At 37.5% G+C, this 246,021-nt stretch overlaps 9 protein-coding genes and 3 long non-coding RNA genes across 26 annotated transcripts; 8 read left to right on the top strand and 4 right to left on the bottom strand.

Moving 5' to 3' along the window:
- The first annotated feature begins 2,672 nt into the window (after positions 1–2,672).
- Positions 2,673–14,124, top strand: cdc34a (cell division cycle 34, ubiquitin conjugating enzyme a). The gene is made up of 5 exons (XM_039694949.2): positions 2,673–3,215; positions 10,666–10,752; positions 12,342–12,439; positions 12,622–12,756; positions 12,872–14,124. Exons 1-5 carry the CDS (start codon positions 3,030–3,032, stop codon positions 13,092–13,094), a joined length of 729 nt encoding a protein of 242 aa, XP_039550883.1. The 5' UTR covers positions 2,673–3,029; the 3' UTR covers positions 13,095–14,124.
- A 357-nt stretch (positions 14,125–14,481) lies between these two features.
- On the top strand, positions 14,482–46,028 carry LOC120495373 (uncharacterized). Its single transcript, XR_005626040.2, has 8 exons — positions 14,482–15,057; positions 25,333–25,604; positions 27,167–27,312; positions 38,101–38,226; positions 39,363–39,424; positions 40,867–41,017; positions 43,376–43,510; positions 45,956–46,028. It is a non-coding gene; the product is annotated as an uncharacterized LOC120495373 (long non-coding RNA).
- On the top strand, positions 19,111–23,426 carry LOC120495372 (C2 calcium-dependent domain-containing protein 4C). 2 transcript variants are annotated; one of them, XM_039694902.2, is made up of 2 exons: positions 19,111–19,500; positions 20,974–23,426. In XM_039694902.2, exon 2 carries the CDS (start codon positions 21,014–21,016, stop codon positions 22,262–22,264), a length of 1,251 nt encoding a protein of 416 aa, XP_039550836.1. In that variant the 5' UTR covers positions 19,111–19,500; positions 20,974–21,013; the 3' UTR covers positions 22,265–23,426. The 2 variants fall into 2 exon arrangements, with proteins under 2 accessions (XP_039550836.1, XP_039550835.1); XM_039694901.2 differs by having other exon boundaries at positions 19,113–19,496.
- Positions 46,029–49,408: 3,380 nt separating the features above from the next.
- On the top strand, positions 49,409–55,161 carry LOC148995807 (uncharacterized). Its single transcript, XR_016145401.1, has 3 exons — positions 49,409–49,569; positions 51,721–51,978; positions 55,001–55,161. It is a non-coding gene; the product is annotated as an uncharacterized LOC148995807 (long non-coding RNA).
- On the bottom strand, positions 54,635–69,454 carry LOC120495409 (guanine nucleotide-binding protein subunit alpha-14). 2 transcript variants are annotated; one of them, XM_089116487.1, is made up of 7 exons: positions 69,304–69,454; positions 66,346–66,530; positions 65,571–65,725; positions 63,970–64,098; positions 62,833–62,962; positions 61,655–61,808; positions 54,635–55,233 (listed from the first exon to the last, which is right to left on the bottom strand). In XM_089116487.1, exons 1-7 carry the CDS (start codon positions 69,452–69,454, stop codon positions 55,031–55,033), a joined length of 1,107 nt encoding a protein of 368 aa, XP_088972613.1. In that variant the 3' UTR covers positions 54,635–55,030. The 2 variants fall into 2 exon arrangements, with proteins under 2 accessions (XP_088972613.1, XP_088972611.1); XM_089116485.1 differs by lacking the exon at positions 54,635–55,233 and adding an exon at positions 55,619–58,475.
- Positions 62,860–74,328, top strand: LOC120495415 (uncharacterized). Of its 2 annotated transcripts, none has more exons than XR_005626048.2 (3): positions 62,860–62,981; positions 64,268–64,349; positions 71,301–74,328. It is a non-coding gene; the product is annotated as an uncharacterized LOC120495415 (long non-coding RNA). The 2 variants fall into 2 exon arrangements; XR_005626049.2 differs by lacking the exon at positions 71,301–74,328 and adding an exon at positions 68,938–69,309.
- Positions 74,329–74,554: 226 nt separating this feature from the next.
- Positions 74,555–84,760, bottom strand: LOC120495406 (guanine nucleotide-binding protein subunit alpha-14). Of its 2 annotated transcripts, none has more exons than XM_039694960.2 (8): positions 84,628–84,760; positions 80,791–80,950; positions 79,499–79,710; positions 77,563–77,717; positions 77,233–77,361; positions 75,300–75,429; positions 75,063–75,216; positions 74,555–74,955 (listed from the first exon to the last, which is right to left on the bottom strand). In XM_039694960.2, the coding sequence occupies exons 1-8, from the start codon at positions 84,631–84,633 to the stop codon at positions 74,753–74,755; spliced, it is 1,149 nt and encodes a 382-aa protein (XP_039550894.2). In that variant the 5' UTR covers positions 84,634–84,760; the 3' UTR covers positions 74,555–74,752. The 2 variants fall into 2 exon arrangements, with proteins under 2 accessions (XP_039550894.2, XP_039550895.2); XM_039694961.2 differs by having other exon boundaries at positions 79,526–79,710.
- Positions 84,761–85,413: 653 nt separating this feature from the next.
- Positions 85,414–97,111, bottom strand: LOC120495411 (guanine nucleotide-binding protein subunit alpha-14). 6 transcript variants are annotated; one of them, XM_089116455.1, is made up of 10 exons: positions 96,016–96,782; positions 94,668–94,831; positions 91,750–91,934; positions 90,744–90,898; positions 90,419–90,547; positions 88,941–89,070; positions 88,699–88,852; positions 88,414–88,589; positions 88,128–88,202; positions 85,663–85,776 (listed from the first exon to the last, which is right to left on the bottom strand). In XM_089116455.1, exons 2-9 carry the CDS (start codon positions 94,807–94,809, stop codon positions 88,173–88,175), a joined length of 1,101 nt encoding a protein of 366 aa, XP_088972581.1. In that variant the 5' UTR covers positions 94,810–94,831; positions 96,016–96,782; the 3' UTR covers positions 85,663–85,776; positions 88,128–88,172. The 6 variants fall into 6 exon arrangements, with proteins under 6 accessions (XP_039550902.2, XP_088972588.1, XP_088972572.1 ...); XM_039694968.2 differs by lacking the exons at positions 88,128–88,202; positions 96,016–96,782 and adding an exon at positions 96,998–97,111 and having other exon boundaries at positions 85,414–85,776; XM_089116446.1 differs by lacking the exon at positions 88,128–88,202 and having other exon boundaries at positions 85,415–85,776; positions 96,016–96,789.
- A 42-nt stretch (positions 97,112–97,153) lies between these two features.
- Positions 97,154–109,203, bottom strand: LOC120495413 (guanine nucleotide-binding protein subunit alpha-14). 2 transcript variants are annotated; one of them, XM_089116466.1, is made up of 9 exons: positions 108,671–109,203; positions 107,433–107,596; positions 104,350–104,534; positions 103,099–103,253; positions 102,771–102,899; positions 101,069–101,198; positions 100,832–100,985; positions 100,558–100,726; positions 97,154–97,294 (listed from the first exon to the last, which is right to left on the bottom strand). In XM_089116466.1, the coding sequence occupies exons 2-9, from the start codon at positions 107,572–107,574 to the stop codon at positions 97,243–97,245; spliced, it is 1,116 nt and encodes a 371-aa protein (XP_088972592.1). In that variant the 5' UTR covers positions 107,575–107,596; positions 108,671–109,203; the 3' UTR covers positions 97,154–97,242. The 2 variants fall into 2 exon arrangements, with proteins under 2 accessions (XP_088972592.1, XP_039550904.1); XM_039694970.2 differs by lacking the exon at positions 97,154–97,294 and having other exon boundaries at positions 99,470–100,726; positions 108,671–109,150.
- Positions 109,204–113,157: 3,954 nt separating this feature from the next.
- Positions 113,158–142,889, top strand: LOC120495270 (guanine nucleotide-binding protein subunit alpha-11). 3 transcript variants are annotated; one of them, XM_089116437.1, is made up of 8 exons: positions 113,158–114,130; positions 128,137–128,321; positions 128,679–128,833; positions 131,572–131,700; positions 132,041–132,169; positions 137,315–137,444; positions 138,581–138,734; positions 138,894–142,889. In XM_089116437.1, the coding sequence occupies exons 1-8, from the start codon at positions 113,995–113,997 to the stop codon at positions 139,082–139,084; spliced, it is 1,209 nt and encodes a 402-aa protein (XP_088972563.1). In that variant the 5' UTR covers positions 113,158–113,994; the 3' UTR covers positions 139,085–142,889. The 3 variants fall into 3 exon arrangements, with proteins under 3 accessions (XP_088972563.1, XP_039550693.1, XP_039550694.1); XM_039694759.2 differs by lacking the exon at positions 131,572–131,700 and having other exon boundaries at positions 113,159–114,130; XM_039694760.2 differs by lacking the exon at positions 132,041–132,169 and having other exon boundaries at positions 113,159–114,130.
- Positions 142,890–144,492: 1,603 nt separating this feature from the next.
- tle5 (TLE family member 5, transcriptional modulator) lies at positions 144,493–169,060 on the top strand. Of its 2 annotated transcripts, none has more exons than XM_039694880.2 (7): positions 144,493–144,891; positions 158,257–158,345; positions 160,605–160,668; positions 163,778–163,822; positions 166,781–166,843; positions 166,986–167,060; positions 168,202–169,060. In XM_039694880.2, exons 1-7 carry the CDS (start codon positions 144,865–144,867, stop codon positions 168,430–168,432), a joined length of 594 nt encoding a protein of 197 aa, XP_039550814.1. In that variant the 5' UTR covers positions 144,493–144,864; the 3' UTR covers positions 168,433–169,060. The 2 variants fall into 2 exon arrangements, with proteins under 2 accessions (XP_039550814.1, XP_039550815.1); XM_039694881.2 differs by having other exon boundaries at positions 144,727–144,891; positions 168,205–169,060.
- Positions 169,061–188,278: 19,218 nt separating this feature from the next.
- tle2b (TLE family member 2, transcriptional corepressor b) lies at positions 188,279–237,515 on the top strand. 2 transcript variants are annotated; one of them, XM_089116429.1, is made up of 21 exons: positions 188,279–188,342; positions 188,477–189,256; positions 197,875–197,972; positions 199,849–199,912; positions 209,455–209,499; positions 218,758–218,820; positions 220,949–221,023; positions 221,227–221,401; positions 225,892–225,908; positions 228,440–228,574; positions 230,086–230,139; positions 231,671–231,829; positions 231,976–232,117; positions 232,193–232,362; positions 232,443–232,519; positions 233,057–233,306; positions 233,396–233,643; positions 233,725–233,872; positions 235,041–235,191; positions 235,306–235,382; positions 235,571–237,515. In XM_089116429.1, exons 2-21 carry the CDS (start codon positions 189,233–189,235, stop codon positions 235,676–235,678), a joined length of 2,280 nt encoding a protein of 759 aa, XP_088972555.1. In that variant the 5' UTR covers positions 188,279–188,342; positions 188,477–189,232; the 3' UTR covers positions 235,679–237,515. The 2 variants fall into 2 exon arrangements, with proteins under 2 accessions (XP_088972555.1, XP_088972551.1); XM_089116425.1 differs by having other exon boundaries at positions 221,224–221,401.
- The last annotated feature ends 8,506 nt before the right edge of the window (positions 237,516–246,021 follow it).

Genomic DNA, 246,021 nt, shown 5'->3' with positions numbered 1-246,021 from the left:
TTCCGGTTAATGGTCTCCATCAGGATGAAATCTCATAAAAGTTTATGGCAAGCCGTTTTAGCTTTTATTCATTTCCAGGATATGAATTTTTTGATATCAACAATTTAATTGTTGATATCAAGAATTAAATTGTCTATCAATAATTTAATTGCTGATATCTGTAATTTTATTTTCACTAGTGAAATGTCACCATAGGCTGCCATTCAAAATGAATTGTTGATGTCAAGAATTGACTTTTTACTAGTAGAAATATAATTTTTGATATCAATAATTACATTGTTACTAGTAAAAATTATCATTTTTGATATCTGAAAATGTATTTCTGATATCAATATTATTTCAGATATCTAAAATGGCTTTCTTACTAGTAACAATCACATTCATGATCTCAGAGATTAAAATTGTCTCTAGTAAAAATTGAATTATTGATATCAAAAATGAATATTGGTAGTAGTAGAAATTCAATTGTAGATATCAAGAATAGACATTTCAACTAGTAACAATTGAATTCTTGATATCAAAAATAAAGGTTTTTACTAGTAATTGTATTTCTGATATGTGAAATTGGAATTTTAACTAGTAAGAAATCAATTCTTGATATCAACAATTGGTTTTGAATGGCAGCCTATGGCGACATTTCACTAGTGAAAATACAATTGTTGATATCAAGAATTCAATTTTTGATATCAAAAATGTAATTGTTGATATGAACAATTGAATTCTTGATATCAAAAATGTAATTGTTGATATCATGAATTTAATTGTTGATATCAAAAATGTAATTCTTGATATCAAAAATTGTAATTCTTGATATCAACAATTGAATTCTTGATATCAACAATTCATATCCTGGAAATGAATAAAAGCTAAAACGGCTTGCCATACAAGTTGCTTGTTTACCATTTTGATTTGTGCTTCAGTTTGTGGAAAAAACACCAAAAATGCTCTTCCCCAATGGAAGTCAATGGGCCAAGAGTACATGCTCGAAGTCTATAGAGCAACTACAACGATCCACTTGCCCCATTGACATCCACTGTAAGAATGTGTACGTGTACTTTTGTTACGAATTGAAGTACGCTTTGAAATTATTACTGATAGCACTAAACTAAATGTTTTAACCTCAAACATGCCATTTTTAACACATTGACAGTGTCTCGTTTCTGGTCAGTATTATATCAAAGTCATCCCTTGTTTTTAAAACTTATGACTATAAGGGAGCCTGTGCACTTCCTGTCTATCACATCCATCAAACGCCTCTGTGGCTTTGACATCATCCAAACTCATGCTTCTACATGTGTTCTTCAGCTCTTAGAACTGCCGTCTTGTACATTTGCAGATTACAATGAATCACTTTTTATATATGTATGCTGATGCTCTTAAAGGCCTTTTTTTTCCCCCAACACTAATGAACTTGTACTAATTCCGGCACATGCTGTAAGTAATTCCTGTGTTTAACTGTCTGATCCAGCACGCTGTAGCGCTCGGTTGTAAGGACGCAAGTAGTGGTAATCTTCTCACGATTGGTTATCCTGAGGGTACCTTGCAAGTGTTTTCCAGGTCATCAACAAGAAGTGACTTGAATAGAACATTTCTGGAAAAACAACCGCTCTAGATGTTTCCAGGCCATGTAAAGACTGAATCGTCTGACGTGGATGAAAGTCACATTGAAATGTATAACCTGCATGGGTAGGAATGTAAACTTTGGCCTACTTTTCTGGTTTTGACTAATACATGAACACTTGCATTGAAAATTCCCCTTATCATTCCTTGATTGTCGCAATTATTTTTTTGTTTGTTGTTTTTTACGTAAAAGTTGGCTTCACCATGATACACTTTTTGATGGTAAAATGCATTTTTATTTGTTATGAGTACATACATTTCAAAAGATGTCTTGGATTTTGTTTTAAGCATTTTGCATTAAATTATATATATATATATATATATATATATATATATATATTATATTATATATCTCAATAGAGGGGGTTTGGGGGGATTTAGGGGGTCCATATAGATACTTAGCTGTTAAATGTGATTCAAGTGAAGTGGCCCAGCTAATCTAATAAGGTTTTCCCTCTGGCAAGTTATAGTGCAGATATGGCTGGATTTGGCTTTTCATTCAATATACTCTCATTCATTGCTCTTCGTTTGAAGGTACTGTCCAACTCCTTCATATGTATTTTCCGACTGTATGATGTAATATAATGTTTTAAGATGAATAAATGAGCTTAAAGAATGACCAATAATTTGCGAGCTACATTCTTGAGATGTCCACCTGAGAGTTAGAGGAGGATGCTATAGTTTAATGTGTGTACCAATAATAAACTCATACATGTACATGTAGACCAAATGTTTGCCTCATTTTTATTTTATTTTATCAAGTTGTAATATTTAGCATCTGAACTACGTTAGAATACTTATACGTGTAATGTAAACATTAACACTAAAAGCAAATTAGTTTGGTCTATGGGGCATATAGATAGATACGCATTTCATTTTTTGCTATATTTCTAAAAGGGGGCTGTCTAATGGAAGTTACATTGTGACACATTACCTTGTATGGGTATTTAAAAAGTGTTTCACCATATACTATTGATAATGTAGCGTTAAGCGTTGTGTTTTGCTCGTACTCGGCATGCCCTCCATCGGCTGCTGGAGGATATTAGGAGGGACGTGGTCTGCTGGTGGCACCGTGTCTCGCGTGACGCTGCTGGGGGAGGGAGCGAGACTCCTCGAGCAAGCTGCCCCGCATTGCATATTTGTTTACTAGCGGAACGCTTGATTAGTTTAACACGTTTAATATCGACGGCAGGTGCTTAACGTGGGACTTCAAATGCCCGACGCGAACAACAAATCCGCTGGGGCTGGTACTCGCTAAGCGAAAATTGTCATCGAGTGATTTATCTCGCGTTTGTTGTTCGCTCGACTTCAGCGCGTACTGCCACTGACCTAGCGGCGCGTTTGTGAAACGGACGAATCAAACTTGTTTGCGGGGTTGTTTTGGATGCCTGGTCGTTTGTTTTTGGGATATGGCTCAGCATAGACACCACCATGTTGCGAGTTCCCAGAAGGCTTTAATGCTGGAGCTAAAAAGTCTCCAGGACGAGCCGGTTGAAGGCTTTAAAATAACTTTAGTCGATGAGTCGGATTTGTACAACTGGGAAGTCGCGATTTTTGGACCCCCTAATACGCACTATGAGGGGGGGTACTTTAAGGTGAGTGACGGCTGGCTGTGTCTTATATTTTGAGTTTTATACATAGAGTATTTTGTTTTTTATGATGTATAAATGTCATTTTTGACGGTGAGTGACTCTTTGTTTATCAGTGTATGACATCTGATGTTGTGGGTGTTTCTTTCTTTGCCCCATTCTTTAAAGAAGTGACGTTCTGTTGTTTCAAACCTGTTTGACTTTCTTTCTTCCATGAAACGCTAAATGAAATATGATGGAAATATGTAACCGGTGCTGTCATTATTATTCTGCCTATGTGTCCGTTTGTGTTCCGCTGAAGAAAGAACGATTTTGAACGACATGTGGGTGATAATACAATTTTCATTTTCCGCTGTACTGTCACTTTAAATCAGCGGTTCGGCGTTCCACTTTTCTGAACGTCAGCCTTGCATTCGTCCAACGTTTGTTCCTGTAGTGTTACTTTTTACACACACAGCTCTCTGGAACATTGACTGAACGTTGTAAATTTCTTTCAATGTGATTTACTTGGTTAAAGTTCAAGGCTTATTTCAAAGATAATAAACCACAACAACGTTTCCTCAAGATGGACATTGACTATTTGTTTCCACAGCCAACTTATCACCCTAAATGACACAATCTATTGCTTCATTTTTGGAGCTGAATCACTGAGTGTTGTTCTGTCAACAGAAAAACATCAGTCATATTATTTCATTATCTGCCAATAGCTTTCCTGATTTCATAAATGTAACGTTAGTCAAATTATTTATACCTGAAATATTGTAACATATTAGATAGATATATGCTACTCTAATGTAACCTATGCTAAATACCTTGTGCTGTGTCCAAGCAAAGTCACTCTGGCAGACTACAACAATGGTGAAGTTATATTTAGCCCGGCTTCATAGCTATGCCTGCGTCGTTGGCTTGCGTGCTGGCCAACCATCCTCCACATACACACGCCCAACAGCAAGTGGCCAGCCACCGACCGGCCGGGCACATTTGTTTTTGGTTCAAATCAGGTTGTAGCCTATGAATTGTGTCAGTTTAGTCTCCTTTTCATGTTATATAAACTTTAGAGACGATTCATAGCTGTGAACATTCAGTTCAGTCAAAGTCTTTGGTTCAGTCATGTTGTTGTCCTGCATTTTTAGTGGAAAACGGTGTGTGTTTGTTGTCGTGGAGGAAGGAAGTAGGTCAGCCCTGGGACCCTCTCAGAGTCTCTTCCAACAGGAAGAGATGAGTAACCATAACTTCCTGCACATCAGACACAGACCGGTTTCCCTTCTGCATTTCTTTTTCTTTGTTGAAATTGACCTTTATTCTGTTTTTGTGACATTACGATTGTTCACAACAAAGCTGCCATAATGTGAGAATTAAACTCTTGTTACAGAAGTTCAGGAGAAATGCAAAAATCTACCTGTCACTCTGTTGTTCAATCTCTTTATTTGTCTGTCTGTGGTTCTGTTTGTAATATATCTGTCTGTCTGTCTGTTAATTTATCTGTCTGTTGTTCTATCTATTTGTCTCTCTATCTGTTTGTCTATTTATCTGTCGCTCTATCTTTTTGTCTGTTTGTTTGTCTATCTATCTGTCTGTCTATCTTTTTGTCTGTTTGTCTCTGTCTGTCTATCTATCTGTTTGTCTATCCATCTGTTTGTCTATCTATCTCTCTGTCTATATATCTGTCTATCCATCTGTTTGTCTATCTATCTCTCTGTCTATATATCTTTTTGTCTGTTTGTCTATCTATATCTCTCTGTCTATCTATCTTTTTGTCTGTTCGTCTACCTATCTGTCTATCTATCTTTTTGTCTGTCTTTCTATCTATCTCTCTGTCTATATATCTTTTTGTCTGTCTATCTATCTCTCTGTCTATCTTTTTGTCTGTTTGTCTATCTATCTCTCTGTCTATATATCTTTTTGTCTGTTTGTCTATCTATCTCTCTGTCTATCTTTTTGTCTGTTCGTCTACCTATCTGTCTATCTTTTTGTCTGTTTGTCTCTATCCGTCTGTCTATCTATCTTTTTTTGTCTGTTTGTCTATCTTTTTGCCTATCTATCTTTTTGTCTGTTTGTCTATCTATCTCTCTGTCTATCTATCTTTTTGGCTGTTTGTCTATCTGTCTGTCTATCTATCTTTTTGTCTGTTTGTCTATCTGTCTGTCTATCTATCTTTTTGTCTGTTTGTCTATCTCTCTGTCTATATATCTTTTTATCTGTTTGTCTGTCTATCTTTTTGTCTGTTCGTCTACCTATCTGTCTGTCTATCTATCTCTTTGTTTGTTTGTCTATCTGTCTATCTTTTTGTCTGCTTGTCTATCTCATCTTTTTGTCTATCTATCTCTCTGTCTATCTTATCTTTTTGTCTGTTTGTCTATCTCTCTATGAATCTTTTTGTCTGTCTGTCTATCTATCTGTTGTTTTAACTTATTTCTGTCATTCTATACTTCTATTTATCTTTCTGTCTCTGTCTGTTGTTCTGTCTATTTATCATGTCTGTCTAAGTGACAACAGACACATGTCAAATAAATAGTTGTTTAAAACTAATTTCCAGTCAAGTGTATTTCATTATTTTAACAAACTTTACGTATTACCGTTGAATTTACCATCCCAGGTGTGTATTTTGTAGTCAATTTACACCGTCTATGAACACTGCTCATCCATTCAGAATTGTATCGGAACGATCCGTTAATAAGATTTGGCGATATATAACCTTTTTTGAGTTTCTGACAAAAATTGAATGTTAATCGGAAGATAAATCGTTCCTGTAATATAAAATGACTCCTATCGTGTTCATTAGATTTTGGTCATGCCACCCGTCCACCCCTAACAACGTCACTCTCTATCTGTCTTCAATATTCCAGCTAAGAGAGCTTTGGCACGGTCATTAAGTTCTCATGAGTGGGATCCCTTTAAGCAGGCTTCAAGTTCTTACACGTGGCGCTTAGCTGACAGGTAGCAGGGCTGGCTCCTGAGCTCCACCCAGGCCCTTGGCAGGTGATGTGAGCTGGGCTTGACTCGAGTCATGTTACCCGCTCCCCGAGCCAGTCGGACGGAGTGTCACAGAATTGAGAGACTGATGCTCTAACTGAGCCTGTTCTGGCTTCATTTTGTGCCTGGGAGGTGTTTGGAGTGAATCAGCCCATAATAACAACTCGATTTAACTCTTTCAAGATGTGTGCTGAATGGTCAGATCAGATTTGACTTAATTTTACTCATGCTTACCTCAATAATGAATGGAGGTTTTTGTACACTTCATGTGTGTTATAGGGTCATTGCGTGTCAAATCAACCAAATCTTGGCTCAAATTTTTGATTGTAATTTTTTTTGTTCTGTAGAACGACAAACGCATATTAAATGTAATTGATGTATATTTCACTCAGTAATGCACTATTTTGTGAGATTTGAAGCCAAATTGCAGGGAGGTAAAAGGACTTTAGATAGATGGCAGCATCTTTATTTTTTTTCTTTGAGTCTATTAGTCAAATCTGTTGCATTTAGTGATCTTTTTTGCATTATAATCCAACGGTGACTGTTCAAAAATGGGGGAAAAGCTATTTTTATGAAAGATTTTTTTTTCTCAAGTTTGCATGCCTGTAACTCAACGTATTAAAGATATCATAATATCCTTCTATTTTCTGGTACTTAATAAACTTTACTTTTGGTGTTTTCATTTCAAAGGCCCTTGATGGTTCAATCCCAGAGATATGGAGATCTTAATGTGACTCCATGTGTAAATTGTAAACATTTGCACTAGTTGAAAACCAAATTTGGCTCACTTTTTCATACAGTTGATGCTTTATTCTTTTAAAAAGAAATATCTTAAGAAAAAAGTTGAAACTAGAAATGTATCCATCAACACAATTGCGCAAAGACACCTGTCTGGCTGCCATGAACATTGTTTTTTTACAAAGTGTGCATGCCTGTAATTCAAGAAGTATTAAACATCTCTTACTATCCTTTTAGATTTCGGTTCTTAAACTTTATTTTGATATCTTCACTTGTATAGTTCAATTTTGTGGCTCCAAGCGTAAATTACACACCTTATCAGTTGTCAAATCAAATGTGGGTCACTGAGAAACAAATAATGTTATAACTAGAACTAGAATGAAATATCTTCAAACCCAGCTAGAAATTATTTTTAAAACCACATTTGGTTTAAAATGCTTTTCCATCTGAATGGTCAGGTTGGATTGGACTTGTTTTAGGTTTTTTTGCTCATTCTTTCCCAAATCAATGAAGGTTTTGTACAAATCACATTGCTGTGGGAATTAAGAACAATTTCCTACCTATGACCCTCAGGGACTGTTTTCCCTCAGGATGCCATTTTCCCGCCCCTAATGTTTCAGTTGGGATTGAGGGAGTGAGATTATGCAACAGAAAATCAGGAAGAGTGATGGAGGTGTTAGGAGAACAGGACTTTTCTTTTCTTTTCAAGGAGAGCAGCAGTGACCTGGTTTATTTCCTCTCCCAGCTCAATATCCATGGGATTCTCGTTTACTCTTTGGATTATAGGAGAGCGATTTATATTTAGGTTCCTCTAAGAAAGGGATTTTTCAAGCAAAATGTATTTTTAATTCCAAAAGGCCCATCATGTCATTTGCATTTCACTTCAATCAAATATACGGATATGAGTGTATTGCAGAATGAGTTTCTCATGTAAACCAAATGCTGCATTTGGCTCGTTCGCAAAGTTTAACATCTGTGGAATCAACCGTTCCAAAAACAATGAGATGTGACGCATCGTATGACACTCATCTTGCCAGTAGATATTCAGTTGTGCCAACCTTAATGGTTTCCTTAATTTTAATGCAAACAACCACTTCCTCGTCATCGAATTTAGAGTATTCAGAATTTGGGAGACAAATTTAGAGATCTAACATATCAGGCCACGTTTACACCTGCTATTAAGAAGCCTTTTCGTTAATCGGATCACAAGCGGACGACACTAAATACTGGTCTAAACAGGGTCAAAATAGTTTTTGAGCTTGTCCACTTTCAACCACTTCCAGAAGTAGTTGAAAACGTATTAGACAAACCCGGCTTGCTTTCATAGTGTGAAACACTCACTGTTCGAACCGCACAAAGGACATTCTACTCTCCGCCTAATGCTTAAACATAATGGGAAGCGAATTAGGCAGACGGGATCTCAACTTAGTTGACCGAAGACCCAAGTTTGAGTTGAAAACGAAAAACGAACCAAGCACAATGATCTGAAAAAAAAAAAAAAACGCATACAGTAACATTTACGCACCCATAGACCCTTGAAGAAATCAGAAGGGATTGAAAGTGGACAAGACGGATTAAAACACCAGGTGTGAACGGGATTGTCTCCCTCGTCTATTTGTGATCCACTCGACCAAAACGCATATTAATACCAGCTGTAAACAGGGCCTCAGATGCGTAGATGCGTTGTTGTTGTTGTTGTTGTGGTAGGGAGATTTTGCATACACTGAAAAATATTGTTGGTTTAACTTAAATTAAGTAACCTGGTTGCCTTAATTTTAAGTTGATTGAAATGGAAAAATTGAGTTAATCCAAAGAATGAGATTGCGTTAATCATCAGAAACTCAAAATAATAAGTTATCTGAACTAAATAAATTAAGTTGATTTGACAAATGTTGTGAAAACGAAGCTTGAAAATATTTTTTTACAGTGTAGAAATAATTAATATGGTTAACTGTGGTTACTGCAGATGCAGTTCACGATAATTTTTAAACGTGAATTTGTGCGAATTTGTATTTCTGATGTCATGTTTTTAAATGCTTAGTTGCACAATTTCTTGGTGTTGGACTTCTTATGGCAGTGCCTTTATACACCGTCAAAATTAATCTTATGACACAACAAATTACAGAAGCTGACTTAATTAATTGTTGAAATGCGACTGTTAAATCTATGGACAAGTTTGTGAAAGATTTCCCTCGTAGGTCAAAAATTGGCATTAGTCAGCTAGTGTGCCGTTCACTGATGGCCGGTTAATTACGTTTGCAGTAAATCTCAGCCTCTGACAAAGTTCTGGCAGCATCAGAAAGTTTTTTCGCGCAGTTGTTCAGTGAGCTTTGAACATGTTGATTGGTACATCTAATTCTTAGCTATGATGTTTATCATACCGTCTGATAGACTGCTGACGTTGCACAAGCAATGATCATAAAAATCATACACCGCCTATTTGTACTGGGCCTCAAGTACTGACTAGTACGTGAAAAATCTGTGTTTTTGCACATCCCTGTGCCTTAAGTTTAAGTCCTCTCATCTAGTTGTTGGATAATGTAGCCAAAGAGAGACTCTGCTGTCACGAGCTCTTGTGTGTCGGGTCACGTGCAGCAGCGACTCCTGTAAGCTGCCTCTGGCGAAACGTAATACCGCGTTACCTTCTTACATGGATCCCTACTTGAGGTTTAATAAGCTTGCTTGCTTGAAAGTTGCCCTGCGCTACTCTGGTTTCAGGAATCGTGTATCACTTGATACATACAGGTGCTACTGTGTGTGCGTGTTTGGTTGCTGGCTCTCCCAACCCCCAGTCTCGCCTCCGAGAGCTGGCTCTTTGAAGCACACACCAGCTGACCGTGCCAAATCAGCAAATGTGTGTGTGGGGGTTGCGGAGTGGTCCGTATGCATGTGTGCCCACCACCCTCTGTATCGTAAGGCACCAGGCTCAGCTTTCCACAGATTGTGAAGGATCTGTGTGCATAAAGGGTTTGTTTATGCTCGGATATACATGAATATGCATGTCATTGATCCAGTGTGTAATTGTATCACAGTTTAGACCCTGGCGAACCCTTTTAATATGGTGCCTCTCGAACCCCACGGTTGGAATGATAGTCCATGAACTGGTGTTTATTTGATTTTCCCCTTTCATAAAGCTCTTAGGTTTCTTCTAGGTAAGAAGTTCACAAACCCCTGGTGGATCTACAGGTTGTTTTTAAGATTGCTCCTCTACCTTTGAAAAGATCATACCTTGGTAACACCCACATAAAGCTTACGGTAGCGCTCTCGCTTTTAGCTGATAGTATGTATACATGTTGAGGTTATGTAATTCTACAGCGCAATGAAATGCTTGGCGTCTTCTGTCGAAATTTAGGACGGATTATCAGCCTGCACCATAAATCAGTTTATATACTTTTGGCTGCATTGCAGATGGTAGCTTAACTTGTAACAGGCTTTCAGCTAAATCAGATATTCTCAAATGGAAAATATATCAAAAGGTCATGCTTGTTTTTGAAAGAGATGTGTGGTTTGGAGCATGAGATATATTTGTAATCTACCCAAGCAGTTTTTACCACTCAGCCATTGAATAGATCATTGAATGTGTCATGGAGGTGTATTTAGCCATTAAATGACAAAGCTACTGTATACAGTACCGGTAGAGATTGGGTGTTGGTGTTATATTGTTCTATTGAGTGAGCTCATCACGTATTGTTGAAGACAATGTGCTATTGCATCCATTCCCTAATAAATGTGTTATTTCTTCCAGGCACGCATCAAATTCCCCATTGACTACCCGTACTCTCCTCCGGCCTTCAGATTCCTCACCAAGATGTGGCATCCCAACATCTATGAGGTTATACTTCAACTCAATCAAACTACAGTGTTGGCTTTCATTAAAACATATGAATTAAATTCATTTTATGACACAAACATGTAATGCTATTATGAATGTTGCCTTTTTATTTAATGTAAATTAATGTAGTAATTTACTAAATTTGACCGTCATAATTGCTTTTAGACCCTTTTTCCCACTTAAAAATGGAATTGAATCTGTACACAAAGAAGAGTCTCGGCTAGTGGGCTATATTGACTCATTACATCACATCTGTACACATAAAGAAGAGTCTCGGCTAGTGGGCTATATTGACTCATTACATCACATCTGTACACATAAAGAAGAGTCTCTGCTTGTGGGCTATATTGAGTCATTACGTCACATCTGTACACATAAAGAAGAGTCTCTGCTTGTGGGCTATATTGAGTCATTACGTCACATCTGTACACAAAGAAGAGTCTCGGCTAGTAGGCTATATTGACTCATTACATCACATCTGTACACATAAAGAAGAGTCTCGCCTAGTGGGCTCTATTAAGTCATTACGTCACATCTGTACACAAAGAAGAGTCTCGGCTAGAAGAATATATTGAGTCATTACGTCACATCTGTACACATAAAGGAGTCTCGGCTAGAAGAATATATTGAGTCATTATGTCACATCTATACACATAAAGGAGTCTCGGCTAGAAGAATATATTGAGTCATTATGTCACATCTGTACACAAAGGAGTCTCGGCTAGAAGAATATATTGAGTCATTATGTCACATCTGTACACAAAGGAGTCTCGGCTAGAAGAATATATTGAGTCATTACGTCACATCTGTACACATAAAGGAGTCTCGGCTAGTAGGCTATATTGTGTCACTACGTCACATCTATACACATAAAGGAGTCTCGGCTAGAAGGCTATATTGAGTCATTACGTCACATCTGTACACAAAGAAGAGTCTCGGCTAGTGGGCTATATTGACTCATTACATCACATCTGTACACATAAAGAAGAGTCTCGCCTAGTGGGCTCTATTAAGTCATTACGTCACATCTGTACACAAAGAAGAGTCTCGGCTAGAAGAATATATTGAGTCATTATGTCACATCTGTACACATAAAGGAGTCTCGGCTAGTAGGCTATATTGTGTCACTACGTCACATCTATACACATAAAGGAGTCTCGGCTAGAAGGCTATATTGAGTCATTACGTCACATCTGTACACAAAGAAGAGTCTCGGCTAGTAGACTATATTGACTCATTACATCACATCTGTACACATAAAGAAGAGTCTCGCCTAGTGGGCTCTATTAAGTCATTACGTCACATCTGTACACAAAGAAGAGTCTCGGCTAGAAGAATATATTGAGTCATTATGTCACATCTGTACACATAAAGGAGTCTCGGCTAGTAGGCTATATTGTGTCACTACGTCACATCTGTACACATAAAGGAGTCTCGGCTAGAAGGCTATATTGAGTCATTGCGTCACATCTGTAAAATATTGCATCCTCAGATATTCATACAAATAAATAGTCTGCGGGCCATGAACTTTTTTTTTAACCTCAATTAAGAATTCAAAGGTGTTGACAGCCCCTTTAAAATTATTTCAGAATGGCGACGTATGTATTTCCATCCTGCACCCGCCAGTGGACGATCCCCAGAGTGGAGAACTGCCATCAGAGAGGTGGAACCCAACACAGAATGTGAGGTACAACACACTACTTAATCAAAAGCCTGTCTGAATGTTACAGCAGGATATTTGACAGTTTCCCTTGTGATTGTTTACACAATGCCTCTTCCTCTGTTCAGCTCAACAGTTTGAGATTAATAATTAAGCCAAATGGTAGTAATTGGTTTCATTAAATCAGCTGATATCTGCTTCCCTTTCAGGACGATCTTATTGAGCGTTATCTCACTGTTGAATGAGCCCAACACCTTCTCGCCAGCCAACGTTGACGCCTCGGTCATGTACCGCAAATGGAGGGACAGTAAGGGGAAAGACCGCGAATATGCAGAGATCATCAGGTTCGAAAAACCCTTTCACTCATTGCGGTCATGCTTGGACATATTTGCATAATATGCATGAGTTATTGTATTTTGAGGGTTACACTCAACTGCATGTTTTGGTCCTGGTTCACAGGAAGCAGGTTTTAGCCACCAAAGCCGAAGCAGAACGGGATGGGGTCAAAGTGCCCACAACACTGGCGGAATACTGCATCCGTACCCGCGCCCCACCTGCCGACGAGGGCACCACCTTATTCTACGATGACTACTACGATGATGAGGATTTAGACGACGATGATGGAGAGGAAGGTGAGGATTGTCGCTATGATGAGGATGACTCTGGGACGGAGGACTCTTGACGACCTGAGCTTTCCGAACTCTTCACTTCTGGTTTCCATTTGGTTTTAAATCAAGAAAAAGGAATAATTTTTTGTTTGAAGATCCTGAGGTCCCCAACGTCACAAAGGGCAAGAGGTTCTTGATCCCGATGAACTGTTTTTGTACTTCCGTTCGAACGGCAACTTACAGTTGCTGTCAACTCTAAACCCAGGCGCTTTGAGGGTTTGTTTTTTATTTCTTACATTTTGTTTTGTCTGGTTTTTTTGGGGGGGCAGGTTTGGCTCAACCAATCAGTGCGAAACAGCCCAGCTCATGTTTATTTGGTCCTTGATAAACAACTAACTTGCCTTTCAAAGGCACCTGATCTCAGGTTTTCCATTTCTGTGATTTAACAGTATTGGCGTCTTGAGTGGGCGGGGGAAAGTAGCTAATACACATTCTCAGGGCTACTTCTCTTTCTTACACCACAATGCATTATATTGTGCTTCTGTAGCCAAGGACTGAACAAGCTTCTTCGATAAATGCTCTCCAGAAGAGGATTTCTGCAAGGCGTTTAGTAAATTGATGCATCGCATACAGTTCACACCACTCTAAGCTTGGTTTCCTTTGGGACTTCAATACGTGTCATTTTACCCACATACAAACCTGTCTTTATGTGTGTTTTGTTTTCGATTTTAGGGGGTTGCAAGGTAGTTTGATTCTGCGCTATATTTAGCTACTCTTTGACATTTGAGGGTATTTTAGTTTTGTTCTTCTGTATATCCTTATTCATTTTAAAGCTTTGTGGTGACTTTATTTGAAACCTAAAATCCTCCTCAGGAAAACACTGGTGTGCTTGTGGCTCACCTTTTGACCCCAACAGACTCTCTGAACACGCTCAGCTGATTTATATGCACATAGGGGTATTTTAGGCCACTTTCCCTTCTTGTTTGTATTTTTTTTTTTTCTTTTTGGTATGCTTTATAAATCTATTTAAAGTCTGAATAAAGGTCTTTATTAGAATTGCTGTAATTCAATTATGTTGATGAATAAACAAATAATGAAATCCAATTATAGAATGAATAGTAAATTATCTTTCTACACTGCTATATATATATATATATATATATATATATATATATTAGGGCTGTGCAAAAATTAATTGCGATTAATCGCATCCAAAATAAAAGTCTGTTTTACATAATATATTTGTGTGTGCTGTATATAATTATTTTGTATATATAAATACCTATGCATGCATGTATATATTTAAGAATTATTTGCGCTTAAATTCTGTATATATATATATATATATATAAATACATATTCTATATTATATAAATAAAAATATTTTATATATGAATAACACATTTTCTTAAATCTATACATGCATGTGTGTGTATTTATATATACAAAATAATTATATACAGCACACACAAACACAGACTTTTATTTTGGATGCGATTAATCGCAATTAATTTTTGCACAGCCCTATATATATGGAAATAAATTAAAGCAACTGTAGATACTGTGCCAACTGGTAGTTTTTGCCACTAGAGGGCAGCAGTGGGCTTCTTATTGTTATGGAATTACACTTATCAACCTAGCCTAACTATAGCTGATAGGTTAATGTGATTATCTACCTGACATTTCTTCTTCAAAATTGAGCGTTTGGTTTAAATTTGCTACATTTCTAATTAAAGCAGTTCAAAATGAGTGACATTATATACTTCAATACCAGTGCCTGGAGTATTTGAGTGAGTCAACATGGATCATGACATTCTGATGATACAATTCCCTTATATATACTTTATAGTACAGTGGATTACAATTAAGGAATAATTTGTTATATAAAGGTATAAATCTTGATTGCAGGTGGTAGACCTTTCATGGAATGAGGAATGAATGGAGTTTCACACACATGCCAAGATGAAGGGCCTTTGTCAAGATATCACTGTAGTCTGGAGTTTTTCTTCACATCTATGACGCCAACAAACCTTGAAGGTCAGCTAAACTGAAAAGTCTTTGATTGGAGGTATGACCTCAGCATAAGGCATTGATTATCTGCGACTCTGATCTGTCCAGAGCCCTTGCTAAAATTCACAGAGCCGGGACAACATTTTTGTTGATCAATAGGTTTTGATTTTGTAATTCAGGGGCCATTTTTAAAAACAAATTTAATTGTAACATTAAAAAAAACTCAATGTTCTAGGAATAAAATGCATGTTTTTATATTGTATTTTGTGACCGCAATCTCTATTGGATTTAACGTCCTTATCTAGTAATCATAAATGACTTGGTCATTGGTCAAATGATGTGGAAATCCTGTAAAACCTTTTAGCTTGTCTTGGAGCGCAACAAAATGTCACATATAAGCAAGTTGTGCCACGTCTTAAAGGGACAGGACCCAAAAATGTAAATTCAGTCAGCAATTACTTTCTCCTGCTGAAGAAGATATTTTGAAGAATAACCAAACAGTTGACAGGCCCCATTGACTTCCATAGCATATAAGTCTTTGGTTACTGACTTTCTTCAAAATATCTTCTTTTGTGTTCAGCAGGAGAAAGATATTGCCGACAGAATTTACATTTTTGGGTAAACTGTCCCTTTAAGTTAACACAGAATGTGCTTATATGTGAAGTTTTGTAGAAACTTAGCAGAAGAAAGATATTCATACAGGTTTGGAAAAACTTGAAGGCGAGTAAATGACAGAATTTTCATTTTTGGGTGAACTATCCCTTTAATGTTTCATTAAAGGTTCAACTACTATACATGAAGCATCCGTAACCCATCATAGCCAGGTCTTGCCCTCCAGACAGGAGTGTTCTTCTCACACACTCTTTACTGTTGCTGATTGGTGGGTCAAGCAATTCAGACAAGAGGTTGATGGGGGAAAAACTTGAAGTCTCCCAGTAGGGTATGAGTGTGTCGCTGTCGCCAAGGAAACCATTGACGGGCAATGTAGTTTAACAATAAACCCTACTGTGAAATGAGTGAGTGGTGTTTATTCTCTTCCTTTCTGCCCAATGCATTTGTCAAAGAACAGAAATGAATCCATGTGAGCCATAGATTACTTGTTAGAACACTAAGAGCTCTTAGCCTTTTGGCTGTCCAACTGTGACCTTTTTATTCATTTTCAAGCCTGTTTTCTTGTTATACCTGATTTTTATTTCTGTACTCTAGTCATCCAACTAAACTCTTGAAATAGAGGCACAGTGTGACTTGGTAATGGCACTTGACATGAGTTCATACTGAATTTGGTGAACTATATGTGCTAAAATTAGCATTAACAACAAAAAAACATTGTAACATATTACTTATTTTGTTCCAAACCAGTGTGACTTCAAGGGTTAGTTCACCCAAAAATGAAAATTCTGTCATCATTTACTCACCCTCATGTTGTTCCAAACCTGCAAGACTTTCATTAAAGGCACACTATGTAAAAATTGTACCTTCATATATAATTTACCCCGACAAATCTCATGAGAATCACGACATGCTTCACAGCAACGACGTCACACACATCGACCACAACGTTAAGCCCAAAGACACTTTTAGACGTGATACTCGACCCGTAAATATGTTTTTTCTCTCATCAAAACTGAATATGTTCAACAGTGGTTACAGTCTATATGAAGCAGGGACACGTTTTTCTGCATTTTAATTTGTGATTTCACCGGAATGAATAGAGAGTCTCCACAACTGCGATAGATTGAACAGCGCGTCTGAGTGAAGACTGCGCGCACCGCCACCACAAGAGGCACTATATATCCATGACACTGATAGCAGCGGAGACGAGCGCTCAGCTTCAGTTCAAAAACACAGATCTCTTATTTAATGCAAAAAACGCTATGCAAGATGTGTACCTTAATATAACAGCTTCAATTGGGTATCAGGCTAGCAAAGACGCTCTGCGCGAGTGGTATTTACGACAGTAACATTAAAGGGGTCATGAACTGGCTTTTTAAATTTTATTATATTCTTGGCTGAGGTCAACTTATGACGTTCGCTTGGTTTTTGCATTCAAAAACATCAAAATGATTAAGTAATTTTGTACCCTAGTTTTGAACCTAGCTCAAAAACGCTTGGTTTTTATGGGCGTCTCGCACTGAAGACTTGGAAGTAAACGCCCACTGCTGTGAGTGGATAACAGTTTTGCATATTATAATGAGTTTCGACTCACCCGCCGATGCACTTGGGGGAAATTGTTTTGAAAACGTCCAAAGTTGTAAAATGGCAACCGGAATGATTCGCCCATACATGTTCGACCTTGTTTACAAAACAATGCTTAGCGAACTGATGGACAATGTTTTACCGCAGCTGGAACACCATTAAAAATAAAGTTTATCCATGCAGTCCTATTGGAATCCAGAGGAACAATATTTTGTATTGCTCGGTAGCTCGATCCGGTTTGTCATCACGAGGTAGGCATCTATGTTATTTAGCTATGCGTGTAATACGTGAATCGGTGGGCGGGGCTATAACGGCCGTGTTGAAGTAGGTGTTGATCTTCTTCTGCGGGGGTGGTGTTTTATCCTCTTTGTCGTCATAGTTCCCCACTTTGAAAAACGAGTCATTTGCTGAGCCTGGTGTCAATAAAAGCTTTTATTGGACTAACAAGGATGTTTTCAGTTCTGAAACTTACAGGATATTCTTATAATATGATGACCTCTTAGATGTCAAAAGCTCAAGGAAAATTTGATTTCTCAGTTCATCACCCCTTTAAATACAAGTAATCCACAGCAACTCTAGGGGTCGCTGTATGACAAAAGCGGAATTCCTGCATAGTGTGCCTTTAATCTTTGGAAAATCTTTTTGATGAAATGTGAGATTTCTGTCCCTCCATTGACAGCTAAGCAACTACCACAGGTTTGGAAGACATGAAGGTGAGTATTTAATGACAGAATTGTAATTTTTTGGTGGACTATCACTTTTAGATTATTTTGTGGAAGAGTGTAGGCCTACTGGTAATTTTTCTTTCATTGTAATTATAGTAAATAGTTTTTTTTTTTTTACTTCAAAAATCAGCATAAAAGTTTCATAAACATGTTCCATATGCCTTGTTAGCTATATTCTATGTCTTTTGAAGCTTTGTGAGAAAAACAGTCAGAATGTAGACTGTAAACCGCTGGGACAGAATCTCTTAAATGACCCTCTTCCTCGAATCAGGTACATTTTAGATATTGTCAGCCAATTAATTGAAAAGATTGTTAAAATCTAATCACAAGATGGACATTGTTACTTTTTTCAATAAGCTAAATGGGGTGGGCTGATATCAATATTTTTGTATATATATATATATAGCTATATATATATATCTTAGGCCTATGGCTTCAAATTTGAAATATAGCCTATAACACATTGTGTGAACTTTTGTTGTTGTTGTTCTTTAGCTTTTTTTTTTTTTATGCTTTTAGTAAAAGTTCATGTTCATAAGTCAGTTTAATCTATTCCTGGAGCCCCACAGCATCACCCCGGGGTTTCTTTATTTCCATTTGGGTCACTATTTGAAACCTGTTCTATTTCTGCTCCTGTAAAAATCTATTTGTTGCCATAGATATGGCAAGGTCTCCAGGGAAACCAATGATCGCGGCAGAAGATAGGCAAGTGATTTAAATTAAATTAAGTCAAGCGCTTTTGTGCACCGCTGACTTCACTTTTTCAGAACAGTCAATTTTAGCAATGACTGAGCAACTAACAAGCGATGATGAAGTACCATATACTTATTTTGTACATCCTCTTCTGTGAGAACCGATTTAATCAACTCCTGGAGGCTATGCTAGCCTACTTACTGTTGCTATTAGCCTACCAAGCTATTCAATTACGATAATCTCTAACTAATTAATGATTATTTGAACGATTCTGGTTAGGTATAGATAATGAGAACATTCAGAAAAGAACAAATAGAATATAGTTATAAATATTTTAATTCAAGACAAGATATTGTTCATAATGACTTTAAGGAAACCGACATTTTAAAATTATATAAAAACCCCCCCACAAATATTTTATTAACTGAAACTGTTCCGAATAAGAGTCGATTCTCCGTTTCTAGTAAACCTTGACTTTATTTTTAGATACTGCAACATCAACATCCTTTTAACAATATTTGAAACTATAATCTTTAAATCAAACAGGCACAGCACGGTGTGTGTTTTTTTTAAACCCAGCATTTATTTGGCCCTGATTGTTTTCAGTCCACGGCTTCGCTGAATCGATTCATTTCCAATCGGAGGACCATGTTTCCTCTGATTGGTTCGTTCAGGCGCGCGCGCGTCTGCAGTAGGACTATATAAGCGCAACAGGAGACCCGCAGATCTGCACCTCTCTCACCGCGGTCTGGGGAAGCACAGCAGCACACAGACTAATGAACACTCAAGTGCCTGTAAAGGTGAAAACCGTCTGAGGATTCGCAACGGAGAGGAAAATCATCAACAAATCCAGTAGGTAATTTAAGCAACAGCTAGGTTTAAAAGTTTACTTTTCTTGAACTTCATTGTAATTAAGAATTGTTATTATTTGATAGCCTATATTAGACGATTAATTAGAAACTAGTGATTTGTTGTCTTGTTTTCCAGTAATTTATAGTTATGCTTAAGTCAAAATACAAATTTATGACGCTTTGAGTGTCCTTTTAGTCCAAGTAGCTACATTTGCCACTGTTACAACTCTCACCACCTGGTTACTCATTTTGTAGGCTACTTTTGTAGAGGAAAAGCGGGATGTTGTGGATGTTACATATTTTAAATTAAACAAAAATAATCTGCTGATTGAGATTGTCATTTTGATTTTCAAACACCATTTTTAATGAGAAATTCTGCTGTAAGTGAGTAGCAGTTGTCAGAAGTGGAAGTCTGAATCAGACGAACCATCAGTATGTTCAGTGCAACCTGTTGCTATTCCTCTGCATTCAGTCTCAGTTTGGATAATTAATAAGAATAATTAAAATGATTAAGTCCTTGAGTGTTAACCTTAACAATTTATGTCCAAACGTTGGTGTTATTTGAATACTACCGATCCTGATATGAATGCTGCCTGAATCATAATCACACCGTGCTCGTTCGTTGGAGAACTGAACTGAGCTGGACGATGACATCACTGTTTTCCAAAAACTGCTTTATAGATGAAATTAACTAATTTAATCATTGATGATCTGAATCAACGGATCTGAACCAACATTAAACTGACAGCAAGCAAATGCATAATTTTCCTGTTATCACTCTAAAGCTTCTTTGAAAGCTTCTGTAGCCTATTGTATAAAGTGCTATGTAAATAAAGGTTTTGTTTTTTTATCTAGCTAAGTTAGTTGTTCTCAATTTCTTGTCCGAAGTACCCCAATGCACATTATTTTGGATGTCGCCCTTATCTGACGCACCCAGTAAAGTTCTCTTCCGAGCCTCTCATGAGCTGATGATATTAATCAGGTGTGTGTCATATGCACAAAATGTCTTATGATTGAGTAGGCCTACTTTAGGACCAGGACTGTAAACAATAAAGGGGAAAAAATGTAATTGCATGGTGACAGAAAGAAAAAAAAGTCAGGCCCTTTTTTTTTTCTTCGATTTTCTGTCTACGGTCATAGTTTGTCAAATATCTTTAGATTGGTTTGATCTTGATATTTCTCTTTTCCAGATCATTAAATGCCATGTCACACAAAGTCTACTGTAAATAAGCTTCATGTACTATCATGTTGTTTTATTCAAGTCAAGAAGTGAAGCAGGGGCTTGAACCTCCGCACCCACCTCGCAAACAAATAAAATATATTGCAACCCTCAAAGCCCCCCCTGAAAATTGCTGTATACGTCACCCTACAACTTAACATATGTGGGACGATTGTTTATCGATTGTTCATAAACAGTCAGATGTTACTATCTGTGCGTATCTAAGGCTCATTGCTGAACATTTTGTTACTTGTTCCAGGCGACAGCGCATCACCCAGTGGGTTAAACCCAGAGGGATCATGTGGGTTCTGGAGAAGATCCGGGACTCAGTTGAAACAAATGTGCTCCGGCAGGGAGAGGCAGGTGACAAGGGGAAGGGGCCTGCCTATAGCAATGTCCTCACGCCTGATAAGATTCCAGATTTCTTCATCCCTCCAAAGCTGGTAAGCTGCCCACCAGAGACCGAAGCTTCTGACGTCAAGTCCAAAGAAAGTCTGAAACCCTCAACGTCTGAGCAAACCATCAACAACAAGAAGATCAGTAGCCCTCGTAGCCCACGATTGGTCAGCAAGTTGGCAGGAGACACCAAGAACCTGCTTAGGGCGGCAAACCGCCACATCATTCAGATCGAGAGTGCGGATGACGTTGTAGCTGGTGACACAAACGCCGACCCTCAATCCCAGACCGCCATGTCACTTCCTTACATTCCAAAGACTCAGACTTCTTATGGCTTTGCCACATTGATGGAGAGTCCCCACACCCGGCGGAAAGAATCCCTGTTCCACTGTGACCACACCAGCCCAGTAACGTCACCCAACACTCAACGCAAGACCCAAAGCAAGAGCACCAACGAGGGGAATCACCTCAACCCGCCGGACTTCAACACCTCGCACATAAACCCCTACCGATACTTTAGCGGTGGCGAGAGTGACACTTGCTCTTCGGCAGAGTCCTCCCCATTTAGTTCACCTCTGCTCTCCCGTTCCGCCTCCCTACTCAAGATCTTCACACATGAGACACAGGCCAAGGTTGCAAAAGGCAAGCGGACATTTGCCAGGCATAGTTCCTTGTCCACAGACGAGTGCAGTTCGGCAGAGCCCAGCCCGAACGTTCCTAGACGGAGCCACTGTTCCTCCTTGCAAGGTGGTGGAGCTCTGGAGCATCTTCACCACAAGGAGCACACCATCAACATGCACAAAGGAGGCACCGTCCGACTTTGTGCAGATTACGACGCGGGTACGGCCCGCCTGCGAATCCGAATTCTGGCAGCCGAGGACCTGTATGATCCCATGTTTGATATTAAGAGCATCAACTGTTGCGTGTCGCTCTACCTCAATCCAGGCAAGTTGCAGAAGCAGAGGAGCACGATAATCAAGAACAGCCGCAATCCCATCTTCAACGAGGACTTCTTTTTTGATTCGGTGACTTCGGCTCAGGTTAAGAACCTAGCTTTGAAGATCAAGGTTGTGAATAAAGGCACTAGCCTGAAAAGAGACATGCTGTTAGGTGAACGGGAGGTCCCTTTGTGCAAGCTCTTGTCTGGATTTTAGGCCTTCAGAATGGGACACTGGGACACTACAAAAGGGTAAAGGGTCATCTGTAATATTTGCTTCTTTGTCTTTCATGTCGCCTAACACTATGTTAAATAAGAGGCAATCTAGAGGCAAGTTGTTATAGAAATCCAGACTCTCTATTCGTTTTGGTGAAATCGCAAAACAAAACGCCCACAAACGTGTCCCTGCTCTTGATATATCACTGATGAACATCTTTGGTTTTAATGAGAAAAAGGGCGGATTATGGCGCTTTTCCACTGCATGGTACGGTTCGGTTCGGCACGGCACGCTTTGGCGCTTTTCCACTGCATGGTACGGTACGGCTCGGCTCAGCTCAGTACGGCTCACTTGTGGCGCTTTTCACTGCATGTTACAGTACGGCTCGGCTCAGTACGGCTCACTTGTGGCGCTTTTCCACTGCATGGTACGGTACGGCTCGGCTCAGCTCAGTACGGCTCACTTGTGGCGCTTTTCACTGCATGTTACAGTACGGCTCGGCTCAGTACGCCTCACTTGTGGCGCTTTTCCACTGCATGGTACGGTACGGCTCACTTCGGCTCACTTTAAATGGTACCTGGCCTGTTTAGGTTCCAAGCGTACCGTACCGGTACTAAATGTGACGTGAACACACTGCAGATCACTGATTGGTCAGACAGAATCGTCACTACCAGCGTCATTGTATTTGCGACCAATAGACATCGAACCGAGAAACCGAACCCACTAGATTTAAATAGCCAGTTACAGCCACTGCTGTTATCGAACAATCTATAATCCCACCCACTTTAAAGCGGTACTAACTGCAGTGGAAAAGCAACCGAGCTAAAGCGAACCGAGCTGTGCCGTGTCGAGCCGAGTCGTACCACGCAGTGGAAAAGCGAAGCGAGCCGAACCGTACCGAGCCGTACCAGCAGTGGAAAAGCGCTATTAGAAGCCAGAACTTGACACGCCAGACCATTCTACCACTAGACTGTTAATGCATGAATATCACCTGCAGACTATGTAAAGATTCTATACATGACATATATTCACTCTAAAGACAAAATATAGGTGTAGTATGAAGCGACCACAATAAACATTTCATTAAATTAAACTTAATGTTATTTTTTGTGCATTTGTTAATGTACATTTCTGATATATAGCCTTGTATTAGCAACTAACCACCCCCCCCCACCCCCCAAAAAAACGCCTGTCCCTCCGACTTTTTAAAACCAAGTTACACCAATGATAGATCAAGGTATTGCAACGCTATTAGCATAGCTTTGAATGTTTGAATGTTGCCTGTAAATATAAAAGAGTCTTTGACAAGAAACTATGACAAAGTCTTTTTGTATGTTGCCTTCCGTATTTCGGTTGTTCTAGTCATTTAGTCTAATTAAAACCAAGCGTTTACCTTTTTGATTGTAAAGACTTTTTTCAGCCGCGCAGTCCTTTGAAGCTACACAATGGCCCTCTGTGCTAATGTTAGCTTTGATCCTTGATGCATCTGTTGTTTAATTTGGAGGATAAATAACCAGACTGAACAATCTTGCGTCACACTGCATGTGTTTGCGTAAACTTGTAAATGTGATGACGTATTCTTGCAACAGTGTGCAGAATGTCATTTGGTGAAACCCAGAAGCCTTACTAAAAGAGCGATTTTTGCATGTTTAGATTTGCTCAAATTGGATCATTGTTTGACTGAGTGTCATTATCTGTGATACAAATGAAGTGTGTTCTGGCTTGGACTCTTTGTCAAAAGCCTTTTATAAATCATGGTCCATATGAAACACTTTCTTCGAAAGTCTTTCCATGCACACTACTTACCCAGAGGAAAGTATAAAGATTGAAATGCCAATCTATGCCACATTCCAACAGCCACAATTTTTAGGTGAAATTCGAATGGAAAGGAAATGGGGGGTATATTTGCTGCATGTTTCGTTATGCAAATGAGTTCTGTTTGGTGCTTTTTTCAACAAACAGAAACTGTATGAATAGAATAAAATATGACACGGATGGATGGATGGATGGATGGATGGATGGATCCTTTTGGCTTGAGATATTATTTTTTCCAGTAAAATCTGGCATTATTGGGAAAAAAAAATATGTTATTGAATGGAATATTTAGCCTTCTTTGATGTTCCATAATACATTATACAAATTTAATTAGCAATTATTCCTTTCCTGGCTCCGTTTTTATAGATGAAGAGCAGAAAAGGCATCTTTGAGGTAATGAGCTGGCTATTGCTCATTAAAACGTTTATTTTTTAAAAAAAACATCACAAATGGCCCCATTGATAACTAATTGCTGGTTGGTTACACAAGCTAAGCAGGGAAGGGACAAGAATGTTTCTATATTTATGATCTGTGGATTGTGCAGTAATTATTGGAGTGCATAAAGCATATAAAGCTTTTCATTTATATTCAGGTGTTTCATCAAGTCTTTAATATCCTAAACCACTCGAATGCTGTAGTCTTCCTGTTTTAACAGGTGTATGAAAAAAGTGCCAATCCTATGTACTTGATATGGAAGTGAACTGTTCACTTGGTGTTCAGTGTGGATCACGTCAACTGGTGTTTGTAACTTGTGTGCATGGATAATATTTTCACTGTGGTAATCAATCAATGATATTTTTGTGAGTGAGTGTTTGATGGAAATTTCAGTGTACTTTTTCTGCATGGATGTTCAACTGGTGTATTTGAATTTTAGATGGACTAAAATTTTCAAGTCATGAAAGAAATAATAAAAACTAATGGGACATTTGTGGCCATTTTGAATTTTATTTCATTTTGTTTGATCAATGTCCTTGTGGTAATAAACTCTCAAATATGGTGTCCGTAAATGTCAAAATATTTTAGAGGACATCTAAGAGGCAACAAAGAGGTAAAAACTATTCTGATAGTTGTAAATATAAATAAAACTTAAGATTTTGTCAAATCTTTTATGCGACAAGAAACACTCGGTTACACAAGACAAAATGTGTTGTAATTTTTTTTTGTTCATTTTCATTATTTTCAACACTCATGGAACTTCTATTTGCCATTGTGAGTAGATACGTGTATCTGAGACTTTTTCTCTGTCCCCTTAGGAGAATGTGAACTCTGTGCTATGTGAAGGCAAAGTTTAATGCAGTACAAGTCAATGGTTACCCAGGGAAACCTTTCCAGAAGTTTCTGAGGCTCCTAGAAAAGTTTCTGAGCAAACCGAAAGGTTCAAATGGGGCTGAAAATACCAGACATCTCTTTCCGGTGAACAGATAACAGCAGCGGGTCATCTGTCTTCGCTGTCCGCCTGGCCTAAACCTCATTAGGCCGGAGGAAAAAAAGAGGGCGAGAGTAGAGCGGAAAGAAAGACTGAGAGGTAACAGAGCATTCCTGTTTTTCCAAATGAGCCATTCATAGTTTCACCCGTCTTTCTCTGAGCCTGTCTATGACACGGCCATACATAATATTATCCATTTCTGCCTCTTTTCTTCACTAGACTTTCTTCAACTTTGCTGTTTAGATTCAGATTTTTCCACTAAGTAATCCCTCAAAATTCACAGAAACCGATAGCATCTTTAAATAATATTACATACATAGAAATAACACCACATAACAAGGAGAAACTGTCGCCAAAACTTAGCAAGCACTACTAATTCAGAGGTATGATATCACTTTGTAGGCCAAAACGTGGAAAAGAGTTCGAATTTTAGCAGCTCCGGTTCCATTGTCCCAAAGTCAATGGGTTTTTTCAGTGGGTTTTTGGTTAAATGTCTGAAATAAGGTCTGTGGTGAATATAAGCTCAAAACACTTTCACGGTTTATTGTACGATTTTAAATACATGCATCAGTATTACTCGACTCCCGATATTTTTTACTATACTATATAGTGGGAAAGTATTTGATTATGGACTTGTTTCTCTATTTTTTTTTTTTTTTGTAAAAAAAAATCTAGTGAAATATTTGTACTTTTCAGAATTAGCTGTAAAAAAAAATACTTTTAAGATTTGTTATCACAAAATTTTTCTTTTGTCAAATCAGCTTAAATAATTTATTTAATTCAGATAACTTATTATTTTGAGTTTCTGATGATTAAATCAATCTCCTTCATTGTATTAACTCACTTTTTCCAGTTCAATCAACTTAAAATTTAAGTCAACCAGGTTACTTACTTTTTCAAGTTAAACCAACGATATTTTTTTACAATGTACAGGTAATATTATAAAACCATTTCTACCCAAATCAATATTCCAATCATTTATTTATTTGGTAAGTATAGTAATCGACCGAATAATGTTCAATCATCATCACTCAATAAAATCATTCCCATTTGGTTATTTTTTGGAAACCAAATAATAACGTTCTTGGAGCAAAAAACTGTTAGCTGGGAATGTATTGTGTGAAATAATGAATAATTTCTGTAAAATTCTTCATTTAGAAACCTGACTGAAGTGTACATTCATTTGTCTAGAGTGTTAATCTTGATAAGACGTCTCAGAAGACACGGTTTCATTTGTCACCAAATGGCACATTATTCAGGTGCAGACAACAACTTCTTCCTCACGATTAAAAGCCCTTCATTTCTTATCAACATGGTGATTTGTTCAAGACGTGTTTGTGACATTTGTGTAGGATTACAGCCTTTCTCTAAATCAGACATGATGATGTTCTTTGAAAATGCCCTCTCACACAGTTCAGAAATTGATTTTTTTTTATATTATATTGAAGTTGGGGGCAATATATGTTGTAGCATGAACTCTTTGACATCTGCTGAAATTAGTTTTTCACATGGCTCATAACAGAATGATAAGTGATCTCTCCTGTTGGAAAACTTGCTAGTGGGCATGATTTTAGCTTTTGGAAAGCATCCACAAGAAATCTGGAATTGTATATCAGATCATCAAACCTGTGCCATATGTTTTTTTCTTCTGTTATCATCAGAGGCAGATGTTCCTGGGGTTTCAATGGGAATGCACGTCACTCTCGATTCTCAAACCAGTTGGTGCCTGTAGGTGCAATAACCTGAACTGAACTGTGATCCCTGCAAGCTTCATTAATCACGCTGGATGAAAAGACAACGTAAGAAGGTACAGGTCATCTTAAAAGGGAAAGATTGTCAAGAAAGACAATTGGACATATCAGAAATGATTTGTAAAGTGATCCATGGTAAATATTGTGCTTTGGATTTAATTATTTATTTAATATAAAACGTTTTTGCAATTATACAATAAAAAGGCAATATTAAATAATCGAGTAAAAGATTGAGTACTGTATTTAGTTCCTTAACCCTCTGGTGTTTTTGACTGAAAAAGACATTGTACGTTTTGTAAACATTTTTATTTCATTGGATTGATACGGAACTTGGTAAAGGTTTTGGTTCTTGCTATGTGAACAACACACACACAGATCATGGAAATGGTCATGGAAATAGTCACACTTATTGTTCGTGGTCTAGAAATTGCATTGGAAACGAAACGGAAGAAAATTTCATCTAGTGGAAAGGTTTGGTACTGCGCCCAAACAAAATCTTGCTGAAAGCTTATTTTTTCGCGATATCAACCTCAAATTTGGAACAAAACTTGTTTAGATTTAAACCTTTGATTTTCTCACAGTTTTAGAAAAACACATCTCACATAAAAATATATATTAATTTTATGCATTTTTCATAATAATAAACATTAATAAAATATATTTTTTTGTTTCACTATTTTTTTTTTCACTTGTAACATGTAATACAGTTTTTCTAAAATGTCAAAACACTAAACCCTTTTCTGTGGGGTTAGTTTAACTATTTTGTCAAATAAACACTCTTTCTGTAAAACCAAGATCAAGGAGCAAATTTTATGCACTGTTTGCTGGCCTTAGGCTGGCCACAATAAAAGGCCACTCTAAAATTCGCCCGGACCCTCTCCCCATAGAGTAAAACTGCACATTTTAGGCCCTGCTTACACAAGACCCGCAGGTGAATCGGACATGACTTTCGTTTACACTGCGACAGCATTTTTGGAGCTTAAAAACGCAAAAAAGTGAAACCACCCTCCTGAGAACAAATCTTAAAAACGCTCCACCGTCGCGTTCCCGTCTAAAGGGTAAAAACGCGAAAGTCTGCTAGACAGTGAAGGTTGTACGCAGGCGCGCGGACTTGGTGTTGTCGTGTGGCAGTGTTTCACATCGCCACCTAGCCGCCTGGAGTGCACACTACATCGAATTTCACACACTTTTGCGTCACCATATGCACTTGGATTTCCCACCCATAACGCTCGTCTAAACGCAGAATAAAAAGTGATAACGAAACGCCACTTTTGCGTTTTCTTTTCAGATCGTTTCCGCCTTTTATTGTGGCCAGCCTAAGGCACACCTGTGCAATAATCATGCTGTCTAATCAGCATCTTGAAATGCCATAACACTAAACCGGTGAGGTGGATGTATTGTCTCGGCAAAGGAGAAGTGCTCACTAACATAGATTTAGACAGATTTGAGAACAATATTTGAAAGAAATAGTCCTTAAAATGGGGGCAAAAACAAAAGTGTTGCGTTTATCATTTTTTTCAGTGCATTTTCGACAGGTTCCTATAGCAAAGGTGTGGCACAGACAATGACTTTTTAGATACTTTATAATTAATTGATATCCATCAAAGAAAAACTACACAAGCTGTTCTGTTGCAGATCTTCCTGCATGATTTGTCAGAGTCTCTTGGACGACCGTCTCTCCCCGTTTCATTCCAGCACATGCATAAAAGACAGACAGCAGCCCCTTCACTTGCTCCCCGACTCCGTTGTTGCCATAGCAATCCCCCAGCCAATAACAACCCTTACCTTTTGCTCCCTGAAACCAAAGGGAAGCACATGAATATGTGGTCTCACAGCTGGGTCTCTTTTCTCCATAGTGGGCTTCTGAATGTGAGTGATAATTCCCTGCGCAAAACACGTTGCCATGCTGCAAGTGTGTTGCCAGGGTGTTGCTTTGTGGTTACCAGGGTGTTCTGAGTGGTTTCTAGTTGGGTGTCCACCAAATTTGCAGAAAAAAAACAAAACACTTTCAAACCATTCAGGTTTATAAATGTCGATCCATGAGACTGAGTTGAACCTGAGGCGAAATCTGTGTAGGGAAAATTTTCAGCATCACACTAAATTCATGAACACATGGATTCCTATTGAAATCACTCACAGATTTTCAACCTGCTTTGTATTGTTAAACTGTCACATTATATGTAAATGAACAATGTTGACTTACTTGACAGAGAAATTAACATTTATCTGTCAGTAAAAGTCAGCTGGATGATGATAAATGTGAAAATTTTTCCAAAAAGCACCCACTCAAAATGCCCTAGCAAACACACATTGTGGCAGTGAGTTAAAACACATTTAAACTTTTATATTTTTATGTGCGCAAATAGTGTTTTTATGCATGACGATAGTTAGTAGAGAGGTTGAGAAGTCAGAGAGTTTTGTCATGAATTATGTACTTATGTACAGCCCCTACACTTACAACCGAGATGTAAAAAAAAAGAAAGTAAAAGGAACACAATGTCTGTCGTGAGACTCCCAGAGAAATCACTCCGAGCTGTACAGCCTGTGCGGGGAAAAACAAACCCATCATTCTGATAGGCAATTCCTGGAGTGGTCTTTCCATGAAAGACTCCTCTCTCTTTAATGAAGATTGTGCCATATGTGCAGCCATAGAAAATGATGCTGAGTAACAGAAACGAGTAAACATATTTATTTATTTATTTGGTTGTTATAGTGTTTAGACAAGACTAATTCTCATGTGTCAGTACGACTGGGAATATGCACATTTTAATCAATAAATAAATAAGACAATGATTTTCTTCTAGCAAATCATAATTTTGGTTAAAAAAATAAAATATCCCAAGGTCACATTTACATTTAGCTGACGCTTTTATCCAAAGCGACTTACAATTGCTATATATGTCAGAGGTCGCACGATCAACTAGGGGTTAAGTGTCTTGCAGGGACACATTGGTGTCTCACAGTGGATTCGAACTTGGGTCTCTCACACCAAAGGCATGTGTCTTATCCACTGCGCCATCACCACCCCAATCCCATGGTTGGGATTTCTTTTCTTTTTATAACCAAAATTATCATTTGCTAGAATATAATCATTGTCTTATTTATTTATTGACAAAAAAATTGCTTATTCCTATGCATTATCTAGAAGAAATTTATTTATTTATTTATATTTACCAAGCAGGTAATAGCCTACAAATTAAATTGATAATATTTTTATTTGCAAAAAAAAAGTCACTAATTATTAACACACACGATTTTTTGTGAATCTTGACTTTTAGGCCACAAATTTGAATTCTTTATATTTTAAGGTCTCCAAATAAGCACCGTAATTCACACAGTTTTCTTTTTGTGTGTATTTGAGATACCAGTGGCAGAACAATACTAATAAAGAGTTTAAGCTTCTTAATGTCACTTTCTGTAAAATTTGACATTTAATGGCAAACGGCAAAATAAAAGCTTCATGCCAGTATTTTTAGTATTATTTATATAGCCTACTACTACAGTGAATAAGCAGCTTTTATTTCATGTGCTCATTCTAGCTTTTTTTGTTAATATTTTTTTAAATATTACAATTTAGGTTGCATTTATTTCAGTTTTAGTTTTTTTTTTCAGCAAGTAGGCTAAGTTGTGTGCTTCTAAACTTATTAATGCCTAGGAATACTTTGCACAAAAATATTGAATATGAATATTCTGCCATCATTTACTCACCCTCATGTCATTGCAAACAAAAATAATAATAATAATATTTTAGCCTAAATAATGATATTACTACTTTTAAACAACATTGAATCCCACTGACTTTCATTATATCGACAATGTTTTCAAAATTAATCTGTTTTCCACAGAAGAAGGACAGTCATTCAGGTTTGGAAAAACATGAGGGTGAGTAAAAGAGTAGAGTAGGACTACATTTTGGGGTGAAGGTGAACTATGACTTTAAAGAGTTGCTTGGACTTTTCACTTGCTTTTACAGGGTGTAATGCACTTGCGTATCCGAATCAGGTTTGACTGAAATATTAGCTACGCTTCACGAGGGCATTCCAGTTCTGACACATCATAACGTCAATGCAATCAAAATCCAGCCCAATATTGTATTCAAACCCTCCACTGTTTCCACGTGAATGCGCTCAAATTGCAATCAACTCATTCTCATTTTCCGGCAAGAAATGGGGCGAGGTGAGCTCGCAGTCATTGTTTGCGGTCGGGATTAATCAGCATCGATAAAATGTGTGGATTAATGGGATACCCAGCCGTTGCCGTGGAGACGCAGTCGACGCAGACACCTGTGAATTAATAACCGCCAGCCTGTGAGCAACAACAGCCGAAGCTTTAATTAGAGTATGGGGAGGGAGACATGACAAACGGTGAAACGGATTTTGGCATCCCTTTTAACGCACTGCTTCCATAAATTCAAAGAGAATTAACTCACAATTGAACAGGTGTCCATAAAGTGCCAAGGCTATATCCTCTCAATCTTTTCATGTTATTCAAGACGCGCGCATATCAACACCTCTGTTAATTCCAGATATCTGTTCTCTGCGTGCTTATTAAGGACGAATTAAAGGCCAAGATAGGCCTACCTCTGATTTCAGGTAGGTATAGTTTATTATTTCGCTATTTTGTGAAGTTGATGGCTGTGTTCCAAACCTAATGAGCTGCCGAAGGAAAGCGCTTTGAGGATTGTCAGATTTTGATATTTTTAAAGGGATATTTAGCCCCAAAATGAAAGTTCTGTCATCATTTACTCACCCTCAAGTTGTTTCAAACCTGTTTGAGTTTACTTATTCACAAGACAAACAGCATGAAACACTTCAGGTCTTCTAATAATGACAGGATTTTACACTAAAAAACTATTTTTGCTGCTTGTTCAAAATGCTTATTTAAAATGAACTTAAGCTATACATTTTGCCCAAACTTAGTTAATTTGATTGTGTTCAATCTTCTTAAATGTAACATTTAAGTTTACTTAATCTGTTTCTGTTGGATTAACTGAAACTGGGCGGTGCTTGTTAGTTCCCAGCATGCTTTGCATATGGTTGAATTAAGAGAGAATGTATGTTAAAATGATGTGTTAATGTGTTTTTAAGAAAATTAGAAAAGGGGAAGAATTGGTAGTGCGTAATTAAGTTTAATGTTCAATTACATTGCAATTATTGAATCTTTTAAATTACTGTGGGTTACCATATAGTGGAGAAGAGTGGAGCATTTGGTTAAGATGAAGACTGATTCAGACTGCACAATTTTTATTAGTGTGATTCTAAAATAAATTGTATTGCGTTGGATACCTGAATCATATCAGAGGTCAGGGAGCTTTTTTGAATCAGTCCACAATGCATCTGGGGTTCTGAGGTTTTGTTGAAAAGAAGCCAGTGAATGGGACTTATTTGTGGCGTGACAGGCTGCTTTGACGTCATGTGCGATATACATGGAAACCTCCACTGCACTTGCCAGGAAGAGCGACAGGTGTTACTCCAACCGCTTATCAAGAGTGAGCTGTTCTTTACGGAGGACAGATGAGTTGGAAAAATGCATTTTTTTCTCTTTATATCTCATTCGTGAAATCTTGAGGAGCCTTTTTCTGCACTATCATTTGATTTGACTGGCCTGGTGGACAATCCAGCTTTAACTTTAAAGAAAAGGATAAATATAGTAGTTTTACCCTTTAAGAATGAATAATCGTAATTCTATATGAAACATAATTTCAGTCAGAGTCAGCACATATCCATCCATCCATCCATCCATCCAAATACATTACTCAATAAATCATAAAATCTTTAAATCACTACAAATTATCACAAAACAAATTAAAAAATCTCCATTCTATTTAATTTTAGTATTACTTGCCGTTCATTTTATGGAGGGCCAAATTACTCAAAATGAAATCATTTATATTAAATCTAAATATTTAAATTGATAAACTAATAAATTACCTTACATTTTAAATGTGTAATTTTAAATTACATTAAAATACAATTAAAATAATTATTAAGAATGAATAATCATAATTCTATATGAAACATAATTTTAGTCAGAGTCAGCACATATCTATCCATCCATCCATCCATCCATCCAAATACATTACTCAATAAATCATAAAATCTTTAAATCACTGCAAATTATTACAAAACAAATTAATAAATCTCCTTTCTATTTAATTTTAGTATTACTTGCCGTTCATTTTATGGAGGGCCAAATTACTCAAAATGAAATCATTTATATTGAATCTAAATATTTAAATTGATAAACTAATATATTACCTTACATTTTAAATTTGTAATTTTAAATTACATTAAAATACAATTAAATTAATTATTAAATATATACGCTGTTGTTCGGCCTAAAATAAACTTGAATGAAACATAAATACATAAATGAATGAAATATAACATACTATAGCAATGAAAAGTTTACTCTTAATGGTAAAAAAAAATAGTAAAAATGTTTACCAAAATTACCAATTAATTAAAAATATGTTTACTACATTGAATAGACAATGTATTCAATAGACAGTTTAACAGGCCATATTATTCCCTTTTACAAAGTCTTGATTTTGTTTTTGGGGTTTACTTGAATAGCAACATGACAGACATCATGACTTTTGCGTAGACAGTGGCGTGTCTACTCCGTTAAACGTCAGAGTGATTCCGCGTGTATGTACACGCCGTTAAATGTCCCACCGAAACGAAGCAAAATGTATCTGGGGAGCGATAATTTTTTCCTAGGATGGTAGGGGAAGACTCATAAATGCTATTAACCCCAGTGACGGATAGGGGGTTAGGTCATATATTTATAAAGTAATGTTACGTTAAGTCAACGGCGTTCATAAACATGCGTGTTGATAGCACGCAAAAAATGGAAATACGAATTGGCGTGTCATACATATGCCATTCGATGAGATCAGTCTGTGAATAGCTTTTAATGCTTGTTTTTATGCTCAATTTTTTTTTCATTTTTTCAGCACCTCTTTTCCCAGTCTGTCAGTAACACTCTGTTTAGTTCCTGTCTTGAAGCCCCTCTTTATGAAATGTGCTCTGATTGGTCAGCAGCACCAGTGTTGTGATTGGTCAACATCTTTAAATGTGTTTCGAAAAAGCCACACCGCTTTTTTGCGAAGGCATTGCTGGAATTATTTAAATTAGGGATATTGTGACGTGTTTGTTCCTGGTAGAAAACTCAAAAGTGGACTTTGTATCTTTGCAGACCCATTTCATGCTCAAACAGCAACATTAAAGGAAGTTAATTTTTTTTTTTTAGGTCATTATAGGATAATAGGTCCTCTAATGATTCTGACTGCTGGAGACAGTCATTTCAAGGTTCATTTTATGTCAGATAAACAAAAAACATGGGAACATTTGTGTTTCTAATGTTTTCCACACCGTGGAAAGTGTCTTCATATTCATTGCACAACGTTGTAAAGCTCACCAGAAGGAGGCAACAGAATGAATCAGCATGATGCTGAGATTATTACTGCCATGATCATCAGCAACATGAACTTCTGACGTTTCTTCTTATATGGAAAACACCAAAACTGCTCGTAGCACACAGCTGTGCACAGTGAGCACCAAGGGTGAAACACAGCCTCCTCTGGAGAGCAAAACTATTCCAGTCGTGTTCCAAAAAAAAATTGGTTTCATTGGAGTCTCTGCAGCTGTTACATTCAATAGCATGGAAACAATAACATACGCTGTACAGCGTCAGCGATGACCTAACCACCAACATCATGTCCATATACCCATTCTATAATAATAACCTGAATCTAAAGATAGAAAGAAAACAAGCTGCGCTCAACAAGTTCATGAGCTATTGGCAAAAACAACTAATCATGATGTGCAAATGCAAATGGGGCTGAGGGTTTGATGTCAGCTGCTAAAACTAGTAGTCATTTAGCAATGAGAGAGGGGAGGAAAAAACAAATTTAATTAATCCAAAATTGCTGCTGTATCTGAATAAAAATAGACCATTTAAATGAAAAGGTGTTTGTGAGGGGAAATGTTCATTATGTTTGCTTCCCCGTGTCATTATTCTGCTGTTGTACAGAGGCTAATTTCTGCTCTGCCTATCTGTGATATGAGAATGAGTGTGTGTGTGTGTGTGTGCGGTTCTGAAGAGTGTGGTCGTTCTCGATGCCGAGAGAGTGATTAACACAACAAAGATGGTGTTAGCGGGAGATGCTCTCGGTGAGCCGTCATAACAGTTCCTCAGACTCATGGTAACTTGGATAACTTCCATTCGCCTGATCCGAATATGGCAATTTTGGAAAGGTCAACATAGTTTGTGCCGTTTTGGTCATCCATGGCATGGTATGTGGGTGTTTAACTACATTTATGTCCGAGAGGGTTGAAACTATCATTTATTTTTTATTTAAGCTATAAATGTAACTTTAAAACTGTATTTACTTTGTTTTTCCCTTGTCCTTGCAATTGTAAATATAAAAAACATCTATCCTTCAAATACGTTACCAAAACGTAAAGTAATTACGAATTGTCATGAAAGTGTGTTAGTATTTGGTCAATTATTAATTTTGTCAAAGTGTTCAAGTATTATTTAATTGTGTGTATTTGTTAATGAAAATAGCATAGTTAAAGCTACAATACGTATTTTTTTCTCTGCTATGGGTCTAGTCGCTAACCTCTTACAATAGCAAAGGCGTAGAATTATGACGCAGTGAATAAGCGGAATCATGGAACTTGTCGTCACGCCGATGGATCCAATAATGTTTGTGGGAAGTAATGTGAGTGAATACATTCATGGGTTTTTAACATGACTGTGGTATGAAGCGTTGTGGTTATACTAAAGAAACCAGGGTTCTCAAGTCTCACGCATTGGCCGTGAGACACACGCATTTCGACCGGTTCACACGCGCACACGCCACACTGTGTATTTCTCACGCTGAAAAGGCAATGCCAACCAAGTTGTCCTGGCTGAAAGCTTTCTAACGTTGTATACGAGGCGCAGGCAAACAAAGTGAAGTTTCCTGCCGCCAGCGCGTATCTCCGCCAGATTGCGTTCGTTAGGCAACATATGCGCGCTGCGTGCACCACTGATCTATACATGACATGTCATTCAGTAGCGCGAACACACGGAAATGGACGGAACATCCTCGGCCACCGTACGTTCGTTACTAGGTAACCAACAACATCGCGCGAACACATGTGTCGTGATGGAGAAGAAGGTAAGTTGGAAGAAGCTCGTCTAACATTTTTGGGCTAGAACATTTAATATGTAGCCCATCGTACATTATTATTGATGCTGTCAAAAACTCTACAACTACTTTGCAACCAGGCTCAGTTTGGCTATCTTACGTTATCTGAAACTAAGAGAAATATAGTGGGTAGGCTATGGAAAGGAATGAAGATTTACTGATTTTATTTTAAATTATATTATACTGTAATATTAATAGTCTTTCTAGTTACATTAAGGATGTATTACAGCAGATTGCTCTGGGTAATATTTAATAATTGTCATAATGTTGCATTTGTATTTTTCAAAGATGTCAGGAAAAAAGCAGAAAGATATTTTGTCATTTTGGGCACCAAAGGGTAAGCCCCCTAAAAAGGTTGCCAGATTAGAGGAGGACACAGTGGAAGAGGTGGTGCACTCTAATCTGTCCATTTGTTCTCAATGTCCCACCACACAATAAATCATTCGTCTAGATAGAAGACGCATTCAAAAATCAAAATGCAATTTTTAAAGATTTGTTTGAAACTGTTTGGAGCAATTTGTTATATTTTTGGTTAGCTATATTTGTAATACTGCATTAAAGAGTATTTGATGTGATGAATTGCTCTGTCATTTATCAGATTTACTAATTGTTATAATTTTAATTTGTTCCGGTTAATTATGAACAATGGGTAAAATTTGGGGCGGAGATGGGTGGGGCGGGGCTTCATTATGGCTCCTCCCCTAACCGCATGTGATCTCACTCCAAGCTTTTGCTCAAACTTGAGAACCCTGAAGAAACGTTAGTCACAAAAACAGACAGAACAGACACCCCTCATTGTGTTTATGCTTCTTTTTAAAATTATATTAAATGAACATAACTATATATAAAATGACATCTAAACGTATGTACGTTTCGTTTCAAAGACGGGAGGACAGTAAAAGACTCTGCCATAATCCCATTTTAAATCTCCCCAACTGGAAACTGAAGAGCATCCTTGCGTCAAATGCGGAACTTATGCGTGCATATACCCCATATTCCTTAAAAAAAATCCCTAATGACATTCTCCAGGAAATGACATCATTTTAGAGGGAAAACAACAAAACAAACACAATGAGCATTATTAGCAATGGATTTCATTAATTCTGTGGTGTGTTTTAAGCAAACTCTGAGTAATCCATGGATAACTTTAGCTCTTTGAATCAATTGTAAATTATACAAATAAGTATATATTCTGCTGCCAGGCCAGTAGTTGGCGATGTCACTTTGTAAAGAAACATTGTGCGCCTATAGATCGAAGATGTAATATGCATGTGCATGATGTCACTGTTTTCATATATTCACGGTCGATTACGGTATAATAAAAAAAAACTTGCACTTTGAAACTCGTTTCCAAAAGTTTAAGTTTTACCAGCCCCCAAAACACCACTGTTGTGGTGTAAACGGCCCCTAAGAGAGTCAACTTGGTCCCTTGAGCAAGTTTGCCCATGAGAATCAGCGAAAAGAGTTTCCCCACTAAACAGAGCTGAAATGTTGTAAGCCACAGGTGTATTTTTCATCTCACTAAGAAGAGCTTCAACTCAGAACGCCCATGGGAGAAGAACGTGTCGGCATCTAGCTCTCTGTTGAGAACCTCTCATCAACCTCTGATTTCCTTTCTGTTTCTTTTCTCTCTAAATCCCAGAAATCCAACTGTTTGTTCAATCGATTTCCCACTGTCACTCCCAGATGATTCTGCAGGCTGAAAATATGAGAGCAGGCAACAGGCCCGGATCAGTCTGAAGTGCAGCCTGAGGCCGTCACCTATGAGGTCAGTCAGTGTTCCTGTTTTCTCCTGCATATCTTGAGACGTTTTTGAAAAAAGTCTCTTGTTCTGACCAAAGCTCCATTTATTTGAAAAAGAACACAGTAATGTTGTGAAATATTATTACATTTTAAATCTGAATACATTTTAGAATGTAATTTATTCCTGAATTTTCAGCATCATTACATCAGTCTATAGTGTCACATGATATGATTCTTCAGAAATCAGTCTAATGTGCTGATTTGATGATTATTATCCATGAGAAAAACAGTTGTGCTGCTTTATATGTTTGTGGAAACAATAATACTTTTTTTCAGGATTCTGTGATAAATAAAAAGTACAGCATTTATTGAATTGAATTGAAATCATTTGTAACATTTTAAAGGTTTTACTGTATTTTTTGAGCAATTTATTGCATCCTTGCTAGTAGTATACATTTCTTTAAAAAAACGGTAGTCTAGCATAACCATATATAACCATAACCATATACCAAAATAATTATAATTATAAAATTACGTCTTCTAATATTTAATATTGTTATTTGTAATATAGATAATATTAATTACAGTTTTAATAGAAGAAACACAAAAGCATTGAAATATATTTTTCCATCACCATGTCCCTTTCGGGGCTCCGTAGAATGCACCATTTCCTTTCCGAACATAGTATTCGGACTTCAGGCACATCCCTAATACGCATGATGTCACCGTATCCACAGTTTTACGTTTTTGAAGACAATAATGGTATCGTTTACAAAAAACAATTTTTAAAAGCCCACAAAAATAGTTCAATTAATCCGTTTTCAGTCCCTGATTTTATCATCCATGGTGAACTTTTCGGATGAACTTTTCGGTCAGTTTTTGCTCCCCTTGCGTTTTAATCTCCCTCTTATCATAGCTTCCCGCTTGTGTCGATCATGATCTCGCTTTGAAATCTCTTGTCCCATTTTAGCTTAACTTAGGGGCGTCTGTGAGAGGATTAGCTTTATTTCAGATTCCCTCTGTTGGCCGCATGAAATCCCTGCTGGCAGCTGTATTGATTTCCATTCCATTCTCTGTGATTTCCTGCCAATGGCCAATAACAGCTCGGCTTTTTATTGCACCCGACACAAAGAAAATATGTGTTTGCTTTGCTCCTTGTAGTGATTCCTCAAGGGGTAAAATCTGATGACGTGTGCTTGAGCTCACACAGCTGTGCTTTTAAGGTAAGTGCGAGATGTTGTTTCCTATTTGGTAAATTGTTGCTTCTCTGACATTCATTTGCTCTTTGATTATCCTTCATCTTTACTTCTCTTTTTCTCTGCCTCCATTGGCACAAAATGGTACAAACATGCAAAAGGTTCCATTGAAAACCCTCTGGAACTGCAGCCAATTCTGTCCGTTTTGTTTGAACTATCATCCTGATTCAACCTCATAGAAGAGAAACTTTGACTGAAATAACCACTCGTTACAACCGAGGTATGCAGCAAAGCATTTGTGATCCACAACACACACGACCTTGAGGCGGATGGGCTACAACAGCAGAAGACTCCACAGGGTACCACTCATCTCCACTACAAATAGGAAAAAGAGGCTACAATTTGCAAGAGCTCACCAAAACTGGACCGTTGAAGACTGGAAAAATGTTGCCTGGTCTGATGAGTCTCGATTTCTGTTGAGACATTCAGATGGTAGAGTCAGAATTTGGCGTAAACAGAATGAGAACATGGATCCATCATGCATTGTTACCACTGTGCAGGCTGGTGGTGGTGGTGTAATGGTGTGGGGGATGTTTTCTTTGGCACACTTTAGGCTCCTTAGTGCCAATTAGGCATCGTTTAAATGCCACGGCCTACCTGAGCATTGTTTCTGACCATGTCTATCCCTTTATGGCCACCATGTACCCGTCCTCTGATGGCTACTTCCAGCAGGATAATGCAGCTTGAATCATTTCAAATCGGTCTCTTGAACATGACAATGAGTTCACTGTCCTAAAATGGCCCCCACAGTCACCAGATCTCAACCCAATAGAGCATCTTTGGGATGTGGCGGAACGGGAGCTGGATGTGCATCCCACAAATCTCCATCAACTGCAAGATGCTATCCTATCAATATGGGCCAACATTTCTAAAGAATGCTTTCAACACCTTGTTGAATTAATGCCATGAAGAATAAGGCAGTTCTGAAGGCAAAAGGGGGTCAAACACAGTATTAGTACGGTGTTCCTAATAATCCAGTCGCATGCTGATTTCTCGTCCTTACTAGTAGAGAGTGAAAGCATCTTTCGCCTGTCATGTCAGGTGTCTACAGAGGCAACGAGGTAACAATAGAAATGTACAAAGAAAGACTACCCAGAAAGTATATTGCCCAGGACTGGTTTTCATTCCATTTGTCATAACCATATTTCAGAGAAACAATGATGTTCTTACAATCCCACTTAAAGGACAAGTTATTGATGAAATTATACAAGCTGAGAAAATGATACCAATCCTAAATATACAACTTTTCCACGTTTGTCAAAAGAGGCTGCCATTACACGAACATAATAGTGTGTGCACTCCATAGAGAATGATTCATACATTATTCTGGATTTGCAGTGGTATAATGTAGTGTGCTAATGAAGTATGAGGAGTCTGTCTAAACAATACCTTATTCTCTGTTTTTCTAGATGGGAAAATGTGACAACAGCAAGGACACAGTACATCACAGCATTGCAAGATCATCACACCGATTTTCAAGTGCAGACAACAGGCCTAATCATCAACACATCACTGCCGGATAGCCAGATGGAATTATTACCTGTGCTTGCCACGATAGAGGTGTGTTTGAGATAAAATGCCCTTTTACTCTTAAAGACCAGTCTATTGTCAACAGCTGTAATGCTGACACAAACTTCTGTCTATTGGCAAAGGACAATGTGATAGTGCTTAAGCCGAATCACAAATATATAGTCCAACTGACAGACAGAAATTTGGAAGCTCAAAGTCTTTCAACCAAGAAAGTTTGAAGGAAAAAGATGATAAAGTTCATAAATGAACAGGCCTGCCCATATGTAAAACTGATTGTTATTTTCTCTTTTATCTCATCATTCCTAAAGTTTCAACAACACATTGAATGTGATGAATATCAGCCTGTGTAATATCATAAAGTGGCCAAGCAGAGATCAGATGCTTTGTAGTCTCCCAAATGTGTTATAGAAACGGCTTTGAAAATTGCACCAGTATTATGGATTGCATTGTATTATTTATTGAAAGACCAAAGGAAATGAGAGCAAGAGCAAACACATATTCTCAGTATAAACATCACAACACAGTTAAATACCTCGTCTCCTTAACTCCACAAGGGGTCATCAGCTTTGTTTTGAAAGGTTGGGGCGGGCACAGTGGATTTCTTGAGCCAATGTCCCCTGGAGATGTTGTTCTTGCAGACGGGGGTTTAATGTGGCAGACTTTTTGGGTCTTGTTAATGCTAGAAGGAAAACAGCAGCTTCACCCAGCTGAAATTGAGTCATCGTGGGGACTGGGAGCAGTGCGCGTCCATTTGGAGAGAGTTATAGGCCTTGTACGAAATAAATACACCATTTTGCGAGGAACTATACCAATAACACTGTGCTACTCAACCCCAGATGGACTCACACCTCTGGACAAGGTGCTGAAAGTGTGCTGTACACTCTGTATTATGTTTTTTTTTATGTGACAGTAAGACACAGGAGAGTTTTTATGGCTGATACAGTACACGTTTTATTTATTAACATTTTAAAAACAAGAATAAGAACAGTAAAACTCACTGCTTATTAATTCATTTAGCAGGATATGGGATAGGATATATTTTCGAGATATAAATTGTACAATGCTCTGTTTAGATGTACAGATTACTACATTCACTGGATCTTCAGCTGGTTCACCACTATAGCACCCTGACTGGGGCTGTTGCTCTGAGGTTGGGGAAACCACTGGACATGGCACTGTGTAATATTGGTTACACTTTATTTCGATAGTAACTTTAGACGTTCTATTAATTATAAGTAACTTTTCAACTACATGTCAAGAAACTCTCATTAGAGTAATAGTATATTATAGTAGACTGTTAGGTTATGGTTAGGTGTTAGGAGAATAAGTTTACTTGTAGTCGCCAAGTTACTCATAGTCAGTTGAATGTCTGTTGGGTGACCAACAAAATAAAGTGTTAGCAGATATTAAGCTGACAGTCTACTAATAGTCTAATGACAGTTAGTTGAAAAGTTACTTATAGCTAGTAGAATGTCTGCTTCTGGCAAGGCAAAATCCTAGTTTTAATAAATTGTTCTAGTCTTTGTATGTCTCATTCATCAAACTAAATGCACTGAATAAACATTTCAGTGGGGAATTGCTGGTTTCATTAAAAATGTCTTACAGGTTTGGAACGACAGTTAATGAACTATGAACTAAACCTTTAATATTCCAAAAAGGGAATAAAAAAAAACATACTTTCCCCCGGATTGTTCTGTCCTGCTTCTTCAATTCCCATGTCGTTCTTCGGCTCCCTCCATCCCTCTCACCAATCATTTCAACGCGTCCTCCTCTGGGTCCAACTCTAATTTCATTCCTGATTTGCTTCGCCATCTCATGATCCACCTTCGCTCGAAAGCGAAGAGAGTAAATCTCAATGAGAGATCTCTCAAACACATTCTCTATCTTTCTCCCTCATCCACTCTATTTCTGCCTGGCTCTCGCCGCTGGATTTCTGTCACTCACCGGAGCTCAGTCTAAAACATAAGCAAGAGGCATTAGATGCTGAATGCTTACAGGATGGCATGACCGATTGAATACACCCGAGAAGTGATTTAAATCTTTATTATAATCTAATCCGGCTAATGAAGCTCTTTTTCACCTCCCAGAACCTGTTGCTTTCATTAGCTCTAATGGGCGGCAGTGAAGAAAAGGGAGACTGGCTTGGGTCAAAGGAGGACATGGTGTTGTGAAACAATTTGCAACATGTTGGTATACAGTATATGCATATGAAATGTGCTGAAATCATCACCGAAATACTGTTTATAATATTATAAATGACATTATGTTGTCCTATATGTTTTGAGGGTTTTGTTTTTTAAATCTATGCAGCAAGAAACATGCATGGATGCTGAAATTTTGGGTTTTACTTTTCCGATCATCACACTCTACGTTTTTCTCTCATCTCAGGATGGTCACCAATAAAGGATCAGAACTACAGACGGTTTCACAGGCTGAGAAGATCAGAGAGAGATGGACGGACGTAGAAGCCAGGCTATTTATCTCTTCGGCAGTCCCTGTAGACTGAGCCTTTGTTGATGCTCTGTAAGCATTTTTCTTTTATTTTTCCTTCTCTGTTTGCTCTTTAAATGGCCTTGTTTACACCGTTTGGGTTTAGAAAACGCAAATGTTCATCTTTCAGTTCTGTTGTGCTGTAATTGGTCTCATTTATCCATTTTCTGAGTAAATCAGTGTGGGAGTGCTGGTGAGGATTTCTGTGCCTGAGGAAGATGAAGTCGCCACAATTCTCCTCTCAAATATCATTTGACTAATTAGATTTCTTGAGATGAAAGTGCCTTTGTGTGAGTGTGTGTGTGTGTGTGTGTGTCTGGCTCATTATCACACTATCAAATGGCTTCCTCATTCTGGAAGGGAAAAAAAGAAAATCTACTGGGGAATATCAGCCACAAGAGTGGAAAATTATAGTTACAATACTCTCATGGAAATTATAATTATTATAACAAATTATCAAATTTGATGATTGCACCCATAATTGTTAATGGCTGGGGGTTTAATTAGATGCATTTGATTTCATCATCATATTCTATTTGCAATGTTTAATGAATCAAGAAGGGAACAATTTGAATTTCACAGAATACAATTCCTTTTACATTATTATGCTTAATTTAGTAACAGCACTGGGATTTTTCATTGTTTGTATCATCCCACCGCACCAGAGTATGAGCGGTGCGGAGTTGTATATCTATGTACTTTTGACTTTGTAAATATTTTAAAGCCACTCTCTGTAGTTAACTACTATATTAAGTAGTTTCTATGTCGTTAGCAATTTTTTTAGCTGCTTATAGTGTGACTAACAACATTTTAAAAATCTTTTCCATAGTTGAAAGTACCTTCAAAGTGTATGTTAAGTTATAGCTACTTGAATAACAAAATAGCCTAGCTACACTAAAACAAATTTGACTTAAACCTTAGACTTTGACTAGCCTACATTAAACTGACTTTTTAAAAAATAAGTCGAATCTTGTAATATGTGGTTTAATAGCACAGATGCAATGCACTAGCTGAGCATTAGCATCTACACTTGCATAGAATGCATTTCTGGCATAACAAAAGAGAGCAGGAACGGATAAATGGCAAAATGGTTGTATCTGAGAACACTTGTGCCCAAACACCCTTGTCTTTCTTAACCTCTAAGCACAACAATATTAAGTTGTATCACTCCAGTAATGGCATTGACTGTAGGGAACTAGCCATTAGCATTAGCCTCATGCTATCCTCAGTGCCCCCAGGCTGACAAAGATCTCTTTTTCCTGTCTATAAACTATCCTGATTTTGCGGCCCATCACTTTAAGTGCTGGCTAATGTCTTATTGGAAAGGTCAATGAGGCTTTTAAGACCTGCTGACAAAACCAGCCTTAAAAATTACAGGATACATTATGGCAGATTGACCTCACCTCGGAACTCCATCAACAAGAAAATTACTTGCTATGTACACATTAGATAACACTCTCTTCTGTTCGGTGTCTGTTTTAAAGTCTGTGTGGGTTCATATTTCTGTGCATAAATGCATATGTATGTGCTTTTTGTCTATATTCGGACTCTTATCTGTAGGTGTGATGGTGTGCTCCCTTGGGCAGCGTCGCGCTCTTCAGCAAGCGACCATCAAAATTAGAATGCTTCTGTTGAAATCAACAAACTACATCGCAATTAACTTAATTGCCAGTTGTTAATTGTGTCATTTGCATCAATAGCAGTGCCTGGAAAAAGTTTAATTATTTTTTCAAATGGGTTGACCAGTAAATGACCCGCTTGAACCAGTTAGAAACTATGTTATGTTCCAAAATACAGCTGCACCAACACACTCTCCTACTTCGCTGGTTTGGTTTGACTAAAACAAACTCTGTTAGTGCGGTTCATTTGAATAAGCGTGAACGTTGCCAACCGAAAAGACATGAGACCAATGAAAAGATGGGTCTTTGTTTGTGTGTGACGGAGGGATTCCAGCGGCTTTTAAAAGCTCTTCACGAGTCCTCAGCTCTGTCATCTACCATCATATGTGTACGCACATACAAAAAGTAGTCCAGCACACTATATTTACACAATATTTTTGATGGTCAATTTGATGTTTTATCTATGATATTTCCACTGTGAAATATACGGTTTTAAAACGAACCTACATTGAGGTTACCAGGACTAAATGTATAATTTTCTTTTCACACCCTTATTCAAATGGACCGCACTAAAAGATCACAAAGAACGCAACCTTACTCAAGATTAAAACTGGTAGATCATCTTGGTTTAGACTAGTGGGCGTCTACCAGTTTATAAGCCATCGTCCATGTCCAAAAACCCGCCTCACCACGTAAAACCAGCCTAAATTGGTCTTATCTGGATTAAACTGGTCTCCATGCTTGGCTAAACTGTTTTTGAAATGCCCAAAAAACGTGTTGTGTGCATTTAGTTTATCTTTATTTGAAAACTAACATGGCCAAAATCCATCACAAGGTTTTGTTTGTGTGTCCCTGTTAGGTGTCTCTCCATTAAAATTAGAGTCGCTGTGTGTCTGTGGGATTCATCACTGGAGTAGTGTGGCAGAAAAGGTCAGTTTTGCTCACCCCTTCAATTCAAACACTCATTAATATTCAATATGGAAACGAGAACCCGCTCTTTCCAACCAAAGGCCGTTTCGGCTTTGACCACCCACCAGGGCTGATTTCCAGAGAAGGATTTATGCCACTGAACCAATTGTTCAGACAGTGTAGTAAATATAGTCACTATATATGCACTTATGTCTGAAAATCTTAATGTTTAATCTATGTAAATATAATTGCATATTAAAGGGATAGTTGACTTTGAAATTAATTTTTGATATGTTTTAGCTTACCTCAAGGGCATCCAAGATGTAGGTGTCTTTGCTTCCACAGTATTTTCAATTTTGATATTTTTAGGTCAAACCGTTCTTGTCTGTCAGTCATATAATGGAGGTCTATGGTCACCACCTCAAAGAGTGTGCACAGAGAAGTCCAAATTAAACATGATTTAATGACTTGTAAATAAGTACACATTGATGTCCTAAGACACGAAACAAGCGTATGTTTAGGTAAGCTAAAACATATCAAAAATGAATTTCAAAGTGAACTATCCCTTTAATACTTGACATTTATTTTCAGCGTTTATTGTGTACTGATTATTTAGCCCATTTACATTCTACATGTAGTGGGACGTATAGTGCTGCTTCCAATTAATCTAATGCGTTTGGGCGTGAGTTCAATCATAACGATGCGGGACCATATAAAAAGGGTCACTGTTTACAGAATAGAACAAAATTAGAGCTTGATTGGAAATATTCTATTTAATTTTATTTAAATGTATATTTTGACACAAATAATCTTAAGACACAATAATAAATAAAAGGCCTTTTTTTAAAATATAAGTAAACTATTATAAAAGTCTAAATAAAAGTCTTCCATAAAAGTAAACTATTAAATTATTAAAAGTGTGTATATATATATATATGAAGAGTTCAGATGCAAAAGCCTCTAAATGCCATTTGAAATTTTCTTCTTTAATGATGATTTTTATCAAACTTGTATATTTAAGTTCAGTAATTTCACTAAAATGGCAATGATAATTACCTATTAATTGTTATTTAAGTGAAATTACTGAACTTAAATATACAAGTTTGATAAAAAATCGTCATTAAAGAAGAAAATTTCAAATGGCATTTAGAGGCTTTTGCATCTGAACTCTTCATATATATATATATATATATATATATATATATACATTACATATTGCTTTATATTTAAATTCTGGTTAAATTCAAAAAGTAGTTCTGTTAACCAGAGGTGAATGCGATGCATTATTTAACCAGATTACATGTTTTTGTTTTATGTCACAAGCTTAGGTTTACAATATTATACCTATCCTCTGCACTTATCAGAAGTTACATTAGCAAAAAAAAAAACAGATTCGGTGCCTCAAGGCAAAAAGAAACAGATACAACTGTCCCGCCTCCATTTGGTGTTTGAACGCCTCGGTGGCACCATTTTATTCTCGTGATGTTTGCTTTTCCAACGACACTTGTGTCAACATTTATGACAGTTTCTCCGCAACCATTTCACAACTAGCCTCGGATTGGTTGGATAGTTTAATTATGCACCTTTCAGGATGTGGTACAGAGAGTCAAACAGGATGTTTAGCAACATAATTGTGTCTGCCCTGAAAAGATCAAGGAAATTAAAGTGTGTGCTTTGACTAGGTTCCTTGTGCATGTTGTTAAACGTTGATTTGAAGTTTCTTTTGTATTTTAGAAGAGTTTCAGGTGTCCTTGGCTTTCATCTTATATACTTTCAAGTTTAAAATAAATGGTGTTTAAACTCTTTGCTATTTTTTTTCTTCATTCTCGATCAGAGGTGTTTATTTACACTGTTATCTCTCGTTAGCCATCTAGTCTTTTTATGTGCAGCTCATTTACAAAACATGAGTATTTTATTTAAGCTGTTATGACTGCTGGCTTATCACCTTGTCCTTTAATGAGACATAAATAAAAAACAAGACGGATCGCAGTTGGTGGTGTGGACCATAGACTGTAAAGGTGTGTGGACGCAGTCTGCCGGGACGGGGTGAGGGTTGTGTGTTTAATGGTTTGTCTGCACTGTGATAATTTAGACACAGAGGCTCAACAGGAGGACATGCCCTGCCATTCATCTTCATTTTAATTGGGAACATTTTGTGTTTGGTGTTTCTCAGCATTTATAATCTAAAAGCCCTGAGCTGTTTTGGTTGAATCTAATTAATGGCCTCAAAACAGATGCATTTGCGTCTCTGTGTGTGTTCCAGCGAGAGCAGAACAGACAGATTGGGTCTTAAATGAAGACAAATAGAGTAGAAACTAGATTTTTAGAATTTCACGATGAGAATATGTGAATTTGAGTGGGACTTGCCAGTGTGAAAATGTGATTGCAAGGGTATTCTTGGTGGTTGCTAGGGGCTCAGGGTGGTTGTTAGGACAGACAAAGTCAACCAAGTGAAACTGATTTGAGAAATTTAACACTTTAGTTTGTGGGGCCATATGAAAACTCTGTTTTATTAATTCCAAAATTATTATTTTTTTCTGTTTAAAATTTTCTGGATTTTTTTTTAAATAATTTAATTAAATTTTTAGTAATGTCTAATCAATTGAATTGCTACAACTTTAACGATTTAATAATTTATTAAACTATTAACAATATTATTACTTTTCTTTTTCTTAATGTTTGTTAACATTTTTTGTTATTCTGTGTTTTATGATTTTATAAAACACGTCAAAAACTGGGGTGATATAATTTATCTTAATATGGAATAAATTCCTTTCATTTTTTTGTAAAAAAAAGTACCAAGGTGTAATACATGGATGAAACTTTGTGATATTTCTTAAAAAATGATGTTTTATGAAACTATTATTATTGTTATTATTACATTGAAAAGTATATTTACTCTACAATAGTAATATTGTTGTCATCATTTCTTCAAATTAAACTCAACTTTTATGTTGGCGTGCTGTAGTGAAGACATGCAGACTTCATATTTAAATAGTCTTTTTGTGGTTTAATTTTCACTGACACTAGTCCATATCACAATTGAATTAAGTGTACAGACGCATTTTTTTATTTATTAAAACATTTTTATGACTGGATTTCAAGATTCCGGCCATGTTTTTCACATCGCAGACATCATATGGCCCCAAGTATGAGCAATAGTATTGATTCCATAAATATTTGTTTGTTTTGCAGTTCACTTTGGACAACAATGTCAACCAGTCGAATAATGATATTATTTTGCATACAGTAGGTAGTCAGAACATTGCTAGCTGAAGTGGAAAACACTTTCCAAACATCAGTGATGTCAGAAACTGTTTGATAAATTCACAGAGGAACCTTAAAAGCCGGCTCTAGTCAGTTTATTTCTTCTCCTAAATTGCTTGTTCCTTCCTGTAGGTGTGTGTGTGTGTGTGGCAGGACGGATTTGGCAGAGTCTTATCAGCAAATGCAGTCCGCGCCACAGTGACACCATGGCCGCCCATGCAGCTAATGCGACAGCATCTCTGCAAAGTCACACTCTAAAGCTACCTGAACTCCAGCGGCTTGGCCACAGGATGCTAGGTATTTTATTAATTACATTTTTGGTGAGCTATCATACTTGGTTTATAATGTTATGTTTTGCTCAATAAATAAAGAAAGCTTTGGTTAAACACATTTTTTTCAAATGAGATTGGAAATCTTCTGTCTAACCCACGTTCACACAAACCTGCCATATTAATCAATCTCATGCAGCAGATGAATAAACCTTTCTAAATGTCACATAATAACCGTCTGAGATTCTTAAATAGGCACCAAAGTAACTCTGAGATTAATAAAACCTGGTGCAAGCACAGTCTAAAAATGACTTGGCTTGGGGATTTACAGTTTTTGCAGATTGTCACTTTCACCTCCGCCAAGATAAACGCCTGATGGAGGATTATGTGAGAGATTTTTTTGAGTTTTGCCATGGGGTGAACTTTAAGGACACAGACTTAAAGGACATGTTTTGGCGGTTCCTGAGCATGTCATGGTGGGCATTCCTTAGTTGGTCCAGAAGAACATCAGGGCCAGTGATCCTAAAACTGTACACACCGTGCCTGCCGCACTTGAGAATGTTCATGTCATGCCTTCCGAGCCTGAGTCTCTTCACGTCGCGCCTGTCGAGCCTGAGTCTCTTCACTTCGTACCTGCCGATCCCGAGTCTCTTCACTTCTTGCCTGCTGAGCCCGAGTCTCTTCACTTCGTGCCTGCCGAGCCTGAGTCTCTTCACGTCGTGCCCGTCGCGCCTGAGTCTGTTCACGTCGTGCCTGCCGATCCCGAGTCTCTTCACTTCGTGCCTGCCGAGCCTGAGTCTCTTCACGTCATGCCTGCCAATTCGTACCTGCCGATCCCGAGTCTCTTCACGTCGTGCCCGTTGAGCCTGAGCCTCTTCATGTCGTGCCCGTCGAGCCTGCGTCTCTTCACGTCGTGCCCGTTGAGCCTGAGTCTCTTCACGTCGCGCCCAACGAGTCTGAGTCTCTTCACGTCGCGCCCAACGAGTCTGAGTCTCTTCACGTCGCGCCCAACGAGTCTGAGTCTCTTCATGTCGTGCACGAGTTTTTTCACGTCGTGCCCGTCAAACCTGAGCCCTGGTTGTATATACGGCATGCTCCGCTCTGGCCGCCCGCGAAGTTTGCTCCATTGACCTGTCCCTCGCACCTCCCCCAAGAACATCTCCGTTTCACAACCACCCTCGACTATATTCTGAAGAGCGTCTGGTATCCGCTCTTTAAGTGGGAGGTTATGTCAAAATGCTAGTCTGTGTTTCTGTCTGGTTTCATGATTGTCACGGTCTAGTTTGTGTTTCTGTCGTGTATCATTTTTAGCAGCTCCCCGTTATGTTTATTAGTCTGTGACGGGTGTTTCCTATTAGCCACACCCTCTTGATATCTTGTTCGCTCGTTTACCCTTTTATTTAAGCCTGTTTGTCTAGTTCAGTCTTTGTGGGTCCTTAATGTTGGTTGCTGGTTCTTCTGTTCCTGATTCCTGAGTCTGTTTTGTGTAGTCTGAGTGGTGTAAATAAAGTCAATTTGCAAATAGATCCTACTACCTCGTCTGCTTCAACCTCACGTGACGCTAAAGGGCCATTTACACAACACCATTTTAAAAGTAAGTAAAAACAGAAAACTTTTATGCGTTTTAGCCATTTTACACGACGACAGCGTTTTGGGGTCCTGAAAATGCAAACTTTTAAAAAAACGTGTTTCAGTGTGCAAGTTTTTGAAAATATTTGCAATATCGTGTCTGAGTAAACAACAAAAACGCAAATTCATCAAAATGGTGCAGTCAGTCTATATGCGTGTAATATTACTTTACAAAGTGACATCGCCAACCACTGGCTTGGCATTAATAATATAGCATTTTTAGCCATTTTTTTGCAGAGCCGTGTGAACGGATTGTTTTGAAATTTCAAAATTTTGTCAAACACTACACAAAAACGCAAAGAAAACACTTTTTGCTTTGCTTCAAAAGACATGAAATATAAATGTTATGGTATTTTTGATGTGCTTTTTGTCATCTTCACTGTAACGAAAAGTGCAGCTTGGACATTCTGCTGAACATTTTCTTTTATGTTCAACTAAAGAAAGAATGTTCAGGTTTGGAAAACCACTGTGATTTAAATTATGTCAGATGTTCTCTTTTGCAAGCCACACTGTTAAATTTAGACTATTATCGCATCTACCCTGATCACAGGCAATGGAGAAGGGCAGCAGAGTTTGTCAGAGTGGCAAGCAGATCTAACGAGGCGTCCTGAGCTCTGACAGGGCCAGTGAGGCTGGCTGTGCCACGGCTGTCGCTTGTAGGGAGCTGATACACACGCACACACGAGGTGCCCAGCGGGGAGAGTGTCAGCTCAACTAACGGAGAATGACAGTCACCAGTGCCACCGGATCACACATCAAGACGCACTTCAGTGCGCGTTTCCGTCGCGCTGTCTATTAGTGCGCGTGGGTAGGTAAACCATGTCTGCGAATATGCCTATTATTAGGCTTTACACATAATGGCTCATCATGGCTATGGTACTTTGGTATAAATTACTGAACATTTACCATGATAAACATCTGATGAAAGCAGAAGCAATTATCTACAACAGCAGAAATAAAAAGCATCAGCAATAATATTGTCGCAGTATAGACAGAATCAGACAAGTATAGTTCAATATAACAGGTTTTATTTTATTTTTATAATAGGTAACAGGTTTTATATACAGGTTTTATTTGAATAATGATAAAACCTGTTAATTTGAACAGGTTTTATTATTCTACAGCATCAGCAATAATCTACAGCAGCAGCAATGATCTACAACAGCAGAAATAAAATTAGCAGCAACAATCAATTACAGCAGCAGCAGCAATAAAAGGCACAACTCGCGTCGAGGCACAACTCGCGTAAAGTTGATAATTCTGTGAATGACTGCAATTGCAGAATTCGAACAGAGACGGCGACAGGAAAAACTGCGCCCTGCGGCTTTAAATTGGGTCTGGGGTTTTAGGACAGATCTAGATTCTTGATGTGAGCTTGAACAGCTTAGTTAGGGTGATTGTCAGCAGGCCTTGAAATGCATTTCCTGATGAGCTGTGCAGTGTATGGGGCGGCTCATTACAAAAATGACACTGAGCATTTCCAATCTGTGGCATTTTCTTTAGAGGTCTCAAAGTGATTGCAACCCACAGGGAAATGAAACTGAGCACTGAAACTGACATTCGTGATTCACCAAGCAAAAGTTCCTCAAATCTGCATCGTTATTTGATTTTATTTTGTAGAAAATTACTTTTATTTAAAAAAAATATATATATTTATTTTATTCATTTTGTTAAATTGCACATCCTTCAATGCTCTATCATTCATGTCTTGTAAATTCATGTTCTGTATGAATCAATTATTCAATAGTTTGTCTATTTAGGGCAGATAAAATAGCCTAGCTATAAGACTAGATGCGTTAAGTTTGATGACACTTTGATGTTGGCTTGTCTGAAAGTTTAAAATAACTTAAAGCTTGAAATAAAGGTTTACTCAAATAAGTTTTGTTGACATGTTCTAGCACATTGCTAACATGTTTTAGCTTGCTGCAGGCAGTTTCTAACATGAATTAGCAGATATGATTTAACATGTTATTGACATGTTTTAAAATGTTCTAGCATGAATTAACACACTGCTAGGATGTTTCTAGTTAATTTAGCACATAGATAACATGTTTTATGGTGTTGCTAGCATAATTCAGCATGTTTTTCTACTACTAGTCTGATTTAACACATTGCTAGCATGTTACTAGCATGAATTAGCACACTGCTAACATGTTTTAGCATGTTGCTACCATGATTTAACACGTTGCTGGCATGTTTCAGAATTATTGAGCACTGATTGCTAGCATGTTTAAACATGTTGCTAGCATGATTTAGCAGGTTAGTAAGATAAAAGCCAACATAGGGCTAAATAGGAATCTATTTCTAGCGTTGTTATTTGCACTACATAATGCTATTAAATACAAGTACATAATTTGAGATATGCTCAAAATGACGATGTTCATGACTTTTAGAATGACAAAATTCTCTTATGTTTATTAGATATTCATATTAGACAAATAGAGAGTAGTGAATCACAGCAAGTGAGAGTGTCTGTTTTCAAACACCTTCTAAAAGGTCTGCATGTGATTGTGCTCTGCATCATACTAAAATTATAAGCAATTAGAGGCTCTTTTCTCACTCGGGTCACAAAGGGCCTGTACAAGTGTGGGAAGTGGACTCTATAGTAATGAGTATCAAACCACCCAGTGCGCTCAACTTGGCTACTTTCACCCCTTCATCAAATAAATAGAGGGAAGGAGAAGAGGTGAAATTTGGCGTGATGTTTTTTTTCCAGTTAAAGGCCAACAAACTACCCTGTTATTACTGTTCTCTGTCTAAAACTCATAGAAAAGAGCTTGTAGATTGCCATAGACATATACACTAGACCTCACCTTGGCTACGGCAGTTCATTGGAACGAATGCGTCAATAGAGCCGCCATCTTGAAACAGGGGAGCCCCTCCACTTTAATGCATCAATTTAGTAGGTACAGGTCTAATGGAAATAAAATCACCATAAATCATCATAAATGCGATTTTTCTTGTTTTTTTTTTTATTTGTTCCAACGGTCAGACATGTATTTATCATTGAGTCCAGAAAGAAACATTTTTTTTTTTTAAACATTCTTCCTAGTTCAGATTTCATCCGTAAACATCATACGCTGCACAAAAGTCCGCCACCATCAATGAATTCGAAGTAAAGGCAGAGATAGCAGCGTTACCTAGCTACTTCCTATGACAAGACCCCTGTTCCAAGATGGCGGCGGTTTTGACGCATGCTTAGAACCTCAAGGTGAGGTCTAGTGTATATGTCTATGGTAGATTGCTTAGAGAGCACTTGGATAGATTCAGCAAATATAGGTTATGGCTCTGGAAGTTTAGAGGAGAAAAGGAGAAAGTGAAACAAGCGTGAATATCCTCAAGCTTGAGTGGGTTATGACTGAAACAGACCACACAGATACTTTCCGCATTAATACAGGTGTTTCTTTCTGTTGTTTTGTAGTCATTTTAAAAACTGGAATGGAATAAATACGTGGAGTACTTGATTAATTGTTATTTAGCGAACCGCTTTATTCAAATAGACTTGCAGCGTATAAATTGCAGTGACAATCTTACATTATACCATAACAAGGGGACATTTTGTCCATTTCTTGAAATCCTTGTCTTATAAGCATGACCAGTATTGATTATTGTGATATTCTTTTTCAACAGAATATGCAAATTTATTTCAGTGTAGAGTCAAAAAGTCCAATTTTGCTTTTAATTGTACAAAAAATGAAACGATTTCTGAATGCAGCTCCAATGAATCAGTCCGTAGAGTTCAAAGTAGCTGTATTTACAAGGCACATCCATTCAACCCTGTTATAACTTATTTGGTGAGCTTCACAATTTACCACAAATTGTCTTTCCAGGAAGCAGTTCAGATGAAGCCCCTCAGTATCTTAAAGCATACCGTAAGACTGCAATTCCTTGATGAGGACCGTTTTCCTGACATCATAGAAGACTTTGCGGATGTTGTCAGTGTCGGTTGCACAGGTAAAGTGTTTGTAAATTTGTTTCCGGTATCGTGTTTCACGGCTCGAAGCTTCTTTAAGGTACAGTTCACTGATGTAGACCATCACTTCATCCTTGTTTTCCTTTTGGCCTGGCATCATAATAGGGTGGAGTTGGAAAACATTGAGATAAAAAAGACAAGGAAAAGAGAAATAAAATTCAACCGAAATTTGGATTTGAAAAAAAGTTAAAGAACAAACAAAATATTCAAAATGTCACCTTTGAAAACCAGTAAAATGTTGTTAAAGTTAAAGGCAGTTTCCATGTATATGGTACACTTAAAGACTTTTTTGGAGAATTATTAATGTCAAACTACTTTTGGTAACATTTTATTTTAATATGACCTTTTACATGTTACTATAATTACTTTAAATCATGCATACTTACATGCAACTAAACCCTTATTCTATATAAAATACATAATTACACTGTAACACAGGCACCCCTTGTTTTTACAGTCTTTTTTACAGCATGCAGAGAAGACAAGTGAATTATCAAGTGTTAATTTTTCAATTTCCAAAATTTTAATACAAATTGCAGTGTTGACTTCAATCATCAAGCACAAAACTGTTACCCATGTTTTTTGCAAAAATTTGATTCATGGGAAATGTGTTGATCAGTATCTAAAATGTAGCTATGTAACCGCTTCATTTAGGCATTTAGTGCAATCCTGTTACACATTCTTTTTTCAGCTTCAAATTTGATGTTTATTTCATGCTTATTAGTATGAAATTGCAGCGACAAAGTGTATTCAAATAGTTTTCAGACACAATGTAGCCCTCAAACCGTACTCCCTTTATAGCCCTTAATCCTGTAATTGTGGACAAATGTGGGCTACTCAGGACTCAGGTGTGATCCTAATTTTTATTTATTATAAATGTTATATCACTGTCTTCCATAAAGTTTTGTCTATTCATTTATGGTGTTATTTTTTTTATTTTGGGGGTATTTTTGAATTTATTTACCTTTCTATGTAAATTATGCTTATTTTTATGTTTTTATTTTTTTAACTACATTAAAATTTCATTCCAATAAGTTCTTAGAGCTAAAACCTAAAGATGAAGTGACTTTGCTGTCACCTGGTGTCTTATTTTGGCTTATTTTAGAATGCTCTAAATTAGTTTTTCTCATTCATTTCTATGGGTGCCCATTTTTGACCCAAATACAAGATTAAGGAGTTTTTTTTCACCCACTTAACATTGTAGAATTGAGTCAAAAAAAATTGTGTGTGTTCAGGAGGCAAACTTAGGAAAAGTAGCCAAGTCTTGTATCGCTCAGATCAAGGGAAGTTTTTTTTTTTTTTTTAAATAAATCAAAACTATTTTGCCCACATTTGTCCAGAATACAGTTAAATATTGGTAACAGGGTTGTCAAATTTTGGCAACATTGTTGCAAAAATTGCAAACTATATATAAAATGAATAGACAATAAAAATGTAAAATGTCGTTTTCTTTAACATCTGAGGTTCACAATAAGTATTTTATAGATCAACCACCTCCTTCAACCATTTGAGGAACAAAAAAAGTATATTTTGAATACCCTATTCATGGAAAACGCCTCATTTCTATTTTAATGCTGGTGATGATTATAAACATATATATTAGACTTATTGCATTTCCAGTTTTTGTTATAATAATTTAGGACATAGCATTTTTCTTGTATTTATCATTAATTATAAACATATTGCAAAACAAATTTCATCTTTCCTGACCAATTCCCAGTGAACACACAAATTATTAGAAATTATTTCAAATTTTAATGACAGCAGATGGACTGATTGGATTCATTTAGATGCTGAAATAACAGCTAACCATACCTAATTAGTAGGGTTTTCTATGTATTCATTTTAAATAAATACATATATTCCAGTGAAGTTTAACTAATTAAAGGGTTTTCTGTTTAAAGACACTATTATATTTATTTATACACAACTAAGAACTTTCAGCAGAACTTCTAGTATATCTATAGTATATTATATACATCATACGGTAAAACTTTATTTTACAGAGTCCTTGTTACAAGTACTTACTGTAAAAAGTGATCAGTTGACTTAACTTAAGTAATTTACGCAATAATTTAAGGTTAATTTAAATTAATTAAGTTAATAATTTAAGTTAATTTAAAAATCATTTAAATTAAATCATTTAAAAGTTAAGTCACCTAATCACTTTTACAGTGAGTTATTTCAATAAATTATGGATTTACATGCAACTAACCCTGAACCAAACCCTATAGTTCATATATTACTATATTACTCAGTACTTGTGTTTAATTACACTGCAACAATGACACCTTAAAATGAGTGTAACCCATATAAACAGTCACACATTTTATAACAACTTAAACTTGCATGACAGGAAAGTAACAGTATAAGCTCCATTTGAAGAGACTATAATGCTCTAAAATAATATAATAGTTTTAGATTATGAAAATAGGCTAAATAGAAACAGTTAGTATCTTGAGGCCACGAGTTAGTATCTTGAGGCCACAAATTAGTATCTTTGAGAGGCCACGATTTACTATCTTGAGGCCACGAGTTACTATCTTGAGGCCACGAGATACTATCTTGAGGCCACGAGTTAGTATCTTGAGGCCACGAATTAGTATCTTGAGGCCACAAATTAGTATCTTGAGGCCACGAGTTACTATCTTGAGGCCACAAGATAGTTATAATTAATTTTTTTTTTTGCCAAAGTGGGACTAGGGGGGCTCCGTAGAAATATTACTAAGAAAGCAGTGCACTGACTCTTGGTCTATTTAAGTGTTCAGTAAAGTCAATTATCAGGTCAGTCTAGCTGGCAGCTACGGTGTTGAATTCTTTTCACCTCCTCCCCCTCGAAACCAGAACTCATTGAAAATCTGTCAGCCGTTTAGCTGTAAATCCTCATACTTTCAGAGTGATGTCACTTTAAGCAGACTGTCAGGGTTGGAATGAGGGGTAAGTGTGTCATACCTTAAGAACATGCTGTTTTTATCCACCAAAATGGCGAGACAAACAAGACGTAGGTATATAAGAAAAGATGGAGAGAAAGACAAAGAAAACTATAGGGGATGCACAAGAAAAATTCATTCAAGCCATCCTTTGTGCGTCTCTCCAAAGTCATTATTAGATTGGCAAAAACTGGGCCGCTCAAAGCACCCCGTACTCCTGCAAAGATTTGATGAGGACCGTGTCTTTCACGTCTGTGAAAACCATCCGGATGTTATTGGTGTCCGTTGCGCAGGTGAAGTGAGGGTAGATGTTTTTGCACTCCCTTGACTCTGAATGCACGGCCTTCTGTTTATACATCTCTCTGATGTAGTTCTTGGCGTCTCTTGCATCCCGCTGTTTGCCTGAGGGTGGCACCAAACCACAGAGGAGGGGAGGGGTTAGTACGAGCATGAAAAGCTATAAGTGATTGAAATGAAGAGGGGGGGAAGGGGTTAATGAGGTGAGCAGACAGAGAGAGAGAGAGAATCTGACTAGGCAAACATTTTTAAAATCACTATTGTCAAGAGCTTCTGCTTGAAAATTAATATTTAACCCTTTTAGGGTTAAAGTTCGTTTGTATTAAGGGTGCAGTTCATTAAAAATGGAAAATGCTGTCATCTTATACTGACCCTGTATGATTTTTCTTTGATCAAAAAATAATTTGATTATTTCTGCATTTATTTGATCAGTAATATTGTGAAAATATATTTGATGTATTTTTATTTATATAACACAAATAACATTTGTAATATAATATTATATAAATAATTATATAATATTAAAAACAAAAAATTAAATTAAACAGTGTGTGTGTATATATATATATATATTCATATATATATATGATATATGAATGCCATTTGAAATTTTCTTCTTTAATGATGATTTTTTGTCAAACTTGTATATTTAAGTTCAGTAATTTCACTTAAATAACAATTAATAGGTAATTATTATTGCCATTTAAGTGAAATCACTGAACTTAAATATACAAGCTTGACAAAAATCATCATTAAAGAAGAAAATTTCAAATGGCATTTAGAGGCTTTTGCATCTGAACTCTTCATTTATATATGTATATATTAGGGCTGTGATTAATCGCATATAATCGCATAAAATAAAAGTTTGCTTACATAATATATGTGGGTGCACTATGTATAATTATTTTATATATATAAATACACACACATGCTTGTATATATTTAAGAAATACTTTCAGGTATATACTGTATAAAGATTTATATATAATTTATATTATATATACGTAAATATAAATATTTTACATATAAATAATATTTTTTTCTTAAATATTCATGCATGTGTGTGTATTTTTATATATATATAAAATAATTATACACAGTGCACATAAAGTAAACAAAGAGAAAGAGAGAGACTGAGCCACTGAGCTATAGTCCCATCAATCGAGCCTGTGACGTTATTGTGTATGATTTGGCAATAGGGGACAGGCTATACGCTGGTGAAAATCGTGCCGACTCCCCGAATTTTTAAATATTGACGGGATGTGCTCGTACGATGGTGACACCCATTGAATCGTAGACTACGAAGGAAATGTAGTATAGGGGGATAAAATGTCATCAGCATGCACTAGTGGTAAACAAATAGAGCCTGATGAATCACACTTTGGCAATTGTGGTTTTTAATGTGCTCTGAAAAAAGAGGAGGAAGTGAAAGAGGAAGATATGAATGTGGCAATGGCTATGGAAAAGTGAATGCAACTTTGCATTCCAAATGTTGGCTAGTCAGTGGATGTAGGTCGTAGCAGCAAACACACTGAGATGATCATGCTAATTTCTGACTGTCTGTCTTTGAACCTCTCTCACTGTACGCCGTTTAGGAGCAATGACCACAGAAATCGCCACGATTGGTCATCTTTCGTCTGGGACAGCCCAAAATCAGTGTTCTGGTCATTGAGTGAACGTAAATAGTCAAGAAAGACAACACATGTGTAACAGTCTTAAAGTGACAGCAGCCTAATAGTCCTGTGTCAGTGTTTTTAATGTTAATTTGAGCAGTTACACCCCAAATATATTAAAGGGATAGTTGACTTTGAAATGAATTTTTTATGTTTTATCTCACCTCAAGGGCATCCAAGATGTAGGTGTCTTTGTTTCCACAGTATTTTCAATATTTATATTTTTAGGTCAAGCCGTTCTTGTCTGTCAGTCATATAATGGAGGTCTATGGTCACCACCTCAAAGAGTGTGCACAGAGAAGTCCAAATTAAACATGATTTAATGACTCGTTTTTATATAGAGTATTATAACAGTATTTATATAGTTTTTACCTCATGTAACCACAGCCACGTCCAAGTGATCTGAGGGCGCGGGCGTTTCGGTCTAAATATGGTTGTGAAAAAAATTTACTGTTGTCTGTTGATATATCGAAATCGTCTTCCATTGCGATTTCATGTATATCTATTATGTTTAGATCTTCACAGTGAAAGGTAACACTTCCGAAATCTCCGTGTAAATAATGAGTGACGTACACGCTTTCCGGCACTTGCGCAGACCGAAGCTCCGTGCCCTCAGATCACTTGGACGTGGCTGTGGTTACAAGAGGTAAAAATTATATAAATACTGTTCGTTTTCTCACACAAACCGCTCGTTTCGTGTCTTAGGCTATCAATGTGTACTTACATTTACGAGTCATTAAATCATGTTTAATTAGGACTTCTCTGTGCATGCTCTTTGAGGTGGTGACCATAGACCTCCATTATATGACTGACAGACAAGAACGGTTTGACCTAAAAATATCAAAATTGAAAATACTGTGGAAACAAAGACACCTACATCTTGGATGCCCTTGAGGTAACAAGACTTTTGTAACAACTTTTGTCCATACTGTCACTTCAATTTATTGTTCTTGCCGAGTAAAAGTATGAATTAAAAATAGTTGTTAATTGTGACATTTTCATTACAAATCAATTCACTTCTCGTTAATACAATTGAAAAAAAATATTGTTATTTACATTATATTTGTAAAATGTTGGTATTTTGTTGTCCTGAATTTACTTTATTTTTATATTATTTAAATTTTATTTGAATTATGATAATATAATGATAATATAGTAATATATTTAATTTTATAATAAATACAAGTGTATATAAGGTAAATCATGACAGAATTATTTGTTTTTAGGCGTCCTGTCTCTATAAATATAACCATAACAACTATGCTGTCTATCTTTAAATCTCAAAGATGGAATTACCACTATCAAGAGTCTGTTTGCCGCTCTTTCTGCCTGTGTAAATGCACAGAATTTGCTATTTTTTAGTTGCTGTTGGTAACAGGGGTAGAGGCCAAGAGACCTAAAGTGATCAAACTGGGGCCATTTCCACAAATAGTGCTCCATATTAGCACTTTTATAAGGAACTATATCTGTCCTACCCATCTTCTGTGAAGCAAAACCTGTTCCAACGGCTCTATCAATTATGTTTCGTACAAACTCCCATCCTAAGGGGCAGGTCAGGTCAGTGCCTATTTACTATTTAAGTTGTTAGTGCGCAAACCCTTCTTTCCATACCTTCAAAGCCAGGGAAGTAAGTTTTTAAGTCAGACGTCTTAATCTTCTCTTCCAGGATGTCCATCTTGTTTAGGAAGAGGATGATGGAGGCGTTGGCGAACCACGGCGAGTGGATGGTGGTGTAGAAGAGCGACAAGCTCTCTTTCATACGGTTCTGGAGCCGGAGAGAAGAAGTGTTCAGAGCATATATATATATATGTGTCATTCTCATTACTGTTGGTCATCTTGGTATTACTTGTACTGAATTTTAAGTTGTCATGAAATAGAAGTTTAAGTTTTAATAAGTGATAAGTGTCATTTTAGTATTATTTATAATTCTAAAGTAATGTTAATGTAAGTACTATAGTATTTATATACTATTATATAATTCATTAATATATTCATTAAAAAGAAATCATTTTATTTTAAGATTTAGACTTTTTGTCATTTTATATTTAGCTTTATTTAACATCAGTTTTAGTAATTTTAGTTATTTGACACTTTTTAACACTTTTTAACACCCCTTCCTTGATACAAGGAAGGAGTGTTAAAAAAACAAACTTGTGTATTGTGATTGTCAAAACATTTGGAATTGTATTAAGTTTAGTGACAACATGTCACAAAGTTTACATGGTACAATAACTGGTAGGCTACTGTTTTTATTAGTGGATGGCAAAAATGTCACAATTTTAATTCATAAGCGTGCGTTATGATTCCGATCTTGATTCAACATTGATTCATTTGGATAAATATCAGGCACAGCAGCTGCATGTTAATTTTTCTAAAAAAAAAAAAAAAAATCAACTAATGCTCTAAACAAACAACCTGGCATTATTATTAAAGGTTAAATTGAACAACTTAAATTAATATAATGTGGATTTTATAATAATAACATTATAATACATTTTAATGATATGAGTAAAAGTATAATATGTAATATAGTGCATATACCTAGCAAAATACTCCTCTATATAGGTATTTTTTCATGCTAACTAAGATGCTATGGTAATCAAATGGCTTTCCTGAGATAAATAACATTAAGCCATGACATATTGTTCTTCAGCTTTTTTATTGACCTCTTTCTGCAGTTGAAACAGATTTGGAGCGTTTTGCACATTAACATTGCATAGGCGAACCCGACCCAAGATATGCTAATCAAAGCCATTGATTGGTATGAGAAGTAAGAGGGAGATGCTCACTTCCATGTTATTTTCCTCCAGCACCTGGTCAAACTCACTGAGGGAGGCTAAAAATATGAGCGACGTCACATTCTCAAAGCAATGGATCCACTTCCGCCTTTCTGACTTCTGGCCACCAACATCTACAATCCTTCGGGGAAAAAAAAGTGGTAAGATCGAGATTATTGTTTATTCTTGAAACGTTCTTGTTTAAACCAAAAACATTCAACACTAACTGTAAACCCCTATTGATTTGATTACTTCCTTGCTGTCATATATCAAACCAGTCTACCTCGAAATAGTCTGGACAGCATCAGGAAATCAACTTGCGTCTTGTTTATAAAACTTTTTCAAAGCAATTTACATTTTCTGAAACTTGCCACAACAAGGCTATAGAATGTTCACTAAGGTTGTCAAATCATTGCTATTGCTAATGTGTTTTTTTATAGGTGGTTGCCATAAAGTAAAAGTAAATCTTATTACTGTACAACACTTTTATTACACCAGGGTTTCCCTATCTGCGATTCGTGACCCCTAGAGGTTTAAGACGGAACTGCAGGGCATTGACGATTTAAATGGATAGTTCACCAACAAATGAAAATTAGCCCATGTTTGTTTGCCTATTGTGACTTTTTTTAAATTGAAATGGCTTCTTGAACAATACAAAGCGTTGGGTGGGGCTTGATTTCGTCCATCGGGAATTGATTGGATGGTTGTGGTTTGCTATTGATCGATCTCATGTGAGTGACATGTTGTCCCGCACTCTCTCAAATTACGTGGATAAATCAATTATAATAAATACCGCAATATTCAATTTTTTTCCAGGAATTGTCCATTTCAATTTCATGGTGACTTTAAATCATAAAAATTTCAAACTAAAATGAATAAATAACTTGAAAAATAAAAACGTAAATATTTGAAATATTTGAAGGCCCGGTTTCACAGACAGGGTTTAGATTAAGCCAGGATTATAAACGTGTCTGAGAAAGAAAAAAAACAAACATTACTGGTGTGCATCTTGAGACAAAACAATGTCACTTACATATTTTAAGATATCTCAGTGCAAGTTGCTTTCATTTAAAACAGCTCAAACATGCATTAGTCTGGGACTAGCTTAAGCCTTGTCTGTGAAACCGGGGGGAAATATGCTTACGGTACCTGAGGGTTATCTTTTCCACGCTGAAGGTGTAATCGTTGATGCCTGTGGTGGGGAATCGGACTCGCAGCACGTCCTGGGCTGTTGGGATGTAGTCTGGCGCCGCAATACGCTCCAAATTTGTCATATAGCTAAAAAAATAATAATAAATTCAACATACTGTACTTGAGTGTTACATTTCAGAACTGTGCGAGTGTGATAAAGTGCCACGATGTTTGCCTTTTGCTTTATTGGTGTTTGTGCTTTAAACGGTAGTTTAATTAAACATCCAGGTTTGTTTGTGTTTCTTATCATGGCTAGGTTTGTAGAACTGAAAACAGGATCGGGGAAGCAGGAGGAGAGAATGAGAAGGACGCGCAGAACTGTGTAAAGGAGTGATTAGGTAACGATTAACAAGAAGCCCTGATACACTTTACAGGAAATTTGCTTAACAATATGCAGCACTGACTTAATTTAAAAGGCTTCAGGTCTGTAAATGGCATTAACAACAAAAAAAAATAAAAAATAAATGTATTATGACAATCTGAGAACTGAAAAGCATCAAAGCATCAATCGTCAACATAAGAGAATGGAGGGAAATACTGACTTGCTTGCCCTGCATGCTTGTCTAAAGATATAGCTGTATTGCCCTCCAATGGTACCATTTGGATCTGCACAAACTATTTCAGGGGTTTTTCAACATTATATGCTTTTGACACAAAAATTCCTTGCTTGGTTTAACAGGGAAATTAAAGTGATTTTTTTTAATTAGACAATTTTAAATTAAACAGTTAAATTTATTGTTAATAGTAACATTTTATTATTAACATGTTACTATTGATACAATACCAATATTTGTATATATCTATATGTTAGAAATATATGAATGTAATTATATAAATGCAATTCTACTAATGTTGGTTATTTAATATTTAATAAATACTAATTAATATCATAATAGAATTTAATAAATAAAATAATAAATAAATAAACATTAAAAAATAAATAATTAATAATGTAAATATAATTCTAATTTTAAAAATCTAGGTAAAAATGCATTTAGTAAAGATTGAATAAATAGTAATGCATATTCAATTTAATAAATGTATGTGAAATAGTTTTTTTTTATTAATTAACTTAAGTAGTATTAAGTATTAAGTAGTATTATAATAATAGTAATAATTATGTCTTTTTCACGTTCTGTGGTCAATATGTTTTACAAATATGTACTCTGCTGTTGTCACAAATAGTCAAAATTATTTAATAAATCCAACCGGGAACACACGGGCGAATAAACAACCACAACCACATTAAACTTAGACGATACCAGATAAAAAAAACACAGGAAACTCAGGGTTTCCAAACAAAACCGGTGTTAACTAATTAAGTACTAACAAGGGAAACAGAAACACAGAAACTAAACAAAACAGAGCATACATGTGACAGCTGGCTTTTAAATGAATATTTTATGTCCATATTATTTATTAAAATTTAATGTAATGAACATGCTAATGTACAGTCAACTGGTCATCATTTCAAAATCAAACCCTTTAGAATGATATAAGACTTCATGTTAGGGTCCTGATCACCCTGTCCGAGTTGGATTTCTGATAGAGATACTCACTATTCTGTCGAGTCCAGAAGCTGATACTCTCTACGGCGACCGTAACAGGTCTTGATACCATCGTCAGCCCAAAGTTTATGGATAGCTGCCACATACATTCTGTCCAAATGTGTTATCTGACATACTTCCACTCCCTGAAACTGTTGCCCATATACCTAAGGATATAAATGGGAACAATTGAGGCTTGTTTATAAGAATATAGTGTGGTTGTAATTTGTAATCCTGGTTTGTCTGAAAGAAGAATCTTACAGTCATTCGGTTTTAATAAATAAACACACACACACACACACACACACAGTATTCTTATAATGCTTATACATTTTAGATTTATAAATATTTTACATAATTTTTATAGAATTTCATAATTTTTATTTTAATGTACATAATATACATAATTATATTGTATATATATATATATATATATATATATATATATACATTCATGTATATATAAATATCCAATATACTGTACATGAATATAAGTGTAAGTATCATATATATTTATCGTATTAATATATTATAGATTGATTGGTTTATGTACATAATTAAAATATTTAAGTAATACTAATACTTTACATACCAATACTGTATAATAATTATAATAACTATTATACTTTTTTTTTAAAGAATTTCGTTTTTTTACAGTATATTACTTTTTTTTGCTTGTGCAAATTGTGCCATCAGTGGGCGTCTCAAGGAACATTGTGCAGTTCATTTCAACTTTACAAATGGGAGAGGTTCAAAAACAATTAAGAGATTTTCTTTGGCAACTCACCTCGTTCTGTGGGTTGGAGTAGGGAATCCTTAAGGTGTTCATCGCCACTGTCAGAGCCTTCATAGCTGTGAAGATATTCTGGAAAACCATTTTAGTGTAGCCACGCCTATCTTCTTCCGAAAAGCCCTTGCCATGAATAATCCTCATCTGCTTAATAAAAGTCGTCTTCCCGCTTTCTCCAGTGCCTGAAATCCACAAGAATAAAAGGACCTCCTTCATATAAAATGCCTTTAACTACTATGTACACACATTTGATTGAATCATTTGTAGAGCCAGACCGATCGGCAGGCCGATATTAGGCATTTTACAAACTATCGGTATCGGCAGTTATAATGACCGATAAATGAATATTTCAAAAATAAAATTAAAACGGACGAAAGAAACACGCTTGAACCATGTCATGAGTGTTGGAGTCCCTGTTGGCAACACTCGTTGAGTTGGTCACGAGACATACATTGCTTGAATAACAATTAAAAGAACATCCCCATAAGTTCTCTTAACTCAAATAGCCATGACAAATTAGCTAGTAATAATTACGTTACGTTGCTACCGTGTAGTTGACTGACTGTCCTTTTAACTTTTGACAATGTGACTGAAGTATTTCTTTAATAGCGCGTGACAGTTATAGCAATGAGACGCATCATCTCTCCTAGGCCTGTTATATTGAAAACGTATGTTTTACAATTTGCAGTATGACGTCATCCATTGCTAAATTATGGCTCATCATAGACTAGCTAACCACAAAGCTAGCTAATGCCACTATCATCAGTCTGTTCTGTTGTGACAAAAGAAACAAGTTTCTTTTTAAAATGCATTATCATTTTATTTTAGTTAAAACTCATAAATAACTACAAATAAATAATGTTAGGGAAATCTGTTAATGTTTTGTTGCGCGTTTCTGAAAAAATAAATAAATAAAAAATATCGTCCGATATATCGGAATATCGAATTTTAAAACCAACAAATATTTGTATCGGTATCGGCCTTCAAAATCCTTTATCGGTCGGGCTCTAATCATTTGATACAATGCACTTATTTGTGTACATGATTTATGTAATTACATCTGTAATTAATTCTGTAATTACAGAATTACCCCTTATCCCCAAAATGTTCCCCATTAAAGTGTCAAAAGCCATGAACCAAGCCAACCAGTAACAAAGTGAATCAAACTTTGATTTGAAGCAAAAAATTATTTGAAATTCAGACAAAAATACAAAGGCTCAAGACAGTGTATTTGACGGATTTAACTTAGGGAAAGAACTACAATCCCATGAAGCATTGCGAACAGTGGAATCAAATAAAAAATGATGGAGATAAAACTACTCCTTTACAAATGTTGATTAAGGGGCGTTTACACGACAACGTTTTCAACTAAAAATGGAAAACCTTTTATGTGTTTTGACCGTTCATTTATACGACAACTGTTTTGGGGGCCTAAAAAAACAAACTTTTGAAAATGGGTTTCAAAGCACACGTTTTTGAAAACGATACCGTTATAGTCTCAGTGTAAACTACAAAAACATACATTTGTGAAAACGTTGACGTCATGCACGTGTGCATTAAGCGTTCAGTCTATATCCGTGTAGTGTTTATTTACAAAGTGACATCGCTAACTACTGGCCAGGCTGCAAAATACAGTTTTTTTTTGTAGTTTTCTTGGATCCATGTGAAGGGGGATCAAATATTTTGAGAGTGTAAGGAGACCGACTCGATTATGCCATTCGCAATGCTTCATGGGAGAGTGGGCAAAGCTAAAGAGCTTTTTTGGCGCATTTAGCTTTTTCCGACTCTCTGATTGGTGGAGTTTTCTGTACTGCATCATGGGTAATGTAGTTCTTCACTGTTAAACTCTTATTTTAAAAATAAGCTGAAATAATGCGGGGCTGGCGGCTTATACCATGGATTAACAACCTCGTGGCGAACAATAGGTCTGTCTTTAAAGGTTCACAAGTTATCGTTCAAAATCAATTTTCTTATGGTGAAAATGGAGATATTACTTTCAGAACCCGACCGATGCATTATATGGTGGCAAAAGTGTTTTGCAATACAAGATGAAAAAATAAGTGCATTGACACATAGTACATAGTATCTAAAAGACACCCCAAGATAAAGTCAGGCCGAATTAAAAAAATTAAGTCAATATTACATGAAATAGAAAAGGGATGTCAAACACTACTTCTGAAACCAGGTCATTGCATGACAGACAATAGAGAACCGAAAGGAATGCAAGGTGCAGATGATAGCATATGTGGCTTTTCTCATGCACAAAAGAATGTTATCTGGCCTGTTAACAAAGTGAGATGTTTGAATCTCAGACTGACATTCGGAGACGTGCCGTGTCAGAAAGCATGTGGCTGGACGTGTTTGGATGCCTTCACCATCGGGAGACTTTCTCTGCTGTAAAGTCTACAACCATTTCTCTCTTATTGTTTTCGTTTGATGAATTTGAGCAGATAAGATTTAACAAGTTATCGGTAACTCAAACTGCAAATATTTGACGGGCAAACAATCACACATCACGTCATCAAATCAGCGTGAGCAGTGACAGAAAGGAAATCATTTTTACGATGAGCAAGATTTTTTTTTTTTCAGGCATGTCCTTCTGATGTTCTTCAAGAATGTGTCCCTCAAAATATCACGAGACAATGTTGCTTTTTTGTAAAGTTGACTTGCTAAGTTGCTATTGACAACTTTCTCCGGGTAGATGGCTCAACACATGCTGTGATATTCTTTACAACACCCTTATTACCTTTTAATTTTAATTTTAAAAAAAAACATAAATAAAGGTTAAATAAATAAAAAAATAAAAAAAACATGCATAAACATGCATTTTCCAAATAATGGTTTACTCCCTTTACAGTTAAGATGACACCAGATACACTCACCTGATCTTATCGCCTTGGGTGATTTCTTCAGTGTCTATAGTTAAATATATTTTAATAGGCAAAAAGATCTCACCTAATAAAAGTATTTTGATTTCTCTCCGTTCTCTTTTCTTCTGGTCAGCAAGGATTCTTTTGATTTCATTGTGAACGGCCACGGCACTCTTCTCATCTTCAGACATGCAACAGGTGCACGTCGTATACCACCATCTCCAACAGCACCCCATGTCTCCTATAGGGCAGAATGAAACTTTATGCAGACCACATTTGATTTCAGTTACCCTTTTAATATAATGGCTCTTAAGAAAATGGGGAATTAAGAAATGTAGAACGTATAGGTTATAATTGCGAGGTTGTTTAGATTCAAATCTTTCGAAAAGAATCAATTGGTTCACAAAACCGGTCAGTCCCAGATGTTCTTCAAGGAGTTGTAATTCAGTAAGTAACATTTAAGTGGAGAAATGTTTGTAGCTAAAAAAAAAAGGAAATTGATTATATCAAATGGTATTTATGTACATCATAAGCGTAATTTGCAGGTGGGACATGTCCCCACCAATTTTTGCTAGGGTCAATAGTCCCACACCACCTTTGAAACATCTTGCAACACTGATGTAACTAATGGACCATTAAAGAACATGCTTTGCACCAATATTGGATGTTCTTAAACGACAAATTAAACACAATGTACTATTTTAAATCGATTGCTGGACTTTGGTATGATAGGTAGGCCTACATCTGATTTATGATTTAGCCTAGCATTGTATTAACCCCCTCACCCTCACACATACACACACAACAACACACTTGTCTTGTCCCACCACTTACGCCACTGTATGCTACTTTGTTTTTAAGAGCCATGTTGGCTGTAACAAACTGAACTAGGCTACCCGAGCTTGAAATATGCTAGAGACTGAGGTAATAGTGTTGTGACATAAAATAAACACTTAATCGTTTTATTCACTGCTCGAAAGAACCGATTCGCGGAAATGAGCTGAACTTCCATCATTAGTGTAGCCTAGCCTTAAATGTGTACAATTCTATTCCAACGAATAGGCTATGTATTAATGCTATTCTGGGGCAAATCAGCTCTTAATTGTGATATTGTTTTAAAAATCCATTTTAAAGAAATACATTATACAATCTCGAACTTAGCCTAAGAAGAAAAAGATGAAACCTAATAGGCTACTTATAATTAACGTTACAGGTTGGCAGTGCCACTGAACCTTTTATTATTATTTTAAAGAAAAAAAAGAATATAGGTTACTTAAATAGACTATAAATGCGTTGAATCACTTACCTGCATTCGTCGACACACCTGTACGGGGTCAGTAAAACGAAACACGATCCATTTTCCTCCCTGAGCCGAACTGGATCTGAACTAACTTCTATCTCCTGTAGAAGTTTTCTCAGAGGTCGCCCCCCGGAAAAAAAAATCCAGATTTATCTGTGCATCTATCTTCACATCATTTCCCCCCTGGCTTCAGACCGCTACCTGCAATTCAGGAAAGTCCTTCTTGAACTCTGTGAATTGGCTATGCGCTGTCTCAAAACCTAAACCAGCTGCCTACTTAGAGAGCGGTTTGAGGCAAAGACGCAAGCGTTCTTGTGTTTAAATGCTCTAAACGGTGCAACGGAGCAGAATAGAAGGATCTCGAGGTGCTTTTTCAAAAGTTTTTCGCTTGACGAAAAACGCTCGAGACGCGACGCAAGACTGACGCATGCGTATAGACGAAAAACTTACGCGCCCGGTGTGAACGTCCCCCTAGGCGTGCACCAGTCAGCATTTTTAGGCATCATATCTCCTAGAAATGCCGTCTTAGTGGACAGCTTCCTAAGTTTTTAAGTGACTATAAACCTAAAAGCTGCATTAACCCTTATAGAAAATGAATAGAATAGTAGCTGCTGAGACTGACCCAAGAGGATCGAGTAGGCTAAATATTATAGCCTACATAAGGCTATAGATTATACAAAACACGTTCTAAGTCACAAGTGGTGTTAATTTCTTGAATAGCTGTACAGGTATTTGACACTCCTCTCTCGAGCTCTGTGGATGTCAGTCTTTTGTATTCGCAGGCAGAACCGGTTTAACAGGCCTTTCGCTGTGTTGTGAGATATCGAGATTGCCTATAGTCCACATATCGCCATGGGAACCAGGTAAGTAAGTCAAAGTCCTTGAGATAGTCAGAATGATTTTGGTAGGCCTATATTTTTAAACAGAGAATCTATACCAACCTAGAATTGTAATTCAAATAGCACTACTGCTTTGTTATTCCAAGCAGTTGCCACATGGTGCCATCAAAGACCTATGAATAGTCCCATTCAATGTATTTCATTTTCATATATACATCTCACACACACACATCTCAGCTGAAGTGACCTGGAAAGGTCTTGAAGGAAGATGGCAGCTTGCATTTATTCAGGCAAGACGAATCAAAACATACTTTTACTTTGGAGTAAATTTGGCTGCTTTGTGCCATGTAAACGTCAACATGCTGTTAGTTTCAGTTTAATCTTAATATAATGTAATAGTATAAAAATAATTTAAATTCCAGGATGAGGAGGATATTTTTTGGAGTATAGCTTGTTATTTGTGAAGCATATCTGCTGTGAGAGCTGTAGTTGTGGAATTGCTAGTCCCTCCAAATGCAATGCAATAAAGATGTAGATTCAGGCATTCAAGAATGATTTAGCTTTCTAAAACCATTCAAATGTGTTGGATGTGTTGAGCTGCTTTAAATGACATTGAATCGAAACGTGCTTCGATTTACAAGAATATGTATGACTTTTCATTGCTTTTGTTTAGTGGCCTATTTTCAGTGGGAAAAGTGTCCTCTAGTTTTGTGTTATAGATTTAAATGGTCATGAGATTGAGATTGTAAATTTTGTTTCAAAAAGACACTGTGTCCTTATTGCCCTATGAATAGAGGATAGTGTGATGATAATGTGTATGTGTGTAGGGTTCCTGGAAGTGGAAATCCCTGACATTGTATTTAATTTAACATTTTTGACTGGTCCAGTGTCACACTGGTGCTAATTTGATTATCTGAGCAGTGTTCTAACAGCACTAGGACATTTCACTGTTTGTATCACTCAACTTTCAAATGTATACCTGTCATCTTTTATATCAGATTCTTAAATTTAATCAAATTCATATAGAATAATAATGGGCTATAGGGCTGTGCTACCAATCAAATGAAATCACTATCAACACAAGCCATGCTTGCATTGCAGAGGTGGGACAGAAGCTGCAACTGAGTAAATCACAGATGCATTTACAGTGATTATAATTGTTGTATAAATAATGTTGCAAGATTAATAATTTCAGAACCATAACATTATATCGTGAAGCATTAATTGAATGACTTTGGAATGCAGTGGTCTGTTTACTGAAATGAAGCATCCTCAATGATGTATGCAGCCGATGCAGCCTTCGAAATGAGACACAGCAATAGTGAGCAACTGTCCCGTCTGTCAGATGGAGTGGCAATGATAGCCACCAGAGGGCACACCTCCTGTCTCCTTGATCATATCATGAACTGCATTTCCCATGATTCATTGCCTGGACTTACACTCACCTAAAGGATTATTAGGAACACCTGTTCAATTTCTCATTAATGCAATTATCTAATAAACCAATCACATGGCAGTTGCTTCAATGCATTTAGAGGTGTGGTCCTGGTCAAGACAATCTCCTGAACTCCAAACTGAATGTCAAAATGGGGAAGAAATGTGATTTAAGCAATTTTGAGCGTGGCATGGTTGTTGGTGCCAGACGGGCCGGTCTGAGTATTTCACAATCTGCTCAGTTACTGGGATTTTCACGCACAACCATTTCTAGGATTTACAAAGAATGGTTTGAAAAGGGAAAAACATCCAGTATGTGGCAGTCCTGTCACTGTGGGCGAAAATGCCTTGTTGATGCTAGAGGTCAGAGAAGAATGGGCCGACTGATTCAAGCTGATAGAAGAGCAACTTTGACTGAAATAACCACTCGTTTCAACCGAGGTATGCAGCAAAACATTTGTGATCCACAACACGCACAACCTTGAGGCGGATGGGCTACAACAGCAGAAGACCCCACCGGGTACCACTCAACTCCACTACAAATAAGATGGTCTGATGAGTCTCGATTTCTGTTGAGACATTCAGATGGTAGAGTCAGAATTTGGCTTAAACAGAATGAGAACATGGATCCATCATGCCTTGTTACCACTGTGCAGGCTGGTGGTGGTGGTGTAATGGTGGGGGATGTTTTCTTCATTTACCAATTAGGCATCGTTTAAATGCCACGGCCTACCTGAGCATTGTTTCTGACCATGTCCATCCCTTTATGGCCACCATGTACCCATCCTCTGATGGCTACTTCCAGCAGGATAATGCACCATGTCACAAAGTTTGAATCATTTCAAATTGGTTTCTTGAACATGACAATGAGTTCACTGTGCTAAAATGACCCCCACAGTCACCAGATCACAAGCCAATAGAGCATCTTTGGGATGTTGTGGAATGGGAGCTTTGTGCCCTGGATGTGCATCCCACCAATCTCCATCAACTGCAAGATGCTATCCTGTCAATATGGGCCAACATTTCTAAAGAATGCTTTCAGCACCTTGTTGAATTAATGCAATGTAGAATTAAGGCAGTTCTGAAGGCGAAAGAGGGGCAAACACAGTATTAGTATGGTGTTCCTAATAATCCTTTTGGTGAGTGTATGTTCTGATTCCTGGCACCTGTGTGCGATCATGTTTGCCTTATTTAAGCCTTGTGTGTTTTGTCAGATTTGATTGGACTATTTTGTGGCCAACATAGTGCATAGTCCTCCAACATGTTTTAGTCACACTGGCATGGTTGCAAAATGATTGCATTTAACTCCACTTTTAGACAAACACTCACAAACTTTCCTAAGAAATTTGCCCTCGGGGGAAATCTCTGCTGCCATTTTGAAGTGTTTTCAACCTTGTCAAGTAGGCAAGGGAAGTTTATTTGGACAGAACATCCACTCTGTTTTGACTGAGGGAGCGAGTCTACTCAATATATATATGGTGCATTCGTAATTACCATAGATTTCAGCACGTGCTACCTGACCTCTGCAGATTTTTTTATTAACAGTCCGAGAACGTAACGTGTTGTCACTTCGAAATTATGGTAATTACGACATGACGTGAGCGCAGCAACACTTTGTAGACCACAATGCAACACAGTTATGTGACGTCACATCAGATCGTGCTTAATTTACCCCCACCCCACTTAACTCTAGAGTATGATATTGGAGTTATTTTGACATTTAACCACATATTTAACCAACATACTCTACCTTAAACTGACTGTTTACAGTTCTAATTTATTGTATAGTTATCATTTTTCTTTGTGTAATTTTTTACATTTTCACCAACAGCCCAAGCATACAAACAGACAAATAAAACTAACTCATAATTACATTTTGTCCAGGAATGCTCTGTTATAAATAATGATAACACATTAATTTGGCTGATGAGTATGCAAACTGAAGGTGCATTTAGGGCTCATTAAATAACTCCATTTTTCTCTAAGGACTGGACAAGGACAATGTTTTTGACGTCAGAGAAGACGTCGCGGATGTTTTTGGTGTCCGTGGCGCAGGTGAAGTGAGAGTACATTTTTTTGGACTTCTTTGTCTCGTAGGAAATTGCATTCTGTATATATAAACCTCTGATGAAATCCATGGCATCTTGAACGTCCCTACGTTTACCTGAAGATGGCATCAAACCACAGAGGAAAGGAAAGAAAGAGTCAATTAGGTATGACAAACAAGAGATAATGCTGCCTTTCACTTTGAATGAAGGTGCGCCAAACTACCTTTGAATTTAGGAAAGTATGTTTTTAGATCTGAGAACTGAATCTTTTCAGCCAGGATGTCTTTTTTGTTCAGGAACAGGATGACAGAGGAATTAGCAAACCACTTTGAGTGGATGGCCGTGTAGAACAGTGACAAGCTCTCCTGCATACGGTTCTGTAGCCAAAGAGAGGAAGATTACTTTAGTACAAAGAGATTTATCAATTTTACACTGAAAGGAGAGATATTAGGAAGCATACATCCTTGTTATTCTCCTCCAGAAGTTGGTCGTACTCGCTCATGGAGGCTAGAAATATGAGCGATGTCACATTTTCAAAGCAATGGATCCACTTCTTTCTCTGTCCTCTCTGACCACCGACATCTACAATCCTGAAAAGACAAACAGAATAAAAATTAAGTTTAGTCACATCCACTTTTATATTTTATCTGGTGTGGTGAATTTGCACCAGGCCCAGATTTGTCCCTAAAATCGGTTCCTTATTCCCTTATCACATTTCTTCTGAATCAGATGGCTTCTCACCTTGATTTTTGATGTACAGAAACACTAGGGACAAACGAGGTCATTAACAAGACACAGTTGAGACACGAGGGCAAATTAAACACTATGGCAACAGATGAATGAGAGTAAGAAACTGAACTAGGATCATTATAAAAAACGAACTCAAAGTTTGTGATGCGAAACCATCTTAGCAGGTTGAAGGCTCATGGTGGAGGCAATGGAGGGAGCAGCCATGGTGGAGGCTTGCATGAGAGGCAAGGCAGAACCAGGGGGATGACTGACAGAGGTGGAGCCAGTTTATGAGGAGACCCAGACGAAGCGGAAGAGACCGGTCGACACCGAAGAAACTGAGACCAAGGTGGATCCCTAGTGACGAGTGGCCGAGGTGGAGCCTCGGAAGAACTGTATAGCACAGAGAGAGAGTTAAGAGACGACCTCCTTGGCCATGACAGGGCAGACAAAGAATTAAAAAACGGCCTCCTTGACCAATTCGAAACAGGCATAGAGTTCAAAAACGACCTCCTTGTTTGATCCAGGACAGGCAGAGAGTTCGAAAAAGTTCTTGCTAGTTGTTCTTGGAAGAATGAACTCACAAGGCGATGAGCACACAGAACGCTGCTGACAGTTTGAGACGATGTGTTCTTGCTGGTATTGCGCAATAGTACCCCCACACAGACGCCGTCTGCAGTGGCCAAACATAACGAGGATTATTGACGTTAACAACCAGGCTTTATTGCCCAAGCCTACCCTCAGCTTAAGGGATTACCCTACATACACTACAATGTAACGTAAATTCATAACAATAAAGCAACACCTGTCTTATTTTAATTCTGCTTCTGTTGTTTGTTTGTGTACATCATTAGCCAATGGCGGGAAAAAATGGCGCTAATATTCAGGTAACTTAAAATTCTTCTTCCCGCTCGGAGCTCCTTCCTCGAATGCCGAAATGAATGATGGGATATTTCTGCCGTCCAGTTCACAATAGCTACTAACCGATGCAACGGTTTTTAACCGTTCTTGCCAAAATGCAAATTTGTGTATTGGGACAGTACTTTGGCCGCGACTGATGACGTTTCACAAGTCCACAAGAACACAAGTACAGACAAGAAGGCATATTGAGAAACGGCCAAATTAATGCTTCCTCGCTGCTCTGTCCTCCAGCCTGTGACTCTGAAACTCATTGGACTCATCCATCTTTTAGGGCATCTCAATTTTCTAATTACACCATGAGGAGGCAAGAAACGAGGAGCGAGGAAGCTTCCTGAGGAGTCATGAGCGAGGATACATAGGTGCATCCTTCCCTTGCATCCTAAGGGGGTGGAACTAACAGGAAAGGAAAGGACATGAGGATGCACAAACAAGAAATGAGAAGCACCCATAGTATGGCATTCTTTTCTTAGCGTCCATTTCCATAGTGAGTTGTCGATTCGTTGCTCTGTTGAGAATGTCTTGTGTGGATAGGCTACAATGAACCTCTCTAAATTGACTGAACTTACTCCTGGACATGTTTTTGGGACCCGCATACCTCAAGTAAGATTTGGGCTAATTAACCGAGAGTTCTGGGTGTCTTTGACTGTAAGATAACCTTGCTTTCTGGAATACACCTCAGGAATATGTGGGTATGTTGATGGACCCATAACGTTAATGTTAAGACAGGTTGTCCATTGCCTTACCTGAGAGTCATCTTCTCCAATTCAAAGCAATAGTCTATGATGCCGGAAGTGGGGAATCGGACTTGAAGAATATCTTGATTTGTTGGGATGTAGCCTTCGGCTGTGATGCGATCCAAGTCATCAATAAAGCTTTAAGAAACACGTAATTCAGACACTTTTATTGAAAACCATACCATGTGCCGTAGAATTGGTTATGAAGGCATTGTTTGCATATTTATTTGCATATGATTCATTTCACGAATTGCCATTGGCATTAGGAAAAAGACAAGAGGAGGTAGACAAAGATGAAGGAAGTTACTAAAAGACAGGAATTGTCTTGAAAACACTTACTACTTAGTGGAGTCTAGTAACTGATACTCTCTGCGCTTTTCATAGCAGATCTTAACGGCTTGGTCTTTCCATAGTTGACGAATAGCCTCTATGTAATTTCTCTGCAGCTGTGTTATCTGATGTATGTCCAAATCCTTGAACCACTGGGCATAAACCTACAGATATCACAGAATCACGAGACTGGAAATGACAATTACAGTGCAAGATCTTTATTAAAAAGTGTCCCTATTATGCTATTTTAAAGGTTCCTAAATTTCTCCTCCAAATTTTTTTACATGCATCCAAGGTTCAAAACTTTAATTTTCCTCATAATATACATTGCAGCACCTCCTCTTTCTCACAGTGTCTGAAACAGTTCGATAAATGTTTCAGTGTTTTTAAACCCATCCTTTCCTCTGATTGGTCAGATGGCCCAGTTTTATGCGATTGGTCTACTCTGCTCTAATTCACCTTTGGCTAAGCCACGCCCTAGAATGTAGATTGACCAATCACAGTGCAGCCAAGAACGAGCCCCCACAGAGGTCGGACACTTTTTCACAGCCCTCCATTGATTTTCAACACAGGCATCTCATATTTTTGGTCTCGCCAGGCTATTACCGTCGTAGTTTTATCCAAAATATGGTTAAACGTTGTGCCTGGGGCATTTGTAACAAAGATACGCGTTTCCCAGAGAGGTTGGAGGGGGGTGTCTGTTTTTTCCCATCCCAAAACCGAAGTCAAATCCTGACAAGTGTCGTCTTTGGATTAAACTGTGGATGTCCTCAGTCAGCTAAACCCCTCAAAGATCAACAAGCACATCTAACCTTACTGTGAGTGTGAAGTTATACAAGTTAGACCGTTTTATAATGTTTTAGGTTATGATTTCGGTTCTCATACTGGTTGTTGATTCGCTAGCACACGCTGCTAATAAATACAACGTTATACTCATGTAGTCTGTTTGCTTTGTAATAGCGATTATAGAAGTGAATAGAGACCTACCCAGCTTTGCATGAACAGTGTTGCTCCCTGATATTGTTAGTCCCAGCCTCCGTCTCGATTAGGATATGCGTGGTTCATTTTTTTGACTGTGACCGGTAACGTTAAGCTTTTGCCTCTATTTTGGATGCCTTGTTGTTCTTGCGTTTCACCTGAATGTCTTGAATATAACCTTCGAACGCATATTGCAGCCCCGTTTGCCTACTTCTATCGGACACTTTATTTGCTGCTTTATAAAAGTTTGATAACATTTCAGCAGGAAGAGCTGTCACAGCATAAGCCATGCAGAGCGCAGATGAAGTTTGACGGATGTAGCAACAGTAACTAAGGGGGGCGGAGCTTAGCCAAAGGTGAATTGGTGTAGTGTTACACATTTATTAAATGTTTAATTTAGGTTCCAGTACAATAGTATATAAACTGAGAAAGTCTAGTAGACTGAATTTAGCATTTGAGGTATAAATGAGCAAGAGATCCTGCCAGTCCTGGTCTCTCTATTGTAAGTTAAATCAATACTCTTTGTCTTTAATGATTGGTCTATTCTGGGGAGCATGATTCTTTTGTGTAGTTAACTTATATTTGCTTTTTATTTAAATTTCCGTTGTATTGTGCACTACTGGGCCACTGTACCAAAGGCTGGCATTATGCAATTACAATCTACATAGGTTTGTGCAAGAAGTAAGACTGGAATTACTGACGACTCGTTTCAGGCAGTTCAGAATCGGTTTTTCTATTGGGAGACAATGGTCCTGTCCTAAATGGCACCTAAAATTGCGAGTTTTTCTTAGTGTTATTATAAATGTATACATAATTTAATAATTAATATTTTTTATAATCTATAATAATTATTTTTTTTTATTTATTAACATTTGCCAAACCCACTACTATTATGTAGTTTTATAATAGTAGTGGGTTTTAAATAGGATTGTTGATATAAAATGGCCCTCATGAATCTCCGGCTCACCAGAAACACACTCGGGCTCTTGATCACCTCGTTCTGTAGGTTGGAGTAGGGAATCTTTAGCGTGTTCATGGCTTCTGTTATTGCACTCATAGCTTGTAAGATATTCTGGAAAACCAGTTTAGTGTAGCTACGCCTCTCATCAGTTGAGAAGCCCTTTCCATGAATAATCCTCATTTGCTTCGTAAACGTTGTCTTTCCACTTTCTCCCGTGCCTAAATGAAAGCAAAACATTTTAATATATATATTTATTTTTTTATAATTTCTTTGTAATTTTTCTTCAATTTAATTGTCTTTTCAGAAAGCTCAGCACTGAGTGTGTTTTGATATTTCTTCCTTAAGTTTTATGAACTCAGAAAATACACAGACGAGCCATTACATTATGACAACCTACCTAATAACCTGTAGGACCTCCTGCAGGGTTGTGGTGGTGTACCGCAAACCCACTTTTCTACTACAATTACAAATGTTCAGTCAGTTTAACTTGGAGGCCAAGGCATTAACAGTGGTTCCTCGAACCATACCTTGACGAGCAGCATGGCATGGCGCATTATCCTGCTGGTAATGGCCATCACCAGCAGGGCATCAGTTGCCATAAATGGGTGCACTTGGTCCACAACAATGTTCAGATTCCTGACAACTGTCAGGGATTGTGCTATTGGGAAGGAAATATCGCCCACAGATTAACACCGCCCTGTCCGCCCAACAGTGCATCCAGGTGTCAAAGCCTCTGTTGGAAATACGCACTCTACAAATTCTACAAACAATGCCCCATAATGACAAGGTGAAAGAAGTTTGTTTGAAATCTTTGCAAATTTATTAAAAAATAAAAAAATAAAAACGAAAAAAAATCACATGTACAAGAATTTGTACAGCCTTTGCTCAATACTTTGTTGAAGCACCTTTGGCACCAATTACAGCCTCAAGTCTTTTTAAGTATGATTCTCCAAGCTTGGTACACATATTTTGGGGTAGTTTCTTTCATTTTTGCAGAACCTCTCAAGCTCCATCAGGTTGGATGGGGAGCGTCTCAGGTCTAATCAGCTCTTATATAATCACATTTCAGGAAAGTCCCTCAAGAGAAATTGCCCAAAATGGTATTTACTAAAAACAAATGTTCATGCTCTGACTAAATTTATTTTCACAAGAAAAAAAAAGTCTTCAAATAAATTTTCACCAAGATAAATTCTATTTTGTGTGCTTATTTTTATACCCTTTTCCACATGATAACTTAAAATGAATCAACGTGAAAGTTTTAATGCAATTCAGATAAAAGACTGACAGAATCATCTCACCTAATAAAAGCAACTTGATTTCTCTCCGTTCTTTTTTCCTCTGCTTTGCAAGGATGTGTTTGATTTCCTTATTTATGGCGATGGCATTCCTTTCATCTTCAGGCAAGAAGTAGGTGCAACATCCACAGTAGTACATCCCCATTTCTCCAACAGAAATTGACTGTAAACATAAATAATTATTGGCATTCAGCATTAGCCATATTTTGACCATGTAGTTGGGGTAAATTTATGTTTTTAATATGGGGGAACACTTCTCAGATAGCAAACTGATATTGAATAAACGTAGAAACGACGTTTCTCGTGACTGACATTGTTTTGCTGGTCGATTTTAGTCAGACGCGCCAATATTCAAAACTAACGAAAAATCGACAGAGTTAGTTGTTTTCCTAACGTTGAAACGATGTTGATTTCAAGTTGATTTTGCAATTGAAAAAAGTGACGCAATCCCCCTGAATTCACCCTATAATCGTATATGCAAATTTGGCAGTTTGGGTTTCTTGGACGTGTGCTGGGAGCATGGAAAAAGAAAACCCGGAGTGGAGTTTGAGCGGGGTAATTTAAAACCTTTTGATGCGGTAGAGATTTAAAACTCTTATCCAAACCGGTTTTTTTTCTCCGTTGCCAGGTAACACGTAAAGCCGGTATTACTCGATATCAGGGCTGTAACCACCACCATAGTGTGTTGTTCGGATTATTCTTTAGAAAAAGGTTAAAAAAGTTACATTTTAGGGTGGTCTAACAGCGCCTGTCAATGGGCTCTATGCACGGCGTTATTTCCGGTGAAGGATTAAGGATGCTCGATAACTTCCGCCGATCATAGAGTCCAATGCAATACCGAGAATTTATATTGAATTTTATACTCCATGGTTATATGAAACGTTAGTCACAAAAACAGATAAAACAGACACCCCTCGTTGTGTTTATGCTTCTTTTTAAAATTATATTAAATAAACATAACTATATATAAAATTACATCTAAACGTACGTTTTCGTTTCAAAGACGGGAGGACAGTAAATATTCAAGACTCTGCCATAATCCCGTTTTCTCCGGTTTTCCTCCGCTTTAATCTACACAACCGGAAATGGACGAGCATCCTTACGTCAAATGCGGAACTTATGCGTGCATATCCACAAGTTTCCTACGCCCCATGAGGCCTTGCGTCAAAAGTGGGCGCGACTTCCGGTTGGAAGTAAACAAAGCACGATTTGACATGCTTGACACTCGTTCATTCAACAGTTGACAGTCATTCAAGTTATAGCGATCCAAACTAGCTAACGATGTGGGAACACAACCTCAACGAAATTAAAAAAGGTGAAATAACAGTACCTTTACCCTCCGCAGTAGTTGATTGGGAGTATTATAATAACATTATTAATAATCAATACTCATCAAGGCATGGTGACAGACAGTTGTGCGAGCTGACAAACAATTAAAATAAAAAATACACACTTAGTCATTGTGCTTTGGAGTTTATTCAAAATTATAAATGAATGTGCTACTTGAATACATTAACTGGCACATTTGGTATTCTGTCAACACAGGCTTTGATCCTGAGTTTAGGTGCAACATCAGTAGAGAACAGCCAAACACATGCTGATAAAAGTTTATAGAATATTAAGAATTTAAACAAATGTACACAGGAAGATTCGTCGTCTTTTGGGAGGTGATGGAAACTACAGTCGTTGGCAGGAACACTCTGATTTCGTTTTCAGCTTATGTTCAAAACAATCACGTTTAAGCCACTGAACTAGTTTAGACCGGTTATACATACAACCGCGAACAGCACATGTTGTCCATGAGCTCCGTAACGACATCTCTCATAAAGATTTGCGTCTTTAAATAGTAAAATAATTCTCCGAAAAACAGCTAGCCTCTTCGCTAACTAACACACAAAATACCATTGGAATGCTACTTCCGCCGCCTCACCGGAAGTTTCACCCACTTTATTTTTTACAGGAGCGCCCCTCGGAAACTTGTGGATAGCCCATACTAATGACTAGATGACCAATTCCGAGAAGATGGCCTTACTGTAACCTGTAAACAGAAGCAGCGCGCGAATTCAGGGCTTGACGTTATACCCTTTAGTTTTAACGGCCAGTGCGAGCCGAGGTAAGAAGTAGTTAAACATTTAATATTTGCCAATTGTTTAACACTATAAATGTTAAATGGACGACGGTAATATCTAGTGAAGCAAACTACACGATTTTAAATGTTTTTAAATGTAGCCGTTTTGAATTGAAAATTGAGCCGAGCATTTTGCAATTTGAAATGTAACAAAATACATAAACGGAAATTAAAGTATTTAACTAGAACTTTAATCCTTAAATTCAAACTAGAACAAATATAATTTTGTCCGCCACTTATCACAGCCCATTCTCACCCCCAAGGCGTCACTTAACTGACGCCTTGGGAAGCATTTGGACATGCTTCAATATCTGACGCTTTAGGCGCCCTTTAGCGTCAGTAAAGCCTAGTTCACACTACGTGATTTTAAGCCCGATTTAAGCCCGATTTGCAAATCGTTGAGTCGCCGACAAGTCAGGGTGTTATCGCGTGCAAATCGCGGGCGATTAGCGGACGATTAACGCTCGCCAATCCGTTAGTGTGAAAGAGCCAACAACGCACCAAAGACAGCTCGCAGACAGGTCACCGAGCTCAGAAAAATATCTAGCATGCTAGATATCTCGAGCAGTCGCGCGACTCAATCTCAGTGATGTCATGAGTACAGCCAATCATAGCAACGCATGGGTTGAGGACACCAGGTAAATCTTACTTTTTCTTTTCTTTTTTGCATTTTTTTTTCTCAGAGCAGATCGTCGAGCAAACAGTGTGCAGCACTAGTTTCTGTCTGATGTCCATATTCGCGTGTTGTGTTCTTCTCTGCAGTTTCGCGTTATTTCTGGTTCGTTTTATTGCGTGGTTTTTCGTGACAAAACATGGTTTCTAGACCAGATAGAATCGTGTTGTTGTCAACTCGTCGTTATTTGTTTGATTATTTTCAAGATTTAGACCGTATAGTACTGAAACAGCTCTCATTGAGTCACAAATGATATGCTCTTATCATCCGATCGTGGTTGTATCTCTATGTAGTGCGTTGTCAACTCGTGTAGTGAGTTACCTCCTGTTGTGGATCAATCACGTTGTGTTGTGTGGTGTGAACAGCTAAACAACTTGAACACTCATGATTTCACTGAGAGCAAGTCATGTAGTGTGAACTGCACAGTTCAGCCCGACATTTTAAAATCATGTAGTGTGAACTAGGCTTAAGATGACGCCCTAGGATCGCGTGTACCCTACCCCCACCCCACACCTAAACCTAACCGCGTCCTCTAACAGACGCTTTCCTTTAGCGTCAGTTAGATGACGCTGTAGGATCGCGTCATGTAAGTGACGCTAAAGGGCGCCTAAAACGTCAAATATTGAAGCATGGTCAAAGGTGACGCCTTGGGGTGAGAATGCGTTGCTTATCAACAGATCTGGCCTTATAATATGGAATAGGTATGGAAGGGATTAACGTTGTACACTTCAAAAATGACATGAGGTAATTGTTTGTTGTGTGATATAATATTGCTTAGTTAAAATAATGGAATACATTTGAATTGTTGTAGCCTAGATGAAAGCGATATTAGGCTGCACTCGAAACAGCACTCTTGCTTAAAATAAGCCAAACTTTTTTCAACGTGTAGATCCAAACATCACCTTTAATAATAGTGTAAAAACAGCTCTGTAATAAAATGTAAACTATACTTAAATAAGTAAACAAATAAACAGTCATAGGCTATATCGTATTTAACATCAGCAAAAAGGGAAATAGGGTAATAAAGAGAATCACCCACCTTCATACAACAGGCTTTCCACCTTCCTTGAAACAAACAGTGACCGTGGCACCTTGAATGAGTTTTCCTGAACGCAGTTTTCTGTAAATCACTTCAGATTTACCAGTTGCACTTCCTGAAAGCCTGACATTAATGCATCATATGCCAGGTATGTTGTAGAGCAAAAGACAACCAATGAGAAGTCAGTGGAATGCGCCATGGGAATTTTCCTCCCAGGTTTATTTAAACTGACACATCTTTTTAACTAGCCTAGTAGTTCTTTCCATGCTGTTTATTATCTGTTTTTGTTGATTCATTATTTACTTGCTAGGGAAGAACGGGGCTAGTTGTCACACAGGGAGTCGTAAAAGCTATATTGGAGTGGTTGCCACTTTTTTGTGCCACAATTTATTAATTACATTTTTTTTTTAAAGAACAAGTACACTCTATTTAAAATTGTGGCATCACTATTTAATTTTTCAATATGTTGAATATTTAGGCTATGAGGTTAGATCTGCTTCCCTGAAATGGACACCAAAGGCGTGAGCATGTAAATATATATTATTATTTTTTAACAAAAGTATAGTGAAAACCTTAATTACATTTCTTTCAAGCATGCTCTGTCATCAATGATGTTAAAACATAGATCATGCAAACATTGCTTTATAAAATAGCAGTGTCTTTAAATGTAGATGAGTTGACATTAAGATCAAGACTGAGTGAGTGCAACTGAAGGTGCATTTTGGGCTCACAATAGCACTTTATTTATATACATTTATTCTACATTATAGATATCATTATACATATTTATAATTTCATTCAAACAGAGCGTCAAGATAGTGTTTCACAACGTTCGGGAGTATCTGGCCATCAATGTATTCCATGGCACAGATGAAATGAGAGTAAATACAACTGGAGTTCTCCTTGCTAACTGCTTTCTGCTATACAGTATACAGGTACAACTAAGAAAATAGATCAGACAGATAATGCTGCCTTTCCTTTAATTTAATGTGCACCAAAGTACCATCAAATTCAGTATGTTTCTAAATCCGAGAACTGAATCTTCTCAGCCAAGATGTCCATTTTGTTCAGGAACAGGATGACAGAGGAATGAGCTAACCTTGAGTGGATGGTCGTGTAGAACAGTGACAAGCTCTCTTCCATACGGTTCTGTAGCCAAAGAGAGGAAGAGTACACAGATTAACAGATGTATTACACAGGAAGGACAGGAGGCATATGAGAACTAACAAGAGGTAGGCCTTATAGATTGCAACATTCCCCTTTTCCAGAAGTTCAGCATTGTGTTGTCTTCTGGTTCTGTGGTTGAGCCGCATTGAGTGACACTGCTGACGTAAGACGCTGCTGACGTGTATCTGGTGCGCCCGAGCTTCGTTTACAGTCTGAGGGAGACACACGCTAATCTTCACAAACATGTCGAAGGATTTCGACACAGACTTGCATTTTTTTTTTTTGCCTGGCCATATTTATTTGACGCACCAGATACACGTCAGCAGCATCTTATGTCTTCAGCGTCACTGAACGCGGATTGACAACAGAACTGGAAAACAATGAAATGCTGAATAAAGTCTTTGTTTTTGTTATTTTTGGACCAAAATGTATTTTTAATGCTTCAAAAGATTCTAACTAACCCACTGATGTCTCATGGACTAATTTGTTAATGTATATGTCTTTATTTCCTATACGGTATTCGGACAGTATACGGTACATTTTCAATGGAGGGACAGAAAGCTCTCGGACTAAATCTAAAATATCTTAAACTGTTTACGTTCCGAAGATGAAAGGAGGTCTTACGGGTTTGGGACGACATGAGGGTGAGTCATTAATAACATAATTTTTATTTTTGGGTGAACTAACCCTTTAACTGTGTTTTTGTGAGGAAAAGACCATCAATCCTATGAAGAATTGCAAACAGCATAGAATTAAAAATGGAGAAATATAAAACTACTCATTTACAAATGTTGATTATATGTATAAAAACAATACATTATATATATATATATATATATATATATATATATAATTTAAATTATATATAAATCTACAGTATATACAGTACATGAAAATATTTATTAAATATATACAATATCTCAAATATGATTGTTGATATAAACTGGCCTTCGTGAATTTCTGGGCTCAACAGAAACACACTCGGCCTCTTGATCACCTCGTTCTGTGGGGTGGAGTAAGGAATCTTAAGGCTTCTATTATTGCACTCATAGATTGAGATATTCTGGAAAACCAATTTAGTGTAGCTATGGCTACGTCGTCAGTTGAGAAGCCCTTGAATATTCCTCATCTGCTTCGTAAATGGTGTCTTTCTGCTTTCTCTCATGCTTAAATAAAATAAAAAAATAAAAATAAAAATCATGTGCTTCTGCATTGAAAACCTGGACACCTGGCATTTTTCAACTGCCTGAAAATAAATGCACATAATAGTGGATTATATAACTTTACACTCTAAAAATAGCCATTATGTGATCTGTCCTGTATTGATGTCTTAATTGTGTATTAATTGAATTGTCTTTTCAGAAAGCTCTTCATTGAGCTGTATGAAACCAGAAAATATGTCATAAATGTTTCCGCTTTAGTGTTAGGAAAGATAAAAAGCAAGTTGAAGATGACATGATGAACTATGTTCGTTTTCAGAGTAATAAGAAAGGCAATTATGTAACAAAATGTTTCACTTTCACAGTACTGCCTGTAACTACTATATACTGTACTTTGAGCATATTGAGCCTTTATTGAACATGAGACAACCGAGTGAAGGGGAACTGAAGTCATACATCCTCCATGAGAAAGTGAATTTAGTTTTAAGAGTCACAGGTCTATTCAGTTGATGATCACAGGTCATGAATGTCCCCTCAAAAGATAATGAAACAAACTTAAAATGCCATTTATCTGCATTGTGTCATAATATATAATGCTCCAAGTTTACCTTGCCTTTTAGAGACCCCCCAAAAAGTAAATATTTCAAACTTTCCCCCCTTGTGTCTTTGGGAGGAATCTATCTTGTGAGAAACCAAAAATAAACACACATCATCACTTCACATAAATGAGATCGTGTGGAAGTTTTAATGAAATTTCTGATAAAGGACAGACAGAGTCATTTCACCCAATAAATGCAATTTCAAGGCATCGAGTTAGTTAAGTCTTTCCAAGGGTGGAGATAGGGAACGCTATCTCTTTCAACGAAAAGCTTTTGGGATTTATACGCTTCAAACGGTATACCCAAATGGTTTAAATGAAGAACTGACGTTAAATTGTTTCTTGTAAACATTTTAATTTGTAATTAAGTTTATTAATTTCTTGTGTTTAATCTGTTGTTTGTTTCCGTTTTATTTTTATTTATTTATTTTCTTATACTTTTCCTTATTATTATTTATTTTTGTAATTGTTTATAAGGGTTACATGTGAGCGGTTTGTTTTGTTGTTACTCTTTGTGTGTCTTTATGTTGGTAACTTGCACATGACTTTGCTGATTGGATGTTAATGGGGTTCACCTGTGATGTTTAAAAGCAATCTCTTTGTTGTTTCACACCACACACTCACTGATGATGGCTTAGGCTGAAACGCGTCTGTGTGGACATAGTATAATAAATATATATGAGATGCAACCATAGAGAGTGCGGTTTTTCATCTTTATTTTGATTACTGTTTTAGAACTCGCACCCACAAACGTCTTGGTAGTTGAGCAATAAATAATGATAACACATTCATTTGGCTGATGAGTATGCAAACTGAAGGTGCATTTAGGGCTCATTAGATAACTCCAAAATCGTTTAAGACCTTGACAAGGACAGTGTCTTTGACGTCGGAGAAGACTTTGCGGATGTTTTTGGTGTCCGTGGCGCAGGTGAAGTGCAAGTAGATTTGTTTGGAGCTCTTTGTCTCTTTGGAAACTGCATTCTGTATATATAAACTTCTGATGAAATCCATGGCATCTTGAGCGTCCCGACGTTTACCTGAAGATGGCATCAAACCACAGAGGAAAGGAAAGAAATCAATTAGGTATGGCAAACAAGAGATGAATGAATGCTGCCTTTCACTTTGATTGAATGTGCACCTAACTACCTTTAAATTCTGGAAAGTATGTTTTTAGATCTGAGAGCTGAATCTTTTCAGCCAGGATGTCTTTTTTGTTCAGGAACAGGATGACAGAGGAATTAGCAAACCACTTTGAGTGGATGGTCGTGTAGAACAGTGACAAGCTCTCCTGCATACGGTTCTGTAACCAAAGAGAGGAAGATTACTTTAGTACAAAGAGATTTATCAATTTTACACTGAAAGGACAGGAGAGATATTAGGAAGCATACATCCTTGTTATTCTCCTCCAGAAGTTGGTCGTACTCGCTCATGGAGGCTAGAAATATGAGCGATGTCACATTTTCAAAGCAATGGATCCACTTCTTTCTCTGTCCTCTCTGACCACCGACATCTACAATCCTGAAAAGACAGACAGAATAGAAATCAAGTTTAGTCACATCCACTTTTATAATTTATCTGGTGTGGTGAATTTGCACCAGACCCAGATTTGTCCCTAAAATCGGTTCCTTATTCCTTTATCACATTTCTTCTGAATCAGATGGCTTCTCACCTTGATTTTTGATGTACAGAAACACTAGGGACTAAACGAGGTCACACGAGGGCAAATTAAACACTATGGCAACAGATGAACGAGACTAAGAAACTGAAGTAGGAACATTACAAAAAACTAACTCAAAGTCCAACTGAAGCAAAACACTAACAAAGATCTGATGTGACATTGCCCCCTTTCAAAAAGGCATATCCCCATACCTTAAAACAACAACAAAAGTCTAACATGGGAAGGCGGGCAGGGGCTTAGGAGGAGGCCGCAGAGCTGGTAGACGGCAAAAATTCACTGCAAACATGATAATATAATATGATGACCTCTTAGATGTCAAAAGCTCTAGGAAAATTTGATTTCTCAGTTCATCACCCCTTTAAATAAACAAGATTTGGGTTAATCAACCTTAGGAATATGTGGGAATGTTGATGGACTTAATCTATTTCATCTATGTTTTGATCATCGTTATGATGTTCCAACGATCAAAGTTTTCTGAAAAAGATTAGAAAATGCTGCCACTGCCTGGGAACTTTAAAAAAAAAACAGGCAGGGAAAGAGTTAAATATACATTTAAAGGTAAATTTAAATATACATTTAAAGGTAAATTTTACATAAATTTAAAGGTATATTTCAAATAAATAAAAAAAGATACCTAAATAGGAACATAGTAGTATACATAAAGTGCAAAGGTGATATATACTGTAAATAGAAAATTATATATATGATGTTATAAGTTCAAGAAAACTTACAAGTACTGTATACTTGCAGTGTAAAACTACTAAACTACTTCAAAGAGTACTTTCATAAACTAAAAATTGTGCTACACGTATTTAATCAGTATACCTATAAGTTCACTTATACACAAGTATACTATTATACACTAAAAATGGGCCAATTTAATCCTTAGTACTAAAAAAGTACACATACAAGTTTACATACTAGTACGTACATTTACTTACTACATAAAGTACTGTATACTGAAAATATATTTGAACTTAAGTGTTCTTACAAAAAATAAGTATACATTAATTATATTAAGTGGAAACCGTGATACATTGTCATTATTGTGTTATAAAATGACTCATGGCGTGATTTTGGTCATATTGCTCACCTCTACTTCCACAGAAGAAATCATGACAGTTTCAGGTGAACAGTCTCTTGCAATGCCCGCATAATAATGTAAAGACAGGTTGTCCATTGCCTTACCTGAGAGTCATCTTCTCCAATTCAAAGCAATAGTCTATGATGCCGGAAGTGGGGAATCGGACTTGAAGAATATCTTGATTTGTTGGGATGTAGCCTTCGGCTGTGATGCGATCCAAGTCACCAATAAAGCTTTAAGAAACACGTAATTCAGACACTTCTATTGAAACCCATACCATGTGCCGTAGAATTGGTTATGAAGGCATTGTTTGCATATTTATTTGCATATGATTCATTTCATGAATTGTCATTGGCATTAGGAAAAAGACAAGAGGAAATAGACAAAGATGAAGGAAGTTACTAAAAGACAGAAATTGAAAACACTTACTACTTAGTGGAGTCTAGTAGCTGATACTCTCTGCGCCGTCCATAGCAGATCTTAACGCCTTGGTCTTCCCATAGTTGACGAATAGCCTCTATGTAATTTCTCTGCAGCTGTGTTATCTGATGTATGTCCAAATCCTTGAACCACTGGGCATAAACCTACAGATATCACAGAATCATGAGACTGCAATTACAATTACAGTGCAAGATCTTTATTAAAAGTGTCCCTATTATGTTATTTTAAAGGTTCCTAAATTTCTCCTCCAAATTTTTTTTTAATGCATCCAAGGTTCAAAACTTGAATTTTTTTTTCTGAAGGTGTCTGAAACGGTTCAACTAAGGATTCAGTCTTTTTAAACCCATCCTTTCCTCTGATTGGTCAGATGGCCCAATTTTATGCGATTGGTCTACTCTTCTCCAACTGGCGTAGTGTTACACATTTATTAAATGTTTAATTTAGGTTCCAGTATTATAGAATATAAACTGAGAAAGTCTAGTAGACTGAATTTAGCATTTGAGGTATAAATGAGCAAGAGATCCTGCCAGTCCTGTTCTCTCTATTGTAAGTTAAATAAATACTCTTTAATGATTGGTCTATTCTGGGGAGCATGGTTCTGTTGTGTAGTTAACTTATATTTGCTTTTTATTTTAATTTTTGTTGTATTACTACTGGGCCACTGTACCAAAGGCTGGCATCATGCAATTACAATCTACATAGGTTTGTGCAAGAAGTAAGACTGGAATTACTGACGACTCGTTTCAGGCAGTTCAGAATCGGTTCTTTCTATTGGGAGACAATGTCCTAAATGGCACCTAAAAATTGAGAGTTTTTCTTAGTTATTATATATGTATAAATAATTTAATAATTCATATTTTTTTATTATCTATAATAAATTTTTTTGTAATTTTATTAACATTTGCCACACCCACCACTACCCACAGGATAGTTGATATAAAATGGCCCTCATGAATCTCCGGCTCAACAGAAACACATTCGGCCTCTTGATCACCTCGTTCTGTGGGTTGGAGTAGGGAATCTTTAGCGTGTTCATGGCTTCTGTTATTGCACTCATAGCTTGTAAGATATTCTGGAAAACCAGTTTAGTGTAGCTACGCTTCTCGTCAGTTGAGAAGTCCTTGCCATGAATAATCCTCATTTGCTTCGTAAACGTTGTCTTTCCACTTTCTCCCGTGCCTAAATGAAAGCAAAACATTTTTAATATATATATTTATTTTTAATTTTTAATCTATAATAATTTTATCTTTTTCATTTTTCATTAATTTAATTGTCTTTTCAGAAAGCTCAGTGCTGAGTGTGTTTTGATATTTCTTTCTTAAGTTTTATGAACTCAGAAAATAAACAGATGAGCTGTAGTAATAATAACCTGTAGTTCCTCCTGCAGGGTGGTGGTGATGTAGCGCAAACCCGCTTTTCTACTACAATTGCAAATGTTCGATTGGGTAAATGTCAGGTGAACTTGGAGGCCAAGGCATTAAAGAGACACTTCACCCATTGGCATTAAGCTTTGTATCTTTAGAAACCCAGTCATATTTTTGAATGGTCATGGTTTATTCCCTTATTTTCCCCTGAGATGGGAGAAATAAGGATTTAAGTGTTTTACTTCCTGCTTATTGTGACGTAAAAATCGTAACTTTCAATTCAAGGGTGTGGGACCCACTCAGCCTACAAGCCTATTATCAGTGGGTGGGACTTCACTTGCAGAAACCATAGACAGTAAAAGAAATGGACAGAGCGATCTCATTGGAACTCCATTGAGACGATTGTAGCCCGTTTTTGGCGATTTTTTTTAGCACTTCCGTCCCTGACGCACAGACTCAAACAGGGCTTGACGTAGTTGTGACGAGAGCAACCGTCTTTCTTCTAGTGCTGTGGCATGAGAAATCTGAATCATTCCCTTCTGAAACTTGCAGAGGCGGAGAGTGTGAGTTGGAGCTGTCCATGAGCTAGGAGAAGGAGACAATTTTGCTAGGTATTCTGATTAATTATTTTGTCATTTTGCCTCCACGTTTCCCCGATTGCGCGCGAGCTTCTTCTCATGTCCATACGGTAATCTCTCTACTGTGCGACAGAGAGTCGCGTGGGTATGATGCAATCGTTAGCCTACTTTCACTAAAACTGCTTCTACGGGGCCATAACATAAGCTACAAGGTAATGGAGCATTTTATACATTGTCGTGTTTCTTTAGAAATAAATAAAGGACAAATGAGGTCTTCAAATGCCTCAGATGTAAAGTTATTCGCTGTCAAAGTGACGCCAAAATGAATGGGAGTCAATGGGAATGCTAACGCAAGTGAAGTTCTGCTACAAGATGGCAGCTCCCGCGAGGCTTCAACTTCAGAAACTGAAATCAATATCAGCCATCTTGTTTGGAAGCAAAGCTAACAAGCGTTGTGGAGATAGGAAGTTATGACAATAATGGAAGAAACTAAACATGATATTGAAGAAGATGATGTTGAAATTCTGCTGCTCGAATCCGATGTTCGTGGCTATCTTTACGAGTCGCAGTATAGTGAAGAGCAGCTGAGGCTGATGGAGGAACAGGAGGCGGCTGCCTGTCGCGGACGAGGAGCCCGGACTGGCTCGAGCTGGGTGGACTGCTGGTGCCTGAGCTTTCGCTGTGCACTACGGACAAAGATAGAGTCCGTCTGCTGAAGAGAATTTCCAGACTGATCTCATGAAATGGCGTATGTATGACACACCAATTCGTATTTTCCATTTTTGGCGTGCTATCAACACGTATCGCTTTTCAGTGTGTTTTATGAATGTCATTGACTTAACGTTACATTACTGTATAAATATATGACCTACCCCAACCCCGTCCCTAAACCTACCCATCACTGGGGTTAATAGCATTTATGAGTCTTCCCTTACCATCTTAGGAAAAAAATAATCGCTCCCCAGATGTAGGTCTACATTTTGCTTCATTTCGCTCAGACATTTAACAGCGTAGACATACACGCATACACGCGGATAGCTCAAAATGCGTATAAATGCGTCATTTTCAGATCTCTCCAGAGAGTATCAATTGTGTTCAAGTCTGGGCTCTGGCTGGGTCACTTAAGGACATTCACAGAGTTGTCCCGTAGCCACTCCTTTGTTATCTTGGCTGTGTGCTTAGGGTCTTTGTCCTGTTGGAAGAGGAACCGTCATCCCAGTCCGAGGTCCAGATCGTTCTCAAGCAGGTTTTCATCAAGGATGTCTCTGTACACTGCTGCATTCAGCTTTCCCTCGATCCTGACTAGTCTCCCAGTTCCTGCCGCTGAAAAGCATCCCCACAGCATGATGCTGCGACCACCACGCTTCACTGTAGGGATGGTGTTGGCCAGGTGATGAGCAGTGCCTGGTTTCTCCCAGACATGATGCTTGCCATTCAGGCCAAAGAGTTCAATCTTTGTTTCTCATGGCCTGAGAGTCCTTCAGGTGCCTTTTGGCAAACTACAGGTGGGCTGTCATGTCTTTTACTGAGGAGTGGCTTACATCTGGCTCTCTACCATACAGACTGATTGGTGGAGTGCTGCAGAGATGGTTGTTCTTCTGGAAGGTTCTCCTCTCTTCACAGAGAAACGCTGGAGCTCTGTCAGAGTGACCACCAGGTTCTTGGTTACCAACTAAGGGCCATCTCCCCCGATCCCTCGGTTACTGACTTATGAATTTCCACATGATTTGTCTTAAATCATATTATAAAAACACCACATAGACATAAACAACATTAAAAACTTGATGTTCACCACAGAGTAAAAAAACCCCAAACTGAGTCTGTGACTAAATTTATTTTCACAAGAAAAAAAGTCTAAGATAAATTCTGTTTTGTGTGCATATTTTATACATTTTTTCACATGATGACTTAAAATGAATCAACATGTTAAAGTTTTAATACAATTCAGATAAAAGACAGAATCATCTCACCTAATAAAAGCAACTTGATTTCTTTCCGTTCTTTTTTCCTCTGCTCTGCAAGGATATGTTGGATTTCCTTATTTATGGCGATGGCGTTCCTCTCATCTTCAGTCAAGAAGTAGGTGCAACATCCACAGCAGTACTTCCCCATTTCTCCAACAGAAATTGAGTAACTACAAAAACATAAAAAAAAATAACTATAGACATTCAGCATTAGCCATATTTTGACCATGTAGTTGGGGTAAATTTATGTTGTTAATTTGGGGGGAAACTTCACAATTGAAAAAATGACGCAATCCCCCTGAATTCACCCTATAATGTTCGAAAATGTAAATTTGGCAGTTTGGGTTTCTTGGACCAGTGTGCGGGGAGCTGGAAATAGAAAACCCGGAGTGGGGTTTGAGCGGAGTAATTACAAAACCTTTTGATGCGGTAGAGATTTAAAACCACTCTTATTCAAACTGGTTTTTAGTTTCTGTGTTGCCAGGTAACACGTAAAGCCGGTATTACTCGATATCAGGGCTGTAACCACCATAGTGTGTTGTTCGGATTATTCTTTAGAAAAGGTTAAAAAGGGTGATCTAACAGCGCTTGTCAATACTAAAATAACTAGATGACCAGTCAATTCCAAGAGGGGCTTTACTGTAACGTTATAAACAGAAGCAGCGCGCGAATTCAGGGCTCCGTTAACGTTACCCTCTAACGTTAGTTTTAACTGCCAGTGCGAGCCGAGGTAAGAAGTAGTTAAACATTTAATATGTTTTTTAACAATATAAATGTTAAATGGACGACGGTAATATCTAGTGAAGCTAACGATTTGTTTTTAAATGTAGCCGTTTTTAATTGAAAAATAGGCCTAATAATTTTGAGCCGAGCATTTTGCAATTTGAATTTTGAAATGTAACAAAATAAAGTTACATAAACGGAAATTAAAGTATTTAACTAGAACTTTAATCCTTAAACCCAAACTAGAACAAGAAAATATAATTTTGTACCCGACGTATCAACAGATCTGGCCTTATTATTAACTGATGTAGCCTATGGAAGGGATTAACACGCTTCAAAAACGACATTGAGGTAAACATTGTATGCTTTGTTGTATTATATTGAATATTGAATGTGAGATGTGTGATATTACATTTTAATTGTTTAAAGCGATATTAATGCACTCAAAAGCACTCTTCCTTAAGCAAAAGTTTTTAACGTAATGTGTAGATCCAAACAACACCTCTAATAGTGTAAAAACAACTCTGTAATAAAATGTAAATGTAGTCTATTAAATAAGTAAACAAAACCATATATCGTATTTAACATCAGCAAAAACTAGGGAAATAGGGTAATAAAGAGAATCACCCACCTTCATTCATACAGCAGGCTTATCTCCCTTGAAACAAACAGTGACCGTGGCACCTTGAAGGAGTTTTCCTGAACGCAGTTTTCTGTAAATTACGTCACGTTCGTTCACTTCAGATTAGTTCCCGAAAGTCTGACATCAATGCATGAAATGCCAGGTATGTTGTTGAGCAGAAGACAACCAATGAGAAGTCAGTGGAATGCGCCATGGGAATTTTCCTCCCAGCCTTCATTTAAAGCGACTGACACATCTTTTTACCTAAAGGTAGCTCTTACCATGGTGTTTATCTGTTTTTGTTGATTTATTATTTACTTGCTTGGGAAGAGTGGGGCTAGTCACACAAGGCATCTGAAAAGCTATATCGGAGTGGGTGCCTCTTTTTTATGCCACAATTTATTAATTACAGTTTTTTTAAAAAACAAAACAAGCAACTCTATCCAAAATTGTCGCTTCACTATTTAATTTTTCAATATTTTGAGTATATAGGCTTTGAGGTTAGATCTGCTTCTTCAAATGGACACCAAAAGCGTGAGCATGTATAGTTATTTTTTAACAAAAGTATAGTAAAAACCTTAATTACATTTCTTTCAAGCATGCTCTGTCATCAATGATGTTAAAACATAGATTATGCAAACATTGCTTTATAAAATGGTAGTGTAGGGGCAGATTCTGTTTCTTAGCCCTAGTTTATGGATGCCGCTCTAATGATTGACAGGTACGCATAGAATGTTGTCTTGCCTTAATGTAGTATTTATTGCCTCCGAATATTGTTTTAGACTATTTAAAGGTGTGGTGGAATTCCACTGGGAATTCCAGTGAGTAAAAGAAAGTCATTTCTACTCTCAGAAAAAACATAAAACAAACACAACAGAATTTCATGGGATGCACATAACTGGTGTGCAGATGCTCATGCATGGTAAAAATAAACGATGTACAGCAGAAAATGTGGAAAGAAGTGCTTTTGAGGACCAACATGTTTACTTACATGTTAGGATTTTGCAGTCTGCAGTTTGTCCCTTGATAACACCAAGGAGGCCACGCTTCTCTGATGGGTCGTCTGCTCCGCCCTGGTCACCTGCACTGCCTGCTCCGTCCTGGCCTCCCGTCCTACCACAGTCTCTAGGCCCTCTTCCGCTCGACGGGCCTGGCACCTCCATCCTCCGCTCCACCACCCTCCTGGACCGTTTCCTGAGGACCGTCTGGAATCCGCTCCTTAAGTGGTGGGCTATGTCATGATTGCTGTCTAGTGTTCTTCTTGTCCTGTTGTTTATTAGTGTAAGGCCTACAAAATTGATCCAAAGACGGCGTTTGATTTGAGGCGAAGGTCTGACGCGTGTTCCGTCTTTCACATGGCAAAGTGATTTTTAATTAAATGCATAACATTTAATCTTATGTATTAACTAGTTTCATCTGACTCCATAAAATGAAAAAAAAAAAGGTTTATCAATGATATCTGTGCATCATTAAATACACGTTAATGTTTGACTATTCCTTTTAACTTTTAAGCCTATTCCTTTTAAGTCTGATAGAATATAACATCAAATATAACAATTTATTATGTCAGGTAAATGTATCATTACAATTGCATAATCAATTGAAAGATAATCAATGCAAACCATCAAATGATTCTAGAACAAAGAACTTTACCCAACATATTTACTACATGAATGCTGAGCCTTGAAGACTCTGCATCATGGGCTGATCTGATACAGAAAAGCAGCCCTGAACTCTCCGTTGCATTTCCTTATATAGTCAAACCTTATGTAAATCATCAGTTTATAGACCATTTCACAAGATGTAAACAACACTGGTCCAGAAACACTTCCTGTTTCAGTTTGTAACTGTTTTCTTTATTTCACATGTAAAGAAAACATCTTAAAGATGTTTGTTTAACTTTTTGATTCAGTTTTAAATGTTCTGTTGGTTGTATTTTATCCCAGCTTTTATGTAGTGTTAAACTGAAACAGGAAGTGCTTCTGGACCAGTGTTGTTTACATCTTGTGAAATGGTCTATAATGGAAAGTTACTGTATTCCCCCAACATATTTACTGGAGAAGATGATCATCTGCTAAAAACAGTGGAAATTAGCATTTACACCTTTGGAATGCCTAGAGACCACATTGCTTTGTGTGTCAGTTATTCCTAAACTTCTTAAAAACCTGCAGTTTTACTTCTTTGGAAATGAGACATCTATACCAGTCACTCTGAGACCTTTAAAATGATATTAAACAATAATTTTGCAAGCAATGCCAATGTCTTTAGGGGCCACTGGTCAGATATTTTCTCTTTAACCAGTTTTCCAGTCTTACATTAGTCTCTCCAGGTGTTTCTAATAAGCCCCGCCCTAATAAAAAAAAATTCTAATAAGAAGAGGGGAAAATTGGGACTTGGCACAACCGAAAATTGGGAAAATTGGCACAACCGAAGCGTGCGCACGCAGAGAGAGAGAGTGGCCGATTTCAGACAATGATAAAACACTGAATGGATTCCTCTTTCATGCTTACATGTGCTTGAATGGACACACAAAATTATGTCAAAATACCTATCTTATCAAGTATTCTCTCAGTTATGTCATAATTGAACAGTTAAAGGATTAGTTCACCCAAAAATGAAAATTAAGTCATTAATTACTCACCCCCATGCTGTACCAACCCAGTAAGACCTTCGTTCGTCTTCGGAAGACAAATATAGATATTTTTGATTAAATTTGAGAGCTGGATCACTGCTACATAGGCTGCCTAAGGGATTGAAACTTGACGGCCCAGAAAGTCAATAAAGAAAATGTTTAAATATTCCATGTGACTACAGTGGCTCAAATATAAGTTTATCAAGTATAAGTTTTCATCGGGAATACTTCTTTATTTTTGTTGTTGTTTTTTCCGCACAAAAAGTATTCTCGTTGCTTGATAAACTTATAGTTGAGCCACTGTAGTCACATGGAATATTTAAACATTTTCTTCAATGACTTTCTGGGCCGTCAAGTTTCGATCCTATGTAGCAGTGATACAGCTCTCAAATTTAATCAAAAATATCTTCATTGGTGTCCTGAAGACGAACGAAGGTCTTACGGGGTTGTATAGGGGTGAGTAATTAATGTCTTAATTTTCATTTTTGGGTAAATGAAAATAAACTATTTAAATGAACTAACCCTTTAAAGTGACAGCAGCATAATATTCCTGCTGATATATGTGCCATTAATGTTAATAATAAAAAAAAAATACAGTTTTAACAAAGATAAACCTATATTTAATTTCTAAAGTGAACAGATAGTGTTAAAGTGAGGAGAGTAGTCAGGAAGAAAGGAATAACGACAGTTTCTAGGGTAAGTGTGTCGACAGTTTCGTATATATACACTACCGGTCAAAAGTTTTAGATCGGTAAGATTTTTTATGTTTTTAAAAAAAGTCTCTTCTGCTCACCAAGGCTGCAATTATTTGATTAAAAAAAAAAAAAACAAAAAAAAACAGTAATATTGTGAAATATTATCACAGTTTAAAACAGCGGGTTTCTATGTGAATATATAGTGAAGTGTAATTTATTCCTGTGATCAAAGCTGAATTTACAGCATCATTACTCCAGTCTTCAGTGTCACATGATCCTACAGAAATGATTAAAATATGATGCTCAAGAAACATTTATGATTATTATCCATGTTGAAAACAGTTTTTTACATTTTTATTTCAGGATTCTTTGATGAATAGAAAGTTTAAAAGAACAGAACTTATCTGAAATGGAAAGCTTTTGTAACATTAATCACTACCATTCAAAAGTTTGGGGTCAGTAAGAATTTATTTTTTTATTTTTGCGGGAAAGAAATTAGAAAATACTTTTATTCATCAAGGATGAGTTAAATTGATCAAAAGTTACAGTAAAGACATTTATAATCTCAGAAAAGATTACATTTTAAATAAATGCCGTTCTTTTGAACTTTCTATTCATCATAGAATTTTGGTGGAAAAAATGGTACACGACTGTTTTCAACATTGAAAATAATAATTTATGTTTTTTGAGCATAAAATCAGCATATTAGAATGATTTCTGAAGGATCATGTGACACTGAAAACTGATGTGTAAACAGCAACAGTAATGATGTTGAAAATTCAGCTTTCAAATTACATTTTAAAATATATTAAAATTGAAAACAGTCATTTTAAATTGTCATAATATTTCACAATATTACTGTTTGTCATTTTTTTTCATCAAATAAAGCAAGCTTGGTGAGCAGAAGATACTTCATTTAAAAACATAAAAATTCTTACTGATCTAAAACTTTTGAGCAGTAGTCTATATATATATATATACTGTATTGGAGTAGGGAATCTTTAGCGTGTTCATGGCTTCTGTTAGGCTATTGCTCTCATAGCTTGGAAGGTATTCTGGAAAACCAGTTTAGTGTAGCTACGCCTCTCGTCAGTTGAGAAGCCCTTGCCATGAAAAATCCTCATTTGCTTCATAAATGGTGTCTATTATGATAACACATTAATTTGGCTGATGAGTATGCAAACTGAAGGTGCATTTAGGGCTCATTAGATAATTTCAACATACTCTAAGGACTGGACAAGGACAGTGTATTTGACGTCGGAGAAGACTTTGCGGATGTTGTTGGTGTCCGTGGCGCAGGTGAAGTGAGAGTAGATTGGTTTGGATTTCTTTGTATTCTGTTTATATAAACTTCTGACGAAATCCATGGCATCTTGAACGTCCCTACGTTTACCTGAAGATGGCATTAAACCACAGAGGAAAGGAAAGAAAGAGTCAATTAGGTATGACAAACAAGAGATAATGCTGCCTTTCACTTTGATTGAATGTGCACCAATACCTTCAAATTCAGGAAAGTATGTTTTTAGATCTGAGAACTGAATCTTTTCAGCCAGGATGTCCTTTTTGTTCAGGAACAGGATGACAGAGGAATTAGAAAACCACTTTGAGTGGATGGTCGTGTAGAACAGTGACAAGCTCTCCTGCATACGGTTCTGTAGCCAAAGAGAGGAAGATTACTTTAGTACAAAGAGATTTATCAATTTTACACTGAAAGGAGAGATATTAGGAAGCATACATCCTTGTTATTCTCCTCCAGAAGTTGGTCGTACTCGCTCATGGAGGCTAGAAATATGAGCGATGTCACATTTTCAAAGCAATGGATCCACTTCTTTCTCTGTCCTCTCTGACCACCGACATCTACAACCCTGAAAGGACAGACAGAATAGAAATCAAGTTTAGACCCATCTACTTTTATAATTTATCTGGTGTGGTGAATTTGCACCAGGCCCAGATTTGTCCCTAAAATCGGTTCCTTATTCCTTTATCACATTTCTTCTGAATCAGATGGCTTCTCACCTTGATTTTTGATGTACAGAAACACTAGGGACAAACGAGGTCATTAACAAGACACAGTTGAGACACGAGGGCAAATTAAACACTATGGCAACTGATGAACGAGACTAAGAAACAGAACTAGGAACGTTACAAAAAATGAGGATGCACAAATAAGAAATGAGAACCACCCATAGTATGGCACGCTTTTTCTTAGCGTCCATTTCCATGGTGACTCTTCGATTCGTTGCTCTGTTGAGAATGTCTTGTGTGGATAGACCACAATGGACCTCTCTAGATTGACGGAACTTACTGTTTTTGGAACCCGCATACCTCAAGTAAGATTTGGGCTAATTAACCGAGAGTTCTGGGTGTGTTTGACTGTAAGATAACCTTGCTTTCTGGAATACAACTCAGGAATATGTGGGAATGTTGATGGCAGTGTTGTAGTCGAGACCACCTCACTCGAGTCCGAGTCGAGACCGAGACCAGAGAGAGTCGAGTCCGAGTCGAGACCGAGTCTATAGAGAGTCGAGTCGAGACCGAGTCCATAGAGAGTCGAGTCCGAGTCGAGACCGAGACCAGAGAGAGTCGAGTCCGAGTCAAGACCGAGTCCATAGAGAGTCGAGTCCGAGTCAAGACCGAGTCCATAGAGAGTCGAGTCCAAGTCGAGTCCGAGACCAGAGACAGTCGAGTCCAAGTCGAGACCGAGACCAGTGAGGGTTGATTACCTAATTTACTTTTAAATGTACTTAGAGTTTAAGAAATATGATCAGTTTAGGGTAAAAAGGCCACATAGTAGGTGGTGTTAAAAGTAATTTTATTACAATTTGTCATGCGCAGTTGCGCACTAGAAAATCACCAATCACTGGGCGTGTCAATCAATTTAAAGAAATATTTTATTAACATACATTAATAATCATGAAAAATATTTTTGAATTGAACTCGTGTGGACTCGGGAATAAGTACGAGTCCTAAAAAAAAAATTTCCGAGTAAGAGTCAATTCCGAGTCCAAATGCACACGAGTCCATGACAAGACCAAGACCATTAAAATATGGTCTCAAGACCGAGTCCGAGACGAGTCCGAGTCTCGAGTCCTACAACACTGGTTGATGGACTTAATCTACTCTTGATCATCGTTCTGATGTTCCAATCATAAAAGTTTTGTAAAAAAAAAAAAAAAATGTTGGCACTGCCGTGCTAAAGTACTGTATACTGAAAATATATTTGAACTTGAACTACAAAAAATAAGTATACATTAATTATATTAAGTGGAAACCGTGATACATTGTCATTATTGTGTTATAAAATGACTCATGACTTGATTTTGGTCATATTGCTCACCTCTACTTCCACAATAGAAAGTTATGACAGTTTCAGGTGAACTGTCTCTTTCAATGCCCGCATAACTTATAATGTTAAGACAGGTTGTCCATTGCCTTACCTGAGAGTCATCTTCTCCAATTCAAAGCAATAGTCTATGATGCCGGAAGTGGGGAATCGGACTTGAAGAATATCTTGATTTGTTGGGATGTAGCCTTCGGCTGTGATGCGATCCAAGTCACCAATAAAGCTTTAAGAAACACGTAATTCGGACACTTTTATTGAAACCCATACCATGTGCCGTAGAATTGGTTATGAAGGCTTTGTTTGTATCTATTTGCATATGATTCATTTCATGAATTGCCATTGGCATTAGGAAAAAGACAAGAGGAAATAGACAAAGATGAAGGAAGTTACTAAAAGATAGGAATTGTCTTTAAAACACTTACTACTTAGTGGAGTCTAGTAACTGATACTCTCTGCGCCGTCCATAGCAGATCTTAACGCCTTGGTCTTCCCATAGTTGACGAATAGCCTCTATGTAATTTCTCTGCAGCTGTGTTATCTGATGTATGTCCAAATCCTTGAACCACTGGGCATAAACCTACAGATATCACAGAATCACGAGACTGCAATTACAATTACAGTGCAAGATCTTTATTAAAAGTGTCCCTATTATGCTATTTTAAAGGTACCTGAATTTCTCCTCCAATTTTTTTTTACATGCATCCAAGGTTCAAAACTTTAATTTTCCTCATAATTTACATTGCAGCACCTCCTCTTTCTCACAGTGTCTGAAACGGTTCGATAAAGGATTCAGTCTTTTTAAACCCATCCTTTCCTCTGATTGGTCAGATGGCCCAGTTTTATGTGATTGGTCCACTCTGCTCTAACTGGTGTAGTGTTACACATTTATTAAATGTTTAATTTAGGTTCCAGTACAATAGTATATAAACTGAGAAAGTCTAGTAGACTGAATTTAGCATTTGAGGTATAAATGAGCAAGAGATCCTGCCAGTCCTGGTCTCTCTATTGTAAGTTAAATCAATACTCTTTGTCTTTAATGATTGGTCTATTCTGGGGAGCATGATTCTGTTGTGTAGTTAACTTATATTTGCTTTTTATTTTAATTTTCGTTGTATTGTGCACTACTGGGCCACTGTACCAAAGGCTGGCATTATGCATTTACAATCTACATAGGTTTGTGCAAGAAGTAAGACTGGAATTACTGACGACTCGTTTCAGGCAGTTCAGAATCGGTTCTTCCATTGGTCCTGTCCTAAATGGCACCTACAAATTGTGAGTGTTATTATATATGTATAAATAATTTAATAATTAATATTTTCTATAATATTTCCTATAATACTTAATTTATTAACATTTGCCAAACCCACTACGGTAACGCTTTCTTTTTACAGTACAGTACTTACAGTGTACTTACCTAGAAAGTATTGCTAATATAAGGTAAGTACATGGAACAGGGGTAGGTTCAGGGTTAGTACTAGTTATTACCCAGTAATTGTAGTTACTAAAATAAGTACATAGTATTTACATGGGTAACTGGACTGTAAAAGGAAGCGTTACCCCCACTACTATTATATAGTTATATAATAGTAGTGGGTTTTAAATAGGATTGTTGATATAAAATGGCCCTCATGAATCTCTGGGCTCAACAGAAACACATTCGGCCTCTTGATCACCTCGTTCTGTAGGTTGGAGTAGGGAATCTTTAGCATGTTCATGGCTTCTGTTATTGCACTCATAGCTTGTAAGATATTCTGGAAAACCAGTTTAGTGTAGCTACGCTTCTCGTCAGTTGAGAAGTCCTTGCCATGAATAATCCTCATTTGCTTCATAAACGTTGTCTTTCCACTTTCTCCCGTGCCTAAATGAAAGCAAAACATTTTTAATATATATATTTATTTTTTATAATTTCTTTCATTTTTCATTAAAGGTATTGTAGGTAGGAATTTTATAAAAAAAAATTTTTTTTCCAAATTTGTTTAAACTTTCTGTATATATCAATGCATAATTAAAATGTAAGTACTCTGAAAAAGAAAGTATAAAAATCGAGTGTCTGTAGACGTCTCACGACTGTTTAAAAGACAGCTCATTAATTCCATTCACTTCACCCCCTCCCTTCTGGGCTCCTTCCAAAGCCACGCCCCCAAAACACATGAACGCACGACTCCGACCGCTGAGCTGAAGACGCATTATTTTTCTGAGATGAGCGAGAGGAAGGAGCGCAGTGCATGTAGTGACATCATGTCAGAATCACATGTAATAAAAAAATCTAACTGTATCATTATGAAGATAAACAAATAAGATGTATTTTAGTACTCATTATCAAGCTATTGGTAAAGTTTAAAATATATATTTATTGATTCGCTAACAAGCTAGTTATCTATTAGGCAAAGCTAAAAACAGGTTGCATGATACACGTTTTTCCATAGACATAGACATACAAACATACACGCGGATAGCTCAAAATGCGTATACAGTAGATAACACGCCACTTGACTTGAAAGCGGCATGTATGTTTACGCAAAAGTCATGATGTCATGTTATCGCATTCCACCAAGGCAGAGCTGGTGCTGGTTTGGAGCCAGAGCAGAGTTTCAAATGGGTTCTTTGTTTTTTGATCACCAAAGCACCAGCTCCGGACCAGTAAAAGTGGTTCTTAAGTAGCACCAAATCATTGCTTGTCGTAATTACCGCTTACGTCAGCGGCTGGGGGCGGGGTTACCGTGACCAACAAGACGAACAGAAACTTGTGACCACCATTTTTTAAATAGCAGCTAATCATGCTAATAGCAGCTCGATTGTAATCTCCGTTAATGCAAGTTACGGCGAGTTGCACGAACGTGCTGGATTCGCCGTGTTAGGATACCGATGGAGGTTTGCAAAACCATGAGCATAGTAACGTGACGGCCACTATTGTTGATTAAATAGTGTTACGAGAGCAGAGCGGCGTGGACTGATCGGAGCTGCGGGAGTGTTTAGAGAGCATACGACTCCTTCTGCTTTTGAATCGAATCTTTTTCGAATGCTTTTTCGAATTGCTCTCAAAGTTCGAGATTCGCAGTGCAGAACCAACTCGAACAAGCCTGGTGTGTCTGTGTGTGCCGCGCTAGCATTGCTGGGCAACATGAGATGCATACAGTAACGTATGTTCTGGCTCTGTGATGGCTCTCTAGCCTGTGGAAAGGCAAACTGGTTCTTGAAAGTTGGTCAGTCGAACCAACTCCGAACCGGCACTAGCTCTACACTGTAAAAAATGATCGTGATTTTAACAGTAAAAGACTGTAAAATGCTTCAGTGAAAAACTGTTAATTGGTTAACAGAAAGTTTCCTTACTATATACGGTAAATAACTGTGATATAAATGATGGTACATTTAATGTAATTTTACTGTAAAATACTGTTACATTTACAGTTTTTGGAAGTGAGAAAGAAGAAGTCATTGTATAATTTACAGTGAAAAAATGTAAATTGACTTTCCCACAATTCCCTGTGTGAATCTTCACACTTAATGTATTTTAACTGTTTCTTCATAATTTTCTTAGTTTTCTTCTAATCAGTTATGTACATTAGGGTTTTATGTTACATTTAATGTCGTTAAATTAAAACTTATTGCATTTTTAAAATTTCAACATACCATGATGATGTTTAGCGTTTGTGTGAATGACACCGTGCAGATTCTATATAAAAGTATTAACTATCTTGTGGAAGAGCTGATTATGATGTGCTTCGATTGATCATTTGATTTTCATTATGGCTGTGATTGTTGTCTGTCAGTGTATTACAATGAAACAAAACAGATATTAATACTTCAAAAGGTCAGTAAATTAACATTATATCAGATAATGAAATACGGTTTATTGCTGTAAATTTAAATACAGTCAAAGTCTGTAAAACCTAAAATGTTTCTACCGTATTTTTAACAGGAAAACTCTGGTATCCACAGCTGCCAGGGTTTTCCTGTAAATTTAACGGATTTTTTTTTACAGTGATAGCTCTGAACTAGCACCTGGTTCTTGTTGGTGGAAAAGGGGTATCAGAGTGACCATTGGGTTCTTGGTCAGCTCCAAGACTAAAGCCCTTCTTCCCCGATTGCTCAGTTGCTGACTTATAAATTTGCACATGGTTTGTCTTAAATCATGTTATAAAAACATCACATATACATAAACAACACTAAAAACTTGATGTACACCACAGAGTAAAAAAACACCAAACTGAATTAGATTTTTCTTTTTCTTCTTTTATTTCACTACCTGAAGAAGGTCGCAAGACCGAAAGCTTGCTAATAAATTGACTTTGCACAGTTTTTGAGTGTGCGGCTGCTATATTTTTACTATTTTTCATGATTATTCAATGCAGCAGCACCTCCCTTCAAGACTTGAGCTGACGGATTACCTGTGGTCCTTTTCAATTCTTTTATTTCACAAAAGAAGTCATGACATCTGAGTTTAGGGGAATTGACGACAGACATCCACTAAAATTACCTGGACCAGGAAATCGTCGCCTAATCGGCTCTTATATAATCACATTTCAGGAAAGTCCCTCGAGAGAAATTGCCTAAAATCGTATTTACTAAAAACAAACTGTTCATGCTCTGACTAAATTTACTTTCACAAGAAAAAAAAAGTCTTCAAATAATTTTTCACCAAGATAAATTCTATTTTGTGTGCTTATTATTTATACCTTTTTCCACATGATGACTTATAATGAATCAACATGTTAAAGTTTTAATACAATTCAGATAAAAGACAGAATCATCTCACCTAATAAAAGCAACTTGATTTCTCTCTGTTCTTTTTTCCTCTGCTCTGCAAGGATATGTTGGATTTCCTTATTTATGGCGATGGCGTTCCTCTCATCTTCAGGCAAGAAATAGGTGCAACATTCACAGCAGTACTTCCCCATTTCTCCAACAGAAATTGAGTAACTACAAAAACATAAAAAAAATAATTATAGACATTCAGCATTAGCCATATTTTGACCATGTGGTTGGGGTGAATTTATGTTGTTAATTTGGGGGAAACTTCCCAATTGCAAAAAGTGATGCGATCCCCCTGAATTCACCCTATTTTCGTAAATGCAAATTTGGCAGTTTGGGTTTCTTGGACTAGTGTACGGGGAGATGGAAATGGAAAACCCGTGGAGTTTTTACAAAACGTTTTGATGTGGTAGAGATGTAAAACCACTCTTACCCAAACTGTTTTTTAGTTGTGACATGTAAAGCCAATATTCCTCGATATCTGTAACCACCATAGTGTGTTGTTCGGATTATTCTTTAGAAAAGGTTAAAAAAGTTATATTTTAGGGTGGTCTAACAGCGCTTGTCAATACTAAAATGACTATGACCATTCAAATCCAAGAAGAGGGGCTTTACTGTAACGTTACGTGTAAGGTATTCAGGGCTCTACCGTTTTAGTTTTAATGGCCAGTGTGAGCCGAAGAAGTAGCTAAACATTTAATATTTGCCAATTGTTTAACAATATAAATGTTAAATGGACAACGGTCTAGTGAAGCAAACTACACGATTTTTCAAATAGCCATTTTGAATTGAAAAATAATTTGAGCCGAGCATTTTGCCATTTAAAATGTAACTAGAACTTTAATCCTTCAACCCAAACAAGAAAATATAATTTTGTCCCCAACTTAACAAAAGATATGGCCTTACGTGAGGTATGGAAGTGATTAACGTTACACTTCAAAAACGACATAAATTGTATGCGTTGATGTGGTATTGCTTAGCTAAAATAATGGAATACATTTGAATTGTTATAGCCTAAATGAAAGCGATATTAGGCTGCACTCAAACCATATAGGCTAAGCACTCTTGCTTAAAATAAGCCAAACTTTATAATGTAATGTGTAGATCCTAACATCACCACTTATAGTGTAAAAACAGCTACAAGTCTGTAATAAAATGTAAATGCAGTATATGACTTAAATAAGTAAACAAATAAACAGTCATATATCGTATTTAACATTAACATTTAACAAAATCACCCACCTTCATTCATACAACAGGCTTTCTACCTTGAAACAAACAGTGACCGTGGCACCTTGAAGGAGTTTTCCTGAACGCAGTTTTCTATAAATCACGTCACGTTCGTTCACTTCAGATTAACCAGTTCCCGAAAGTCTGACATCAATGCAGGAAATGCCAGGTATGTTGTAGAGCAGAAGACAACCAATGAGAAGTCAGTGGAATGCGCCATGGGAATTTTCCTCCCAGCTTTTATTTAAAGTGACACATCTTTTTAACTAAAAGTAGCTCTTTCCATGGTGTTTATTATCTGTTTATGTCGAGTTACTTGCTAGGGTCGAGTTACAGCTAGTTGTCACACATGGAGTCTTAAAAGCTATTTTGGAGTGGTTGCCACTTTTTTGTGCCACAATTTATTAATTACAGTTTTTTTTTTAAACAAAACAAGCAGACTCTATTCAAAATTGTCGCTTCACTATTTAATTTTTTAATATGTTGAATAAATAGGCTATGAGGTAACCTGACGTGCTCGCGCCATGGTCAATTTTCGCTTCAGATGATGGAACCAGGGAAGCAGCCTCCGAGCCGTGCTTTTATACGCTAAGCCACACCCACTTGAGCAGGCTGTGATGCGTAGTCACGTATGGCTCAGTGGTAGGCTGCTGCAGTTGCCATAGAGCAGCCTATGAGCACTCCAGACAGCCTGCTAGGTCTGCTAGCTGCTGCACTGCGTTGACAAAGAATACAAAATTAAGGATCATTTTTGGCTTCAATATCTCGAGAAAAGATTACTTTACCCGTAGCGTAAGCTAAATTTAAGCAATACTCATCCCTCTTTAGAGAGAACCAATGTAACGCTAGGTAACCGAGTATGTTTTGTTTTATTGTAACGTATAAATGTCGCAGAAACGTATTAAAAGCTGTGTTGTGGCAGGGTCCGATCCGATCAAAAGTGGTCGCTATTTCTCATAGCTTACAATAGCATTAAAGTCCACATGAAATTAAAATTGAAGTGTTTTGGGCTTTAGTATGAATACGTTAGCCTCACTGTTATCTATAAGCAAGTGTGCTCCAAAACAAAGACAAAATTTGCATTTAGAAGATATAAGCTTTCAAAACTTAAGAGTCTTTCACTTCCGCCAAAATGGATCAATGATTTTGATGACATCACTCTGCATTTCATCTTCTCATCCGATTTTCTGTCCAATCAACTGCTCTCTATAATCTGAAGTGTCCCGCCCCTACACTATAAATAGATGCTAATGCTGCGGCTAAAATCGGTCACGTTCACACATTTAATATTTTCTAATGGTTAATAGTATTTTGTCCCCAATGAAATAAAACCTTACCCATCTAAAACATTCTATTCCAGTCGCGCCGGCAAAGTTGATCAATCAGCTTGGTCATCTGCATTTTCCGGATCAGATTCGGGCTCGAATTGATATGATAGTATACCGACATTATCACCGGTCATTATTGCTTTGAAAGCTGATGTTCCAAATATGGTACGGGGCGTGGCATTTCTGTCACATGCTTGGTTTTCGGGCCAATTACAATGCACTAGATCGCTGGCCAATCAGAGCACTTTGCGCTTTTTAGAAATATGAGCTTTGTAAAACTTGGCCTCATTTCAGAAAGGCAGGTCATAGAGGAGCAACAAAAATGTACGGAATCTGTGCAAAATAATTACTGTTTTTAACCTAAAACCACTTATTTTATTACATTTAACATTGCATTAAACTTAATACACAAAATAATGTTCTTTTTAGAACCATCATATGACCCCTTTAAAGTGAAATGGAGGAGATTTGGAGGAAACTGTTGCTTTACAAAGTTCAACAGCTCTGGCCCAGCTGTGATATGAACAAAATGTCATTGGCTGTTTTAAAAAAGAGAAGCTGTTTAATATTTTCCACCCCGTTTTCCTCTTTCAGTGGCAATTACGTCAACACATTGAATAATGCTGCGTGTTTCAAGGCACTTCAGTGGGTCTTTAATGTTTTTTTTGTTTTTTTTTTTTGGTTTAGACTTTAAGTGGAGATGAAAAAAAAAACACTTTCCCTGAGAAATATTCAATGTCAATTATGTGACAACTAGTCTATTTCATTTGTAATTTTACTAGTAACAATTATAATATGGAAATGCAATTATAAGCAATTATTTGATGAATTTGTTGAGATGTCTATGAGCAAGACATACCCCAGCTGCTCCCAACGAGGAGCTACCTACTCGATCTTAGTGCTGCATTTGATGACCACAGCATTCTTTTAAAATAGATTCTTAAAACAAAATAGAAAATTATGTTGGCATGAATGGAATTGCATTAGCTTGGTTTAAATCATACTTATCTGACTGTTATCAGTTTGTACCAGTGAATGAAGAGATGTCTTATTGATCACAAGTTCAGTGTGGCATACCCCAAGGCTCGGTACTAGGACTGTTTCTGTTCACTACATGCTACTCTTGGGAGATATCATTAGGAAGCATGGAATTAGGTTCAGTGTGTTTAATGTGTTTTGAACTGACAGAGTGTGTCTGCTTCCCGGACAATGTTAGGGAGACTGTTCCAAAGTTTAGGTGCTAAATAGGAAAAGGATCTACCGCCAGCAGCAGATATTCTAGGTATTATCAACTGGCTGGAATTTTGAGATCGCAATAGACATGAAGGACTATAATGCATTAAGAGAGAACATTTAGTGCTTTGTAAGTAGACAGCAATATTTTAAAATGTATACACTGTTTAATTGGGAGCCAATGCCGTGTTGACAGAACCGGGCTAATATGGTCAAACTTCCTGGTTCTACGAACTCTAGCTGCTGCGTTTTGGACCAGCTGGAGTTCGTTTATTAAACGTCCAGGGCAACCACTCAGTAGAGCATTACAATAATCTAGCCTTGAGGTTCTGCAGTTTTCATTGAAAGCATATGTCATAATTTAGATATATTTTTAAGATGGAAGAATGTGGTTTTACAGATGCTAGAAACGTGACTTTCAAATGAAAGTTTGGTATGAAAGGGCACTCCCAGGTTCCTAACCGACAACGAAAACTTGACAGAGCAGCCATCAAGTAGACAGTATTCTGGATTATTATGTGAGGAAGGTTTTTTTTTTTTTTTTTTGCCAATTATTAGAATCTCTATTTTTTCAGAGTAAAGTAGTAGGAAATCCAAATTTTTATATCAGCTATATCAGCAAATTTTTAAGAAATATAGAGCTGAGTATCATCAGCATAACAGTGAAAACTAATGCCATGCTTCCTAATGATATCGCCCAGTACAGAGTGAACATTAACGGTCCTAGTACTGAGCCTTGATGTACACCATACTGAACTTTTGATCCATAAGACATCTCTTTGTTTACTGCTACAAACTGATAACCGACAGATAAGTATGATTTGAACCATGCTAATGCAATTCCATTAATGCCAACATAATTTTCGAGTCTATTTAAAAGAATATTGTGGTCAATGGTATCAAATGCAGCACTACGATCGAGTTACACTAATAGAGAGATATAGCCACGATTGGATACAAGAGCAGATCATTTGTAAATCTAATGACTGCTGTCTCAGTACGGTGGTACGGTCAAAATCCTGACTGGAAATCCTTGAAGATATAATTTCTTTCTAAAAAGGAACATAGTTGTGAGGAAACTGCTTTTTCAAGTATCTTTGACAGAAAAAAGTAGATTGGAGATCGGCCTGTAATTGACTAATTCCCTAATCAAGTTGCATTTGAGGTTTAATAACAGCCAGCTTAAAAGTTTTTGGTACATTTCCAAGTGACAAAGATGAATTAATGATATTAAGAAGCGGGTGACCTTTTGAAGCATATCTTTCAATAGCTTATTGGCATATGGTCTAAAATACAGTATGTTGTCGATTTAGATGATTTAACTACTGGATCAGTAGCAGCTTTTAAAAAGTTACTATAATAAATGTAATTTTAATAGTTATATACTTGTAGTTTATTAAAATTGGAAGTGAGAGAAAACTGTCCGGACCTTGTTCATATATTCAAGTTTATAAAAACGTCCCGTATAAGGGTTGGACACAATTTTAACAATGCCCCAATTATACAATTTCCTACTCTTTTCTTCCAAGCAGTTTCCACATGGTGTCGATAAAGAGCTAGGAATCATCTGCAAATCTGGACGTTGATTCTCTCTTTGACAATGACACCACTCAAATCAAATCACTTCAACTATAAACGGAACAGAAGCACCATCTGTTTTGTCTATGAGTGGTATGAGTAGGCAAATAGTCCTACGCATTTGTATACTGCGTTATATATTTTATGAAACTATTAGATGTGTCACAGAGGCTAAGACTTCAACAACAGATATGTTTGACTAGGAATGGGCGTTGTCCATTCAGTCGAATAGCAGGGTTTGTGACGAGACACGCCCCGCGAGCTCGACAGTCGTTCCTCCACCAACCTTGCCACATTCCGGGCCCCGCCCCCTAGCGCGTCTCTACCTCTGATTGGCTCCGCGCCCTGTCACTCATTCTCCATTTTCCAGCTGTCGCAGCTCCAGGTTTGTGTGCGACTCACACCGGACTGGACGGTGCGATCATCTGGAAATTTTTTCACTCCGTCGATTTTTTAGGAGCCCACACCTGTGTCATTTTTTCGTCCATTTCTCGTCTTTAAATATTCATTAACCCCAATCGGATGCAAAGAAATGAGCGGTGAAATCAGCGGGCGGAGTGTAAATAAAGATTCCGGCTAGCTAGCAGGTTAGCCCACCCAATTAAGCTAGTTAGTGCGCTTAGCTAATTAACTTATCGGGTTTTGTATGCTCAAAATCAAATGTTTGCACTGTAGTCAGTGTTGTATGTGCACACAGCGTCTTTAAAAGCGCATATGGCTGTCTTCTGCCACCTGTCGCCGTGTGTTAGCCAGAGATCCGGGTAGCTGATGGACAGTGTTGCGGTGATTCTGGGCACTGGGGCGGTTAGCTTAGCGAGACAGCAAAGGACAGCACGGATGTCGTGGCAGGCTAGTTTGTCCCTCCGGGACTCTAGTTGGTAGTCATCGCAGATTATTAAAAACAGGGCTTGGGTTGGTCTGATAGTGGGGAGATCTTTGGATTCACATCTGGCCTCCAATCTCATCCAGTCTTTGGCCTTGTTCGATAGACCCGTTTGTATGAGCAGGCTGAGGTTGTGGTGCTCTATTTTGCTTGATCGATTTACGTGTACCATCATAAAGCATCCTGGATCGCATGCTGCATTTTTAAACAACATTCCCACAAATCCATCCTGTTCCTCTTTCGACACGGTTGCAAAGGGAAGCGGACCGTAGAAGTGTGTCAGATCAGGGTTGGGATCTCTAAACGCTGTGGTGATGACTCTGGAGTCCATGATGGCCTGTTGCATGAGTGAAGAGGCGAAGGAGTCCAAAAGAATCAACGCCGAGATCGACAAGCAGCTTCGGAGAGACAAGCGAGATGCGAGGCGAGAGCTCAAACTGCTCTTACTGGGTGAGTGCATCTCTGACAGCTGCTGATGGCAAACGCATAAAATATTGCTTTGTGGATCGAATGCATAACGCTAGTGATGCTGACTTGCGGTTTAAGTCAGCTAAATCAAAGGCAAACGTGCTACTTTCACTGCTTATGTCATTCGTGTACATATGAATTCACTTTATATAATTCGTGCACGTGTCGCATTGTGCTTTTAGGATTGTTCCACGAAATGTCCTTGTCGAAAATCTTATTTAGACATAGTACTAATAGGATCTGGCGTTCCCACGGTCATAGGGCTTTCAGGGACTTTCATGGCATATTCTATAGTGTTTTTTTTTTCTTTCATTTTCCGTTTTTGCTTTATTACAAGGGGAAATATTTTAAAATAAATAGTGTGTGCATTTACATTTTTGCTTGGCTACAATTGGGAAAAATATATACATATATATCATGTCGTTCATATTTTTATATTTATAGGCATTGTGCTTTTGCGATATTCTGCTATATCTTGTCATAAATCCTAAAAGTCATGTCCAGTCATGGAAAACTGAAAATATGAAGGAATTATACTCTATTGAATTATTATAATTGTATTCAGTTTTTCCTTGGCTGCCTGGGTAAAAATATTTTAAAATGTATGCAATATAGTAAATGTATTTAGTTATATTAGGGAAAATATCCTAAAATGTATAGTGAGCGTGTTCCCGTTTTTACATTTTTGTTTGGTTATATTTGGGAGAAATATTGTAAAAATATTCCAAAAACACAGGGAATGTGTTTATATTTTTTTTCTTGGTTACATGTGGTATTTTAAAATAATTAAAAAAAAAAAACTCAAGGATCAAACATGAATCCTATTTCAATTGTTCTTGAATTACAATAGATTGTTTTTTCACCTGTTAAACTGTCACTAAAAGTCTAGATGTTCATTTATTAGCAATGGATATTAGTAAGTGTTTTAGAGTTGCATGAGTGTCAGTTTACATTCATCTTGTGATCTGACCATTAGGCTGCTCTTTGCTTTCGTTTTGGTGTCAGAGCCATTAGGTCATTTGTGGCTGTAAGTAAGCAAAGCTAAATAGTCAGCAATTTAAGCCTAAGAGATTCTATCTGAATATTTCAGTACTGCATAGCGCTTCAATAACACGCGTCCTTACATTATTCTCAGAACGGAGAGATGCAGTAACTATGAAAATAATTAGATCAGAGGCTTAATTTGAAACTCGGGTTGCAAAATCTATTTAGGACGGTGTTTGCATCCCAGTTAATTGGTGCTAAAGTCAAAGAGAGTCCAGATTTTATCTTTTCTGATTGCTTGCCTTTAACCCGATTCTTGGCTCTCCGATGAGCCACAATGATAATAACGTGAAGAACGAAACCTATTGTGACCAGATTGTGGTTTTACAATCTCTTCCGGTTCCCAAAAATGGCAAAAACTGGCAGCCATGCGGCAGGTTGCTGTTAAAAATGGCTGATCTGGTCAGAAAGGGATCCTCAAATTGCGTAGATGCCGATAAACAGACACGGGCCCTTGTTGTGTAGTATGGGCTGACCCGTAAAAATGCTTCATAGAATGAATGTCCTCAGAAAGCTGGGCCATGCTCCGTGTAACACAACCAGCCATTGTGCCGAGACTCTCAGAGGAACGACGGCAATAAGATACGCCTCGGTGGAGGAAGAGGGCCTTGTGTGACCAACGAATGCTGTTAGTTAACCTTCTGCTTCTGTCTCGGTAGACTCTTGGCTGCTCTGTCTGAAAGCTGACAGGAAGTTGTATTCTCTCAGTGTTTTAGGGGGGTTTGAAAAACCATTTTCTCACAGATCAACAGATTTCAGTTTTACTTGTATGCTCAGGCCCGGTTTCACAGACAGGGCTTAGATTAAGCCAGGTTTAGACATTCAAGTAGCTTTTTTAAAAAGGCCATTACTGGTGTGCGTCTTGAGACAAAACAATGGCACTTGTATATTTTAAGATATGCAAGTTGCTTTCAGTTAAACGTGCATTTTAGTCTGTGAAACCAGGGGTTCGATTATCTTTGAGGTTTATAAAAAATTGTTTTCACTGTGATGTGTTCCTGAGAAGTTCTCCAGCACTTAGATTTCCTCCCCCCAAGTCTTTCCAGGAAAAACATAAGTTTTGGATGTCTGGTTAAACCGGATTCTTAAAGTGTGGTTAAATAGACATCTAATATGATTTATTTGAAGCCTTTGACCTCGCTCTGAATATTTGATTAACTTCTTAGCGTGACAACCTTTCCTAATATTGCCGTTTCCTTCCAAAGTAATGTGTCAGACTCAGAAGGGTTTGCTGCATGTGATGCTTAACATTCATGTTTGATCTGATGTTTGTTCAAACACTAGTTGAAAAACGCCTTCTGTTTGAACCAGTTCTTTTCTGATTACAATGCTTTTTATTGTACTGGAAACCAATTTGTAAGATTACTCATGTAATTTGTTTTAAATGTTCCCTCAAAGTCGCTCATTTCTTGGAATGTGTAAACTATTATGTTTTTTCATTTTCTTTGGTTTGATTAGTTTGTTTCTATTAGTAACTTTTGGTGTTTTCCACTGCATTGTACGGTACGGCTTGCTACGGCTTAAATGGTACCACCTCTGTTGAGGTTCCAAGCGTACCATACAGATACTAAAATGTGACGTGAACACACTGCAGATCACTGATTGGTCAGTCAGACAGAACCGTCAATATTAGCATAATTGTATTTGCGAGACATCAAACCCGCTAGATTTAAATAGCCAGACACCGCTGTAGCAACCGTTTTAAAGCTACTTGCTTTAACAAAAAAGAAAAAGAAAACGTCCAAAAAAAGAATTGTAGTCAGTGGACGAAGTGCAGACATTCCTCTCGTTGGTTGCCAAGGAGCGGATAAACTATAGTGGTCGGACTATATAATCCCATCCACTTTGAAGCGGTATACTAACTGCAGTGGAAAAGCAAACCGAGCTAAAGCGAAACGTGCCGTGCCGAGCCGTACCACGCAGTGGAAAAGCGCGCCGAGCCGTACCGCACATTGGAAAAGCAAACCGTGCTAAAGCGAAGCGAGCCATGCCGAGCCGTACCGCGCAGTGGAAAAGCGAACCGAGCCAAACCGTACCGAGCCGTACCAACAGTGGAAAAGTGCCATTTGGTAATTAATGAAGCATAAAATGAAAATTCACCCTGTTTTTAAATGCGTGGTATTGATCTCGTATAGAAATAAATCTATTAAAAAAATTCCATTATTTTTAATTTAATCAAGATGTCATTACTCGATCTTGTGGTGAAATAACAGACTTCTCTTAGGTGAAGTATGCAGGACTTCTCTAATGATTTTGTCCACTCAAACTCCTCTCCTTTCCTACAATTAACTGCAAGTTCACATTCATATCTGCCCTCACCCATTGAAAAGCCGTTGAACAGAAACCATTCCTAACCCCTTTTTTTTTTTTTTTTTTGATAACCTGTTATACTTGAAAAGTGGATATTCATTTTCGGATTTGCAAAAGATTCGTTTTAAATGAGTGCTAGACGATTGAAAAGGTATTATTATTTTATATATATATATATTATTAATCAGTGTAAAATAATAATCTGTAACGTTGCCATTGATAAGTAACTGATATGAGACCAATGATTTAGTGCATCCCTATAAACGTTCCAAAATGTAAGCACGGAGCCAATTAATCACCTTTAACATTCGTCGTCAGCTATTTTCATTCATCGATTTGTATGGTTTTGACCGGTTTGTTGTAGCGGCCCAGCGCGTATGAGCTGCGTTTTGTTCTCTGCTGCAGGAACTGAAGATACAGGCTGATTGAGGTAGAGAGAAGCCTGTGTGTGTGTTGGCGTTCTCTGCTGGAGGGACTTGAGCCGAGGGCAACCACTCTTCATTTTCAGCCCACACTTCTGCTGCACACATGAATGCACGCTGTTGCTGTGTCACATGATCCGGAGGCAGAGATCCAGAGAGAGAGAAAGCAAGGAAAAGATCTCATCCGTCACTCACTTGAATACCTTATTCACGAAAACGTGCTACTAAGCAAGTTGTTTTTTGCGCGGGCACATCTGAATGACAACCCGAACTTCCAGGTTTCTTGTTTCTTGCCACACGGTCGGCTCTAGCCAATATTTACCTAGCCGAGTCGAAAGCGCGCTGGAGTATAGTCTGTAACACCTGAGTGTTGTGGAGGAGCCCGATGACTCATAAAGATTGTACAGAATGTTTGTTTTTGGGCACACCTAGCACAAAGCTGACATTGTTCTCATGCAACCAACATATGGCCGGTTTTCGTTTCACTTTATTGCTAAAAACAGTCCATGTTGCCCTTTTTTGTCGTTCAGTGCTTCTATACGAAGCGCTTGGAATCCGAATTACGTATTACTCAACCCACTCGCGATGAATTGCTCTAAAAAAAAACTGATTTGTTTCAAACTCTGCTCCTCACTCAAGCGAAGCAATCTGACCACTGTGGTGGTGGTGTTTATTAAACGCTGGGTTCTCATCTCAACCACATAACGATAAGGATTTAGTATTTGCATGCAAGTTTAAAACCATGCAAATAGCCCGCTAATACACACCTCATGATTTCCATGTTCAAACCAGTGAGCTGGAGTTGCACAGACTGTAGAAAGTGTTTGTGTTTGTTCAACAACGCTCCGGTATCGGGTTCAGTTTTGTGAAATAGGAGGGACCAGCAAAGTAGAATTAGCTGGTTTTCTTTTAAAAATCACCTCAGTGCTTTTTGTTCATTTTTATTTGAGAGGGAAATGGGAGGGACTGGCAAAGTAGTATTCTTTTATAATACCAACAGTGCTATTTTATTGCATACTTTTTTTTTTATAATTGTTTGTATTTTTGTTTATTTTTATTTTAAATTGGAGGGACTGGCTGAGTAGAGGTGTGTTTTTTTAAAATTTATTGTAAGTTCATGTCTGCAGGCATCTCCAGGTGCTTTTGTTGGACCGTAGTGACTTTCAGTGGTAGATATGCTATATAAAACATTGCAGAATCTGGTTTCACTGCAAGATTTGAATGTTACATCTGTTGATAGGGAAGCTTTGTCTTACCCTTGCTTCCAGTTCTCCAGTATGTGTGTTTAGCAAGCACCCACACACACTTGTATCTCGACATGGGTGTATTAGCTGATGTGAGCTGATTTTACTATCCGCCATTTTACACTAGCAGGGGAAACCGGTTATGTAGAGCTGGAACTTTTGATTGAACTGATACAAATTTTGGAGTGTAATCAGATGGCTGTGTAAGTTATAGAATATAGGTTAAAATGAATATTATTTTAATTGTCTAATTTCTTACCAAGTTAAATTGCTTCCTCAGACCATTGGCTGATTATATTATCTGAGTTTTGCCAATATAATACCAATATATTTGACAGTACAAAAATAAAAGTTTGACGTTAAATTCAAAATGTGCTCTAATACATGTTCCTGGTGTTATTGTGCACTACTCATGGGTGTATGTCAAAATTTGCTAACTTAGCTCCTAGGGTTGTCAAAAGTACCTTTACTTGTACCAATTTGGTACTAAAATTTTGAAAACGTCACTATACCAACATTTCTGTAGTACAGAGTGCCAGGTATGCACTTTGTACTACAGATAGGAAGCTGCTTTCAGTCGCTTTCGTGTTTCACGAAGTGCTTCAAAGGTTTCTATTTACGTGTTTTTTTCAAGTCACGTTTATTTATAGTGCGCTTTTAACAATATAGATTTTCGAAGCAGCTTTACAGTGAATAGGAAAATAAAGTAACCAAGATTGTTTCAGCTTTACAGCTTTCTTTCAGCTTTTTTTTTGGTGGTTCAAGAAAGCAAACCTTGAAATGGGTTCCAAAGTGCGAGCCTTGAAATATGGAAGGAAGAAGATAGCAGATTAACCAGCAGGGCGCGCACAACGCACAGACTGGTGTGTAGAGGTGAATTACAGTGAGTCGTTAGAGACGGGAGACCAAAAATAAATAGGTGGTCAATTTTAAAAAGACACGTCGTCGACTAAAAAAATTGCCGTTGAGTCCGAAATGCGCATCCGAAATTTTCGCACGCTAAAAAAAAAATTCGACCTCACGTTATGTCAATCACGCTTGCACACCGCCACCGAAACTTTCGTGTGTCATAAAAAAAAAATTCGGATCGGGTTCGATTTTTCTGCGTTTTTCGCATCCACAGCCAGCATTTTGAGAGGTTTTTTTTTTTTTGTCACTTCAGGGCCGGGGGGAGCTCGTTTACTGTCTATGGAGCTCGTTCTGCACATCATTGCACATATGCGCAGTGCTTTCAGTTTCAGTTTTCAATTCGATCAAGTGTTTATGTTCTCTTCTCTCGATTGGATTATGAAAGAAATAACCTCCCCTTTCAATCAGATTGAAATTTCGGATCGATTAATGTGTGATTGAGCAGCCAATTCGATAACTAATGTACTATTTGGGTACAATATATAACCTATAGCCTATACAGCTGTTCTGTCTGCCCAGCGCTTCCACCGGGCTGCGTGCGTGCGTGTCCACACCTTAGACATACTGACAGTCTCTGTTCAGAATCGATTGGTTCACGGAAATTGGTGGTCTTGTTTTTAATATGTGGCTCCAGAATCGCAAGCAAAGCATCAAACTGTTCCACTGACATTCTGAGGTAAATTTTAAATCGCTCGGGATAAATTCACAACTCCTTGATAAGGAGGTGCTTCCTCTTGGCGCAATTTCAAGTTTGGATGGACGTAATATTTTCTCTTTTCAATAAGAGAGAGGACAACAAATCCTCCTCACTGCCTGACAAATCCATTTTGTATTTTTGCGTTTTTTCCCGCAAAGGTTTAATAAATATGCATCAGACTCAGTGTGCAAGGTTTCTGTGCGTGACGAATTTTTAGGCTGACGAACATGAAAAAACGCATATGAAAATTTCGTACTCAGTGTGCAACGGCCTTAATTTGCATGGTCGATTTAAGTTGACTAATCGCAGCAGTACTATTTATAATACAGATTTTTTTTAGCGTTTCCGTGTAGCCATGTGAACTAGAATTATTTCTAATGTGTAAATAACGGTTCTGTTAATCATCATCGGTGGTCACTCGAAGCGAGTATGACTGTCCTCTCCATTGGGCCGTCTACAATGGATCTTCAGATGGCTGTAGAGGCCAATCCGATCCACATACTTTGGTGCAGTGTGGGAAGGAGAAAGTGGTGATTTGTTGGTGGTGGTTGAGCCTTTTTATCTTCTTGTGAAGCCGTTCGTGCAGCAACTTCCTTTATGGATTTCTTCCAGGAGCTCCTGTCCAGTGCAATGTGTTCCCAGTTGCTTGATGTGAGATGGAATTCCTTGTACTGTTTCTTTTCCCACCAGTTCCTCGAGTACCTTCCTTCAGCTGGAAGTACAGCACCTGTTTGGGGAGATGTGTATTGGGCATGCGGATAACATGGCATAACCATTGAAGTTGGTACTGCATTATTGTAAGGGTGATGCTGGTCATGTTGGCTTCCTCCAATACGCTAATGTTGGTGCTTCTGTCCTCCCAGCTGATCGTCAATCTTATCTGACGTTATCATCTGTGTATTGAAGCTCTGTGATTGTGGTGTAGGTGATTTGTTTTTTTTTCTCTTGGCTTTGAACCTGTTAAGGCTGAAGAATCTGCCATCGGTGTTTTATATGGTTGGAAGTATTGCTGCAATGAAAATTGCAAACAGGGTGTGTGGGATGATGCATGCCTGTTTGACCTGTTTCCACTGTGAAAGGCTAAAGGCCTCATTATGCTTCTGCGTCAAATCCACAGCGTAGCTACGGCGTCGTGGCCGTTTTATGGTTCTGCGTCAGGTTGTGTTGCGTTTCACCGCCAGAACGTTAGGGGGGTGTCTTTTGCCAATCTCTTTGCTAGTTTGTTTTGGTTCCGTGCGCCGGTTCCGCTTTTTCTTTTCCGACAGTGGCGAGTGAAAAAGAGAGAATGTTGTTGCAGCTGGAGCTAATCGACATTGAACAACAAGACGACACAAACTTAATCCCCATAGAACCAACACGGATGTCCAGGGCCCGTTCCACCCGAGTTGCCATAGCTGTTCGGAATGACTTGAAGGCTTTTTTTCAGTCTGCCATGGCAGGATAATGTAGTGTCCCGTGGCAGACTTGGTTAGTTACTGTATTGTCCATGATGTAACCGTGAACATTGTATTTTAAATAAACAACAAACTTTGTTTCAAAACAAACGTTGGTTTATTGATTGATTGAAGTTTATTTCGAGCAAAAAAAAGAAAGAAATGAATATAGACATATATTAACAATGTAGTGAACTTAATAATTATTGCCCTAAATTTCTATACATTAAGTTAAAATAGGGCAAAACCAGTGAACAATACAATATACATTATATAGTGCATTATATTCCAAGACATTTAACTTTCTTTTAGACACTTTACCTTGTATGTATCTGGTGTGTGGTTTCCAGCTTAATTTACAATCTATAATTTACAATCAATACCCAAGAATTTATTTTCTGACACTATTTCTAATGCATCACCATTAATACATAATATTTCTGTGTTTTCTTTATAATTACCAAAAGTCATACCTTCGTTTCATTTAAATTCAAAGATAACTTATTAATATCCATCCATATTTTTAGTTTAATTCTTTATTTACTTTCTTTATAAGTGTATTATAATTATCAGTACGAGGGTGTTAAAATGTTAAAAGTGGCGCTATAGTGGGAGGGGGAAACCGGAAAGCTATACTCCGGAAAAATGTATAATCTGACCAATCACAGCCCTTGCTGTCTGCATTGCCTCGACACGCATTTACAAATTTTTGGAGGTGCACGTCGAGCTACGGCGGAGGGGTCGGAGAGGGGTTCGCGTCGACGCGGGGGTACGACGTCGATTTGACGCAGAAGCATAAAACCAGCTTAAGACTCGAAGCCACCGTTGCTGAGCAGTGTGACCAACGTTCCATCATGTAAAAGCTTCAGTATTCTGATATACTTGTCATGATGGCCGCACATCGTTTTGCCTGGTACAAACGGCTCTACTTTTCTTTGAGATGAGTTCTATCTCCGTGTCATTTTCATCAAACCAGTCCTGGTGTTTTTTTGAAGTTGTACCCAAGAATGGATTTGCAAGGATGGTAGACTTGAGCAGACTCAAGTGTCATTCAGGGTATTCTTGTTGGAGGCTTTCCCCAAGAGAGGCCTGAAGTCGCTGCTGGATGAAAGTTTCATCCAGGCTATCAAGTAATCACCCTCTTTCTGTGGGTGGGGATACCAAAATGCAGAAGTACAATCTGTAGTTTTCACAAAGCCCTTGATCGCTTGCTGTCATCCGGTGATCTTTTGCTAAATTTACATTACATTACTCAGTGTAATGTAAACATTGTACATTTACATTGCATTAGCTATATTACCAACATTTGTAACAATACGAAATGGCTTGAAAATCAACCGTAACACTTTAATGTAAAGTGAAATTAATTTTTATTTGTTTTAAAAGGAGGATGTTATTCGATCTGCATCATCAATGTTTGCGGCGGCCATATTGTTGACATAGAAACCACGGCAACTGTCAGTCTGTCAATTGACAACTGAGGCAGCGTCGGTATTAACCATGGTATTATCATTTGTTTTTATTTAAACAGCGTGATGGTGTGTTGTGTAATATACGGCTGTTCTAACAGCAATTAAAACCAAGCAGTTAGTTTTTATGCGATAAGTTACCGACTGTCAGAAAACGTGAAGGGACGGAGACAGAGTTGAGCCAGCACAGGAGAGGCTAGCTAGGATAAATAGGCTAAACTTTCAGCCAACTTTGCACAAAGTCTTTTCCCATCATTTTACCACAGGTTTCACAAATATTTCGTGTGCGTTGCGTATACGGTACAGAAGCAGGACGCGCTATAGTGCTTTATATGCTGCGTTTGCAGTTCGTAACTGATCCGAGGCTGTACCCGGTACATCCGCGGTACTCACTATTTTTATTTGAACGAATACTCACTATTTCAACAACGTAAGCTAATTATTCCATGCATTACTTCTATATATTAAGTTGCTCAAGCAAGTCATCAAGTATGTAACCATGTACCTATATTAAAATCGCAAACATTTTAAACGAAAACTTAAAATTGGCGAAAACAACCGACACGTCTTTTCTTTTGCATTTACATTTTAATACAACAAATCTTGCATGTCACAAAAAACTTGTTTTTCCACCTCCACGAATGAGTGTCGTTCATTATGTTGCCTTGAGGTAAATTGTAGTTTGTATACGGATACTGTACGAATGAGTTATAAATATCCGGATAAGTTACGGCTGGCAATAAGGACGGATCTTTACTTGATGCTATTATTTGATGTGGGTCCACACCAATCAAGCTTATCTTCTCTTGATACCGACAAGATGAAGCCAGGCTACTGCGCGAGGCTAGGAGCAGCAGGACCGATATGTTAACAATATGGCCGCGGTTAGCTACTCCCGGTGTTTGCGAATAAGGTCTATACAACAGTCTTTGAAACAGTCATTGTTGTTTATTTTTACATGATTTTGTTTTTTTGGTTATTTTTAATCTTGTTTCACTCAGTCTAATCAATATAAATGTCTTTAATTGTAGCTGTACTTTTAGCTATATTTGTCATTTAGTTTTGTCAGGGAGTCGAGTATAGGACCATCGCCTCATTTCCTTGTCCAGTAGTCTTTCACAATACAGAACATGCATTGCTATTATTGCAAAGCCATTTTATTGGCTTTATATATCATCTTGTTGCAAGCAGCAACTTGGCATGGCTGAAATGCAGAAATTGTTTTACAAATTTGCTAATTTCTACTTGCCATTTTGTTTCTGTTGGTGGGTTGACACATTTGATGGTGAAAGAAGAGCAGGGCTTGCTAATGTATGTCTCCTCTTTGAATCATTGCTGTGGTAAATGCTTTAAAAATGTTGCCATGGTAACCTGCTTTGCAGCACTGTGAGCTCACAGACTTGAATATAGGATGGATCCAGTCTCACTGGTGTTGAACGCTGTGTCCTTCCCCAATAAAAAGACCATGGGCCTCGTCACCTTGACTTTTGACCGGTCATATTTAAGAGTCAGTGCCTGTGTAGTTCTTAGGAGATTTTGGCAACGTTTACACTACATATTCTTGGTCTTATGCACAATTCATTCGTTTCCACTGTTTTATTATTATTATTTTTTTTTCATAATATTTTATGCAATGTCATACTTTTTGTGTGGAACTAATGATTGCCGTGGCGTGTAGTCTACTATATTTTAAAAGTTTGGGGTCTGTACAAGTCTTTGAAAGAACTATCTTATGCTCACCAAGGATGGAATTATTTGATCAAAAATATAGTAAAAACAGCGAAATATTATTACAATTTAAAATAACTGTTTTCAGTTTGAATATATTTTAAAATGTAATTTATTCCTGTGATGGCAAAGCTGAAGACTGGAGTAATTATGCTGAATATTAAGTGTCTTATGATAATCAATGTTGAAAAGAGATTTTTTTCCAGGATTCAATGTTTACTCAACTTCTGATTGGTGGTGTACATAAGTTAAATATTTTTAAATTAGATTTAGTTGTTGGTGGTGTTATTATTAATAGTCTGCATATTTTATTTTCTCTGTTGATGCCACTTGCTTAAATGTTTGGTTAATAGCCTTTAACCAATAGAAAGCTTTTTAGCCATTGTTTTTAAATTATTAATCAGTCGGGCTTCATTTGGGTATGTATTTTCACCATCCAATCTATTCCCAAAGGATAAAATTCCCCCCTCACCATGTTGCCCATCATGTTTCAATGAAATGCATCTAATTACGGAAATGAATTGGTTGCAAACAGCAATTTACGGTGACAAATACCCATCTATTATTTCTTTACTTTGTAGAATTGAGCTCACTATTTGTTTTGCGCATGCATTAGTTTCACTACCAGGTCTCCGGTTTCTTTTTATGGTCTCCGTATTGTCATTGAACCAAACTATAGTGTGTTTGTTACCCTCAAAATGACCTAATATGGAGGAAAACCTGATATCAAGGTGCTCCAGTAATGTTCAAACAGTTGTGGTGCTATTTCTATGGAGCAACTGTTGTAAAGCTTCAGGGAGGTGCAGCTATTTGGCAAGCTGAGGGAGCCAGGAGTGCAGCGGTTATGCAACCAGGCTTTTTATTGGGTTTCCCCTGTCAGCAAACCACCGGCAGACGGAGATGAAGACGGAGCAGGGAGGCCTGAGCCTGAGAATCCAGCTGTTGGAGTTAAAACTACCCATGACTCGGCTAAGGGAGAGATGGGACAGGAAATTGATGGGAAATCGAACCCGTTGCGGGTTCAGCGTATCTTGTGTGAACGAACCGTTCAACCTTGGCTTCTAGAAAAGACTAATGTAATTTTGAAAAACTTGTGTTTGTGACTCATAAAACACCTTTGTTTGAATAGAAACCCAGAACCATGGCGTATGTAATTACAAATTCACTACAAAAAATGTCTGATTACTCTAAAATGCATGTTTAAAGTTACAAAAATTACATCACATTCACAGGCAACTTCTTCATATAAAAATCGTTTGTTTGCTTACCTGAAAAGGTAGTTCTTGCAATTCAAGATCGACTGGCCTACACGTTTTTTATTTATTTATTATTTTTTAACCTTTGTTTATTTAAATAAATGGCAGTTGTCAAGGATGTCAATCGTAGGTACGCCAAGATAAAACTTGTGGAACTGGTTATCATACCAATCGAAGCGTGACTTTCCAAACTGTTGACATTGTATTGTCAAGAACGTGATAAATTTCGAAAACTGGAACAGTTACTTGACTTGTTTTTCCCCCTGCCGGTCCAAGACCTCCCAAGTTTCCAGGGAAGTCATATTGTTGAACTTTGGGGATGGCTAAAACATTTTTACTGGCTTGAGTCATCAGGACCAAAGAAGTTTACGGGGACATGGTTCTTTTTATAGGATTTCTGTTTTAAAGTGCTGCTGTATGTGTTTACATACTGTTAATATTGTTAACAGCAAGATTAGATCCTGAACTTGAATTAATAAAAGTTTGTATATCCTCAAAGTCGATTTTCTGGGGAGGGGAGCATACTACTTTTTACTTATTTTATTCCAATATAGGATTGTCATGCATCAAATTAAAATTCTGCATGATTCAAGTTACTATTACTCCTGTACAATAATGATGTTGCAGTTTTGCAGTTCAGGCAGTATGATGTTAAAGGGATACTCCACTTTTTTTTGGAAATCGGCTCATTTTACAACTACTCCAGAGTTTTACCGTTTTCGAATCCATTCAGCCAATTTTCTGATATTCAGAAGAATATCAGTAACCAGACAGTTTCTGGTCTCATTGACTTCTATAGTATCCTACTATGGAAGTCAATGAGACCAGAAACTGTCTGGTTACTGATATTCTTCTAAATATCAGAAAATCGGCCAAATGCATTTGAAAACGGTGAAACCCAACTGTTTAACTCTGGGGGGGGTTGCAAAATGAGCCGATTTCCAAAAAAAAAAAAAGTGGAGTATCCCTTTAAGTGTAAAAATGTATTAAATATTGTCATTAAATATTTTGGCTAATTGTTTGCTGTGTGTTTTCAAACAATTTCAAGGTGTCTTTAAATTATTAAATGCGTGTATCTTTATAATTTCTATTTATTTTAAGTAGAAAATTTGTACAAAAATATATTTGCCAACATGGCTTATTAAATACATTCTGATACCAATAAGTGTCCAGTGATCTTAGTTCAGTTTAACACATTACTGTATATTAACATCAAATGTATAATAATCATAGTAATAAATGTATTTTAGTTTGAAATGAAATGCTGTTTATTAAATGTGTAGGCTATGTGCGACGTCATTTATTAATTTAATGTGTAGAAATAAACGATTAACAAATCAACATTAGCCTAAATGGCTTAAGTGATCTTTGTTCTGTCAAAAATAATACATTTATGTAGTAAATATATTATTGTAATTTAGTTATATTATCTAACCCTATTCCAACATTTGTGTTTTTTTCTCTCTTTCTCTTCAGGTACGGGAGAGAGCGGCAAGAGTACGTTCATCAAACAGATGCGCATCATTCACGGGACAGGCTACACCGACGAGGACAAGCGCGGCTTCACCAAACTCGTCTACCAGAACATCTTCACCTCCATGCAGGCCATGATCCGTGCCACAGAGCACCTCAAGATCCCCTTCAAATACGAAGAGAACAAGGTGACAATCCCTGGCCGTCACTGCGCCGTAATCATCTATTTGATGCCCAGAGTGCACGTCGAGATGCAAATCAAACCCAGATCGGCCATAAACATGGCAATAAAAAGCACTACGAGCCTCACTTGTAAATTTTATTGCTGTCACACCATGGTCAGCTGTCTTTCTTCTGTGCAGGATTACGGGTTAATTATTCTCATGTTTTGCTTTTAAAGAATCAGTTAATATTTCCTAAAGAAGATCCTTAAACTTTAACTCGACAACTTGTGACCTAGTTGGTTGTGAACATCTCTGGAAGTCATTAGTATTACACAGCCATTAAGTCATAAACTGGGTTGTTTACTGTGTCTTTATCCACAGCCCAATGCTCTGCTGGTGCGAGATGTTGATGTGGAGAAGGTTTGCTCCTTTGAACAGCCCTTTGTCAATGCAATAAAGATGCTCTGGGCGGATCCAGGCATCCAGGAAGCCTATGACCGCAGGCGAGAGTACCAGCTCTCCGACTCCACTAAATAGTAAGTGTGTGTGTGTGCTGTCATTAGCCATTCGATCCTTTTAACTTCATTGCTTTTAAATGAGTTGTTGAATGCTCTCTTGTCTTAAGGTCAGTTAGAAGCACAGTCCATTTTGATGTATAAATGCGGTATTAAGGCCCGTTCACATCAACAACGATGGTGTAACTGTAATAGCATCCACATCAACAAGCAATTATGCTCTGTTTATTATAAGCTCGCACTGCACTAATGTTGCCTGCCACTTTAAATGGTTGAGCTTTACAAAGTCAGGTGGATTTTGATTGGCTTTCAATGTTTTATTGTTCATCCGATTCCAAAAATATTGTTTCTCTGTGTCGTTATAGTTGTGGTGTGGGCCTCTCATAGAATGAGAGTGATTATTCTTTATTATTATCATCTTTGGTGTGAACGGACCTTTATAATACAGTATTGTAATTTATTGAATTCACCAATGGCATAATTAGTTTGTTACACCCACATGGAATCTACGCTTTTCCCAAAATCTTGTGAAATTATTATTTCGACCCTGGTAGAACACAAGACATTTTGAAGCGTGTTTTCACTGCTCTTTTTTTTTAATACATTAAAAGGATCCTAGTGAGAAAAGGCTGTCAAGATCCAAGAATATGGCATAAAAGAAGCCCATGTCTTCTGAATTTATATGATATCTTGGCTCATAAGATTCGGTCACACTGCGGTTTTTCAATATATTAGCTTCGATCTATATGTATGTGAATACAGGGAACGGAAAACTACTTGCTGTGGTCCAATCACATGAAAACGTCTGCCCAATAGAGGACTGATATTTAAAATTGTACATTATGTATATATTATACATTTGAATAGTTTTTTAAAAAGAAATCACAGAGTTTGCCGCCATATTTAGACTATTGCGTTTTCACACGCGCAATGTCTGGTGTGACTGTATTATGGCTTTAGGGTGTTTTCACACCGTCGAACGGCTCGATTTGAGGCAGGGGAAAACGTATAAGGAGATTAAAACAAAACCACTGGATGGATTTTTATCATTAAAGAGCTCCTATCATAGCATTTGAAATGTTCCTATTTTTATTTTGGGAGTTCCCAAAAACTGTTTAACGTGCATGCAAGGATAAAAAACACTTTATTTGTCTTATAATATGCATTTATGTTTACCTGATTTGCTCAACGACTCCCAAATGATTCGTCCGATGATTCATTTTCCCCAAACACCTCCTTTGAGTGACGCGAATCTGCGGCGATTGGTCAAATGACCCAGTCAGTTGTTATTGGTAAACCGTAGGCAGAGATTGTCGGAAATGGAACGCCCATCACCATTAATGGATTGTAGCTTGTCAACTTCAAGAGTTGAAAATTGTACTCAGTGAATGAACAAAGTGTCAGAAAAAGTGCACTTTCCCACACGGTCCCTTACTCGCTTCTCCGTCAAGAGCGAGCTTTCCCGCCGAAACTAACATTGCGGCAGATTTTGAGGGGCAGTGCTTATTATATAGAGCAAAAATACGGAAAATTAAGCTTGTGAAACATTGTTAGCCTCGCCTTTTTAGCGGCAATGGGGTTTAAATAACTTTTTGGCTAAGTCGTTTAGGAGGTTTGCCATTTTTCAGTGAATGTCTGGGGAATATCAAAAACAAAACTGCATAAACAAAGTAAACGAAATATCAAAAACGTAGCTGCGTGGAGTGTACACAACACACACTGGATACTGAGCCCTCCTTCGCGAACAACCGGCTTGCGAATCCACATTTGAATTCATTTATGTTTTTGAACGATTCGTCATTAAAATGAGAACACAATCGGGCTATACTGTTGTGGTATCGTTGCAAATATGAACTCTTAACCACTGATTCTTCACATGCTCGTCCCTGGGCAATGAAAACAAGTGGCTGAACTGTCTTTGCAATGTAGAACACAGCGTCTTCTCGACATGATGCGATTCAGCTGAAGTTTTTGAATGTGTTCTCTAGAGACTTCAAGTTTACACTTCTGTCCGCACGCGCAGTTGTTGGGCGCGGTCAATATGCCAATGTTTCGTATCTACGTCACTACGAAACAGCTAATGACTCATTTCAAAAACCATTCATTTCATAGACTCAGAGTCGACTCTCACTTTTGAAAGACAATAACTTTATATACGGTGCACTTTCAAATATAAATCTTTGCAGGATGTTTTCATTCCCTTAGAGCTATATTCCACACTACATGAACAGTCATTTTCAAAAATCCATGATAGGGGCTCTTTAAATGATGGTTGTGTACAGGCACTGACAACACACATTGCGGTACAATCAACTTGTAAAAGTGCATGTACCATAATATGACCCCTTTAAGAGACCATAACTAAAGACTGTCAAAATAAAAGTCCTACTTCCAACAGATTCCAAAAGTTATCGGCCGAGGTCAATATTTAAAAAATACCGATATATCGGTCGACCACTACTGAAAATCTCATTCGCACTCATATTAAAACCCGTTGTTTCAGGTTTGACTTGTTATCGACTCTTAACTGAATGAGTTGGGTTAAGTTAGAATGGGGAAAAAAGAGCAGCATAAAAAAAAAATAATCCTTAAACCCTTTGTTTTACAAAACTAAATCAAACAAGTTTGGAATGACGAGGGTGAGCTTTTCCAAAACTGGCAGGAAAATATGAAAAGTTTGTGAATTCCATGTGGGTCTACTTCTGTAGTTCTGTATATGCACATGTACATGCCTGTTTCTTACCGGTTCATCCCCACAGTTACCTTAATGATTTAGAGCGTATATCAACTTCGGGATACGTGCCCACCCAGCAGGATGTTCTTCGGGTCCGAGTGCCCACTACTGGCATCATAGAGTATCCCTTTGACCTGGAGAATATAATCTTCAGGTATCGCCAATCCACGGCAACACCCTCACTGCCGCCGCTGTCTCCTGACCTTTAACCTGCTGCTGTTGCAACTGCACTGCTGCCTTCCCTGATCGCATTCTCACACCCACCCGGGGCTCAGCTATTGCTGCTGTTGTTTCTTTGCTACTCTTAAAGAGTTTTGTTTCGGGGAACCTCTGTAGAGATCTTCACCGGAGTAAGCAGAAGGTTGTGCCGTCGCATCCCAGGATCCCCGAGCGGCATTCTCTCACTGCTTTTCCAAAGCTCTTAAAGGGACCTGCTGCCATGCTTTATTTTGTTTTCTTCTTCCTTCTCTCTCTCCGTCTCTCCTTGTCTCTAGCTATCTAAGCGATTTGGACCGTATCGCAGAGCCGTCGTATCTGCCGACCCAGCAAGACGTGCTTAGGGTTCGCATCCCTACCACAGGGATTATTGAATATCCCTTCGACTTGCAAAGCATCATTTTCAGGTAGATTATAATGCCGGCGAAGACTCCTCCCCATTTGAATGTCTCCATGTTTGTAACATTTTGCAAATCAGTGCGTTGATCTGGTCCATCACGGCCAGTTGAACAAACGAGGTGCGATAACTTCATCCACTTTTCTGTGACGTTATTGGCTGTCATTGTCCTTCTTAGTCATTAACCTCTTTGCATCATTAACTTCATTAACATTCATCCGTTTGTTTGTCTTTATCGTATGAAATTTCGGGGATTGTTGAATGATTTGTGGTCGTCCTTTTTTCTTTTCTTTTTTAAACCAGCAACAGGTTCTGGGGCTAAATGAAAAAAAAAATTCTTTTTCTTTTTTAATATATTTTGTTATTTATCAAGTTTAAAAAGGATAATTTAACTTTTTTCCCCTTTGTTTTTCATTTTGATACCAAAGCTTTTGTTTTTTGAATATAAAATATATTTAGCTGTATGTACCAATCAAATTCAAGAAACAGAAGGTGAAATTAAGTCTTTTAGACCCTGTTTTCACCTAGAATTAACATTTTTGGTTGAGGTGTAAACTGGGTCTAAAGCGTTTTGAGTTTTTCCACTTTCCACCACTTCCAGTGGTAGTCGAACACATCATTATTAATTATGGGAACATTAAACTTTGTCGGCTGAAGTCCAAATTTGGTTTGCAGATAAACGCACCATTCACAATGTTCTCTCACTATTTCTGATTTCTAACACACTCACAGCGTTTGGCGCTGACTTGTGTCTGTCAGAGCAGAAACTAAAGCTGCTGACCTCCGTATGTTTCTCCGTCGTCTCCGGCCACGTTTATATTTAAATTCTTATTTTGTCTATTAGATTGAAAGATCTGAAAAAACACACACACCCGCCAATAGAACCTCCCCAAATCAGGACAGAAGTGGTCGAAAGTGGACAAAAGAGACGAATTAAAATGCTTGAAATACATCTACTTGTGATCCGATCGACCAAAACGCATCTTTGCCGGTTTGAAGCTTTCAAAGGCGATTCTAAAAGAGTCAAAAAGTCCAGATAGGACCCATCATCAAAATTTCTGTGTCCACCACTCTAGTTCTTCCTAAACAAACTAGAAAATAGACTCGGTGCTAAATCCCGGATTCCTCCTTTAATACCAGGTGTAAACAGGGCCTGTTTTTAAATGATCTATTTTGCATTTTGATACCAAATCTTTTGTTTGTTTTTGTTTTGAATAACACTTTTGCATTTAAAGGAGTAGTTCACTTTAAAAAAAACTTTTGCTGATAATTTACTCACCCCCCATGTCATCCAAGATGTCCATGTCATTCTTTCTTCAGACAAAAAGAAATTAAGGTTTTTGATGAACACATTCCAGGATTTTTCTCCATAATAATGGACTTCAATGGGAACCAAACGGTTCAAGGTCCAAAAGACAGTTTCATTGCAAACTGTTCAAAAGGCTTTAAACGATTCTAGACGATCAATAAGGGTCTTATCAAGCGAAACGATCACTCATTTAAAAAAAAAGCTCAGATGGCCGCCTTGCTCTGTTCTGTGATGTACGTTCGTGACTCTCCTGTTCGAACTCGTTCATCAAAATGAACAAATCTTTTCCCGAGTCAACTCGTTCATTGCATTCGTTGAATGACACGAAAAAAGATTTGTCCATTTTGATAAACGAGTTCAAACAGGAGAGTCACGAACGAAACTGAAACTGCTTGGTTCCCATTGAAGTCCATTATATGGAGAAAAATCCTGGAATGTTTTCATCAAAAACCTTAATTTCTTTTCGACTGAAGAAAGAATGACATGGACATCTTGGATGACATGGGGGTGAGTAAATTATCAGCAAAAGTTTTTTTTTTTTAAAGTAACCTACTCTTTTAAATCTAATTAACAATATTTAGCAATCAAATTCAAATAAACAAGTAATATAAAGTCTCTTTGATGCGTAAGCATTTTTTTAAATTATTGTTTAGTTTCAATTGTTTGACATTCTTGAAAGCCCACAATGTTTTTCTTTTTTGCCTGTGAGCTCAAAGCACATGGATGCAAATTGACCCATATTTGGCCATAGTAAGATTTGTAATTATCAACCACAAACCAGATTGAGTTCATGCTACAAAAAAAGTATAGATCCTAGCATGATATCACTGTTTTAGTGGCGATGAATGCCACGATGGTGGCAGAGTTCTTTGACAACAATCAAAAGTACCTTTCACACATTGCAACCGAAGGACCGAAAACACACGAAAGCACATTAGCGCAGGAGCTCGAGCTCAGGCTTGTGAAGGGGGAATGTTTCCGAACCGCAGGTGATGCGGCAGCGAGAAGCCCTCCACAACCCCTCTGTTTAGAGCCGAGATGAGAGAGAGAATTCCTCTGAAGAGAGGTGATCACAAAAGCCCGCAAATCGATTGGAAGCCAGCGTGTCAAACCCCTCCTACGCACACCGGCGCCAGAAATAACTTCACTTACAACAAGGTTCCCTCTTGATCTTGCTTGACAAGTACAAATAATGTATTTGTGAATGTTTATTGTGCATTTCTAGAGAATGGCTTGGGAAGGTGGCTGGGTCACATTCCAGGTAAATGTCAAGGTAGATCTAGTGCGATCAAGACCACTTGTGGTTTTAGGTGATGCATACTAGAAAATGCAAATAACCTGTAGGCGACGTTACGAAACCCAGAAGTGTTTTGGTTAAGTAACCTAAATGGTTCGGCACTTAACTCAAAACATTCCGTAACAAGGTTGAGTTGTCTTCCTCTCCGGCTCCTCGTCCTCCAGAGTTAGAGAGCTTATCCTCGTAAGTAGGTCAGCTGTACCTCCTGCAGGAATGGAGGCTGGCTGAAGAGGCTTTATTTTAGGTTGTAGCTCCTGAAGGAGTCCATTTATCAAAGCTTTACGCCTGGCCGCTAGAGACCGAGCTAGCGAGACTGTGTTGCCTACATAAAATAAAATCCCTCTCTAATGTTTTCCCTTACTGAGTGCAGGTGTGTGATTGGGGGGATGGCACAGCTGAGAATTGCTCTGATTATTCCCTTGTTTTAGCTGGAATCTCCTGTGAGTTGTCTCCGTACATTTCCATTAATTTAGGAGCAGTGAGCGTTACTGACTGCTGAGCTGGGAATGGCCCATATTCTTGTAATGCGCTGTAATTTAAGGCGAAGTGTTAAGGTCCGTTCACCTTACCGAGAAAAGCAGTTTGATTATTCGCCTGCTTTAATGCTAAATATAATCAGTGCTGGGCAGATTACTTGCTAATTGTGGTCCGTTACTACTAATTACAAATTACGTGACGAAAATTACGTTTAGGTAATGTATTGAGACTACTTTGTTCATCACTTGAATGTGATTGTGCACCATATTGATGTAGAAAAAAATATATTTTCCAATCTTTATCAACATGATGTGCATTATGCATTACATTATGCCAGGGCTTCCCAAAAGGTAGAATGAGTAAATTATGAATAATTTTCTGCCATTGTGTGAATATGTAATACATTTAGTTAATGCATTTACTAAAATTATCAATGAAAAATATTTTTTTTACCTAGTTTCTGAACATTTTTCATTTTCATTTAATGAGATACTAAAAACAACTTAAACTTAAACTGAAATAAAATTAATAACAATATTGACGTATAAAAATAAATTCCAAAAATACAACTTTAAATAGAAAACTATCAAAATTCTAATGATAAATATTAATAAAATCTATAATGAGACTAAACTTGCACTGACTGTAAGCACTTTGTAGGCATTATTATTATTATAAAAACAGCGTAATTTGCTTGAAATAAAATGAATGTAAAATGACTTAAAATTATTTTTTTTCAGCCAGTTGCCAAGATTAAATTTTTTCATATTTATTAAACTTGATGTACTAAAATGGAAATAAAAATAGATTTATATTTATTATATAGACATATTAAACTAAATATAGGCATATTAAAAAAAGACCAAAACCTTAACTTTAATAGTAACATCACTTTCTGAATTGAAGAATTTCATTTCTGAATTAAGTCTTTTTTTTTTTAAATCATTTCTTTTATTTACCATCTATATAATTAAGTAATATAATTTTTTTTTAATAATATTATCTAAACAATTATAATGGAATTTATATATATATATATATATATATATATATATATGCGTAAAGAATTAATTACCAATACATAAATCTACCATCACACTGTCGTTATATTACTTTTTGTCCATGATATACTTTTAGCTTCTCCTCAATAACCGCCCTTGTTGTGAATAAGCTTTTAGCGTGTCATTAAAGCATTTTCTTATTCCTGGAGCACCTTAGAATTGCGTATCTGTTTTTCCATCTGTTGTCCCGGGGCTTCACTGAGACAGTGCCAAAGTCTGAGCACGCTATTTCCTCGCTCATTCACCCCATCCGTCATGTCCATTCTTCTCATTGTCTTTGCATGGATGTTACTAATCCCAGCGTGCATCTGAAACTCTACACTTCTCTTTTTGTTTTTGGTGGATCTGTAAGTGTGTGAGTTTTGCTTCCTTTGTGAAACAATGTCACTGTTCTTTCAGAACTGAACTGAAGACGGCCGGCTCCATACTTGACCATAGATTCATTCTCCAGTCCAATGAGAAATCACAATTACGCGCTTGTTTTGCCGTTACGATACTTCTGTAATTCTTTGTACTAAATTGGGAAGGTTTTTAGATCTGCCGTCATGTTTTGAGCTGGTCTTTTTCGGTTCACGTTTTATCCAAACAGTTGATACCTGGAAACTGTGCAATGTCACGACTTAATTTGTGCATGTTTGTGAGAATGAATTCCAGATGTAATGCGATTAACCTCATGATTTTCCTGCCAAAATGTTAATATAATGATAACCGACATGTGATTTTTGAGGTGCATCTAATTTTGTATGACAAGTGGTTCCCTTCCTAAAGTGCCCATTTATTTTGCTGCCATTGCAGGGCCTCTAGATGTAATTTGATTTAATAAACGGGCAATATAATTCAGAAATGGCCTTTTTTTTCTCGACAACCAACAAAACTTAGTTTTAAGGACTCGTAATTTTAATTCAATGTCCTGATTGGTCACCGTATGCAAGTGGAAAAGGACTATGTGTAGCCTTCATTTTTCTCAAACCATTGTTTGTGTGTACTCATACTCTGTTACCGCTGTCTCAGGATGGTGGATGTCGGAGGGCAGAGATCAGAGCGCAGGAAGTGGATCCACTGCTTTGAGAATGTCACATCTATCATGTTCCTGGTTGCCTTGAGCGAATACGACCAGGTCCTTGTTGAATCTGACAATGAGGTGATTATTTATTTAGGTTTTTTGTTGTGGTGTGTGTATTTATTTTGTTTTATTTATATGTAGGCCTAATTATTTTTATTTACTTTAATATATGAAGAGTTCAGATGCAAAAGCCTCTAAATCCCATTTGAAATTTTCTTCTTTAATGATGATTTTTATCAAGCTTGTATATTTAAGTTCAGTGATTTCACTTAAATGGCAATGATAATTACCTATTTATTGTTATTTAAGTGAAATTACTGAACTTAAATATACAAGTTTGATAAAAATCATCATTAAAGAAGAAAATTTCAAATGGCATTTAGAGGCTTTTGCATCTGAACTCTTCATATATACTTAATTTTACTTGCTTTAATATATATAATGAATGTGTATAATATACATATATTTTCATCATTATTATATTTATAGGTTTTTTATGTGTTAAAATTACCGTGTTATTTTTTGTAATATATTTTATAATCTATAAAATTTAATTCAATAAAATTAAATTAAAACATTTAATAAAATATAATCTATATATTTTATAATCTAAGTAGAAGTTAGTGAAATGTGAAGTGTATAGACTTATAGACTTGTTTTGTTGTTTTACAATTATTAAAAAAATGAATATAAAATACATTTGTAAATTAAAATTCTATTTTAATATTTTTTTAGGCATTTATTATTATTAATATATTACACATTTTACTGTGTATAAACCTATTAAATGTACGTTAATATAATATAAAATGTTATTTTATTATTTTTAGTTGTTAAGTTTCATATATTTTTCTTTTCTTTTTTTAAATGCATTCTAAGAAATTGTGCCACTGCAAATTGTGCCCTTTTCCCTAAACTTAAACATTTCTTAAATTTGACCCCACAATAACCCTGGATTATCTTGAGAACAATATTAAATCTTTGAAGTAGTCGTCGTCTTTTTTATTTTTATTTTTTATGGCACATTATATAGTATAACATTACAGTATAGTATATTCAGAAATGCGTCAATTTGTTTAATTGGTGTTCATGGAACAGTTAGAAGTGCATTTAACCACGTTTAATGATGCTTGACAGTAATGTGCATTAGTCTTCAGCGCAGTCGAAGCTGGGCCGCCCTTTCATTGTGGTATTTTTCTTTCTGAAATCTGCAGAATCGCATGGAGGAAAGCAAAGCTCTGTTTCGCACAATCATCACCTACCCCTGGTTCCAGAACTCTTCAGTCATTCTGTTCCTCAACAAGAAGGACCTTCTGGAGGAGAAGATCATGTACTCTCACCTAGTGGACTACTTCCCTGAGTTTGATGGTAACATCCTCTTAATATTCAGATGAAGCCTACACTGACACCATGTGGTAGACTTGTGAACTGCAACCACTTCCAAAAAACATACTGGTTTGCTTCCGTAGCCTGTTTTGTCTCCATAATCAGTGATTTGTTTACTTATCTCATCTACCGACTCCGCAGGTCCACAGAGGGACGCCCAGGCGGGCCGGGAATTCATCCTGAAGATGTTTGTGGACCTGAACCCGGACAGCGACAAGATCATCTACTCGCACTTCACCTGCGCCACAGACACCGAAAACATCCGCTTCGTCTTCGCGGCGGTCAAGGACACCATCCTGCAGCACAACCTAAAAGAGTACAACCTAGTGTGAGAGAGAGAGCCCGAAAGAGAGCGAGACACCTGCAGCCCACATACGGCCGAAAGCACTACACACCTCACACGCAGAGACACACCTTCACTCCCATTTGGCACTGGATCTTCATGTAGTCCTTTTCTTTGCCTGTTTTTTCCTCTCTTCCTGAGTGTCGACCCCCTCCAGTTGATAGCGTTATCATCCTCTCTTCCTCAAACCCGAGGGCTGGGCCGCTAAACCGGTGCCTAATGATAAAGAGCATTCGTTTGCTCTGTAGATGGGCTGTAGGTGGGCTACCTGAATGAAACTGAGGTACGAACTTAACGGAAACACTCGGCGGAGGCGCACGTGTCCGTAAACGAAGAGTGGGCGACATTCTTGAAAGACTTTACACCTCGCATCACTGAATTTAACCAGGTGTTAGTTGTGCAATCACGTGTTATAACACTAGAGGTGAAGGTGATTGGATGATTTGATTTAATACTATTTTAGGAGTGATGTATAGAGATTTCCATTCACTACTTGAGTACTTGGAGAAGACCCATGTGACTTTTTCCGAGATGTGAGGAAGATAAAATGAGTAACGAGAGCCACCGCAGATTTGAAATGTGTGATTTCGATCGAATTGTGTTCAACTGTCCTGAGATTTTTCAACAGATTCCCAGTTCTCGTCTGTATCCGCTAAATTTATGATTTAGGCGCCAAACTGTTTCCTCCAGTCCAGTAGTCGGCAGTATTGGGTGTTTAATCAGTAGAATTAAATGGATCCAGCTAGTATTCAAAGATATTAACCGAAAGATTGTGATTTGTTTACATGCTTCGACAGAAATCAGTTTTGAATCTTTGAAGGAATCAAATAAACGCCTTTCCCAGCTGATTCATATACGTTTTTACTTCGTATAACATAAAAAATATGAATATCCAGTGATTGAAATGTTCGTTCGACTCAACGCAGCACAACACAAAAGTGCTATATAGGGTGAAATCGATTAGGTTTTTTTTTTATTTATGTAATTTATGGACCAGATATGTAATCGGACTCACTTTTCCGCATGAGCGCACTACAACGAAAGCGGGGGTTGAGTCTCTACTGCTGTAAAAAAAATCCATTGGCAAGTGATCTTTTCTTTTTTGGTATTGATAAATTGATTGTCACCGTTCTGTTCTTTTTTGTTTTTTTTGTTTTTTTTCCCGAATATTTGAAATGCTTGAAAATGGGAAGTTGAATTTCCATTTCATCAACGTCGCTTTATGCAAATAGGAAATTGAGAATTTTATCAGTGGTTGAATTCTTAACTGGTCTCTGCTTGCGTTGTTTTTTTTTTTTTTTTTTTTTTTTTTTGAGAGTTCGCTCTTGGTTTCGTAGTATCATATCTTAGCTCTCACTTGATTAGCTTTTTGGATTCCATAGCTAGCTGGCTTTTTTTTTTGGGATCTTTATGATGTAATTCAGGTGAGTTTTCATACTTTTCATTACAAGGGCTAATTGTGGGCGGAGAATGAACCGACTCTATGAAGACTATAGAGCAATAGGTACGCCGAAGTGGGTATCTGAATCAGGGACAGCGCGGGTGACGCCACAGGAGTTGCCATTTTCCGTAGGTTCGACTTGCAGTGCATCCAGGGAGCAACTTTTGTGTGGCCCTTGTGATCCTCGGAAAAAGTACGCTATTTCTTGCCGTAAGTTAAGTGACTTTGGATGGGCTGTTTTGATTCTGTAAGTTGATGGATGAAGTATTAACTGTTTTACGCGGTGGCGGTGGTGTCGCACATTTCTATTTGCCATGTTTGGTTTTGGGGGCCATGACGGTATCGCTTTTGAGTCCCGTTTACTCATTTATCGCACACCTTGAATTTATCGCACATTAGCACTCGTACAGTCTTATTGGCTTTTGTTTGTATTATTGAGACAAAATAGCTCGAGAGAACCTGATTCGTTGGAATTTGCAAAAATAGCGAAATCTCACGTCAATCACAACTGTCACTTATTGCCGCAGTTTCGTTTTCTTTTCTTTTTTTACCTGTAATTGAATGTATTTTATGAGGTTTCTCTATTTGTGACGAATTCTATAGTTTGGAAGTGTCGGTCAGTGCACAAGGCTTTTGAAGGTGTTATTTATGCGCATTTTCCCCTAACCGCAGCTGTATATTTGCTGTTTTGTTGCGTTTAATCCTGCAAGCCTTCTTTACATACAGTTGGACCTTTTCGTGCATTGTACGACTTGTTTGCCAAAATGCGAAAAAAACAAACAAACATTTAATTAAACGATCCTCCCGTGCCAGGCCAGTTAAGCTTTTTGATTTTTTGTTCTGTTGCTTTGTTGTTTTGCTTTGATTCATTTGTTTTGTTTTGTTTCCTTTCCTTGTTTCGTTTCGTATCGTTTTGTTTTTGTTTCATTGTTGTTTTGCTTTGATTCATTTGTTTTGTTTTGTTTTCATTTCTTTGTTTCATTGTTTTGTTTCCTATCCTTGTTTCGTATCGTTTTGATTTTTGTTCGTTTCGCAAACATCCAGAATTTGCATACCGTCATGCTTCTGGGCGGGGTTTCATTCATTTTAAACTGTATGTTTACTTGGGTGGGATGGTACTGTCAGTCGTCATATGCCAATTTCAAACGGTTGCTTTGTTGTACAAATAGTGGACCTGCAAATTATGACGGCATTTTTTTGAACGTGAACGTTTGAAGCTTTGTACATACAGCTTTCATTTTAAAGGGCTAGGCCTAATCTGAGAAACAACTTTCTTTCTTTATCCAACTAAAACACTACAGCCATTCATTTCGTACCCATTATGTACTAAAGTACCAAAACATCATGTTATGCAGATGGTAAAAATAGCTTTGATATGCTATTCAACTGGTGTTTAAGTGTTTTGTTTTTTTTTTCTGTTTTTTTTTTTCGTCGTTCTCAACAATTGGCGATGAAGTTTTTCCTCCCTGGGTCAATGCACTGAACCTACTCTGCAGTAATGAAACTAACTCCACTCATGTGATGTATCTGTTCCTCCAAACTTGTTCCTGGTACTCTGAGAGATGCAGACACTAATGAATAGAAACGACGCTTTCGCTTGAGGTCCACACTGACGTGATGGATGCGTACAATATGAAGCTATCTTTACTTTTTTTTTTCTCTTCTGACGTCGATGCATTACCTGAACACTTGTATGTAGGACACTTTAATATAACACATTTGTTTTTGATAAAACCGGTAAAAATAAACTTGTGTAGTGGTGTATAAAATCAAAGTATTGTATTACTTTGTAATGTATTGTTCAGTTGGTTGCTCTTTTTTTCAGTTCTTTTTTCTTTTTTTCTTTTTTTAAAGCATACCAAATGTAAATGATGTACTATATTGAGTGTGCCAATCCCTTTGATTTGTAGAGCCAGACTCTTTACAAGTGCCAATGTTGTGGAAATCATTTAAAAAGGACTCGTGTATTTTATGGTCCGGTTTTTAAAAACAAATAAACATTAAGTATGTGATTATGGTAAATGCGCAACAGGAAAAGGACAATTTTATTCTGTATTTAAGATTAAAGATGACAAAACTGCTGTTTTTAAAAAGAAATGACATTTTAATTGCATGTGTTTGTTTTTCGGTGGAGAGGGTTAGGTAAAGGAGAAACCGTATTAACGCAAAACCCTGCTGACAAGGGGCTTAATTATTGTTCATTTACAGTATTTTAGACATATTTCTCTTTTTGTATGTTTCATTTCAACCACTGTTGCCTGAACCTCATTCATACATGAAAATGACTTTCATAGCCTTCTCCTTTAAAGAAAAAAAATATCCATTTTAAATTGGAATAAAATTTGTTCCTATACATTTGGGTCTGTGTTGAGCGTTTGTCTGTCATTTATCACATGAAAGATGGTAGATGATTCACCTGGTGAAATGTGATAATCCTAGTTTCCCCCAAAATGCCATATTTGAGCTTGGTATTACCCTCCCTTTTCATGGATGACAAAATGATTCATACATGATTATAATATAACCTCAGCTGCAGAGATACAATGTCAACTCTCATTCCTCCATATTTATTGGATGACTGTCACATGTGCTTATTTGATTTATGTAAACATTGGAAAACTGAAGTAAATATTTCAAAAATCTTTAATGTACATCAGCACATTGAGTAAAACCGAAAAAACAAATGTGTATGTATAAACAGTATAAACATACACATACATTTTTTGAAAAATATACTTGCACAATATACTTTTTATTTACATAAATGAAATAAATAGATCTAAATTGATATTGTTATGTATGAATCATAACTATTGATAATAATAAAAATGAAATTAAAATTATTATATTAATTTTATAATTAATTATTATTAATTAATTGCAGGTTGAAATAATTATATTATTATATTATAATGATTATACAATTATTTTTTTCTATAAATATTTGAGCTATGTGGTGTTTCTGGTTTAATATTGTTACATATTAAATGATTTTGATAACCATTTACATATTAAATGGTTTTGATTAATATTAATTCTTTCAATATTAATTGTTATATATTATTGACATCAGATAATATATAACAATATATATATATATATATATATATAAATTATATAAATATTCCAGCTATGTGGTGGTTCTGTTTTAATATTGTTACATATATATTTTTTAAATATAAATTATGTAAATAAAACGTGTATAAAATAAAACTATAAAAACTTTAAAAAAAATTATGAGATGTTTTCTGGTGCTGTTTGGATACTGTAAAATATTATTTATTTATAAACAATATATAAATTGATAAATTGACAATATATAAATATATAAAAATATATATTTAATATTGGTTTATTTTAATATTGTTACGTATTAAAACAGTTTTATATAAATTATTATTTATGTAAATAAAAAAGTGTATCATAGCATTGTATATATTTATACTAGCTATTTGCTGGAGCTGTTTTGTTACGGTATTATTATTATATTAGTTATATAATAAAAAATAAATAAAAATGCATTATTATATATAATTATGTTGTTATTATATATATATATATATATATATATATATATATATATATATAATATAATAACTAAACAGCTCTAGCAAATAGCTAGTATAAATATATAAAATTTTATATGATCTACTTTTTATTTATTATATATATATATATATATATATATATATATATATATATATATATTTAAATTATTATTTTAATAATTATATATATATATATATATATATATATATATATATTAATAAAATAGTAAAAATAGTGTGTGTGTGTGTGTGTGTGTATGTGTGTGTGTATTTATATTTATACACACACACATATAATACATTTTTATTAAATATATTTGAGCTATTTGGTGGTTCGGTTTTTATATCGTCACATATGGAAAGAAAGAAAAAAAAAACAGGAGCAGCCATCAGCTCCTAAACTCCACTTCAGCTCTTGCACAGGCACAGCCACACGGTTTCCTCCAACCAGGGAGGAGAGACACACACCAACCCTTGTCTTAGCTCATTCCCAACGTGGAAAAGGACAGGAAAGATACCATATCAAATCAGCAGATTCCAGCAAATCATCTACGGATCATTTTCCGTGCCGAATGCGTGTTAAAGAGCGCGCTCAGTGCGGCACACATCATCAGGCAGACTGTGCTTTATTGCCATAGCAGCAGCGCGAGCTGCCTGTAGCTGGCACAGGAGCTAGCGACGAAACAAAGGAAACACTCACTAAATAAATACGTCTACTGAGCAAACTGCTTCCCTGTTCTTTAAGGAGGAGAAGGCAAGACCTCGAAGACCAAAACTGACATGATGTTTCCACAATCCAGGCACTCGGTGAGTGTAAATCGAGCTGTTTGCTGGCGCTGTGTTGATGTTGTTAGCTGGCTTGAGCTTAGCATTGGCAGCAGAGACATCCGTGCAAGTGTGTGTACGCTGAAACTTATCGCAAAGATTAAAAATGTAACACATATTTCATTATATGGTATTACAATCTTTTATATTTCCAAACCACACGTGTCTGACTTAAAAATCCACTAATGCGTGATTTGGCACGTCATAACTGTGTTCGCAAATGGGAACAATGTAGATGTTGTGTGCTTGTGACATTTAACAGTTGGTGAATTGTGTTTTATTACATTCAACTTCACTCTCTCAACCCTCATAAATGTGATGCATAACCGGTTTATTAGTCTGTACTTTGCAACAACGCATCACATTATGAGATTTCAGATGTTTATGTTGACATCTTTCAGTCTTCTCTGATAAACTCTCATCATGCCAATGGCTCAAATGGAGTAGTGCCAAAATGTATCTGTTAACTAGCATTGCAATCACAAATCCTTTGAAAACACTCTTCTTTTTGTTTTTAGTTTTGCCAAAAACCGAAGGTGTAAATCTGTAATGACATGTTTGTATTTGTATTATGCAAGATGTTTTCCCTGCAGCAACGCAGGGGTGTGTGTGTTGTGCACACCTCTTGATCTTAATAGCCAAATTCTCTATCACTGCTTATGAACTCATTTATGAATTGAGTCACACATAACGAGTTGCTTCCTTATCAGCCTGACTAACCTAGGTAAGTGATTTAAAAGTGGGTTTAGAGTATTTGCAATGTGCCCAGACTGTGAAACCTCATCACATGTTAAGTTTCCTGCTGGCTGTTACTGATTAATGAGCTAATATGACATATATTTTGATTAGGCACTCTTGATTAAAGCTGTATGGCTGGAAATAGTAAGGAACTAGATGTGTCGATGAGCTGGATGGTCTGGTTTGCTTTAAAATTATCTTGTCACAATTGATCAGCACTTAAAATAAACATAAAATGGCACCCTCAGCCCTTTTTTTGTTTTTACGTAAAAAACATTACATTTTTTCCATATTTTCAAATGTAGGGCGACACTTGATTGGTTAGTGTGAAGAAGACTTGGTGATGTCATGCGCAGAGGGAAGTCGTTTCAGTGGCGGAGCGGTTTATGTTTTGATTAAAGATTTAGATTAGACCATGAACAGATTGGGTCAATTGTTTTTTTTTTTCATAATAATTTCTTTAAAATAAATACATCTCTTTGCGATGAGCTTGTTTCACTTTTATTTGAAGTCAAACAAGGATAACAACAAGGTTTCCTTTTTTCTTCATCATTTAGGCCTAAGTCTTTATCTTGCTTCACATATTTGTACTTTTTAAGGCAAGTGAAGGTTACTTTTAATTTTTAATGAATTTTAAATGCGCAAAGTAAGGACAAATGACCTTGAATAATAGATTTTAATATAGACACATTTTTTGATTCATTAAGTAATCCTTGAAAACCTTTTCTTGAAAATTGATTTTTTCTGAAATCACACGAAACCGATGTGATTGTGAAGGGTACAACAACTTTACACTTGTTTTAAACTAGATTTTTTTTTTTTTAAACCGTTATGTCATTGACCCATAAAGAAAGTCAATGTGGTAAATTTTGATGTTGATTAACATCAGGACTTCTTTATAACTCATCCAATTATATCGTATCATATCATATCTTTTTTAGGTGTTTGAGCTGAGGTGGTGAACTGAACGGCTACATTACAGTCTGGTAATGAAGGGCCGACAGGGAGCATGTGAAAATGTGGGCCCAGTTGTAGTCGGCACTACTTTGTTGCCACGGCGCTGTGACTCCATAGCAACGACTTCTCACCAGACTTGACACAGAAGGTGTTTACTCTGACCAGCCTGAACAGTTCATGACTTCAATTGTTCACCCCTGTGTAGTTGTACACACAAGCCTTTTTAATCGGGCAAGCCCGCCGCGACCGGTTTTTCCGAGGTCATCTAATGATGTATGTATTCTCGTGACGACATTTTCGAACCTTACCCTCCTTAATTGGAGTGTTACGACCCAATACACCAAGTTATATCAGGAATTACAGATTTAAACCCTACATATTGAAATCGCATCGCGTTGTGTGCGCTCTAAAATATCGGAAATGTTTAGTTGGCATTGTACTAACGTTATTCAAGTAAGTACCTGCAAATATATCTAATTTTTTGTGTACCTGATGACACTTAATAGCGTTTTGTCCTCCATTTTGTTTGAGTCGAGATCCAGACGAGTGATGTCATAATGGTGGGGATTTGTGAATTGGTGTGCGCCATTGATTGTGGCTTTTCAAGGAGTCATTTCTGAAAGCCATTGTTGCAGTAATGGCTTGAAAGAGATCGAGAGTTGGCACAGAAATGAACACACACCAATGTGAGTGTGTGTGTGTTACCCCTGACCTGATGCTTCGGGTGGGGCATTCAGATTTATTAAGTCGAGTTAGCAGGATAGATCTCCGTCAGATCCCTCAACGCAGTGGATAATCCCACATCTTGCTCATTAAAGAAACTCTGTTTCTTACACACACACACACACACACACACACACTCGTTTATGCATGCTCGACGAAAAATGTATTGCGTTCTGCAACTACTTTTTTTTTTCGACAACTACTAGTGGTGAAAGTTTAAATCTGGCTCATGTCACTTGCCGGTTTAGTATTTTTTAATTTCTTGTTCCTAAAAGGAAAAAGGAAAAGCAAATAAAAATATTATAGATATATAAAAAAAGAAGAAATAATTTGGACAAAAATGTGCTTCAAATATATTTTAGACAGTTTGCGGCTTTTCCCTCACAATGTTGCATCTTTTATCTTTTTTTTTTTTTGTGTGTAATTTCTCAGTTCAATTAAAAGTGGGTTGTTTAAATTAATTAAACTGAAATTAACAATTAGGTTTTCTACTCAACAAAAATAAAGTGAATGTTGTGAGAATTACAGTTTAAGATGTCACTCAATATCTTAAATATAATAATTCAATCATATTGTAAATATCTTGTGTATTGCAATCTGTATCCTATTGTGAGGTTGTTGGCAATACTATATTAATGTTTCATGTATAACACAAATTGTGTTTTATATTTGCATTTTATATTATAATATATATAAATTAATAAAAAAATATATATATATAAATTCACACACATACATTAAAGTAATTTAATTAATTAAAGCATATTAATATTATAGTAATTATGCATGCCTTAACAAGCACTGCTAATATATAAAAACAAATATAATTTTTAATAAATAAATTTTAAATGATCATGTAGCAATTTTAATTCTTTCCTTGATTAATCCAACCATGATTAATAGTCTTTGATCAATTAAGTAAATAGGCAGCAACAAATTCAGTGTTCATTTCTGCAGGTTGAAATTATAACGCACACACACTCCTGAGCAGATGTCTTGTTTGTTGATGGCAAATCTGCTCATTAGCATCGCAAATAGGTCTTCGAACACCTTTCTGGACTGAAAAAAAAATAGTTGCCCATAGGTGTCACTGACTCTGATTTTTAGTATTAAATGAGAAATTCAGGCCGCCTCAAAAGAGGCGCTGACAAAACAGCATCCGTTGTGAATGGACTCGGCCTGTACTGTGGTGAAAGGACGAGGCACGGATGGCTTAATTAGCTTGTCTGACTGTTTGTGTTCCTCCTGGCCTTTGGTGTGAAGGACGCGTGCTGGGATAATTGCGTCGCAGGATTATTTTTACCAGCGCAGGTTTTTTGCCAGTTGCTTGTGGCTTAGAGGCTTTGTATGTTGCACACATGTTTCGGGATGTGTGTGTGTGTGTGTGCTGAGACAGACGGGCTGCATCAGTATTCCCTGGCAGTGATGGAGTTGCGCTGTGGGAAAGCTGCGCCCCAGAGTAAAGCAGCGGTCTGGAACAAAGCATCCTGGTGGGGGACTGTTTAATGTGGCAGCACCTCGCTCAGACCTGCCTGTCGAAAGACACACCGGGCTAAAGAACCCTTCCTAAATTGCTTCCGCCTCTACAATCAAAGACCATAAGCAGCTCTCTTCTTATGGTGTGTTGTTCACACCAAAATCGAATTTAATTATTTGTGTGAGTAGATTACCAAGTCAACGCAAAAAAGAATAGATGCGGATTCGGATTGGCCGACATGACTGGCGTGTTGTCGAGTTTAAGGTTTTTTATGTATTATTTCAGTACACAATGTACACATTTAATTTCGTTTTGGGCGTTCATTTACACAAAAATGGTGTTTTGGGGGCCTGAAAACGCAAACTTTCATGAAGTTAAAAGTTTTTAAAAACGATATACCTTAATTGTCTCTGTATAAACTACAAAAATGTGAACATGTGTTATAAATGTTCAGTATAGGGGTATGATTCTCGCTTGGGGTGCGAGAGGTCCCTGGTTGAAATCCCGGACGAGCCCCCATTATGTTACGTGCCACGAGCACTAACATAGAGAGCGTCCTGTTAAAAGGAAACGCCCGGAGTTCCGTCTCCTACTCCTGTAATGACTTCACGACTCAAAAGTATTCAAAATGAAGAACAGCTTTTATTCTTGCGTGTAGGGGTGGTTTACTTATAGGCGTTTTTAGTTATTTTCGCAGATCCGTGTGTATCTGTAAGTTGTTGTTTCTACTCAACTTTCTGTCATGTTCCATCCCTTCAAATTTAACTACTGATTTTTACTGTTTAGTCTATTAGACAATATATTTTTTTCAAATTATATGTGCATTAATGTTAACACTATGCATTGTCTGGTATTTGTCAGAATGCGCACAGCTGTTTTTGGATTCTAAGTTGTATTTAACTTGCAGCAGTGTAAAATGATTAAAAATCGGTTTAAAATCATTATTTAAAATAAAGCTGAAATAAAATACTAATAAAAATAACAAAACAGGGCTCCAGAGACTAACTTTTCCAATGGTTGAACTTGTACTACCAACTTTCTCAGTTGGTCGCACCAGCATTTGATTTGGTCGCACCTTTTTTTTTTTTTTTGCTACATGCCATGGGATTAATCAGTGCATGCTGATGGATGGTGGTTTTAATGGACCAAAGATAGCAAAGGCTTTCTAGGTTGCAGCATAAATACCTGTAATATATTAATTATCTTTGCTAAATTTAAAGGATAACTCCGGTATTTAACACCTTGAGTCTATTTTGTAGTTTGTTTTGAATGAAATAGAGTGGTGGACTTGGCTAATGGAAATGTAGACAATGGGTCCTATCTCAACTTTTTGACTTCTTTCAAAACTGTGCAACTCTCCGAGTGGTTGGTGGTGTTCGTTGATGTTCTGAAACAAGTAGCGTAGCGAAATACCGTTTCTGTCGTGTTTTTATTTGTCATTTTTTAAAATCGCATTGATGCCTGCTGGAGGACTCGGTGCTCGTTGATATTACTGCGCTAGCTACCGGAAAAGGAAAGGGGTCTGTTTACATTTGGTTGTAGTCTTTTCGCTCGGTTCTCCGTCTCTCGGAAGGCTAGAGTGAGCAGAGCAACTGTGCTCCCGGACTTTTTTTACGGTGCGCTAGACACCGTGTTCCGTACAGCGTCCCGGTTGTCGCCATCAAGTGGTCGGGAGTGTGCTAACGCTTCAGACTCAAATATCGAGCGGAAGTTTATACTCGGTTGTGAGGTATCTGAAAAAATAGTTCCACAATACCAAACAACACGGATTGAAAGCATACATTGCGCCGATATATTTGTTTTTAATCATCAACAAACACCACCAACCACTTGTGAGTTGCACAGTTTTGAAAATGAACGTTAAGGGTTGTTTTAAGGACATGTTTGTGCATGCCCATAGACAGCCAGTCTAAAGCTGTCACAGGCGATTCTAAAATAGTCAAAAAGTCGAGACAGGACCCATTGGCGAAATTTCTAAGTCCACCACTCTATTTCAATCAAAACAAACTACAAAATAGACTCAAGGTGTTAAATACCGGAATTATCCTTTAATGATAAAACAGTCTGAATATAAACACGTATTATAGGTGTACCGTAGTGATTCAGGCAAAACACGCCATAAGCCAAAGTCACGGTTTGGAAAATGGATTCATGATGTAGCCTACTCGTTCATTTTGAATGTAAATTATGGACTGTAGCAGTTGATACAACAGCGTTCTGTTGCGAGAGTGTCCACTCGCACATATGCGACCACATAAAATTTTAACTCTCATTCTCAAAAAACATTCTCAAAAAATAGTCGCATATGCGAACAATTTGGTCGCAGTCTGGAACCCTGCAAAAGCACAAAACAAATTGGCTAAAACTTAAACTGTCATTCAAATGAAAACTAAAAGCTAATTCAAAATACCCTTATAGTATACAGTAAATATTCCTAAAGTAAATAGACTTGCAGTAGAATGGTAAACCAATCTTATAAGATATTTTGGTTTAACCGTGAAACGTGAAGTGAATAAGACTCCAGGGTTCTTTCCAAGGGGTCATTATTTGTGGGCAGTCGTTCGCCTCCCATAGCTGTGCCATTTGTTACAGAGTCGGGAGTAATCGGCTGTCTTCCGGAGTCTCTGACCCATGCCGAGCTCTTTACCAACAAGGCATCAATCACGATCGCTACTGTTCCATTTGTAATCTCGCAATCACCTTGAGCCGCCTGCTTTTAATTTCCAGTCGTGAGCCGCTGTGCTGTTTGAGCTCTTTTCTTGACTGACGTTCCCGTCGCTCGCTCTCGTGATTCCTCCTTCTCTTTCACTACCCCCTACCCTCTGTGTTGTGTATCCTTTATGCTGTGTGACAGCTATTTGTCTGTAATTTGACTGCCTCCGTCAGCCTTTCCAGCGAGAGGAAGCTTGTGTTTGGGAGTGTGTGCCGGCTGAAGTGATAAAAGTTAAATAATTCCCTTCCAAACGACTCGATGAGGATGGATTGGAGCCGGGAAGTGGGATAACACCATTTCTCCTAAAGTGAAAGGGAGTGAGGGTTCGTAGTGACTGAGGATGGGCGAAGAGATAATCATCAAAATCAACTTCCTGCCTTAACATGATTAGCCACCTCCATCATTTGGCGGTGTGGCTTCCGGTTCATCAGCCCCCCTGAGGCTTTTGCCTCTTTGAAGAAACACTGTACCTTAGTCTAATGTGGATACAGGTTTGGATACAGTAAGAGGTCTGTTCTTGTTAAATCAAGTTCTTACATTGCTGAGTTGCGTTTTACAACTTTTTCCCGTTGGTGCCACAAAATGTTTTGGTGACCTATTTCTAAAATTAGAGCCCGACCGATAAAGGATTTTGAAGGCCGATACCGATACAAATATTTGTTGGTTTTAAAATCCGATATATCGGCCGTTTTTTTTTTTTTTCGGAAGCGCGCAGCAAAACATGAACAGATTTCCCTAACATTACTTATTTGTAGTTATTTATGAGTTTTAACTAAAATAATATGATAATCCATTTTAAAAAGAAACTTGTTTCTTTTATTGTCACAACAGAACAGACTGATGGTAGTGGCATTAGCTAGCTTTGTGGTTAGCTAGTCTATGATGAGCCATAATTTAGCAATGTATAACGTCATACTGCAAATTGTAAAATATACATTTTCAATATAACAGGCCTAGGAGAGATGATACGTCTCATGGCTATAACTGTCACGTGTTATTAAAGAAATACTTCAGTCACATTGTCAAAATTTAAAAGGACAGTCAGTCAACTACACTGTAACAGCGTAATGTAACTATTACTAGCTAATTCCGCTTTACTCTCGGCTTATTTAACAGCAGCAAAACTGGACATGATAGTCGCAAATTTTGTCATGCTTATTTGAGTTAAGAGAACTGATGGGGATGTTCTTTTGTTATTCAAGCAATGTATGTCTCGTGACCAACTCAACGAGTGTTGCCAACAGGGACGGTGTAGAGTGCCCTCTAGTGGACAAACTATACAACTCCAACACTCATGACATGGTTCAAGCGTGTTTCGTCCGTTTTTATTTTATTTTTGAAATATTAATTCATCGGCCATTGTAACTGCCGATACCATGCCTAATATTGGACGATATTATCGGCAGGCCTGCCGATATATCGGTCTGGCTCTTTACATAAACCTAAACTTTAACTTAAACATAAACTCTACATAAACCTAGGAGCCCTAACCTTTTAAACTCTTGTTTTTTCGTTTTGTGTTCAGTTTTTTTTTTTTTAGTGGGAATACAGATACAAAGTTTATTTTGGAGAAAACAAATTGACATCCCAATATGGTAATGGGAATTTAGCTGTGGCTATTATGTTCCCATTAAGTAAAACAAAAAAATATGAATAATGTGCGATTTAAAACCAGAACCTCCATAAATTAGTAAAAAGTAAAAACTGAGAAACAAGTCAGTGCTTTACTGTTTAGTATGTGTTTATGGGTCAAATTGTGCTTTATTATTGGTAAATTGACTTTTTGGTGCAATAAATAGGCTACACTACATACACAATCAGCCCCTCCTCTATCTGTACTACTTTTACGCTATTAGGCCAAATCTAATTTTGTGTGAATCCAATGGATCAGATTTAGTAAACTAGATTTTGATCGATCAGATTTAGTAAACGGCAAAAAATCACATGAAATATGATTTTTGCTAATCTGTTTCGAGCTACATTTCATAAGGTTCAGAGGTTTGAAATCCTATTCAAATCGCTTTTTTGAAAATCCGTTTCAGTCTGACTGCTCTGATCGGATTTTCATGGTTTGTGATTTTTCTCACCTCCCGCAAAATGTAAAGTCAGACGTTGTGATAGGAAACATACTGAAAGTTGCTGCAGAAAGAAGGTTGTGTTGTTACAAAGTGCCGGACGAGCAGAAAATGATGATATAGGAAACGTGTTTGACCTACAGTTGTGCTGCTGCCACTGCGGTGGCGACACACTGTCATGTTGTAAATAAGACAACATTTGTATTGCCAACCCCTTAATGTTGTGGTGGTTGTTGTTTTTGGCGTATACCGACCACCAACGCAATGTCATTGCCATAGAAACCAAAGCAGATATTCCGGAAAATAAAAGGACCGCATGGGTCAAATTGGATCAAAACAGTTGCTTACAAGTTGCGATACACAATGTGGGCAGTCAATAATTTCAGATTACATTCCAATCGGATACACAAATTATCCGATTTGGACTGACAGTGTGACTGTGAACATAGCCTTATACTAGTCTGGACTGTTTGGTCAAATAATTATTAATATCAAGAAATTGAAGTTCTAATTAAATTGAGCCCATTGCATTGTGGGATACTGTATTCCTCACAGCCTGCATTGTTTACTTCACATTTTGACTAATGTTATAGTCCACTGGGTGTTGTGTATGTATACTCTGCGTGGTATACATACTATATATAAGTAGAATGCTATTCCAAACATAGCATCAGTTACAGGAAGACTGGGTTGAGGATTTGGCTGTAGTTATCCTAGTGCTTCTTGGTTTGCCGGTTTCACCGAACTACTCGCTGTAATTCAAGTATAAAAACTCTCTTCTCCTCTTCAGATAACTACATCTGGGTCTTTTGTATGTAATCCCTTGGGATGGGGGAAAAAAAACTGCCAACGTTAGAGTTGAAAGATTTTTCTAGAACATTTCTTTTTCTGTTAAACGGTGGGGTGGGAGGCACAACTGTAAATTACGGGAATGATGAATCCCATTTAGCCACAGAAGACTCACAATTTGCCCACCAGCGTATAAAGCCTTTTAATGGTTTAATTGCATCTCAAAGGAGAAGCGCACAGAGGCAGAGTCAAATTAGGGATTGTCCCATATTTTGGCTCTTGTGCTGCATGAGTGCCGTCTGTGTGTGGTTTTCTTTTTTTAAGTGAATATGAGATTTGCTCTAAAGCTTAAAATCATTAGACTAAGCTTCGCAACCTTGAAGGTTTCCATCGCTTCATTAAGGCTGGTGTAACTTGGCGGTTAAAGATTTGACCTGTTAACCAAAAGGTTGCAAGTAAGATGTGATTCAAGAACCGAATCTGTAGCTCAACTGGTGGAGAAGAGCCATGAGTCATTTTGTAAAAGTCAGATCACTCAGTGGGTATTTTTGAAAGGTTTCTGAGATGCTAATTCCAGTTCTACATGTACAGCTCATATCTACTCTTCACAAAAGAAAAAATGAAAAGATTTTTTTTTACAATCAACTTAAATAATTTATTTAGCTCAGATTACATATCATTTTGAGTTTCTGATGATTAAATCATTCTCCTTCTTTGTATTAACTCGCTTTTTCCATTTCAATGAACTTAAAATTTTAAGGCAACCAGGTTACTTACTTTAAGTTAAACCAACAATATTTTTTTTACAGTGTACTTGAATGGGAAACGACAGAAATCTCCTGTTTGAAATGTTTGATGGAATAACATATTTTAAATTTGCACTAAAATCTAACAACAATGGTCTCATAAATTGTGATTCTTTAGCTCAAATCACACGTTAAAAAATATTTTACCCATACTTGAAAAATGCTAATGCACATGATCACTTAAGTTTGACACTTAAGGTAAATTGGTATTATGGTATTGATACTGAAATTTGATGCTTTTTTGCACAAAAAAAAAAAAGAACGAGAAAGAAATAAAACACTTAAAATCTATTTCTTTAAAATGCTACAAATTAACTTGGACATCATTATTAACTTGATTTTGATTTAGCTATTTAATTGCTAAAGCTTACATTTAAGGTAAAATATTACATTTTTAAGAGACTACGTTTCTGTAAATGTAGCTAAATCATCATTGCATGCTTGGGCCAGGCATTTAACTCCAGGATACTTAATAGAAAGATTAACTTTGTAAGTGTACTTGAAGTTGCTTTGAATAAACGCATCACTTAAATGTCAAAGTCGCAAAGGTCAGTCAGTATAAAAAAGAACCAATATTCTGCTCAGTATTTATTTCTTTAGGACTCTAACGCATGTTTTCATTCACACAGCATGTGTAAATCTGTTTCAACACACTTAATGTATTAAAGACCAGTTTAAAGTCCTCTCTTTGCTTAGCACACAGCTAACACTGTTCAGTGCCTGCTAAAACCACATGGATGACGTTATGGTGTAGAAGCAGGTCAGCAATGGCCTCTGTTGAAAGCGAGTATTGTGCGTACGTAACACCCATGATCTCCCCGTCCCCGGACACTCCAGCAGGCGCTATCGACTCAAACTTTCCCAATCGGCCCCATTCCCCCGGCATTCCCTAAGGAAACTGTATCTCCAGTGGTCACGCAGAAATGTGAGGACTACTGTTAGCGGCGTCTGAAAAAGATTGACTGTTTGGGCACTTAGTGCTCGCTGTTGACACAAGCCTCTCTTTCATATGCAGTGGAGCACAGAGCGCTCGGGCTAAGTACACAGTTTGTGTTAAAGGTTGGTCCGCTCGTACCATGGGTTTCAAGAATTTCATCCGCCGAGCGTCGCCTGCAGAGTGGCTCGGGATTTTTGAAACGGAAAAAACGCAAACCCTCGAAAGGAGTCAAGAACGGGTTGGCAATTTTGAAAATGACTTGAATGAACTGCTTGATTGTTCAGAAAAGATCAGAGCATCAAATAAAACCCAACCAAGTCCAGCATGCTGATGGAGACTAGTGTCTGAATTTAGTTTTCTTGCATCTTTTTACTTGTAGGACCACAAGATCAAACATGAAAGCATAATTATTATCTTTGTGTTTGTACTGATTTTCTTCTTCGTCTTCTTCTTCGAGACCTCAAATCGCAGAGACTGGTTATAATCTTGGCGCACAAACACACAACCGTATGACACTAGGTGGCACTATAATAAGGTGATTTGCGTTTTGGGTCGTAACTTTGGAACCCTCAAGCCATGTTTATACTCGACGCGTCCGCAAGAGCGCGAAGGTGCGTGCGGCAAAAATGACGTCGTTGGGGGGTGGGCGGTCGTGCGCCCAAGACCACATTTCACCACGACACTTTTTATAACATCGCTCGGCGCTGCATCCGAAGATGAACGACTTGGCCGAATCTGGACGAACTGGATATGATCATTCTATATACAAAGACATTTGCATTCATGGGTAACCATAAAATCTCATTTTGTGAACAGGAACACATTTGCATTAAGCACCTAGTTTGCACTTGTCTAAAGTAATTGATTACATTTACAAAATAATCCTACAATAGCAGAAGTCAGCCCTGCTGGTGAAATTAAGGTTTAAACACTCTCCATTAAGGCTTCAGTTGTTTATAGTTTACATGCAGTGAAAGTAGGCTAAAATAAACCTACTGCATTTACTCCTTTATGAATTAGCAATTAATAAACTATTAATAAACGCCAAACTGCTGATTCTTGGTGGTTTAGAGGAGAATTACTCCAGATCGCCCCCTGTCGTTTCACAGAATAGCACAACGGCGATCGCGTCATGTAAAAACGCACTCAGCGGAGACTCACGCTTGTGTGGAGGCGTTAAGGGCTCGGCTTTTTTTACCCCCTTAATCCTAGTCAAGCCCTACAATGTATAGCCCTACCTCCTATATTTCCAATTTTTGTCTATAATTTATTTAGAATTTTCTGCAAAGTTATTGTTAAATGAAATCCCTCTTGACATATATTTTAATTAAACTTAATATACCAAGTCCACAGGATGTTTTGTTTATAATTCAGGTTTTGCGAAAATTTGTTTCGTATTGAGTCTGAGATTAATGACTTGTGGTTCAGTAAGTGAGTCATTCACATTAATTCACCAAAGATTCACATTCATTTGACTCGTGTCTATATGGACTGGTAAACAAATATGTATATAGTGCTCATCGTCAACCCATTCTACCCAGAGAACAGTTCATTCTACGGTCACGTACCAAAGTAGTCAAAATGACCAACATTTTCAATAGTCAGAATCTGAAACATTGGTAATAGCAGCATTACTAGAATTACAGCTGGAAGGGCTGCATTCATCAAAATTCAAGTGTGGCAGTTGCTTATTGGGAAAACCGCCAACATATCACCAAGTCTAGGAAAAATCTGCCCTGAAAAGCGCAAAATGGTTCCAATAACATCTGCATTTTCCCTGCAGGTGTGGCCTCCACACTAGGGAAATAAGCTCACCTGCAAGCCGAATACATGTAATCCAAAAACCTTGGTTGATGTCGAGCTCCAGACATGACTGACGCCTTCTAAATGATGAGTTTTGAATATCGCAATAAGCCCTGTGAGATTTTATTTGCTGCTTTTTATACAGTTCACTTGAATTCACTCTTGATTACAACATTTCCTGTTTAGAAAGCTGCATCTGTTTTGGCCGGAATTCTCTGTTCTTGGCATTGAAACCGCTGTGATGCTCCGTCCCCTGGATGCCCAGAGGATGCTGCGACTCACGCTTTCTGAATAATGCAATTGACCACCGTAAATTGCTTTCGTTCCAGGCTTCATCGCAGCAGCTGAAGTTCACAACGTCAGACTCGTGCGACCGCATCAAGGACGAGTTCCAGTTCCTTCAAGCACAATACCACAGGTATGCGCACACACTTGCAAGTGCAACACCTTACCTTTTGTCTAATCTTCCATTTTAATGTGCAACGAGGCTATTGTCAGCGCTGCCGGCTGTGAGTGTTAGTAACTTAGGTATGCTACCTCTGGAAGTGGTCGAAAGTGGACAAACTCAAAACGTTTTAGACCCTTTTTACACCTGTAGCGTCAAGCAGAACAGAGCAACCAGAACCTTACGAGTCAAAAAGTAATGACTTGTGTGTGTGAACGAGTCAGATGTTAATTCGGTCGCTCCTCTGATTGACTCGGGAGTTAATTCTGTGAAGGAATCACCAATTCCTTAAAAGAAACTAGTTCATAAGAGTAATTTGTTCTTGAATCAGACTACTCTATTCACATTATCAAAAGTCTCACAGAAGAAAGCAAGCCAATTGGGTTCAAAACAACATTTCTTTTTTACCGTTTCTTTAGGGCGGTCCTCTACAAGGTAGTGTGACTAAATTCACCATTAGCCGGCATATTTTTTTATCACTTTTAACAAGCTTCCCCTTGTGTCTCATTCCCATGCCGATTAACACGGAGCGGCTACTATGATCTGATCCGTCTGATGCCTTGACTCTTTAAAGACACAAAGATGCTGCTACTGTCCCGTCTTTAAGGCAACATGTCTTTCCCTCCCTATTCCCATGACAACGAGCAAACCCTCATTTAACCCTGGTTCACAGAAGAATAAGCCCTACGTTGTTGTATGTGTATTCAGAGCATGGATTCACCACCATTGACTTCAATTGAGATTCAACAGACAAGGGCTTTTTTGGTTTTAAAAAAAGGAAATGTACTGCAGGCGGTCCCCAGAGCCTCGCCGAGCTGTCGCTCCCTTCTACAAATGCATAAATAGATCAGGGAATACATAAATCAAAATAAGGATGACAGCAGGAGCGATTTGGAGGCGGAAAGAAACGGCAATAAAACTCCATCAATGTGTCGTTTTTTGGCGTCTTTTTTTTTTTTCTCCGAGAGCATCTTTGGAACCTTCAGGAGGTCTCGGCCAATCAGTGGCTGGCATGGCCAATCACAGGTAGCCTGGCAGCAGGGAGGATGGTCACCATGACAACCCCCAATATATGTTACACAGTCATAACAGCCCAGTTTTTTTTTTACCCCTTTTTTGGGATAAGTGGAAGCAGCAGACTGGAGAGGTATGAAGAGACAAAATGCTTGTCATATGCCAACGAAACAAAAACCTCTAGGATGTCGTGTCACTTTATTTGTATTTAGATCAGATGCTTTCTCTTTCCCAATCCCATTTTTTTTCCCACGTGGAATTACTAGTTCACTTTGTTTTTTGAGCATAAGAAATTAAATGTGTCTTGAAAGGAGTCTCGGCCAAGTGGTTTGCACACATGCTGACATCACATCGAGCCATGGTGCATGTTGGGGAATTCTGGTTCCAGTTTGGTTCCACTTTGTGTGGTGTGATAAACCAGTTCCTGCCATTTTTTTTTCCTCAATATGCCACAACTAAATTGAACAAAATGTAAATTTTTGCATCCAAAAAATCAACTTAACTCAAAATATCATGGTATCATGCTACAGTGCTCAAGCTGGCAGTTCTGGCGTTTTAAAGTCTTGCTAGTTAAACATTTTAATCGCATTGTGTTCTGTGCACACATTAAAAGCCTATCACACAGCTCGTGTGTTCTCTTTCACATCGTATTGCGCTTAAACTGTCAAATACACACCAGATTTACCTAAATGTCTTAAGTGACCATAAACAATTTGGAGAAAATCAGATGCGTATCTGTATAATAGATCTGTGCATTCGGTCTTAAAGTGACAGCAGCTTTATATACCAGCTACCATTTGTCATTAATGGTTAAAAAAAACTTCTGTAGATTTAATAACAATCAATGTATCATTTATACAGTAAAGTCTGTCGTGTTTTATTTAAAAAAAAAAAATTGTATTCAATTTCTTACTTGAATGCTACTGTTAAATACTGTGGGCAGAGAGCTTCTCTGAATCTGATTGGCTAGTTTTCTGACATCTGTAACATTTAATGAGTGGTTTTCCTAAATGATATTGCTGCCATAGAGCGTTTTTAGCTGACTATTTGCACTCAATTTCTCTCCCATCTACCGACTCTGCCAAAAGAATGTGAAAAAGTCAGAAAAGTCTCTGAAGCAGTCTGAACTCTTCAACTGATCTGTTGCATAATATATGTCTAGTCGGTGTCTGTTCTTTTTTTATTGACCAGTCTTTTTTTTTTTTCTCCTCTTTTCAGTCTGAAGCTCGAATGTGACAAGCTGGCCAGTGAGAAGTCAGAAATGCAACGTCATTATATCATGGTAAGTCTGCACAGAACGCCCTCTCCTCCAGAGGGATGCGCCTTAGGCTAGATGTGCCGGAACATATTCACATCCACAAGAAACTCACCTAGCCCTCACCTGTCGGATTTCATTGTGTCTTATTCTCTGTCTGCCTCAACACTGTCTTTTCTGCTGCTCTATTAACATTCTCTTCCTCCTGTCCACCCAGAGGCGTCATGCACCTCTCTTTTGAGGGGACGCCAGTGGCATACCTGACCTACTTGGTATCATAGATGAGATTAGACTTGACTAAAGGAAATATTATATTATATTATATTATATTGTTTATCTATTGACAACTTGGCAGTTCATTAATGATTTTATTAATTTTCAGCAGTGGTGGAGGAAGTACTGAATCTCAGTACTTAAGTAAAAGTACAAATACCCAGATAAATATTTACTTTAGTAAAAGTAGAAGTAACACAATGACAACCATACTTAAGTAAAAAGTAAAAAGTACTTTATTTTAAATGTACTTTAAGTATTAAAAGTAAAAGTACTTGCATAACAATTTATTATCTTAATGTCTATTTTCTAATGATTAATAAAACATTTAATTCTAACTCATTCAACCTAATAGCCTACTCCTATAATGATGTTCAATAATGATGGAAAAAAAAATTTCTGAAACAAGCTTGCAATTAGGCAATAGCTTATCCTTACTATATGTTAATAACTATGTTTGGCAGTAAACGCGATTCATTTATGGTGTAATTCTGAACCTCTTGGCTTGCCATAATCCTAACCAAACCAAACATATATTACACACGGTGTGTTTCCTATGCACGTAAAAACAATAACACACTGCGTGTGAGACGCATTTAGTGTGACCGGGTTGATATACTGTATCTATGGCAACCAAACGTCACTGGTGAGACAAACGTGCAACGAACGGACAGTCAGATGACGTTTTGGCAGGGGAAAAACTGATCAGAAAATGTAACGAAAATGTAACAGAAGTTGTAGAAATGTAGTGGTGTAGAAAGTATAATAATTGCTGCAAAATGTAACGAAGTAAAAGTAAAAAGTATGCACTATTTATTGTACTTAAGTAAAGTAAAGATACGTGAAAAATGTACTTAAGTAAAGTAACGAAGTATTTGTACTTCGTTACATTCCACCACTGATTTTCAGCTTGATTGTTCTTATATTCTTATAAGATTAGTATATTCAGGGTTCCTATGCAGTTTGGAAAAGTATGGAATTTTGAAATGGAAAATGTGTAGGAACATTGATTATATATTTAATTTTCTTTTCTTTACAAACAACAGTATATATGAAGAGTTCAGATGCAAAAGCCTCTAAATGCCATTTGAAATTTTCTTCTAAAATGATCATTTTTATCAAGCTTGTATATTCAAGTTCAGTAATTTCACTTAAATTACAATTAATAGGTAATCCTCATTGCAATTTAAGTGAAATTATTGAACTTAAATATACAAGCTTGATAAAAATGATCATTCTAGAAGAAAATTTCAAATGACACTTAGAGGCTTTTGCATCTGAACTCTTCATATATATACGTATATATATATATATATATATATATATATATATATATAGACCATTTCACAAGATGTAAACAACACTGGTCCAGAAGCACTTCCTGTTTCAGTTTTTTTAACACTACATAAAAGCTGGGATAAAATACAACCAACAGAACATTTAAAACTGAATCAAAAACTTAAACAAACATCTTTAAGATGTTTTCTTTACATGTGAAATAAAGAAAACAGTTACAAACTGAAACAGGAAGTGCTTCTGGACCAGTGTTGTTTACATCTTGTGAAATGGTCTATATATATTTATATATTTCATATATATAATATATATATATTTCAAGATTCTTAATATTAAAAAAAGCCACATTATTTAAAAGTTTTGTTATATATTCTACATCTATTTTCATCTATTATACATACATCTACTATACTATACTATATATACATCTATTTACTTATTTACAAGCAACTTAGCAGTTCTTGTATAATGTATATTTATTTATTAACAAACAACTCAACTATTATATTATAGCTTTTTCAGCTTAGTGGTTCTTATGTGGTATAAATATGTGTTTATATTATTAATCTATTATGTTATATTAGGTACAACTTAGCGGTGTGTATATATATATATATATATATATATATACACACACACATATATATATATATATGTATATAAATATGTTCTCATTCTTATATATTAACTCGTTTTTGAATATTAGATATTTATTTGTTTAGATATTATGCATGTATATTTATTTTATGTGTGTTTATGAACCTTTTTGTAATATATTTTTTATTTAATTATTCAATAATCAATTTATATTTTAATAAATATTTTACTTTCACTAATTGTGCAACTTAATTTTCTAGAATGCAAGTAAAAAAAATTAAGAAGTTGCATTAAAAATCCACTTGGCTCAAAAAGCGTTCATGTTGAATCTGGCCGTGATCTTCAGGCATCATGTATGCTTTGTCTTCCTCTACTCTCTAGTCTTCCACCCCCAATCCCCTCCTTTTACCTTGTCTGCCATTCCTTCTTTTGTCCATACTCTGCTCTCTCTTTTCTCATCCATCCCCCCGATGATATTCCCTCCCTCCCTTCCCTCCACTCTAACCTCGTTGTCTCCGGCCCGGGCCTCGTGTTGCTGTCTGATATTCCGCCTCTAATTGATCCGTCGAGCGGCTTAATCTCATTTAATCTGTGCGGCGTTGCTCTCACGCGCATCAGCCAGAGCGCCCTCCCTCCCTCTAATAGCCTATCGGGTTCCCGCGCTCTGTCCGCACCCGCTGGAAGATGGGGAGGGTGGGCGTCCGCCTTGCGTGGGTGGTAATTGCTTTAGGGACCTACTGCTGCTTGGCAAAGCCGACCCTGAACCAACTCTGGCTCCATCACTGATGCTCCCCAGTCTTGTTTAGCTGCAGAGGTTGTGTTACGCTGCTCGTTGATGTGTGGATGATGAGCGAGGCTAACACTTTCGCATGTAGTACGCACCAGTATGCCTGCACATGTTACACTGGGGTTCTAGATGTTCAGTGCTGTAATACTAAAAATGTTAATGTTTGACTTTATTTCTTTGCAGTACTATGAGATGTCCTATGGGCTGAATATCGAAATGCACAAGCAGGTAAGTTTGTTGCTTCTACGTCTAATCTGATGAAACCAATCCAGTTTACACTCTAATGGTGCGTTCACTCCGGACGCGAATAGCGCGTCAGGCGCAAATGATTTCAATGTTAAGTCAATGCAAAGATGTGTTAAGCGCGTCAAAAATTCCTGCACCGCGAATAAGGCGTAGAGCGTGGCGCGGAAGACGCGAATACACCTCATTCGCACGTCAAGTTCGCGTGAATTGAGCGTCTGGCGCATTAAGCGCGAATGATTTAGTTAGTGCCATTTGTGCATTCACGCGTTTGACGCTAATTCGCGTCTGCCGCTCGAGTTGAAAAATCTGAACTTTGCCGTCAATTCGCAACGCGTTAACCAATCAGGAGCCTAGCTGCTTGCTCACACGGTGAAGTGTCTGGTTGCTTCAATACATTATTTTGTAATATGACTAAATGTATAGTGGGATTCTTATGCACAACAAAGCAAATATTTGATCACTTCAAACTTTATTTCGATATACGAGACATGTTCATTTTGTATTGAATGTTATTCATTCCATATCTAGATTATATGAAATATTATTATGATGTGACAACCAACATGTGTACAAGTTCGTGTCTGGATGTGAGAAAGAAAAAAAATCACTGGACAGGTTAATAACTTTTGGAGGCTGTCTCTATTTATCATCAAAACAAAAATAAATGACAGCTAGATTAGATGGATGAGGGCGAGGGTGATCCTCGGATGCGGGACAACGGGTTATCAAACTCGAAGCCGGACAGGCGGAAGTACCACTGACAGCGGCGCAGCTCCTGGAGTGAGCAATTGGTGAAACGCGCCAAACGGTTGATCCCCACGCCGCTGTTCTAGCTCTCCAGAACAAATACAGTGCGGTGAATCTCTCGATGAATGCTCGATCAACATAAAAAAGATGTCCGCCAATGGGTTTTGATTTTGCCGCGCAGAAATTTCGCTTAACTTTTGATTTTACGCGAAACTGACGCGCAGATTAACACTAAGTGGTCAAGCGTCAAACTAGACGTAGTAGACACGAATTTGATGCGCTATTCGCGTCCGGTGTGAACGTAGCATAAGATGTTCATCTTCATCACTGTTGCTCAATGTTATTGAATGCTGGTGCTTTCAGTTTGAGACTGTCTAAACACAGAAGTGTCAGTAGGGGGCCAGTTACTAACCCAATTACTAACCCTCAAGTTGTCCCAAACCCGTAAGACTTTTATTCATCTTCAAAACACAATTTTTTTTAATCAAATCTGAGAGATTTCTGTCCCTCCATTGACAATCTTCGCAACTACCACTTTGACGCTTCGAAAAGATCATAAGAGATTATTAGATCCATATTAGAATTAATCCATATGAATCAAGTGGTTTAGTTTAAAATTTCTGAGGAGACTAATCGCTTTCTATGATGAACAAATTGAATTTACGTTTTTGTTCAATGGACTGAAATCCCTCCATTGACATTTAAAATTACCTCATTTATGTTTTGATTGAGAAACAAAAGTGTACGGGTTTGGAACGACACGAGGGTGAGTAAATGACAGAATTTTCATTTTTGGCTGAACTATCCCATTAATAATTTATGATAACTGGTTTATTCACGGCATACTATCTGCAATTTATGTGGTAGCTGGGAGCTGGGGGATTTTTAAATGAATATGGGACACAAAAACACTGAAATAGTCAATAAAAATGAATAATTTTTACTGTTTTACTGTTTTTAAAAATGAATAATTTTTTTTTTGTTTGTTTGTTTTTTGGCTTGCCTTTTTAACATTTTAATGGCTCTGTCACAAAAAAAAAAAAAACAATATTTTGTGTAATGTAATTTTTTTTTCAAAGAAATTCATTATTTAATTCAAGAGGGATGTATTGATTTGATTGAAAAAATACTTCTGCATTGTAACAAAATATTTCTATTTTGAACTTTCTGTTCATCAAACATAAAATCCTGAAATAATTTCCACAAAAATATTTACTAATAATATTTATATAAACTTTTTAATAAACTTTTTTTTTTAACTTTGGCAATGATTTACAAACAGCAATTCAGCATATTAGAATGATTTCTGAAGGATCATATGACACTGAAGACTTGAGTAATGATGCTGAAAATTCATCTTTGGCATCGCCGATATATAAATGAGTATTTGAATAGTTTTTTTTCTCCCTCTAAATGAGAAATGCTCCAATAAGTGTTGATTTACAGAACAGTTAGTGGTTAATTGGGCGTCGAAATCTAAACACGTGCCATTGCGCCGCTGCAGCCAGTCTCGAGAACACAATTCATCAGTCCCTGACCCTTTATGTGACACAGGTGAAATATGTTTTTAAAAAAAAGTCAGCCAGCCATGGGAGAGTGTGTGCGAAATAGAAATGCAGGGCATGAATGCAAAGAATAAGGCATGCCAGTGTTTGGTATGCAGTCACTTTTTCTCTCTCTCTCTCTCTCCTGCATGCTGTAAGAAGTGTCAGCATGGCAGGCAATTGAAACAGGGTTATTGTTGCCTCTCTCTTTGTCCCACTGCATGTTTTTTTTTGTTTTTTTTTTGCACGCAAAAATTCTCAAGCTCTTGCAGGCTTTTCAGTGCTCAGAAAAATCACGTTTCTTAACATGAGATTTCTATATATTTATTTATATATCAATCTCTTTTTTTGTAGTTTTATTACCTAAATATTGTGTATGTGTGTGCGTGTGTGTGTATATAGCGCTAAAAATAAGATATTCAAAAACAAATTATTTATTACATTTTCTTGTGAGCCATAAAGTGTTATCAAGGCAAGCCATACGTTATTATAATTTATTTTTTTATTCTGAATTTTTATTTTTTGCTGTCAATTACGTAGTCGGGAATGTGTTCGTTTATATTTTTGGAGCTGAATAACTGGGCCATTTGTGACAAAAGTGAAAGAATTTGCTGAGCGTGTGTGTGTGTTTCTCCCTCCCTCCCTGCAGGCAGAGATCGTGAAGAGATTAAATGGGATCTGTGCTCAAGTCTTGCCTTACCTGTCTCAAGAGGTACAGAGAGATAGCAGCGCTACCTCATCATTTAGTTTATAGCATTATACTTCTGTCTGAAACGCTCACAGTTAGTCTGATTTTAATGTGAGTGTATAGCACGAGATGTGATTGTGATTCAGATTTTATTTATTTTTTTCAGCACCAGCAGCAGGTTCTGGGGGCGATAGAGAGAGCCAAACAGGTCACCCCACCAGAGATGAACTCCATCATACGGGTAAAGTGCGTGTGCGTGTGCGTGGGGGACTCATGTGGATGACACACAGGTTTATACAGAAGGCTGTTAATGGAAATGCACCTAAATGAGTTTATGGAAGTCTAATTATGCATAAAGAAAGGCATTATTAATGAGTTTTGTGCATTGTAGCTATGCATTTATACAGCTTTCTGAATATCTTAACTCTTAGTGTAGAATCAATTTTCACTCAGAAATTGCTTGTAAATTTCACGAATAATTACAAAGAAACAGCAAGCAATACATTGGGTTAAACACAAAAAAAATTGAAGTAGAAAGACCAATAATCTTTGATATATATATTTTTTACAGTGCATGACAAACAACATTTATTAAGCGTTTGCAGCTTTTGCTTTGTACAGTGATAACGCAAATAATCCAATGCAAAAATTACCTTATTTTTACCTTAACACATAAAAGATCATATTTGATCAAATTACAGCAGTGATTTAAAAATACCCGTGTTAAATAATTAATTACTGATTACATTTTTTAATAAATAATAATCACAGTAAATAGTTATTGCACCAAGTAACATAGGTCAAAGAGATAAATGGATACCATCATTTTGGGTCGTCTTCTCAGCAAGTTTGCATTTATTTAGGGGAAAAAACTGTAATTTAGTGGAGTATTATTACAATTTAAAATAGCTGTTTCTTTTCTATATATATATATATATATATATATATATATTTTAAAAAGAGCTATTAGAATAGAACAGCATTTTTTTGGAAATAGAAGTCTTTTTTTGACATTATGCGTATCTGTACTGTCACTTTTGATCAATTTAATGCATCCTTTCTGGATAAAACTTTTCTGGATAAAACTTTAATCTTACTGACCCCAAATTTTAGAATGCTAGTGTGTAGATTTGATTCATTAATTTAGAATTTGAGTTGAAACTGTATAATAATGTAAGTGCAACAAAAAGTAAGAAGTTCTTCCTTCTCCTTTTTTTCTATATTCTTTTTCTTTTGCTGAGATTTAGTTTTTATTATTTTTTGTTTAAATATGCTCTGTTCTCAATGACCATGTTCTGAAGAGGAAAAGGAAATGAAAAGAAATAAAATTATTCATTCAAGAAATTCCAGTAGTGACAACCGTCTATGTGTGTGTTGTGTAGCAGCAGCTCCAGGCTCACCAGCTCTCTCAGCTGCAGGGGCTGGCACTGCCCATGACCCCTCTCCCTCTGGGTCTCAGCCAACCGGCCGGCCTCCCCGCCGTCACCTCCAGCTCCGGCCTCTTCTCCCTCTCCAGCATCCTGGCCTCTCAGGCCCAGCTGGCCAAGGAGGACAAGAGCACACGCGAGACCTCCGACAGCCACCGCGAGGAAGACGGAGACAAGTCCGACTAGTTGCCCAGCCGCCAAACCCGTTCCTTCGTCCAATCAACATCCAGAGCTCAACGTAGAGCAGAGGCACTTGTTTCCCTTTTTCTTTTTTATCTTCCCTCTAAATTCCTTCTGTGTTCACATGCCTAACGTTATTCGTTCTGGTTCATTTCCGCAGCTTTCTATATGTATTTATACCAATCCACCTTTTTATTGTGTTACTGATGCTTGATTTGATTATCTTTACACTATTTCTTGCCTGCGTGTGTGTGTGTGTGTGTGTATATATATATATATATATATATATATATATATACAATTGTATATTTCTTATGCTAGTTGTGGAAATGGTCTTGAGAATGGTGCAACCGTTAATGGACCATCGACCCTTCAGTAATAATTCCTTTTTGTTTTTTTCCCCCCTGCTCCTCTTAAAATCTTTCACCTTTTAAAGCTACAATCTACAATAACTGAGTCAAAAGCACTTTGGCCCTAGGCAGTAACTCTGAGACTAAAAGCAACTTTGCATCTAAAAACTTAGCCGCAGCATAATCCATTTATAGTTTAAAGGATCGGTGTTATTTCTCGAAGGCACGACTGTTGAATCTATCCTACCTTAAAGGGATGGTTCAAGTAAAAATGAGGTTTTATTTTTATGTTGTTCAAAAATGATTTTACCTATACAGTCTTCTGTGGAACACAAAAGGAGATGTTTTGAAGAATGTTCACACTGCCCCTTTCCATACAAAGAATGGGGGCCGAGAAAAAAAATCCAAGTCCCTATGACTTGTGTATTAAATTTGAATTGTTCTGAAGCCATTTGTGTGTAAAACTCAAATTGAAGATGTTATTCACTGGAAATGTTGCTTGATAGTGTCACCATTTATTTTTTTTGTATGGAAAAGAGTGTGTATTCCACAGAAAACATCTTTTGTACTTCAAAAGATGACATGAGAGTGAGTAAATGATGATCAAATCTTGTGGAAGAAAAGATTTGAAGATATGCTGCTCCTTGAGAGTGAATGGGGACCAAAAAATAAACTAGGCCACATGGCCAATGTTTTGAAGCAATTGGTTTGAGAAATGTAAAAACGTAAGGTGTTAACTGGAAATTTAGCTTGATAGCTGTGGTCACCATTCCCTTTCATTAAATGGGAAAGCTCTAAACATCTCCTTTTGTGTTCCGCTGAAGAAAGTAATGCAGATTTAGAACGACATGAGGGTGAAGAAATGATGATTGAATCTTCCTGTTGTTTTCAAACCTATTTGACTGTTTTGAGGAATGTCAAAGCTGCTCCTTTTTATGCAATGAGTGTCAATGGGGACCAAAATGAAAAAAAGCATCATAAAACTAGTCCATTTTTATCTGAAAAAACATGAATAATGTAAGTCGTTATTTATTGAAAATTTAGTTTGATTGTTGTGGTCACCATTCACTTTCATTGTGTGGACAAGAGCAGCTTGAACATTGCTCAAAACATCTCCTTTTGTGTTCCACTGAAGAATGAATGTCATACAGGTTTGGAACAACATGAGGGTGAGTAAATGACATTTTTGTGTGAACTGTCCTTTCAAACTGCTTGACGAGACGTGATGAATAGTGTTGAAATGAAGAAAGAACATTTCTACAAGGCCATTCAACGTACGTACTGTATATCTATATACCTGTTTGCCTGATTTCTGATGTGTTTGGAAGCTGTGTTGTGCTGTCTTAGACAGAGAATATTAGACGAATCCTCTGAGAAGCTAGCTACCCTGCTCACCAAGTGAAAAGGGATGCTGTTTAAAATATATTTTTGGTCTTCTTTTATAGTAATGTTGATTGTCTACATGGTGAAAGTCATGTTGTTTTCTTTCTAAGTTTAGTTGTAAGAGAAAAGGTATTTGAAAAATGAGAAGCACCTTCTTTAAACATCTATTTTTCGTTGTTTTGATCGCACTACAGAAACATGAAGTATGTGAAATCATATCTATAATCCCAACAAAGAGAAAAGAAATTTAGCACATTGCTTTCTTAAGTGGTCTTAAGGTAAAAGCTTGGATGCGATCGTTATTTTGCTTTCTCCTAGTGTGATATTGTAGTATGAGATTCTACCAAGAGGGGGCAGTAAGTCCATAGCAAGTCCACACTAAGACCCTCAGGGTCACTTTAGTTTGAAGTTGTGCTATTTTAGGTGTCCTATGTATGTTTCTGCAAACATATGATATGAAATACGCTTCTTTTGACATGCCCACAAAATAAAGAACCGGTCTAACATTTATCCAATCAGAAGATTGCATCAAGAAAAAGCTGTTTTTGTGTCTAATTGAAGCTGTAATTTGCAGCTATAGCAGTATTCGAGTCATAGATTGTCGTAATAAAAATCTAATTTTGATTTCATCTATTCTGGAAATGAAAACTAGACTTAACACGCCTTTTATTTCTAGCTCTATGCTTTTTACTGGGGTTGGGTGGATGCTTTAGATTTGGGTTGTCCATATGTTTGCTTTACAAAACTGTAGACACATTTAAACTAGTGCAATTAATCGCATCTAACATAAAACTTTGTAAATGTATAATGTGTGTGTATAAAAAAAGGTTTCACGCACAACCGTTTCTAGGGTTTACAAAGAATGATGTGAAAAGGAAAGAGGCTATAATTTGCAAGAGCTCTCCAAAATTGGACAGTTGAAGACTGGAAAAATGTTGCCTGGTCTGATGAGTCTCGATTTCATTATAGACATTCATTCTGTCCACAGAATGAGAACATGGATCCATCATGCCTTGTTGCCACTGTGCAGGCTGGTGGTGGTGGTGTAATGGTGTGCGGGATGTTTTCTTGGTACACTTTAGGCCCCTTGGTGTCAATTGGGCATCGTTTAAATGCCACGGCCTACCTGAGCATTGTTTCTGACAATGTCCGTCCCGTTATGGCCACCATGTCCCCATCCTCTGATGGCTACTTCCAGCAGGATAATGCAGCTTGAATCATTTCAAATCGGTCTCTTGAACATGACAATGAGTTCACTGTACTAAAATGGCCTCCATAGTCACCAGATCTCAACCCAATAGAGCATCTTTGGGATGTGGTGGAACGGGAGCTTTGTGCCCTGGATTTACATCCCACAAATCTCCATCAACTGCAAGATGCTATCTTGTCAATATGGGCCAACATTTCTAAAAAATGCTTTCAGCACCTTGTTGAATTAATGCCACGTAGAATTAAGGCAGTTCTGAAGGCAAAGAGGGTCGAACACAGTATTAGTATGGTGTTCCTAATAATCCTTAGGTGAGTGGTTATATATAATGTATACGTGTGTGTGATTTTTCTATATAAAAATCACACACACAAAAGCATACACACACACATATTTACAAACTTTTATGTTAGATGCTATTAATCCCAATTAATCAACTTGACAGCACTAGTTTAAACCATATGGGATTAAGGAGTGAAGCTGCTTTCTAAACTTTTCAATTAAATTATGGTAGTGCCAACATAAAATTACATAAATGAAAGGCCTCCAGATTATATTGTAGTGCTTTCAAAACAAATCTGCTCGCATTGTTTATTGGTACAATGTATTCTGTTTGATTCTGTCAGTGTATATTTGATAGAAGTGCCAGGATTTATTCTCGTAGCTTGCTACATATGCTCAAATCTAATCTGTTGACGTTTTTCTTTTTAAGGACAGAAAGTAGTAGTTCAAAATCTAGCCAAATGCAAAGTGTTTTGCTATAAAGGTGGGCCGCAGGTGTACCGTATGTGCACGTTATACATAGACCTAAAGCTTTATGTGCAAACGAATGCTTTCGTGTCAGTTTTGAATGATACGTCTGTGTTTTAGAGGACTCTTAACTCGTGAGGCACTCGAGAGCAGGTTGTCGCCCCATCATCCTTTCTTTCTCGAACCCCCGACAGCCCTCTCTTCCCAGAATTCATTGCTTGCCTTTTGCCATTTCTTACAAGCATTGTAAGCATTCTGTGCATTATAAAAGTCTTTTCGTTTGTTTGTTTGTTTTTTCGATTCCTAATTTTATGTATATTGTACAACCTACAGTGCAAAAATAATTGTGTTATAAAATAGCTTCATTCCATATTAAAACAAAGTACATAAACATTTACTATACATAAATGGAAATTTCTGCAGTAAGGAAATGCTTCTGGTGCCTTACAAATAAAATCAATCAAATCAATGTAGAAATGTCAATGTTTTTATTTTGTGTTTGTGTCCTGGGATTGGGATTAGGTAGGAAGTATTCATTTTTCTAATAATATTTTTGGAATCTACCAACAGCTTTAATTTTAAAGTTATGTTTATTTTAAGCCCACTTTTTTTTTAAAACTAAAGGGATAGTTCACTTTTTTTAAATTAATTTTGATATGTTTTAGCTTACCTCAAGTGCATCCAAGATGTTGGTGTCTTTGTTTACACAGTATTTTCAATTTTGATATTTTTAGGTCAAACCGTTATAGTCAGTCATATAATGGAGGTCTATGGGGTCCACCTCAAAGAGCATGCACAGAGAAGTCAAAATTATACATGATTTAATGACTTGCAAATGTAAGTACACATTGATGGCCTAAGACACGAAACGAGCGGTTTGTGTGAGAAAACGAACAGTATTTATATCGTTTTTACTTCTTGTAATCACAGCCATGTCGAAATGATCTGAGGGCGCGGGCGCTTTATGGCTGTGATTACAAGAGGTAAAAACGACATAAACCGCTCGTTTCATGTCTTAGGCCATCAATGTGTACTTACATTTACGAGTCATTAAATCATGTTTAATTTGGACTTCTCTGTGCATGCTCTTTGAGGTGGACCCCATAGACCTCCATTATATGACTGATAGACACAAACGATCAAAATTGAAAATACTGTGAAAACAAAGACACCTACATCTTGGGTGCCCTTGAGGTAAGCTAAAACATATCAAAAAAAAAAAAATTCAAAGTGGACTATCCCTTTAAGACAAATTATATTAAGTCAGTACTTTATATATTTATATACTACTATTGTATTTGTATTATTGTGGTAATTGCATTATGCTTTTTTTGTGCGGTTCATGTTCATTTTGAGGGGAAAAATTATGATAAAAGCAAAGAAAACCACTAATTTTCATTACTGTAATACAATATAAAGTTAGTCATTTGTTGCTATTTTGCGTTTATAAGTGAGGAACCAATTTCAATGTCAACATTAAAATGAATATATATATACACATATATAATTGATGTCATGACAATTTGTTTCTTAAAAAAAATGCAATTATATTGCAACAAAAATGTATTATATTGTAAAGTATTTTCGCACCATTCTGGAACAGAGTATTCAAGATGTTTTTCATCTCTCAAGTTTAATTGGGTTTAAATGCTTTTAATCATTATTTTATCACCATAAATAATGAATTGCCAGTAGAGTAATTATCAGAATCATTGAGAGAGAAACTCTTCACAGTGGCTAACCAGATGTTTTACTAAAATGACATCTATATTTGACATCAGATCAAACTCCCTCTGGATTTTGTTCATTGAAAAATTAGTCTTTATGTCAGTCTAGTTTCCTTTACAGTAACAGACGGGTGGCTTTTCTTCCTGTTATGAATCGTGTTTATTTGTGAAATCCAGACATCATGATGTTTTAATCAGGGTGTTGGAGATGCTCAGCCTGATTTGGTTTCACAAGCCGCCGTCAGCTCTCAGTCATATCTAAATGTGACAGTGTGATCTGTGTGGGGTTTTTTTTCTGCGTCTCTCTCTCTGGTACACACACTCCCTCGTGATTGTGGTTTTTGAATGACAGTCTGCCCTTGTCTCTGTGTATGAGCGGCTGTCCTCCTTCCTCTCTCTCTCTCTCTCTCTCTCATTCTGTCTCAAACTCTCACAGGATTTCTCTGGATCTGAGCCCAGTGCTTAAATAAATATGAAAGTGCCCTATTTTCTGTCAGAACGCTGTCAGAAAGGCAGGGTTTTGTTTTTCGCTTCACTTTCTCGCGTTTATCACAATGGTTTAATGCTTAAAAGCTGTTGTGATCAATTTACAGAGCGGAATGAGATCAAGCCAGCTTTAAAGATTAAAATGGATCACAATATAAAATAAAGTTGCAAGCGTAGGGGTGAATCTCACAGAAACTAGGTAAATTGAATTGATGTTCATGGATGTTGGTTGAATATGTTCAGGTTACATTTACGCCAAAATCAAAGAACAATCAAACAAAAAAAAAATGTTTAATGTATGTTTACTTTGTATACAGCCCATCTGACAAAGTTTTTATCCACCATAAAAGTGTCTGTTGTGCCTTTAATTAATGTAGTTTTGTATATTAAAACAACATGATAAATTTATATAATTAGTTTTAATAACTTTAACGCACCTGGACAAGTTAATGTTGAGGTGGTTTTTTTTATTAAATTTTTTGTGTGTTTGTTTGATTGACTGTAATACTCACAAAAAGTGATTTTCTCATATCATTTTTTTTTTTTATTCTAATTAAAATCAACATATATTAAAGGCTGCTTTAAAATAGTGAAAAAAAAATATTATATAAAATTAAATGTCATTGCATTTGAAAAAAGCAAAAAACGAATATCTTATTACATAATTGTGCTTAATTGTCATAATTGCCGTCAAAAATCTGATATTAAAAACACTACGCACTTCAGCTTTAATGGACATACGTTTTGTAAATACTTTGTGGACTTTTTTTTTATTAAAGTAAAAGTTAAAAATATAAAATAAAAAGACTGTAAAAATATTGCCTGGTCTAATGAGTCTTGATTTCTGTTGAGACATTCAGATGTTTGAGTCAGAATTTGGCGTAAACAGAATGAGAACATGGATCCATCATGACTTGTTACCACTGTGCAGGCTGGTGGTGGTGGTGGTCGAAAATAAGAAATTTCTGAAATTATCTTATTGTTTGTTCCACAGAACAAAGTCATACAAGTTTGAAACGACATGAAGGTGAGTAAATGATGAGAGTTTTCTTTTTTAAATAAACTATACTTTTACTACCCATTTAAAACCCATTAATCTCATTGCATTATTTTATTGTAATTGAAATGCATTCATGCCATTTCTGAGACACAATAAAGGTGTGAAAATATCTAAATACCAATTCAGATGAAAACAAAATGACCATTGTAGTCTAAAAGTTTGCATAATAAATGCCATGTTGAATAAATTAAATCTTTCTAAAGCTACATTTTGTGATGTGTATTTAAATAATTTTCTCATCTTTTGGGGGTAATTTTGATTTGGATTTAGATTTAATTTGGTTAAGTAATCAGCATTATGTCATAATTATAGAGAGATATATATAGATGCACACATATATCTTGATTACTTTTTTTAATTTCTGGGATGGGATGACATGGACATGTTCTTGACCCATTTCTTGAGATTCGTCTGTATAGTGACTGACTGCTTAGTGCATTTTCTGCTTAGGTTGGCTGGTTTCCTGTGTCAAGCGTGGAAAGGGAGATGGGCGGAAGGGTGATTATTAAATGACGAGAGGCTGTTGATTAATCATGATTGTCTCTCTCTCGCTCTGTCTCTGTCATACTGCTTGATAATGGAGACACTTTCAGTTCTGGTTTATTCATGTGAGCCGTCAATCCTTTTCTCTCGTTCAGTATTTCATTCAGGCTCACACCAGACTCATCATCCCATTGTTCTTTTTTTTCCATCCCTTCTTTCTTTCCGGCTGTGGCCAGAGCACTAATCTTAATCTTCATTTTTCTTTTCACCCTCTTGTCCGGTGATATCTCTCTCTCTCTCTTCGTTGACTCACTTCTTGGAGAATTGAACCATTCGAGAGAAGGACTGTCAGACTGCTTTTCTAATCCTTCTCTTTTCTCATCCATTCTTCCATCCATCCACTCCTCCTTTTCTCGTTCTACCTCTACTGTAAATAGAAAGCACTACTTGGCCGACAGCTCTGAGATTTGAGAGCATTTATCTCGGAAAAAAAAAATCTCCTAAACAATAGAATCAGGCTGCACAGAGAAGTATATGACCTTAAAATATACTGGTCTGGAATCAAATGAATTCCTGGTTGCACACATCTTTCCCACAATTCACTTGTTAGGTAACTGCTATTTTGGGGTTGGTTTTGCTAAGATGCATTTTTAGATGAATATGGTTATTTTTCAAGTAGAAATGTTTCAAGGTAAGGTCAGATATATTATATTATATTATATACATAGTTTGTTAGTTCAACTATTTTAATGATTCTTTTCTGTCCTGTATTCTTAATGGATAAATTAGTTTGCGGTCTAGTTGGTTAGAGTACTATTGGAGTTGGGATACTTGGGAAGCTTGACTGTCTGTCACTCTGAATGGATCGTAGTTAGTTAGTGAGTGAGTTAGCTAGTGAGTTGGTTAGTTAGTTATAAGTTTGTGAGTGAGTTAGTGAGTTAGTTATTAGTTAGTGAGGGATTTAGTGAGTTAGCTAGTGAGTGAGTTAGTTATTAATTAGTTAATGATTTAGTTAGTGAGTGAGTTAGCTAGTGAGTTGGTTAGTTATTAGTTAGTGAGTGAGTTAGTTAGTTAGTGAGTTAGTTATTAGTTAGTGAGGTAGTTAGTGAGTGAGTTAGTTATTAATTAGTTAATGACTTAGTTAGTGAGTTAGTTATTAATTAGTTAATGAGTTAGTTAGTGAGTTAGTTATTAGTTAATGAGTTAGTGAGTGAGTGAATTAGCTAGTGAGTTATTTAGTTAGTGAGTGAGTTAGCTAGTGAGTTAGTTAGTGAGTGAGTTATTAGTTAGTGAGTTAGTTAATGAGTTAGCGAGTGAGTGAGTTAGCGAGTGGGTTATTTAGTTAGTGAGTGAGTTAGCTAGTGATTTAGTTAGTGAGTGAGTTAGGTAGTGAGTTAGTTAGTGAGTTGGTTAGTTAGTGATTTAGTTAGTTAGTGAGGTAATGAGTTAGTTAGTTAGCGATTTAGTTATTAGTTAGTTAGTGAGGTAGTTACTGAATTAGTTAATGAGTTAGTGAGTTAGCTAGCTAGTGAGTTAATTAATTTAGTGAGCTAGTGAGTTGGTTGGTTAGTGAGTTAGTTATTACTTAGTGAGGTGGTTAGTGAGTTAGTTAATGAGTTAGTGAGTGAGTGAGTTAGTGCGTTAGTTATTAGTTAGTGAGGTAGTTAGTTAGTGAGTTAGTTAGTGAGTTAGTGAGTGAGTTAGTTATTGGTTAGTTAGTGATTTAGTTAGTTAGTTAGTTAGTTAGGTATTGGTTAGTTAGTGAGGTAGTTAGTGCGTTAGTAAATGAGTGAGTGAATTAGTTAGTAAGTTAGTTATTGAGTGAGTGAGTTAGTTATTAGTGAGTGAGTGAGTGAGGGAGTGAGTTAGTTAGTTAGTGAGTGAGTGAGTGAGTTAGTGAGTTAGTTAGGCTACTTTTATGATACTTTTGATACTTTTTAGGAGCCCGACTGTCACACCTGAGGAATGGATCGGTGTAGTTACTTAGTTCACCAATCACTGTTACACCAATCAATTGTTTGCTTTATTTGTCATATGAATATTCTTCAAAATTTCGCCCATATTTAACAGATTAAAGAAAGTTATAAGTATTTGGAACAGCATGAGGGTAAGAACATGACAGAAGTTTCATTTTTGGATAATCTTTTTAAAATATCCTCGATCAGTTAGTAGTAAGCTGGAGTCAGAACTGGAGTCAGAGCTTTTTCTTTTCACCCAAGTCACTATTATAATCCATCTCTCTCTCTCTCTCTTTCTCCCTCTCTCTCTCGGCCTGGATGTTTTGATGGAGGAGAATCTGTTATTCCTGGAGAGCTCTTTCATCTGAATTTCTCATTCTTTATTCATTCGTTTACCGCCTCCTCCATCCATCAGGCGTCTGAAGTAGGAAAACACCTCGGGCTACCAGCACAATACTGCCCTTTTGCCCTTCTCCCTCTCCCGTCTGCTGTCAATCTATCCATCCTTTCCTCTCCTGATCTGTCACTCTTTCCCATATTGTTCTTTCCATCTGCCTCTGTCTGTCTCTGCTTCAACTTTTCAACTCTTTCTCACCTATCTTTCTGTTCCTTTTCTTACACCTTTTCTGTCACTCATCTCCCCTTCTTTCCCAACCCTCTCTGAATTGCAATTCTGGATGGTGCACAACACTGATACAACAAATTCCTGACTAACTTTTACTGGACAGGTACGGTTCATGTGCCGAATTTAAGCCGAATGATGGGAGGGGCTTATGGGCCTGAATAAAATCCCTACTGGACGCCTCAACCTTGCCTCTCCGTCCAAATGGTTTCCCACAAGGCTGCACTCTTTGCTACCACCAATAAGCAGAGGCTGGGTTGATGGCATGTGGTCATTGTGTGGTCTGTTTACACCGCTGGAGTGGTTGTGTCGCAGTCACAGGCGGCCTGGAGTGGTAATGTTTCTGAGTAAGACAGAGAGCCTGGCCGAGTCGAATTTAGCCGGTTCTGTACACTTCACATTAAGCTTCTGTTTCTTATGTTTATATATATATTATAGTGTACTGGGTAGATGGCATTCACCTCACAGTGCTAACTGAATCATGCCAACAATTACATCTTGGATGTGGGTCAGTATTTAATATTATTATAAATATAGAAAAAAATGTGTCTTCTAAATTGGTACTGTGGCACAACCAGTATGCATAAACATAGAATGATATGATAGTTTCTTATTGTCACTATGTATAACAAAACAAAGGTCAACATTTTTACCTTTTATCTTATTATGTATAGTTTGAAAAGATTAAATAAAGACATATTAAATGTAAAAAAAAAAAAATGGGTTATGGGTATAGTTGCTGCCTTAAATTAAGTACAATCTACTTGGTTGTTTTAGTCATTTCAACTTAAATTACATGAAACTGACAAAAGTACGAGTTGAATCTTAATATAACAAAAAAGTTGAAAATCGCTTTGAGTAAAAGTCGAATTGTTGTCAACTTATTAATCATATAATTTTTTTTACAGTGTGCATGTATGAATGTAATATGATCTGATTTAAAATGTGATTTATACTTTATATAATTTATATAAAATATGTTTGGGTGGCATCAACCAAAACGGAAATTTCTTTCAGAAAAATTATGAAGTTGAAATTTTTTACATGCACTAACGAAATGTTCACAATAAGACCTGAAATTTTATTGAAGGTGAAGAGGAAAACACTTTTAAGCTTTATGAAAGTTCTCGACTTTATACAAACCCTTACTGTTTATTTGTGCACTTTAAATTTCAGGAACTGTACTGTAATTATACACACCCCTGGTTAAATGTATAAATCCCAAGGGAAATTATAACGTTAATCCTTAAAAGTCTTTATTTTTGTAGCCTAACTTGAACTTTCCATGCCTTAATTTTTCACAGTAGCAGTCAGTCAAAAGCAGTGCCCGAGGTTATTTTTTATCGTCTGATATTTCCTTACCTGACACTCCGGTATGAGTGCGCGTGAGAGTGAATAAGTGACAAACGCAATCCAACAGAGCAGCTTGTGAATGTTTGCGATAGACTGTCTGAATATCAAATGTGATTTATAATCCTACACTCAAAGTTTCACTATACATACAATATTTAGTGTGATATATCAACCAGAGCTGGAACAGAAGGCCCTCAAGGGCCCAACGGAGAACAGGTCATTGGGTGGAAAGAAGGATAGATGAAGAGAGACTTGACGGATGAGAAATCAGTGAGAAAGAGGGAGTGAATGTTGTGTTTGACAGTCAACAATATCTTCACGCTCACTTGTAGTCAACTTTGCAGCACGCCTAGACATGCCAGCTTTGAATTCTCATGCAAGTCGACGTGAATGTGCTCATGTCCTCATTAGGTAAAACTTTGAGTCACGCCTAACTCCGTCACTCGGTTCCTCTGTAATTAGCAGAGCGAAATCTCAAACGTGGCCACCGCGCACCACGTCTCCTTTTCAAGTGTTAGTCGATTGAAAGCCAAACTAAGGGAACATTATGATCCGAAATTTAATTTTACAGCTGCACTGTGGTATAGTACATTCAAGCTTTAGTTTCTTCACAATATCCGTTAAATGGCTGATGTCGAACGCTCTTGTAATTGTGATTTGCCTCTTTAATGCAAGGCTCCCAGCAGATGGAGTTATTTAGCTGGATTGTGATCTGTAATAGCCCATTGCAACTACCCACAAACCACTGTAATCCGACATGGCTGCAAACAATAAAGGTTAATGCTGGAATCAAACCAAAAGAAAACTAAATCGCTTGGAAGAGGAAAAAAGATGGAGATTAATAAGGTGGAAGAGAAAGAGAGTCAAAATGGAGAAGGAATTCTTACATCCTGTGTGTTTTTCCGGGACGGGTTAATGTTGTCTGTAACAGGAGGCATTCCCAGATGGAAGACTTTTAGCTGATGAACTTAATTGGCATGACATGGGCCGGGCATCATGCCAACTGGCCAGACCTCTCTGCAGCTGCGCACGAAGAGAGAACTTTCATCTCATTTATTTTCAAGACCCTTTCCTTGCCCAATTATGCCTTCAAAACAACAACTACAACAACAAACACTACATTATACTGTAAAACCTCTTGAAAGAAAGAAATAGTTCAGCTGAAAGTAAAATAGTGTCATCATTCATTCATTCGCTCACTCTCATGCCGTTCAAAACCAGTATCATTTACTTTCTTCCTTGGAACACAAAAGAAGATATTTTGCAGAATGTTCAGTGCTCTTTTCCATACAGATGAAGATTATATTTGTTGAGCTCCAACGCTTTATTGGACGCCTTCCTAAGTCTCTACATTAGGAACAAACCCAAATTTAAAGGAGTAGTTCACTTTAAAAAAGAAACTTTTGCTGATAATTTACTCACCCCCATGTCATCCAAGATGTCCGTGTCATTCTTTCTTCAGTCGAAAAGAAATTAAGGTTTTTGATGAAAACATTCCAGGATTTTCTCCATATAATAGACTTCAATGGGAACCAAACGGTTCAAGGTCCAAAAGACAGTTCAAAGGGCTTTAAACGATTCCAGACGATGAATAAGTGTCTTATCAAGCGAAACGATCACTCATTTAAAAAGATAAATAACAAAGTTTAAGTTTTATAAGCTCAAATGCTCGCCTTGCTCTGTTCTGTGCGTTCGTGACTCTCCTGTTCGAACTCGTTCATCGTTTTAATGAGTCAACTTGTCCATTTCGTTCGTTGAGTGAACCAAATGACACGAAAAAAGATTTGTTCGTTTTGATTATTAAACGAGTTCGAACAGGACAGTCACGAACCTTGCGTCACCATTGGTCCACTAGTTCTAGATTGACAGCCCCTCCTCTAGCCAATCAATCGAAGAGGGGAGTTGACATCACTCCAATGCGACTATGGCGGGCAGCTCGCGGATCGTTAGGAAAGATTAGATGAATGTGATTATTTTTGTTTGGGCCTGAAATGTTTAAAAACAAGTTTTGTAACCAACTAGTAAAGAAACCCCCAGAATAGAGTCCAAAAACGTTGTAGGCATATGTATGTGTAGGCCCAGCCCGATCTCATGAAAGATCGTATCTATGGCACGAATGTCATTTCTCGTGGCATTTATACGCCAAAAACAGTTTTTGCGTGTATATGGCACGCGATTTTCGCGTACATATGATACGCACTTTTTTGCGTATAATACGCACGAACTCCCCACCCCCCTCCCCCCTAAACCTAACCCAGGGTTTTTTAGTGCGTACCATATACACGAAAAAAACACTTTTGGCGTATAAATGCCACGAGAAATGACACCCGTGGTATAGATACGCATCTTCATGAGACTGTGTTGGTAGGCCTATATGATCCATTTAAAATGCTATAACTATCAAACAGTCAAATATACTAAAACCACTAAAATAAGTCATACATATATGGTGTGCTTTAATGTTTACAGCCTTTATGAATATTTCTGTACATTTTTCACTTTCTCTCCATGCAGGCTGGATCTCCGACGGGATCATGGGAAGGTAAAACATGTCCTAAATAAAAGTCTGGTGCTTCTTGCCGCATTGACCCACTAATGGAAAGAAATCAGGGTTGTGGAGTCTGAGGCCGTGAGGGCATGCAGCTACAATTTTAGGATGTAACTGATTATGTTGAAATCCTGGAGGAGAGGGATTATTGGCACAAAGCAACTGAGACTAAGTGTTTTATTATGGCACATTTTTTGGGGTACCTCATGTAGGCCTACAAATTATTATTGCAGACCAGACTGAATTTCAGATCTGGATTGTTTGTGTGTTGCCTTTGTTTGCTGCATGCTGTGTCGTGTCCTCAGACCGAAACACATGTGCCTATAACAAATCGCATAAATCCTCTTCTCTGCCTGTTAATTCACTTCCCCTATGAGTTTAAGCCGAGCTGTTTTTTAGGCCATTTAAACCACAAAATTCCCTCTGGATTCTCAAAACACGCTATCTGGAATTTTTCAGTGTTTACTCGCACTGTCTGGCCCTCAGGCAGAGCGCATACACTTTCTCTCTTCATCTTTCTTCTCCTCTCTCTCATTCTGTTGATAATTTCACAAACCCTGTTTTCTTTCACAAGCTCTTTCCATTCTCTCTCACACACACTACATCTGGTCACAAGAACCTTTGTTCTTCACAGTGCTTTTTACACTTACATAATGCACCAGAGCAAGCCAAAGAGAAAGAGAGATGAGAAATTAGAAACGCAGCCGAGATTGAGTGTCCATTGACATATTCAGCATCCGTTTTTGTTCACTGCAGTCACATTCACACAAAAATGTACCCTATTTTCTTTCTTTATAAATGTTCCTAGTCATATTGTGCATGTTTTTGTAAAGAATAAATGTTTGTCTCAAATGTAATATTACTTACTCCTCTTTTAAACGTCACCTAGGCCATTGGTTCATGATAATTAGCCAAAACTAGATAAGAGTTTTGTGGCTACTGTTGTAGGTAACATAACGTATGCGTGACCTTAGCACTCACAGTCCAATCAATTTCTATTGGATAAAGTCCTATTTTCGTCCCCTCTTTAAATATCCTGTTTTACCTTCACATCCTATTACAAAAGTAAATGGGTTACAAATGCTATTTCATGATGATTTTAATACATATCGATGTACAGTACATTCATTTTCATTTGTAGTCTCCGAAATGACACAATTTGCAAATGTGTCTCACAATGTCAAAATCTTCCACTCAGCTCCATCACCCTCTAGGACAGCAAAAGATCGGTCATAATTCATGTTGAACGTCCTCTATTTCCTGTAACTGCAAGGTTATACAGTAGCTAGTGGATATCATTATGTGCTGCATTCAAGTCCTCAAGGGAAGTTCGTATTAACGAGTTTGCAAGTTGTAATTACGACATCATGTGTTCACATCACAAAATGGCGATTCCACAAAAAAATACAGCAGGTTTTTAAGATTGTTTGCTTCAGACGTGTGGAAACCTAGTTAGATTTAGGACTTTACGGTTTGTTTACATTGAGGCCAAAATGGATGATTGAAGTTTTGACAGAGCAATTTGTTTTTGCTTAGAAGTTGTTTGCAAAGGCCGCAAGAATGAATTCACAACTGCTTGTAATACTACTTTTACAATGTCTTACTATGGCAGGTCTGCAATGTCATTGACTACGTTTACATGCAGCTCAATTTTCGCGTTATGGTCGGGTTAAGGTCACTATTCGCGTTTCTGAAACATTAGGAATAACCCGTTTACATGCGTGAGCAGAGAGAGTTTCTACATGGAATTGCAATATCCCGATGTAAACAGCGACGCGCGGTTAGCGTCTAGACGTACGGACAACCTTAAGACGCAATATGCGTCATTTACGATTCTTCTTCCTGTATCCAAACACAACAACAACAGCAGCACGCGGATAATGGATAGTTCGGGCAGATAGCGATCGCCTTTGTTTGCGCTTTGATGCCGGTAACGCTCGCTCCAAAAGTGTGCTGTGCTGTGTCTCGCCTGGTCTCGCCATGTTTACTTCCGGTATACTGCACACGGATTTTGCGCCGAGAAGTTTCTCTACTCAAAAGACCAAGATTCCTTGCGAGTAGAACATGAGCAGAACACAAATCACTATGGGGATATGCCGATACGCGTTACATGACCAAAATTCGGGTTAGAAAAAGGGGTACCACAGGTATAATATCCTGGTTTTTAAAATCCGGGATATGAGCATATTCGGGTTTTTGCCGGTGTTTACATGGCCGTTCGCAACCGGGTTATTGCTAATATCCTGGTTTTGAATGGGTTATTGGCTGCATATAAACATAGTGTCTGTTGTCAGTATCAATGTACACTATTAGAAGGAAAGGTTCTATATAGAACCTTAAAAGGTTCTAAATCGCTTTACGTATTTGGAACCCCTAAAATGCAATGCACGTGAATGATCACAAAATTCAAGATCTGTGGGTTAAAAAATGTAATTAATCAATATCAGACGAAGAGTGCCTTTTCAGTTTTTATCCTCCAAAATCAGCATGATTAAAATGTGATATTAAGTTAAGTTATTAAGTTATAACAGTTTAACAAACAATAATTTAATTACATACTACAAAATGTTGCAGAATAATGTAATATATGAACGAATAATAGCCTTTAAAGAACCTTTGTGCCAAAAAGGTTCTTTCTTCTCATTCTAGAACCTTTTTTAGCATTAAATATCGTTTGGAGTTGAGTAAAGAACCCTATGCTACATATATAGAACCCTTTTTTTCTAAGAGTGTATGAAGCACAGAAGTCTCTTTCTAACCAAGCTGTCTGTTGGTCAACTTGGCGAATCCGGGTGACATACTTGAACCCATTTCTGAAATATGTGCCCTTCCAAAATACTTTATAACTCGCAATTGCGACATATCACGCAATTGTGACTTTTTATCTTGCAATTCTGAGAAATAAAGTCAGAATTGCGAGATAAAAAGTCACAATTATTTATTTTACTTTTTATTCAGTGGCGGAAACGAGCTTCCATACAAATCTGCCGCCTTTTCAAACAACAAATTTTCCGCTGTCGCAAACCTCAACTGTGCGCATGCGTCGGTGGAACCAGACGATAGGCTTAAATGTGTCCCGGCTTGACTGTTAAAAGCAGACGATTAGCTTTCCAGCGGGAGGGGTGGGGCATGTGCATACAACCACCATCTTTGGTCTCACGGGTTTTTCCTATATAGTTGTATTAAGGATTGAGGAAGTGGCGAGTTATATTCAGAATTGCGAGATATAAAGTAAGAATTGCTAGATATAAAGTTGCAATTGCGTGTTATAAAGTCAGAAATGCATGATATAAATGCATAATATAAAGTCAGAATTGTGAGATTCTGAGATTAGAGATTATGTCTCTATATAAATAGTCTCTGACGGTACCCACCTCCAGGAACGCTATCGGACGGGGGGGGACCTGCTTCCGCTACCTCGCACTGGGCCCCGCCCCATGCTTTAGACTGCCCTGATCAAAATTCGACTCCCTACCAAATTATTGTTTGAAACTGCTACCTGATTGCATAATCCTAACCCCACCCCCACACCTAATCCTAAACCTAACCATGGGGACGAGGGGTGATAATCTGGTGGGGGTAAGAATTCGGCACAACGCTGGTCTCAATGTAGGACTATTATTGGCATAGCCATATGTTTGCTAAAGGTCTGTCTGTGTGTTGTAAAAATGATATGTAGGCTACATTACCGAAGCAGAGAGTGTGAAAAAATAAAGAAAAGCAGCATCTTTAGTAAAGATCTGTAGTTCATGACACGCTCACAGGCAGATGACTGAGGAAAGGCTGTGTGGTGTTTGATGGCGCGAGACGCTACTCTAATTCAAGCTGCCACAACAGGTGAAGCCTTCAGTTAATTACTGGAGAGATGGGAGGCCGGGCCACACTGATGCGCTCGCTCGCTATCCCAGCTTAGTTCAGTTAAAGAATAGACCCCATCTATCACAGCAATCGATACTCACTGACAAAGGTTGTCTCTCTTTCCTTTCATTGGGCTTACGTAGGCCTACATATGCACACATCTCACTGTAACAATGCTAGTATATTGCTTTAAATTTTGTTTTACAAACATTGTTACCATATTACAGTGAATTTTATGCAGCCATAGCAAAAATAGTGTACCATGGTAAAGATGAAATAACTCCCATTGTGTTCCAGGGGTCATGGGTCCGGGTCATGCAGGTTTCAGAACAGCACGGAAGAAGAACAATTATGTCCGAATTTTCATATCAAAATAAACAATCTGCTCATTAATTTACAATGTTATTATAGAGCCACTATGACTCACCGAATAAAGAGAGTGTTTATTTGTATTTCGGTTAACTGTTCTAGGCAGTCATCACGTTTCTCATTAGTCATTAGCAGATCATTTTTGCGGCGTGATTGACAGCTGGAGGCGGGAGCGCGGAATAATCGGAACTTCAATGCCCACAATCCCTGTAGACTGGGCTGCACACCGGCCGCAACCAATCAGTGGCCGCGAACGCAGCAATTGGTCCGTTGTAATCTCTGATGTCAAGCGCCAACGTGGGACCCCGAAGGTTTGATTGGTTAGATTGTCGAATCGCTACAGCCAATCAGTGAACCACTGGAGAGCGCTCCACAGCCTCCAAGTTTTAAGGTGGTCTGCAGAAAGGTGAGGGATGTGATTTATCTCGTGTAATTTACTCTTTTAAAATCGAAATAACTTGATTTATATCTACAACACGAATAAATAAGTAGAATAAATAAAATACAACGAGACTTTTGCTGTGCGTATTTCCGTCATTTTTCCCGCTCATATTTAGGTAAACATAAGACCGAAGTTTGGTCAAGAAAGCTGTCAGGACAGTCGACAATTTATGTTTTTAGCAGCCTCTTTATCTTTTACAAGCTTAAGTTTCTACAAATACGACTTATAAAATATGTTGCAATATTAGTAAACATGATATAGCCTATTTGGAAATTACATGCATGGAACATTGTATCTCATTGTTTGGGAAAGAATTGCCATTGGTGCTGATTCGGATCAAATGTGAATCAGATGCTGAACTTGATTAATTGTGGGAAATTGTGTTCATACAGGTACATTTCTAAATGACAAGCCCATTTATACCATGTTTATTGATGGTATATAGAGAGATAGATAGGACAAAATATGTCAAAATGTCAGAATAAGTTGTAAACGCAGCCATTCTTATACATCATCCAGTTCTTCTTTCCCTAATTATCCTTTTTTATCTTATTTTAAGGATGCAGAAGCCCAACCAGACCAGTGCAGATTACTGTCAAGATGGTCATTTCCATGAAGTCTGTCTGTTCTCAGCCAGCTTCACAAGTTCAGTAATAGGTTAAAGAGAGAGAGTCGTGTGAATAATTACCCTTCTAATCCGCACAATTAGATAAAGGCGATTAGGGCAATACCTAACCTGAGAGGTGTCGCAGACAGAGGGATGACTAACAAGAGACACCTCAGAGATCATGCATGGCAGAGGAGAACAAGAGAATGATGAAGAGATGAGAACGTGGTAAACGAAGAGAATATATTCTGGATAAATCAAGGACGTGAGTATTGCAATCACAACTAAATTTTCAAGTTTATTTCTCAAAGGGCAGATAAATGCTCCTCTGTCAGAGGCGTACGTGCAAATATGAGGTTGGACACGGTGCCTCAGGGAATTGCTGACAAATTGAATCTTTCCCAATCTCTTTCTTTCACATCCCTTGTTTTCTGATTTGTTTCTCCCCTTGAGGCAAAACTCATTGCGTATTTTGCTCTTTTAATTCTCAGGAGACTTATTTGAGACCTCACTGAAGTATGAATTTTCTCTCTGATATTTCTTCAAAGAATAAATTTAAGACAAAATGTGTATAAGGAATATACATTTGATGATGATGATGATGATGATATTTGAGTGCATATCGAAATCTCTTTTTATTGCAGACTTGGCAAATCTGAGCATAGTTTGAGACATTGAGATCTGCTTTAGAAAAGACATGAATGATTATTACGGTAAGTGCTGTTTTTTTTTCTTTTCAGTTTAAAAATATAAGCAGGTACTCATTAAACAGGTCTCAATGTGCTCTCCATTTAATCTAGGAAACACAACTGAGATATCTAATTTGTGTTTTTTTTTTCCCCTATAGGTCTATCTGTATGATGATATGAATCTTTTGGCCGTTCAAAGAAACGATCATGTATATTTGTTTGTGTGCATGTACTGGTATCTATTTCTGTTTCTATCTCTCCGTCAAGCTATCCTTTATCTATCTCGCCTGGTCCACCTTAAGTGCAGCTTGAGCAGGCTGTCGTGTTTGTGTTGAAGCCAACAGGCACAATATATTACAGTCTAGGGCTCGCTGCTGAAAAGCCTGCTGGATCTTCCAGTGACCTGCTGTTCTTTCCTGCTTTCCTGTGTGTTGTTTTTTCTTCCTCTCTAGATTTAGATTAAAAACAAAGCCCGTTCCTCTTTCTCCTTTGCCTTTTTAGACCTCAGCAAAGAAGCCCCTGTAGTTTAGAGATACTGTTACAAGGTTGGAACACTCGAATGGAGATACGTGTTTGTTTTTGTTGCTTATTGGGGACATTTGCAGAAGGACAAGACAGCTGGACTTGATTCTTCTGAATTCTCTGCTTCTCCCTGTCTGTGGGGACTGAGAGCCGGACAGTAACGGAGTGGGACGTCAGGGAATTCTGGGGGGGGGGAATCCAGTCTAAGTGTGAGTAAGGGGATCTGTTTTAGGAGGACCCTTCGTCAGATGTGCTGACAGCCTTCAGCGGCTCAGAAAGGACCGAGCCGGGTTCCCAAGCTCGATCCGGGGATCTTTCCCCTGGTGGAGTGGGAACACAGGAGTTCGGAGGGTCAGCGCGTTGGCCGTCAAACCGGCATCCCTCCGGTGACCATGTACCCGCAGGGCAGACACCCGGTAAGTGCTACGCTCTCTCGTTCTCCCACATCCTGAACAAATGGGACAGATGAAGCAATTGGATGTAAGAGAGACGTCTCTTTAGGCTTTCAGTCCGCACATACGCACATTCAGCTTCACTCAGGTGTCCTCAAGAGCCAGTTGATAGAAAGTTGTGTGGGAGGAATCAAACACAATGTGTGTCTTTATTAGTTTGTGAAATAAACCTTTCTCAACACCCCATCTAATAGATGTCAGTGCAATTTGGGCAAATCTAGAGTGGTTTAGGTGTGTATATATGGGTGGGGTTGGATAGGGATCACTGTGGGAAGTTTATTTGTTATCTGTCTTTGGAATATTGATGTTTCTAGAATCTAAAGAATCTACCCTACATTGCAGCCTGTTTTAAGTGTGGTTCAGCGTACAAGCCTAAACTTGTAATACATGAAAGAACAAGGCATCAGTTGTGTTTATGAATGAATGAAAGGTCCCTTGACTGATTTAGTGTGTATGTTGTACATTTCCACCCGTAGACTTACTTGCATCGTAAGGGTGAAGCTCACAAAACTATCAAGGAATATCCAGAATAATCTAATTTAGATTAAAAACAAAGTCCATTTTACTTCTCCCTCACCTTATTTAGACCTCAGCAAAGAAGACTTTGAGTAATGAATGAAAGGTCCCTTGAAACTGATTTGGTGCCTGTTGTTATATTTGCCCCATAGACCTCCGTTGTAAGGGTGAATCTCACAAAAACTATCAAGAAATGTCCAGAAAGGTTCATATTTCACCTTAAAATCTTAAGTAAAAAACATTTTAGGATCATTTTTTGCATTTGATTGAGTTCATTGTTAATTTCATTTCATTTTTTGAGTTGACAGGAATTTATTCATGAGACTTCATGCATATTTTGTTGTCTTTAAATGCATTATATTTTGCCTGAGAAAAAAACTTTTTTTTTTTCAATTTAATTTTGCCTTAATATGACTGGAACATTTCTTTGAGAGATTCAGCTGTAAGTAGATAACTGTCAGTGGATTTTTAAAAATGTATATTATTATGATGATTAGATTATTATTTCAACCCATTACATTCCTTTAACAAACATGCCCTGAGGTTCCGAGCCAGAGTGGTTGAATGTGTGTTATAATGATACAGAGAACAAACTCCAAAGGACCAGTGAAATCTTCAGCAATGTTTTATTTGTACCCTTATGGCCTGTGAAACATGACCTACACCAGTTAAAAGGTGTGGGAAAGGTCTGTGTGTGTAACCATGCATAAACATCGCCTACAAGTGCTTACACCTTTTCTTGGTCTCTAACGTTTAAGAAATCAAGTCCATGTGTGTGAGTATTCTACAGTAGTTAAGCCAAGCATCATTGTTACTTTTGCTCATACTTACTCTTAAAAATGGGGGTTCTTTACCACCATCTGTGGTTCAGTGAACATCCATAGAAACGTTTAATTGGACAAAAGGTTATTTATAGTGGAAAAGGTCTTTAGAGTATTATAGTGTAAAATATGGTCCTTTTAAGAACTGTTCACTGAAATATTCTTTGGGGAACCCGAAATGGTTCTTCTATGGCTAAAACTCCCGTTTGAACCTTTGTTTGTAAGAGTATACTGATTTCTACTTGGACCAACCAACCAAAACACCTTAGAAAAACCAGTTAGAACTGCTTAGCATTCACACAGCACACCTCAAAGTTGTAGTAGTCAGAGGTAGATCCATCAGTGGTTTTGTTTAACTGTTCAACACCATGCAGTGCAAATCAGATGGAGACAATCAGTGTGAAATGAGTGTGTTTGCATGCGTCGGAGTCTGCACATACCTGCCTGTTGAAAGGGTTAAGCCTGATTTGCAAGGCAAACTGCATCGGGTGGACTGGTAATTGGTTCCACTGGATTTTTGTGGTTAGTGTTATCTGAAGCAGGGCGATTGGAAGGTGGAATGAGGAGGTTTACAGTCCTCCGTGCTTCTGAGCCAAAAACAATAACAATAAAAAAAACTGGGCAGGGAAAGCTCATAATCCGCTGCAGCCACACCTTCAGTTTCCGACTGTTACAGAACGCACCTAGCTTGTTTTTAGGCCTGGATATTAAGAATCTAGGCAATGCTGGTATTCATTCCATTTTAAGGGTGAGAAGTCCATAGATGTCATGTGTGAGGTGTAAGAAACATGAACTGTCTGCACAGGAGGTCTGTGGATATGTTTGACACAACAAGAACCCGATACAAATAAGAGGCTGTAATATGAGTGTGTTAGCGCATGTAGCACATGAGGCGAGTTTGCGCTCCTGCTAACACTACCTGTGTCTGCAGTGTGTGGATTTATGGCTCTTTCTTGGCAGGTGCTTTTGTGTTGTATCAGGATGAGAACATTTTATGGTTGCTGAACTCATGATCTAATGGTAAAGATGGCATAAAGAGAAAATTCAGCAGTCCTTGGTTCATCAACGTTTCGTCATTTAGTTCCAAATATGATAAAAGTGGTTCAGTGAGCGAGACAGAATAAGCCAGTAACTGCTCAATCAGAAATGTGATTCTCTTAAAAGAACCGGTTAATAAGATTCATTCATTTGGTAATCAGACTGCACTTATTGTGCTGTGTATTTTTGATTCATTAAAAAGAGCCGCCTCATAAGATTCATTGTTCAAGAATCAGATTATATAAAAGGTCATGCTTGTGATTCACCCAAATAAAATCTTGGCTAGCATTTGTTTGGGAATCAGACTACATTGCTCGCTTTGTATTCTAACACAAACCGGCTTATAAGAGTCATTTGTTTGCAAATTGTTCTAATCTGGTTGAAGTGAATATTTTTGATTCACTGAAAAACAGTGAGTAATTAGTTCAGTATTCAATTTGAGAATTATATTACATTAGTGTTTTTGATTCACTAAAAAGTACACCCTTTGAAAAAAAAGAAAGATTTTTCGTAATCAAACTAAACGTTAAGTTAGTTCTGGTAATAAATTTGGCACCTGAAAAATGTTTTGTTAGGCTGTGTGTCCACCAAAGCGTTTTTATCCAGCTGAAAATGCTAGACGCTGTGCTTTGGGCGCTTGAGAGCGTTCTGGCAGAATTCTTACGAATTTTACGAGGTGGCTAATTCGTAACAATTCGTAAGACCTCGTACGAATAGTACGTTTTTTTGCTAAATCGTACATATTTTACGAATTGGCCAATTCGTATGAATTCGTACGAATGACCTACCCCTGACCCCGCCCCTAAACCTAACCATTACGTGGGTTTAGACAAATTCGTACAAATTGGTCGTGAGTTAGCGTAGGCGCAGCGTTTTTTCCGTTGAGATGTTTCGTTGATACAGAATATCCGCAGCAGTGTTTACTTGTAACTGATTTCGCAGATAATTTGTTTCATACTAAAAATGTATTTTTCATCCATTTTGTTCGGTTAGCTCTGCTGGTTGGTGTCGTTGTACAGAAAGAATATTGTGACAGTTGGTCAGTGTGGATTAGTCCCGCCTCTCCTCCACTGTGATTGGACGGCTGGATAAGAAGTGACAGTGATGAGCGCTGTGTTTTATCCAAAGTTGAACATTTTTCAACTCTCGGCAACCAGTAAAAAACTCTGGGCGGTCGGCGCTTCAGCGTGAAAAAAAAACGCTCAGCGCCTCGTTACGCTCATGGCGTTGAAAAAACGCGGCGCTCCCATTGAAAACAATTGAAAACGTACGCCAGGCGCCTGGAAAAATGCTTTGGTGGACACATGGCCTTACTTCATGACTTTATATCTGCTATGATAGTCAATACATTCTCTGATTTTCTGTAACGTTTTTTTCAAAGTGTGAATTTGCACCATATTCATACATGTTTTTAGAGTGTTATTGCATGTGTGTGTGTGTGTGTGTGTGTGCATGTCTGAGAGTGAATGCCATCTTTCTGTTGCACTGATGTGATGGCCAAGTGAAAAACGTGGCCAAATTCCATGGCCACAAAATTCACATATGCTCATTTAATGATAGTTTGAGCTGGTTTGCTCATTTTTACTCACTGCCGTATTGTTTTAATAAATGTTTTTATTCTGGCCACATTTGGATGTTAAACTTGGTTTCATATCTTCACACTCTTTTATTGTCTCTCTTTTGTGTTTGTCAGAAACTTCTTTCTTTCTTTCTTTCTTTCTTTCTTTCTTTCTTTCTTTCTTTCTTTCTTTCTTTCTTTCTTTCTTTCTTTCTTTCTTTCTTTCTTTCTTTTCAGCTCAATCCATTGCTGATTTACTAAGTATAAAAGGTGTTTTCTCTGCCTGCCAATCCACGGTTCCTAATCCAGTATTGGACAGCGATGGCTTTTACTCTGCCTCACAAAGCGAGCCACTCCAGAGCCGCATTGTCAGTGAATCGCCAAGATATAGTCCTGAGCAGCCACCCGATGTCCAGCATTCAATGGGGTTTAAGATCAGGGGAAAGCTTCAGATATGATGAGCAAAAGTGGAAGGACTTTCTCTCAGGTCGTTTAATGAGCCGGTTTGAGGTGTACCTGATGAAGTCTAGCACCTCGAAATGATTGTATCCTGGGAATTGTAGTCGGTTTGTGGAGACAAGGTCTTGCAGGACTGGGCAGGAAAGAAAGACGAGTTTTTAGAGTGCGAGATCACACACACACACGCACTCACACATTCACCCAAATCCTCCCGAGATCACACTGACACTTCTCTTCCTCCCACTCTCTGGTGATCCTCATCTATTCGTGCGCCTTTTCGCACTAAATATTTCACCAGCGGATGATTATTTCATGGATGTCTCCATCCCAGCCTGTCTGCAAAGATGCAAGCTGAAAACTGCTCTGTTTTCGTCTCGGTCGTTCCTCTTTCGGCGTCGCTCCTCCTTCAAGCCGATTTGAGTATCCAAAATAGCAACTCGAGCAGTGAAATATGAGAGATCAGTGTGGGTGATTGGGAGAGATTTCATTTCCCACCATTGTTATGGGATCTGCTCATCTCTCTCTCCCCCTTTGACCTCCCTCAGAAGATAATCTCCACTAATTCTAGGCTAGCCTGCTGCAGCTCGTCTAAATTGTGATTGACTAGCTGCTGTCCCACATGGCTTGCTGTCTGCCTCGTCCCCCTCCGTCCAGATTAACTGGATCAGTTTTGGATTTCAGGATTCCCCCTCCTTCTGTCTGACACACACTGTTGTGTCTAAACAGACACTCTTTTTTTATATGCAAGTTTTGCATGTATGTTTGTACTGCATGTTGTGAATCCCTCCAATTTAATAGTCCGAACTAATCTATTTTTATTATTACTAAAAGCAAGGAAAGGTGCTTTGTTTTGTTTTATTTGTTGTTATTTGCAGTGCTAATTACTATTGCTCATAAAATACTCAGCATTATCTTTGTTTTGATGTAAATCACTGACCTGATAGGACAGGTTTTTTCTTGGGTCGGTAAGTTACCACCTAACAACCACCCAGAACACCTTAACAACTGTATAGCAACATCCTGGCAGCCATTTATCTTCATTCTGGAAAATGCATTAGCAATGCTCTAGCAACCAGCCACAACATCTGAGCAACTGAATAGCAACACCCTGGTGATCACCCATAACATCCTAGTAACCACGTCAACTGTACAGCAAATGTGCAGCAACGCCCCAGCAACCACATACCACCACCCTGGCATCTGCATTACAGTGCACTGGCAACCACCCACAATGGCATAGCAACACCATGGCAATCATTCACGACATCTGAGCAACCACATAGCAACACCCTAGCAACTGCAGTAAATGTCCAGGCTACCACTCACAAAATGATAACTGCATAATAATTCTCTGGCAACTGCAAAACGCCACACTGGCAGTTAGATAGCAACACTCTAGCAACCACCCACAACATTTGAGCAAAACCCTAGCAACTGCTGTCAATGCCTAGGCTACCACTCACAACATGGCAACTGCATAGGAAGTTCCTAGCAACCGTATAACGATTCCCTGGCAACTGCAAAACACCACACTGGCAGTTACATAGCAACACTCTAGCAACCACCCACAACATTTGAGCAAAACCCTAGCAACTGCTGTCAATGGCTAGGCTACCACTCACAACATGGCAACTGCATAGGAAGTTCAGCAACTGTATAACGATTCCCTGGCAACTGCAAAACACCACACTGGCAGTTACATAGCAACACTCTAGCAACCACCCACAACATTTGAGCAAAACCCTAGCAACTGCTGTCAATGCCTAGGCTACCACTCACAACATGGCAACTGCATAGGAAGTTCCTAGCAACTGTATAACGATTCCCTGGCAACTGCAAAACGCTACACTGGCAGTTACATAGCAACACTCTAGCAACCACCCACACCATTTGAGCTAAACTCTGCTGTCAATGCCTAGGCTACCACTCACAAAAAGGCAACTGCATAGGAAGTTCCTAGCAACTGTATAATGATACCCTGGCAACTGCATAGAATCACACTGACAGCTACATAGCAACGCTCTTGCAACCACCCACAACACACTATCAACCGCATAGCAACACCTCAGCAACCACCCACAACATCCTAGCAAACGCCTTACAAGATCCTAGCAACTGCATAGCAACAGCCTGTCAACCGTGTAGCACCACACTGTCGATTCATCCCGCGGACTAAAAAAAGCTTGCGGCGACAGTGTAAAATTAGCCCAATTCCATGGAAAAACCATGGCAACACAGCACAACACCCTAGCAAATGCTTAGCAACCATTGCATTGTGGAAGCTGGTTCGGCTCAGAAACAACACATTCCCTTCAGAAAATGTAAAAATGGAATATTTTTCGAGAAATTATTCACAGTAATTTAAATGAGACACTTCCTCTAAATGTTCTAATTACATTAAATTCCTGGTTCCAATATTGTTGTGTGGCGTTCGGGATAGTTACTACACACACACACACACACACACACACGTGTTTGAATGACTGAGGGTCAGTAAGGATATCATGATGGAGCTCACTCGCCCTCCCCCCCCCTCTCTCTCTCTAAACACACACAAACACTGTGTGGGGTGTGTACTGAACTCATCTAGTCAGCTGTTCTCCTTCAGCTTAATTACTCGAAAGCTCACCGAGTGTCTGACCTCCACCGTTAGCCTAATTGAAATTTAATTGAATTTCGCTTGTCTAGACTAATTAAGCTCCTACTGAAACCGCCAATCTTCAGCCGCTCACCGGACAGCGAGCTTCAGAGAGGGAACTGGAAGCCCGGAGGAGTGCAGGACAAAGGCGGCCATTTTAGGAAGCAGCTGACAGAATGGCAAACGTGTTTAAAAATAGCAAAGGAAAGGACTCAGGTCTTAATGAGGAAGAGAAGTAGGATCAGATTAAAGATTAGGTCTTGCTCATAGATGGGCCCACATGTGATGTTTTCAGAGTGATTTGGATGTGGGAAACATGGTAACGTGTTAAACGATTCAGAGTACTAAGCACTTGTTTCAGTAATCTCTGCAAATGATTCATTAGTCTTTTTGATTCACTAAAAATAACTGCTCAGAAGAATCATTCATTCAGGAATCAAACTAGTCTTTAGCTCTATCCATAATCACACACTCTCTACTTACAGTAGATACTGCAATTTAAAAATAAATGTGTGACTGTTAAAAAGTATGTTCTATGTAGTATGAGTGAAATTCGGACGTGTACTACATCCGTCATGTTGTCAATTGCTTCTCTGCTATTCTCAACTCCTCTCCCGTGGCCTCATGGGATATTTAAGTGTCCATCGGATATACACTTCAGATTCTCACTGGAAGTTGTAAATCATCTGGGTACTTTACTGTTTTATAAATGCTGCAAATTCAGACGTACTACTTTTCACACACTCTATTCTTATATATAGTAGGTCAATAGACATATAAGATGCAGATGCCTGTACTCTTTTGGTTCACTTAAAATAATGAACTCTTAGGAGTCATTAGTTTGGGTTGAGTGGTTTGTTTTTGATTCAATAAAAAGAGACCAATCAAGAGGGCTCTTTCTGGGATTAGACTCCGCTGGTTAAGCTGTATGTTTTTGATTCGCTACGAACAGGTGACTCATAAGATTCATTGTTCAATAATCGGACTACACTGGTTCATGATCTGATTCACGTCAATGTCAAGTTGATTGGTTCGTTCAGATTTCAGATTCATTTTAGTGAACTGCCTGCATTACCATTATAGTTTTTGGTTTAGGTAAAATGCATTTTCTGTAATTATTAATAAGTAGAGATCAACATGCTAGGTTTGTATAGAATTTTTGGAAGGACAAATTGAATTCTGAATATCTGACGGTACAATTTCCATGGAATACTCGTAGCTGGTTATCTAAAATGAATGATTTGATCTTGAGATTGGAAGGCATATTCGTGGCTACCAAGAGTTTGGGTTAAATCTTGTGAGAGCTTTGCAGAATGAGGGTGAACACGACCCCATAGAAGTGCGGCTGTTATCAAAATTTCTCTCCTCTCTTACTAAAAATGCATGAAGTGTTTGTAGTGGGGCCAAGGTCAAAGATAATGTGGTGGGAGCACATTTTCATTTGTATTTCAATGAGTCACTTTTGATAAATGAATTTACCCAGTCCAATCTCCCAGCACAGAGTGATGGCTGTTTACTGATTATTAAGCCTTCTCTTTCTCGCTGTCCTTAGGTTCCTCTGCAGCCTGGACAGTCATTTAAGTTCACTGTGCTGGAGACTCTGGACCGCATTAAAGAGGAGTTCCAGTTCCTTCAGGCTCAGTATCACAGGTGAGATCGTACAAGCTGATTTATCTCCTCCACAGGCTGATAACTGGCTGGACACGATGAATTAAAGGGATAGTTGACTTTGAAATACATTTTTGGTATGTTTTATCTTACCTCAAGGGCATCCAAGATGTAGGTGTCTTTGTTTCCGCAGTAGTTTCAATTTTGATATTTTTAGGTCAAACCGTTCTTGTCTGTCAGTCATATAATGCTGGTCTATGGTCACCACCTCAAAGAGCATGCACAGAGAAGTCCAAATTAAACATGATTTAATGACTCGTAAATGTAAGTACGCACTGATGACCTAAGACACGAAACGAGATAAATTTCTGCCATTTATGACTAAACTTTGGCCATTTTCTGTCATTTTTGTTTTGATTCTTGTAAGTAAATTGAATTATTCATATTAATGAATTGGTTTGTTCTGATTTATTTAAGTAAACTGGATAATTTAAGTTAATTTAAGTGAACCAGATTGTTTTGATTTCTTTAAGTGAAATAGTTTATTCTTATTAATTTAAATGAGTTGCTTTGTTATTCTGAGAGGTCATTCTGATTCATTTAAGTGAATCAAATTGTTTTGATTCCATTAAGTGAACTGGTTTGTTCTGATTCAGTTAAATGAATTGGTTTGATCTGATTTGTTTAAGTGAATTAGTTAACTCTCATTCATTTAAATGAATCTGTTTGTTTTGATTCTTTTGAGTGAATTGGTTGATTCTGATTCATTTAAGTGAATCGCAGATTGTTTTATTTTGTGTAAGTAAACTGGACTGTTTTGATTAAGTGAACAGCATGTTCTGATTCAGTTAAATGAATTGGTTTGATCTGATTTATTTAAGTGAATTAGTTAACTCTCATTCATTTAAATGAATCTGTTTGTTTTGATTCTTTTGAGTGAATTGGTTGATTCTGATTCATTTAAGTGAATCAAAGATTGTTTTATTTTGTGTAAGTAACTGGACTATTTTGATTAAGTGAACAGCATGTTCTGATTCAGTTAAATGAATTGGTTTGATCTGATTTATTTAAGTGAATTAGTTAACTCTCATTCATTTAAATGAATCTGTTTGTTTTGATTCTTTTGAGTGAATTGGTTGATTCTGATTCATTTAAGTGAATCACAGATTGTTTTATTTTGTGTAAGTAAACTGGACTGTTTTGATTAAGTGAACAGCATGTTCTGATTCAGTTAAATAAATTGGTTTGATCTGATTTATTTAAGTGAATTAGTTAACTCTCATTCATTTAAATGAATCTGTTTGTTTTGATTCTTTTGAGTGAATTGGTTGATTCTGATTCATTTAAGTGAATCAAAGATTGTTTTATTTTGTGTAAGTAACTGGACTATTTTGATTAAGTGAACAGCATGTTCTGATTCAGTTAAATGAATTGGTTTGATCTGATTTATTTAAGTGAATTAGTTAACTCTCATTCATTTAAATGAATCTGTTTGTTTTGATTCTTTTGAGTGAATTGGTTGATTCTGATTCATTTAAGTGAATCACAGATTGTTTTATTTTGTGTAAGTAAACTGGACTGTTTTGATTAAGTGAACAGCATGTTCTGATTCAGTTAAATAAATTGGTTTGATCTGATTTATTTAAGTGAATTAGTTAACTCTCATTCATTTAAATGAATCTGTTTGTTTTGATTCTTTTGAGTGAATTGGTTGATTCTGATTCATTTAAGTGAATCACAGATTGTTTTATTTTGTGTAAGTAAACTGGACTATTTTGATTAAGTGAACAGCATGTAAACGGCTCTTTCAGGGACGTGTTAGCATGTTGAAATAAGTCGTTAGCATTAAAAATCGCGCAATTTATATATTTTTTCTACAGTGTTTTTCATTCATATTTTTCTTCCGTGTTTTTCACAGTCTCAAGCTGGAGTGTGAGAAGTTGGCCAGCGAGAAGACAGAGATGCAGCGACACTATATCATGGTGAGCTTCATGTTCAACCCTCATATCGTCAGATCTGCCGTACGCTCCAGTAAATACAGCATAAAAGCCCTTCTGTATTTAAAAGAGAGATTGCGTTTGATTTGATGTTAGGGGGTGTTTGGTGAGGACACGTCAGCGGGATGACGATAGGGGTTGGGGAGATGAAAAAGTGAGAGGGAGAAGGACGGGATATGATGCGAGAGCCAGAAAGAGAGGAGGATGGAATGAAAAGAGAAACAAAGATCGCAAGCACAGACATGTAAATAATGAGAGGGAACAGCAATTCAGTGCTTGCAGAAAGCAGATAACCCAGAAGGCTATATTTAGCCCACTAGACCTGCCATGTAGACTAAGACTTGTTTCAACAACCTTCCCTCTTATTTGAATGCATTTGTAGTTTACCGCATTTTTGGACGACTAAATGGGGGACTGCGTGTTCTTCTTGTTTCTCTTTAGTGAATGATTTATATGTTGATGATGGGCATGAAATAGGCTAGTTTTCAGAGCTCATTTGCGATGGTGCGTTAGCCTCCTGCCTATCAAAAGCAACAGATACAGTGGATTGGATGATATTCAAGCGTTAAAAACCATGTTCGGTGCAACGGCTGGCGCACACACTCATATTTTGAGCAATGCTGAAAGTCTTATCTCTTGCTCCACTAGTGCAAAACTCCCCAAAAATGATTTCAATAACATTGTGGCATTGGTCTTAAAGTAAGGTGTTTTGATAACTTTATCCATATAAAAGCATCATTTATTGACAAAGCATTATAAAATCATTCACTGTCAGGTCCAATGCAGAGGACAGCTTCATCACTCAACAAAAGTTTCTTTTCCGAACTCTCCATTACACTGTGCCTCGTTTATAAAAACAAAATCCACTCATATATAAAATCCTCCGATACGATCCGGGGTGGGATTAAAATATGTTTTCGACACTGGAATCCTTTTGAAGTCTATACAGAAACACAAACACTCTTCGATTCAAAGTGAACATCTTTCACTCTTCCATTTGTCCTGTTTTCGGAGGATGTCAGAAAATGAACACAAATCCAGTGTAGACAGCATCAGTGATAATAATGGGTTTTATTTGCTTTTGACGTGACGGTCACATCTAGTTTAGGCAAATGTCAGCCATTAAACGACTGAACTCCAGTGGGCGGGGCCTATGGTGCGATGATGAATAACTATTCGTCGATGTCTTGCTCTGGAGGCAGTCAAATGCAAATGTGTTTGCCCGTGTGCTGTCACAGATCCTGCTATGTCAAAACGAGTCTTTTTGGAGCTTGATTAAATAAATTATTAGTTTATAATGAGGAGGATGATTTAGGCTATGAGATTGCAGGATGTTTTAAAGGTACAAAAGATCAAGGCAGTTTTGATTTCTCATGTCATGACCATTTACCTTGCACTTTGTGACCCGAAGCCCTAAAATTATACTATTTTTTTGTCCAGAAAGATTTTTTTTTTTTGTAATTTAAAAAAAAAATGTTTTGTTTTTTTAAGTAATTTTGATCATATTTTTTTCTATTTTTGAATGCAATTTTTCATTTTATTTATTTATTTACCTTTAAATTACTAGATTTTATCAATAAATAAATAGTAATTTAAGCACATTCTTCACATCAGTATGCATTCAGATACACATGCAGACATTATAAAAAAATTTTTTGAGTCAAGCTTTAGCTTTTTTTTTTTTTTTTTTTTTTAATTTGAGCATTCCTCACATTCCATTCATTCCTAAGGAGGTCAAATTGACCCCCATTGGGAAGATCTGGTCTTTTTTTTTTCTTTTCAACTACACTCCTCGATTCCTTTTTTCTTGTGTATTTACTGTATGGTTCAAGTGTGACAAAAGCCCTAGGGTCTTGGACCCCTCGGATGAACACTTAATTTAAAATAAAAAAAAAAATTCGGGTCAAAATGACCCGAGGGAAGAATGAGGGTTAATAATAGGCCTAAATATTATTTCGCAATATAAATAACAAGGCTATGGCTTAAAAAAAGCTTGTTAAAGTTGTGACTTAATATATTCAGCTTTGAAGCTCATGTGGAAGACAGAGGTATGATTTCGCTTCAGGAATTGTGCAGTATTTGTGTGTGTCTGCTGATGCGCCATCATGATCTAGCCTTTAATGAGCGACCGTCTACATGGTCACTCTGTGACCGTTATGTGTAATCCAGACCCTGGGGCGGCCGATGATAGAAAGATGGAGGGAACAAGGGGGCTAATGCGCTGCTTTTGCAGTAACACCCCCGCCTCGACTCATCCGTCTGATGCTCTCTGCTCGCCTCCGAACATTACTGTCACAGATTGCCCTCGCACGAGAGAGAGAGAGAGAGAGAGAACATAAGGAGAGATCAGCAGCAAAGACGAACGAGGAGAGTGAGAGAGAGCGGTGATTGAAACACAGCAGTAAAAAAAAATAAGAAAGAGGAGGGGAAGATAAAGGCTGATAGAGAAGATGAAGAGGAGAAGAACTGACAGAGTGAGAGAGACAGTATAAAGACGCAGCAGGAGACATACGACGACGAAAAGATGAGGGTAGAAAAAGAAAAACAGGAGAAAGAGATGAAGGGAAGGAGGGAGAAGGGCAAAACCCGGAAGGCAGAAAGGATAAGACGCATTTGAAAACGATTACTCCTTTTGTGAGCTAAACATTTGAGTGCTGCCGTGTGTGAGAATAAGAGAGAGAGGGAAATAAAGAGTGCAGAGGGTTTAAACAAACAAATAAAACTATGATACTAATGGATTGCTCCTGTTTTGAGAGATTTTGATACTTGTTGATGTCCTGTGATGGAAAATAACTGATATTTCCAAACCAAACAAATCAAACTGTTAAGCAAACAGCAGTTGCAGTGCAATATATTGATTTACTTTTTGTTTGACTTTTAACTACCATTTAAAGCTACGGTGCACAATTTCTGCTCCAAATCTAAATGCAAAAATAGTTTTCGAATCAATTTAAAAATGTATATATTTTTTACAATTTAATTTACTTTCAGTTTCACTTTGAGCTATTAAGGCTTGAAGTATTCCCGTCTAGCTTGATTTCAATGCCGCGAGTTTGGGTCGGGACTTTCACCTTTAATTTTTCCATCATGGTATGTTGGTCTAAACAACCGAGACCTAGAGGAATATTTTATTCTCCTTTAATAGCTCTCATTAGCTATAGCTCCTCAATAGCTGTCATTTTTCATCTCTCAATCAACTCACATGTTGCTCTTAACTTTTTATGAAACAATTGTTGACATACATTAAGAGTGTAGAGCTATAAAATTAGTGCACATAATATGAATTGAGTTCTTATTGAGATCTTGGCACCATTTGAGATATTTTGACTTTTACTTTGGTATCTTGGCAAATCTGATCATATTGTTGAGATTAGGGGTGTCACGAGTTCAGATGCAAAAGCCTCTAAATGCCATTTGAAATTTTCTTCTTTAATGATGATTTTTATCAAACTTGTATATTTAAGTTCAGTAATTTCACTTAAATAACATCATTGCCATTTAAGTGAAATTACTGAACTTAAATATACAAGTTTTATAAAAATCATCATTAAAGAAGAAAATTTCAAATGGCATTTAGAGGCTTTTGCATCTGAACTCTTCATATATATATATATATATATATATATATATATAATATTGGGCAATATTTGGTCTATATATATATATATATATATATATATATATATATATATATATATAAAATTAAATTAAATGTCACTATCATGTTAATACTACACATAAAATAACATCCTAAATAAGCAAGTGGCAGAAACTATCTGGTTGACACTCCAACTTGGTAGGTGGCAGTATTGCACCTGAAGTGCTTGTTTACATAGAATACATATTGCCTTCCTCTGCACTTTTATTATGCATTTCTCAATACCAAGAATATAGCCTAAAATAAAACATAAAACAGCAAAAATAACCATTATGAAAGTATAAATATAAAGCTTATACAATAGGAAAAAAAGACAGGCAAACAATTCAGCCAAACAAAGTCAGTGCTCTAGTATTTAAATATGTAAAATTATGACTTCACTTTGCCCTCAGCCAAAACGATATGCCCGGGATCAAATAATGGATTCACGAGACCAAATATTGCCCCTAGATATAGATGAACGATCTCATATTTAACCATTATAGAGACATCAGAGCCAGCGGCAAATGTCGAGCTAACTTATGAGTTGCCGAGGTAAGGCTGATCCAGGCGGGGTACATGAGCGTTGAGCACCTGGTAAACTCCAAAAAACAGCGAAGAACATTTTTAAGTAGTCGCCTATCTTTATTAACAAACCACATTTGAGCTTTAAACCAATACATTCTCACCTGAAAACTCTTAAAACTACATTTCGTGAAACTATAGCAGTTGTATTTTTAAAATTATAGGCTACGGGTTTTCTACTCTTCCATTGACGCTTGTTGCAAGGTCGCACAAGTCACCTCTCGACGCATCGTCAGTAAAAGGGGCGGAGCAAGAACTGTACTTGGCTAGATGTGAACTTTGAATCGGGACAGTACTGATGACACAACAGCCCTGGTTCTCGATCTCTTCTAAACTCTTCTAGATTACTAGGATCTTTTTCTCAGGAAAAATCGTAGCAACAGGAGAAGGTCTTCACTTAAACTGAAATAATTGAGGCATTATATGCGTATATGTGAGCAAATGGGAGATATTATTATTATAGTGTTGCTGTACAAATTAAAATTTGTTTGCATTTCAGTTAATAGTGTTGCTTTTCAGAAATTTGCCATACTCCTCATACCAATTATTCAAGGTTTTATTCAATTTGAAATTCAATTTAATCAAATGGCTTCCTGCAATTTGCTTAATCTATAATTGCTCTGATATGAATTGGCATTCTATGAATCGCAGCTCTGGTTTTGTGTGGCTGATAATAACGCACTCACAATTTTCCTCCGTCTGTCAGGAAACTTGCCAGGTAACTGTAATTCAGTCTCGGATTCAAGAACAGCCGCCAACAGCACTGTCACTTACGACGTTCGTGGCTTTCATATAATGTCACTTTATTGTCTGGAGAAAAAAAAGGAAGTATGATGAAATAATTTATGGTACAGCTTTTTCTGTGGCTGATTTAAATAATGTCTTGGCTTTATTATGAATTTCTTAATACACAACTTATCATGATTCGTTTTTCTCTTCTGTGAACCACAACAAAAGATATTTGGAGGAAAAAAAAAAAGTTCAATACAATGAAAGTCAATGGGGTCCAATCAATTTTGTTTTGGACCCCATTGAATTTCAGTGTATAGACAAAACATTTTGCAACATTTCTTCATTTGTGTTCTAAGAAAGGACGGTTTGGAGTGACATGTTACAAAATTTTTCTTTTTGGTTGAACTATTCCTTTAAGATTACACTTTCAAAATCTCCAATTGACCTTCACAGGTGGAATGCATCTTGAATTCAATTTCACCCCATGCCTATTTACCATAATTACAGTTCTCGGAATCTGAATTATGTGTTTCTATGGCAACACTATTAACATCAAAATGAATCTGTGTATTTTGAGTAATCAAAAGATATTATATAATATATCTTTCATTTACTTTCAGATTATTATTTACACAACAACAGTGTTTTGGGGGTATGGAAATGCAAACGTTTGAACAATTATACCGTTAGTCTGTAAGCTTTGTGTTTCTTTACAAAGGGACATCGCCATCTACTGGCCTGGCATAAATAATACACAGTTTTTAGTCGTTTTCATTGATCCTTGTTAACAGGGATCATTTTGACGAAGTTTGCGAAACTAAACCTAAAATAGTATTTATTTCTATAAATGCAAATATATTTAGTATTTCCTTTTTTGGAGCTTAGAGGTGGCTATTTTTATATCAGTCAGTTCAAATTGGGCTGCTTCTAAATGGGGTCATGACTGATGCGATGATCCTGAGAGTATAACCCAATGGAAATTACATCTCATCAATGTTGCCTGTCTAGTGTTACTGGATCAGGATGAGCCAATCAATGTGTTTGAGCTTAGAAGATCACAGTACAGGAGTGGACTGTCACACACACACACACACACATGACACATCTGCAGAGATTTCAGCAAGAGCCGAGTGTCCAGCGACACAGCAGGATGTGTGTACGAGCGACGGATGGCAAACAGCTGCCGGGTTGAACCAAGGGACATTTTCCCTCTCGTTAGACCGCCGAGAACTAACGCACACACATGCATTGCAAAGAGAAACGCGCGCACACACACACACACACCACGGCTGCGGCAGGAGGAGAGGCTTTGTTGAACCTCCGCCGCACTGAGCCCCGCTACATCCGCCACATGCCGTGCGCAATCTGCTCCAGACAACACACACACACATACATGTATTCATAGACTCAGGGGATTACACACTCACGGTGTAGAATGAGAATGCACATAACATGAAAGAGCTTATATAACAATGAGACACGGCGAGAAAACGAAAGAATATTAAGCCATTATGAGTCAAAAGCGTATCAAAATCCCACTGATATCCAGAATAACAACCCAATCACAAAAAACAACATCATGTCATGGTGAAACTCTAACACAGTCTCATCCCAAAAAGTCATATAACTGACGTCTTGGGACGTCTTTTGACCATACGTGAATATCCGCCTTTTTAGGGCTCCCTTAAACGTCGGTAGATGGCGATCCCGGGCCGTCATACAACTGACGCTTTACCTTTAACGTCTGTTAGGTGACGGGTTAGGTTTAGGGTTAGGTTTAGGTCTGGGGTAGAGTTAGGATCCCATAACCTCATCTACCGACGTTTAAGGGGGCCCTAAAAAGGCGAATATTGACGTATGGTCAAAAGACGTCCCAAAACGTCAGTTATATGACGTCTTGGGATGAGACCGGGTTGGAAACTCACACACCTTCAGTTATGAGCTTAGGCCTAAATACATGCTGTAAACTACTGCATCTGCAACAAGCTTTCTAGTGCTAAATTCATTTCTCAAATTTATTATATTGCCAATATTTTTATTGTTGTTTATATTTCTGTGTGGTGTTTTCAATATGAGATTTCAATATGAGAATTTTTTCGGAAAAACTGCAAAAGACAGTCTCAAAAACACGCTTTGAAATCGCTGGCGTTTTTGACGTCACAAACTACCTAACCAATCAGGTCAACGTGTCATTGGCATCTCTGATAGTCTGAGTGAGTTGAGGCGGGGCTAAATTGCATATTCATAGAGGCGTATATTCTAAATGAGGCAAGGGTGTAGAGTTTCATTCGAGCTATTTTAAGACATGAAAAACATTCAAGGAAAAACCTTTTTAAATATGTAATTTTAGTGATATTTAAGTGATCCAGTTATTGACAACAGGAGGACTTTTAAGAATATCTTGTAGTGTGTGATGCGCAGCAATTTTTTAAATCTTGTAGTGTGTGTGCAGGTTTGAGGTTTGAAAGAAGAAAATCTGTGAATATGCATAATGCACCCAGATTTCACAATCGGTTAAGATTTATAAACTCCTGTAGTCTGAGCCCGGCTTTAATGCAGACATTTCCATTCAGTTGGTACCGATATGTCAGCCAGGTCAATGAATTGACTGATATATCACCCATTTTAGTGAGAATTTGAGTTGTCGCTCAGCGTTTTCTCCCTGGATTGATTCTACATCAAAACATGCTGAGAACTAATGTTGGTGTGGAATGATGCAGAGACCTTTTTTGGCCGTAGCGGAGGTAATATGAGCGGCGCTGAATAGCCTTCTGGGAAGAGATTTTTAAAGCGGAACTGTTTCCAGCGGCCCTGCTGCACTATCAGCATGCAGAACCAGCGAACGTGATTTATATTTGTGTGTGTGTGTGTGTGCCAGCAGACCAGATAGATGGGGAAATAGTTTGGCTGTTTTGTCACGCTTTATCCAAAATCCATCACCCAACGGAGTGATCAATACTGGAAATGCAATAAATTGAAACACAGCGCTACATGTGTCTAAAATGCTTCATTTTATAGACTTGCATTTAAACTGCCAGTCAAAAGTTTGGACAGGCTTGACTGGATTTATGGTTTCATAGTCTTAAAATCCTTTTGGATTAAAGGTTTATATGCAGAAGCTTGAAATTACTTTTGTAGGCAAAATAGTTTCAATGCATGAGTTTCTTTTGCAAAACACACACACACACACACACACACACACACACACACACATATATATATATATATATATATATATATATATATATATATATATGTATTAGGGCTGTCAAACGATTATTCGCGATTAATCGATTCGCATCCAAAATAAAAGTTTGTGTTTACATAATATGTGTGGGTGCACTGTGTATAATTATATATATATATATATATATATATATATATATATATATATATAAATAAACACACATGCTTGTATATATTTAAGCAATTTTTCATGTATATACTGTATATAGATTTATATATAATTTATATTATATATAAATATTTTATATATAAATAATGTTTTTTTCTTATATATAGATGTGTGTGTGTGTGTGTGTATATATATATATATATACAAAATAATTATACACAGTGCACCCACATATATTATGTAAACAGAAACTTTTATTTTGGATGTTTGACAGCCCTAATATATATATATATATATATATATATATATATATATATATATATATATATATATATATATATATATATATATATATTGTTTTGCAAAAACAAAATATTATGTATAAATATAACAATATATTATGTAAACACAAACTTTTATTTTGGATGCGATTAATCGCCATTATATGCAATAAATTGCCATTTTATTAACTATTAATTCCTACAGGTTGGTAAAAGCTAATACTCTTCTGTGTTTTAGGGATTAAAACTATACAGCTCTATAAGCCACACAATTTGAGGTATCATTCATTCAGGAATATTAATGTAGATACTGCGCAAGCACTAATAAAGAATGAATGGGTAGGTGTGTCTAAACTTAGAAATATTTTACCGCTTGTTAACCTCATATCGACACCTTTGGGGGTTTCCAGGCCCATCATTAGACATGATGAGACTTTAATCCTGAGATTAAACCACAGAGGTTTGATAGAAGAGAGGAGGTCAGGCACACATCACGGATAGGAAATGGAGTTTACAGAATAATAGAGGAGAAGGGCAGGAGAGAGGAGGATTAGAAAGGCAGGTCGGTAACGAGGGAGCCGATCGGAAAAGACAGAGATAAGGGGGAGAGAAGAGGAAGAGGGATTTTTTTCAAATCGAGCTACTCACAGAGCGGTTATGGAGTGTGTGAGCGTGACAGACAGACTGAGAGAGAGACAGAAAAAGCGAGCAATTGTGTCAGGTTTCATCTTCATCATTGGCATTGCTGCTCATCTCCCTGCTGAATGAGACACGCTGAACCACACGCTGTCGCTGACACGCTCAAAATCTCTTCGTCTTTCTGTAGTTTCAGCGAGTCGTTAGTGTCTGTCAGGCTGCTGAGGTTTTAATTTGATTGATGATGATTCACTGCTGTTTAATTCATCAGATTGATGCTTTCCCGTTTGTGTTCCCACAGTACTACGAGATGTCCTACGGGCTCAACATTGAGATGCACAAACAGGTAGGATAAACCTGTGGGCAAATTCACTAAACCGTTTTGCCTGGGGTATTTTAGGACTCGAAAACAGCATTTCATTCTCCATTCACACGTCACACACTAATCTAATTTTGTTTTTAATTCAGATTAGGACAGGCTGTTTATAGGTTTGCACTGCAGCTATGCACAATATTACACATTATCAAATTAAGTTTGCGTCGTGTCCTTAATGATTCTGATCTTACTGTTTACACTCTAAATACATATAGATGTGGTTTGAATCTGGTTTGTTATAGTCTAATTTCATGTGATATGACCTTTACACTTGAAATACATAAAGTTTTGGATCCCGTTTATAAACGTGATTTCATGTGATCTGACTGTTTACACTTGTAACGTGGATGTGGTTTGGATCCGGTGTATAAACATCTGATTTCATATGGTCTGACCGTTTACACTTGTAACATGGATGTGGTTTGGATCCGGTTTATAAACATCTGATTTCATGTGGTCTGCCCGTTTACACTTGTAACATGGATGTGGTTTGGATCCGGTTTATAAACATCTGATTTCTTGTGGTCTGACCGTTTACACTTGTCGTGGATGTGGTTTGGATCCGGTTTATAAACATCTGATTTCATGTGATTTGTCCGTTTACACTGTTGAATGTAGTTTTGATCCGGTTTATAAACGTCTGATTTCATGTCGTCTGACCGTTTACACTTGTAACGTGGATGTGGTTTGGATCCAGTTTATAAACATCTGATTTCTTGTGGTATGACCGTTACACTTGTCGTGGATGTGGTTTGGATCCGGTTTATAAACATCTGATTTCTTGTGGTATGACCGTTACACTTGTCGTGGATGTGGTTTGGATCCGGTTTATAAACATCTGATTTCATGTGATTTGTCCGTTTACACTGTTGAATGTAGTTTTGATCCGGTTTATAAACGTCTGATTTCATGTGGTCTGACCATTTACACTTGTGACGTGGATGTGGTTTGGATCCGGTTTATAAACATCTGATTTCATGTGATTTGTCCGTTTACACTGTTGAATGTAGTTTTGATCCGGGTTATAAACATCTGATTTCATGTGGTCTGACTGTTTACACTTGTAACATGTGGATGTGGTTTGGATCCGGTTTATAAACATCTGATTTCATGTGATCTGACCGTTAAAACTTGTAACGTGGATGCGGTTTGAATCCGGTTTATAAACATCTGATTTCATGTGATCTGACCGATTACACTAGTAATATATAAGAATGCTTTTGGAACTGAGCATGCCAGCTTCTAAGACGAGGAACTTAACTTTGCACATCATGTTCAATGTGCGATCATGTGATATCAATGTGAATCACTTACTGAAACCACATAAACATGTGAGTGCAAATAAACCAAACTATCAGTGGGCACGATTAATGATCGGTGAATTCCCACGTGTGCACAATAAAATGGTTTTAATGGGGTTTATGGGGCGCTCATAATCGACCATGATTCTTCATAATCACACACACATTCATAACATCATGCGCACACGCATGCTTTTAGAGTACTGTTAAAAGCATGAAGCAGACTTTATTTACATTTTAAAACTATCATTATATAAATGAAAACTATATATTCTATTTTAAGACAGCCAATCAGATTGGAGCAGGCGATCAATCCATTTCCATTTCTGTAGACAAAATGCATCATAAGATCCATGAACGAGCTTTGCATTGTGTCTGTGAACATGCCACACTTCATCAACAGCTTTTAGTGTTCGTGTCTGCTGTAAGAATAGTTAGTGCCTTGTGTCTCTCTTTCCTTTCCTTTTCACAAAATCAGTCTTTCCCAGCCTCAGCGATGTGTGAGAAAGAGGGTAATCATACATGCTCTCTGTGTGAGCTGGCACAGATGAATGGAGAGTGATGGAGGAAGACAAGAAAGAGAAAACGAAGAGAGAAAAACCTTTGAGTATCAGCATAAAATTTTGTTAAGAATCACCGAGTCAGGAATCAGGATGAGACTGTCTGATTGAAACGTGACGCACAGTTTTTTTTTTTTTTTTTTTTTGGGGGGGGGGGGGGGGGTGATATACCGATATACAGTCCTAATGCTTTCATATTTACATTTTCAACAACCTGATTTTCTTCCTAATAGGATTCCACATCTCTCTATCTCCGCCCCCCTCTCTAATCCTTGTTTGATTGTAGTTAGTCTCAGCCTCAGATGTCATGCTTACTGGCCGTTGGCTGAACATCTGATGCATATGCCAGACTTATCCTGAAACAGTTCAGTTTCACCGTTGTCATCTGATTGGTTGAATTCTACAGGATGTCCGGGAGACGTGTTTGTTGTGTTCTTTAAAGGGATACTCCACCATTTTTGGAAATAGGATCATTTTACAACTCCCCCAGAGTTAAACAGTTGAGTTTTACCATTTTCAAATCCATTCAGCCAATTTTCTGATATTTAGAAGAATATCAGTAACCAGACAGTTTCTGGTCTCATTGACTTCCATAGTAGGAAAAAATATATACTATGGAAGTCAATGAGACCAGAAACTGTCTGGTTACTGATATTCTTCTAAATATCAAAAAATACATTCGAAAACAGTAAAACCCAATTGTTTAACTCCGGGGGAGTGGTAAAATGAGCCTATTTCCGAAAAAAGTGGAGTATCCCTTTAACGGTCCGCCTGGAAACAAATGCCTGTGACGCCAAATTCCCTTATGGAAGAAGACCGCCGTCGTGTTTACATCTGTGACAATGAGCGCTTACCAGTATCAACTCAATGCTGGATTTTCAAAAGTATGTGAAATTGCAGTAAACTTGCACTACATTCTTGAATTAATAATTTTTGGCTGTCTGTTTTGCAGGGACATCGACTTTACATTTTCACGCCCCTAAACATGTCGTGGAACTAACTGTGATTGGTTACGTTATATGTCAGTCAAACGTCCTCACGGGATCTTGACCAATGAAAGCTGTGCATTCACATGATGGCCATCTCAATAGTTCACCGTATCTGAATACATGTGTTCACTGAATTCCTGAACTCCGTCCGTCCATCCATCCACCAAATGTGTGTGTGTCTGAGAGAGAGAAAGCAAGAGATGTAATAGTGGACAAAATGGAGAGAGAAAAAACAGCAGGACCATAAAAAAGTGGGAATACAAAGCCACACACGCCTTTAAAGTGATGCCCCCGGATGCAGGTTTGCCCCTTTTATGTCTAATGGAGCCAATCTCTCCTTCTCTCTCTCTCTCTCTCTCTTCAAACATTTAAAGGCAAATATTAAGCAATGAGGCTCTAATCACTGATTGTGGTCACAGGCACTGAGGTATTCAATAAAGCCCTCATTTTCTCCTCTCCTCATCTGTCACACTGCGCTCTCTCTCTCTTTTTCAGTCGCTGTGTCTCTTTCGCCCCCTGTCTCCCTCTATCTGTGCTTGTTCTCTCTTGAATTCTCCTTCTCTCGTTTTGGCTCGCTCTACTGCTCGCTCGCTCTCCTTTTCTCTTGCTCTCTCTCTCTCTTTCTCTGGGCAGTGTGCCAGCCTCTCTTCCCCTGGCACTTCGCCAATATCCCCCTCTCCTCCCTCCCTCCTCTCTCTCCCTCTCTTTCTCGCTGATTGATGGCCCTTCCATTCGGAGAAAGGAAGAAAAGAAACATCGAGGGAGGAAAGGAGAGCAGTAAAGCACTGAAAATCAGACACACACACAAAGGAGGACACAGGCACACATATATGCAAAAAACCCTACACACATGCAAAGGCTCATGGGTAATTAAATGAGTGAGGGGAAATAGGAGGGATACATACAGGCACATTCCTACACATGAGTACACAATGCACATACTCATCCAAAAACATTTTATAAGTTACTTATAATAATTAAAATAATGTAGATACTTAGACCGTAGTGTTTTAATGTGATATTTATTTTAAATGTTTTTAAGTGGAAATATGATTTATTGCATTTGGATTGTAAAAAAGTTAATAACTGTTCAACACACACAAAGCAAGCATATGCAAATGTGGAGATATGTTCACACACTGACGTGAATTCTGGGTAAATATATGTGCACACAAAGGCAGCGGGGCATCTGCACCTACTCAGGTCCTTTTGATCGAGTGACAAAGCCATTATGCTAAAAGGTTGGCACCCTGGGACTTCCTCACAAACATGCACACACGTCTTGTTTTCCTTCGCCGTTTCTTCATTTCCCTCCTGCTCTCTCTCTCTCTCTCTCTCTCTCTCTCTCTCTCTCTCTCTCTCTCTTTCTCAAACACAATCGGTTTCATTCCAAAGCAGTTACGTCACTTGCTCCCCCAACCTCATTATACACAAATGAGCTCTGTTTCACTCACACACACAATCTGCAGATGTTCAGCATCACTGCTACACTGTGTCCCAACAAAAATGCAAACAACCGAACACGCTTCCGTTCACTTGTCTGCAGTCTCATGTGGGAGAAGTATTCTGCCAGGTAATAATAGAATTTACAGATGATAATTATTCTATGAAATGTCACAACCTAATTTTAGGCAAACGTCAATTGTACTACAGATAGATAGATAGACAAATAGATAGATATACAGACAAATAGATAGATATACAGACAGACAGATAGACAAATAGATAGACAAATAGTTAGACAGACAGATAGATAGACAGATACATAGATAGACAGACAGAAAGACAAATAGATAGACAGGCAGATAGACAAATAGATAGATAGACAGATACATAGACAGATAGATAGACAGACAGATAGACAAATAGATAGATAGACAGATACATAGATAGACAGATAGACAAGTAGATAGATACTTAGATAGACAGATAGACAATAGTTAGACAGATAGATAGGCAAATAGATATATAGACAGATACATTGATAGATAGACAGATAGATAGGCAAATAGATATATAGACAGATACAGATAGACAGACAGATAGACAAATAGATAGATAGATAGATAGACAAATAGACAGACGGACAGATAGATAGATAGATAGATAGATAGATAGATAGATAGATAGATAGATAGATAGATAGATAGATAGATAGATAGATAGATAGATAAATAGATAGATAGATAGATAGATAGATAGATAGATAGATAGATAGATAGATAGATAGATAGATAGATAGATAGATAGATAGATAGATTAAAGTGTAGGAAGACTTATTGACTTGATAGATAGATAGATGGACAGACAGATAGACAAATAGATGGATAGACAGACATATAGACAAATAGACAGATAGACAAATAGTTAGACAGACAGACAGATAGATAGATAGATAGATAGATAGATAGATAGATAGATAGATAGATAGATAGATAGATAGATAGATAGATAGATAGATAGATAGATAGATAGATAGATAGATAGGCAAATAGATAGATAGACAGATACATAGATATACAGACAGATAGACATACATAGATAGACAAATAGATAGATAGATAGATAGACAGACAGACAGACAGATAGACAAATAGTTAGACATATGGACAGACAGATAGATAGACAGACAGATACATAGACAGACAGATAGACATACTTAGATAGACAGACAGATAGACAAATAGATAGATAGATAGATAGATAGATAGACAGATACATAGACAGATAGATAGACAGACAGTCAGATAGACAGATACATAGACAGATAGACATACATAGATAGACAGACAGATAGACAAATAGACAGACAGATAGATAGATAGATAGATAGATAGATAGACAGACAGACAGACAGACAGACAGACAGACAGATAGATAGATAGATAGATAGATAGATAGATAGATAGATAGATAGATAGATAGATAGATGGATGGATGGATGGATGGATGGATGGATGGATGGATAGATAGATAGATAGATAGACAGATACATAGACAGATGGATAGACAGACAGTCAGATAGACAGATACATAGACAGATAGACATACATAGATAGACAGACAGATAGACAAATAGACAGACAGATAGATAGATAGATAGATAGATAGATAGATAGACAGACAGATAGATAGATAGATAGATAGATAGATAGATAGATAGATAGATAGATAGATAGATAGATAGATAGACAGAGACAGACAGACAGACAGACAGACAGATAGATAGATAGATAGATTGATAGATAGATAGATAGATAGATAGACAGAGACAGACAGACAGACAGACAGACAGATAGATAGATAGATAGATAGATAGACAGACAGAGACAGGCGGATTGATGCAAGAATAACTGTTTCACATTATAAAATTGATTAATTGCAAACAACTATCCAATCAATTCCCTATGGACAAAATGAACATTATTTTCCTGTTCGAGAAGCCTTTTCAAAAAGTAATGCATTGGCGTCCATGAGACGCCCGCTCAGCCGGACTGAGTGGCAAAAGAGCCTTCTGCGTGAATGGATTTATTAGTGGAAAATGTGAAAATGTTCAGTTTAAATTAGGTTGGACTCGATATAAGTGTTCCTTACAACTTACCAGAGATCCAGTGATCCATGGATATTGACACGCAGCCAGGAATCGTGTCTCCTGACATTTATATGTGCCTGATTTCAACGCTGGGGAAATACACAAAGCAAATTTGCCTGTGAACTTATATACTAATATATGTGTTATATCATCATATCATCCAGCCCTAAAATATTTTTTGTCAGTTTATTTAAAAAACGTCCAATTATGCAGAATATCCGATGGTAAATATTTAATTGATGAGTTGTCATTTTCAATACAATACATAGGATATAATTCTACCCAGAAATTCAGCATATTAACACAAAATTATAACTGAAATTCACCTTGTACTGCCAGGACCAGCGATACATTTGCTTCTCTATTCAGGAAAGTCTGTAAAAATATATCTCAGATTTTTTGTCAAATCACTCCGGCCAACGGTGACGTCATGCGTATACCCTCTAACAAACTTCTGTTTCATGCTGCCTTTAATATACTGTGTGCAGATTAAAATAGCTCCAAAACAGGTTTGCTTCGCGCCTCATGTAGGCATTAGAGTACACTTAGAGGTCTGTTTCTGTGCCTCCATCACTGCAAATACTCCTCCATTAGTGTGTGTGTGTGTATGTTTGTGATCTGAGAGAATCAGAGAGCCTTATCACAGGACAGAAAAGACTGGAAAAACAGTAAATAGAAGATAATAGCTGCTGGAGTATGAAGGTGGATGGTGACCCTTTAAAATGTGTTGAAAGGAACGTGTGTGTGAAAGAAAGTAATTAACTGTTCTTGTGTTGCAGCGTGTGTGAAACACTTGTCCGCCTCTCTGTTGTTCTTAGTAAGACTATAATTAAACGTGTGTGTGTGTGTGTGTTTGTGTGCTCTATTGCAGGGAGATTGAGACTATTCAAGCTATTCATCCCTGAAGTACACACTCTTTCTCTCTCTCTCTTGCGTGCACACACACACACACACACAGAAAGAGAGGCCAGGGAAATGGCTAAATGAGTAGAACTCGGCACAATACAAACTAGACATTTTTTAATAGAAAATGTAAGTCTTGACTCTAAGGTATTGCTATGTGGTTCCTAGGGTGTTCTGAGTGGTTACTAGGATGTTATGTGGGATTGTTAGGGGGTTGCTAGGGTAATTTGGGAGGTTTTTAGAATGTTACGAGTGGCTTTAAGTACATTTCTGCAGTTGCCAAGGGGTTGTTAGGGTCCTCTGGGTGGTTTCTATGATGTTTTAAATGTTTTTAGCACATTGCTGGGGTGTTTTGGGTGGTTACTGGGGTGTTGCTATAGGATTCGTAGTTAATTAAGGAAGTATTGCTATGCAGATAGTGTTTCTAAAGTGTTAGTGGTTGCTACGGTTTTCTGGTGGTAGTTAGGATTTCACTTGTTTCATGACCGGATGGATCAGCCTTTTTTGAATGAATCTCTTGAATGAATGATTCAATGACAATTTTTTTTTTTAACAGTCCCTTGTCGTTACCTACTGGTGCAACGATGTAAAAGCTACAATCGTTATTTGAAGTGCTGTGTTACAATTGTTATTTCAAAGGAGTAGTTAACTTTAAAAAAAAAAAAAACTTTTGCTGATATTTTTTTCAAACCCATGTCATCCAAGATGTCCATGTCTTTTTTTCTTCAGTTTTAAAGAAATTAAGGTTTTTGATGAAAACATTCCAGGATTTTCTCATTATATTATGGACTTCATTGGGAACCAAACGGTTCAAGGTCCAAATCAGAGTTTCAGTGCAGCTTCAAAGGGCTTTAAATGACACCAGACGATGAATAAGGGTCTTATCTAGGACACTTCGAGTCATGACTCGAAAAAAGATTTGTTCAATTTGATGAACGAGTTTGAACAGGAGAGTCACGAACGCTAATCACAGAACAGAGCAAGGCGACCATTTGAGCTTATAAAACGTAAACTTTTTTATTTATTATTTAAATGTTTCGCTTGATAAGAGCCTTATTCATCGTCTGGAATCGTTTAAAGCCCTTTGAAGCTGCACTGAAATTCTCATTTGGACTTTGGTTTGGTTCCCATTGAAGTCCATTATATGGAGAAAATCCTGGAATGTTTTCATCAAAAACCTTCATTTCTTTTCGAGTGAAGACAGAAAGACGTGGATATTTGGATGACAAGGGGGTGAGTAAATTATCAGCAAAAGTCTTTTTTAAAGTGAACTTCTCCTGTTACTTTAAAGAGGTGATTTGCTCTATTTTGATCGCCGTAGACAGTGTTTATATCTGGACTATAAACTTCTATACCAATACTTCTGTGTTAATGTAAATTATTGTAACCAGGAAATAATGATTCTGTGTGGTTCATACATTAAACTGCTCTCTCTTGATCAGCGCAGTGCAAACACCTATTTCAATGTTCCGGTGTGATTTTGCCAAAGGTTTAATGTTAATAGACACAGGCGAGATCGCGTGTGTGTTTGAATGTAGCTCTACTTGCTATTGTTTTCTAAGTGAGTGGTTTTAAACTAATGTCTACGGTGTTCTGGGTAGCGCATTTGGACTATTTTTTTTATCATTCATGTCCACAAAATTACAATTAACCTACATCCTCCATCACAGCAGCGCTAAATTGCCTTCACTACGTTATTATCTGTCACTCTCTTTCTCTGTCTTGTGTATCTGTTGTTGCTGAGACATCATTGTCATGAATATAATCTAAGCTGAAGCCATTTGTGTGCTTGGGAATTGAGAGCCCAGTGCAGTAGTACAGGTTTATCACTGTCACTGTTTTCTCTCCTAATCGAGCGTGTGTATGTGTGTGTTCTCTTGCAGGCGGAGATCGTGAAGCGACTCAGTGCTATCTGTGCTCAAATCATCCCTTTCCTCTCTCAGGAGGTACGCTGACAGTGATTGACAACTCATCAGGGTTCTGGGGTCTTCTCCCAGAGGCACACACACACACTTTCTCTCCCCGTCAGACTGATTCACCGTCGGCACAGCAGACAGCTTCTAGATTTTAACGACCCCCGTCTCACATCTCCAACCAAACAAGGATTGCTGATATCCTGCGTTTTTTAACGAAGCAGCAAACTCCTGCCGTGTCCGGTTACCGAGAGTCATCTGTGATGGTTTGATGAGCTCAGTTTGCAAATTCAGCTTGAGTCCAGCATCTCTGTCTGCTTTATTAGCAGCTCTACTTCTAGTGATACCAGCAGGCAGTCCCGTCCCAAACCCATGCTATTGGCTGAACCGAAAGTCAATGACTCGCTTCACATTAATGAGCCAAAACATCAAATTTTAGTCATTCGTGCAAAAATCGAAGAGTTCTTGGGGACCGCCGTACAGTCACATGTTGCTTGTTTCTTTCAGTTCGTATGAAGTGTAGAGGGAGAAGCTCTTGAGATTCGGCTGTTGCTTTTCTAGCTGTACTTTGTTGCGAATGGCTGAGGTTGGAATGGTTTGTTTTGTGTCCCATCACACTCAAAGCTCCAGTTCCGTTGTCGTCGAGCCATAGGTCCGTTATTATCTCTCAAGTCCACGGTGGGTTGTATGAATGCAACACTCCTTTAGAGTTTTAAACTGTACTGGGAAATGAGAGAGGATTGCTTTCTCATAAAACTTATCAAAGATTTAGATTCATTAAAGGAGTAGTTCACTTTTAAAAAAACTTTTTGATGATAATTTACTCACCCCCATGTCATCCAAAATGTCCACGTCTTTCTTTCTTCAGTCGGAAAGAAATTAAGTTTTTTAATGAAAACATTCCAGGATTTTTTCCCATATAATGGACTTCAATGGGAACCAAACGGTTCAAGGTCCAAAAGACAGTTTCAGTGCAAACTGCAAACTGTTGAAAGGGCTTTAAACAAATCATGACGATGAATAAGGGTCTTATTAAGCGAAACAATCGCTCATTTCAAAAAACAACAAAGTTTAAGTTTTATAAGCTCAAATTGCCTTGCTCTGTTCTGTGATGCGCGTTCGTGACTCTCCTGTTCGAACTCATTCATCAAAATGAACAAATCTTTTTTTCGTGTCATTTGGTTGATTCAACGAACGAAATGAACCAATTGACTCGGAAAAAGATTCGTTCATTTTGATGAACGAGTTCGAACAGGAGAGTCACGAACGCGCATCACAGAACAGTGCAAGGCCAGCTTATAAAACTGAAACTTTGTTGTTGTTTTTTTTTTTAGATGAGCGAGCGTTTCGCTTGATAAGACCCTTATTCATCATCTGGAATTGTTTAAAGCCCTTTCAACAGTGTGCACTGAAACTGTCTTTTGGACCTTTACTGTTTGGTTCCCATTGAAGTCCATTAAATGGAATGTTTTCATCAAAAACCTTAATTTCTTTTCGACTGAAGAAAGAAAGACATGGACATCTTGGATGACATGGGGGTGCGTAAATTATCAGCAAAAGTTTTTTTCAAAAGTGAACTACACCTTTAAGATGATTTGCCTATGAAATGATCAAATCCTTCAGAACGATTTCAGTGACATCACCTGCTCACAGCTGATATATCAAACCAATCAGATGCTTCATTTATTGTAGTAAGACTTCTGTAAATAACACATCTGTTTACTGATCATTATTCATATAGTCTGTTTGTGAATATGACCTTTAATATAATGTATACTGAGACAGCTCCCTTTCATGTGAGGATACTTGTGTTCAAAATATAACGCCTGGAATGGATCTTCATTTCAAAAGAGCGGATTTATTTGGGCAGATGAGCAATAAAAGATCAGCCGGCCATGTATTGATCAGGAGGTCACCTTTAGCATTAGCTTGAGTTAGTGTCTGCTGACGGGGAAGGACAGAGTGATATGTCTGTCAATACCTGACTCTGTGTGTGTGTGACTGGCAGAGGGATGTAGAGAGAAAGAGTGTGAGGGTAAATAGTTTAGCTGTGAAATGTTTACTTAAATGTGTGTTTGAGTTTGTGTGTCTGCGAATGTGTATTTTGTGTCTCTTTCTTAACATTTATCTGTCTGCCTGTGTGTGTGTGTGTGTGTGTCAGCATCAACAGCAAGTCGTTCAGGCGGTGGAACGTGCCAAACAGGTCACCATGGCAGAACTCAACGCCATCATAGGGGTGAGTGACCTCTGACCTTTTTGACTTCTCATACAGATAGATAGATAGATACTGTAGATGGATAGATAGACAGAATATTTGATCTCTTTGTCTGTCTGACCTGATTATATATCCGTCCATCCATCACTTGTGACGTATGTGTTTGTGTGCCTGACAGTTGTCTTTCTCTCCGTCTCTCTGTTTGTGTGTCTGTCTCTCAGCAGCAGCAGCTCCAGCACCTGTCTCACCACACTCCAGGTATCCCTCTCACTCCTCACCCTTCAGGTCTGTCTCTGAGCGGCACGTCCGGGCTGCTGGCCCTCACCGGGGCCCTGGGAGTCTCCGCTCACCTGGCCAACAAGGACGACCGCAACCACCTGGACCCCGAGCACCTGCGAGGTGAGTGTCTGTCTGATTTGTCTTACGCTTTAATCTCACAGGTGCATGGGGCTATTAAATGAATTTAAATTAAAGAATTAATTGTATAAATAAAAAGATTTAGGCCGTGTACCCACCAAAGCGCTTTTCCACACGCCTTGCGTACGTTTTCAATTGTTTTCAATGGGAGTGCCGCGTTTTTTAAACGCCATGAGCGTAACGAGGCTCTGAGCGTTTTTTTTTTTTTTCACGCTGACTGGTCGCCGAGAGTTAAAAAATTTTCAACTTTGGATAAAACGCAGCCGTCATCACTGTCACTTTTTACCCAGCCGTCCAATCACAGTGGAGGAGGGGCGGGACTAAACCACACTGACCAACTGTCACAACATTCTTTCTGTACAACGACATCAACCAACCGAGCTAACCGAACAAAATGGATGAAAAATACATTTTTAGAATGAAACAAATTATCTGCGAAATCAGTTCCAAGTTCCAAGCGAAAACAGTTCCAGTGCTGCGGATATTATGTATCATAGCAACGAAACGTCTCAACGGAAAAAACGCGAAACTCCCTCAAGCACCCAAACACAGCGTCTTCAGCAGAGCGTCTGCTGTTTTCAGCTGGCTAAAAACGCTTTGGTGGACAGTGGACACACGGCCTAACATTTAATTAGCAATGTATAATATTTATATTTAATTTAAAGGGATACTCCACCGTTTTTCATATTAAAGGGGGGTTGACTGCTTTTTTTCTTTGCATGATTGTGTTTATGGGGTGCAATATAGCATGTATTCGTGGTTTTTCTTTTTTAAAAAGTCTTATTTTTCATAAACTTCATCTTTATTGTCAGCCGCACTCTCCTCTGTCCTCGAACGAGCGGTTGACTTCCTGAGTCTATGAAACCACTCCCTCAGAAACACGTAGTGGGCTCAGATTGGTTAGTTTGGCCCGGTGTGTTGTGATTGGCTAAACTGTCGCTCACGTTGTCCGGAAGGTTAACGCCCATTACCTTTACGGGCGAAACGATACGTGCACGTCATGAGCTCCGGTCCAGATGTAAATATGTGTCGAACTGCAGTAACGTTATCAGTTTGAGGCAGAATCAGACCGAAAAAGCAGGGATGATGAGAGTCAAACAGAACCTCACCACATAACTAGTAACGTTAGCCTAGTGGCAAAAAAACAAGCGCTGGCATTTGAAAAAAATAAAACACAAGGCTACGTCTGGAATTAAACATGCAAATACATTTACTTACAGGTTGTGGCCCAACAACTGCTGCCTCTGGTTTTAAAGTTGAAACTGCTTCACGTTTTAGTAGTTTCTTGTTAAATCCGGTGTTGAATTCGTGGAGATTCTGGAAGCCGTCTTCCGTAAAATGCGTAGCACAGAGAGCTAGATTACGATCGTTATTTTCAGGAACATAATCAAACACAAATTGTATCCGTTGTTGACGAAGTACAGCGTCCGTGGGAAGCCCGAAACACAGAAGACCTGACAGCTGCGTGAACACAACACACTCGACGAGCTGGAGCTGCTGAAATATACGCATGCCCTTTTTAGCATTTTACGGAGGGAGTGGTTGATGCAAATGTGTGGGTTAGTGACGTGTAAAACCCAGCTGTAGTCCCAATCGAGTCGATATACTTCAATATACTTCCTGATTTTTAAAAGACGATATCTAGGGCTGCAACTAACGATTATTTTGATAATCGATTAATCGGACGATTATTTTTTCGATTAATCGATTAATCGGATAAAACATTTATTTCATTTTTTTTGTTTATTATAACTAAATAAAACCCTAAAACCACACTCTTTTGTGTGTTAAACAATCTACTTAATACAGACAACTTCATTATAAAGAAAAACAACAAATAAAAAAATTATATATGACCATAACCTATGACAAAAATGCTATTGTAAACTAGATTAGTGGATAACTCAGAAAAACTTAGCCTAGAAAAATCACAAATGCACAATAATTTTATAATCTGAACATTTAGTGAAAAAAACATTCCTTAGTGGGGAAAAAATAAGAGACAATAAGTGTAGCACTAACTCTGGTAAAACGGTACAAATTGCTCTTTGTATTGTTGTTATACATTCATGAAAAACATCGTAAAAATCAGAAGCACAGCTGTTTAGTGAGGAAGCAATATTGACTGTGTATTATACAGTATCTTTGCAATAGTTTATTAAGCCTTTTCTTTTAACAGTTTTAAATTTCAGTTAGGCTACTGTGCACGTGAAGAACAATTATAGTGCGCCGAGTCTACTCTAGTGTTGTGATCTAACAGACGCTCAGTAGAAAGTGATTAAGTTACAGCAATAAAAGTCTAGCAAGATAGTCATTATATTACGAAACCATAGACCTTTATCTACGGATCAATTATAATAATAACATTGAATCATATTGGAAAGAGTTATCATGTTAACTGTTGTAACCGAACGCGACGCGCTGTTTGAACACCGAATAGAGAATGACTGACAGCCGCAGTGGAAGGAAAAGCTTACGTTAACTTGAATTTAATGACTTAAATATACATTTCTATCTCACATTATACTACAGTATGGCTTCATAAAGTATACACGATTAACGTAGGTCGCCTATTTTGGTTTCAAAACGGCGAATTTGCCAAAAGGTGAATGATTTTCGTGTATGCTCCATATTGATAGCGGTTTCCTGATGCCCGCAAATTAGTTCAAACTCACGGAATCAAAGAGTGCGCATGAGAGACAGAAGATAATGTGCTCCAAACCGTCCGTGTTGCGCACAGACCGGCGAGGGAGAGAGACTGCGTCTGTGCCTCATGAAGCGCATGTGAGAAGCGCATGTAGCATGTAAACAATCCCCGTGACGTAATCAGACCAACTAATCGATAATGACATTCGTTGACAACGATTTTCATAATCGATTATAATCGATTTTATCGATTAGTTGTTGCAGCCCTAACGATATCTCTGCTTACACTGAACTTTCAGCGCTGCAACTTTGCAGATACTGTTCATGCACCAACAGCAACATAAAAACAACAACAAAAACTGTGGAGTATCCCTTTAAAATAAATATATTAAATACAAATTATTGTTTGAAATAAATGTATTAAAGGGATAGTTCACCCGAAAATGTAATTTATCCCATGATTTACTCACCCTCAAGTTATGCTAGGTGTATGACTTTCTTCTTTCAGACGAATACAATCATAGTTATATTATTAAACACCCTGATGCTTCCGAGCTTTATAATGGCAGTGAATGGCAGTTAAGTCCATACTGTAAAAGTGTGTCTATATCCGTGATAGATGTGCTCCACACGGTTCCGGGAGGTTAATAAAGCCTTTTGAAGCGAAGCATTTGTGTAAGAAAAACACCCATATTTAAAACTTTCTAAAGTAAAATAACTAGCTTCCGGGCAAAAAAAAAACACATGGATTCCACTCAAGTCTAAGTGCAACTTATGCGACGTACTGCTGATATTTACGCTGCGTGGTACACTACTTCCAAGTTGCTCTTGAGGCGTAATAAACTGCGTATCGCCGTTTGGCCAGAAGCTGAAATTTTATTTTTTAACATTTTTAAATATGGGTATTTTTCTTACACAAACGCATCGCTTCAAAAGGCCTTAAGTAACCTCCTGGAGCCGTGCGGAGCACGTCTGCACTTTGATGGACTTCAAAACAGAAACGGCAATTCACTGCCATTATAAAGCTTGGAAGAGCCAGGAAATGTTTTAATATAACTCCGATTGTATTCGTCTGAAAAAAAAATGCACCTAGGATGACTTGAGGGTGAGTAAATCATGGGTTAATTTTCATTTTTGGGTGAACTATCCTTTTAAATTGGAATGCATATATGAATAAATATGAATTAATTTATTATTAATAGAAATGCATTTGGCAGTTTCTCTCTTTTTCACTTTAAAAAAAAAAGAAAAAGCTTTTTTTTTTAGCTGACTAAACCAAATGAAACCTAATTTTTGAGCATTAGGTATGGATCTTTATCATTTTGATGTTGCTTACGGATATTAAGCTAGCTTTATCGCAATTCTTCATCAACAGTGCACAAATATTAACAATTTTTGTGACTAATACCAATGAACTTTTGCTATGATATATTTGTTGACACACCCCCAACTAGTTTGTTGATAAACTTTCATTATGGCACCGTCCATGTGCACTTATGATTCTTCCGACATTAAAGGTATCATTCAAAAGTCAAAAATTGGCCCGAGAAAAACAAAGCGGAAGACTAGCTAGAAAGAGGGTGTGTTGAGCTGCGACAGTAGATTGGATATACTTCTGAGAAGCCTTGAAGCTCTGATAGACTGAAGGCCAGAAGGACAACTTGTTCAGGGAGCGCAATACAATGGATGTATTTTTATTGCACCCTGACTGGATTTTTGAGCATGACCTTGGCTTGCTATGGAATTGTTGTTATTATTATCTAGACTGACGTCAATCCCCAACCCCTCCTTCTCTTTCTGTCTCTCTCTCTCTCCTCCGCTCCCAGAGGGTGCGCCCAGCAGGGTGAGTATCAAACTTGTGTGTTTGTTTGTGTATATGTGTCTCCACCCCACTGACTTTGATAAATGATTCCAAATACAGAGTCCTTTAAAGAAAAATACGGATTATGAAATCCGATCGACACACTCTAAACTAAGATGCTGTACTTCCTGCTCTCTGCCATTAGCACTAAGGAAAAAAGTTCATTCTGTACTTTTAATATAACAAACCATAATTCTGTCATTTTGTTGCATCACAGTTAGCCTTAAAGGAACAGTCCACCCCAAAATGAAACTTGCTTGCTGGTTCTCTTACCATCATGCCGTTCCAAACACTTGGAGCTGCGGAGGTTAACATTTTCAGTGAAAAATCATTTTAAAGCTTTGTAAAAATGTTTTCAGGAGACTTGGCATATAGTTCCAAGTACAAAAATCACAGGATTTAATATTTGGGTGTACTGTCCCTTTAAAAGTTTAAATTGTTCCCCCCAAAAATTACTGCAAGGTCATCATTTACTTACACTCATGTCATACAAAATCAATATGACTTGTATCAGCTGCAGAGGGCAAACTTTTCAGTGAATAATAAGTTTGGCATCTGGTGACTTTTAATATAGCGTGTGAGTCATTTAAACTACTTTTATGGTATTTTATGGAAAATAGATGTTTAAGGTACTTCTAAATTGTTTTTTGTGTGTGTTCCAAGAAAATAAACAGCAAATTTGTTTGTAACGACATGAAGTCGAGTAAATAGTGATAGTTTTAATTTTGGGGTGCACTGTCCCTTTAAACCCTTTAACTGACTTCTCAACCAATCAACAGCAGTTTTTGGTGAAATTTTGCAAGCTAAGCATATTTTCTTTACATATTACAGCCTTAACATTACAAAATGATGTTACTTGGTGCTATGAAAAAAAACTTCAGTATATTTTTAATAATATTTCAAAAACATGCTCAACCAAACTGTTGATTTGGCACATAACGGTTAACTGTCACCCCCCTTTTTAGGAATGGACATTACAATGCACTATTAAAACTTGGTTGTAATTCAAGTATGCTTTGGACTAAAGACCTAAGTTTAGTCTCGTTTTAAAGAAAACACTGCTGATTATTGCTGAAGTAAAAGCAATTCCAAAAATAAAAGTATGAAAAAGTTATGGAAGTTTTAAATTTACATTAAATCAAATTTACTGTACTAAATATGTTTTCTTTTTATAAATAAATAAATAAATATTACTAAATATAAATATAACTAAATATTTTTTCTTTTTTTTTATATGTAAAATATATATATATATATTTTACAAAATATTTTTTCCTATAAAATTACTATAAAATCAAAGCCATATATCTAACCGAGTTGTGTTCCAAATTTGAAGTTGATGTCACAAAAATTGAAGTTCTCATGAGATGAGAAAAATGATAGAATTTAAAAAAAATATTTTTTTTCAAAAAATTGAATTTAAAATTAAATTCAATTAAATTCAAAAAATTGAATTTAATTGTATGCATTCTGCTGTTACAAATTAATACATTTCTGTCCAAATATCACTTCTGTTACAAAATATGGAACCTTGAGACTCAGACCTTTCTGACAATGTGTTTTGTCAAGACTAGAAAAGGTGTTGATCATAAATTATGATGGAAAAAGTATGGCAAAGTATGTGTATGAATTCCGATACAATTTATTATCATTAAACCAAACATTTGGTTGAGGCCGATACTAAAAAAATTATGGGATGTGTTGAAAAAAAAATTTATTGAGTGTGGTTACTAGCAACATAAGAAGATAAGAAATCCAAACAAAAAAAAAATTCCATCACTTTTTTCTTGGTGCGGACTTCGAAGGGTTAAGAGTTTGATTTAAAATAAAAATGTCGAGAGCTCAGAGGAGAATGATTCATAACAGTCAAATTCTTTGAGATGATTTCTTCTTGCTGACTTTAAAGGAAGAAAATGAGGGAGTCAAGGAAAGGTCTAAGCGAGGGGGAGTGAAAAGAGAGAGAGATTTAGGAGAAAACAGGTTTGTTTGAGAGAACTGGGCTTCTTTGTGCTCTTTTTCTCATCTCAGTCCAATGCACTTCCTGTTTGGCTCATAAAACTGCACCGTTGCAGAAAACGCAGTTGTTTGAAGTCACTGATCTGAGACCAGTTTTGCTTCACTCCTCATAATGATAAAAGTTGAGAGACGGGACTGTTGACACTGGATGGTGATTAAATGTTTTGATATAATTCAACTGTCATCATTTAATCACATCTTTTCCATACAATGACCTTTCTTAGTGGCCAAATACCCAAATTTACCTATAAAATCCCTTCCACGGTAGTTCTCATAGTCAAATATGACGCGGGTTTGACATCATGACGTTTGGTTAAGAGACACTCGAGAAACAGTGACATTTGTGATTATTGACTTCCAACTCAAAGCGATCATCATTGTCAAATGGCATCAGAACAAAGAACTATTATGTGAACTTTGCACAAGTTTAGCATTTAGTTGAGAATGAGACCCGTGTGTGTGTGTGTGTGTTTAAGCTGTGTTTTCTGTGTCTATAGAGTAAATCAGTGTCGTCGACTGACAGTCAGGCAGCAGAGGATCGGCAGGGTCCGTCAGGGGTGTATCCCTCACAGGCCAGCAGCGATGCCAAACGCAGACGGTGTGATGACAAAGATGTCCTCCCGTCTCACTACGTATGTCACATGATGATGACATCATTCTTGTCTTTCCTTTATTTAACTAAATGTTACACCTATCTTTCTATCTATCTATCTATCCATCCATCCATCCATCCATCCATCCATCCATCCATCCATCCATCCATCCATCCATCCATTTACGCTCTCAGAAAAAAAGGTACGAAAGCTGTCACTGGGGCGGTACCTTTTCAAAAGGTACACTTTTGTACCTAAAGGGTGCATATTGGTACCTTGATGGTACATATTTGTACCTTTAGGTACAAAAGTGTACCTTTTTGAAAAGGTACCGCCCCAGTGACAGCTTTCGTACCTTTTTTTCTGACAGTGTATCTATCTATCTATCGGTCTGTCTGTCTGTCTGTATACATTTTATATATATATATATATATATATATATATATATACACACACACACACATACATATAAACATACACACACAGACACACACGTATACTGTATTGGATGGTGATTATATTTATAGATAGATAGATAGATAGATAGATAGATAGATAGATAGATAGATAGATAGATAGATAGATAGATAGATAGATAGATAGATAGATAGATAGATAGATAGATAGATAGATAGATAGATAGATAGATAGATAGATAGATTAGATAGATAGATAGATCAGTGTAACATTTAGAGATATTATGTAAATATATTTTACTGATTTCTAGTTCTACTTTTTTAGTAAAATTAAATTTTATTCTTTAATGAAATTCAACTTCAAATTTGTTATATATACTTCAATATATATATATATTGTATATATATATATGTATATATATATATATATATATGTTATATATTGTATATATTGCATATTATATATTGTATATTTTATTATTATTATATTATATGCATATATATATATATATTATATATATATAAAATATAGAATTATTTAATTAATTATAAATAATTTAAATGTAATATAATATTTATATTATGTAATATGAATATTTATAATTAATAAATATAATTTTAAAAAAATCATTAAAATAGAATTTTACAACTAAATTTTAATACAAAAAATACACAATTAAATAATATTACATTATAATATTAAAATATACAATTGATATAGGTCATTACACTTTTACCAAATGCATACATGTAGGATGTGACCAACCGGGCGGGTGTAATTAGGGGGATGATGTCACTATAGGGTGATGGTAATGGGAACATCGGGCCATGATCACATCAAAGCCCTGTTGCCATGGTAACTAAGTGCGTTGTCAATCCCTGGTTCCCAGAGATGGGCGAAAGAGAAGAGTGAGATGAGTGTGAGCTGTGTGAGAGCGATGGACAAGGTGGTGGGAGAGTCTCCCCTACTGTGATTGGTGAAATTAGACACAAAGGGAGGGGCGCGGAAGGAGCAGAAAAAGGACACTGCAATATTGTACATGTACCTGACAAATATCCCATAGGGGTATATATTTGTGTGCCTGTGTGTGTGTGTCGTCTAACACCATCCTTCTCCTGCCTGTTTTCTTTTAGGACAGTGATGGTGACAAGAGCGAGGACAATCTTGTGGTAGATGTCTCAAATGAGGTCAGTTCACATGCACTGCTAAATTAACATCAGTGGAAATCTGTTCTGTCAATTGATTTAACATTTTAATTAAACTAATTAGATGATATGCTGATTAATTAATAAAATGATTTGCATATATCACATTTTTTTCCTCCAAAAAAGAAAAGGCATTATTGTGGTAAACAAGATTTAATGAAAATGATGTGTTAAATTGACAGCCTTAGTAATATATGTGTGTGTGTGTGTATGCATATTTTATCAGGAGCAAAAAGGTTGCGGGCCACACAAATAATTTTTAATTTTAATAATTTTTTTTTTTTTTTTGCTAGACGACTTCAGTCTGTACTGGATTCAGTGTGCGGCCAGAAACCTTTTTGCTCGTTTTCAAGTATTCCCTTGGCTCTGTGCACCTGAAGCAAAAGGATTTCTTGTCAATTTAGAGCGCAACAATGTTTTCTAGTTCACATGATTTTGTCTTTTTTTTATCACCGTAGAATGTTTATTTTGTTTTAAATTAGCATTTTTATTTTATTGATTTTATTTTTGTTTTGTTTTCTGGTTTGCTTTGTTGTTTTGTTTTTGTTGTTTTTTGTTTGCCGTTTTAATTTGGTTTGATTTTGTTTGGTTTTGTTAAACAAAAATCTAACCAAAACAAAAATCAAACCTAACCAAATCAAAGCAACAAAATAAAACAAAAGCAAACCACAACAAAACAACAAAGCAAAATAAAAAAAAATGAAATAAAAATAAAAATCACTAAAATAAAATGGTAATTTAAAACAAAATAAACATTTCACGGTGATAAAATACAAAAAAAAATTGTTTTGTTTTCAATTGCGTTTTATTCAAAATTGACCCGATTTACTCCCTCTGCCTGTGAATATCCAACCAAGCCATTACTAGAGACTATAATATCATGAAGACTCCGACACAGCAACCACCCAAAAACACCCTATAGCATTATACTCTTTCACTAACTTTAATCTTAATGATGTTTATTTGTATTTTATTGTAGAGCATCACCAACAAATGCAATTCATCCTGAAAAACTCATTCTTTATTATTATTTCCATGCAATTATCATCCATTTCAAGGTAAAACATTTCAACTCTGTTTCTCAATCACTGGATAAATATTGGACATCACTCATATTTATTAAACTGCATTCAATAATTGCTGATAATATAACACAGGCGAATCAGGATTGTTTTCAGCTGCAGCGCTATGCTTTTATAATCATTATGTGACCCCGCTGCATAATTAACACGTTTAAAAAACATGATCTGAATTCCTTCAATATTCCACATCAAGGATTAAACTAGGACCTCTCAGCACTGTTTTGTCATTGACAGTTGAGTAAACACATTTGAGTGAACGGATGAGACGTTGATTTGTTAAAGTCCAGGTTAATTGAAGGCAAGCATCCCTGTTATTTTGAACAACCCTATTAACTCATGCCTCAACATCTAGAACGTAAAAAGAAAATTCACATATCCAAACTAAAGCATAATGCCGTCAGGACTCTCCTTAACTCCTTCGTTGTTTCCAGGAGGCGTCATCTCCCATAGGCAGTGGCCCTCTGTCTCCTCATGGGAATGGATTGGACCGTGCCCCAAACCTGAGGAAAGAGCTCCCAGGATCCCCAAGTCCCCCACCGGCCTCCCCACCACACAGCCCACCCCCTGGCAAAAACAAGGACACCTCACAAGTACGAACGCTTTTCTTAGACGTGTCAGAGTTTGCACTCATACTAAATATTATACGAATGATTTTTCATATAATAGATTCCATATCAGTGTTACTATGGGGTCGTTATGACAAATAATAGCATCTGTCTCTTGTTTCTATTGGCAGACAGAAAAATCTCAGTCGCCGTCCTCTAAATCAGGCAATTCCTCTCCCTCTCACCATGACCCTCTCACCCCGGGTCCGCCCGGGCCCAGCACTTCCTGTTTACGCCTGGTCAACAAAGCTGCGTCCTCGGCAGACCCTCTGGGTAAGAAGTTGTCTTTTTGCGTTTATCGCAAACACAATTCAATGAAAAACCTTTGTTTAATTGTGTGTTCTGTAGCTCTACGGAGTCCCTTGACTATGACGCCTGGTTCTTACCCGGCTCACTTCGGGGTGGTGTCCCACGCCGGGCTTAACGGAGAGCTGGCCAGCCCAGGGGGGTTCGGAGGCTCACTCACCCTCTCGCCCCAAATCAGTGCCGCTGCCAGTGCCTACACACGCAGCCCTATGGTAACTGTGTTTCTGAAGCTCTTACAGTTGACTAAATGTTTACCGAAAAGCACTTTAACCTTGAATACTCTACTCTACAGGTAGCGTATGAATCACGCTCGCATCTTAGGCCCTCAGGGCTGTCCTCCTCGCTGCCTGGCTCCACCGGTGGCAAGCCGTGAGTTTCCTCTCTTTCTTTTACCTCCCTCTGCTTTGAGATGGAGTTGCACAGCGATGACCAGCGTATTAGTCCAAAATAGTGCTGCTTTTGTTTGCTGTGCTTGTAATAAAATCCCCTCTCGAGCCCCCCACTGTCAGCTACAGCGAGAAAAAAACACTTGAATTCAGGCAAACATCTGATGCAGGAAATTATTGCTGCACCCATTAAATGACACACATGCAAACTTCTCATTATTATGTTGTCAAACTTAAGTACTTACGGATTGATAAGCTCCTATTCTTATTTAAAAAGTCCACTCATAATGTTAGTTGCGCTTAATTGCACCAAAAACAGCCGTAGTTTAGTTTTTATGACCATTTTCCACCATCTGACTGACCTCTCAACTTGAACGTAGCATTTTTTTGTCCACACAGTGGAGATCAATGGGGTCCAAAGTTTGGACCTTATTGACTTTGGTTGTATGGACAAAAACTACTTTCAAAATATCATAATTTTTAAAGTTAACTACCACTTAATGTCCACTTATGTCTGCAGTGCTTACTCGTTCCACGTGAGCGCAGATGGTCAAATGCAGCCGGTACCCTTCCCTCCTGACGCCCTCCTCGGCCCTGGCATCCCGCGGCACGCCCGTCAGATCCACACCCTGAGTCATGGAGAGGTTGTGTGCGCGGTCACCATCAGCACCTCCACGCGTCACGTCTACACCGGCGGGAAAGGGTGCGTCAAAGTCTGGGACATCAGCCAACCGGGCAGCAAGAGCCCAATGGCCCAACTGGACTGTTTGGTGAGATCTGCGTCATGTGAAATTCTCCTACTAGTTGCTATTTGCCATCCAATTTGGACTAAATAATGTCTACCTTTTCGTCCAATCAGAATCGAGACAACTACATCCGATCGTGTAAGATTCTCCCAGATGGGCGGACCTTGATAGTTGGAGGTGAAGCCAGCACACTGTCCATCTGGGACTTGGCCACGCCGACTCCACGCATCAAGGCCGAATTGACGTCCTCGGCTCCGGCCTGCTACGCTCTGGCCATCAGTCCTGACAACAAGGTCTGCTTCTCCTGCTGCAGTGATGGAAACATCGTGGTCTGGGACCTGCACAACCAGACGCTCGTCAGGTATCTAAAGACTCCTGCTGGTGAGATAGACGTCGTTCTTCTTCCTGAGGTCATGTGATGTTCTTGTGTCGCCCTCCACAGGCAGTTCCAAGGCCACACAGACGGAGCCAGCTGTATAGATATTTCCAACGACGGGACCAAACTGTGGACGGGGGGTCTGGACAACACGGTGCGCTGCTGGGACCTGAGAGAGGGCCGACAGCTGCAGCAGCATGACTTCACCTCACAGGTATGGCAGCTCAGTGGGAACGTGAGAGGAATTGGAGTTTTGGGGATATGTTTTTTAAAGAACATGAAACCACTGACTCAGAACACACCAGCAACACCCTAGCTACCAGCTAGCAATGTTCTAGCAACCATTTAAAACACCTTAGCAACCACATAGAAACAACCTAGCAATCCCTTAATGCCGTAGCAACCAGTTAGAAATGTCAACTTACAATGTTCCAGTTACCACCCTGCCTGAACACCCTAGCAACCCCAAAGTAATACCCTAAAATCCCCTGAAAATCACCTCAGAACATCCTATAAAACCACATAGCAACACCGTAGCAATGCCCTGGCAACCACTTAGAACATCTTTTAAAACCAGACAGCAACGCCATAGCAACCAGTTATCAATGTCAACTTACAATATCCCAGTAACCACCCTGAACAACCTAGTAACCACATAGCAACAACCCTAAACATACCCTGATAATCACCTGGAACATCCTATAAAACCACATAGCAACACCCTAGCAATGCCCTGGCAACCACTTAGAACATCCTTTAAAACCAGATAGCAACACCATAGCAACCAGTTATCAATGTCAACTTACAATAACCACTTAGCAACCCCAAAGCAATACCCTAAAATCCCCAGAAAATCGCCTCAGAACATCCTATAAAACCACATAGCAACACCCTAGCAATGCCCTGGCAGCCACTTAGAACATCCTTTAAAACCAGATAGCAACGCCATAGCAACCAGTTATCAATGTCAACTTACAATAACCACCCTGAACAACCTAGTAACCACATAGCAACAACCCTAAACAGACCCTGACAATCACCTGGAACATCCTATAAAACCACATAGCAACACCCTAACAATGCCCTGGCAACCATTTAGAACATCCTTTAAAACCAGATAGCAACACCCTAGTGACCAGCTAACAATGTCAATTAACATTGTCCAACTAACCACCTAAAACACCCTAGAAATCATATAGCAACACCATAGCAACCAACTACCAGTGCCCTAGCAACCACCCAGAGTGATGAATGGCTTGAGCTATTGCATCATACGTAATTAGTCAGATCCGTAAATTCTGTGTCTTAATATTCCAGTTTTTAGAACTTCTTGCTGTCTATTTTCATCTCGTTTTTACTGAAATGTTTTTATGTGCACGCAGATCTTTTCTCTGGGCTACTGTCCTACGGGCGAGTGGCTTGCAGTGGGGATGGAGAGCAGTAATGTGGAAGTGCTGCACGTCTCCAAACCAGACAAATACCAGCTGCACCTTCACGAAAGCTGTGTTCTCTCACTCAAGTTCGCCTACTGCGGTACTAGAGTCACTATAAACGTGTTTTCTAAATCATACGATCCTTGATTATTATGTAAAATAAATGCTATTTAATAATCTAAGATGGAGAGGACATGATTTGTTTCTCTTTCAGGGAAGTGGTTTGTAAGCACTGGAAAGGACAATCTGCTCAATGCATGGAGGACGCCATATGGAGCCAGTATTTTCCAGGTTTGTTCCAAACCCATGTGACTTTCTTTCTTCCTTGGAACGCAAGTGGAGATGTTTCGAATGTCCTAAACCTTTAAATGCTGCTATGCTATTAACAGAATGGAATAAGAGTGCAGCTGTGCGCAGACACTTGGTTTAGATTCAAAAATGATTTTACTCCTCTCTCGCTCTCTCTCTCTCTTTTATAGTCAAAGGAGTCCTCATCTGTCCTGAGCTGTGACGTGTCCCCAGACGACAAGTATATTGTCACTGGTTCTGGGGATAAGAAAGCCACGGTGTATGAGGTGGTGTACTGAACGCAGACAAAGACTGACACAATCATGGCCGCGTGGGAGGCAACCATGGCTCTTCTATACGCGGCCCTTTCACTCCATAACTTAAGAGATAGAGAAAGGCTTTGCTTGCAATGGCATACTAACATACTTCGCATACTGTGCACACTACTTTGTGCGATTTCCTTCGTTCAAAATTCCCTGTCAAAACACTATGTGAGATACTGTATTCCATGGTGATGTGCTCAACTTGACCTTCCAGTTTAAAGTCGGCATGAAATGGAAATTCACCCTATTTTCTAACTAATCTTTTTGTGAACGATTCATCCATGCACGTTTTATATTTTTTGACCTTGTATTTTTGTTTTAAATGCAACAATGTAGCATACTACAAATATCTTACCAATTTTCTGTTCTCATTGCAATAAACAGTATATACTGAGAAGTATGTAGTATGCTAGTATTCCAGTTCGAACGTAGCATGTGAGAGCGGGGCTGTTAATTAGAACAGTCTCCAAGCTAAAAGAGGAAGCCCTACAGACAGCTGGTACTTAGGGAGCAGCTTCTTACAGCAACCCCAAAAGCAGACAATCATTTCATTAGTTGCAAACTCCCTCCATAAGAGAGTACAACAGCCCCCCCCCAACGAGAAAACGCTCACGTTGGAGCATTTCTGGATGAACACGAAATGGGCGTACAAACAATTCTCCACTCGCCTATCCAACCCAATTACACATTCATGTGGCAAATCCCAGTCGAATTCTCCAACCTGCATTTAATTTCCATCTTCCACAAGTCCGTGTCTAATGAGGAGCAAGAATGGCAAATATTCACAACCACGACCGTTATTTGTTTTAATTCCTGCGGATTATCATACAGATGTTGCGCTTATTTTCATGTCATTAATTATCTTTTAGGAAACCTTTTCATGATTGCTCTTCTTTAGTGAGATGAAGCAATAAATCAGGACCTATAATGCAAATACCGAAAATTTGAAACTAGTATATGATATGTATACCATTAAAGATAAATCAATAAATTATAAAAATGTGACAGAAATATATAATTAATCAATAGCATGGAAGAGAATGCAATAGTATCTTTATGAAGATTCAATTATTTAAATTTGGGGGTTGCAAATATTGATATAGCAATCAATAAATAGGGATATCATGTAATCAAATGACATCCCTAAATGTAACTTCATCTCAAGTTAGAGAGAAATATTTGAAAATCTGAGCGGTCCTACAACAGAGCCCTGATGCACACTATTAATAAGAAGAGCTGTGGTTGCCAACCTGACCAGGAATGTTGAAGAAGAAACTACAGAACTCATCAACTACATGCACAAACATCCTGCTGGGAACAGATTTTGTTTAATTACACTTATTTTGTTCATTCTTCTTTTGATCTACAAAGCTTTTCTCAGCGCTTAGAAAACGGTTGGATGAGTCAAACTGTTTTTCTTGAGAACTGAAGGGATTGTATCATTAAATTCGTTCTCCTTTTTATGGCAATAGTAAGCAGTGATACTTCAGTGTTTTGATCAGTCTGTTTATTATCCAGAAAGTGCGAGTAGCTGAAAATATGGCTGCCTGCAAACAGTGGCATTTGTCCGTTTCGAGGTAGACCGTCTCTACTGCACGATCTGTCTTTGACATAATGCTATAGAAATATCTGTATCTATCTACCCTTATATAATGCATTATGTTTGTATACTGAACAATGTTCACCTTTAAGACTCTCTCGAAAGCCAAGGAACTTTTTTCGAAGGCGTTGCTGTGATATCCCTGTAGCACTTCCCATGTGATGTAAAAGACATGTATACATTGACAAATTAAACTTGTGGTCATCTTTTCAAGTTGTTGCATTCTTGAGAGTGGTTCAATATCAAATAATAATTAAAAAAAAAAAAATTAAAGAAATTATCCAGACCAACTCATGTTTATGCTAATTTTATTATGTAAAATGATTTACAATAAATTGTAATGTATTAAAATTCATTAATTTATTTTAAAACATGAACACTAACTTGGTTACAATTAATGAATTGAATACATTTATATATGTACAATTTTTACAATACATTTTTTTTTTTAAAAGTATGAGTTTTGGGGTCTGCATATTTCTTAACCCATTCAGACCCTGTGTCCATTACAATGGACATCACACGTCAGCCCCCTTTTTTAACGTCTGGAGCATTTCACCTAGTTTAAAGCCTGCAATCCATGAGATTGGACGTTTGTCATCCAATCAAATGCCAGTAAAGCTCTGCATGTAGTAATTATATTTAAAAAAAAACTCTACATTGAAGAGAAGCATGGCAGCACTCCAACCACAGAAGCAAGCAACATTTCCTAAGGTGTATTTACATTTTGTATATATTTTTGCCAGTATTTCATAGTTTGTAAGTAAAATAGAAAGATTATTAATTAAAGTTAAAAATTGACTGTAGAATTGCACGTTTTAAATCAGGATTTTTTTAAATGCGTCTGTCTATTAGAATGGACAGTAGGTTTGAAAGCCTGTTACTGAAACATTTTCAGTGATGCTGATTGAAATTTCTTTTATAAATATATATATATATATATATATATATATATATATATATATATATCACAGTACCGATACATTTTTGAAACTTTTTCATAAGCAGAATATACAGTTCTGAAGTGCTTGAACATATAGCTGATGAAAATATCTCAGATGTTGACTTCATGTCGAGTAATGAGGAAGATGGAGATGTAAGAAAAATATCCATATTTAAAACTTTATAAAGTAAAATAACTTCCGGCCAAAAGAACAAATGGATTTGATTTAAATCTAAAGCGCAACTTAAATATGAATATTTTAAATATTTTATATTAATATATATTTTTTATTGATAGACGCACTTTTATGATGGATAGATGCACTTTTATGATGGATAGATGCACTTGTATCATGGATAGATGCCCTTGGGGTCGAAATTTTGAGTTTCTCTGAAATTCTAGAATCTCTGGATTCTGATAGAGGACCACGGGACTTAGACCTGAGTGCAAAAATGGAGAATCTAGACCCTTCCAGAGCTGAGATATTGATATCCCACGTAGCATTTATGCCATTATAAATATCTCAATATCTCAGCTCTGGAAGGGGCTAGAGCCTCCATTTTTGCACTCAGGTCTAAGTCCCGTGTCCCTCTATCAGAATCCAGAGTTTCAAGAAGATTGGAGCACACTTTTATGAATGTTTGAATGTTTTTTATGAATGTTTTTGAGTTAGTTTATAATTTGCAACATAATTGTGTAAGGCGTAATAGACGTTCCCTCTCGGGAGCAAGAGTGTTGTGTTTGTCCATGTGCATTTTTTTAAAAAAATTGGAGAGGGCGGGTCTTCTCTAAAATTCGGAAAGATCCTCCGCTATACCTTTAATTTTTCGCCCAAAAAAAAAAAAAACGTAAGGGGTAACACTGTCGTTTTTTTTTTCTGGTCGAAATTTTGAGTTTCGATATCTCAGCTCTGGAAGGGTCTAGAGCCTCAATTCTTGCACTCAGGTCTAAGTCTCATGGCCCTCTATCATAATCCAGAGTTTCGAGAAAATTGGGGAAACGTAATTTTTCGCCTCAAAAAAAAAAAACGTAAGGGGTAACACTGTCGTTTTTTTTTCTGGTCGAAATTTTGAGTTTCGATATCTCAGCTCTGGAAGGGTCTAGAGCCTCCATTTTTGTACTCGGGTCTAAGTCTCATTGCCCTCTGTCAGAATCCAGAGTTTCAATAAGATTGGGGATACTTAATTTTTCGCCCCCCCAAAAAAAACGTAAGGGGTAACACTGTCGTTTTTTTTTTCTGGTCGAAATTTTGAGTTTCGATATCTCAGCTCTGGAAGGGTCTAGAGCCTCAATTTTTGCACTCAGGTCTAAGTCTCATGGCCCTCTATCATAATCCAGAGTTTCGAGAAAATTGGGGAAACTTAATTTTTCGCCTCAAAAAAAAAAAAAAAAACGTAAGGGGTAACACTGTCGTTTTTTTTTTCTGGTCGAAATTTTGAGTTTCGATATCTCAGCTCTGGAAGGGTCTAAAGCCTCCATTTTTGCACTCAGGTATAAGTCTCATGGCCCTCTGTCAGAAACCAGAGTTTCAAGAAGATTGGGGATACTTAATTTTTCGCCCAAAAAAAAAAAACGTAAGGGGTAACACTGTCGGTTTTTTTTTTGGTCGAAATTTTGAGTTTCGATATCTCAGCTCTGGAAGGGTCTAGAGCCTCCATTTTTGTACTCGGGTCTAAGTCTCATTGCCCTCTGTCAGAATCCAGAGTTTCAATTAGATTGGGGATACTTAATTTTTCGCCCCCCCCAAAAAAAACGTAAGGGGTAACACTGTCGTTTTTTTTTTCTGGTCGAAATTTTGCGTTTCGATATCTCAGCTCTGGAAGGGTCTAGAGCCTCCATTTTTGCATTTAGGTCTAAGACTCATGACCCTCTATCATAATCCAGAGTTTCGAGAAAATTGGGGAAACTTAATTTTTCGCCCAAAAAAAAAAAAAAAAAACGTAAGGGGTAACACTGTCGTTTTTTTTTTCTGGTCGAAATTTTGAGTTTCGATATCTCAGCTCTGGAAGGGTCTAGAGCCTCAATTCTTGCACTCAGGTCTAAGTCTCATGGCCCTCTATCATAATCCAGAGTTTCGAGAAAATTGGGGAAACTTAATTTTTCGCCTCAAAAAAAAAAAACGTAAGGGGTAACACTGTCGTTTTTTTTCTGGTCGAAATTTTGAGTTTCGATATCTCAGCTCTGGAAGGGTCTAGAGCCTCCATTTTTGCACTCAGGTATAAGTCTCATGGCCCTCTGTCAGAAACCAGAGTTTCAAGAAGATTGGGGATACTTAATTTTTCGCCCAAAAAAAAAAAAACGTAAGGGGTAACACTGTCGGTTTTTTTTTTTGGTCGAAATTTTGAGTTTCGATATCTCAGCTCTGGAAGGGTCTAGAGCCTCCATTTTTGTACTCGGGTCTAAGTCTCATTGCCCTCTGTCAGAATCCAGAGTTTCAATAAGATTGGGGATACTTAATTTTTCGCCCCCCCAAAAAAAACGTAAGGGGTAACACTGTCGTTTTTTTTTTCTGGTCGAAATTTTGAGTTTCGATATCTCAGCTCTGGAAGGGTCTAGAGCCTCAATTTTTGCACTCAGGTCTAAGTCTCATGGCCCTCTATCATAATCCAGAGTTTCGAGAAAATTGGGGAAACTTAATTTTTCGCCTCAAAAAAAAAAAACGTAAGGGGTAACACTGTCGTTTTTTTTTTCTGGTCGAAATTTTGAGTTTCGATATCTCAGCTCTGGAAGGGTCTAAAGCCTCCATTTTTGCACTCAGGTATAAGTCTCATGGCCCTCTGTCAGAAACCAGAGTTTCAAGAAGATTGGGGATACTTAATTTTTCGCCCAAAAAAAAAACCGTAAGGGGTAACACTGTCGGTTTTTTTTTTGGTCGAAATTTTGAGTTTCGATATCTCAGCTCTGGAAGGGTCTAGAGCCTCCATTTTTGTACTCGGGTCTAAGTCTCATTGCCCTCTGTCAGAATCCAGAGTTTCAATTAGATTGGGGATACTTAATTTTTCGCCCCCCCCCAAAAAAAACGTAAGGGGTAACACTGTCGTTTTTTTTTTCTGGTCGAAATTTTGAGTTTCGATATCTCAGCTCTGGAAGGGTCTAGAGCCTCCATTTTTGCATTTAGGTCTAAGACTCATGACCCTCTATCATAATCCAGAGTTTCGAGAAAATTGGGGAAACTTAATTTTTCGCCCAAAAAAAAAAACAAAAACGTAAGGGGTAACACTGTCGTTTTTTTTTCTGGTCGAAATTTTGAGTTTCGATATCTCAGCTCTGGAAGGGTCTAGAGCCTCAATTTTTGCACTCAGGTCTAAGTCTCATGGCCCTCTATCATAATCCAGAGTTTCGAGAAAATTGGGGAAACGTAATTTTTCGCCTCAAAAAAAAAAAACGTAAGGGGTAACACTGTCGTTTTTTTTTTTCTGGTCGCAATTTTGAGTTTCGATATCTCAGCTCTGGAAGGGTCTAGAGCCTCCATTTTTGTACTCGGGTCTAAGTCTCATTGCCCTCTGTCAGAATCCAGAGTTTCAATAAGATTGGGGATACTTAATTTTTCGCCCCCCCCCCCCCAAAAAAACGTAAGGGGTAACACTGTCGTTTTTTTTTCTGGTCGAAATTTTGAGTTTCGATATCTCAGCTCTGGAAGGGTCTAGAGCCTCCATTTTTGCATTTAGGTCTAAGACTCATGACCCTCTATCATAATCCAGAGTTTCGAGAAAATTGGGGAAACTTAATTTTTCGCCCCCCCAAAAAAAAAAACGTAAGGGGTAACACTGTCGTTTTTTTTTCTGGTCGAAATTTTGAGTTTCGATATCTCAGCTCTGGAAGGGTCTAGAGTGTAGGCGGAGTTTGACATTCGAGCCAGGGGGGGGCAAAAAAAAACAAAAAACAACACATGCTAAATAAACACATATTTATTTTTATCTCAAGAAAAAACAGTAAAACAATACACTGATATTTTATTGCCTTTATTTCATTGTAAACAGCTAGAACTTCGCATTAACAGCCACTTCGCGTCGCATCTTCGTTATAGGATCATGAAATGTGGACACCTTTTGCACTGTTAAAATATTATCTTCAACCTTAAAGTTTTCTTTCCTTTTTTCAAAACAGATTCTGGCAATGATAATGATTAAAAAACTAGTTAAATTTCGCATTTATACTTCATGAATCATTGAAAAAGACACGGGATTAGGCTACCTATTGGTTTTGATGAGGGGAAAAAAATAAAATAAAAAAATAACTTTACGAGTGCGGATTAGAACCTCGAACCTCCCGAGTCCTGGATCTGGACCATCACTGTATACACGAAAAAGGGAGTATATACTTTATATACTCAATATACACATGAAAAAAGTGCTATACTCTGACATTGTGCTCATTTTTATTTATGCAATAAAGGGCGTAAATACTTTATATACTCACTATACTCGGACATTGTGCTCATTTTTATTTATGTACATCAGGAGCTACAGAACATCGTCTTTCAAAACATGACCTACTCGAAAGAGAGAAAAAGAATGAATGCGTACCCAGCGAGTACGTCTCTGTCCCCAGCACATTTCAAACTGACGCCCATGCTCCTTATCGCAGAAAAGCTTCTCTCAGAGTTAAATGACACAATCGACCGAGTGAGCGATAACTGTTTAAAGAGATTGGGGTTGGTAGTTTTTTTACAGCTTTTTTTTAAGAAAATGCGATTACCCGTTTCAGCCACCGGGGGGGCAACGCTCCCCCTGCCCCCCCCCAAACTCCGCGCCTGGTCTAGAGCCTCAATTTTTGCACTCAGGTCTAAGTCTCATGGCCCTCTATCATAATCCAGAGTTTCGAGAAAATTGGGGAAACTTAATTTTTCGCCTCAAAAAAAAAAAACGTAAGGGGTAACACTGTCGTTTTTTTTTTCTGGTCGAAATTTTGAGTTTCGATATCTCAGCTCTGGAAGGGTCTAGAGCCTCCATTTTTGCACTCAGGTATAAGTCTCATGGCCCTCTGTCAGAAACCAGAGTTTCAAGAAGATTGGGGATACTTAATTTTTCGCCCCAAAAAAAAAAACGTAAGGGGTAACACTGTCGTTTTTTTTTTTTGGTCGAAATTTTGAGTTTCGATATCTCAGCTCTGGAAGGGTCTAGAGCCTCCATTTTTGTACTCGGGTCTAAGTCTCATTGCCCTCTGTCAGAATCCAGAGTTTCAAGAAGATTGGGGATACTTAATTTTTCGCCCCAAAAAAAAAACTTAAGGGGTAAAACTGTCGTTTTTTTTTCTGGTCGAAATTTTGAGTTTCGATATCTCAGCTCTGGAAGGGTCTAGAGCCTCCATTTTTGCACTCAGGTCTAAGTCTCATGGCCCTCTATCAGAATCCAGAGTTTTGGGAAGATTGGAGAAACTTAATTTTTCGCCCCCAAAAAAAACATAAGGGGTACCACTGTCGTCTTTTTTTTTCGGGCCGAATTTTTGAGTTTCGATATCTCAGCTCTGGAAGGGGCTAGAACCTCCATTTTTGCACTCAGGTCTAAGTCTCATGGCCCTCTATCAGAATTTGGGAAGATTGGAAAAACTTAATTTTTCGCCCAAAAAAAAAAAACGTAAGGGGTACCACTGTCGTTTTTTTTCCGGGCCGAATTTTTGAGTTTCGATATCTCAGCTCTGGAAGGGGCTAGAGCCTCCATTTTTGCACTCAGGTCTAAGTCTCATGGCCCTCTATCAGAATTTGGGAAGATTGGAGAAACTTAATTTTTCGCCCAAAAAAAAAACGTAAGGGGTACCACTGTCGTTTTTTTTTTCGGGCCGAATTTTTGAGTTTCGATATCTCAGCTCTGGAAGGGGCTAGAACCTCCATTTTTGCACTCAGGTCTAAGTCTCATGGCCCTCTATCAGAATTTGGGAAGATTGGAGAAACTTAATTTTTCGCCCAATAAAAAAAACGTAAGGGGTACCACTGTCGTTTTTTTTTCGGGCCGAATTTTTGAGTTTCGACATCTCAGCTCTGGAAGGGGCTAGAACCTCCATTTTTGCACTCAGGTCTAAGTCTCATGGCCCTCTATCAGAATTTGGGAAGATTGGAGAAACTTAATTTTTCGCCCAAAAAAAAAAAACGTAAGGGGTACCACTGTCGTTTTTTTTTTCGGGCCGAATTTTTGAGTTTCGATATCTCAGCTCTGGAAGGGGCTAGAGCCTCAATTTTTGCACTCAGGTCTAAGTCTCATGGCCCTCTATCAGAATTTTGGAAGATTGGAGAAACTTAATTTTTCGCCCAAAAAAAAAAACGTAAGGGGTACCACTGTCGTTTTTTTTTTTCGGGCCGAATTTTTGAGTTTCGATATCTCAGCTCTGGAAGGGGCTAGAACCTCCATTTTTGCACTCAGGTCTAAGTCTCATGGCCCTCTATCAGAATTTGGGAAGATTGGAGAAACGTAATTTTTCGCCCAAAAAAAAAAACGTAAGGGGTACCACTGTCGTTTTTTTTTCGGGCCGAATTTTTGAGTTTCGATATCTCAGCTCTGGAAGGGGCTAGAACCTCCATTTTTGCACTCAGGTCTAAGTCTCATGGCCCTCTATCAGAATTTGGGAAGATTGGAGAAACTTAATTTTTCGCCCAAAAAAAAAAAACGTAAGGGGTACCACTGTCGTTTTTTTTTCGGGCCGAATTTTTGAGTTTCGATATCTCAGCTCTGGAAGGGGCTAGAACCTCCATTTTTGCACTCAGGTCTAAGTCTCATGGCCCTCTATCAGAATTTGGGAAGATTGGAGAAACTTAATTTTTCGCCCAAAAAAAAAACGTAAGGGGTACCACTGTCGTTTTTTTTTTCGGGCCGAATTTTTGAGTTTCGATATCTCAGCTCTGGAAGGGGCTAGAACCTCCATTTTTGCACTCAGGTCTAAGTCTCATGGCCCTCTATCAGAATTTGGGAAGATTGGAGAAACTTAATTTTTCGCCCAAAAAAAAAAACGTAAGGGGTACCACTGTCGTTTTTTTTTCGGGCCGAATTTTTGAGTTTCGATATCTCAGCTCTGGAAGGGGCTAGAGCCTCCATTTTTGCACTCAGGTCTAAGTCTCATGGCCCTCTATCAGAATTTGGGAAGATTGGAGAAACTTAATTTTTCGCCCAAAAAAAAAAAACGTAAGGGGTACCACTGTCGTTTTTTTTTCGGGCCGAATTTTTGAGTTTCGATATCTCAGCTCTGGAAGGGGCTAGAACCTCCATTTTTGCACTCAGGTCTAAGTCTCATGGCCCTCTATCAGAATTTGGGAAGATTGGAGAAACTTAATTTTTCGCCCAAAAAAAAAAACGTAAGGGGTACCACTGTCGTTTTTTTTTCGGGCCGAATTTTTGAGTTTCGATATCTCAGCTCTGGAAGGGGCTAGAACCTCCATTTTTGCACTCAGGTCTAAGTCTCATGGCCCTCTATCAGAATTTGGGAAGATTGGAGAAACTTAATTTTTCGCCCAAAAAAAAAAAACGTAAGGGGTACCACTGTCGTTTTTTTTTCGGGCCGAATTTTTGAGTTTCGATATCTCAGCTCTGGAAGGGGCTAGAACCTCCATTTTTGCACTCAGGTCTAAGTCTCATGGCCCTCTATCAGAATTTGGGAAGATTGGAGAAACTTAATTTTTCGCCCAAAAAAAAAAACGTAAGGGGTACCACTGTCGTTTTTTTTTTCGGGCCGAATTTTTGAGTTTCGATATCTCAGCTCTGGAAGGGGCTAGAACCTCCATTTTTGCACTCAGGTCTAAGTCTCATGGCCCTCTATCAGAATTTGGGAAGATTGGAGAAACTTAATTTT

The sequence above is a fragment of the Pimephales promelas genome, chromosome 2 (assembly GCF_988280905.1).
Source record: "Pimephales promelas chromosome 2, fPimPro1.hap1.1, whole genome shotgun sequence".
In the NCBI taxonomy this organism is placed as follows: domain Eukaryota; kingdom Metazoa; phylum Chordata; class Actinopteri; order Cypriniformes; family Leuciscidae; genus Pimephales; species Pimephales promelas.
Note: the sequence above shows the minus strand (reverse complement) of the source record. Positions and strands in the feature narration are given on the sequence as shown.

Excerpts from the sequence above, each read along its gene's own strand:
- tle5 (XM_039694880.2), top strand. The coding sequence starts at position 144,865 with ATGATGTTTCCACAATCCAGGCACTCG. Across the intron at positions 144,892-158,256 it reads TTCCACAATCCAGGCACTCG|GCTTCATCGCAGCAGCTGAA; the intron begins GTGAGTGTAAAT and ends CTTTCGTTCCAG. Across the intron at positions 163,823-166,780 it reads ATATCGAAATGCACAAGCAG|GCAGAGATCGTGAAGAGATT; the intron begins GTAAGTTTGTTG and ends CCCTCCCTGCAG.
- LOC120495270 (XM_089116437.1), top strand. The coding sequence starts at position 113,995 with ATGACTCTGGAGTCCATGATGGCCTGTTGCATGAGTGAAGAGGCGAAG. Across the intron at positions 128,834-131,571 it reads CTCTCCGACTCCACTAAATA|TTACCTTAATGATTTAGAGC; the intron begins GTAAGTGTGTGT and ends TCATCCCCACAG. Across the intron at positions 137,445-138,580 it reads TTGTTGAATCTGACAATGAG|AATCGCATGGAGGAAAGCAA; the intron begins GTGATTATTTAT and ends TGAAATCTGCAG.
- LOC120495406 (XM_039694960.2), bottom strand. Across the intron at positions 79,711-80,790 it reads AATCAAGTTGCTTTTATTAG|GCACGGGAGAAAGTGGAAAG; the intron begins GTGAGATGATTC and ends GCTTTCATTTAG. Across the intron at positions 77,718-79,498 it reads AGAGCCCGAGTGTGTTTCTG|GTTTATGCCCAGTGGTTCAA; the intron begins GTGAGCCGGAGA and ends TGATATCTGTAG.
- cdc34a (XM_039694949.2), top strand. The coding sequence starts at position 3,030 with ATGGCTCAGCATAGACACCACCATGTTGCGAGTTCCCAGAAGGCTTTA. Across the intron at positions 3,216-10,665 it reads ATGAGGGGGGGTACTTTAAG|GCACGCATCAAATTCCCCAT; the intron begins GTGAGTGACGGC and ends TATTTCTTCCAG. Across the intron at positions 12,440-12,621 it reads AACCCAACACAGAATGTGAG|GACGATCTTATTGAGCGTTA; the intron begins GTACAACACACT and ends CTTCCCTTTCAG.
- LOC120495409 (XM_089116487.1), bottom strand. The coding sequence starts at position 69,454 with ATGGGGTGCTGTTGGAGATGGTGGTATACGACGTGCACCTGTTGCATG. Across the intron at positions 61,809-62,832 it reads TGGAGGAAAATAACATGGAA|AACCGTATGAAAGAGAGCTT; the intron begins GTGAGCATCTCC and ends CTCCGGCTCCAG. Across the intron at positions 55,234-61,654 it reads TTACTTCCCTGGCTTTGAAG|GCCAAAAGGAAAACAAGGAT; the intron begins GTATGGAAAGAA and ends TTATGATGCCAG.
- LOC120495372 (XM_039694902.2), top strand. The coding sequence starts at position 21,014 with ATGTGGGTTCTGGAGAAGATCCGGGACTCAGTTGAAACAAATGTGCTC.
- tle2b (XM_089116425.1), top strand. The coding sequence starts at position 189,233 with ATGTACCCGCAGGGCAGACACCCG. Across the intron at positions 218,821-220,948 it reads TCCCTTTCCTCTCTCAGGAG|CATCAACAGCAAGTCGTTCA; the intron begins GTACGCTGACAG and ends TGTGTGTGTCAG. Across the intron at positions 228,575-230,085 it reads ATGTCCTCCCGTCTCACTAC|GACAGTGATGGTGACAAGAG; the intron begins GTATGTCACATG and ends GTTTTCTTTTAG.
- LOC120495413 (XM_089116466.1), bottom strand. The coding sequence starts at position 107,574 with ATGGGGAAGTACTGCTGTGAATGTTGCACCTATTTCTTGCCTGAAGAT. Across the intron at positions 102,900-103,098 it reads TTACTAGACTCCACTAAGTA|CTTTATTGGTGACTTGGATC; the intron begins GTAAGTGTTTTA and ends TGTTTCTTAAAG. Across the intron at positions 101,199-102,770 it reads TTGGAGAAGATGACTCTCAG|GGTTGTAGATGTCGGTGGTC; the intron begins GTAAGGCAATGG and ends CTGTCCTTTCAG.
- LOC120495411 (XM_039694968.2), bottom strand. The coding sequence starts at position 94,809 with ATGGGGAAGTACTGCTGTGGATGTTGCACCTACTTCTTGACTGAAGAT. Across the intron at positions 90,548-90,743 it reads CTACTAGACTCCACTAAGTA|CTTTATTGGTGACTTGGATC; the intron begins GTAAGTGTTTTC and ends TGTTTCTTAAAG. Across the intron at positions 88,853-88,940 it reads TGGAGGAGAATAACAAGGAT|AACCGTATGCAGGAGAGCTT; the intron begins GTATGCTTCCTA and ends CTTTGGTTACAG.